At 43.1% G+C, this 258,997-nt stretch overlaps 7 protein-coding genes and 1 non-coding gene across 13 annotated transcripts; 4 read left to right on the top strand and 4 right to left on the bottom strand.

Moving 5' to 3' along the window:
- Positions 1-26,762: 26,762 nt before the first annotated feature.
- LOC149323011 (deoxyribonuclease-1-like 1) lies at positions 26,763-68,191 on the top strand. 2 transcript variants are annotated; one of them, XM_089486133.1, is made up of 9 exons: positions 26,763-26,949; positions 58,728-58,909; positions 60,813-60,901; positions 61,292-61,381; positions 62,213-62,325; positions 62,756-62,868; positions 63,659-63,816; positions 64,483-64,579; positions 65,060-68,191. In XM_089486133.1, exons 2-9 carry the CDS (start codon positions 58,766-58,768, stop codon positions 65,192-65,194), a joined length of 939 nt encoding a protein of 312 aa, XP_089342259.1. In that variant the 5' UTR covers positions 26,763-26,949; positions 58,728-58,765; the 3' UTR covers positions 65,195-68,191. The 2 variants fall into 2 exon arrangements, with proteins under 2 accessions (XP_089342259.1, XP_089342267.1); XM_089486141.1 differs by lacking the exon at positions 26,763-26,949 and having other exon boundaries at positions 58,397-58,909.
- A 2,044-nt stretch (positions 68,192-70,235) lies between these two features.
- LOC149323010 (deoxyribonuclease gamma-like) lies at positions 70,236-75,536 on the top strand. Its single transcript, XM_089534974.1, has 8 exons — positions 70,236-70,376; positions 70,670-70,758; positions 71,645-71,731; positions 73,160-73,272; positions 74,438-74,550; positions 74,636-74,793; positions 75,251-75,347; positions 75,462-75,536. Exons 1-8 carry the CDS (start codon positions 70,236-70,238, stop codon positions 75,534-75,536), a joined length of 873 nt encoding a protein of 290 aa, XP_089391100.1.
- Positions 75,537-78,766: 3,230 nt separating this feature from the next.
- LOC149323008 (large ribosomal subunit protein uL16) lies at positions 78,767-82,238 on the bottom strand. The gene is made up of 6 exons (XM_089486123.1): positions 82,130-82,238; positions 80,417-80,475; positions 80,062-80,169; positions 79,823-79,961; positions 79,322-79,484; positions 78,767-78,995 (listed from the first exon to the last, which is right to left on the bottom strand). The coding sequence occupies exons 1-6, from the start codon at positions 82,150-82,152 to the stop codon at positions 78,840-78,842; spliced, it is 648 nt and encodes a 215-aa protein (XP_089342249.1). The 5' UTR covers positions 82,153-82,238; the 3' UTR covers positions 78,767-78,839.
- On the bottom strand, positions 79,629-79,763 carry LOC149323009 (small nucleolar RNA SNORA70). The gene has a single exon (XR_016279544.1). It is a non-coding gene; the product is annotated as a small nucleolar RNA SNORA70 (small nucleolar RNA).
- A 184-nt stretch (positions 82,239-82,422) lies between the features above and the next one.
- LOC149323007 (general transcription factor II-I repeat domain-containing protein 2A-like) lies at positions 82,423-86,616 on the top strand. 2 transcript variants are annotated; one of them, XR_016272352.1, is made up of 2 exons: positions 82,423-82,813; positions 84,699-86,616. XR_016272352.1 is itself a non-coding variant. In XM_089486111.1 (2 exons), the coding sequence occupies exons 1-2, from the start codon at positions 83,908-83,910 to the stop codon at positions 85,629-85,631; spliced, it is 939 nt and encodes a 312-aa protein (XP_089342237.1). In that variant the 5' UTR covers positions 83,892-83,907; the 3' UTR covers positions 85,632-86,616. The 2 variants fall into 2 exon arrangements, 1 of the variants encoding a protein (XP_089342237.1); XM_089486111.1 differs by lacking the exon at positions 82,423-82,813 and adding an exon at positions 83,892-83,913.
- A 3,374-nt stretch (positions 86,617-89,990) lies between these two features.
- LOC149323006 (isocitrate dehydrogenase [NAD] subunit gamma, mitochondrial) lies at positions 89,991-106,247 on the top strand. The gene is made up of 14 exons (XM_089486101.1): positions 89,991-90,154; positions 92,912-92,953; positions 95,682-95,693; positions 96,515-96,612; positions 97,050-97,162; positions 98,594-98,654; positions 99,362-99,494; positions 100,092-100,225; positions 100,802-100,904; positions 101,416-101,562; positions 103,653-103,747; positions 104,116-104,176; positions 105,349-105,444; positions 106,075-106,247. The coding sequence occupies exons 1-14, from the start codon at positions 90,086-90,088 to the stop codon at positions 106,075-106,077; spliced, it is 1,167 nt and encodes a 388-aa protein (XP_089342227.1). The 5' UTR covers positions 89,991-90,085; the 3' UTR covers positions 106,078-106,247.
- A 2,343-nt stretch (positions 106,248-108,590) lies between these two features.
- Positions 108,591-147,131, bottom strand: LOC149323005 (SRSF protein kinase 3-like). 3 transcript variants are annotated; one of them, XM_089486071.1, is made up of 16 exons: positions 147,056-147,131; positions 145,999-146,089; positions 138,536-138,672; positions 137,351-137,459; positions 135,983-136,070; positions 133,742-133,829; positions 130,389-130,495; positions 128,911-129,076; positions 127,201-127,226; positions 122,187-122,337; positions 117,896-118,174; positions 115,947-116,044; positions 115,251-115,358; positions 112,376-112,445; positions 111,488-111,580; positions 108,591-110,724 (listed from the first exon to the last, which is right to left on the bottom strand). In XM_089486071.1, exons 1-16 carry the CDS (start codon positions 147,096-147,098, stop codon positions 110,540-110,542), a joined length of 1,839 nt encoding a protein of 612 aa, XP_089342197.1. In that variant the 5' UTR covers positions 147,099-147,131; the 3' UTR covers positions 108,591-110,539. The 3 variants fall into 3 exon arrangements, with proteins under 3 accessions (XP_089342197.1, XP_089342205.1, XP_089342214.1); XM_089486079.1 differs by having other exon boundaries at positions 122,187-122,334; XM_089486088.1 differs by lacking the exons at positions 145,999-146,089; positions 147,056-147,131 and adding an exon at positions 139,660-139,950.
- A 7,570-nt stretch (positions 147,132-154,701) lies between these two features.
- On the bottom strand, positions 154,702-236,146 carry PLXNB3 (plexin B3). Of its 2 annotated transcripts, XM_089486052.1 has the most exons (34): positions 236,069-236,146; positions 225,386-226,483; positions 225,079-225,258; positions 206,980-207,105; positions 205,966-206,066; positions 205,732-205,864; positions 204,557-204,713; positions 201,390-201,498; positions 199,943-200,054; positions 199,445-199,573; positions 198,181-198,391; positions 196,688-196,860; positions 195,963-196,114; positions 191,985-192,090; positions 191,169-191,299; positions 190,884-191,060; positions 187,202-187,394; positions 186,872-187,111; positions 184,096-184,257; positions 181,583-181,731; positions 181,342-181,442; positions 180,523-180,740; positions 178,856-179,034; positions 176,658-176,724; positions 173,729-174,050; positions 173,185-173,288; positions 172,613-172,700; positions 171,051-171,220; positions 169,452-169,612; positions 169,150-169,297; positions 161,554-161,618; positions 158,349-158,424; positions 155,938-156,012; positions 154,702-155,481 (listed from the first exon to the last, which is right to left on the bottom strand). In XM_089486052.1, the coding sequence occupies exons 1-34, from the start codon at positions 236,102-236,104 to the stop codon at positions 155,377-155,379; spliced, it is 5,754 nt and encodes a 1,917-aa protein (XP_089342178.1). In that variant the 5' UTR covers positions 236,105-236,146; the 3' UTR covers positions 154,702-155,376. The 2 variants fall into 2 exon arrangements, with proteins under 2 accessions (XP_089342178.1, XP_089342185.1); XM_089486059.1 differs by lacking the exon at positions 199,445-199,573.
- Between the last annotated feature and the right edge of the window lie 22,851 nt (positions 236,147-258,997).

Raw genomic sequence — 258,997 nt, 5'->3', positions numbered from 1 at the left:
ATCTGGCATGAGGTCTTCCTCCCTTTCGGCATCCCTCTACCTTTCCTAGCATTATTGAATTTTCTAGTGATCCATGCCTCCTCTTTATGTGGCCAAAGTATGATAGCTTCAAATTAATCATTTTGGCTTCTAGGGAGATTTCAGGCTTTATTTGTTCTAGGACCCATTTGTTTGTTTGTTTGTTTTTTGGCTGTCCATGGTATTCTCCGCACTCTTCTCCACAAAAGAATTGATTTTTTTTCCTGTGACAATCAGGCCCAATCTATGGCAGAAAATACAAATATTCTCTCACATTTGCCAAAGGAAAACAGGTACAGTCCACCCTTGCCTTACGTGGGGGATCTGCCCCCCCCCCCCCGCATAAGGCAAAAGGCACATATACTTAAGCCTCATTAGATATAATGGGGTTCGTGCTCACTGCTTGGCCATGTGTGTGCCAAGGGCACACGTGCCATTGTCCCATTCTTCCAGCAACTTCCACATAAGCTGGAAGCCACCTATAACAAGCCTGCATATGGCATGGGCTCACTGTACATTGTTAACTATCCTCAACTTGACTCCAAACTCCTAGTGACTCTGTGGATGAGGGATTTCCAAGACCCCTGGTCCTCCACTGCAGGCCCCTGACTTCCCTGTTTAAGTCTATCCATCTAGCGCCAAACTCTTAAGCACCAAGGCTCCATCCTCACTAGTCCATTTGCTCTGGATAGAACTGGGCAGCTCTCGTTGCCCCCATACCGAATCAACCCTTTACCTTGATCGATGCAATTTGCCCCGCTAAAGTTCATACTCACCAAAGTACCAGGGGTTCCCTCTCCAGCTTAAAGAGCCCCATGTAGCATGCGCATAAGCTGTCAAATTGTAAAAATAATAATTAAAAAATTCCAAAGTGCCTGATAAAGCACTCCTGCTACTGAAAAAAAACTAATGGAGGAGGAGGAGAGAAAGGAGCTGTCAAATTTAAGAACCCCAAGCGCCGGATCAAAGCCAGTTGTTGCAGGGAGAGTAGGCATGTTCCACCCCCTGGCCTTTACCCCTCCCCTGAACTGACCCGATCATGATCGGAGCCAAGTTCACATTCAATTGCACCGTGTTTTCCGAAAAGAAACGGTAAATACCCCACTTTTTGAAAACCTGGGCTGAGGGGGATTTGCGCCAGACTGAGTGTACAAAGCACGGATTTGATTATGAATAAAGCGGCGCCAGTATAAACTCCCCACTTTTAACCTGTTTCACAAACCGGGGTATATCGTAGTCTGAATGGCCCCCAAGTCAGAGAGCAGGATGCTACAGAATGAAGGGAAAAGGAAGGGTGGTGCGGTTTTATTTGTGATGACTGGGCTTATTTCTATTTGGCTCTGAGCTACAGATGGCTCAGGGAAGAAGCAGGAGACCCCCAGGGCAATTCTGGGAGAAAGGAGCAGTGACAATAGGGCCCGATCTATAGGAGAAAATATGAATATTATCTCACATTTGGCAAAGGAAAACAGGTACATTGATTTGTTTAAACAAGGATGTTGTTATTAACTGCCATCAAGTCAACCTCAACTCGTGGTGACCCTGTATATGATGCATCTTCATGCCCACCCCCTCCCCTGTTCTCCATTGCTCTGCTGAGGTCCTGCAGATTCAGGACCATGATCTCCCTATCCATCTAGCTTGTGGTCTTCCTCTCTTTCAACTTCTCTCCCCCTTTCCTAGCATTATTGCCTTTCCCAGTGATTCTTGCCTTCTCATGATGTGGCCAGAGTACTACAGCCTCAATTTAGTCATCTTGGCTTCCAGGGAGATTTCTGGCTTGATCTGTTCAAGAACCCATTTGTTTGTCTTTTGGGCTGTCCACGGGATCCTCAGCACTCTTCTTTAGCACTACATCTCAAATGAATTCATTTTTTTCCCTGTCTGCTTTCTTTACTGTCCAGCCCTGTATCTGTACATGATGATGAGGACTACAATGGCTTGGACAATCCTCACATAAGTAGTTGTATATCTTTGCTTTTCAAGATTTTCTCTGATACCTTCATGGCTGTGAGCTGTGATTCCAGAAAGCCTTGTGGGTGGGTACATGTGGCAGTGATACCCAGAAGAACAGGTATGAAGACATCCCAGTGCAGTAAGGCTTGTATATCACAGTCTCAAGCAAGTGGATTTAATGTGTATTTTCAGCTTTAGTGACTGACAAAATGGAATGAGTCATAAGTATAAAATTAACCATCTGCCCCACTAACCTTTGGCTCTTGGGAACCTTAGTTAGCTCTTCCTATTTACCTAGCTGTCTGTCTAGTGATCTGAGCACACAGTCTAGGAGACTCTGGTCCACAAATTATAATGAAGGAAATATGAAATACCCCTTTTGGTGACCCTCAGTTCTCTTCCATCGATGGTCCTCTTCAACAGATTTCCTCCTGCTCTTCACGTTGGGAAATTCTGAGCTGAATTCAGCAAAGGCTGAGCAATCATTTTGTCTTTTTTCTAGCCATCCAAAAAATCAACTTGTATTCAGTTATGATATAGAAGAACTTAATGGGTTTGTTCACAACTCTTGACAAAATAAATATGGAGTTTATCAGACAAGGGAAATTGGAAGTATAATCCAATGGCAATCTGAACGCAATCATAAGGTTTAACGTTATTGCATGATAGACCACCACACGCAAAGTCGGGCAATGGGAAGTCAGTCCGAACGCAATCATGGGGTTTCTCGTTATTGCATGATAGGCAATGGCATGCTATTTTGGGGCAATGGGAAGTCAGTTCGAATGTAATGAGCATTCACGTAATTTCTCTAAACTAGCTACTTTATGTGAATGCGTTCTGGCCCCACTTTCTTTTCATTCAAAATTCAGAGAAATTCCTCACGTGTGATAAACTCCTATGCCTTTATATTTATATTTATAAGAAAGAAACTTATATAGAAAAGCTTCTGTTTTAAAAAAACCAGTACAATGCTGAGCAGTAACTGGCCAATTGCGAGCCTCGCTTAAACACTAATATGAAACAATAGCTCAAGGGTTACATGCTTCCCACTAAGGTTGCCAGATCTGGATGATCCCTGGAGATTTATATGGGCCAAAACCTGAAAGCTAAGGATGGTCCTCTGGTGATGTCATGGAATCCCCTGGTGATATCATGGGGGCCTGGTGATGTCATAAAGTATCATGCACTAGGTAGCAAATAGTTTCTCACAGCTTGTCATTCAAACACACACACACACACACACACACAAACAGAGAGAGAGAGAGAGAACATACTTTCCTAGTTGGAAATTAAGTGCCTTTTAACTATTTTTTGCAAAGTGCAGAAGACTGCACAGCCACCTAGAACATAGCCTCTCCCACTCCAGAAGGCTATTCTGTATAATATGCAAATTAATTTATATCACATGCAAAGCATGCACTTTAATTGTGGCATTGCTGATCTAATCGGTTAGATGCTAACATTATGTTTCAACTTTGGAACTATTTATGTAGCAACTACTGATCTAAAAGAAAGACAGTATAATGTAACGTGCAGGGGTAGCTGTGTTGGCCATTTAGTAAATTCATACAAAAATCCACCAAACAGTGATACCTTTATTGACCAACCGAAATGCACAATATTCTTGTTCCAAGCTTTCAAAGCTCCACTGGCTTCTTCATCAAGCAAGATATTTCAAGAATTCCTCCTAAAAGTGCATAATTGGAAGCCATTCTTTTTCATGCTCCATGTCTCTTTCTAAGAGTAGTTTGTAAAGCCTGGGGGTTTTACCTTTATCTTTTGACCATAACATGTTGTCTAGTTCATTCTGAATATCTTCGAAGCTTGCAGATCTCAAATCCTCCTTAAATTTCCTTTCTATTACCAGTGAAAAGACTTATTGGGCTTTTGAAGCTCCTCTCTTGATCTTAGAATATTGGCGCTTTGCAGACCACCCAAAAGGGCGGTCTGAAAAGCGCCCTCATTTGCTGCGCGGAGGAGCCTCAGCCTCCAAACTGCGCGGCTCCTCCGCGAAGCAAAAAGAAGCCGCAAAAAGTGTCTTCTTTTTGCGCCACAGAAATGATGCCCCAAAGCACCAATGGTGCACTCGTGGCGTTATTTCTGCCCTGTGACATGCAGCCGCTAGGCATCCGTGACGTCAAAATGGCAGCACCTGTGTAGAACGGGCACCGACATTTTGTATGTGCTCGGCTAGGGTGCCCGTCTGTAACGGGCCATTATTACCTTTACTGTCTTTTTCCAATAAGTCTTTGTTTCTTATCCAATCTTGTATAGATTCCAATCTGCCAAAGAAGGCTTCTTGTGTTGAGATCCATTGAGGAATTTTGAGATAAAACTTATTTTTTGCCTGCGTCCAGATTTTAATTAATGCTTTTCTAATCACCTTGCTATAGGCCTAAGTCAGCTATCTCATATTTAGAATTTAAGCACAGCATTGACCTATCCAACAGCACAACTATATTAAGAATATTTTTATTAAGGCAGGAACACTTTTTACAAAGCATAATCAAATATATAAATCTAATGAAGTAACTCTTAATGTACTAGCACAGGCTGCCGTATCTCATTACCCACCCTTTCTTTCGATACATGAAATTGTACACATGCCACTCAAAAAAAAAAGCTCAAAAGAAAAAAGATTCCAGCTAAACATTAGAAAGAATTTTTTCTCTCCAAGGACTATTCAATGGTGGGACAGACTGCCCTAAAGGGTGATGTATTTTCCTTCTTTGGAGGTCTTTAAGCAGAGTGATTTAGTAGCATATTCTTGCATGGCAGGGGGCTAGATTAGATGATGTTGTTATGATGCCTTAAATGATTTAGGCCCCATTCAAACTATGTAAATAACCTGGTGTGAAAGCCATGTTCAGATTGGCCCCAAATGCACCCAGCACCATTTGCAAGGGGGGGGGGATGTGTGTGCAGAAAAACCACATAACCTGGTGCATTTGACACCAGGTCCCTTACTGCATCTTTTTTAAAGTGCTGGAGCAATCCAGATCTTCAGTAGTGGAATTGATCCAGGTTGCACGGCAGCAGTATCGGAAATGGAGGCAGTCCATTTTCTCTCCAGTGGGTATTAAGGGTGAATGGGGACAAGGTTTAAATTGCCGCAAGAGCGGCTGTAAGAGCGGCCAAAGGCGCCGCTGCAGTGGCGCCCTAAGAAAGCCCGGGGGTGGGGGCAAACCCAGGACAAAGGCCCAACCGGGATGGGACCGTCCAAACCCAAGAAAGTCCCGCCCCCCGGCGGGATATGGCAACCCTAGCTGCAGGTGATGTATGGCATGTGGTTTCCCCAAGCTACTTCTATATCATGCTCTGTGAGATTGAGAAGAGCAAGCAGGCTTGCGCTTGGCCCAGGTCCCTCAGTGCCTGTGCCAGCAGAGACTGCTGCCAATGAGGACAGGCAGGAACCCAGCACCAATGCATCAGAGGTTCCTGCCAGCTTGGGCACTGAGGAGGAGGAGGAGGAGGCAGACCTACCTGTGCCTTTCTTCAGCCAACAAAGATCTCAAAGAGAGGCTCAGCGTCGCTCATAAAGAATTTATAACAAATGCTGAGCAATTAGGAAACAGCTGCACTAGCCAGAGCTGAAGATAAAAGCCTGGGAAGAATCCCAGAACTTTTTTCAGAGGTTAACTGACTTCCCTGGTGAAAGCACCCTGTTCATGGACTCTCTTGTTACCTGACTTCCTGGATTGGACTTTTGGACTTTGGACTGATGATTCTGCTTGTTGGGACCCCTGACTCTTGAACTGATTGACTACGCCGATTGCTCAAACCCTGACTAGCTAAAGACTTTGCTTTTGGAACTGTTTGTTTCCTCTAATTTCTTGTATTTTGATACTCAGGATTTGCATTGTTTCAAATGCTGTGTTTTGTTGCTGTTTTGTTTTGCCCTTATCTCAGTTGTTTTGCTTGCGGTCAGCTGCTGGCCACTTTTCCAGACACTTTAAGAGATCTCCTATTTCCCAGAGAAGTTTCCCAAGCAGAGCTAAGCTGGTTGCAGCTACTGTCTTAGTAGGAGGTGGAGGTATTAGGCAGGCCTTCTAATGTTATTACTGGAGTTTGCTCCAAGACAAATTTAAAAAAACTTTTCTTAGAACAGACTATCAAACATTTAAACATTAAAAAGGAGGAATGCAGTCAGAATGGGTGACTTAAACTATCTAGATATCTGTTGCAGGTCAAATTCAGCCAAAAAGTTCAGGTCCAACAAATTTCTTATGGGTCTTTTCATCTCAACCAGGAGCTTTAGAAGGAATGGACAACAAAAAAAAAACTTTAACAGAGAGATTGGTCTTTTCTGTTTCTTTAATTGAGTTCCTCTCCCCATTCCCCATTCCCCATTTATCCGATATTCAACCTAACTAGGTATTTATGTGGTGATGAAAGGATGCTTTACTTTGAAGGACTCAACTTGCCTGAGAAGGGAAAATGGTGTCTCTTGAGACCAGAGTCATGGTGACCCATCCTCCATTGTGACCCGCTCTCTGTAAGATGGCCTTTGAAAGCCCTTCCCTTTATGGGGAGTGATGAGATTGAGAGAGATAGAGGGAGGAGTTGTAATGGACTACTTAAGTACAGCAAATGAGCACATAGGGTAGAGAGAGTGGTTGGGAAATGGTCATCTTTTTCAAACTATTCTGCTTTGAGAGAGAGAGAGAGAGTTAGTTAGTTTTGGGTCACTTAATAATAATAATAATAATAATAATAATAATAATAATAATAATATTTATTTATTTATTTGTATACCGCCCTCTGGCAAACCAATCCGGGCGGTTAACAACAGTAAAATATAAAATATGACAATTAAAAACACTTTATCCCTCCCCCCTTAAGACAGTATTAAACAGTATAACATATTAAAACACAATATCAATGCATAAAAACAACAATTAAAAACTAAAAACCCTGATATCCCTCTGTTGATCCTCAACCATCACTAAGATGGGGCCACAGGAGGAATGAGGGAATCAGGGAACCTGGGCCGGGATGGTTAATCTGGAAAGGCCTGCCGGAAGAGATCCGTCTTGACCGCTTTTTTAAAGCTGTCTAATGATGTTATCTGACGGATCTCATCCGGCAGGTCGTTCCAGAGTTTGGGGGCGACAGCAGAGAATGCCCTCTAGGAGGTCGCCGCAAGCCTAGATTTTAAAGGCTGCAGTAAGTTCCTCCCAGAGGACCGGAGAGTGCGGGGAGGATTGTACGGGAGGAGGCGGTCCCTGAGATAGCTTGGACCCAAGCCATTTAGGGCTTTAAAGGTGATAACCAACACCTTGTACTGGGCCCGGAAGCTGATAGGCAGCCAGTGGAGGGACCTCAAAACCGGAGTAATGTGGTCCCTCCTAGATGTTCCTGAGACAAGCCTGGCTGCCATATTTTGAACCAGCTGTAATTTCCGAGTCAAGCAGGGGTAGCCCCATGTAGAGTGCATTACAGAAGTCAAGGCGTGAGGTTACCAGTGCGTGCACAACCGTCTCGAGATCCCTTACTTCCAGAAAAGGGCGCAGCTGGCGTATCAGCCGAAGCTGATAACAGGCACTCCTGACTGTCGCATTTACCTGATTTGTCATCAGGAGCGACGAGTCAAGGAGCACCCCCAGACTGCGAACACAGTCACTGGAAGAGAGTGTGACCCCATCCAGGACTGGAGGTTGCAACCCAATTCTTGGTTTCGGGGCCGCTACCATGAGCACCTCCGTCTTGTCTGGATTCAGTTTCAATCTGTTTTTCCACATCCAGCCCATTACCGCCTGAAGACATTCATTGAGAGAAGAGATGCCATCGGAATTCGAGGCCGACGAACGAGATACAGAGAAATAGATTTGGGTGTCATCAGCGTATTGATAACACCCAGCACCAAGACTTTAGAAATAAGTCTTAGGACAACATTAGATAGAGTGAGCTGCTAGTCTCATTTAGGTGTTAGTTTTATGTATCTGTTGGTGTTACTTAGATTGCAGTTAGTCATCAGTCAGTTGCCCTCCAGTCAAAGAGAGTGTGTTTGAACCAGTTGGAGAGTTATTGGGAAATTAGTTTTGGGTGGAATTTAGAGGGCAAGGAGGAAGTGAAGGAGAGCAGGCAAGGGAGAGACCAAGAGTGATCTCCTGAAAGATGTAAGCAGGAATTCATTCTGGTTTTGCCATCTCTCTTCCAGTTCTCCCTCTTTGACAATCTTGCCAACCCCTGAAGAGCCTCTTCTTCCCCAGCCACAAATAGTTTCCATCCTCAAGGCTGTATCGACACCTTCATGGCTCCTTCCTCTGCAGAGGAATGAAGGAGAGGGCCACTGGCGCCTTTTTGATGGAGGTCCTGATGGAAAATTTACTGTATATACTCATGTATAAGTCTAGAAATTTCGGTTCAAAATTTGACCCCCAAAAAACTGAGTCAACTTATCCATGGGTTAATGTAAGTACTGTATTTTAATACATATATATGGTGAAAGACAAGAGTTTAATCTGCCCTGCAAGCACTGACCCTCTTCTTCTCTCTCAGCCATCCAGCTTTTAGTATGTGCACAAATAGTTATGCCTGCAGGAATTTTGTAAATTCTTTGGCATTGATTTCCTTTGCTTCATCCTTTACATCCTTCAGTACATGCGCCTACGTTTTACCTTTGGCTTATCCACAGGCCATATCAAAATCCAAAATTTTGGCCCCAAAACTTGCCCTCAACTTATATATGAGGTCAACTTATAGTCAAATATATATAGTATGCATCGCATTCTCCTTTCCCTCCTTAGATAGACAGGGTCTTCTCTCCATATCTCTTGTGACTCTTGTCACTCAATCTTGGAATCTGTTTAGCAGACTATCTCTCAAGTTTCTAAACAGTCTAAGATGGAGTAACAGTCCTCTCTGAGTGAGGTTAACAGTCTCTTCCTGCTATATTAATACCAGTTAGGATAGGATTTAGTTTGTTATGTACTTATTTATTAAAGTCGTTATTATTTGTTTTTTTAAACTATGAACCGTATGCTTGGTACTTTTTGGAGTCAGTCTTTATTCTTTAGGAAGACAGATTTAATATAATAGTCTGACCCACACTTTTGCTGTTCTCTTGATGAAAGCTGAACTCTGACAAGTTTAATTTTCATACCTGCATATTTTTGTTTCCCTTTAAAAGGATTAACATCCTGGGAAACTCACATTGCACCCCACGGGTCCTTTGGGCAGGAGGTTCTCAGTGGATCTGACTCCTTGTCCACTAAGTTGTCCCCTCCCTCTGGCCACTGGAATGGTCACTGCTTCAGCCAGACCCACCGCTAGGCCAAAAGAGGGATCCCCCTTGGGTAGAAAGGGGGGTATGGGCTCTAGCTCTCCCGCTACTGCAAAAACAGGAACCACCCATAAGGGAGGAGGGAAAGAGGTCTGAGAGAAAGGAGAAGCCTATCTGTGTCTGAAGATCTTTGGACTTTATCACACCGGAGGCAAGTGTCATTAAATTGGCATTAAATCCTGTCAATATCTTGCAATAACGGGTTGATTTTCACACGACATTGCCATTATCGCGCCATTACCCCACGAGTAAAGTGGCAAAATTGTGCCCCTTTTTATCCACGGGATTTTACCGTGAATAAAAAGGGGCACCATTTTGTCGCTTTATTCATGGGGTAATGGTGTGATAATGGTGGCATGGTGCAGTGTCATGTGAAAAATCAACCCGTTATTGCACGATATTGACAGGATTTAATGCTGATTTAATGATGCTTGCCTCCTTTATGATAAAGTCCTTTGTAAAATCCATTCCTCTGAAGAGAACCAGGCTTCAAAACAAGGGAAATCTTCCCAAGCCTTCTGTTAGGAAGAGTAGCTTTGTCATTCCTCATCCCTCCTGCTTTGCTTCCTCTTGGGAAAGCTTGGCTGAGGAAACCCATTTCCATTTGGAAGTGAGCAGTCGAGGCCCCTTTAGTTTTCCTCATTTCTTGCAAGAGAGAATACACCCCCCCAATTAAGATCCTGCCTTTCTGAAGATCCCTCCCTGAAAAACCGCAGCCCCCGTTGTCTGGAAGTAGGAAGGGAAGGTAAAATTCTAAAAAAATAGCAGTCTGTTAAAACAAGGGCAAATTTGGGGGATTATTTGGTGCAGCACCAATTTGGTCCTTCTTGGCTCATGCTGCTTTACTTTGAACAAACAGTAACACTAGCCTTTTGAAAAGATAATGCTGAGAAGCCCTTGTGGAGACAGAGAAATGTGTCCACTACACACAACACAATCTGAACCCAACCTCAAGGCGGCATCCTACATTCATCAATCCACTACTCATGGGTTCTCCTCATGCAAACTAGATCTGCAGCCAACATTCTTTTTCAGTTTTCTTCTGTTAAACTCCTGCCTTCCTGTCTGTCCTTCCTTCCTTCCACTCCACCAAAAGCATCTGAGGAAGCAGACTGAAGTCTACAAAAGCTCATGCTGCCTACTCCTTACTTTCTTTCAGTTAGTCTCTAAGGTGCTACAAAACCAAGCCTGCTTTCAGTGTTTGTGTTTTACAACCTTTTATCTGAGAAGGAAACATCCCTGAGGCATCTGCCTGACAATGGCTCATAAACCCACAAATGAGAGTCAGCATTAGGAACTCTTTTACTAAAGTGGAGATACCTTTCCTTTTGTCTATCCTCTTTCCTATCTCTGATGGATTCCTTGCAGCAATAAACATCAGTTTTACAGTGGACCCTTGTTATCCGCTGGGGTTTGGTTCCAAGATCCCCCGTGGATAACAACATCCGTGGATGCTCAAGTCCCATTAACTATAATGACATAGCAAAATGGTGTCCCTTATTTAAAAAATGGAAAATCAAGGTTTGATATTTAACATTTATACTTTTTTGGAACATTTTCAAACATGGATGCGTGTATAAAAAAATCTGTGTATAAGAAGGGCCAACTTTACTTTTTAACCTTACCAGAGCATCCTGCATATTTCTATCCTGTTTGCACTGGGGCACACTGCACTCTGCTTAATCCCCCCCCCCCCATTTATTAAACAAGTGAAATAATGGGGAGGGTGACAAGTCAAAAGTAAATATTACAACTGAATGTTTTACCAAATATCTGAATATGGAAGATTCCATTCCAACTGCCATCACCATGGCCTCTAAGAGAGAGAAGGAGAGGCAGTATCTGCTGGACTTGATCCCCTTCCCTATTACCTTCTCCTTTTGTGTCATGTCTATTTAGATTGGAAGCCTAAAGGCAAGGAACTATCTAATTAGCAATTTGTAAGCCTCTCAGAGCACTTCTAAAGAGTAGGGTATAAATAAATAAAATAAATAAAAGTATGGAAGGACATAAACATGTAAAACATTAGTGAATAATGGTGAAAATCATCTTGGACTGAAGAGTTTCGAAATCACATAATGTATATCTTCCAAAGATTGTAATGCTTGTAATGTTCTTTTGGGATAGATTATTGACATAATTTAAGACTGGAGACCATTTCCCTCAAATGATCTACTTGATGGCTGTAATGTGTTCATTTTATTGTTAATTTTTTCAATTAATAAAGTATTCCATAAATGCTTCCACTGTTTATCTACAGTCCATTGTACTCATTTCCAGTTCTGGGCCATTCTTAGCCTCGTATTAGCTAAAAAGGAATAGATTAATTCTTTATTTTTATGCTTCCATTCTCCTCCATAAAACTGATAACAGTAATAAAGCTGGACATAACACAGTGCTTGCGGAAGTGGCACCAGAAATAATGTTAAGGTTTTTCCTCCAGTAACTATAGACATAACCACAAGAAATCCACATATGTGAATATGAACCTTCCTTAAGACAACCTTTCTCAAGTGATTTTAGCAAGGAGTCTTAATAAGGAGTGAAGTGCCATCTATGTACAAGTTGAAAGCACATTCTCTGATAGCAGGGGGACTTGCTTGAAAGGCTTGGGAGATTCAGACGTTATGCCAGCTGAAGTCTGGAATAGAAATGTCCAACTCCATCTCCCAATTTTGTTTAAAAGTACTGCTATTACCATATGTAGACTCTATTGTTGTTTGTTACTGTGTGCCTTCAAGTAGTTTCTGACTTAAGGTGACCCTAAGGCGATGCACCTATCATGGGGTTTTCTTGGCAAGATTAGTTCAGAGGGGGCTTGCCATGGCCATCCTCTGAGGCTGAGAGAATGTCACCCAGCGGTTTCAAGGCAGAGCTGGGAATCTGAGCTCCAGAGTTGTAGTCCAACACTCAAACCACTACACCACATTGGCCCCTGTGGACTCTATCAGCCAGTGATAAATGGTACCTGCAGGCTGCAGCTCCTCTGGAGATCTCTTTTTCTAATAGACAAAAGTATTTGAAGATGGTAGAGCAAGGGAGGGGGGACAGTTTTGGCTAAACTTAATTAAAAAGTGTCAGCCAAGCAGGTTTCAAGGGGGCAAGATTATTTGTAGTCGCTCAAAATTGGTTTAGGCATAGCACTTAAAAAGAAATCTATCACTACATACAAACCTTTATTCTTCCAGTCTCTAAATTGACAAAATGTATCAATGAAGTTACAATCAGGCTGTAATAGAGGCAGAACTGGAGAAAGGATAATAAAATAAATACAGTGGTACCCCGGGATACGAAATACCCAGGTTACGAAATTTCCGGGATACGAAAAAATCCCATAGGAAATAATTGTTCCGGGTTACGAATGTTTATTCGGGTTACGAAAAAAATTTTTGGTGCTTTTTTCGGCTTTTTCGCACGAAACGCGGCTTTTCCCCATTAGCGCCTATGGCGATCCGGCTTACGAAGGCTTTTCGGGTTACGAACGGCGCCCCGGAACGAATTAATTTCGTAACCCGGGGCACCACTGTACAGTGGGCCCTTGTTATACGCTGGGGTTTGGTTCCCAGATCCCCCGTGGATAACAAAATCCGTGGGTGCTCAAGTCCCATTAAATATAATGACAGAGCAAAACGGTGTCCCTTATAAAAAATGGGAAATCAAGGTTTGAGATTTGAAATTTATACTTTTTTTGAACATTTTCAAACCGTGTATGCTTGAATCCGTGTATAAAAAATCCATGTATAAGAAGGGCTGACCGCACCAGTATTTCCTACGTAGGAGTCCTGCCCCTTGCCCAGCCCTTGTTCCCCCCAATTCTCCTCTTTTCTGGATTGTGTTTCTGGGCATGTAGACAAGTTTGTGTGATAGTTTTTGTATGTTATTTAGGGTAAGCATGGCCACCCCTTGAGAGGTGGAGAAAGAATGCAGTCTAAGTCAGAAGTAACACAATAATAAGAGAATGAATGTGGGTTTTTAAAGATATCCTATAGAACTGTAAAGGCTTTAATGTGTTCAAGTACTATACTGAGTTCTAGCCACATAATGATTCAAGGATATAGCCATGTTAGTCTGTAGAATCAGTATGTAGAGAGATCATGAGCCCCCCATCTCTTCCAACTGCCAACTCTCAACTGCCAACCCTCAACATTCAGCCCTATCAGAATTACATGAGACATGCACACACACACACACACACACACACTCCAGCTTTTTGTACTTTCTGATGCCCTGCAGTCCCACTCCTCACAATTTCTCTCTTTTTTAAAAAAATAAATATATATTTATTGAACATTTATATATATATACCGTGGGCCCTTGATAGCCGCTGGCGTTTGGCTCCAGAGCCCTCTGTGGAGACCAAAATCCATGGATGCTCAAGTCCCATGATATGCAATGGTATAATAAAATGGTGTCTCTTATATAAAATGTCCTTCTTGTAATTCTTCAGATTCCCATAATTTATTGGCCTTGTCAGTCTGTCCATAGATCCATAATGTCATATATCTTCATTAGCCAGTCCTCTATTTCTGCTTTCTTTTCTTCAGAAAGTACTGAAAAAATATATAAATTAACTTTACATAGGCTATATTTATCAAGAAATGTAAGGTAGAATAAGTGGGAAATGAGCAATTAATGAAGACAAAGGGTACTATGTATTGTGGACTAAAGGTAGTACTTTTGATAGTAATTTACTAATTAACCAATAATATTATTAATAAGAGAAAACAGTAGATTCAACGATTGAAGGATGGAATGAATTTACAAGATAAGACCTCTCCAGAAGAACTCTGTGTGGGAAGATAATTTTATGACTATATGTTAAGATATGTATCCTTTTAGTTATTAGAAACAGACTAAAATTCAAAGTTAAGTTATAGTTCAGTATATTTGTTTGATGTAAACGGCTATGTAGAGGAATGTAAAATAATCTCAAAGTTCAGTGACGAAATCGTTTTTGTAAATTTCTTTAAAAGCTACCTATATATGAATTAACAACATAAATAAATACAGCAGTTTGTGGGGAAAGAGTATCTGGTGAAATTTACTTGAAATTTCAGGACTCTGTAAAATAAAACTTCAGCCATTTCAACGGTTCAGCAACTTCTGCTGAAAGAAATGGGAGTTCTCCAATATCTGATTGTCCTAATGTGTAATACAGTGGACCCTTGTTATGTCAAGGTTTGATATTTGAAATGTGTACTTTTCTGGAACATTTTCAAACCGTGGATACTTGAATCCGTGTGTTAAAAAATCCATGTATAAGAAGGGCCGACTGCATCAATATTTCCTACGTAGGAGTCCTGCCCCTCGCTCTGCCCTTGTTCCCCCCACTTCTCTTTCCTGGATTGTGTTTCTGGACATGTAGACAAATTTGTGTGTTAGATTTTGTGTGTTATTTAGGGTAAGCATGGCCACCCATTGGGAGGGGGAGAAAGAAGACAAGCTAAGTCTGAGATAACAAAATAACCAGAGAAAGAATGTAGGGTTTTGGGGTTCGTTTATTTTTTGGGACCAAATGTAAAACTATTGGGTTTATTTGGGAGACATGCAGATATATGTCCTTTTAGGGGGAAAAAACAGACATTCCTGGGATGAGCTGAAGTTATTATGTATTGACCAGGTGACCTTTTAGCCGCCCCAATTGATCTCAAAGGGGCGGGATATAAATAAATTATTATTATTATTATTATTATTATTAGTTTAAGAATCAATGACAGTTTTCTTCCATGTTTTGGAAAATTCCCATGACCGATAACGGACTTGTTTCCTAATCTTCTTGCACATCCTGCAGTATTTTTTAGTAGGATGGTTTTTTTATTTCGCAATAGTAGCAAAGCCACAAACAGGATTCCTCCTTGTTGGCATGCAACGTGTCATCTTATTGGTTTGCGGCGTTGGACTCTCCAAGGACATCTAGGATTTCACAGTCAGGCTTTTCATCCAGTTATCATTCCAGATCTTGGACTTGTTTCTTCAAGAATTCCTTTTGCAACTCATCCCTCTCGGACTTCCTCTTATAAGTGTGACATGTTTCCTTCATCGTGATGTATCTCAGCTTCCATACGTCACAATTTCTGCATGGTTTATTAGCCTCCACGAGGCTAGTAGGAGCAATAGGTTCCTCTATTAGGAAAGAAACTGGAGAAGATTTGGTCACCAGACTACGCAATAGGAACTCTGGTTGCCACAGCTTCCTGGAAACTGTGGCTCCGTGAAGGAGGAAGACTTTAAATGCTTTAACGTGTTCAAGTACTGTACTGAGTTCTAGCCACGTAATGATTCAAGGATATAGCCGTGTTAGTCTGTAGAATCAGTACGTAGAGAGATCATGAGCCCCCCCATCTCTTCCAACTGCCAACTCTCAACTGTTGACTCTCAACTGCCAACCCTCAACGGTCAGCCCTGTCAGAATGACCTCAGACACGCACACACACACTCCAGCTTTTTGTACTTTCTGATGCCCTGCAGTCCCACACCTCACAATTTCTCTCTTTTTAAAAAAATTAAAATTGAAAATATATTTATTGAACATTTATATATATATACCGTGGGCCCTTGATAGCCACTGGCGTTTGGCTCCAGAGCCCTCTGTGGAGACCAAAATCCATGGATGTTCAAGTCCCAAGATATGCAGTGGTATAATAAAATAGTGTCTCTTATATAAAATGGCCAAATCAAAGATTTGCTTTTTGGAAATTATATAAAAATAAAATAAAACTTCAGCCATTTAAATGGTTCAGCAATTTATACTGAAAGAAATGGGAGTTCTCCAATATCTGATTGCCTTAATGTGTAATATGTACTTTGGACAAGAGACCATTGTCAGGACATAATATGAAGAAACAGAATGGTTTCCCATTGGCAAGGGGTTCAGAAAAGGATCCTGTATGTTTAATTTGTACACAAAACATACCTTATGAAAAGTGGACTAAACTCAGAGGAAGGAAATGAGGGGGAGGAACATCAACAAGATACGCAGGTGACACCATACTGTTGAAGAAAAACAATCAAAAAGGGAAAGCTCCTGTTCATCTCTCACTATACACAACAAAACTGGGGAACAAACAAACAGCAAACACAAAAGCAATTTTTACAAGCATTTTTAAAGTGGGTGAGGAAGACATGGAAACAGTTATGCATAAAATGTGCTGGAGGACAGTTCTAGATATACCATGGACTGCTAAAATGAAAGGGGAATGGTTCCTTGAGCAAATCAGGCCTGGAAGCCTCATTAGAAGCCAAGACAACTAAAGTTAGGCTATCATACTTTGAATGTATCATGAGAAAATGTGACTCTTTGGGGGGAAATGATAATGACTGGTAAAGCAAAAAGCAGCAGGAGAAGAGGAAGGCTGCAATCAGTTCATTCAAGAAAGTAATGTCCTTAAGATTGTAAACTCTAAATATAGGGCTATTGATAACTGGGAGTCATGGAGGTCTCTCATCTGTGCGGTCAACAGATGTTGAAGCCGACATGACAGCAGATCACAGCAACTATGATGATGTCAAAAACAACACCTACGGCCTATTATGGCAACCACCGCAGATTGATGCACTGAGGGCAAGAATAGCTTCTTGGGAATCCCAATTCATCTCTTCTCCAGCATTAATCTGGCACAGGTTCTTAGAGGCATTTGAGCTGCACTATCCTTGGGAAAGCACTGTGTGATGTGCAAGTCCAAGATAAAGTTCTCAGCAAGGTCATAAGCACAAGCACTGCCAATGTCTGCAAGTATTATCCTAGCTTATTCAGACCAAAAACCCAGTAGGAGCCGTTCTGGACTTCAGTGATGATGCCCACGAAGATGAGAAGATCAATGCTTGCTCTCTCTCTCTCTCTCTGAGATCCTTGCCAATGGCAAGAGGAAGGAGAAGCAGCACAAAATGGCAAATTCTCTCTTTCTCCTTGCACAACAGAGGGCCGAGAGCCAATACTTTAACCTAGTGGCAACACAAGACATTCAAATCTGTATTTTTAAATTCTACTAAAAGCAGAAAGTTTTCTTGGTCCTGTCAAGAAGCTTTTTTATATCTGTCTCCCAGAGTGATATCTTTATCAGTTCCATGTGGTCATTGGATTCATTTTTCTGAAAACTCAACACTGGGGCCTCCAAAGAATTCTCCTTCTCCTGCTGCTTTTCAGCCAGAGAGGCCTCCTTCCCATCATCTTCCATCATGACTTCCTTGTAGGGAGCCCTCTGGCCTGGATCCAGATGCTTCAGTGACTTCTATCATTGCAGCTACTGATGATCATTTCTTAAAGGTCACAGGACCTTAGTCCTTATTTTATGTATTCGGTGTTTCTTTTATGGATGTTGAACTTTTAAGCTCCTTGATTTTGTTTTGTGATATTTAAATATTCGATAAATACTTTTGATATCATCCATATAGATCCATACTCCCCCCTTTTTTTCCTCTTTCTAGCCTTAGTCATATTAGGTACAAGCCCCTTTGTTGTTGCTGTTGGCTTTTCCCACAATGAGTATCAACAGGCCAGGCACACTGTTCTTCAGCCATATGAAGGTGACTTGGCCAAACAGGCATTTTTTCTCATTTCTTCAATTTGTTCCTTTGTGACTGGGAGACCCAGGTCTTTGCACCCCTTCTCCAAAGCAGTTGTGCAGTTGCCAGAGAGAGCCTGTAGGAAGTCCAGCTTCTCCTGGTCAAGATGCGTCTGTAACTCCGATTCTGAGCAAGGAGGACCCTTGTGTGCCAGTCACAACAAAAGAAATGTTGGCAAAGGGTGCAATTCATAAGTCACTAATGGTTTCTTTTTAAGGCTTGTAAAACTGTGCTCTGTTTTGCTGACAGTTTTCTGTGTGTTCAGAACTCTGATTTGCCCATAAAGGAAACTGGGAACTAAAAAGGAAAGGGGATATATTTACCTCTACAGCCACACAGGTTTCATGGTATCCAAGCATTTCTGTCTCATAGACTTCCTGGCACCACAGGTCTTTTTGGGCGGAGACATTAAACATCGAAAGGAAGAAAAAATTCACTTTGTATAATCACTAGGCATCTTGGGACTTTCCAACAGAATCGCCCAAGTTCTTGATGTTTGTTGTTTTCACAAGGCTTTTTAAAGCAAAACCCAATGTTTCATCAATATTATTTCCCCCTCCCATATTTTTAAACACAAAATTGGTACTGAGAAGTATTGTCTGAGAAGTTTTCATCAGTCTCAATACAGCATTTGAGGATCCGTATTGCTTGAGTTATTCAGTGCATTCCTTTTTCGGGGATATTTTCCATAAAATCAGCCAGTTATGAAGTTGTTTCATTTAAAAAAAGCCTTTACAGTATTTAAAGTTTACACAAACAAGGCAGCAAAAGATATGTAACCAAAGAAATCTATGCAGATCTAAGGGGAAAACTGAGCCACTACAACCTACAGCCAGATGAAAAATGGACTTTGGATGGACCATTTTTGGTCCGCTGGTTATCCTCTCCACTGTAGGTTGCAACTCCTTTGTAACTACTATAAGCTACCAGTTCAAGCACCTGGTCCCTGGCTGAAATATCCTGCAGCCATGCTTTTCTCATTTGTTTGTGTGTAGCGATCCAGAGGTTCTCTGGTATAAGGCAAAAACAGAGATGGCTGCAAGAAACACCCTAGCATTCTGGTCAACCGAAGGGTTGCTTTAAGTGATGTGAAGGGTGTACTCACATACCATCCTGCCCTATTCAGGGCAGTCTTCAGATTCCTGGAAGTAAAGAAATTATCTTAGCTTTCTCCAATGTAGCTTCTGGCCTTCATTCCTCTCCCTGAGAAGCAGGGTCTCTGAGCCAGGCTGGCATGTTGTGGTACTCAGGGCATAAGACATAGCTGGCATGGCCAATTAGGGCTGAAGCACAGGTGAGGGCACAGAGTTTTTCTTTCCTGCTCCCTGACTACAGTCAGAAATTAATATGCTGTGGAAAGAAACAGAAGCTTAGAACCTGTGCAGCATCTGGAGGAAGCTTCTCTGCCTCACGCAAGCCTTGCTATAGATTCCTGTCTTGACATAAAGCTGCATCCACTGCTTCTGCTGGTGCTAAAGAGATAATGGGGTCACCCTGTGTCAAGGTTTCTCTGTCTTAAATCCCCCCTCCCCCTGGAATAAGATAGAAGCAGAGGAACCCAATGCCAACATGGGAAGGTTCTCTATGGTCCCACACCACTTCTGTTGAGCTGGATGGGACCCCTTGGTCCCCAAAACAACTTGCTGCCACCATCCAATGATTCACCTGTTACACCCCAGCAATGCATTGGGACACTGCTGGGCCTTCTATTGGTAACTGACAATCAGTAAAGCACTAGCTGAGCTAAGGCCGTTTAAATGAATGAAGAAAAGGCAGAGTATGAAGTAAAGAACATTAAAGAGTAAGACATGGAAGACAACTGGTCGTCCAGGCACAAACCTAAAGGATCAATTACAAAATGATAATCATATCAGCCAAACATACGCCAAACCTGACTCCTTGACTAAGAGACAGGGCCATATCCCGAGGCCTTGCTCTCCCTCAACTGCCTCAATGGTCTCTCTCCAGCAACCATCTAGAAGGTTCTTCCTAATATATTACAGTACTCCTCCCACATGGACAGGAAGTTGCATCCCCTGTTAAATAAACCCTTCAAGAATTCAGTAGAAAGAGATGTAGAAGTTATGAAAGGAAACAAAAAGAGGGAGGCATGGGAATGGGAAGAGGTAAGGAAGCCTAAATCCTCTTGTAAGTCTCAGCTAGAAGAGAACCATGGAATCAGTGAGAGATAGCTAAGCTGACACTACTGTAAATTCATTTGGCTGATCTCTTAGCATGATGCCCAGTAACTTAGTCCAGAGTCCTTGAAAAAACACTAGCTGACTACAAAGAAGCTAAATTGTGGTGCTAAGATCTCCACCCCAACAGGAATCAGTTGTACAAAGGGACATACAACCTCCTCCTGAGTTCCCTGTGGTACCTATAGGTCCTGGGCACTGGTCTCTTGAAGAAGGGAGATTTTAATGCAAGAAAAGGCAATGTATATATGATAGCAACACAAAAGCTGGCTCTATATGCGAAGGATATTGGATACCTACCATATAAGATATCCTATGATAAATTAATAAATAAAGCAGAGCTTAATCTGTTTAAATTAATGCACAAAATCTCAGTGATTATAAGTAATGGTGCTGGCTCCGACGAAACAACAGGGAACTATATATATAGTGCCCTAAACGGGGGTAGTGTCATAGATTATTTTCTGTTAAATAATTTGAGTGCCACTTGTGTAAAGAAACTGGAGAGCAACCTACAAGTGATCACCAACCTTTGTTACTAGAGTTAGCAGGGTATCAGGGCACCAAGAAGGAAAGACAGCAAGATCTCCCCTATATTCAACAAGGGAAACGAAGGTTGAGATGGGGTTCTAACTGCCAACTAAAGATTAAAAACATCCCGTTAAGTAAAGAAATTCTGATTAGGACTAAATTTCTTGGAATAGTTACTGAAGACCCTTTCTCCATATACCATGACTTTCTAAATTATTTAGGCAACATTTGTTCAACTGAATGGCCTATTAAGGCATGTTATCACCCTGAGGGATGGTTTGATTGGGAATGCAGACCAGCAAGACGGGATCTTTGCTCTCTGAGTCAGAGGATACAGCGTGGAACCTACAGTTCTCGGCTGTGGGAGCTGACAATAAATAATAAAATTTTATTCTCTGAAGATGCCAGCCACAGATGCTGGCAAAACATCAGGAATAAACTCTTCTAGAACATAGCCACATAGCCCCCCAAACCCACAGAAAATGTTATTTGTACCCTGCCTCTCCCAGTGGATCATAAACTAACAAGTAACGTAAAATCAAACTCCTCTATCTCCTTATCCAACCCAGCCCATAAACTAACATATTACATGACTAACATAATAGCAACATTGAAACACAAATGAGCATAGATGGAGTCAGTAGAGCTGGTGTTTTTTCCATTTAGTTTTGTGATTTCTTCGCAGAAGGGTGTTAATTTATTTTGGCATTTTCATGTTTTGTTTGATGGTTCACGGTATTTTGGAGAGCCGCTTTCTTGGGATCCAGATTCTCCCTGCATAGTATATGGTAACAGAATTTACCATATACTGAATTTTCAGGAGATCAGCATTTTTTTTCCCTGAGAAAGATAATGTCATCCTCTTACAATTGTATAATGTCTTTATAATACGCGATGGCACATTCCTTCTCTCTTTTTTTTCCAGTCTCAAACTTTGAACGGCAGTAGTCCAATTTTGCATTCATTTTGAGCCCGGTACCTGCCCAAAAATCACCACCACCTGGCTTCTCCATGCTTGCTAGAACCCCAGCAATGCATATAGGGACAAAAAGCTCCCCATATGCATATGATATGGTCCTTTGGCCCACAATTTAATAGGTATGAGAAGATTATTGAAAGCTTTTGAGGAAGTATGTAACAAAGAACAACTCTGTGTGCATTATACAAAAACAAAGTCTTTGGCAAACACCCATCCAAACATAGATGGGTATTTTTTTAATTACAATTAAATTACTTTTTATTGAATTATTTTAGCATATATACAAGTAGTGTTGTGTAAGCCCACTCCTCCCTCCTGCACGGCTTGACAGAGTTTAGAATCAATACACTATTAACAATTAGTAACTTACATTCAATATGTGGGATATGGATTTGATTATATTATTGACTTCTTTGTACTCCGTATTTCCTTTAAACTTCCCAAGCAGAATATCCCAGCCCAGGTTCCAAGCTGCTACCTTCCTTTCTTTCTCCAGTATATTTGACTCTTCTATCCCTAATAATATCAAACAGCAAGTTATCTGCCAAATACTTGTCAACCTTGGACAAGTTCCAAATTTTACTTTCTTTCCATCCTAATACTATCTTGGCCTGTGTTGCTTTTAATATATACTTTACTGCTTTCTTTTCATTATTATTCATTCCCTTTTTCTTCAAATTTAATATTATACAATTCTCTTTATTTAAATGAACATCCTTGCCTATAATTTTATTGATCTCTTTTATCACTTTGCCCCAAAATGTTTGACTACATGGACAATCCCACCACATATGCATGCAGAAACCCTTGGACCCACCGCAGTGCCAACATGTAGCTAATAAATGTTTTATTAACAAGTGCTAATTGAAAAGGAGTCCTGTATCATCGCCCTAATAATTTCATCTATTGCTGTCTTATCTTAGTATGCTTGTTTCTCTTAACTTCTTGTTAACTACACTCGAGGTGCCAGTCAAATGACCTTTATGCTTCTGTCCACTCAAGCGAATTACTGAACTGTATTCCATTTTATTTATTGATCTTTCTAATCGTACCCATTTCTTCTCCCTTTCATATTCAAATTCAAAAACACAGATGGGGATTGAATGAGTTTCACCTGGAACAGGTCAAGCAATTTAATTACGTACAAGTTTGCTTTTCCCAAAATGGCTCATGGAATAGCCGTTTGACAGCTGTGAACCTGAAGGCACAAAGATTTATTCAAATGGTCTTAAAATTTGCTAGAGTCAAAGGTGGAAATGCAGTTGTTTGCGCCATAAGGGGTTTTTGTGGCAAAAGTCCTATCACAGATTACATAAAATTGAAGCATTCGGTCAATGAATTCGTAACTCGTGCTGTAGATGAACAAAGAGGTTCTGTCTATAAAAATTCATGGCTATTAGAATGTGAGGCAAATTTGAAGAAATTTGGCCTGGACCCTATAATATGATATATGATATACAGCATAGTAGGAAACTCATCAAAGAAAGGATGCAGGAGTATTATACTTTGCAGGATATTGATGCCATTAAAGCGTGAAAGTTCTCTTCTAGTTTCCCTTTCCTAAAAGTAAGTTTTGGAGAGGAAAAATATTTATCAGAAATAACTCAACCTCTTCTTCGTTGGGCTTTTATAGCCCTACAATTCCAGACAATCAAAACCAAATACATTGAAGGGAAATATAAAAATATCCCCCAGGAGGAGCATGTTTGCATTTGCAGAAGTGGAGATCAAAACTTGTAGCTAACCAAAATGCCCTGGATAAAAATCACTTATTTGTTAGCTAATACAACTAAGTCGGTTATGTTCAACACTTCCAGATTCGATGTGAAACCAGCTAAATTCAGATTAGGCCTGCATGGGAATCTGGAATAAATAGATTATACTAATTTGAATGGATTACATAACAATGTGTTTAGTTTGTTTGTCATATATTTAGTATGATATATTTTTGTAATTTCAGTGTAAATATTTTCTTTCATATGTTATAGAGCCAACTGTAACAGTAAAAGTTTTTAAAAGTTTTAATCATTCTTGTAATTTGATGGCTATCACCTGTATATGATTATCATATACTGTTTGGTTAGAAGTACTTGTAGAACCAAACAGTTTCTTAATTTGTCCCATATTTGTTTTGCACCAGTTAAATCTTGAATATGATATGCAATGCTGGGATCTATAGACAAGCAAATATAAACTGCTGCTTTCTCTGCATTTTCATCAAACTGTTGTTGACGTATTCCTTCTTCTGTGAGTCTCTGCCCATTTATTGTTTTACATAGTCCCATTGTAGTCAAGTACATTTGCATTTTCCATGACCACATTTTATATTTTGCTCCAGTTAGTATTTCAGTATTCATTGTAAGATTAGGATTAGTGGAAAAGAGAATGAAATGCAAGTATCAGAAAAAGAAAAAGAAATGTACCACTGAGGATCTGTCCGTTTGGGCAATGCACCATGGAAGTTAGAAGTGGGCCATGGCTGGAAGAACAAAGTCTGAAGGGCCCAGATAGAAAGAAACACAACTAGAAACCAGAAAGAAAGACTATTCACATCTTTTAGGAGATCAGTTTCTGCCTTTTCCTTGACTGTTCTTCCTCAGCCCCTCTTCCTGCCTACCTTTCTTCAACAACAAGAGTAAAATAACTCTTACTCTTTAAATGGTTAAAAAAAACATCACAACACCCCTCTAAAGATTATATTATAGTACTTACAGAAATAAAACTAATTGCTAAGCAATAGTAAAGCACATTAGCAGATAAATAAAACCAACAGGTCTCTCTAACTAATTTTCTAAAACGCCTGTGTCTAAAAGGATGCAAAGCTATAAGTAATTTTTTTAGAAGGCTGACTCTCACTCGCTCACTCATCACACACTCAAACTTACTAAACCAACTCCTCTCTCCTTCTCCCTTGATCTCCTTTCTCTCCACAAAGGACTGCTTTCAGCCAGGCCTTTCAAAGGCTGCCAGCAGGGATGTGTCACAATGGAGACTATGTTCTGATGGAAGACATCTCACAATGAAGAACGCAGCACCACAACTCACCTTCCTAGCTCCTGTCCTCATGGAAGATGAGGGTTTTTAGGGTGTTCACTTTGACTATCCAACTTACCAACATACCACCACCTGGAGCTGTAGTTATGTCAAAAGGCTGGATATATCTCCTTCCTCTATCTGGATGGATGAGAAGGGTACAGAGAAACTAATTAAAGGAAACTAAAAAGATCCATCTCTTTGCACTAGTTTTCACCATGGTGGCATCTCTCAGATTGGCACTGAAAGTAGAAACCAGAGCCCTTCCCTGGTTCCAAGTACTCAGTAATGAAAAATATTAATTATTTCTCCTAATCCCTAACCTGGGAAATGGATAGATTGATATCTCCGAGACTGACAGAAGGTAGACCAGCTTAACCCCACACTTGCTTTTCTTTGCTTCCAAATCTGAAACTACTAACAGACCAAAGTGAAACCATACTACAAAGTCCTAATCAAGGGGAAACCACCTGCAACAGAGGCAGAGATACAGTTGCAAATGCTGGACTACTGAAGAGTGCAGTTCCTATTATGAAATGTATTTCTTTTAGAGACATCTGAGCAACAAGACAATGAATTGAATGCTCAGTTGTTAATTGTTAAAAACTAACACCAAGTAGGGACATGCGCCAAATGAAGTCAGGGGAATGTCTGTAACATACTTGTGAATGTTTAGTCATCTGTAACATCACCTTGCAATCTTATACATTTTAGAATCATAACAATAAAGTTGTTATTTGCTCCTGAGACAGACTGCAAGTCTGTTTTGTTCTGGAGAGGAAGGGAACCTCCTTGATCAAGGATAACAGTCTTTCCACACAGGGAAAGCTTGCATTTGGATATTGCATTTGCAAAATGGGCATCCATTTTCCTGAGGATGATCATGGTGGGGACTGATATCTCAGTTCTTTTCTCTCTACTTATAAGGTTGCCTGTTGTCATAACTCATAGTTTCATGTCCTAACCGCAAATGAGGATAAGGCATCTCACAATTTAGGACATTCAAGAAAAAATGTAGGACATTGCAAAATAAAAGCTGAAAGCACTCATATAAATTCTTGCTTCTTAGTTACTTTCAGAATGGAGGACATTTTCAAATTTATACTAGACAGAAGGTTGAAATGTAGGACATGTCCCAGAAAAGGAGAATGTCTGGTCACCACCCCCCATACAGAATCTTTATGCCATACAGGAGCCTTAGGAATGTTTTTGTAGTAATGTTACTCATAAATCGTAATTCCCATATGTCACTGAATGTCGTGGTGGTGTCTGCTTCTTTGGAGGTCTTTAAACAGAGACTGGATGGCCATTTGTCGGGGGTACTTTGATTGTGAGTTCCTGCATGGCAGAAGGGGGGTTGGACTGGTTGGCCTTTAGGGGTCTCTTCCCACTCTATGATTCTATGAAATAAATGGATTCCAGAACAGATCAACCCAAACTCTCCCTGGAAGCCAGGATGACCAAACTGAAGCTGTCAGACTGGCCACATCCTGAGAAGGCAGGAATCACTTAGAAAAGACAATGATGTTGGGGAAGGTAGAGAGAGGGAGAAAGAGGGGAAGAACCCATGCCAGATGAATGGACTCCATCAGAGAGGTCCCTGGAGATGACTTTGCAAGACCTGAGCAGAGAGGCAGAGGACAGGGGCTCTAGGAGAGGTCTCATCCATCAGTCTAGGAGGGCAGTTCACCCCAAGCAATCCTTGCTGCCCTGCTTCAGGCAGCAGCCTGACTTGGGCGGCCCTGTGATCCAGGCTGGCCCTCTCTGCACATGCTCAGGGGACCTCTCCAGGAAGAAACCAGTCCTGCTACGGTTTCGCTTGCAACTTCAAGCCTCAGGGCTGAGAGAGCACTCTCTGGCCTGCATCCAGTTTCGCTTCGATTGCGAAACTAGATTCAATCTGCTCCTTTGTTCCTGGATGGGGGGGTGAGAAAAGGAGTGCTGCTGGGAGCCAAAAGGGACAGGGGTCTGGGGGGAGAGGAAGGATCCTGAAGTTGAAAGGAGGAGGGGGGGGAGACAAATACACAGACACACACAACCCACAGGCTGGAGTCGCCCTTCCTGGATGGCGTCTCTTCTGGCCATGTGTCATCCTGGGAGGAGAGATCCACTAAGGAGGATCACTTCTGATCTCTCTTAAAAAGGATCGGTCCCCCTGGGTGGATCTCAGATCCGGTCCCCAATCGATCCTGCAAGATCGAGGAGAGAGACTTCCAGCAAACTCCAATGTTTCTGCTACGTCTCCTTCCTGTGTCCCTGCAATGAAATATTTTGCTGCCTTATAGAAACCCTTCAAACTAGGAATGGATTAAAGAGGATCCAGAGAATGCAAAGATCCCTTTTGAACTCCAGCTGGATTCCCTCGGAGTAAACAGGCTCGATCTGTAAGTGAGCTGGGTGTTGTTGTTGTTGTTGTTGTTGTTGTTGTTGTTGTTGTGTGCCTGTAAGTAGTTTCTGACTCATGGTGACCCTAAGGTGGTGGACCTATCATGTAGTTTTCTTGGCATGATTTGTTCAGAGGGGGCTTGCCATGGCCATCCTCTGAGGCTGAGAGAGTGTGACTTGCCCAAGGTCACCCAGTGGGTCTCTGTGGATGAGCCTGGATTCGAACCCTGGTCTCCAGAGTTGTAGTCCAACACTCAGATCACTGTACCACACTGGCTGGGAAGCAGATTATATATTATTATTATTATTATTATTATTGCATGTGATTCCTTCCCACACACACATAGACCACACACACACATCATGAGCAACTGGGGGGACTGAGTTCCATATCTGACTTCACATAACTATAAGGCTGCATCCACACTCCAGAAGTAATCCAGGGTAACACCACCTTGAACTGCCATGGCTCAATGTTATGGAATATAATCTGTTCCTGCCTCTAACCTGAGGGTCTGGTTGGATCGTTGGATAAGGGCAATGCGCACGCATGCTATTTTGCTCCACCTGTCAGCTTAGTTGTGTGAACCTTATGTGTGTGACGTTTAAGTCGTCTGTCAGCTGTGGCATTCCCATGAACTTTGCATGGTTTTTTGTTGTTGTGTTGTTGTGTGTCTTCAAGTTCCCAGCGTATGGGGACCCTAGGTCAGTGAACCTATTGTGAGGTTTTCTTGGCAAGATTTGTTGAAATGGAGCTTGGCCTTGCCTTCCCCTGGGGCTGAGAGAGTGTGACTTCTTGCCCAAGCAAATCAAGCTTCCTTGCTCGTTTGGAAGAAGTGAGTCCAAAGGAAAGGAGATGTGATGTGGAGGTTACAATGGCAGTTTGGAGGGAAGTTGGAAATGTGTTTTTACTGGCATGCAGTTCAGTCAAAGCTAGGCTAATGGTTTCTGTTCCTAACCATTCTGATGCATTTTCCTTTATAAAATCTTCATAAATCTAGGGGGGAAATTTCTAGACATTGTTCCCTAGGTTTGTGGAGTCCCATCTCCAACATATCAGTGACTATGAAATGTTTCATGTCCTAGAACAGTGGTTCCCAACCTTCCTAATGCCGTGACCCTTTAATACAGCTCCTCATGTTGTGGTGACCCCCAACCATAAAATTATTTTTGTTTCTCCTTCATAACTGTAATTTTGCTACTGTTGTGAATCGTACTGTAAATCGTACTTAGCTTCAGAGTATAGCAATGCAAACCCACTCTGGAGAACTCAGCCCAGCTACCCCATGATAGGTTTACCTTGGGCAAGAAGTCACACTGTCTCAGCTTCAGAGCATAGTAATGCAAACCCTCTTTACAGAATCCAGCCCCGAAACCCCCAGTGGATCAAAGTGCAACCGGAACTCATTGGCTGTGCAGTCCCCCTTTTTGCAAGCTCTATGTTCTGAGACAGGAAGAAAGCCATCCATCTCCGCTGCCCCTCCAAGTCCATTGTTGAGGGCAGTTGCTAAGCCTGTGGCTGCCCTGCAGCCTTCAGCAAAGGCTAGAAGCCTTTTGTTTGGGGCTCTGAGGGTGGTCTAAGGCGACCCTTGTGAAACAGTTGAGCGACCCCCAAGGGGATCGCGACCCCCAGGTTGGGAACCAATGTCCTAGAATATCCTTTCAAGTCCTGTTAACACAGGAAAGAGGAGAACCTCTAAAAACCGAACAACATAAAACATGAATTCGCATATTGCAGCGTTCGGGGAAATGCGGCATTGTTGTCTGCTTGACTTTGCCATCTTCATGTCATCTTCCCTGTTTGCTAGATGTGATGTACTGATAAATCCTGCATGGCTGTTGCATGGGATCAATCCAGTGAGAGACGCATTAGGTTGCCCTTTCATTCTTCCTCCTTCCTTTCTACATCAGCACAATAAGTGGGCTATGGATATGGACCTTGTGCCAGATGGAAACTTAGGAGGAGGATATGTTTGCTTTTCCTGGCTTGCTCTTTTGAAGATCGCACAGGATGCTGCAAAGCAAAGAAAACATAGACGATGAAGTTTACTTCAGTCTTACAAGCAACAGTGACTACAATGGAAAGAGATGGAGAAACACTCAGGAAGGAGGAGGTGTACAAATACCTCAGTGGGTTTTTAAAAGGTTCTTTGATGCTTTTTAAGGCCTGGCTGCTTCCTTCTCTCCCTAAACTTGCTGATGCATTTCATCCTATTGCCCAGGTTTGTTGGCCATCGGTTTTTGGCTTTCTTCTGAGACGTCGTTCATTTTTTAATGTTCTGCATCCACAGGATTTGTTTTTGGAAATCACTCACCTTGTGACAGTTTTCTTGAAGTTAACTTCTGTTAAGATCTTGCCCGTCATTCTTAATTGCACTAATGTCCTTTGAAGATAACTTCTGTTAAGATGTTTACAGGAATTCACGGGTTTTCACATTGACCTGGTGAATGACAAAACATTAATGGCTGTTGCATGGGATTGATCCAACAAAAGGGGCTTTGGGGGGAGCATTACTCATCTGTGTTTTAATGGACTTCTCCTTTGGTTACTTTGTTTCATTGAATGGAGCAGAGCTCTTAAGCGTTACTTGTTGTTGGGCGATTGCATGGAGAAGAGATGAGAGGAAGAGATCCTGCTGACTATTTGCAGAGGAGAAGGGGTTGCCGGGTGGACAAAATGAGCAGACACATATTGGCAATAAGAAGGCCACAACTTTATTGAATATACAAAACCTCACATGAGGGTTGGCCAGAAAGCATGAGGTCTGGATCTGACATCCACCAACCCGTGTTGATCGATGAACCATTCGCCTGGCCACGCCCAGGCATTCAGGATGATAGCAGGGGAACCGGCCCCTATCCTGATAACCACTTAAAAGTCACTGGCTATGCGCATGAGCGCATCTTTGCCCCATGTCACCGGGAACGCTGAATCGATGCCGCCCCCGCACTGGCGACATCGCTAGCCCTCAGCACCCCCGGGTCCCAGTGCTCCCGATTCCGTGCTCCGCAGCATCAGAAACCACGCCCATCAGATCCACGACCTAAGTCGGGTGGTCCCATTTCCTTCAAGTCTTCCTTCTTCAGCTACAAGTTTCCTTAGGAATGTCTTCATCCTTTCAGTTCTTGTGAAGATCCAACTGGATGCTGTAAAGAGAAGAAAGAAAAGATGATAGAGTTTCTTTCAGGATTACAAGCAAAATGCGGGCTCAAATAAGCTTCACCTGCAAGATAATACAATGATCAATCAATCATTAAATAATTGGAATAAGAGGACTTCCTCGGAGATGTATTAGAAACTTTAGGTTAAAAAAAATCATTCCTACAAAACTCGCACCTTGTGGCTGAAGGCATTGCAGTGTTGTTCATGTGTCTATAAAGACTCAAATAAGATTCACCTGCAAGATAATACAGTGATCAAGCAATTATTAAATAATTGGAATAAGAAGGCTTCCTCTGAGTTGTAAACCTTGGGTTAAAAAAAATAAATTCTTAGCAAGATAATACCTGGTGATTGTTTGGCTGAAAGTATTGCAGTGTTGTTTCTGTGTCCATAAGTACTCATAAAATGACTCCTCTGCAAGAATTGGAAATTTTACAATGATAAATCAATCATTCGATCATTGGGAAAAGAAGTACATAGCTGTGCAACCACAGACTCAGGGGCCGTTCACACTGTCGTTCCCCCCCCCCCCCCCCAGGAGATTCGCATTGCCATGACAGTGCATATTGGGTTTTGTTGTTCCCTTTTTGCTTTGGTTTCGCAAATCTCTTTCAGTCACTTTAACCCTGTGTTATTCACAAATGCCATTCTTTCAGGTTAGAATGGAGCCACAATTTCAAATATGCCACCCCTGCTTATGAATTCTTTGTCTTCTTTTTTGGGAAGGAACGATACAGAGCTATCCAAATCTATTTGAAAGCTTATTCACACTGCCAATGCTGCGGATCTTTCAGTAAAAAGGTGCTGGGGAAATGGTATAAAATATCTCAGGTTAAGTGGGAGGTTTGGCCAGCCCCCCCCCCCCCCAAGGTGCATTGAGTGCATTCAGGATGTCTGTAAACAACAAGGATTCAACGAGGATTCATCATTATTTTCGTAGTGTGAATGGGCCTCAGATGTTGGAGAAATACTTGGCTCCCCTCCTCTTTCTTCAGTGGCATTCTTAAGTTCATCCCAGAAGTGGTCCATGTTCAAGAAGGACACACAGAAGGCTATGGTTGAACATTGGTTAAGCAGTACCTTCACATTTCCCATGATTCTGAAGATCAAAAGCTACAAAAATTTCCTGCAATTTTGGGACTGTCTCTGAAGATGCCAGCCATAGATGCTGGCGAAACGTCAGGAAGAAACTCTGCTAGAACATGGCCACATAGCCCGAAAGCCCCTCAAAAAACTTCGGGCCTGTCTGTTTGGGCCTGAAGTTAACCTAAAGTTTGCAGTCTAAACAAACAGAATTGGAAAAGAAGTGAAGCGGAAAGAGAGAGAGGCCAGAATATCTCAAGGAATTTTATCCACTTGAGGCTGAGCTGCTTAGGTCTTCTGATGGCTGTCTTTTTGAGGTCTCCTCACTGCTAAAAATGCAATGCAAGCTTTTACTTATAGTCTTCCTGGTATAGGTCCAAAGGTTTTTGGCCTTCCTCTGAAATATATCAGCAGCTTTTAAATGTTCAGTGTTCAAGAAGCTCATTCCTGATAATTTCTTACCTGGGGACAATCCCTTTGATAGGCTTCTCTATTGATTTAACCCACACCCTTCTCCTTCTTCACAATAATAAATTCATTAGATAAAAACTTCATATGCAATATTTACAATACTCACACAAAAAGAGACTCCTTTGGTTAGAAGCAGCTTCATTCAGACGTTCCCAGCTTGCTCTGATATTGGACTGAAAAGCCTATGGACGTCACCCACCTTTGGCAAATATGGTGGAGCATCATTCGTAAGATGGCCAAGAAATTGGAGCAAGGCATTTTCGACAGTGAAACTGTGGAATAAAGATTCACTTGGAAGATGATTCCTTGGAAAGCCAAAAGCCTTTGAATATTAAGGATTCACCATTGATACCATTGAGCACTAGAACGTTGGGGACCAAGAAGCCATGATTCCATTCCACCAATCCAGTATGACCAGCAACTAGAGTTCAAACACTCACTGGAAAAGAAGCTTCCGGCCATTGGCTTCCCTGCCTCTTTAAATCTTTGAGCAGCTTCACCATGGTCTGCCTTTTGTTTTCACCTCTTTTTTTTTTTTACCAACATGGCCTTGTCGGTTACTGCCATCTTTTCCAGTTGCCCTTTTTCTTTCCTCTTACCTATTCTGGTTTTATTCTTTGCCCCCTTCATTCTGATTAGCTTATTGTCTTTGGTTTTTCTCTTGGGACTTCTCCTCTTCCCAAAGGAATCACTGTTTTCCACAAGCCCCTATTTTACTTTTATTCTCCTTTCTAAGGGTTGGCCTACTCTTGCCAGATGCTCTTGACCCTGCCAGCACTGACCCAATTGATGTTGCTGCCTGAAGCAAACCTCCAAATGCCACCCTCCACTCCTGGAAGTGAAGGTAGCCAAGCGAATGAAGGCATTTGGGCACCTGAGGCAGAAAATCCCACAAAAAACCAACCACCCTCTCTTCTTTCCTAGAAGGAAACCTGGAAAATCGATCCAGTACAAAGGCATGAAATATTCAACCATTGGCTGTCCCATTCATGGTCCTTCTTGCTCAGCTGCTGCCATTCCCTGCTGAAACTTTAACTGCTACAGAACAAGAGGTGCATCATAATGGAAGTTATTATTTTGAAGCTGAAACAGTAACTATATAAATATAAATAAATCTTTTAAATACATTTGTGGCCTCGGCTATCATTGCTTGAACAGCATCCATCATTGCTTGAACAGCATCCATCATTGCTTGAACAGCATCCATCATTGCTTGAACAGCATCTTGATTTGTCTGCAGCCTTTGATACCGTTGATCACTGTCTCCTAGTTGACATACTCTCTGACCTTGGTTCTCAGACTCTGTTCTCGACTGGTTTAGATCTTACTTGTCTAGCAGATCTTTTGCAGTGGTCGCAGGTGGTCAGACTTCTTCTCCTGTTCCCTTATCTGTTGGAGTTCCCCAGGGCTCTGTTCTGGGTCCCCTTCTGTTTTCTCTCTACACACTGTCCTTAGGTAAACTCATTAGTTCTTTTGGTTTTTCCTACCATCTGTATGCCGATGACACCCAGCTGTATCTTTCCACCCCAACCTTTCTCCAAGGCTTGAACAGCAAGTTTCATCATGTCTCACAGCTGTCTCGCAGTGGATGCGCCATCGGCGTTTGAAGCTCAACATGTCCAAGACGGAGCTTCTTGTCTTTCCTCCTAAGCCCACCCTTCAACACTCCTTTTCTGTCTCTGTGGACAACATTTCTATTCAACCAGTCCAGCAAGCCCGCAGTCTTGGTTTTATCTTTGATTCTTCTCTGTCGTGTATCCCTCAGATCCAGACCACAGCCAAGGCTTGTAGATTCTTTTTGTACAATATTGCCAAAATCCGACCATATCTCTCTGCCTCTACTGCCAAGATCCTGGTCCATGCCCTAGTGGTCTCACGACTTGATTACTGTAATGTCCTCCTGGCTGGGCTTCCTCTTTCTCACCTCCGTCCTTTAATCTCTGTCCAGCATTCAGCTGCACGCATTATCACTTCCGCCCACCGCTCTGACCACATCTCTCCAGTGTTGGCATCCCTTCACTGGCTCCCTCTCCCCTTCTGCATTCAGTATAAGCTCCTGCTGTTGACATTTAAAGCCCTCCATGGACTGGCCCCTCCTTACTTATCAGACCTTCTTTCTCCTCACCTTCCCACTAGGGCCCTCCGTTCTGGTAGTCAAGGTCTGCTGTCCCAGCCCATGACTTCCTCTGCCCCATCCCGGATTCGCCCCTTTTCACTCGCTGCCCCTCACTTCTGAAACCTTCTTCCCCCGCGAGCAAGAGCCATCACTTCTTTAACCAGCTTCAAAATGGAGTTGAAGACCATCCTGTTCCGAGAAGCCTTCCCAGGCATTGCATAATTGTCGCTTACTATTTGTTGTTCTTTTGGTGCCTGTTTATCAAACCATTTCCTGTATTGCTATGTACTGTATATGTATTATCCTACTTGAGAGTATGTAGTTCCCCTGGATAATAATTAACCATCCATTATGAAGCCAAGCCCTCCCTCCAGTCCATCTGCCTTGGTCCAGGCCTTGGAGGTAGAGAGGAACTGCTGGACCTCTTACCCTTTCCCTCCACCACTCCCTTCTCCTTCTGTGTCATGTCTTTTTAGATGGTAAGCCTGAGGGCAGGGAACCGTCTAACTAAAAAGATTGCATGTACAGCGCTGTGTAAATTTACAGCGCTTCATAAATAAAGGTTAATAATAATAATAATAATAATCCAAATCTTAGAAATGTTGCTATTTTGGCTCATAACTCCCAAGATGCTCATAAATAATAAAAGGAAAAATTTGAAAGCAGTTTGCATCAAGTTTGAAATTGCACAAAACACTCAGGAATGTCAGAAAGTTTTAAATGCATTCCACATAAAAATGGCAGCATTTGCAAAGCCCTAATGCACTGATGCAGCCACAAGTTGAACCAAACTAAAGATAAATAATAATAATAACAACAACTGTTGAGATGTTCTCCATCATTCTTAAATGTTCTGCATTCACAGGTTTCATTCTTGTACATCCCTTGACTTTTTTTTAAAGTTAATACCTGTTAAGATATTTGTATGAATTAATGGGCGTCCTCGATGACCTCTCCACATTTATCTGCAGAAACCTGATATACAGCAATAAAAACCATTTATTATGGGATGTTTATAGTGCCTGAAAAGAAAAGGGTGAGATTGCAAATGGCTTCCAGAAATTAAACTTTTGCTTCACTTTGTTGTGCATGATGGATGCTGCAGCCACATATTCTCAGCTTTCTTGTATAATGGTGCTTCAGTCCTTCTGTTGTCATTCTATTCAGTGGTGGCCCCACAAATTTGGAATGGTCTCCCCGAGGAGCTCCGTCTTGTGACCTCCCTGGTAACATTTAAAAAGAGGCTCAAAACCTTCCTCTTCTGTCAAGCCTTCCCCCTCCCCCCCCCCCCCCCCGTAAAATGAAGCTGTGTATTTCCATTCCCATCGATTCTCTGCCTTACCCTGTTGAATGATTGTGTTCAGATTTTGTATAATTTGTATTTGTGGATTTTATCTATTTTTATGAGATGTTTTTAATGGTTTTTAAATGGTCTGTAAACCACTTTGATCTATGGAAAAGCAGTATACAAATAAAATTATCCAAGTCTGCAAGATGGAGGAGAAGAAGCATCTTTGCATAGCTATCGGTTTGCACAAAAAATGGAGGAAGCGCTCTTGGACCAGAGGTGAAGTGGAGAATCCTCACCTGGAGGACTAAGTTTACCTGGACAGCATGGCCTTTGGGGCTGAAGAAAACACATGTTTCTGGGAGCAAAGATTCCCCCCTGATAATGAAGCCAACCCAACTACTGCATCTGAAGGAACATAGCTTCAGGGTTATATCTACCAGCCATAAGGAGGGCTTCATGAAGCTTCACTTGATTGACTCTAAAGTTTTGCAGACCAGCAAGCAAACCAGACTTTGGAGCCAGTTTGGAAGAAGTGATTCCAATGAAAGGAGATGTGGTGTGGAGGTTACAATGGCATTAAGTAAGAAGGAAGAGAGTTTGGAGGAAATTTGGAAATGTGTGTGTTTATTCGCAGTCAGACTAGTCAAGACTAGGCTGATAGTTTCTGTTCTTAAGTCATTCTGATGCATTTTCTCTTACGAAATTATCACAAATCTTGCAAAATTTTCCCATAGGTTTGTGGAGTTCCATCTTCAACATACCAGCAACTATGAAACTATTTTGTGCCCTAGAACATCTTTCCATGGCCTGTTAATACAGGAAAGAAGAAAACCCCTAAAAAATGAACCACCACCACCACCAAATGGCTTGATGTCATACAAAGTCATGTCTTGCAGGGTTTTGGAAACCACAGGAGATTATCGCACTGCGTTCTGAGACCGTTCCTATCATCACGTGATGAGAACGTTCCTGGAACAGATATTACTGCATTAGTAAACTAGAACGTGATCAGACCGTGATCAGAACTGCATTTTACCGCACAGCGATTCCTGAAACCGTTCCGAGAACATATTCCACCAAGGCCGCCTCCGGCTCCTGATTGGCTGAAAGAATGACAGGCAGGGAGGCATTGAAGCAGGCAGGCGAGCGACTGCAGTGAGGGAAGGGGTGTGTGTGTGAGAGAGAGGGGGGAAAGGAGGAGGGAGGGAAGGGAGGGAAGAAGGAGGGATCGGGAGGAAGGCAGGGAGAAAGAGAAATGAGGAGAGATGAGCCTTGCAAGTTACATCCCAAACCTCCTTTGCAAGGTTGGGAAGAAGGAGGAGCTCCATGCAGGTCTCTTCAAGCCGAAGAAAAGCAAGTTGCCAGGGAGGGGACTGGGCCAAGGGCAGAGCCCCGGCAGCCATAGCAGCTCTTTAAACCGGTTAGAAAAGAAGAGTCCTCTGCTGTCATCCCAATTCCCCATTTTGGCTGCTTGTCAGCCTTTTGCCTCCTGTGTGTGTGCGCATGTAATGTGTGCCTTCATAGAATCATAGAGTTGGAAGAGACCACAAGGGCCATCCAGTCCAACCCCATTCTGCCATGCAGGAAATCACAATCAAAGCATCCCCAACAGATGGCCATCCAGCCTCTGCTTAAAGACCTCCAAGGAAGGAGACTCCACTACACTCCGAGGAAAGAGTGTGTTCCACTGTCGAACAGCCCTTACTCTCAGGAAGTTCCTCCTAATATTGAGGTGGGATCTCTTTTCCTGGAGCTTGCATCCATTGCTCCGGGTCCTAGTCTCTGGAGCAGCAGAAAACAAGCTTGCTCCCTCATCAATGTGACATCCCTTCAAATATTTAAACAGGGCTATCATATCACCTCTTAATCTTCTCTTCTCCAGGCTAAACATCCCCAGCTCCTTAAGTCGTTCCTTGTAGGGCATGGTTTCCAGACCTTTCACCATTTTAGTCGCCCTCCTTTGGACACGCTCCTTTTTGAATTGTGGTGCCCAGAACTGGACACAATATTCCAGGTGGGGCCTGTGAGCTTCCCTCCCCGCTTTAATTCTTGTCTGGCTCTTTGCTATGGAATTCTGGGAGTTGTTTGCTTGCTTTTGTGTGTTGCTCCAAACAGAGGAGCTTTTGTGGGTTCCTTCCTGGAGGGAAGGAGGAGAAGGTCCTGGGCATCCCTGCCATCCTTGCCTCCTGCAGGCTGCCAGCACAGGAGCCCCGCTGGACATGACACTAGAGGCCCCCGCAGAAGCAGCCAGACCCTCTCCCTCTTGCTCTCTGCTCTGGCCCCCCTGTTTCCCTCTCTCTTTCTCTCTCTTTCCCTTCTTTCCTTCCCTCACACACACACACACCTTCCCTCACTGCAGTCGCTCGCCTGCCTGCCTCCCTCCCTGCCTGTCATTCTTTCAGCCAATCAGGAGACGGAGGAATGAGAGAACGGATTTGAGAACAGATAAGAATATCGCACACACCTCTGTTGGAACGTTCTCATCACGTTCCAGCTCTCTGGGAACACATTCATATCTGTACCCTCCTGGAACACATTTGGAACACATTTAAGCGTTCTGAGAACCCGATTGTAACACATACGTGCGGTATACTCAAATGCGTTCCGTTCTCTCAGAACGCAGTGCAATAATCTCCACAGTTGTTGTTTGCTTGACCTTGCCATCTTCTTGCCATTTTTTTTGTTTGCTAGATGTGACACATTGATAGATCATGCATGACTATTATGAAAGGGGCTTCAGGTTAGGAGAAGGAATACTCACCTGGGTTTTAATGTACTTTACCTTCAGATATTTTGTCTCATTGGATGGAGCAGAGCTCTGGAACCTTACCTGTTTGTAGGCAATTGCATGGAGAAGGGCTGAGAGGAAGAGATCCTGCCATGGCTTCTCTTCCTGGCCCTGGTGCTCACAGATGGCTCAGACTTGACCAGAGCTCCTTCCTTCATTCCTCCAGCAGCACAAGACATGAGCTACAGATGTGGTCATGTTCAAGACTGAAACTCATGAGGCCTGGGTTGAGGAGGAGGATGTGGCTGGCTATTTCCTCTGACGCTTCGTTCCTCATCTGCAACTTTGCTTTGGAATGTCTTCCTCCTCTGCATTCTTCTGAAGATGTGACTGGATGCTGCAAAGCAAAGAAATAATAGATGATGGAGTTCATCTCTGTCTTTCAAGCAAAAGTGACTACAAGGGTTAAAATTACGGTTAAGGAAAGGGATGGAAAAACAGTGAAGAAGGATATAAAAATACCTCAGTAGGTTCTTCAAAGGCACTATAATGCTTCAGATGGCTTGGCTCCTCCTCTCTTCTCCTAGACATCTTGCTGATGCTTTTCATCCATGATAACAAGCAGCTGCCATATTCCTGTAGAAACTGAACAATTTCAAAGATCCCTGTCTGTCTGCCTGGCGTTCCCCCTCATTTCTGTGTGGGGTGTTGAACACTTTATCTTCACACAACAAATATGCAAAGAATAGAATTAAAGCACAGAAGGTTATTATATCCCTATATCATGGTGATGGATATTATTAACATTATTTATGTTAACTCCCTGACTGGCTTTTCCCCATGCCCCTCATGATGTTAGCTTTGGCCTATAGAGACCTCACATGATCCCTCCTGGCTCCCTTTTACTAGAACACATGTCGACTATGACTTAAGCATATGCTAATATGCCTTTGACTAGGCCCAACCCATTGCTATGACAACCGAAGGGGAGGGGGAAATAGAAATGTTCTCCGCCTGCTAATTGGTCAAGCGATCTGTCAATCATAGACAATATCCCTGCCTCCCCGTGGAATCTCTCAGCCAATCAGATTGTGTCAGGCGATTTCCCCCCCACACACACACTCTCTGCGTTCTGTCCAGCGTTTCTCTCTACTCAGGTAGTTCATCAGGGATTGGGGAGGGTGCAGGATCTGGACCTCAGTCCTGTGGCTCGTGCTTAAACTCACTGAATCTGGTAGTTGATTCTGGCCTGGGTCATTTGCCCCATAGTTTGAAGGGGGAAAGAGAGGAGAAATCACTCCCTGCAAGCAGAAAGGTAGTTCATCAGGGATTGGGGAGGGTGCAGGATCTGGACCTCAGTCCTGTGGCTCGTGCTTAAACTCACTGAATCTGGTAGTTGATTCTGGCCTGGGTCATTTGCCCCCATAGTTTGAAGGGGGAAAGAGAGGAGAAATCACTCCCTGCAAGCAGAAAGGTAGTTCAAAAAGGGATTGGGGAGGGTGCAGGATCTGGACCTCAGTCCTGTGGCTCGTGCTTAAACTGACTGAATCTGGTAGTTGATTCTGGCCTGGGTCATTTGCCCCCATAGTTTGAAGGGGGAAAGAGAGGAGAAATCACTCCCTGCAAGCAGAAAGGTAGTTCATCAGGGATTGGGGAGGGTGCAGGATCTGGACCTCAGTCCTGTGGCTCGTGCTTAAACTCACTGAATCTGGTAGTTGATTCTGGCCTGGGTCATTTGCCCCCATAGTTTGAAGGGGGAAAGAGAGGAGAAATCACTCCCTGCAAGCAGAAAGGTAGTTCATCAGGGATTGGGGAGGGTGCAGGATCTGGACCTCAGTCCTGTGGCTCGTGCTTAAACTCACTGAATCTGGTAGTTGATTCTGGCCTGGGTCATTTGCCCCCATAGTTTGAAGGGGGAAAGAGAGGAGAAATCACTCCCTGCAAGCAGAAAGGTAGTTCAAAAAGGGATTGGGGAGGGTGCAGGATCTGGACCTCAGTCCTGTGGCTCGTGCTTAAACTCACTGAATCTGGTAGTTGATTCTGGCCTGGGTCATTTGCCCCCATAGTTTGAAGGGGGAAAGAGAGGAGAAATCACTCCCTGCAAGCAGAAAGGTAGTTCAAAAAGGGATTGGGGAGGGTGCAGGATCTGGACCTCAGTCCTGTGGCTCGTGCTTAAACTCACTGAATCTGGTAGTTGATTCTGGCCTGGGTCATTTGCCCCCATAGTTTGAAGGGGGAAAGAGAGGAGAAATCACTCCCTGCAAGCAGAAAGGTAGTTCAAAAAGGGATTGGGGAGGGTGCAGGATCTGGACCTCAGTCCTGTGGCTCGTGCTTAAACTCACTGAATCTGGTAGTTGATTCTGGCCTGGGTCATTTGCCCCCATAGTTTGAAGGGGGAAAGAGAGGAGAAATCACTCCCTGCAAGCAGAAAGGTAGTTCAAAAAGGGATTGGGGAGGGTGCAGGATCTGGACCTCAGTCCTGTGGCTCGTGCTTAAACTCACTGAATCTGGTAGTTGATTCTGGCCTGGGTCATTTGCCCCCATAGTTTGAAGGGGGAAAGAGAGGAGAAATCACTCCCTGCAAGCAGAAAGGTAGTTCATCAGGGATTGGGGAGGGTGCAGGATCTGGACCTCAGTCCTGTGGCTCGTGCTTAAACTCACTGAATCTGGTAGTTGATTCTGGCCTAGGTCATTTGCCCCCATAGTTTGAAGGGGGAAAGAGAGGAGAAATCACTCCCTGCAAGCAGAAAGGTAGTTCATCAGGGATTGGGGAGGGTGCAGGATCTGGACCTCAGTCCTGTGGCTCGTGCTTAAACTCACTGAATCTGGTAGTTGATTCTGGCCTGGGTCATTTGCCCCCATAGTTTGAAGGGGGAAAGAGAGGAGAAATCACTCCCTGCAAGCAGAAAGGTAGTTCAAAAAAGGATTGGGGAGGGTGCAGGATCTGGACCTCAGTCCTGTGGCTCGTGCTTAAACTCACTGAATCTGGTAGTTGATTCTGGCCTGGGTCATTTGCCCCCATAGTTTGAAGGGGGAAAGAGAGGAGAAATCACTCCCTGCAAGCAGAAAGGTAGTTCATCAGGGATTGGGGAGGGTGCAGGATCTGGACCTCAGTCCTGTGGCTCGTGCTTAAACTCACTGAATCTGGTAGTTGATTCTGGCCTGGGTCATTTGCCCCATAGTTTGAAGGGGGAAAGAGAGGAGAAATCACTCCCTGCAAGCAGAAAGGTAGTTCATCAGGGATTGGGGAGGGTGCAGGATCTGGACCTCAGTCCTGTGGCTCGTGCTTAAACTGACTGAATCTGGTAGTTGATTCTGGCCTGGGTCATTTGCCCCCATAGTTTGAAGGGGGAAAGAGAGGAGAAATCACTCCCTGCAAGCAGAAAGGTAGTTCATCAGGGATTGGGGAGGGTGCAGGATCTGGACCTCAGTCCTGTGGCTCGTGCTTAAACTCACTGAATCTGGTAGTTGATTCTGGCCTGGGTCATTTGCCCCCATAGTTTGAAGGGGGAAAGAGAGGAGAAATCACTCCCTGCAAGCAGAAAGGTAGTTCATCAGGGATTGGGGAGGGTGCAGGATCTGGACCTCAGTCCTGTGGCTCGTGCTTAAACTCACTGAATCTGGTAGTTGATTCTGGCCTGGGTCATTTGCCCCCATAGTTTGAAGGGGGAAAGAGAGGAGAAATCACTCCCTGCAAGCAGAAAGGTAGTTCAAAAAGGGATTGGGGAGGGTGCAGGATCTGGACCTCAGTCCTGTGGCTCGTGCTTAAACTCACTGAATCTGGTAGTTGATTCTGGCCTGGGTCATTTGCCCCCATAGTTTGAAGGGGGAAAGAGAGGAGAAATCACTCCCTGCAAGCAGAAAGGTAGTTCAAAAAGGGATTGGGGAGGGTGCAGGATCTGGACCTCAGTCCTGTGGCTCGTGCTTAAACTCACTGAATCTGGTAGTTGATTCTGGCCTGGGTCATTTGCCCCCATAGTTTGAAGGGGGAAAGAGAGGAGAAATCACTCCCTGCAAGCAGAAAGGTAGTTCATCAGGGATTGGGGAGGGTGCAGGATCTGGACCTCAGTCCTGTGGCTCGTGCTTAAACTCACTGAATCTGGTAGTTGATTCTGGCCTGGGTCATTTGCCCCCATAGTTTGAAGGGGGAAAGAGAGGAGAAATCACTCCCTGCAAGCAGAAAGGTAGTTCATCAGGGATTGGGGAGGGTGCAGGATCTGGACCTCAGTCCTGTGGCTCGTGCTTAAACTCACTGAATCTGGTAGTTGATTCTGGCCTGGGTCATTTGCCCCCATAGTTTGAAGGGGGAAAGAGAGGAGAAATCACTCCCTGCAAGCAGAAAGGTAGTTCAAAAAGGGATTGGGGAGGGTGCAGGATCTGGACCTCAGTCCTGTGGCTCGTGCTTAAACTCACTGAATCTGGTAGTTGATTCTGGCCTGGGTCATTTGCCCCCATAGTTTGAAGGGGGAAAGAGAGGAGAAATCACTCCCTGCAAGCAGAAAGGTAGTTCATCAGGGATTGGGGAGGGTGCAGGATCTGGACCTCAGTCCTGTGGCTCGTGCTTAAACTCACTGAATCTGGTAGTTGATTCTGGCCTGGGTCATTTGCCCCCATAGTTTGAAGGGGGAAAGAGAGGAGAAATCACTCCCTGCAAGCAGAAAGGTAGTTCAAAAAGGGATTGGGGAGGGTGCAGGATCTGGACCTCAGTCCTGTGGCTCGTGCTTAAACTCACTGAATCTGGTAGTTGATTCTGGCCTGGGTCATTTGCCCCCATAGTTTGAAGGGGGAAAGAGAGGAGAAATCACTCCCTGCAAGCAGAAAGGTAGTTCAAAAAGGGATTGGGGAGGGTGCAGGATCTGGACCTCAGTCCTGTGGCTCGTGCTTAAACTCACTGAATCTGGTAGTTGATTTTGGCCTGGGTCATTTGCCCCCATAGTTTGAAGGGGGAAAGAGAGGAGAAATCACTCCCTGCAAGCAGAAAGGTAGTTCAAAAAGGGATTGGGGAGGGTGCAGGATCTGGACCTCAGTCCTGTGGCTCGTGCTTAAACTCACTGAATCTGGTAGTTGATTCTGGCCTGGGTCATTTGCCCCCATAGTTTGAAGGGGGAAAGAGAGGAGAAATCACTCCCTGCAAGCAGAAAGGTAGTTCATCAGGGATTGGGGAGGGTGCAGGATCTGGACCTCAGTCCTGTGGCTCGTGCTTAAACTCACTGAATCTGGTAGTTGATTCTGGCCTGGGTCATTTGCCCCATAGTTTGAAGGGGGAAAGAGAGGAGAAATCACTCCCTGCAAGCAGAAAGGTAGTTCATCAGGGATTGGGGAGGGTGCAGGATCTGGACCTCAGTCCTGTGGCTCGTGCTTAAACTGACTGAATCTGGTAGTTGATTCTGGCCTGGGTCATTTGCCCCCATAGTTTGAAGGGGGAAAGAGAGGAGAAATCACTCCCTGCAAGCAGAAAGGTAGTTCATCAGGGATTGGGGAGGGTGCAGGATCTGGACCTCAGTCCTGTGGCTCGTGCTTAAACTCACTGAATCTGGTAGTTGATTCTGGCCTGGGTCATTTGCCCCCATAGTTTGAAGGGGGAAAGAGAGGAGAAATCACTCCCTGCAAGCAGAAAGGTAGTTCATCAGGGATTGGGGAGGGTGCAGGATCTGGACCTCAGTCCTGTGGCTCGTGCTTAAACTCACTGAATCTGGTAGTTGATTCTGGCCTGGGTCATTTGCCCCCATAGTTTGAAGGGGGAAAGAGAGGAGAAATCACTCCCTGCAAGCAGAAAGGTAGTTCAAAAAGGGATTGGGGAGGGTGCAGGATCTGGACCTCAGTCCTGTGGCTCGTGCTTAAACTCACTGAATCTGGTAGTTGATTCTGGCCTGGGTCATTTGCCCCCATAGTTTGAAGGGGGAAAGAGAGGAGAAATCACTCCCTGCAAGCAGAAAGGTAGTTCAAAAAGGGATTGGGGAGGGTGCAGGATCTGGACCTCAGTCCTGTGGCTCGTGCTTAAACTCACTGAATCTGGTAGTTGATTCTGGCCTGGGTCATTTGCCCCCATAGTTTGAAGGGGGAAAGAGAGGAGAAATCACTCCCTGCAAGCAGAAAGGTAGTTCATCAGGGATTGGGGAGGGTGCAGGATCTGGACCTCAGTCCTGTGGCTCGTGCTTAAACTCACTGAATCTGGTAGTTGATTCTGGCCTGGGTCATTTGCCCCCATAGTTTGAAGGGGGAAAGAGAGGAGAAATCACTCCCTGCAAGCAGAAAGGTAGTTCATCAGGGATTGGGGAGGGTGCAGGATCTGGACCTCAGTCCTGTGGCTCGTGCTTAAACTCACTGAATCTGGTAGTTGATTCTGGCCTGGGTCATTTGCCCCCATAGTTTGAAGGGGGAAAGAGAGGAGAAATCACTCCCTGCAAGCAGAAAGGTAGTTCAAAAAGGGATTGGGGAGGGTGCAGGATCTGGACCTCAGTCCTGTGGCTCGTGCTTAAACTCACTGAATCTGGTAGTTGATTCTGGCCTGGGTCATTTGCCCCCATAGTTTGAAGGGGGAAAGAGAGGAGAAATCACTCCCTGCAAGCAGAAAGGTAGTTCATCAGGGATTGGGGAGGGTGCAGGATCTGGACCTCAGTCCTGTGGCTCGTGCTTAAACTCACTGAATCTGGTAGTTGATTCTGGCCTGGGTCATTTGCCCCCATAGTTTGAAGGGGGAAAGAGAGGAGAAATCACTCCCTGCAAGCAGAAAGGTAGTTCAAAAAGGGATTGGGGAGGGTGCAGGATCTGGACCTCAGTCCTGTGGCTCGTGCTTAAACTCACTGAATCTGGTAGTTGATTCTGGCCTGGGTCATTTGCCCCCATAGTTTGAAGGGGGAAAGAGAGGAGAAATCACTCCCTGCAAGCAGAAAGGTAGTTCAAAAAGGGATTGGGGAGGGTGCAGGATCTGGACCTCAGTCCTGTGGCTCGTGCTTAAACTCACTGAATCTGGTAGTTGATTTTGGCCTGGGTCATTTGCCCCCATAGTTTGAAGGGGGAAAGAGAGGAGAAATCACTCCCTGCAAGCAGAAAGGTAGTTCAAAAAGGGATTGGGGAGGGTGCAGGATCTGGACCTCAGTCCTGTGGCTCGTGCTTAAACTCACTGAATCTGGTAGTTGATTCTGGCCTGGGTCATTTGCCCCCATAGTTTGAAGGGGGAACGAGAGGAGAAATCACTCCCTGCAAGCAGAAAGGTAATTCAAAAAGGGATTGGGGAGGGTGCAGGATCTGGACCTCAGTCCTGTGGCTCGTGCTTAAACTCACTGAATCTGGTAGTTGATTCTGGCCTGGGTCATTTGCCCCCATAGTTTGAAGGGGGAAAGAGAGGAGAAATCACTCCCTGCAAGCAGAAAGGTAGTTCAAAAAGGGATTGGGGAGGGTGCAGGATCTGGACCTCAGTCCTGTGGCTCGTGCTTAAACTCACTGAATCTGGTAGTTGATTCTGGCCTGGGTCATTTGCCCCCATAGTTTGAAGGGGGAAAGAGAGGAGAAATCACTCCCTGCAAGCAGAAAGGTAGTTCATCAGGGATTGGGGAGGGTGCAGGATCTGGACCTCAGTCCTGTGGCTCGTGCTTAAACTCACTGAATCTGGTAGTTGATTCTGGCCTGGGTCATTTGCCCCCATAGTTTGAAGGGGGAAAGAGAGGAGAAATCACTCCCTGCAAGCAGAAAGGTAATTCAAAAAGGGATTGGGGAGGGTGCAGGATCTGGACCTCAGTCCTGTGGCTCGTGCTTAAACTCACTGAATCTGGTAGTTGATTCTGGCCTGGGTCATTTGCCCCCATAGTTTGAAGGGGGAAAGAGAGGAGAAATCACTCCCTGCAAGCAGAAAGGTAGTTCAAAAAGGGATTGGGGAGGGTGCAGGATCTGGACCTCAGTCCTGTGGCTCGTGCTTAAACTGACTGAATCTGGTAGTTGATTCTGGCCTGGGTCATTTGCCCCCATAGTTTGAAGGGGGAAAGAGAGGAGAAATCACTCCCTGCAAGCAGAAAGGTAGTTCATCAGGGATTGGGGAGGGTGCAGGATCTGGACCTCAGTCCTGTGGCTCGTGCTTAAACTCACTGAATCTGGTAGTTGATTCTGGCCTGGGTCATTTGCCCCCATAGTTTGAAGGGGGAAAGAGAGGAGAAATCACTCCCTGCAAGCAGAAAGGTAGTTCATCAGGGATTGGGGAGGGTGCAGGATCTGGACCTCAGTCCTGTGGCTCGTGCTTAAACTCACTGAATCTGGTAGTTGATTCTGGCCTGGGTCATTTGCCCCCATAGTTTGAAGGGGGAAAGAGAGGAGAAATCACTCCCTGCAAGCAGAAAGGTAGTTCAAAAAGGGATTGGGGAGGGTGCAGGATCTGGACCTCAGTCCTGTGGCTCGTGCTTAAACTCACTGAATCTGGTAGTTGATTCTGGCCTGGGTCATTTGCCCCCATAGTTTGAAGGGGGAAAGAGAGGAGAAATCACTCCCTGCAAGCAGAAAGGTAGTTCAAAAAGGGATTGGGGAGGGTGCAGGATCTGGACCTCAGTCCTGTGGCTCGTGCTTAAACTCACTGAATCTGGTAGTTGATTCTGGCCTGGGTCATTTGCCCCCATAGTTTGAAGGGGGAAAGAGAGGAGAAATCACTCCCTGCAAGCAGAAAGGTAGTTCATCAGGGATTGGGGAGGGTGCAGGATCTGGACCTCAGTCCTGTGGCTCGTGCTTAAACTCACTGAATCTGGTAGTTGATTCTGGCCTGGGTCATTTGCCCCCATAGTTTGAAGGGGGAAAGAGAGGAGAAATCACTCCCTGCAAGCAGAAAGGTAGTTCAAAAAGGGATTGGAGAGGGTGCAGGATCTGGACCTCAGTCCTGTGGCTCGTGCTTAAACTCACTGAATCTGGTAGTTGATTCTGGCCTGGGTCATTTGCCCCCATAGTTTGAAGGGGGAAAGAGAGGAGAAATCACTCCCTGCAAGCAGAAAGGTAGTTCATCAGGGATTGGGGAGGGTGCAGGATCTGGACCTCAGTCCTGTGGCTCGTGCTTAAACTCACTGAATCTGGTAGTTGATTCTGGCCTGGGTCATTTGCCCCCATAGTTTGAAGGGGGAAAGAGAGGAGAAATCACTCCCTGCAAGCAGAAAGGTAGTTCATCAGGGATTGGGGAGGGTGCAGGATCTGGACCTCAGTCCTGTGGCTCGTGCTTAAACTGACTGAATCTGGTAGTTGATTCTGGCCTGGGTCATTTGCCCCCATAGTTTGAAGGGGGAAAGAGAGGAGAAATCACTCCCTGCAAGCAGAAAGGTAGTTCATCAGGGATTGGGGAGGGTGCAGGATCTGGACCTCAGTCCTGTGGCTCGTGCTTAAACTCACTGAATCTGGTAGTTGATTCTGGCCTGGGTCATTTGCCCCCATAGTTTGAAGGGGGAAAGAGAGGAGAAATCACTCCCTGCAAGCAGAAAGGTAGTTCATCAGGGATTGGGGAGGGTGCAGGATCTGGACCTCAGTCCTGTGGCTCGTGCTTAAACTCACTGAATCTGGTAGTTGATTCTGGCCTGGGTCATTTGCCCCCATAGTTTGAAGGGGGAAAGAGAGGAGAAATCACTCCCTGCAAGCAGAAAGGTAGTTCAAAAAGGGATTGGGGAGGGTGCAGGATCTGGACCTCAGTCCTGTGGCTCGTGCTTAAACTCACTGAATCTGGTAGTTGATTCTGGCCTGGGTCATTTGCCCTCATAGTTTGAAGGGGGAAAGAGAGGAGAAATCACTCCCTGCAAGCAGAAAGGTAGTTCAAAAAGGGATTGGGGAGGGTGCAGGATCTGGACCTCAGTCCTGTGGCTCGTGCTTAAACTCACTGAATCTGGTAGTTGATTCTGGCCTGGGTCATTTGCCCCCATAGTTTGAAGGGGGAAAGAGAGGAGAAATCACTCCCTGCAAGCAGAAAGGTAGTTCATCAGGGATTGGGGAGGGTGCAGGATCTGGACCTCAGTCCTGTGGCTCGTGCTTAAACTCACTGAATCTGGTAGTTGATTCTGGCCTGGGTCATTTGCCCCATAGTTTGAAGGGGGAAAGAGAGGAGAAATCACTCCCTGCAAGCAGAAAGGTAGTTCATCAGGGATTGGGGAGGGTGCAGGATCTGGACCTCAGTCCTGTGACTCGTGCTTAAACTCACTGAATCTGGTAGTTGATTCTGGCCTGGGTCATTTGCCCCCATAGTTTGAAGGGGGAAAGAGAGGAGAAATCACTCCCTGCAAGCAGAAAGGTAGTTCAAAAAGGGATTGGGGAGGGTGCAGGATCTGGACCTCAGTCCTGTGGCTCGTGCTTAAACTCACTCAATCTGGTAGTTGATTCTGGCCTGGGTCATTTGCCCCCATAGTTTGAAGGGGGAAAGAGAGGAGAAATCACTCCCTGCAAGCAGAAAGGTAGTTCAAAAAGGGATTGGGGAGGGTGCAGGATCTGGACCTCAGTCCTGTGGCTCGTGCTTAAACTCACTGAATCTGGTAGTTGATTCTGGCCTGGGTCATTTGCCCCATAGTTTGAAGGGGGAAAGAGAGGAGAAATCACTCCCTGCAAGCAGAAAGGTAGTTCATCAGGGATTGGGGAGGGTGCAGGATCTGGACCTCAGTCCTGTGGCTCGTGCTTAAACTCACTGAATCTGGTAGTTGATTCTGGCCTGGGTCATTTGCCCCCATAGTTTGAAGGGGGAAAGAGAGGAGAAATCACTCCCTGCAAGCAGAAAGGTAGTTCAAAAAGGGATTGGGGAGGGTGCAGGATCTGGACCTCAGTCCTGTGGCTCGTGCTTAAACTCACTGAATCTGGTAGTTGATTCTGACCTGGGTCATTTGCCCTCATAGTTTGAAGGGGGAAAGAGAGGAGAAATCACTCCCTGCAAGCAGAAAGGTAGTTCATCAGGGATTGGGGAGGGTGCAGGATCTGGACCTCAGTCCTGTGGCTCGTGCTTAAACTCACTGAATCTGGTAGTTGATTCTGGCCTGGGTCATTTGCCCCCATAGTTTGAAGGGGGAAAGAGAGGAGAAATCACTCCCTGCAAGCAGAAAGGTAGTTCAAAAAGGGATTGGAGAGGGTGCAGGATCTGGACCTCAGTCCTGTGGCTCGTGCTTAAACTCACTGAATCTGGTAGTTGATTCTGGCCTGGGTCATTTGCCCCCATAGTTTGAAGGGGGAAAGAGAGGAGAAATCACTCCCTGCAAGCAGAAAGGTAGTTCATCAGGGATTGGGGAGGGTGCAGGATCTGGACCTCAGTCCTGTGGCTCGTGCTTAAACTGACTGAATCTGGTAGTTGATTCTGGCCTGGGTCATTTGCCCCCATAGTTTGAAGGGGGAAAGAGAGGAGAAATCACTCCCTGCAAGCAGAAAGGTAGTTCATCAGGGATTGGGGAGGGTGCAGGATCTGGACCTCAGTCCTGTGGCTCGTGCTTAAACTCACTGAATCTGGTAGTTGATTCTGGCCTGGGTCATTTGCCCCATAGTTTGAAGGGGGAAAGAGAGGAGAAATCACTCCCTGCAAGCAGAAAGGTAGTTCATCAGGGATTGGGGAGGGTGCAGGATCTGGACCTCAGTCCTGTGGCTCGTGCTTAAACTCACTGAATCTGGTAGTTGATTCTGGCCTGGGTCATTTGCCCCCATAGTTTGAAGGGGGAAAGAGAGGAGAAATCACTCCCTGCAAGCAGAAAGGTAGTTCAAAAAGGGATTGGGGAGGGTGCAGGATCTGGACCTCAGTCCTGTGGCTCGTGCTTAAACTCACTGAATCTGGTAGTTGATTCTGGCCTGGGTCATTTGCCCCCATAGTTTGAAGGGGGAAAGAGAGGAGAAATCACTCCCTGCAAGCAGAAAGGTAGTTCAAAAAGGGATTGGGGAGGGTGCAGGATCTGGACCTCAGTCCTGTGGCTCGTGCTTAAACTCACTGAATCTGGTAGTTGATTCTGGCCTGGGTCATTTGCCCCCATAGTTTGAAGGGGGAAAGAGAGGAGAAATCACTCCCTGCAAGCAGAAAGGTAGTTCAAAAAGGGATTGGGGAGGGTGCAGGATCTGGACCTCAGTCCTGTGGCTCGTGCTTAAACTCACTGAATCTGGTAGTTGATTCTGGCCTGGGTCATTTGCCCCCATAGTTTGAAGGGGGAAAGAGAGGAGAAATCACTCCCTGCAAGCAGAAAGGTAGTTCAAAAAGGGATTGGGGATGGTGCAGGATCTGGACCTCAGTCCTGTGGCTCGTGCTTAAACTCACTGAATCTGGTAGTTGATTCTGGCCTGGGTCATTTGCCCCCATAGTTTGAAGGGGGAACGAGAGGAGAAATCACTCCCTGCAAGCAGAAAGGTAGTTCAAAAAGGGATTGGGGAGGGTGCAGGATCTGGCCCTCAGTCCTGTGGCTCGTGCTTAAACTCACTGAATCTGGTAGTTGATTCTGGCCTGGGTCATTTGCCCCCATAGTTTGAAGGGGGAAAGAGAGGAGAAATCACTCCCTGCAAGCAGAAAGGTAGTTCAAAAGGGATTGGGGAGGGTGCAGGATCTGGACCTCAGTCCTGTGGCTCGTGCTTAAACTGACTGAATCTGGTAGTTGATTCTGGCCTGGGTCATTTGCCCCCATAGTTTGAAGGGGGAAAGAGAGGAGAAATCACTCCCTGCAAGCAGAAAGGTAGTTCAAAAAGGGATTGGGGAGGGTGCAGGATCTGGACCTCAGTCCTGTGGCTCGTGCTTAAACTCACTGAATCTGGTAGTTGATTCTGGCCTGGGTCATTTGCCCCCATAGTTTGAAGGGGGAAAGAGAGGAGAAATCACTCCCTGCAAGCAGAAAGGTAGTTCAAAAAGGGATTGGGGAGGGTGCAGGATCTGGACCTCAGTCCTGTGGCTCGTGCTTAAACTCACTGAATCTGGTAGTTGATTCTGGCCTGGGTCATTTGCCCCCATAGTTTGAAGGGGGAAAGAGAGGAGAAATCACTCCCTGCAAGCAGAAAGGTAATTCAAAAAGGGATTGGGGAGGGTGCAGGATCTGGACCTCAGTCCTGTGGGTCGTGCTTAAACTCACTGAATCTGGTAGTTGATTCTGGCCTGGGTCATTTGCCCCATAGTTTGAAGGGGGAAAGAGAGGAGAAATCACTCCTTGCAAGCAGAAAGCTAGCTCAGCAGGGACAGGAAGGATGCAGCGTTTGAGCTTCAGTCCGATGGGGGGGCTTTTCCCAACTAGAATGGACCCATTGAACCCATTAGTTAAATCAACTGTTACGTAAGCACTATTGGCTCAATACGTTTGCTTTACTTAGGAGCGGCAGTTTAGTAGGACATTGGTTGTACAGGTTGAGTCTCTCTGATTCGAAGCGCTTGGCCCATTTGGAGCAAATAAGGTAACTTGGAGATGGGACCCAAGTCACATAAGATTTGCGTTGAAATACGCATTATATGCGCAGCCTGAAAATAATCTTATGCGTAATATTGTAGATGGTTTTGTGCACGAAAGAAAGTTGGCATATCCGCTCCCTCCTCTTCCCAGACCAGGCCTTCCTACTGAAGGTCACGAAGAGTCCTGAGGCAGGAGAATTGGGGACTGTGCCATTTCCCCTGATAGTTGGAGGGGGAGAAAGGGGAAATCGCTCCCTGCAAGAAGAAACCTAGCTCAGCAGGGACAGGGGAGGATGCAGGATCTGGGCCGCAATCCTGTCGTTGTTATTTTCAAGCTGAGTAGAACCATTGAGCTCATTAGTTAATTCTAGACTGTGCTATTTCTCCCTCTCCCCTGCCTAATAGCTTTACCGGAAGAGATCAGAAATCATTCCCTACAAGCAGAAAGTTAGCTCAGCAGGGTCAGGGAAGATGTGGGATCTGGGCCTCAATCCTGTTGTGGTTTTTTGCTAGCTAAAGTAGAACTGTTGAACCAATTTTTTTTTCCAGCTGGAGTAGACCCATTGAACCCAAGGAGGAGAAGGGCAGCGAGGCCCCATGGGCCGCAGGGCAACAATCAGCAGCAGTACCGGGCTGGGGCCAGTCCCAAGGCCTCGCCGGGCCGGATCTGGCCCGCGGGCCGTAGGTTGCCGACCCCTGCTCTAGATGTAGGCCCAAGGGTTTGTGGCTTTCCTCTAGATGTTTTCATTCATTTTTAAAAGTTCTAAAATGTTCATATAGTTAAATGAACTAAAACCTTGCTTCATCTTGCAGTGAGTGATGGGATGCTGTGCTCAGATATTCCCAACTTTATTGTATACTGAGTTCCCAGTTTCTTTGCATCCTGCAACTTCAGTCCTTGTGATAGTTTCTTTGAAGATTACTTCCGCTAAAATGTCCTCAATCATTCTGAAATGTTCTGCACAACATTTACCTTTTGATAGTTCACTTAAAGTCAACTTCTATTGGGACGTCGTCTGTCATTCTTAAATAATAATAATAATAAGTTTTATTTATAAACCGCTTTTCTGCAGTGATCAAAACGGTGTACAGGTAAAAATTGCAATGACAGAGTAGATAATACAGAATAAAAATTGCAATACATAAATAAAACTTCAATAAAAACATTACAGTTATACAAATTAAAACCATTACATCAAATCCAAGCTAGCTGAGTGCAGTCAATAGTACAGTACATGTTATGCATTCACAGGTTTCATTCTTGTACATCACTTACCTTGTGATAGCTTCCATTGAAACTGAAATTGAAATTGACATCTGTTGAGATGTTTCCATGAATTCATGGGCTAACCTCTCCTCATTCAATTGCAGGAGCCTGATATGCTGGAAAGAAAACAATTTATTATGCAATGTTTATAGAGCAAGAAAAGAGTGAGGCTGCAAATGGCTTCCAATAACCAAAAAGACAAGAGTGAGGTTGGAAATGGCTTCCAGAAATACTAGAACTGAAACTTTTGCTTCACCTTGTAGAGAGTGATGGGATGCTGCGCTCAGCTATTCCCAGTTTCCTTTCATTCTGGAGCTTCAGTCCTTGTGATGGTTTCTTTGAAGATCACTTCTGCTGAAATTTCCTCAAATCATTCTTAAATGTTCTGCATAACACTTACCTTTTGATAGTTTCCTTGAAGTCAACTTCTATTGAGACGTTGTCCATCATTCTTACATTTCCAATTTATACATCACATACCTTCTGATACTTTCCTTTGAAGTTGGCCTCTGCTAAGATGTTTCCATGAATTATAATCAAGGATGGATACAACTATAATTGGTTTGCATACTAACGGTTATTGGAAAGATTTAAAATGGATGTTAAAATAAATGGAATTTGACCTAGTGATCAGGAGTTGGAGAAAATAATTACGAATGATGATAAAAAACAGATATCTAAATTCTTTAATAGTTAAATAGGAGCTAGAAGATGAAACAATTAAGGAATTCATGGCAATTGGCAATAGATTTGAACCAAACAATTATTTTAGAACAATGAAAAAACACTTGAAGGCAAGAATTAAATACACTGTAAATATTGAAATAAGAGGAATTTTATACAAATCAGTGTATAAGGTACCTAACCTTATATAGGTTATCTAAAATGTTTAAAGGAAATAATGGGTTGTGTTGGAAATGCCATTTAGAACTAGGGACATACTTACATGCATGGTGGAATTGTGGTGAGGCAAAAAAATATTGAAAATCAATATATATGGTAATGAAAAAAAAATCATTTTAGTGATTGCATGGATCTGAAGATGTGCCTTTTGAATATAATAGAGAACCATAACTTAGAAAATAAGGAAGGGAAAATAATATTTTTGGCTATAACTGCACCTGGAATGCTTTATGCAAAATATTGGAAACCGGAAGAAACACCTTCGGTGGAGGAATGGAAGTTAAAAACTCTATGATTTCTTTGAAATGGATAAATTGACTTATCTCTCAAAAAATAAATCTTTACAAGATTTTTATAAAGAGTGGAAGCCTTGGATTAGTTGTGTTCAAACCGAAGGAAAAGAAAATAGATGGATAGCATTAAAGTATTAGATAAGAAAATTATATACATGTATATTCTTGTGACTTAAAGAGTTAAGAATGAATTAACAGAGTTTGGTAATTTGCATTTAGATATATTTCACTTCTATTTTGCAGAGGGGCTTAAATAAGTAAGCAAGCAAATATTTTCAAGTGTATATGATTTAACCAATCCTATTTAAGTTTATTTTAATTTAGGCTTCTGTGGATAATGAGGGAATGAAAGCTATTAAGAGTTAGTGGTTTAGAATTAACTTAGGAACTTAATCTGTACAGTTCAGGAAGTGATTTGTTGTATGTTGTATGTTTTGTGCAAAGTGTTGTTTTGTATGTTCATAATAATAAAAAAAGATGTTTCCATGAATTCATGGCCTTTCTCTATGACTTCTCCTCATTCAACTGCAGGATTTGAAAAACCACAATGGAAACAGTTTATTATGCAATGTTTATAGTGCCCAAAAACAGAGGCTTAAGGTTGCAAATAGCTTCCAGAAATTTTAGAACCAAAGCGTTTGCTTCACCTTGTAGTGAGTGACGTTATGCTGTAGTCAGATATTTCCAGTGTTCTTGGATACTTAAGCTTCAGTCCTTCTGTTGTAACCCAAGTGTGCAAGATGGAGGTGAAGAAGCATCAGTACACAGGTGCTGGTTTGTAGAAAAATTGAAGGAAGGTGGCAGGGACAAGAAGTGAAGTGGAGAATACTCACCTGGAGGACTTTGGCCTGGTACAGACTGCCGCAAAGCGGCAGCCTAGGGCCAATTTTAGGGCTCAGGATTGCAGAGCGACCTCATGTTCTTGAGCCCTACCGTCTGGCAGTGGCACCATAATGGCGGCGTCCCATCCCACAGGGGCTGCCATGATGACGCAAACGCGGTGCAGCGTCTGCACATCACGGCACCACACTTGCATCATTAACCTGCAACAGTGTTCCAATGGTGCACTCATGGCTCCTGCCACACGCAGCAAAAAGTACCTGCTTTCTGTGGGGGTTTTTTGCTGTGGAGGGAGGCCGCACAGTTTGACTGCTACAGCTTCCGTCAGCATCAAAAGCGAGTGGCTGTAGCCTGCCCTTTCGGGGCGGTCTGTCGAGCCCCTAAATCTACCTGGACAGTCAGCCAACCAAACTGGTGGCTCTAAATAGGTGCATAGCTTCAGCCGTTCATATCTACCAGTCATGATGAGGGTTTCATGAAGCTTCACTTGGTTGGAATCCTCTCTTTAATCTACACTGCGGTTGATTTCAACATTAAAGAGAGATTAAAGCACATTTCATCACCCCACAAATGAAGTGGAAATGGTGAATAATTGCGCAAATGATTATCACACGCAATTATGCAAATAACATGATATTGGAAATGCATTTTCACTGAAATCCTGAAAGTAAAAAGATGTGCATTAATGCTACTTTGTAACCACTTTAATGGCAGGTTTTGTGCGACGTCGTGTGAAATTATTTCGTGTAATTACATGATTTTCCTGGGATATTCACAGGAAAAACTTCCAATCCCCTTCGTGTGACAAACTCCATAGAACTAAATAACTTTTGCTTTACCGATATCCTAGGATCTCCCCTCCTTTCAACCCTGTACCAGCCATTCTCATGGGACTGGCCTCAAAGCTCCCAATCTCTACTCCCTTCACATCTGCTTGTCAATCACTTGAAGGACTGTTGTTGTTGTTCTTTATTGTTGTGTGCTCTCAAGTTGTTTCTGACTTCTGGTGACCCTAAGGCAAATCTATTATGGGGTTTTCATGGCAGGATTTGTCTTCTCTCAGTCTCAGAGGAAAGCAAAGGCAAATCCTTTCTGAACAAAGAAAACCCATGATAAGTTCACTTTAGGGTTGCCATAAATTGGAAAGACACACAGCAACCACAAATCACTGTCCTCTGATCCCCACAGCCCTTTTCCAAAACTCAAGCCCCAAAACCATGCTGATGCTTTCTGCCTTATTACCGTCCTCATTTTATAACCTCATTTTACTTGCTATCATTCCACATAGTGGACAGATTACTTCAGTCGTTGCTTCCCAGCAGACTGGAGGAGGGCAAACGTTGTCCCCATCTTCAAAAAGGGGAAAAAAGAGGATCCCAACAATTATTGTCCAGTTAGTCTGACATCAATACTAGGAAAGATTCTAGAGCAGATAATTAAACAGAGAGTCTGTGAACATCTAGAAGGCAATGCCATAATCACAAAAAGTCAACATGAGTTTCAGAGAAAGAAGTCATGCCAGACAAATCTGATCTCTTTCTTTGATAAAATTACCAGCTTGGTAGATGAAGGGAATGCTGTGAATATAGTATATCTTGATTTCAGTAAGGCCTTTGACAAAGTTTCCCATGACATTCTTGCAAACAAGCTTGTAAAATGTGGGCTAGACAAGGCAACTGTTACATGGATTTGTAACTGGTTGACCGGCCGAACCCAAAGGGTGCTCAACAATGGCTCCTTTTCATCCTGGAGAAAAGTGACCAGTGGGGTCCCACAGGGCTCTGTCCTGGGCCCAGTGCTATTCAACATCTTTTTCACTGACTTGAATGACAAAATTGGGGGCATACATATCAAATTTGCAGATGACACCAAATTAGGAGGAGTGGCTAATCCCCCAGATGAGAGGATCAAAATTCAAAATGACCTTAATAGATTAGAAAGCTGGGCCAAAGCTAACAAAATGAACCTCAGCACGGAGAAATGTAAGGTACTGCACTTAGGGCAGAAAAATGAAATGCGCAGATATAGGATGGGAGACACATTGCTGAATGAAAGTACATGTGAAAGGGATCTAGGAGTCCAAGTAGACCACAAGTTGAACATGAGTCAACAGTGCGATGCGGCAGCTAAAAAGGCCAATGCAATTTTAGGCTGCATCAATAAAAGTATAATATCTAGAGCAAGAGAAGTAATAGTGCCACTCTATTCTGCTTTGGTCAGGCCCCACCTGCAATAATGTGTCCAGTTCTGGGCACCACAATTAAAAAAGGATGTTGAGAAACTGGAGCGTGTCCAAAGGAGGGCAACTAAAATGATGAAGGGTGTGGAAACCATGTCCTATGAGGAACGACTTAAGGAGCTGGGGATGTTTAGCCTGGAGAAGAGAAGGTTAAGAGGTGATATGATAGCCCTGATTAAATACTTGAAGGGATGTCATATTGAGAAGGGAGCTAGCTTGTTTTCTGCTGCTCCAGAGACTAGGACCTGGAGCAATGGATGCAAACTGCAGGAAAAGAGATTCCACCTCAACATTAGAAGGAGCTTCCTGACAGTGAGGGCTGTTCGACAGTGGAACACACTCCTTGGAGTGCAGTGGAGTCTCCTTCCTTAGAGGTCTTTAAACAGAGGCTGAATGGTCATCTGTTGGGAGTGCTTTGATTCTGTGTTCCTGCATGGCAGGGATTGGGCTGGATGGCCCTTGTGATCTCTTCCAACTCTATGATTCTACGATTCTCTCAGGCTATAAGGTGAGAGAAACAGGCAATATTTTCCTCCAATATGCCAAGAACTTGCACTAAATTTAGGTCCATTGGGTACAACTACAGCTTATCCTCATATCCACGGATTCTTTATCCACATAGTCAACCATCCACAGCTTGAAAATATTCAAATATATATTTGAACCTGATTTTTTCCCATTTTCTGTAAGGGACACCATTATACTATGCCCTTGTATTTAATAGGACTTGGGCATCCACAAATTTTGGTATCCTTGGAACCAAACCCCAGCAGATGCCAAGGGCCCAATATATTTCTTATTTTCTTGGAAACTTGCTAGGGACCAGTAGCTGAGGTGCTGTTAAATGGCTATCTCTTTGAAGAAAGTTGTTCTAGATCAGTGGTTCCCAACCTTCCTAATGCCCTTTAATACAGTTCCTCATGTTGTGGTGATCCCCAACCATAAAATTATTTTGGTCTCGGTTCTTAAGACCATTGGAAATATGGTTTTAGCTGACCCCTGTGAAAGAGTCGTTCAACCCCCAAAGGGGTCACGACCCACAGGTTGAGAACTGCTGGTCTAACCATTATACTGTACTCTCTGCTCAATGATGGGCAGTTGGTCAGGGATGAAAGAAACATAGAAGGTTATCGCATGGGGGCAAAACCGTCCGCCGATGTGTTCTAACGAGCATGAGCGCGGGCGCGCACGGAGCGTGATGGGAACCTGATGGGGCCCAGAACGCTAGTTTACCGCACGGTGGAACGCCGCCGCCGCTGCCGCCGGCGTTCCCATCGGGTTCCTGGTGTGTTCCAAGAGGCGCCATTTCTGGGAACGCTTTTGAAACTGTTCCCAGAAATGGCGCCTCCTGGAACACATCGGGAACCCGATGGGAACGCCGGCGGCAGCAGCGGCGTTCCACCGTGCAGTAAACTAGCGTTCTGGGCCCCATTGGGTTCCCATCATGCTCCGTGCGCACCCACACTCGTGCTCGTTAGAACACATCGGGGGACGGTTTTGCCCCCATGCGATAATCTTCATAGTCTGAGGCCTATTGTTGAAAGTAGGTTTTAGAGGTCCACCGTCCAGGCCTAGCTAGATATTAAGCTACTCCTAATTGTTGCATCCAACAACTCTTTTTATCTAAAAATCTGGGGGGGGGGCAATCACTATCAGGACTGCAACATGCAGAGCTCAGAGTTTCACTCTTTCCTGGGCACTATGGAACTAGAAAAACTTATTGCTTTCTCTTTCTCTCTCTCACTGACACTCATACACATAGATCCTGTCGTTGCGATCCCTTCCAAGAGGAAACCTGCCTTCCAGTGCTCATGGCTTGGCTCAAACCAAACCATGCCTGGCACAGAAAGCCTGAACTGTCATGTGTTCTGCAGCTGCCCTTGCTCTTCATTCAGTAGGGCTCCTCTTCTCTATATTTAGCCAAGGCAAAAGGCCTCTTCCTGAATAGCCACTGTTGCAATCAGTATCGCAACCCTTGCAATCCCCCAGTTCTTCCTCAATCGGTTTGCTTTCCTGCCTTCCTCTGATTCATTTATTTTTCTGACAGGATCTGCTTCTCCAAAGGAAGAAGAAGGATTCCTAAGTATGGAGCTCTCATGCCTTCTGTCCGTCTTGATCTTTTCGATGCTGTACTCTCAGGGAGCCCCTTTCCGGATCTGTGCCTTCAACACTCAGCGCTTCGCCCAAGGGAAGGTGGATAAAGCCCACGTCATGGACACTTTTGTCAAGGTGGGGTTTCAACACAATCCTAGGCAAGGGTGGCAGGAAGCTGAATTTGTCTGATCTCACATGGTGTCTTAGTGTAGGCAGGGCTTCTTATCTTGTGTTGGCAACTTGTATAGACAAGCTCCGATGTGGGGTGTGGACACTTTGGCCCTCCAGAGGTTTTGTATGATAACTCCCATAATCCATAACCATTGGGCATTCTTGCTGGGGCTTCTGGGAAATGTAAGCTAAAACATCTGAAGGATCAAAGGATCTTCAACCCCTGTGGGTGCTGTTCGCCTTCAAGCCATTTCTGACTTATGACAACCCTAAGGCGAACCTATCAAGGGGTTTTCTTGGCAAGATTTGTTCAGAGGAGATTTACCATTGCCTTCCCCTGAGGCTGAGAGAATGTGACTTACGCAAGATTACTCAGTGGGTTTCATGGCCGAGCTGGGAATCGAACCCTGGTCTCCAGAGTCATAGTCCAACACTCAAACTACTGTACCATGCTGGTTCCTTACTTCCAGGCAGACCAAGGATTTCTACCACTACTAATCAGATGTCAAAGTGTACTACATGATTCCATCATTTCCTCCTTAATGCCCCCCTTTTCTGGTAAGAAAAGGGACAGAGGAAGCAGTGGGAAAGCACAAGAAAGTTATAAATGGACACCCTCACACCTGGAATACTTCCACACACACCTCAAGCTGGGGCTATTTCTGGTGTCACAGTGGAGCTAAGATAGCAACTGAAAGCTTTTAGCCTGGGGGACCTGATCCATAATAATCTCCCAGGTCATACCCCTTCCTTAGCATAATCCATATGACATATCTTCCAACATTTCACAGGTGAAAATTGGGACATATGTGGCCAAGCAACATCAGAGTGTGGTCAAGATGGCAAAAGTTATGAATGAAGCACACATAAACTGGGGATGCAGCAGTTTGCTTTTGCCTGAACCCACTGGGAAGCACAAGATTCTGTCCCTTCCTGTATCTTCCCCTTTACTGAGTTAATTGAGTGTAGACTGCTGTTGCATACTAGCTGCTATTTGAAAAACAAGCACTGGGAATACTGCTTTGGGGGCAATTGGTGGAGAGAAGAGCCAACACTTTGTCTCAGGAGTATCACAAAAGAGGTGCGGAGGAGAAAGGAGAGGCCTCAGGTTCTTTTTAAATTAAAAAAAATAATTTAATTTTTTTAAAAAAATTATTCTTTAACATTTTTCTTTTAAAATCTCATATCTTACCAAATTTTCATTTTAATGACATAAAATTGTGTACAGTGCGCCCATGCTATAGGCTTATGCAGATGCCATATGATGAGAGTGAATGGCGCATGCGCCCGTGGCGTGCACACTCTCCAGCAATGCGAGCACCAGCCCCATTCAATCGAATGGGATGTGAGCTTACACATTTTTTGGCTTACGCTGGGAATTTGGAACGGATCCACTGTACATGTAAATACATTTAGCCTGTGCATATGATACTGTAATTTAAAGGCATAATTTTCATTTTGCTAGCTGTTTACATTACAATTATCGCCATTACGTTCAATGATATATGGGAACTACAATTTATGAGTAACATAAGTACAAAAAAGTTACTAAAGACCCTGTATGGTATGGTATGGGAAGATGTCAATGGGATGTGTGTGACACCATGAGTTACTGCATCGAGTGATGCCAACTCTAGTGACACCCAATTTGTACCTGAAGTCACTTTGTCACTTTATGAAAGCACACTATATCTATTTAGTACAATCTGCATTATAAAAAGGCCTTTGCATCTGTACCTGGAATGTGTTATTACACTCCTAGTTACTGACAGTAGCAAAATGGCTGACAAGTGGTCACACAGCAGTCGAAACAAGCATTAATTAATGGTTATCCCTCTACTCCATCCTCTTCCTGCACACCCCACAGATCCTGGCTCGCTGCGATATCGCTGTTCTACAAGAGGTGATGGATGCAAAAGGAAAGGCAATTCCAGCTTTGGCAGCTGCCCTGAATCGGTAAGCATGAATAATGTGAGAGAAACAAAGTCAAGGAGACATAAATAGATGAGTGGTTTAAGGGAGCAGCAGATGGTGCCAAGTGAGTAGCATTGTGAGTCTGACAGTGACACAGAGGATTGGTACCACCTGAACCCCAAGATATTGAGGATTGTGGTTTGTGGTGACAAGTGTTCCAGCTTGAATGACCGAAAGCCCCATCCTCTGTCTAATCAGTGTCCCCAAAAGCAGGAAAACCAGCAAGAAACTGATAGGATTATTAGTTTATTTTTCTTTTCTGATCTGGGTGATACCTTGTTATGGGAAGGGGGACTTTTCTATATCCACACATACTTTGCTTTTCAAATAAAGTGTCTTCAAATTCATCTTAATTGCCTCCTCTCCCATTAGGTTTGAGAATGGTGCTGATGTCTATAGCTACATTACCAGCCCTCTGCTGGGTCGAAGCAATTACCAAGAACGCTATGTGTTCATGTACAGGTGAGTGGCACCATCTTGTGCAGATATAGGCTTGCCAGAAGCAAAACTGAACTGGTCTCCTGCACCTTTAATGGCTGTGCAGAAGAGGGAACTTTGGCAGATGTTGCTTGTTGTCACTGCAACCAGGTAACACAACCCTTCTACCCAACCCTGATAGAAACAGAAGCCCACCTTCATGGAGCACATCTACAACTCTGTCTTGTGATTTGGGGCATGAGCACATGAGCCCCATTCCAGCTGCAGTCACACTTGTTAAAGAAAATTGAATTGTACCTATTTGTAAGCAGCCTTTGTCACACGTCTTCACAATCACACAAGGGCGGCTGCTGCTGCTGCTACCATCACACTCTTTTCCTGACTCCCCTTAACCCCTCCTCCCTGCCCTATGCCCTGTTGGTACTTTCTAATTTTATTTATATTTTCACTTTTTTCACACAATTCTGGAGCTCTGCTACTGCGGTTTAATTTTTTAAAAAGAAAAGAAATAGAAAAAAATCAAAGCAAATCAGGCTGTTTGGGAATAGTGAAAAGGAGACACTAACACCACAAGACTACTAATATTGCATCTGCTGTAGCAGTGATGTTTTGTACATGGAGACTAGTGTGATTGGGAAGTCATTGATGGGTTTACCCCATCAGTGAAAAGGAATGTCCTAACTGCGTTCAGGGAAAACTGCAGCTATGGGTTGGTGGTGTATCATCAAAGCCAGCTTTTTCCAGCTTTAATCACAGTTTTAAAGTCATGTGTAGTAATCTCCTTAGTGTCATTCCTTTGCTTCTTTCCTGAGGCCAAATCCTCCATTATTTATCCGTGCCTCTCCATTCCCATAGGAACAAGAGAACGCGGGTGCTGGACTCTTATAAATATGAAGATGATCATCTAGAGCGGCCCGATGTCTTTGCGCGTGAGCCCTTCATTGTACGCTTCAGCTTGCCAAACAAAGGTGAGGGCTCAAGAAACATCACTAGTTCCGTTTCTAGCTATGGGTTTGGAAAGTGTGAACCTATGGCAGGGGGAGAGAATAATTTCCCAAAACCTCTGATGATTGAACCCTCTTCAGATTCCTAGCACATTCATCAACCCACTGTGACACTGTGCTCCAGAAGTTCCCATTCCCCAACCTTTTTGAGCCTGTGGGCAGTGCTAGAGGAGGAAATTGGACATAAATGTTTTAAAACAAGCCATCCTTCTTTTGGATGTCTGATCCCAAGAACTGTGATTTGTTTTAATTGCAATTAGTGAAAGCCAAGATCAAACTGGTTTCAGGTCTTGAGATGTTCCCAAAACTTTAACAGTTGTACTATATGTGAAGTCCAAGTTGACATGACTCTTCTGTCACTTATAGTGACTTTCTCCATTTTCACACCTTCAAGCACTTCCTGAGCTGGTGTTGATCCCGCAGCATACGATGCCCTCCAAGGCGGAAGCTGAAATTGATGCTCTCTATGATGTTTTCCTGAATGTGCAAGCACGCTGGGGCACCGAGGTATGGGGTAAGGAATTACAAGGCACAGGAGGGTTAGTTGAAAGAAATGGCTCCACCTCTCCCATCTTATCAGCTGATCTTCAACCAGAGGAGAAAGGAGAAGCCTCAGATTTTTTTAAAAAAATTAAAATTGTAATTTTATTTTTTTTAAAAAAATCATATTTTACCAAATTTTCACTTTACCCACATAAAACTATGTACATGTAAATATACTTAGCATGTGCATCTGATATTTGCATAATTTTTATTTTGCTCATTGTTTATGTCACAACTATTACCGTTATATTCAGTGACATACAAGAATTACAATTTATGGGTAACATTAGTACAAAAAAATTACTAAGGATTTTGTATAGTGTGTCATGGGAGGAGGTCAATGGTAGTGGTGAGGTGACACCATGAGGTACCACGCCAGGTGACGCCAACCCTTGTGATGCCGCTGGATGGGAGGACAAGAAACTGCATGTGCACATGTAGCATCTCGGCCATGGTGTGCCACCAAAGGGTAGCAAAGTGTTCATTGTTTATGTTCTTAAAGTGTGCAAGAGATGTCTGAGGCATTTTCTGTCTCCTGTGCTAACGTAATTTGACAAGCCCAAAGTCCTACATGCCCTGACTTGCATGAAGACATTTGCTGTTTCTCCATAGGCAGCAAAATGTCTTAGTTTGGTCTTGAAATACAGCTGATTTAATGTCTGTGTACTGTGTGCAGTGATAACCTACTACTCTTTTTGCTCATTTAAGACACTTGGAGACCTAACCGATTGTCTTGCCCTCCTGTCCACCACAGGACATGATTTTCTTGGGTGATTTCAATGCGGACTGTGGCTATGTGGCAAAGAAACGCTGGAGCAATATCCGCCTACGTGAAAAGCCTGGGTTTCACTGGCTCATTGGAGACAAAGCTGACACCACTGTTCGAGAGAACACCCGCTGTGCCTATGACAGGTAGGACTGGTGGTACCATCAATTCAGGACTTTAGGACATGTAGGTGATATGTATGTGTGTATGTGTCTTCAAGTCACCTGTTGACTTACAGCAACTCCATGAATTTCACAGGGGCTTCTTAGGCGAGGAATACTCAGAGGAGGTTTTCCAGTTCCTTCCTCTGAAATATAGTCTACATCACCTGGTATTCCCTGGTGGTCTCTCGTCCAAGTACTAACCAGGCCTTACCCTGCTTTGATTCCAAGAGCAGGCAGGATCTGGTACCTTTAGAGTATTTAGACTCCATTTTGGGCAGATGTCTAGAGATGAAGTTCCCAGACCTATGACTCAATGTCATGATGAACAAAAGGGACCCCAATGCAGCAGGGCTGACTTAATATTTAAAGAGTTGGCCAAATAAAATGATTAAGTCTGTGCAAGCAATAGGGTGTGTGGAACCTTTTAACTCTTAAGCTTCCAGAAGCCCTAGCCAGTATGACCAGTGATAACGGATTATGGAAATGGTAGCCCGCAATATCTGGAAGGCCACAGGTTTTGCATCCCTGGTGTAATATGTAAACTATATTGCTAGATGGAATATAGGAACTCAAACTTGGCTGAAGTGAAACATTTGCACAATCTGCTATGTTTTAATTCATGTCTTGTTCTCTCTGACCCCTAACCAGGATTGTGGTGCATGGTGAACAGTGCCTTGATGCAGTTGTACCTGGATCAGCTCAGCCATTTGATTTCCCCAAAGAATTTGGACTCTCAGAGACAGAGGTATCATAGCAACTACTTGGCTGTTATTTGTGCACAATACCTCTCTATTCAAGAAACACTAAGAATATGTCCTACTTCTCACATCATTTTGGGCTTGATGTGGTGGCTCAGCGGTTAAGACACTGACTCTGACAATAGCAAGATTGGCAGATCAGCAGTTCGAGGTCCAAATGCCTCATGACAGAGTGATCTCCCATCACTATCCCATATTCTGCCAACCTAGGAGTTCAAAAGCATGTAAAAGTGCAAGTAGATAATAAATAGGTACCACTTTGGTGGGAAGGTAAGAATGTTCTGTACAGTCATGCTGGCCACATGACCATGGGATTGTTTTTGAAAACGCTGGCCCTTCGGCTTAGTAATGGAGATGAGCACCACCCCCTACAAGTCGGGCATGACTTGACAAGCTTGTCAATAGGGAATACCTTTATCTTTAAAAAAATAATAATGTCATTTTCTCTTTCTCTCTCTCCTTCCCAGGCTTTGGAGATCAGCGACCATTATCCTGTAGAGGTGGAACTGTATTCAGCTTGTTGGGGGCTCCAGCCAGCCAGTCCAGTTGGTCTTCTCTTCTTGGCCACTGCCATGCTGTCTGGGACAGGGTATGTCATTTGAAGCTTTTCCGGTTCTCCTGGGAATCTGGATGGTGATGTCTGTCCAGGCTTTGCATCAGTTGTTGTCATCTGCAGCCAAGTTACCTTCAGCTTATGGTGACCCTATGAATGAGAGATCTCCATGAGCTCTGGTCATGAACGTGCTGGGCTTGCAGACTCAGGACAGCTGTGGCTTCTTTGACTCAACCAAGCCATCTGGAATATGATCTTCCTCTTTTACTACTGTCTTCTACTTTCCAGACCACTATTGTCATCTCAGCTGGCCCTCCATATTAATGGATTCTGCATCCATGGACTCAGCCAACTACAGCTTGAAAATATTCCAAAAATATATATATTCACAAGGGGCCATTTTGGTTCCTCAAGTCAATGTTACCCCAAGTGATGGTCTGTGGACCTGTGTTGGTCCAGGAACCATCCCCTGCCAGTTCACAGCAAGTTTCCAAGACACTATGCAAACATAATACAGTAGGCCCTCCATATCCACAGATTCTTTATCCATGGATTCAACCTATGTCTTGAAAATATTTATACGTATATATGAATTCCAAAAGCAACCTTGATTTTGCCATTTTATATAAGAGACACCATTTTACTGTGCCACTGTATTTAATGGGACTTGAACATCCATGGATTTTGGTATCCACCGGAGGTCCTAGAACCAAATCCCAGTGGATACCAAGGGCCCACTGTATATCCAGAGTAGAACAGCCTCAGTAGGAGAATAGAATTGGCAAGAGGATGCATTTTGTTGGCTCAACCAGTGGCTTGAAGATGCTGAGTGTTTCCAGAGGGACAGAAGTGATTGTGGAAAGGACTAAAAAAACATGGAGAAGGCTACAAATGAAGGTGTCAGTGTCTGGACATCCCTTCAAATTGCTCAACTGGGACAATGTTATTGAGAGACAATGTGAAAGCTTCTTCTGCAACAGTACCTGTTATCCAAGTTTCTAGGGGCCAAGCTGGCAATGCCAGATCTGTATCCAATGTCACTATGTGGCAGAGCAATGAATGGCTCATAGCAACGTCTGGGTGAAATACACTTAGATCATGGATAGATTCCACTCACCCAAATTGTCCTCTGGATGCTTCCAGGCCCAAAGATGTAAAAGATGTATTTTGGGTCCTTTCACACTACACAGTTATAGCACTGTAATTCCACTCTGACTGCCATGGTTCCATCTTATAAAATTCAGGTATTTGTTGGGGATTCTTTTCCAGGGGAGACTTTACAATTCTTGGCCAGAGAGTTACTTTGAGGTGTAGCCACACTGCAGATTTAAAGCAGCTTGGCGGCACATGAACTGCCACGGCGCTATACTGGGATCTGTAGTTTGGTGAGGTACCAGAGTTCTCCAACAGACCAGGCTGAATATCTCCAGGATTCTGGAACATAAGTCATAGCAGTTAAAATGGTGTCAAACTGTTTTAATTCTGCCTCTGACCAAACCTCAAATCCCAGGATTCCATAGGATGCCAGTCTGGTAGTTGAAATGGAACCATAGCAATGCAGGGTGAAAGGGCCCTTGGTGTGCTGTTTTATGGTTGGTTATTCTTAGAACCCATTTGCCTCTGGTTCTGAGTTGCCCTTCAGTCTTGATTTTAGGTTGGTCCCATGGCTTGTGACTCAGCCCAGGTTGCTGCTCATGTCCTCATCCAGTTTACACAGAGTGCTTCCTTCAGCAACAGGCATGCCCATGTAATGGCAGTATTTATGGGAGTATTCTGGGCATTGTAGTTCCAAAAAGTTTGTTTTCAACTCTGTGTCATATGTTGGTGGGGGGTGGGGGCAGTGGGGAAGTGAAATGGGTTTTTCTCTAGGCCCATCTTGTTAACACCGCTTTTAACGGCCAGAGTTCAATGCTATGGAATTCTGGGATTTGTGAGATATTTAGCAAGCAATAGCAATATTGTTTATATTTCTATACTGCTTATCAGTGAATAAGCACTCTCTGATCCCTGCCTGGCAACTGCACCAAAGAAGGTCTCTGTGTATTTTGAGATGTTCTATCCAGGTTGTTGTGTTCAGGCTCCCAGGATCAGGTCTGGGTATTGTGCAGAATTCTAATGAGAGACGTCTATCACTTAGTGGTTAGAGCACTTGCTTTGCATGCCAAAGGTCCCATGTTTACCATCCCCAGCTAGGACTGTATCTACACTGTAATGCAATTTGACATTAACTGCCACAGCCAGGTACTGTGGATTTCTGGGATTTGTAGCTTTGTGAGATTTAGCCTTCTCTGTCAGAGAGGTCTGGTGCCACGACTGCAGATCCCAGGATTCCACACTGCAGTTAAAGCAGTGTGAAAGTGCATTCATTCTGCAGTATGGCAGCAGCCTAAGGTAAGACTTCTGTCTGAAATCCTGGAGAGCTACTTCCAGTTCGTATTAATAAGACCAGGTTAGATAGATCAATAGTCTACCAACCAAAGGCAGCATCCTTTGTCGGACTCTGACTGCTTCAGACTTACTCTGATGTACTAATTTTCTATATGCAGGGAAGAAGGATTTTCATTTTTAAGAAGGGAGACAATATATATATGTTGGAATTCTAAAGCAAAGGGAAACCAGGAAGACTGCCTTATGTAACTTTTTTCAGAATGTGTAAAAACTGGTCATTCTCATGCTTTAAATATCCATCTCAGGTGTATTCCAGTTTGAAGCATAACGGGTCTTTCTGACCTCTCTCTAATTCTCCCAATGTTGACATGCTCATAAGGAGCCATTACAAAGTTTATCCTAGATCTACCTCTCTGTAGTTAGAGCTGTGCAGCCATCCAGCTGTTGCTGCACTACAACTCCCAGTGTTCCTTACCATCATCTGTGCCATCTAGGACTGCTGGACATTACAGTCTGACAACATCTCAAGGGCTACAAATTGCTCCACTTCTGATATAAAACTATCCTCAGTGGATAGGATGAAAAATCTACTTGTCTTACAAGTGTATCTTGATCACAGAGCATTCTCTGTAGTAGGAGGTCTTTTGAATAAACTCTATGGGAATGGAGTGTGTATTTCATTTGTGTCTTCTTGCATGGCAGGGGGTTGGATTGGATAGCCCTTGTGGTCACTTCTTATTCTGTGATTCATTCTTCCTGGACAGCAGAGCACTTTGGCTCAAGGAAAAATTGGTGAAGATTTAAAAACAGGAACTTGTCTGAGAAGAAAAACATTGTTCCGATTTCTCATGTTTGACTCAGGATAATATTGTGTCTATTTGGGTGTTCCCATAGCCTTATTGTTTTATATTTAATCTGAAATTCATTTTCCTCGCTAGCTGCAAAGAAAGCTATAGACTGTTCATCTTAGCAGAATTCTGGCAATGTTTTATGAAAAACTAAATGATCATCATGTTTGGCCTTTCCTAGGACACTATCATTTTTTGTGGGTCTTTATCTTTGTCTGTGCTGCCTAGTTTTCACTGGTGCCTGTAAAAGCTTCTGACATAATTCAGCCAGTCCTATCTTTTAAATTCCCAATGGGAAATGTTTTGATATTGTTAAAATGTCGCAATGCTATCCAAACTGCCCTCAGCAAAATTCCAGGGTTGCTATGAAGAACACAGAATCATCTTCTAAATGTCTTGATTTGTATTCTCACCTCTTCACTATACTTCTGTTATTCGTGGGTTAGCAGCACTAACTGCCATGGCTTGTTGTGTGCCTTTGAGACATTTCTGACTTATGGCAACCCTATCATGGTTTTTTTTCTGGCAAGATGTGTTCAGAGAGGGTTTGCATTTGCCCTCCTCTGAGGCTAAGAGAGTGTGACTTGCCCAAGATCACTCAGTGTGTCTCCATGGCCAAGCAGGAATTCAAACCCTGGTCTCCAGAGCAACAGTTCAATGCTCCAACCACTATACCACATGGACGCTAACTGCCATGGCTAGCCATTGTTTTTTAATAGATTATATTTTCCCCACACTTTGTAATCTGATTATTATTTTAATACCAGAAAGTACAATATGCAAAACATTCACCTAGATTTAATATTTCTACTAAAGTTCTTCAAAATGATTGGGCCCTGTAAGACAGGGTCCTTTCACACTGCACAGCTTTCGAACTATGAATCCACTTGATCTGCCACGGCTGCATCCCAAGTAATCCTGGAGCTTGTAGTTTGGTCCAAGGCACTAGAGGACAATTTTCTGGCTGAGGATTCCAAAGGCCCCTTCCTAAACTGCAAACCCCAGGATTCTAAGGGGTGGAAGCATGTCAGTCAAACTGGAATCATAGGGCCATAATTGTGTAGTGTGAAAGAACCCCCAAACTAAAACAGACAAACAGATTTGCACTCTTCTGCTCTCTCACACCAGTCCAACCTAAGTTGCATTTACACTGTGGAATTAATGCAGTTTGCCATGGCTCAATGCTAGGGAATTGTGGGATTTGAAGTCATGTGAGATATGTAGCCTTCTCTGTTCGAGAGCGCTGCTACCACAAACTACAAATCCCAGGATTCCTGAGATATGTACCCTTCTCTGTCCGTGTGTGCTGCTACCACAACAAACTACAAATCCCAGGATTCCTTAGGATGGCATCATGACAGCTGAAGCTGTGCCAAACTGCATTAATTCTGCAGTGTGGCAGTAGCCACTGTGTTAAGCAATTGCTCTTCAGTGAACTCAACAGCAAATGTGAAAAGGTCGATAAAGTAACCAGTTCATGAAAGGAGAATGGGCCTGTGTGTTTTAATTATACTTTCAGAACACTTTTGACAAAGGGATTATTCCAGGAAATTCCTGAGGTTGCACTTTTGATGAAAATGAGTTCTTTCTGAGTTCCTGATGGCTCAGGACAGTGGAAGAACATGGAGAGCAAAGAGAAGAAAAGTGGCAATCTGGTCTATTCTCTCCAAGCGAATGACCGTGCTGTTGTGGCCGAGCAGTTTCTCTGTTTGATTGTCCCTTGGCAAATTCCCCAGGCAGCACAAAAGGCCTGCCTGGCTGCTGATACAGCAATAGAGTCCTCTGGGCCTCTGTGATCCTCTTGCTCCGTTGGATGCACACCTGTATCCAGGAATCACAGGATGGACCAGTGCCATGACACACACCTTCACCCTTCTGCTTACTTTGCTGGGTGTCCAGTTTGTGGCTGCAACCTTCAAAATCTGTGCTTTCAACATACGCAGCTTTGGGAGAGCCAAGGCAGCCAACCGGAAGGTCATGGGAGCACTTGTCCAGGTGAGTCAGTGACGGGTTCTGGTGAAGGCAGTGATCATAGTTGAGAGTCAATATTGTACTATGTGGAGTTAATATTGTGTACTGAATAAGGACAACAAAAAATGAAAAAGAACAAGTTATTTTGAGAAAGTTTTTTAAATCCCCAAGTTCTTCATTATCCACACTTCTTTTCTGGATCTGGAGAAGTCTGGTTTGGGAGGAGATGTTCAACAGCTGTAGCATGTCAGCCACAGAGGGACATGTCAATAAAAAAAGATGAAAATTTAAACTGCCCACTATTCTCCCGCTCCCAGATCCTTTCTCGCTGTGACATCTCTGCTGTTCAAGAAGTGCGTGACTCCAGGGGCTCAGCTATTCAGGTGCTGTTGCGGGAGCTGAACAGGTAATAATTCTGATTGTAGGTCCCATCTACGTCAAACTGAGTGATGTATAAGAAACAAGTGCCTTTTCAGCCTGCAACTGCACTTCAGGAATTACAGACCAAGAAAGGGACTGCAGTAGACTCTTAATCCCTGATAATGCCTGATAAAGCCTACCTTAATCCAATGCCTTGCTGATATTCTGGATTCTAATACCCATAAACCATTACTATTACTATTGGCTATTAGTGGAGGCTGGACTGCAGGCCAGAACATCAGTAAGGCACTGGGTTAGAGGAAGGTTCGCTAGGTTGCTATTAGTCACAGGGAGTGTTTATGGCTGGAAGGTGTATATGTTTTCACACATACATACATACATCCACAAGCTCAAACACATTTACCTACCACCAGAAACATTACAGTCCATTCATCCAACCCAGTTGTTTTGATCACCTCAGTTCTCAAGACAGGTCCTGATATTTAGGCAGAGTGAGGAGGCTGCCTTTGGCAGAAAACAGAGACATAGCCGTGTTAGTCTGAAATATCCGCATGCAAAGGGTCTTGTAGCACTTTTGAGATTGTGTAAAAAAAGTTGTACCATAAGCTACAACCTTGATTTTGCCATTTTATATAAGGGACACCATTTCATTGTGCCATTGTATTTAATGGGATTTGAGCATCTACGGATTTTGGTATCCACCGGTGGTCCTGGAACCAAACCCCTGCAGATACCAAGGGCCCACTGCAATTTGTACATTAATTATTTTCCTGTCTCGTACATCCTAAGCCACCCTGCTGGTGTTGTTTAAGACCAGAGAGAAGGGATGCCACACATAACTCCAGGATGGCATTCCCTTGTCTGGGAGTGCATATAAGGCATGAAAATAGCATTGTTTTCTCTTGTTGCAGGTATGATCGTTCTCATCATTATAGCCGCCTGGAGAGCAAGAGGCTTGGGCGAGGCAGCTACAAGGAACAGAATGTCTTTGTGTATCGGTAATGTCTGGGGCAGCTGGAAATGCCACAAAACAGAAAACCCCATAACCAAATCCAAGTCTGATCAAATACATCATAGGATCATAGATTTGGAAGAGGCCCCATAGGCTATTAACTCCAAACCCCCACTCAGTGCAGGAACTCCAACTATCCTCAAAATTGTATTTTAGCCACCTTACTTACTTGCGTTTACATCTTACTTTGTATTTGTTACATATATGTCACTACTTTTTCCCTGAGTTTTGTTTTACCCTTATAAAAGTTTGCTAGGCAGGTGGTACTGCAAGACTGACTTCCCAAGCTCAGCCAAAGCAACTTTATAGCCAAGTAGTCATTTGAACCTGCACTTCAAATCTCACACATCTGAATTCTTGCATCTCGTAATCTCAGCACTTTTATCTGCTATGCCAAACTTTCTCATTAGAGATGCACCCACAACAATACAGACAGGAAACTGAGCCTGCTTTCACCAAATTTGTAAGGCTATGTTTGGAATGGATCACTCCAACTACTGTGACAGTCTCACCTGATATAATCATGATTGTAATAAATAAATCCCTTCCGATGAAAACTAGCATTGCAGGCTAAGGATAAATTGGTTGCTTGTGTGCAAAATAATCCTATGGAGGAGCATTTAGTAAAAATAGCACACATGTGCTGTCTCTGAAGTAGTATGGATCCAGAAACAGGTTTACCCATCTCAGGGAGAACTAGATTTACATATAACTTATGATGGGAGTACAGTGGTTATTCTGTTGTAGGAGGAAGACCCAGATTTCAAAGCCTTACTCAGTTTACCAGGGCAGCCTTGGGTCTATCACTGTCTTTCAAAGTAATCTGCCTCACAGGATTGTTGCGAAGATAAAAAGGAAGACTGCTTTGTGTGGTACCTTGATCTGCCTGGAGGAAATGAGGGATAAAAATGTAACCAAACAAAAGTGCAGTATCCCTACAGTAGGCTTATATCCAAGTTCACTTTCGTGTAGCTAAAATGAATGTCCAGACATGCTGGATAGTAGGGGCTGTGTTAGTCCTGCAAGGTGACAGCCCCACCACCTCCCAACCAAAAAACTTCAACCTAACTTTTTTGCCCCAAATTGTCCCCATGTTTTTGCCATATTTGTGGGTCACCTTTTCAGCCTGAGGAGGGAATTTTGAAAATAACAATAAAAGGTCTGTCCTAGGCCTAAAATGGCCCAGGGGAGCTAAAAGTAGCAAAAATCCCCCCAGAACCAGTTTCTTGCATTTCAGTGTTTCATTTTGTTTTTAATGGAATTTCTTTTTCACCCCTAGAGTTCCAAGGGGCCACACTTTGCTGCCCATCCTTCATCAAGGTTTAGAGGCAGAGTTCCTCATGTAACCTTTTGAGCTATGAAACCCCTCGGGTGCACCCTATCTTTCTGCTTTCTCCCTTATTTGCACTGACAGAATGGATGTTGTATCTGTTACTGATTGGCACCAATTTGAGGATAGAGATGCTGGAAACTCCACAGCCTTTGTTAGGGGCCCATTTGCTGCTCGCTTCCTCTCTTCATATACAGGTAATGCACAAGTTCTCCATGAGAAGGTTCTAGTATGGATCCACAGATTCCTGATAAAACCAGGAACTTAAGTCAGCCTGCCAGGAATGTATGGTAAAAGTCAGTGTGACATGACGGATTATCAGTTCTGAGAATTAAAATCCTGGCATTTCTTGTTTTCAGATCTTCCCCACTCCCTAAAGGCATGGTAAGAATGATCATGAGAAGCACATCTCACTAAAGATGGTTGGAACCCTTCCTGTGCTTTGTAATAATAATTTGTTCTTCTTGCTGAACTAAGTATGATTATGGCTGCATCTGCACTGCAGAAATAATCCAGTTTGACACCACTTTAACTATTATAACTCAATGCTATGGTGTTCTAGGAACTGTAGTTTTGTGACACATTTAGTTTTCTCTGCCAGATTGCTCTGGTGCCACAACAAACTACAATTCCCAGAATTCCATAGCATTGAGTTAGGGCAGTTTAAGTGGTGTCAGCCTGGATTATTTATGCAGTGTGGATGCAGCCTACATGGAATATAGAAGCAGTACACTGTTTTAGGCAGGGCTAGTGTATTCTGCACTAAAAATGCTGGAATTCTGGACTAAAAGAAGCTACTTTCAGCAAACCATATGAATTACACAAACTAACAAAATCTGAGTGATTTGTTTAGCCAATTTGACTATTGCACAAAACTGGTTCTCTTGTAGCTTCTTGTTAAATCAACATAGAGTACTGTTACCCAGCTCTAATAATGTATTCTTACATAAAAACATACATATTTTCTGTAATTTCAGCATCATTTCCCACATGCACTTTCAATTTTTCCAGCTACATGGACTAGAAACTTTTATTTAACAAATGCATCATATACTGCCCTTTTTGTGGATCATATGTGTGTGATTACTTATAAAACTGTATAGGGAAATCCTGTAAAACATTTGAGGATAAATGGGAAAAAGAAATTTTTAGCATAAGGTTTTACACATTATCAGTGATACGATGGACTGTCGTCTAAGAAAGCTTACACTAGAAATTTCTTTTTCCCAGTTCGTCTCCAAGGTGCTGTGGGATTTGTTTACACCTTTTAAAGCTGAAAACAGGATTGAGGGCTATCTCTTTTAAACATTTAAACATAAAATTCTCTCTCTCAACATCTGAACCACTGCTATGCAACCGTAGCCATCCTGGATTTTGTGCTAATAGTACATCATGCTAGTCCCCGCGAAGCTGCCCATGAACTTGACTTGCTGTTTGGCACGTGCAACAAACTGATGGAACAGTGGGAAACTCAGGTACATTATGGATGTGGGGATGGAAGAGGCTGCTAACTAGATGAATACTCATGTACCATCATTTCCCCTACATCCATCTGAGCAGAATGTGATGGTGCTGGGAGACCTGAATGCTTCTGGGGCCTACATCCCACCGAATGCTTGGGCTGGGATCCGCCTGCGAAGCGACCTTGCTTTCCACTGGCTCATTGGTGACACAGAGGACACCACAGTCAGCCACCGGTCCTGCTGTGCCTATGACAGGTACTGAACCAAAGTGTTGACTTGAAACCCAGCCAAGACCTTTCTCCAAAGTCAGGGACATCAAAAATTCAGGAACACCAGTCACAAAAGCAAGCCTCTCCTCACCATTCTGGTATATACATTTGGGAAACCTGTGGCTTTTCAAATCATCATGAACTATTTCTGAAGCAATCTGGCTTGAGGTGAAGCAAATTAGAATGAAAGGACCAGTTGGGAGGGCTACAAGATGACCACAAAAGAAACCCAAAAATGTGACAGTGCTCTTCTCTCTACTGAACTTGAGAGGAGAGTAATGCAATGTTTGAGCAGCAGTATCTGTGTCATAGATAGGCCTATTAAATCTCCTATTTAGCTATGCTATAGTTGGCCACCTACAGAGTAATCTGCTCACTTTGTTGGATACTAGGCAATGTAGCCTTACCGTTTACCACTTTAGTGTTTTTCCCCCTCCTGCTAGGATCATAGTCCATGGGGAAGAGTTCCTTGGTGCTGTTGTGCCCAGATCAGCCAAGCCTTTCAATTTCACACAAGCACTTGGACTATCTGAAGAAGAGGTGAGTACACTTTATAGGCTCCCGCCAAAACAAACCCAATGGCTGCCACATCAGCTACAGGGCTAAATGTAATGGGAAGAAACCCAAATAATCCTCACCATACCATTTCCACAGGCCTTAGAAATCAGTGATCACTATCCTGTAGAGGTGAACCTGCGGCTTAGCCCTAAGGCCCAGAGAGAACTCTGAATTTTCAGCTGTCTTTCTGTTCCTTGAGACTGGGTGAAGCAAAGGGACTGAGGTAAGAAAAAGACAACAGCCAGAATCTTGTGTCAGCTTATACTTAACAAAGGTGGGTTACAGACCGCCATTTAGGACACACTCTGCGCGTCCTAGGGTTAGGAAGGGGCGTCCTAGGGTTAGGAAGGGTTGCCCCTTCCTAACCGGCCCCGTTCCCAACATGCGCGGAGCGCGTCCTAAATGGCAGCATCCATCCACATGGGCGCTGCCATTTTTACGTCTTGGACACACAGCGTCAACGTGGCGCACCGGAAGTGACGCCGCGAGTGCGTGCTTTGCACTTTGCGGCGCCACTTCCGGGGGCCAAAAAGGAGCGCCGGGGGCCAAAAAGGAGCTGGGGCTTCCTGCTGCAGCTAATGACGGCAGCGGCAGACCGCCCGCTTTAGGGCGGTCTGTAACGCACCTAAGTATTCAGACAAGTAACTTCTCCTGGCTTGGCTCCCTGATGGAAATATAATTCAGTTGTGCTCTGACCATCGACAGAATGCCCCCCCTTGTTCTCAAGCAGCTGATATTCAGTAAAGTAGGCTGGGGGAGTGAGTTATGTTCATGGCAATAGTGTCAAAATCATGACCAAGTAGTGATCATGAATACAAAACCGTAAAAGTTAGATCAGCGGTCGAGGGCACTCTACTGACTATCGGAGCATAGTTGAATTATGTTTTTGTCAGGGGTTTTTTTGGCTGGGGGGGAGGGGGGGCAGACCAGGAATCAGTTATAAGAGACCATCCACCCCTGCTTATCTGAATTTACTAGAGAAGTTCAAAGGTTGCCTAGCTGATACTGGATTTCAGCCACAGTAAATAGAACCACCATACAGGAACCTGGCAAGCTAAGCCTATCCTATCCTACTTAACAGTTGGAAGGGATTGTGGAACTCAGTGGCAGCTATGTCAACCATCAGAAAATTATGGTGAGCTGGCATACATAGCTCCCCACACTGTGCTTTGTTGTATTCTCATTCATAATGTAAACCAAGGATCAGGTTACAGAAGCACCTCTGCTCTCCTGTATGTGCTCTCTATAAGGTCTATGTTCATAACTATGAAAATTTAGATACTCTGATCAAGCTGAGGATACTTGGCATATTATCTAGATGAGTTTTTCATTTATATGGCAAGTTTCTAACCCTTCAAATTATATTATCCTTGATGCTGACAGTGTCGTTTAATTCAGTCCAAGCCTTCACCAATGGCATTTAAAGTATATGTTCTGAAACATGGGAAGAGGTTTACATTCAAGTCCTTCACCCCTACATCCTGGGCTATAAAGAAGCTACCAATTTAACTATTAAATTAAATGGGGTGGGTATAGGGAGACTTCCTAATTGTGGATTCCTCTTTATCCCACAGACCTGAACATGTTTTTCCTATAGCTTTCATCTGAAGCACAATCAATCCCGGGATATTTCATGGACATCGCTGAATACCTCTTTGCAATTTTTGATTTAATATAACTCTATGTCTTTCTTTCAACAATTATATCTGCAGTGTTTCCATTCCGACATTCAAAAATATGCACATAGGAGTTCCATTTTTGGTCTATTTCTAAACATAAATGCCCATTCTGGACTTACACACATTTAGTCCAACATGCTCATTCACAAATGCTGATTTACACTATACAATTATAGATTTTAAAAAATCCAACTTAAACTTAAAACATTCTGTCAAATTTGCCAATTTCAACAGTTGGTGCAATTTTCTCTTCTGTGTAACTATTAAAGGGACAAACCACCCTGTCTCTTCTCACTTTGGAACCCTATTCAAAAGTTTGTACAGTAAAATGTGGGTCATATATTCTCTCCTGTGATTTAAATCTATTAACAATTGCCTGAGAATCTTTTTTGAAAGTACAACATGGCAAGGCCATGTTAGTCTACTTTGTTCTGAAAGACAGACCAACAGAAGATCTCCATTATGCACTGCCTTTATCAGTCAATGAAAATGAACATAAGAATGTAAGCATCTGAGTTCTCCATAACTATTTCATGTGGCTAAACAATACAAACATCTATGGATGGGAAACTGGAACTAAATTTCATCTCTCATTCATCAGTTTAGCCCAGTTTTTTCTTCTATGCCCATCTCCAACTTTTTTGTCTGATGATAGTTCTAAGAACTTGAAAATTTGCATTTTAGACAGTGGTAATAAAGGTATTGCACAGAGCAATCTTTTTTTTTGGGGGGGGGGAGGAGGGGAATATCATGGGGATGTCAAGAGTGACATTGTGAGTGTGCAGAAATTGAAATAAACCATTTTGGGACCGATTGCTTCCTCAGCCCTTAAAACATTTAATAATCAAAATCTCACCAGTATCTGTGTGCATACAGCATTATTCCAAGGCTCAAGCACAAGCCTGCTCTCCCTGCTTTTCAAACTGATGGATTGAAATGTGCTCATTTCTCAGAATCCAATTCTACATCTTTCCTTATATTTAAAGAGGCATTCTTTAATTATCCCAGTTTAAGAATCAGTTGTTTTACCAAAGCTCTCAAGGCAACCAACCAACCAACCATGTTACATGTCTTATTTGTATATGGCTGGTACTGGTACCTCCTCCTGTCACAAACTCATAACCCAAAAATTCAGTAGGCAATTCTGAGTCTACAGGATACATTTTATATAAATAAAAATTCTCAAAAGTCTTCTATGACAATATACTAGGGAGTGTAAAATCTAGGTCTGTATTTCAGCCCTCACCCTCACACCTTTGCCCATGGTCTTTGTGTGCCAACAGCTAGAAAATACTTTCAAGCATTGTACACTTCCAGCTCATAAGAAATCTCTCCTGTATATAAATTAAAAATTTGGTTGTGTGGGCAACTTGCTGAGCAAACCAGTCACATTGAATGTACCCAACTGTGGCTGTGCATTGCACAGTAAGACTGCTAATGGGAAATAAACTACTGGAAATGGAACATCTGTAATTGCCATCTTTACAATAAAGAAACAAACTCAACCACCTAGTTATAGTGCCTGGATGGTACTGTGATTCTGTCTGCTTCCTTGAGAGCTTGTGGTAAAACAGCCTGAGACTCACCACTGAGAGAACAAGATGCTAATAGAGAATTTGGTGTTTATCTCATAAATGCATTCACTTCCAAGCAAATTAAATACATCTTTTAAAGTTCTAGTAATCCCACCCTTGTCCAAAACTTTAACAACCACACAGGAAGTAGATAGAACTGTTTATTTTCATGAATCTTCCTTCAAGAATAAAACAACGGAGCATTCTAACAAATCAGGTCATCATGCTGCATGTAAGGCACGCCACTTGTCCAGAGGGCCCCTGTTAGGGATGTATTTAACTCCACAACCATCAGGGATGAGGCGCTTCTCAGCCACCATTTCCTCAAACTCGTCAGCATTGAATTTGGTGAAGCCCCATTTTTTGGAAATGTGGATCTGAGAGAGAGAGAGAGACAGAGAGCACTATCAGAAAATTCACCCACCTCCAAATTTCTTCTATGTGTGCTTTAAAAATGACTGAACATAAGCACTCCTACTACTATCACATATCAAGTGGTCTCCAATTGCCTAAGAATTCCCATAATCCACAGCCTTCCATATCAGACTATAAAGTAGGTCAGTGATAAGATACCAGAACCTTTTGTTCAGAATTAATTCATTATATTATAAAGGCAACAAAATAAGCATATAGTCTCATTTGGTGCACTGACAACTTTAACACTTGTACTGTAAGAAGATAAGGCCTGATCGCCACACATTACCTTCTGTCTACCAGGAAACTTGAACTTAGCCCTGCGCAGTGCTTCAATAACATGTTCCTTGTTCTGCACCTTAGTACGAATGGACATGATGACCTGGCCAATGTGGACACGAGCTACTGTGCCCTGAGGCTTGCCAAATGCTCCACGCATTCCAGTCTGGAGCCTAAAAAGAAACCAAGGAATAATATTTTAGCGCATGACCTGCAAGGGGTGAACTATGCTACAATACCAGTAGTCAAGCTTTCTTAGTAAAACATGTGAAAAACCTATAAAGCCCATCACCACAGAAGCTAGTTCACCAAGAATCAAGTGTTCCCAAGGTCCCTTAAGGTGCTCTGTACAAGGAACGGAGCACGTACACAACCAGGGGAGTTTGCTGTGCGCAGTCAGTGCACACCATCCCCTGACAGCAACAGGGGCTGGTCGGCTTAATTGACTGCACTCAATGCTACCCCTTCCCACAAGGTTAACATCAGAGCCAAGTCTCGAGCCATTTCTCACCTATCAGCTCCAGCACATGACAACATCTTGTTGATACGGATGACGTGGAAGGGATGCAGGCGCACCCGGATGTGAAAGCCATCCTTGCCACAGCTCTTCACCATGTACTTGTTGGCACAGATCCGGGCAGCCTCCAGAGCTGTAGGGGCAGAGTGAATGAGTGGGTAAGGCAGACAAAATGAGGGAGAGCACACCATCACAGCCAACAGCAAACTCCATGATATCTCAATGGTCCTTACCTTCCGATGACAGCTGCTCATATTCATCTGACACCATGTGTCCACAGAGTGGGAATTCATCAACCTTAGCCTTCTTCCTACCCAAGTCAAAAATTCTGATCTTGGGATCTGTGGGAAAAGTAATAGTGTCATCTACTTGTACAGAGCAGACGGGTAAAAAACTGAACCCTTTGACGTTCCCAATCAAAGGTGGGAAAGCTACTGGTCAAATTAATACCACTTTGACATTATTGTTCATCCTTCCTCTGTCAAGAATCCTGTCTCAGATTAAATCTTATGCTGCTTTTTGAAATGTACAATTTATCTCAATGAAAAAAGTAAAATGCTAGCTAGCTTGGGTTACCACTCTACTTACCAGGAACACCCCTGCAGAAGCGGGACTTGGGGTAAGGCTTGTTCTTGCAATACCGATAGCTAGAAAAAAAGGCACAGTGAAAAGAGATTATTAAAAAAGAACCAAAACAGTCACTGTAACAGTTGATTAGTTTAAACAGATGAGGTTCTGTATCCTAATATTCTAACCAAAAATGCTGAGTTTCAAAACACCTTAATACTGGTGCTGGAAGTCACCCAGCTGGATAACTTCTTGCCTCTGTAGGACACTAAATTTTGTACCCAAGATCATTTAGTATAGATGACGTTTCAGAAAGTGGCTTGAGATACAGACCAAACCTTGACACTGACCAATGTGGCTGAGGCTTCTGGGAGATGAAGTCCAAAATCTCTTAAAGGGCACCGTTTGGGGACCACTGAACCCCCCCTTACAAATTACTACCCCATCTTGTACTAACAAGCCATATTTGTTCTAACTGCATGATCTATGTAACTTTACAAGAGCATTCACACCCACTCCTCTTCTTCCATGCTCTTGCTCACAAGTCTTGTAATACCTTCTTTCCATCCCCATTCAACATTTTGTATGTTTTAAAACGTTTTACTGTTTTAAGAGGATTACTTTAATTGTTTTTAAAGTGTTGTTTTAATATGATTTTATATATATAAGGGAAATGTACTTATCTGGCCATTCTCCCACGTTGGCACCCAAGGCAGCTTACAAGATGTGTATATACATAAACATATACACATGTTGTAATCCACCTTGGGTCCCAACATGGGAGAAAGGTGGTATAAAAATTAAATAAATACAGTTCCCTTGAATGTTCCACATCTTACAGTGCCTCATCCCTCTTTGCAGTTTGGACACCCTCCATGTTGAGCATGACTAAGAACCATGAGATTTATGTTTGTATGAGTGTTATTAGTTTTCACATTGTAATCCTATTATATATTTAGTATACATTGTATGCATGATACACACACACACACATATACCCCTCCATATTTGTTATGTTTTGGGGCACAAGACCCCTGTGAATAGGGAAAAAACAGCAAATAACAAAAAAAACATGTTTTTAACCGGAGAGGATGCCTCTCTAGGAATCTGTAGGTCCTCCAGTGCAACTCTGTGGTCAATGTCTGACAGACACTGACCATAGAATTGCATTGGAGAAGCCACAAATGCCTAGGGGAGTGGTCTCTCTAGGAATCACTAGGTCTTTCGGTGTGGCTTTTAATTAAAGTTGACCATAGAGTTGCACTGGAGACCTAGAGATTCAGAGAACATATCAAATCCACAAATATAAAAGCCACAAATGTGGAGGGATGAGTGTATATTATATTATACCATATTATATGATATATTGCATATGTTATATATGTATCATATTATATATGATATGTGTATATATATATATATATATATATATACACTGTATATGTTATATAATGATATATATGTTATATGTTATATAACGATATATATATATATATACACACATATAATATGCACTCATCCCTCCACATTTGTGGCTTTGATATTTGCAGATTGTATACTGTATATATACACTGTATATCCCGTGAACGCCCTACAGTTTCTCCTGGACCTGCCCCAGGCTCGACGCAGCAGGATTTGACCCCTGCTCTCCAGAGTCCAGGGCCCCAGCCACACTCTCCTCCTCCCTCCCCTTCCAGCCTCCTGGCTTCCCATCCCCGAGGGCAGCGAACTCACCATCGCGCGGGTCTGCGGCCCATGGTGACGGGTCTGAAAGAGAAAACAGGCAGGGAAAGTCAATTAGGGAAGGAGAGAGGGGCCTGGGCCCTCCTTTCCCCGAGCGAGCCAGAGCAGCCGCCATTTCACTCACCTCGCCGAGAGGAAAAAGAGAGCGCCTTCGCGCATGCGCGGGGCTTATCAAAGGCGCCGCTCTAGGGAGGCTGAAACCATAGACGTAGCCCATGCCGGAGCGGCGTGACGCGAATCACCACTTCCGGTTGGCTTCCGGAAACGCTCCTTTTAGAAGAGGAGGCAGGGTTTCAAGTACCCGGGTGTGGGAAGGCCTCGTTGGCAAATTTATGTTCTCCTGGTGTTTTGGGACTTCCGCTCCCATAATTCCTGGCATATGATGAACAAGCTGGCTGGGGCTTCTGGGAGTTGAAGTCCAAAAAAAGAGTTTCTTTCTTTGGAAGTCTTTAAGCAGGGGCTGGATGGCCCTCTGTCAGGGGCGTGGCAGAAGGGGGTTGGACTGGATGGCCCCTGGAGCCTCTCCTCCAACTCTGGGATTCTATGGTTAACAGCTGCAGCATCTGCGCATGCTCCGGCCTCCGAGGCGCGCTTTCCCTCTCTCAGCTCAGCTCAGAAGGAGGGAGGGAAGCAGGAGAAAAGGCACCTCCGCTTCCCTCTCTTGCTATATGTACTGTAAGTAGCCTGGCTTGGATTTTGGGGGGGGGGGGGGGGTTATTTTAAAGAACATTATTAAAATAATCCAATACGAATCTCTACATAATAATAATAATAATAAGGATTTATTTATAGCCCGCCCAATCACAAAGAATTAAGGCAGGTTACAATATTAAAGAAAATACGTAGTAAATAACGATAAAGATAACATAGGAAATCACAGTGGCAGTAAATAGCAAAAAGAATGCATGGCAAATAACAACAAAAGCAGTAAGATAACAGTGAGTGATGCATAACAATTAACGTAGCAAACCAATAAAGTACAAAACTAAGCCCCAAAATACATACACGCTTTTGCATTCAGTCCTTATGCATGAGGCACGTAAGAATAAGCAAAACCTAACAGTAAGGAAATAATGCGTATATAAAACATATATAACTGAACAAATTAAATTTCTTATTTACTTATTTTTCAATTTACATTCCATTCTCTTTTCTATCAATATTATCTCCAAATTTCATCCTAGCCCTCCATTTAATCTTTTCCACATCCTTCTTTCTGCCTTACTTTCCTTCTTCTTCTCTTCCAAACTCCTGCTTCTATCTTCACTTTCTTTCTTCTTTCTCATTACCCTTACACGCACCTCTTTCCACGTACTCAAACCTTCTACACCAGGGGTCAGCAACCTACGACCCGTGGGCCAGATCCAGCCCAGCGAGGCCTTGGGACTGGCCCCAGCCCAGTCCTGCTGCCAATTGCCGCCCCCGCCTCCATTGTGTTCTAAAACGGTGGCCGAAGTCTCACATGAGCTTTCCAGTCGCAGGGCAGGATGGGAAAAGTCGGGCGAGACTTCGCCACCATTTTAGAACACAGCGGTGGGCCTGTCGGAGGCCTGTTGCGGTCGCCGGAGCACTCCTTGAAGGTTCCAGCGGCTGCAGTGGGCCTGTACGGGGGGGAATTCAAAATGGCAGCACCATTATTATTATTAGTATTATCACTAGTCCTGGGTGACCTCTGTGCAAAATCCCTTCACAGGGGCTTGCACCTTTCTGGGTTGAGACAGTGTGCATGCATTCCTCCTTGTTTGTGGGCTTGCCTTCTACTAGTTTCCATGCTGGTAACAATTATTATTATTACTATTCATGTTATTACTTGCTGGTGCATTTTGGGATTGTGGTGTTTGACTGAGATGACAGTCTTTTGTATTTCAATTAATACATTTTTTTAATTGGATGATGAGATGAATAAAAATTTATATCTGGAAAATCCATATATGTCTATATCTATATATATGGATATGGATATATACCTCAATAAATACCCAAACCAAACAAAGAAAAAGACACAGTGTATCAGACATAGGAGACCTAAGTTTGAATCCCTGCTTGGCCATGGAAAACTACCAGCTGGCCTTGGGCAAGTCACACTCTCTTAGCCTCAGAGGAAGACAAAGGCAACCCCTCCTTGGAACCAATTCTGCCAACCTCTGATAGGTTTGCCCTGGGCTTCTCAAACTATTCAGAAGACACTGTTCGGAAGGGATTTGCCTTTGCCATCTTGCTGAAGGCCTTGCAGTGGGTTTCTCTGGTTGAGCAGGGATTCAAGGTAGCATTGTATGTTGTATGTATGTCATCTGCTGTGTAAGCACCGGTTCATGTGCAAGTTCACTATGCGAGTTCAACCATATGCCTTTTTAGAGTAGTGTGAACTGGAAAGGTGGTGGAGGAACTGGCTCAGTTTGTGAGGACTGGCAAGGCTGCATTGATGAACACTGATCAGGCTGCATTGATGAGCAGTGCAGTTTGTATATCTGTGTGGGAAATTTTATTGCTGGTATATTGTTTTTGTAGCGCTGTATATATATATATTGGTATTTTACTAAGAGCAATTTTGTACTCCTAGGTAACAATGATGTCCAAAAAGGTTGCCGCTAAGAGGAAGATCGACGCGGAATGGAGGGTATTCAACCCGCAGTGGACAGAAGATTACTTTTTCATCGAGCACAAGGAGAAAGCTGTGTGCTTGATATGCCAGGGTACAGTGGCTGTGTTCAGGGAATACAATTTGCATCAACACTATCAAACGCATCATAAAGATACATACGATGGTTTCGTTGGACAAGTGAGAAAAGATCAAATATCCAAACTGAAAACTTCATTGGCAAGCCAGCAAAATATTCTTGTGAAGCAGAAGCAGCAAAATATTTCATCCATGCGAGCAAGTTATGAAATTGCCCAGGCAATAGCGTCCGCTGGCAAATCATTCACGGAGGGAGAATTTGTTAAAGACTGCCTTCTTATAGCTGCCAAAGCGATGTGTCCAGAAAAGGCCAATGTATTTAATACAGTGAGTCTTTTGGCATGTACAATTTCACAAAGGGTTGAAGAACTGGGAGACAATTTGAAGCAGCAATTGCAAAACTCTGCAAAAAACTTTTCCTATTTTTCCTTGGCACTTGATGGAAGTAACAATATTCGTGATTCTGCACAACTTCTGATTTTTATTCGTGGGATAAATGACAATTTCGAAGTCACAGAAGAGCTTGCTGCACTGCAAAGCATCAAAGAGACCACAACAGGAGAAGATATCTATGAAACGGTTTGCCGGACTGTTAATGGTTTGGAGCTGGACTGGGCTAAACTAGCCAGTGTGACAACCGATGGCGCTCCTAGCATGGTGGGGTCTCAGAGAGGAGTAGTTGCTCGCATTAACCAAGAGATGGAAAAACATAACCGTTCTCAGCCAATAGCCATACACTGCCTCTTCCACCAACAGGCGCTGTGTAGTAAATCACTGAAGTGGGACTCTGTTATGAAAACTGGTATCTTGTGTTAACTTCCTTAGAGCTAATGCATTGAACCACAGACAATTTCAGGAATTTCTGTCCGAGGAAAATGCTGACTGGGAAGATGTTCTGTACCACACAGAAGTGCGTTGGCTGAGTCGAGGGAAGGTTTTGAGACGTTTCTATGACTTATTGCCAGAGATTGCAGCTTTTCTGGTTTCCATAAACAAAGAAGTACCAGAGCTCAATGATGCAGAATGGAAATGGCACCTTGCCTTTCTGACAGATGTAACAGAGTTTGTTAATGGTCTCAATGTGGAACTTAAAAGAAAGGGGAAGCTCATCTGTGATATGTATGCATCTGTGAAATCATTTGAACTAAAATTAGGCCTCCTCATCAAACAAGTGAATGAGGGACATTTTAGCCATTTCCCAACTACTCAAAATCTGTCAGCAGAAAAACCATCGGTTGCATTCCCAACAAAAACATGTGTGGAGTCACTGGAAAAGTTACAAAGTGAGTTCCAAGCTAGATTTAAAGAGCTTCATCTCCATGAACAGGACATACGGCTTTTCCGAAACCCATTTTCTATTGACATTGAAAATGTGGATTCAGTTTACCAAATGGAACTGTGTGACCTGCATAGTTGTGACTCTCTGAAAGACGCATTCAAGTCAAGCAGCCTTCTAAATTTCTATGCATCTCTCCCCTCTGAGAAATACCCTAATATCAGGAACCATGCACGCAAAATGGCAACCATCTTTGGCAGCAGTTATGTCTGTGAACAGACTTTTTCCCAGATGCAACACCTGAAAGCGCCAACCAGATCCAGACTAACTGATGAACACTTGCATCACTTGCTACGAATAGCAGTGACAAATATGGAACCAGACATTAACCATCTCATTAGCCAGAAGCAGGCCCAGAGTTCCCATTAAACATTGTTATTAGATACAGAATTAAGTTTGTTGATTTAATTTGTTCTTCATTAAGATACACTGTTATTTAATACCAAATAAAGTTTGTTTATTTAACTTTACTTGTTCTTGTTCTTCATTTTAGATATTGTATATGTTCCCATTTTGTTTTTTACTTCAAAATATGATGTGTGCAGTGTATGTAGGAATTATTTTTATTAATTTATTTTAAATAATAATAATAATTTAATTATTTATTTTTTAGCTTCGCCCCCCCAGTTGTCTGAGGGACAGCACCCCGGCCCCCGGCGCAAAAAGGTTGCCTACGCCTGTTCTACACCTACCATATCAGCCTCTTTTACTTTGATCTGTGTTTAATTTTAAACACTTTTTAGTAAAAACTATACCAATACAGTGTAAAGAACATTGAAATATATATTTGTAATTCAATTAAGTTAAGCTGTGGTAGCATGGTAGGGTCTAAATATCCTTTTGCTGTGCTTGTTTTTGACTGAGATTTTTCTTTTATTATTATTATTCTTTGTTTATATAGCGCTGTAGATTTGTACATAAAAACAACAAATATAAAAGCATAAACCTGCCTATGGCGTACAATCTAAGAAATTATAGGATAATACATATAAAATACATAGCAATACAGGAAATGGTTCAATAAAACAGGCAACAAAAAGAACATCAAATAGCATATTATTTCTTAATGTCAATCACATTTTGGATCGTTGCTGTATTAGGTTTAGGCTTATCTATTGTAGTTTTGATTTAGCTATTGTCACTTAAACAAAAAATACTACAAGGTTTAAGGCTATGCCTAACAGAGAAAAAGTACATAAACCTCGCTCATGCAAGAACAAAAATGCTATGATTCTGTGATTCTATGAAACTTTAACTTACATCTATCTGATATCTGGCTCTTTTCAGGGTAAATGTTTAGTTTAAAAAAGGCTTTCACAGACTTCCCGTAAATGTTTTTATCGCAGCTAAGAGTATTTGAGCAATGCCAGAACTGATTCAGAATTCAAAAGAGCATTGGTTGATGCTCATGAATTAGCAGAAGAAGCTGGAATAGAAACAGTTTTTGAGAAAGTTTTATGCCATGTTTAGCTTCAACAAACAAAACAGCGGAAATCAAGGGGTGAAAATAATTATGAGGGGCGACAGGGGTGCCAAAATATTTCTCACCCAGGGTGGCAAAATACCTAGGGCTCTTCTGTCCCTCTGAGGCCTGGACCATGGCAGATAGATGTTCATTATATAAAAATAATAATTACAATTATAGCTGTTGTATTTAGTGTGAAAGAAGTGGTTTATTATTATTATTATTATTATTATTATTATTATAAAATCAATTATTTGGAGAGGTGGTATGTCCTATCCAAAGAATAGGTTCAGGGTAACTTGTATTTATCCTGCACAGCCGGTGATAAGGAGTGCTAGGACTTGCAGTCCAATAACATCTGAAGGGCTTTATGCTTCTCTCCCCTTGTTGTTGGTGTTAACTGTCCTGGAGTCGACTGACTGATGGTGACCCTGTCCTCCACTGCTTTGCTCAGTTCCTGCAGTCATACCTATGACCTCTTTTAAAGTCCTCTCTGTCTACATCCCTCTGCCTTTCCTAGCATTATTGTCTTTCCTAATGAATCGTGCCTTATCATGATGTGGCCAAAGTACAGCAGCCTCAATTTAGTCATCTTTGCTTCCAGGGAGATATCTGGCTTCATCTGCTAGGATCAATTTGTCTTTTGGGCTGTCCACAATATCCTCAGCACCTCATCTCAAATGAAATGATTTCCTCCCTATCAGTTTGCTTCACTGGCCAGCTCTCGCATCTCTGTACCTAGTGATGAAGAATACAGTGGCTTGGATGATTCTAACTTCAGTTTTCAGCTGTATATCTTTATTCTTTAGGATTTTGCCTAGGTCTTTCATAGCTACCCTTCCCAATTTGCCCAGTCTTCTGATTTCTTGACTTTACCGGCCCTTAATAGGATTACCGTTTATGGCACAATGATTTCCGACTAATTAAAATGGCTGATGTCATTCTAATTTATTGATAACAGTATAAGTGGGAAAGAGGACTCATAACAAGGAGGAGTGAAGGGTGAAGATAGGAACATGAACAACCTAAGATATGCAGATGACACCATACTACTAGTGGAAACCATTACAGATGTGGAAGAATTATTAAAGGTCAAGGAAGAGAATGCAAAGGGAGGCTTGTGAGTGTGATGTGTGCCTTCAAGTCAGTTCTGACTCATGGTGACCCTAAGGCAAGCCTATTGTGGGGTTTCCTTGGGAAGATTTGTTCAGAGGAGGTTTGCCATTGCCTTCCCCTGAGGCTGAGAGAGTGTGACTTCTTGCCCAAAGTCACCCATTGGGTTTCATGGCTGAACTGGGAATCTAACCTTGGTCTCGAGTCTTAGTCCAACATTTAAAACAGTCACTTGCAACATGTTGTGGTAGCCATATTCCATATATTCAATATAATTGTGCATTTTTGTTGGCCCAATAAAGGTATCATTGTTTGGATGTTACTGGATTTGCTATATGGCCAACACGGCTGCCCCTAGAAGTCTTCTCCAACGTTTCTCTCTGGGCAAGTACACTTGTCCCTCCATATTCGCTAGGGTTAGGGGCACAAGACCCCCATGAATATGGAAAAACCGCAAATACCTCAAACACCATGTTTTTACCTGAGAGGACACCTCTCTAGGAATCTCTAGGTCCTCCAGTGCAACTCTGTAGTCAATGTCTGACAGAGAATGAACATAGAACTGCCCTGGAGGAGCTACAAAGGCCTAGTAGAGTATTCTCTCCAGTAATCTCTAGTGTGTCCTTCAGTGCAACTTTTAGTTAAAGTTGACCATAGAGTTGCATTGGAGATATTCCTAGATATTCCTAGAGAGGACATATTAAACAAATCTGTGAATAATCAACCAAATCCGCAGATATCAAAGCCACAAACGTGGAGGGGTGAGTGTACTGTCATTTATTTATTAGAGTACTTCTACCCTGCCCTTGAGTAGGTCCTGTAGGATGGAGCCATGGCAGTTAAGGTGGCATTAAACTGCACTATTTTCTACAGTGTACATGCACTCCCAGTCATGATGGCTGATGGGGATGGATTGTGAGGGTTGTAGTCTAAGGATGCATCCACACTGGAGAGAGAACCTGGTTTGGGCCCACAACAAACTCCAACTCCCAGAATTCCATAGCAGCCTTGAGCCACACAGTTAAAATGGTGCCAAACCGGGTTCTTTCCCCAGTGTGGATGCAGCCTTAGAAAAAGTCGGGCTGAGGAAGGATTTCCCTTAAATCTTAATTTAATGTCCTTAAAGTTTTATTTATTATTATCTTATTTACTAATCTGAGGAGAAAATAATATCAGGATTAGGTGATCTTTATTGCGCATGCGCGTCTGCGCTAATAGCAACGCGACGAAACCGAACCACCACTTCTCGCGAGATTTCGCACTAACCCTCGCGTTATCTGGACGGGGCTATTTGATTTTCACGCCCAGAATCGCCCCCGCCTGCTTGCCCCCCTCCCTCCCCAAGGAGACTCCAGGATGGCCGCTTGCGCAGCGTTTGGGGCCGTGAGGCAGCTCTGGAGGCCGGCCTTGCTGGCACCCCGTTCGGTAAGAGGACGCTTTGCGACTGAGGCCTCGTGGGCGGGGGGAAGGGTTCCCAAGGCAACTAGGTCCCGCGACCGTTGGTCTCGAGGGCAGCGGGGGAGGGGAAGGGGGGGGGTTCAGTCGCGACGTTTCTGATTGGTTGCAGGGCGAGCAGGGGGCGGGGTGGAATGGAGGAAAAGGTTTTCTTATTGGTTCGTCTCCCTGCTGAAAGTTCTTAAGGGGCGGTCTTCTTTTCAGGCGCAGGTGGGCGGGAGTAGTTGTGGCAGGGTCCTTTCTGATTGGGCGGCTCAAAGGCTGAGGGAGATGATTGAAGGGTGGCCTTAAAGGGGGTTGGAGTGAGAGAGCCATTGGAGCCCAGGCTCCCACATGGTCCTCCTTTTCCAGGACTTTGTCCTACATTTTGTCCAGGAGAAATTCCAACATGCCCTACATTTTGAGTTTGAGTTTACATTTATATGAGTGTTTTTAGCTTTTTTAAAAATTGTGTCATCATGTTTTATAGTCTACCTTGTCGTGACCTACATTTCAGGTGTCTTCCATGGTCCTACATTTGAGATGCCTTGTCCTCCATGGCTCTAATTTGAGGTGCCTTGTCCTCCATTTGTGCTACATTTGAGGTGCCTAGTTTTCCATGGCTCCTTTATAGTAATAGCAGCAGAAAGTGTGTCAGTTTATTTCACCACACAAGGAAAAGCTTTCCCTAGGGGTGCGTCCACACTGTAGGAATAATGCAGTTTGACACCTCTTGAGCTGCCATGGTTTTGTCGCATGGAATCCTGGGATTTGTAGTCTTGTGAGGTGGCAGTCAAGAAGTCAGAAGGAGACTAGGAATGGATAAGGCAGCTGTGAAAGAACTGGACAAGGTCCTAAAGCAGTGGTCTCCAAACTGTGCCCTTTATTAAGGGATTTTGGACTTCAGCTCCCAGAATCCCAGACTATTGGCCAACATGGCTGAGGCTTCTGGGAGATGAAGTCCAAAATCTCTTAACGGGCACAGTCTGGGGACCACTGCCCTTAAAGTGTAAAGCTATACAACTAAGCACTAACATTAGAGTCATCCAAGCCATTGCATTCCCCATCACCATGGTCAGTCCCAGTCCTGGGAAAAGAGTGGAATACAAATAATAATAATAATGATGATGATGATGATAATACAGATGTGAGAGCTGCACAGTGAAGAAAGCCAGTAGGAGGAAAACCAATTTCATTTGAGATTATGTGGTGCTGGAGAAGAGTGCTGAGGAGGATCCCATGAACAGCCAAAAGGACAAACAAATGGGTCCCAGAGCAGATCAAGCTGGAAATCACCATGGAAGCCAAGATGCCCAAACTGAGGCCGTTGAACTTTGGACACATCACGAGAAGGAAGGACTCACTGGAAAAGACAATAATGCTAGGAAAGGTGGAGGGCAGTAGAAAGAAAGGAAGACTGCATGCCAGAGGGATAGACTCAATTAGGGAGGTCATAAGCAGCAGAGCAGTGGAGGATAGAGAGCCTTGGAGGTGTCTCATCTATCTACAAGGGCACCATGAATTTGAGTCGACTCATGGGCAATTAACAGCAACAGAGGCACCAGCACTTTTTAGCAGGGAACACTAAAGACCTTTTAAAACTACAAATCTCAGGATTCCACAGGATGGAGCTGCAGCAATTCAAGTGGAGTCAAACTGCATTATTTCTCCAGTGGAGGTGCATCCCTATTTAATATAACTGTCCCAAAGATTACATACTTTTTTTCTCTCAATGTGTTTTTAGACTACAACTCCCATCATCCTTAGTCAGCATGGGTTGTAGGATTCACATTTCAGGAATGGGGTCACCATTAGGCAACCTTGAGGGCAAATATACACACAACATCTAAAGGTCCATGTGTTATCCATCGTAACTTGTACACCAGTGTGGTGTAGTGTGTTGGACTCAGGAGACCTGGGTTCGAATCCCTGCTCAGCTGTGGAAACTCACTGAGTGACCTTGGGCGAGTCAGGCACTCAGACTCAGAAAACCCTACAATAGGGTTGCCATAAGTCGGAAGCAACTTGAAAGCATGCAGCAACAACAACCTTGTCCATATTAAAAATCATTCAAGGTGCACTGAGAAAAAAAATTGTGGCAGATCATAGACAGACCTATTAGTTCTTGATCCCTGTGGTAATTAGTCTGAAATAACTGGTACAATTTGCTCCCATGAAGTTTTAGCCTAGGCAAACTTGAGATCACTACACAGCATGGAGCAGACAGAAAGAAATTTACCCTTTTGATACCATGAAAAGCATAAAGGGAGTATTGAAATGTAGGGCCCCAGGCAGTGAATGAGACCTCTTTAACTGCCCTGGCTCAGTACTAGAGAATCCTGGGAATTGTAGTTTGTTGTGGCACAAGAGCTCTCACAGAGAAGGCTAAATGTCTCACAAAACTACAGTTCCCAAAATCCCCTAGCATTGAGCCAGGTCAATTAAAGCGGTCTCAAACTGGATTACTTCTGCAGTGTGTTTTGGACCAGAGTCTCACGTGAAACTAGAATTCTGTAGAGGCAGGCAGGATGCCTAATATATGAGGAAACTAAGGCCCCTAGAAGTTGCTGCATTACAAGTCCCAGCATTCATCACCATTAGTTAGCTAGTCTAAGGCTGATGTAGCATTCAGAGGACCGTGTTTCCCAACCCTGGTTTAGGGCCTGCTTAATCTCAAATATCTCTTTTCAATTCTGATTCTCCAAATGTCCTTCTTGTAGTTAACCTGACTTTTCCTGTCTTTCACAGGTGCAGGCTCTACCAGACAGCAATCGCAGGAATGTGGCCTCGGTTTGTATAGCTCATGCTTATTATTTTCATCTCAGAGTGATGCTGGAAGGGGGAGAGAAATTCCCAGGGAGATCCGTCAAGGAAACACTCATGGCTTACTGCACATTATCACAGCCTGTTACAGATTGCCACAGTCAAACACACCAATCTCTTCCTGCAAATTGAAAAAAGCTGTTGGAAGCTTTCCTTGGTTTTTAAAAATCTTTTTACTAGAAGCTCTATCTTAAAGTGAGTCAGTCCATTCCATTGTGCTACCAGTAATGTTCCCATGATCTAAGCTTCACAATATATTCCCAGTTTTCTCAAAAAATCTTTGTTGGCTATCAATAGGTGTGTATAAACCTAAAATACGGTATTTAATGTCCCCTATTCCTATTTCAATTCCAATAAAGTTTCCTTCGTCAGCTTTGCATACTTCTGTTACTGTGTATTTGTTGTGGTTGTATATTGCCACTCCACCTTTCCTTTTTTCATTTGTGGCTGCAAAGAATTGTCCAAATTTTGGATTTCTCAAATATTTTATGTCTTTTTGTTTTATTTTAACCTCTTGGAGGCAGATTATATCTACTTTTTTTTGGCCAAATAATGAAAAGCTTTACTGAACTTTGAATTTAGACCCTTAACATCCCATGAACCAATGTTTGCTGCCGTGTTGTTCTTTAAATTCCTGCTCCTTCTTCTTCTCTTCCTGAACTCTTTTGTACCTCTTTCTCTTCTTCCAAATTTTGTTTGTCCTGGTCTGAGGTTTCCTCAAGTCCTCTACAGGATCTCCTGCATCAAGATTTTATTCTCACTCCTTTTGAGAGTGTCCCGTAATTCTCATGTAGATCCATCCAACTCTTCTGTCTTCATGTTCAATTTCTTGGGTTCCATCTGTAAACTTTTAATGTCTTTGGTAATCTTATCTAAATTCTTTCCAAAGGTGTTCAATTCTCGTTGTATATCTTCTTTGGCTTCCTTTCTAGAAATGTTCAATTCCTTTTTCATTTCCAAACACATTTCTTCTTTACATTTTTTGAATTCTTCAATCAAAATCGAGGTAGGGTCCAAGGTTTTTGTAGAAGCATCTGTTTAATCTCTTCTTTGCAATGTAGATGCAACTTATACAGTTCTGTTCCTGAGGCCATCTTGTTTCTTTCAAAATATTATTTTCACAGATATTTTATTTCCAATTACTAATCCTCTGTTAATATTCAGTTTTTAACTCTTGTGACTAGTATATAGTAGTGGGAATTTTTCTTAGCAAACTTTAGAATTCAGATAGCTATACTTGCCAAGTCCTTTCCTTCACTTTTCCTCGCTAATTTTCGTGCTTTCTTTGCTCTGCACTCACCTCCTAACAACTTCCACTAACCTTCTGACATTTACTATATCCTCTTTGGCTCCCTCCTTCTTAAAATTTCAATAGTCTGCTTTTTATATTATATTTAACTTCCCTCTCCCTTTGGGGAGAGGTGTCCCTCTAGACAGAAAGGGAAGAAGAGAAAAAAAGCCGCTTATGTTTTGTAGGTCTTTCTCTCGGTCCAAGACTGGTTAAGCAGTGTCCAAAGAGATATAAAAGAAGATGTATGCTACCGGAGTTTTAATTGAACTATTCTAAGACTTATTAATCCTAAAATCTAATTAAAAAAAAAAGAAATCACTTGTGGATAGCTCCACCACATCCAAGATTCTGTTGCAGTGATGGCAAACCTTTTAGGGGCTGAGTGCCAGATTAAAAGGCCTTCTGGTACTGGGTGTTACCCAGTGCCTGGGGTGCCACTTCTGGGGTGGGAGATAGCTAAAGGCCTTTGAGGAGGGAGGAAGAAGAAGAATGGGTGCGTGTCTGTTCCTCCTACTCCCCCTGTGCCATCCCTGGCCTTCAGCTGCCTCCGGAGAGGCATCTGAAGACCGAGGAGTATCTGGAAGGAGAAGGAACAGGTACGCGCCTCTTCCTCCTCCTCCTCCTCCCTGTGCCATTCCCAGCCTTCAGATGCCCCTGGAGAGGCAGATGAAGGCCAAAGAGGGTCAGGAAAGAGGAGGAAAAGGCGCATGCTTCCTCCCCGCTCTCCATGTGCTGGGGAAAATGGCTTCATGTGCCATCTCTGGCACACGTGCCATAGGTTTGCCATAACAGTTCTATTGCTTATTAGAATTTCCAGCATTTGTTTCATTCAGTTTTATAAATTGGGGGGATGCGATTTTGAGCGGCTAAAAAACCCAAAGAAAATAGATTATAAACTATTTTCCAGTTATAAACTACTGCAAAATTTGTGGAAATAAGAGTAGGAAATAAGTATCTCTAAGCAGCCAAAGTAGACCTAAAACAATTGAACTTACAATTAATGACTGGAGAGACAATAGTAGGGTCAGACTAATGAAATCAGAAGTAGGTAGTATTGTATAATTTCTTACAAAATCAGATAAACGAAGGGAAGTATAGAATTAAAGATACATAGTAAGTAAGAGAAGGATAAACAGACATTGTAATAAAATAATAACACAGATTGTAAGGGAGTGTAAATATATATATGGAGTGTAAATATAAAAATAAAATTAAAAAACAATTTTTAATAAATATTGTTATAAACATTATAAGAGTGCAATGTAAGATTGTTAAAATGTAGCTGAGTAATCTGTGCAGGCATCATTTTTAATAGGATTACATTTTCTACATTATCTAACATTTCTTTTTTCTTTTTTCTTTTGTTTTTCTTCCCAATATCTGGTCTGATCACCTTTTCTTCAGCAACAGACAATTGTAAGTAGCTTTCTCAGTGCTGACAATGTTAAACTAAAAGTCATAGCCAATGGTCAGAGCCTTCCCCCACCAAGTCCAGTTATTTAGTATTCAGAAGATAGTAAATGACAGTGAAAGGTATAAGAATTTTCCCCACTGAAGATTGCAAAGGGGAATAGGCCAAATTTAAATGGTGCAGGACTATGTTCTAGGGAAGAGTGCATTCATTTTTATACAATCGGTCTATAAATATGTTATTATGCATTATATTACCTGTATAAGAATAACCTTGTGAAGCCTTAGTCCTAGTTGTGGACAGAGGATTTAGCTTTTTTCCCCCCCTAAACTATTCTGAGGAGCTATGGATCTCTTTAGAAGTTTGTAAACTTTTTAGAGCAGGGGTTCCCAACCTGTGCTCTGAGAAGCCCTTGGGGCTCCGGGTGCATTTCCCAGGTGTTCTGCGGCCACTCCAGAAAAATGAAAGAAATAAAAATTGAATGAAATTAAAGAATAAGAATATATTCTTACATATACTCCTAAACACTATTAACTTGTAAGATATAGAGTAGGCCTCTTAGGGGTTCTGTCAGAAACATAAAGGCTCAGTGAGTCCAAAAGGTTGGGAACCCCTGCTTTAGATGGAAGAATAATAATGGTGAAGAAAGTCCCCCCTCCCCCACATTCCAGCCCATTTCCCCAAGTACCAGACAACCATGGAGACAACTGTGCTCCCCCAGTTAGCATGCAGTGGTGGGGCCCCAGCAAAGACTGTATTGCCAGAAGGAGGAGAAATTGCTGGATTTCGTTCTCATCTGCCTGTGTCTATTTCTCTTCCCTTGCAGCCACCTCCTGCCAAATATGGGGGACGGCACACGGTGACCATGATCCCCGGAGATGGCATTGGGCCAGAACTCATGCTTCATGTCAGGGAGGTATTCAGGTATAAAACTCCACACTCTTCTTTTTCTCTTAATATTTTATTGTGTGTGTGTCTGAATCTTCAAGTCACTTGCTGACTTATGGTGACCCTATGAATATTTATTAGTGTGCCCTACATTCTGCCTTTTTTTCAGTGATCTCAAGGGCTCTTTTCTTTCACATTTTTTTCTGCACATCAACTCCATGAGAGAGAGCGAGAGAGATGGTGCAAGGTTACCCAGTGAACCTCTTGGCACACTGGGCGCTCAGAACAGGATCTCCCAAATTGCAGCCTGATCCTGTAACCACTGTTTCACACTGACTCAGAGCCATGCATAAACCACAGGTAGCTTGACTCTGAGGATTCACACATAAACACCAGGAGAATTCATATTGCTGCCAAAGCCCCAGCTGAAATTAACAGTTACAGACCTGGACTGTTCTTGTCTTTTCCCCCAGGCATGCCTGCGTGCCTGTGGACTTTGAAGAAGTTCTCGTGAGTTCAGAGGCATCTGAAGAGGACATGAAAAATGCCTTGATGGCCATCCGGCGCAACCGTGTGGCCCTTAAAGGTAAATGTTTGACAGCGCATATCATTGCTCAGCAATGGATGGGCCACCTCACTTACAAAGGCAAGCTGAAAGGGTGGAGTGGAGATGGTCTCTGTGTCATTTGTCAACTTAAGGGTGGTCAGAAGGTAGAATGGGATATGCTGGTAGATTTCTAGGTGACTTTCAGTAGATCAACAATGGTTTCTTCAAGTGCTTTGCTCAACCACAGTAACAAAATGAATCCCAGTGAAAGAAGAATGTCATAAACAGGATTACAAGGACTGTGAGATCATTGCAATTAGGCTATTTTAAGCAAGTTCATGGGTTCAACATTTCTTTGATCCTACATATACATTTTCCTTGGCTTTGTGTGTTGAAGCTTGGTCTTGTTTTAAAAAGCATATCGGATCCCTTGCACCTGAAGATTGTACGCCTCCTCTCTGCCAGCTCCAGGAACAACTGGTGGTTGTGTCAGAGAAGTGCAGGGTTAGATCTTTGCTGCTATGTCATGAGGAGTAGAGGGCTTGATAGAGGCCTCAAAGATGTATTTCAGAGGTAGGAAGACATAGGGTCTCGCAATGTAAATATGGAACCATACCTGTTTTCCCAGCTATTCACAGTGTGAGTAGTTGTCCTCCATTTTGCTGGCAACCTGCCTCTTGCCTTCTTGATTCACTTGCTTGTTCTTCCTGGAACTCTTTGCCCTTCTGGTCCTCAGACATGATTCCCCTTACTTGCTTCTGCTTTTCGCTTGTGCCACCCTATGATCTTAATCATATTGCCTTATGGGAGACATTGTAATTCTCACTAGGCTGAGATGGGAGACATTGGAATACTCACCAGGAGATGCTGATGTTGGGTTTGTCATCCTTCTTTGCCCCTTATTTTTATTTATTTTATTGGTTTTATTTTCGAAAGCCCAGTGGCCAATAGACTTTTGAGACTTCATGGGATGGCCCCAGATGGCTAGCATCCCATAGTCATTGCTCATTCGCCTAGAATTCATCCTAGGTCATATATTCATTCCTCACAGTTCATTCATATGGAATGAGAGCACTTTAGGTTGTCCTTCAAACAAGCTTTGAAGAGGCTTTCTTTGGAAGCTCTGCTTAGGTTCTTGCATTAAAATATGTTTAAACTTTTATTTTGGGAAACCACCATCCTATCCTTGAAAGATGTGGTGCTGTTTGTTCCCATTTTATGGAGGGAATAGCTGAGACTAAAAAACCAGCTTGCATACAGCTTCTTGGAACCTATCTGGCAAATAGAGAATTTTAAATTCAGATTTCCAAGTTCTGACATAAATACTAAATAAATAAATACTATTATTATTATTATTTATTTTATTACTATAGACACTGTTATGAAGTTCTCATGTCTCATTGCCTCATGCTTGTTAGGCCCAGAAAATGAGACTCTTTATTAACTGGTTCTCTTTTCCTGGTTTTATAGGAAACATTGAGACGAACCATAACCTTCCACCTACCCACACGTCTCGGAACAACCTCTTGCGGTAAGATGAAAGAAGGTCAACTCAAAGGCCAGGCAGAGCCTGGGAATTGGCTAAGTGAAACCCATTCAACTTACAGCCTTCCATAGGAAGCCCACTCAGGAGCCTAATAACCTCCATCATTTGGGTTGACTTCCTGGGATTATTAAAAAGGAAGGCTGGGGTTATATTTCTATGCTAAACTGGGGATACAAAGACTGTGAGGTAATCCTGCAGACACAGGCACAAGCCAAGGTTTGGGATACATCTACATAGTCGAAAGAATGGAGTTTGACACCATTTTAAGTGCTGTAGTGCCATCCTGTGAAATCTTGGGATTTGTAGTTTTACAGTGCCTTTAACCTTTGCTGCCAAAGAGTGTTGGGGCCTCACAAAACTACAAATCCCAGGATCCTATAGGATTGAACCATGACCATTAAAGTGGTATCAAACTGTATTATTTCTACAGTGTAGATGCACTTTTGATCTCCCCATTCTTAGTTAGGCCTAACAGCCTGTCACCTCCTGTCCAGGCTTGCCAGAAAATCCTACTTTCTGAGATAAGCATACCAGGTTTGTTGTTAGTAATAGGACACTTCTATGGCTGGGCCACTTGGTAAGATGGGGAAGAAGATGAGGGCTGGGAGAGCAGGAATGGTAAGAGTACTTTCTGGAATAATTTGGGAGGTTTGTATTATGTGACTTTCTCCTTCCCATCTCTTTCTCTGTAGCACTAGCCTGGATCTCTTTGCTAATGTGATTCATTGCAAAAGCCTTCCGGGAGTAGCGACCAGGCACCATGACATCGACATCCTTATTGTCCGGGAGAACACAGAGGGCGAGTACAGCAGCCTGGAGCATGAGGTACTAACTGGCAGAGGGAATCAGCTTTGCCTTCTTTTTCTCAGCTCTCCCCATTCACCAGTATTCCTCAATCCTGCACCTGCCTTATTTGCAATTGCAAGGCAATTTCCCATCTGAGAGGCTTGTTTGTTTTGTACTTGTCACACACTAGGTAGAGTATTGACAATCAGGAGCAGGTGTCCATGGATTCCATCCCTCAGGGCACTTCTTGGCTGCTGTTGTGCTAAGTCAAAGCAAGACAAATGGGAGTGACCAACTGAGTTTCTGTTCACATTTGCTCTTGTGTATGAAAACAAAAGCATCTGACTTTTATTTTGTTTCACAAGAGGGCAAGACTGGCAGGCATAGCCAACAACCCTTGTTCATTGAATGATGCAGCTCTTGTAAAAAATAGCTTCTGAGCAGCATGCTGAGATATGTCAGAAGGAAAGCAACTAGCTGAAAGTATGACTTCTTAGGGGTAGCATTTCTCTGAGTCAAGGTTGGCAGCCTCTTGCCCAGTAGGCTTCATTTCTACCCTGGCTCCCATTTCTTCCTTGACACCATTTTGGAAGTGTAAAACCTGGAAACCAATACAGATCGTGTCTCTCCCCACAGAGTGTCTCTGGTGTCGTGGAGAGCCTGAAGATCATCACCAAGGTCAAGTCCCTGCGCATTGCAGAATATGCTTTCAAGTTGGCACATGAAGCTGGGCGCAAGAAGGTGACAGCTGTCCACAAAGCCAACATCATGTAGGTTGTGAGATGTGTGTGTGTGGTGTTGGAATAAGCCAGGATGGCTTCACTGGTTCCCAGGCATTTTGGCAAACAGGGCCAACCCTGCTGTTAAGCAGAGTGAGACAGCCATTTTGGGGTCATGAGAGACTCCAAAATAACTGGTTAGCTATTTACTTTACTGTTATGTTTTTACTGACACGGGTGGGGAAAGATTTGTGGGATTTTCTGCCTCAAAAGCCAAAATAATTATGCTGGCTTTAGGGCTTGTGCACCTTGATATGGATGGGTGTGGGGGGCACCATTTGCCACTTTGCTTCACTCATCATGTCATCAGTTGACTGTTGGTAAATGTGCTACAGTTTTTCCCCATTAGGAGATGATGCCAGTTTTATGCCTGCTCCAGAAATGCCTACTGTGCCTTGGAGCAGTTTTCCTTTTAGCCTAGAGAGCAGGAAAGGCAGGCCTGACTATATCCAAACAAACTCTACAGATTCTATTATTATTACCTACAATTAGTACCAGTGCTTTCTGCCTGTGGTAACATAGCAGCATGCCCTTTGGCTGATTTGCTCCCTTTCTCCTCCCCTAAAGGAAGCTGGGTGATGGTCTCTTCCTGCAGTGCTGCAGAGAGGTAGCTGCTGAATACCCAAACATCACCTTTGAAAGTATGATTGTTGACAACACAACTATGCAGGTATGCTGACACTGGTCTGGTTTCATGTCTTACGTTTTCAAATGTGGAACTCTTGAGTCTTCTTCAAGGAAAATGCAAGCCTTGGTTTTCAATATTCCCTTTGGCAGTGAAGCTCAGGGCTTTATACTAAGGCCTTAGAAGATTTAAAGTAGCTTTTCCTAGTTCTCTCAGATTTTCCTAGAGCCACACTTCCACTTTCTAAGTTCAGATTAACTTCACTTCAGTGAAGCACATACATGGTCAGTCCTCTTTTGTTCAGCCTTTACACTGATTGAAAAAAAAATGACATTCATGAACATTATAAAATGTCTTTTCAAAACAATGTGAAATTCTGTGCCAATACTGAAGCTGTGGCATTCACAAGAAGGCTTAAATTAGCATAATGTTTATGCCTGATTTGAGTTAGACCTGAAACCCATCCTGATTCTGCTGTGCCTGCAAAGGGTGGGAAGAGAAGGGGCATTAATGGCTGTTTATGGTTTCCCACTCACTGATTTCTCTGAATTCCTAGCTCGTGTCCCGCCCACAGCAATTTGATGTCATGGTTATGCCTAACCTCTATGGCAACATCGTCAACAACGTCTGCGCCGGATTGGTGGGGGGTCCAGGCCTGGTGCCAGGGGCGAATTATGGGCTTAACTATGCAGTTTTTGAAACGGTGAGAGCTAGAAAAACATTGAAATGTCAAAGTGCTGGTAAAATGGGGGATGTGAGTGTTCAGGATAGGAATATGTACCTGCCAGCTTAATACATTTTTTTTAGTGATGGACTGGTAGAAACTGAAATGTTTGATGTCATTAAGAGAGTAGGAGCAGGACACATCATTTTTGGACCAAATTCTCCCCATTTGTCTTAACTATAGTTGAGTGTGACCTTGGCCCCAATAATAATCATGGTTAAGGCCATCCAGAATTCCAGTTTAACCAAAATTTGAAGCCAGGTGTGTTTGCCCTGTAGCAGACAGGCAGTATGGTAGAAGAAGGACATCTTGTACCTGTAGGACTGTAGTGTGTTGTTATAGAATCCATGAGCACAGAAATGAGGTAACTTTGAAATAAATTTAAGTCAGAAGTAGCCTGGGATACTACTTAAGGATAAACTGCTTTTTTTAACTGGATCATTTCGAATTGATGGAGCTATTTGAAACCAAAGTGATGTTTACACTATGTTTGCCACATTCAAATCTGTCCATATTTGAGTTAAAGTTCACATTTGAATGGTGATCAGAGCTGGCACCTGGGTGGGAGGGGCAATCTGCAGAGCGTAGGAAGAGGGGTGGAACATAACCGCTCCAAAGATCTTACCAAACTGCCCTTTTCCCCCTCAGCACTCGCGGTGGTTCCATAGAACACTTTCTGATTTCAAACTTTTCACACGGTCAAAGTGGTCCCTTTAAATCATTGTGCAGCTGTTTTCTGCTTCTGCTGGTGAGTAGGTTCCATTTTCCCAGTGGGGCAGAGGTTGGAGAAGTCGGAAGGGTGGGTTCCTTGGGGGAGGCATGATGTAGTGTGTTTTGTTTTGTTTTTAAAAATGTTGACACCTCTTGCACACTGTCACAGTTGCATGGCTTCATAGGGGTGGACGTCATGGGCGCAGTGGGGGGAAAACTGCCCTGGCATGCATTGATCCATGGGTACCATGGGGGAAAACTGCACCCATGGTTCCATGCAAGCCAGGGCAGTTTTTCTGCAGATATTACCCATGGCACCCATGGATCAAGGCATGCCAGGGCATTCCCCCCCCCCCCTCACTGCACCCATAAGTCCCCACCCCGTGAACCCACACAACTTTGACAGTGCACAAGAACTGTCAAAGTTTTTTAAAAAAACATGCTGCACCATGCCCCTCCAAGGAACACCGCCCCCCCCCCCCCCCGACTTTCCTGACCTCTGATCCACAGGGAAAAAGGAATCAGTTCACCAGCAGAAGCAGAAAACAGCTGCATGGCAATTTAAAGGAACCACTTCGACAGCATAGGAAATTTGAAATCAGAAAGAGCTCCACTCTTTTCAAGGTTTATAGTGGTAGGGGGGCTTGGAGTGATTGTCATCTTATTTAAATGTAAATGTAAATAGTTTCTCCTGGAGGCTGACAAGAGGAAATTTCTTGGAGTGGGGAATCCCTGCAGGGCATCCAGAGGCTATGAGGGATGGAAATGGAGAATGTGGAACAGCCTGGTATGGAGTTGTGAGACAAATATTGCGTACAGTGTGATTTCTTTTAAAAAGAAATTCCTGCCCCAAAGTTCTTATAAGACAGGGTTTGAACATGGACAGAGGGGAGGAAGGGGGCAGTTTCACAAATGCAGGTGGGGTTTCATAGTATAAAGAAGGGTGTTATAAGAACTGAGGAGTCCAGAATCATGTTTTTTTAAAAACACACAAACAAACAAAAAAACAACTGTCACCTGAAAGGCAGAGGTGACAGGTTTTCATTTGGGTGCAGCTGGAGGGCTGGTGTGGGAATTTGCTCCTGCCACTGGCATGCCACCTGCCATTTCATTGCACTGTGTGCCATCAGCAACTGGAGAAATGGTTCCAAAGGCAACCAATGTGAGTTCTAGTAATTCCTAACACCTTTCAAATGAAGCATTGTTGTGGGAGCAGAAAGGCTGAACAATAGACACCATAAGACTAGCAACACCAGGATCTCTATTAAATCATGGAACTGTAGTGCTCTCTTGCTTATAAATCCCATCGTTTCAAAGTGTCTCACCTCTGTGTTTGGTTTCTTTCTCCTTCTCCCCAGGCCACACGTAATACTGGCAAGAGCATTGCTGGCAAGAACATTGCCAACCCCACAGCCATGCTGCTGGCTGGCTGCATGATGCTGGACCACCTCAAGTATGTGTTTAGGCCCTTTCTCCCCATACACACACACCTCAAAAAGCAGTTTGAACTACTGGTACATTTGCTCAAATCAGGTTACCCCAGTTCATAATTATGAGAGGGAATGTGGGTTAAGAGCTGGGTTCAAATATCAGCTTTACCATAAAACTAACTTAGGCGACAGTAGCCTGGGCAGTGGCTACTTTCCAAGGATGGAATGTGGAAACAATACACAATCCCTTGGACTGCTTAAAAGGATGGGATAAATATGAATGAAATCAGTATGCCACCCAGTGGAAGCTGTTACCAATGTAATTAGAATGGGGTGAGGAGAGGTGGCATTTGGGTTGCCATTCAACCCTTGGATCTGTTTTCCATTGCAGACTGCACAACTATGCATCTGTCATTCGCAAGGCAGTCCTGTTCTCCATGGATGATCCAGTTGTGAGTTCTTGTCCTTCTTATCCTGGGCCAGTGATCAATCAAGGCATTCCGGGACATGCTAAAGGGGTTCCCAGATTCAGAGTCAGGGTGCCTTTCTTTTGAAAATGTATACCTATCAGTAGAGCTCTCAACATTCATTGACAATTATCTCCAGTTAGCTTCATGTTCACCCTGGAAGGAATCCAAAACATGCCTTGGCATGATATGGGTGCTATGTTCATAAGATACAGGTTGGAACAATTCCTAGAGAAATTGTAATTGATGCAACAATTGGGAAAACAAAGATGGTGGATCAGGTGGCAGTCCACTAAATCCAAGGGGCCTGGAAATAGATCAGGGGAATCTTGTGACAAGGAGGTTTGTAGTCCATCAGGTGTTTAAGAGCATGATCCTATACCTGGGAGGTGAGCTGTAGAGGAGGTTTGACATCACAAGCCTTCACAACTGCAGCTATGGAAATGGCTGAAGCCAGTATTTCTTTGGTATGAAAACTCTTTAATACTGGAGAGGTTTAAAAATGTGTGCCAAACAGTACAGGCAGAGCCTTCCCATTCCTAGCACACCTCTAGTGCTAATAGAGAAGCTATGTCATTTCTGGAGCTTGTGTCATTTCTTTCCATCCCATTGAGAGTAGTGGGAGAAGAGAGTTTCTCCATCCCTGCAATACATGCACTTTGTGGCCAGCTTGTATGATTTGACAGGGCACAGGAAAAAGCAGCTTATTTGCTCAGCTTATTTTCCTTCCACATCCAGATATGTTGTACTGAGGACTTTTTTAAATTTGCTGAAATCCCTATCCATCCTGAATTAGAGTTCTGTGTGTTTCTCTGGGACAGAAGAAGTACCATAGAAACAACCAGTTGTTCTATGGAGTCTTGACTAGTAATGAGACCATTGATCTTCATTTGTTAGGTGGGGGTTAGGTGCATGGCCTGAGCTACTGAAGTGGATTGCTCTTCAACACTAGCATTGTACAAATATATGGTAAAAATAATTAAGAACTGGCTTCCCAAATGCGAATTTTGACTAAAGATGTTCTCAGTTCTGAAAAGGTTGAAGCCCATTCTTAATTTAGGGAGGGTCATAAATACCTTATTCCTGGTTTAATTGGACTGCACTCTATTAGTGCATGAGGCTTGTCTTAGTGCAATTCCTTTATTTCCTCTTTCCAGACCCACACCCCGGATATTGGAGGTCAGGGTACAACCTCAGAAGCTGTTCAGTCAATTCTGAAACAGATCAAGAATATAGACGCTAGCCTGGTGCAGGTAAAGTGGGCAGGAGGGCTAAACATGATGGCTTTTTGTGCTTCCTGGTATTATTTTATGTTTAGATTTTGAGTTTCTTTCATTGCATTGAATTTTATTTTATGCATACACACCCAGAAAACTTTAAGATAAAGGCATGTGTGCAAAGTAGAAAACTGGGAGAGGTGGGCATTTCAAACAGAAGTTGATGACGATGTGTTGTAGATGACGGTGATTATGATTTATTGCTTGCAGTCTTTGCTAAAAAGAGATGGTGGTGGGGCAGGGGAGAACAGCTTCTAAAGGAAAGTTGTAATAATCCACACATCATGACAATCCTGTTTGTCTCTCTTGATAGTTTATGCTCTATGTCTTTAGGAATCTGAGGTAATGAAGGGAAGAGGGGAGTGGTAGGTAGAAAGGTTCATTTGTTAGGCTTTGTTTCTTTTCCCCTGAACATGGAAGAAGCCAGTGGGGATCAGAGACCAGGTTGAAAGCCTCTTGCCCTACTGGAGGCAATTTCCTTTTGTAAAATGTGGGGTTTAGTGACATACTAGAGCGAGGCTGGGAAGAATGGGAGAAATAATTCTGAGCTGCTTCTCTTAGTCAAGAACCATACATTAACTCTTTTACTACTACTATTTTTTTTAGTGACATCCTGAAGCCCAAAGTGTTTCTACACTCTAGGTTCCGCTGAAAATACCCTGTGGTCTGTGAATGGAGCAGGCTCTTCCACTCCCAACTATCCAAGCACAAGCTTCATTTTCTGTACATATTGTTTAAACTGGCAATCCCTCTACAAAGGAAATAAATGTAAATGTGAAGTTTTGTCATATATGTCTTTTTTAGGTGATTAGGTAGAAAGCTACAAGGAAATGGATTACACTTAGGGGAAGCTTTGTGGTAGCAAACTTAGATTATATCTTTGGGAAGCATCTAGTTCGATTATTCAGAAAGACTCTGCAACCAAGTTCAAGGGCTAGGATTACCTAGATTGGAAAGGGCTGGCTACTTTTAGTAGTACAAGCTGCCATGCAAAGTCAGTGTTGCCAAAGAAAAGGGTACTCAAAAAACAACCTCAAACCAATGCCTTTTCCTCCTGTGGCTACATGTACTTACACTTCTTTTGTCCAACTGGTTACAAAACACTATGCTTATTTTTTCAGGAGACAGAACTGTAGCTGAGCTCCTGCATGAGAGGTGTAGCTATACTCCACTTCCTAATCAAACCCTAAAACCCAGCTTTAAAACCAGTCAAGCTACCCTGAGCAGAGATCTGTGGTGCTGGCAAATGGGGTGCTGCAAAATGATGTGACCAGCCCCCTCCTGTCAGCAAGCAACAAATTATGATGACTCTGCAGACTTCCTGCTTCTGTTTCTCACACCATTGCTGGCTGGCTGATCGTGTCATCCATCCTGTAGTATCATGCTCACCAGCACCACAGAACTCTGCCACATGGGGTGTCTGGCTGGGTTTTAAGGTGGATGGGATGTTTGCTGTTACAACAGTGGTGCCACAATTATGAACATGAAGTCATTACAAGATCTTAAGTCTAGCTTGTGACAAAATTGCCTAACAGGATCCTTGCCAAGCAACTCTCCAAATGAAAGCAGTAGTTTCTTTGTGAGGTGCACAATAGCAGAGGGCACTGTATATTCTTCAGTCTGCATAAATAGGCAAAGGACCCAAAAAGGCAGGCCAAAATAAAGCTGCTTCGGGTCACTTTGGAGGTATGCTGTTTAAATGAGACACATCTTAAGAGGCCAGAGGCTGTGCCAAAGCCGCACTCTAGTCCTTATGACTGGAACGTGGCTTTGGCACAGCTTCTGGCCTCTTAGGATGCATGCATCATTTAAACAGTGTATCTCCAAAATGACCCGAAGCAGCTTTATTTTGGCCTGTCTGTTTGGGCCCAAAAGTTAGTATTTGCCATAATCCTTTTGTTTCTGGTAGCAATGAGGAGCTGCACAGCCTTCAAGGTGTCACCAGTCTTTATAGAGAGGGAGAGAAAGCTGAATGCAAAATCCACTTTTGTGCCTAAAGATGATGCATTCTGATGCTCATGCAGGTCCTGCTAAACTATTTAGACACCTTGTATCCCTCAACAGGTTCTGAATCAGAAGCGGTGCCTTTAAATACAAAGCCAATACTGTCAGGCTCCTGAAATCTGAACTTCATTGTACAGTGGCCCCTTGGAATCCACTGGGGTTTGGTTCTAGGACCACACCCCATGGATGCTCAATTCCCATTATGTAAAATGATGTATCCATTATTTAAAAAGTGGCAAAAACAAGGGGTTTTCTTTGTAGTATTTTGAAGCTGTGGATGGAGGAATCTGGATATATTTGTGGAGCACTTTAGTTTCGCCACAGCTTGGTTCTTGTTCCACTGCAATGTATGGGAATGAGTGAAACACCAGAACTGCAAGAATTCCTAATGAGTGTACAATAGCGATCGCCCTTTCCTTCTGTAGGTACAAAGCAATTGTGGAGCAGCAGCACCCCTTACCATGCTTTTCTGACTCGTGCTCTGAGAAAGGAGGAGGCAGAAGCTATTGCAAATCTTTTAATGAAAAGTCTTAAATTCAGTCCCTGCCAACAGCACAGGGGGGCTTCAGAACAACCACACACGCACACACATATATGCTCCCCTAACACTGGCACACACAGACCACATCCAAATCAAAGGCCATGGCTTTTTTCTCTCAAACTGCAGTGCAAGGAAATATTCCTGTCTCACGTGTATGACATGCATGACACCAAGTTCCCCTGAACACAACTTTGCCTTCAAGGGACTCCCTGGGGTAATGCTGCACCCAGAGGTGGGTTTTCATGCCCAAGAGGTTTCAAAACTTCCACTGAAGGCTATGAGTGGAGCATGTAGAGGGAGACAGAGCTCTTAACTGCCAATACTGTTGACTGGAGTGAGCTGAACCTCTTCTGAAACCAATAGGATTTACGTTCAATTTAATATAGTTGAGATCTTATATCTGAGATGCAAGTTATGTCTGGGCTGGGGGCAGGTTGTATGCCTGGCTCCAGGCATGTCTTTACTACACCCTCATGCTTTTCCTTTAGTTTACTTCTGAGCCCAAACATTTTTGGTGAAAGGCTATAATGTAGTGCTGGGGTGGGAAACTGAGAGGATAGGGAGCTGCTAGGAGATAGGGGTGGGGGTGGAGGGAGGCATGGACTCCCAAATGCCCTCCATGAGCTATTGAGGGGCCATTTTAGGACCAGGAGAGGTCTTTTTTTCAAAACAGGAAGTGAGTGGAAGTAACTTGTATTTCTTAAAAAAGTCCTTTTCTGGACCTAATATGGCCCAGGGGGCTCCAGAAATTAGCAAAAATGCCCTCTCCACCCTCTGGAACAACCTGAGGATCATTAGAATGGCCTTGGGGACTGCACTTTCCCCACCCTGATGAAGTGACTTTCCTATTCTGCTGTAGGACTTCAGCTCTCAGAAAGCCTTGCTAAATATGGCCAATAGTCAGGTGTTCTGAGAGCTGTAGCCCAGCATCATCTGGGGACCTGACTAGGTACCACTGGTGTCCTTTTTGCTCCATTCTCTTCAGTCTTTCAGCACACACAGCAGATAGGCTTCTTCCAAAAAGGCACAAAGTAGCTTCTGAAGTAGCTGTTCTCTCAGCCTTAAAAGAAATCCAGAAGCTCATCACAGGTAGCAGAAGTGTCAAATATAAATGTAACCCCCCCAAGAGGGTGAATTGCAATAACAGCTTCAGTCGGCAAAAATTCTAGCTGCACAGAGATGTACTGGAAGGTAGTCACACAAATGCAAACATACACTTAATTTTCTTCTTTTCCCCCCAGCTACAGTAAGGCTTGAAATACAATACACAAACACTAGGATATGAAGAATATTATATCTTCTACCCATCACAAAAATTGGGGCATGGGGTGGGAGGAAAAACAGCAATTGGGGGAAATTGTGGAGATAGGGACCAGAAAGTATAAAAAGTCCCTTTTACTATTGCTCTTTAGAAAAGTAATTTCTTCACATGAAGAAGGGCTAGAAACGTCTTTTGTAATAGAGGCGATTTTCAGAATACCAAATTAAGAGCAGATACTTGTAATTCATCTCTTGGTAAGTATAAAACACGCATGCTAGAGACCATAGCATAATACGTCAAAGCAGCAGGGGAAAGGATTTGCAAATGCGCATGGAGTGGATGAGCCCTATGGGGCCATGTTTATTCCATTAGAATTCATCACAATTCTCAACAATCCTTCCAGTCAGTGCCCGTGAGGTGCTAGAGGGTAAACAGCCAGTTAAGAACTGAATTCCCCACCTTCCATTTTACCACCTATAGAATTTACCACTGCTTTCTTTGCAGGCTACCAACCAATCCAAGTAGCTGCACCATTGAACATCCAGGCTAAGGCTGTGTAACTTTGCATAAAATTTATTGGTTTGCATAATATTTGCTGAAGAAAGGTCACACTTCCTTGGCATAGACCTCTGGGCAGGGGAGGAGCACACATTAGGTCCACTATAGAAAGGCTCAAACAGAGGTGATGCTGTCACTTCCAACTTCCTGCTCAAACATCTAAGTACATTTTCCAGTTATCCAAACCTTGTTCACACATTTCCCCTATACCACATTCACACATGCTAAAGATCTTTTCCTCTCGCACCGCTTCACATCCAGTCTCGTGCCCAACAGGGCTGGGAAAACTGGGGGAAGAAATCTGCAAGAAGTTCCAAGACTTTTAAAAAAAGTCAAAACGGCATCAGTCAAGGGCTGGTAGGGAAAGATGGTCATAAATCACTCCAGGGAGGCAACGTCTCAGTAGGAAAAAAACTGATGAGAGATCACGGGCATCTCCTGGCTGTGCTTTGGAACTAGTGCCAAAGGGACACCAGGGCTCTGGGCTTCCAGTCCACCATGTAATTTGCCAGCGGAAACAGCCTCTTGTCTCCAAATCCTGGAGTGCCCTCCACTGGGGAGGAAGAGCTGGGGGAAGCAAAAAAAAAAAAAAAAAAAAACCTCCTGCTCTGCTCCATTGATGAGACAAGGCCCCACTGGCAGAGAAATCCTCATGAGCAGGGAGTCCCTTTACATCAGCAACTGGTCTATCTGGATGAGATTTGGCCTTAGGAGTTGAGCCATGGGTGCTCTAGACATTGGACGGCTGTGGCTCGCTCTTCTGGGATGAATTCCATCATAGGCAAGAGGAAATCTGTGAACTGGGCCGCCTGCTCGAGAGGCCACTCGTATTTCTCCACCAGGACTTCATACAGGCCCCAGTGCTTCAGGTTCTTAATGTGACGCAGTTCCCCTGAAGAAGAAAGGCAAGGAAAGGGAAAGGTTGAGGCTGGGCAGAGTCACCACTGGGAAGGAATTCAGCAACCTGCACACACTGAGAAAAGTTATACAAATTTTCTTATTCAGCTAGTCATGGGCAGGAACAAAACATTATGCAGGGCACTAAAGGCCTATTTTCTGAACAACGGGCATCAACTAGCACTATACACTATGTATTCAGGTGTATCTCCACAGCTGTACGTGCTAACAATGTGTTGTTTTTAAAAAAATAAAAAAAGCTCAAGACACTGAAACCTGTTTGACACCATATTCCTCTTCTATGCTCTTATAAATACAGCATAGAACCCTGATCCAGGCTAGTCTCTAGTTTCAAAGCTTGAAATGCTAGCCCAGTTGAAAAAACCCTCCCATTTAGATTGGGCCCTTGTTCCTTTGTACAAGCATAAATGAACAAGGATTGCACACGAGATCAAATCCTGTGTTATTTTAAAGACGACCATGGAGATTATGATAAGTTTCTTGTGCATCAAAGCAAGCTCAATCTCCACCTCCTATAAATGGTGTGGCCATCATAGCCTTTGAGTGGAGAGCAGAGTCCTTCCCAGCCTCTCATTTTTCTGTCCTTGTTTCATCCAAAAACTTAAGTTTATTCATTTCATCCATTTGCCCCACCTTTCACAACTCCACTTAGACAGGGAGACTCTGAACCCACATGTCTCAGGATGTCTCTTCCAAACCACATCCTCAACACAGAAAAATTACACTTGCTGACTTACCTCTCCGGTTGAAGTACTCACGCGAATAGCGCCCTGAAAGAGCAAAGTGTGGAGGGATGTCGCCCAACAATTCAACAATGTGAGCGATGTGATCTGAAAGAGGGAAAACACCAGAGCTATGGGGCTTGCTATGGAAGGAGCCTTCTCTCTGGAGCAGAGGCACACATCATGTGCTCAAACCATGTTACAACCAGTAACAGCTCAGGAGCTGTGAATGGGAGACTGGGCTCCAGCCCCTAGCATCTTGAATGATTGTGAAAGGATGAGGCCCAGGCAAGGAACACAAGATGGGGTTCTTCACAGTAACATTTTGTTAAAGAGGGTATGCGGTGACAAATGTATATGGTGATCTTGGAATAACACACCACTACAAATCTTGACCCCTGTACCTTAAATCATCCCAAGCAAGTCAGTGTGGTGTAGTGGTCTGAGTGCTGGACTGGGACTCTAAGAGGGAAGGGTTCATATCCTTGCTCAGCCATGGAAGCCCACTGGATGATTCTGGGCAAGTCACAGTCTCAGAGGAAGGCAATGGTACAAACCATTCTTTGAATAAATCTTGCTAAGAAAACCACATGAGACGGTCACCCTAAGTTGGAGTCAACATGAAGGCACAGAACATTGTCTCATTGCTCCTTCCATTTTAAAACACCTTTTCTTCCCTACATCCTTTCCTAGTCAAGTTTGAAAGTGATGTAGCAGAAAAGGTGAACTAGTGCAGATGTCAAACCCTTCAGATTTCCCTTTTCCTCACCCCACTAATGCTCCAGCATGTCCTCTGGGAAACAGGCATCACCAGTGCCCACAATCTGAAACAATTCCCTGTCAAACCCAGTTCCCAGCATCACTCACACACTTCTCACTGGTTCAAACAACTAGCGATCTTACCTTCATCCCTGGTATAATCCTCGCCTGAGTGCGGCTCAAAGAGGTAATCACCGGTTGCCAGCTCAAATGCCTGTCAAAGAAAGAAAGAAGGGATTTACCAGGGGCATTATACGTACTCAGGATTAAACACATCTTTGGTGCTTTAAAAAATTCTCCTCTGCCCAGGGCTGACCCAGATTGAGGTGGTCACCTCAGGCAGGGGATTGAATGTGGCAGTAAGTGGCCAGAAAACAGAATGTATGTGCCACATGTCCTGCTCTGTGTTCCCTAAGCTATCCTGCTGCTAGTGTCAAATAAATTTTCATTTTCTGTCTAGTCATCTTTATACGTATAATGGGACCGGGTGCCATATTCTTTAAGCCAAAATGTCTTGAGCCATCTCTGTTCTTCCTCATGCCCTTTTCATTTTTTTATATCAACCAATATCAGAACTTAAGTCCAAGATTAAATGAATCACGAATGTGAGAAACATATAGTGTTTGGCTCTATCTCGCATGTCACCATCAACCTCTGATCCTAAAAAGGTTGGAATGACAAGGACCCCAGGCAACAGGGCAGAAGGGTTTGTGTAGCATTGCCTGAGCTATGTAAAACTTTTTCAGACAGGCTCACTCACTGGCCTAATCTGCAAAGGGATTCCAGCGCTGGCAGTACCCAGCCTTCCTGTTCTTTTTACAAGAAAAATTGGAAGGTGCACCTGAATATTTGTCCCACAAGGAACCAAATCAACATTGCAAAGATGCACAGAAAGCTATTCTCAGCATGTGTGGATCATGCTGACATGTTGTGTGGACTTGTTTACACACCACCCAGCTGTCATGTAGTATTCACTTCTATACCTGACATGTTTAAGTTAAGATGGTTGTGGGGACAAAAGTCACTCAGACTGCCTCCTTTAAGGCCTCCCGCGCCGGCATCCAGCCTCCTCCAGGCCGCCGCCGCTGCGGAAGGGGCGGGTGTCGGTGCTGGAGGCCAAGAGGCCCCAGCACCGATACCTGGCCCTTCCGTGGCCACGGAGGCCTGGAGGAGGCCGGGTGTCAGTGCCGGAGGCCTCGAAGGCCTCTGGCGCTGCTGCCCTCCGCGCCTCCTCTTCCTCACCTCCGCTCCCAAAGAAAGGCATGGAGGTGGGGAAAAGGAGGCGCGGAGGGCAGCAGCGCCGGAGGCCTGCGAGGCCTCCAGCACCCACACCCGGCCTCCTCCAGGCCTCCGCGGAAGGGGCGGGTGTCGGTGCTGGGGCCTCTTGGCCTCCAGCACCGACACCCGCCCCTTCCGCAGCGGCGGCGGCCTGGAGGAGGCCGGATGCCAGCGCGGGAGGCCTTAAAGGCCTCCGGTGCGGCAGCCCTCCTCCCTCGCCGTCACTGTGGCAAAGGCCCGGTGGCAGTGCTGTTGGGGGCCAAGAGGCCTCCAGCACCGCCATCGCGCCCTTTCACGGCAGCGGCGAGGAAGCCGAGGCTTGGCCTCCGCCGCCGCCACCACCCGGCTTCCCTGCAGCGGCGGCGGCAGAGGCCAAGCCGCTCCGAGCGACTTAAGGTAAGTAAGGGAAGGGAAGGGAGGGGGGCAGGGAGGGAAGGGAGGAGGGGAGGGAGGAGAAGGAAATTGTCCCCAATGGCGGCGCGTGTGCACGCGCACCGCCATTGGGGACAATTTCCCCCGCCATTGGGGACAATTTCCCCCGCCATTGGGGACAATTTCCCCCGCCATTGGGGACAATTTCCCCATTTGCCATCCGCAGATGCTCAAATCCGCGTATGGCAAATCCACGTATGGGGAGGTTCGACTGTACTTTAAATCTGTGGCTACTGCATTACACTCAGGACTGTCCATAAAGTAAGGATATTTAATTTATTCACTATTTAGCATTTAACCTATTTACAACTGCAGCATAGGAATCTGCAAGGAAAGTGAGAATGTAACAAAGATAAACGAACACACTGTTATGATAGGAAGCACCATCTTCACCATTGTCTTTAAAATAAAAAACAAAACAAAAGCTTGCAGAGCTATTGTCATGTTTAAAATGTCTTGCGTAGTAAGGACCAGAATCATGAATCTGGAGCACATCAACTGAGGATCGATATTGCATGTTCTCCTTGTTAGTGAAGGAAGCAAGACTTTACAGAGTTCAGCAACAAACAACTTTTATCTCAGAAAAGAGAAACTTAGCTAGGAGAAGATACCTTGCGAATTTCATTTCTTCTGTATCCTGCTTTTCTCCAGACCTATGAATCAAGGCAGCTGATATCACAAATATATAATTGAGGGCAATAAAAAGTCACTGGCATCCTGTACCATGGGCATGGTGCTCTGTATAGGATGCCAATAACTTTTTATTGCAATCTATTGTATATGTTATCAACTGCCTTGCTTCGCAGTAAACATACAGTTTCATGTTTATCCTGCTCCCAGAAATCACCTTCTACAGCATGCTGCCACAAACATTTATATGTTGGCTGTGGGAAAGGGAAATACTGTGCCCAGGTATCACCCAGCAGCCCTTCTGCAGCCTGGAGAAGCAACATGGCGCTGCTCACAGATCTCTAGCAACTTGATGGATATATGGAAGTGCAATGATAGGTCTCCCTTGTTTTTAAATCTTGTATCTACTGTGCCTCTAATAGATAGCCCATAATACATAAAGTAGACAGCTGAGACTTATAGAACTGGGAGCCTGGTTTGATGGGAACAGCCTAAGAAAAAGGAAAAAAAACCAAAAAGAACATGAGTATACTGCCCTGTCTGTTTTCCTTTCACAGGGCAAGAAGCAATCTAAGAACCACTTGTAGGTATGTTTTAAGGTAATAACATAAACCAAAGTAATGAAATAAACAATCATAAAAGATAATAAATGGGAGATAGGAAGGACCTGAGAACATACCATGCATGCTGTGCTCCAAATATCAGCCGGGGTATTGTAGGTGGCACCAATTAGGACCTCCAGTGCCCGATACTGGCGTGTCTGAATGTCCTCTGTAAAATGTTTGTGCTGAGGAAGTTATGAATAAGGTAAATATCCCTCTGGCTGACACAAGAACATCCAAATACACAGAAAAAATAGCCCACACCTTGCATTTCACAGCCTTAACAAATAACAACCTAGTGAGTCTACCAAATTACTTTCTCGTCATGACCGCTGCTTCAGTACCCAATAAGTTGCGGGCTCACTTAATTTCCTTCTCTGTTTTCCAAAAAGGAGTCCTACTCCCTTCCTCCCCATATGGCTGTTATCCATCCCTCATATCACCTTTGGTCTTTGGCAACATTATCTTAGATGCCAGCCAAATATACATACAGAGTGACAGAGAGACCACATTAGTCCAAGGACTATTGGAACTGGACATAGTAAAAGTATTTATACACTTCATGTACAGCCCTTTCTTATTCTAAGTAGAAAAATTTAATAAAAATGAATGACAATTCACAATCTTTTTAAAATTATGAATGACAAGCAGAAGCGTAAACTTGGGATTCTTCGCTGTCAAATTGTCCATGGCACTGAAAGGAAACCTAGAAAGAAAACTGCGTTATAGGTTGTGTGTGCAGAACAACAAATTAAGAAGGGAAATATGCTTACCACCCAGCAGGCATTGCCTAGATCTGCTATTTTCACTCGGATTTTGTCTGCATTTTGGGGTTCCAAGGGGTTCACCAAGAATTCAGAGGTACCAAAAGCTGTTGAGAGAGTCAAAGTTAGGGAAGACATGTGTAAAAAAACAAACATACAAGACTTTAAGTGGTATGGCAATCCAAACATGTAGTTTGCATTTCCCTTCTAAACTGAAAAGCCTAGCAGCTGTTTCAAGTGTTGTTTAGGAGGCTTCATTAGGAAAATCCCACAAACAAAATATTATAAGAAATTAATAAATTACATTACCAGACATATATAGGATTTATTTATTTACTGTTGGAAATAGGCTGCCAATAAGGGAAAAGAGAAAAGTATGATAGAAAAGATAAAGCTTTTAAGCAAGGTTGGCTGGTTGAAACCAGGAGTACATATGCACTGTAGAAATAATGCAGTTTCACACTACTTTAAGTGCTGTAGCTCTATCCTATGGAATCATGGGATTGCACCTTTACAAAGTCTTTAGCCTTCTCTGCCAAAGAATGGTGATGCCTTGAAATACTACAAAACCTAGGATTCTGTAGGATGGTGCCATGACAGTTAAAGTGGTGTCAAAATGCATTATTTCCACATTGAATTTTGACATTATTTCTACACTGGTTTAAACCAATGACTATTTTTTTAAAACCCACATTTTATAACTGATTATTCATATACTCTGTGTGTGTGTGAGGGGGGGGGGCTATTATTACTGTTTTCCAGCCCTCTTACTGGAACAATAAGTGTTTGTATTTAAACATTTTAACTTTTAACAGTTTATTGGCAGTTGTTCATTGTTAGATCAGTATACAGTGTAAATTGCTTCTTTCTAATCTCTTTATTTTACTGTGCAAGAAATGCCATTCAGAAATAAATCCTTCAGTTCCCATAAATTCAAACAAAACTACTTGCTTTAAAACAGCATTTTAAATTATTATTTAAGTTAGTGACTATAACATCTGAAATGCATTTTGCTACTTAATATTCTTGGTCCTATATTGATGTAGTCCTATACTCCTATATATGTATATATATATATAATAGGCTATGAACTTGTAAACATATTTCCTGAAGTTTTATTGAAAGATAAAAATGTGTTTGATCAAGCATAAAAACATGTTTGATCAAGCTTTCTAATGCATACAATAATGTTTCACAGTATTAATTTAATAAGCAGGATTCATTTTTTTCATTAAAACATTAATGCAACCCCCCCACAAAACTATTTAATCCAAAAAAGGGGGGGGGGTATTAAAAAATCTTGTGTTTTTTTCCCCAACCCTGGATTGAAGCTTCCTGACAGTGACAAATCTTTGGAGTGTCACATGAGCTTGGGAGAATCATGGAAGAGAACTCTATGAGACACCATAAAGGTGGGAAATTACTGCTGGCTTGAGCTCGGCTCTAGAATCAGCCCAAGGTACACTATTAAGGTACATTACAGAATCATGAAGCTCATTTATTTAGACTGACAATTTAAGGTCTCTTTTCAGCTCAAAGTTCTTATCCATACAGGAGGTCAGACATTATGTGTCTGCGTGATCGGCTGCTTTGGTGACACCTCCTTTCCAGTCAGGGTCCAATTCAACAAGGGGTGGCAATTCTGCTAAATCTCTCAGATACAACTTTTTGAAAAATAATTCTCAACTTTACAATGACTGCAGAAAGATGCCCCATACAGAGCAACTCATGTAGTTCTTGTTGAAAGATGTATCATTCTTACACAGTAAAATTAAATGTGTGGGCAGTAAGAGTGCAATTTTAACATGGACTCAGAGTGTACTTCTGCTATCGTAACATTCAGGATCTTGGGGTGGGAGATAATGTTCATGCCAAGATAGAGGTCTGGGGACCTACAATCTCATTGACATTAGATGCCTTGCTCAGCAGAGATTATGGAGCTGGAGGGTAATACTCACTGCTGGGAGAAAGAAGCCCTCCATGCTCCCGCTGGTTAGACACGCTGGACATGGCTGAGCCAGAGAAGAGGGACCCTGAGAAGCCAGAAGTTGCTGAGTCTGGGCTGAAGTGGCGGCTGGCAGTGCCCGGAGGAGAATGGCCGTTGCAGCTGTCATAGGCATTGTGTGTGTAGAAACCAGAGGAAGATGTCAAGCTCTGGGGGCTGCAAGCCAGAGATCCCCCTGAGGGCTCTGTTCCTCCAGCTGTGGAGACTGAGATAGGGGTTCCACCCTGCAGCTCTAGAGAAGAAGAAAGATGACAAAGGTGTTTCATACGGTTTTTTAACCGTGTGTGTGTGTGAGAGAGAGTGAGTGAAACAAACGTTAACTAAGAAGCAATAGAGAAGCAGTTGTTACATGACTGAGAAAAGAGACACTGCTGAGAAGTTATCCAAGGAAAAGAGGCATGAGCTGACTATCAAATAGGCAACCTTAACAGTGATTCCCAAAGTGGTAGAATTCAAAAATATAGCTATGTTAGTCTGTAGAATCAGTATGTAGAGCGATGTCGTAGCACCTTTGAGACTAACTGAAAGAAAGAAGTGGGCAGCATTCCCAAACTTTGATCTTCCAGGGATTTTGGACTTCAACTCCCAAGATTCCTGGTCATTGGCTATGGTGGCTGGGCCTTTGGGGCATTCAAGTCCAAAATAACTAGAGAACCAAAGTTTGGAAAAGTCTGATTTAGAATATTAAAAATATCCAAAAATAAAACCTGTTCATTGCAATATTCACAAAACATACCAACTGGTCACTATGACCCCCAGTTCTCATGAGGTTGGCTTGTGTCTGCAGGTTGCATCGTCTCACACTTCAGGATAGAGTTCACATGATTAATGGCCATCGCAAAATAAAAATCCTTCAGATAGACATAAGTCAAGGAGAAAGGTGTATATAGTGGGACCTTTTCATCTGCTGGGGTTTGGTTCCAGGATCTCCCGTGAATAACAAAATGGATGCTCAAATCCCATTAAATATAATGGCAGAACAAAATTGTGTTTCTTATATAAAATGGAAAATCAAAGTTTGCTATTTGGACTTTATACTTTTCTGGAATATTTTCAAGCCGTGGATGCTTGAATCCGTGGATAAAAAAATCCGTGGATAAAGAGGGCCAACTGTATATGATTTTATCTAAGGGACACCATTTTACTAAGCCATTGTGTTTAATGGGATTTGAACATCCTCAGATTTTGGTATCCAGGGAAGGTCCTGAAACGAAACTCCAGCAGATACCAAGAGCCTACTGTACCTTCAAGTTAACAGGACTGCCATGAGAACAGGTATGGCACCACAATATGCCAATGTTATGGCTGACCTAGATCAAAGCTTTCTTAACCCATGTACCCAGAAACCACTCCTCTATCTCAGGTACATTGATGATGTCTTCATAAACTGGACTCACGGAGAGAACTCACTCAAGACATTCCATCAGAGTTTCAACAACTTCCACTTTACCATCAATCTCATCCTGGAATTATCAACATAACAAGAGCACTTTATGAACACCACTATACAGCTACACAATAGATATCTAAAGCACGACATTATATTGCAAACCTACTGACCGCTACATTTACTTGCATGCCTCCAGTTTCCACCCTGAACACACCACCAGATCCATAGTCTATAGCAGTGATTCTCAAAGTGGGCAGTACAACCTGGTGTGTGTGTGTGTGTGGAAAGATCCAGGAGGGCAGTGAGGGGAAAAGGGAGTGGTGGAAATACCTTTCAGTCAAAGGTATTAGTGTGCAAGAAAGACAAAAGGAATCAGAAGCCTTTAGGACCATGGCAGAGATGAAGGTTGCACAAAACTTATTTTCAAGGTCCCTTAAAATCACTATGAAGCTTCAGTGATGGATTTATGTGATGGTGATCCTGCTCTTCACCTGCCTACGGGAGCTCATTCTCTTAGCTATGTCTTTTGCAAGTAGTGGCAGGAAACTCTTGTGAGGCTTGGGTGCAAGGTGTTGTTTCTGTGGCTTGCAGCAGCGCTATTCTGGGACTGGCTGACTGATTGGAGCAAGGAGTTAGAGTATGTAGCAGTGGGGGAGACGTGGCAACAAAAAAGGAGCTTTCAAATTTGGGGCCCTGCATAAGATCTGTGAGCTTTGCCGGGACTTGACTGGCAAGTTGGAGCTGCCCTGCTGCTCCTGCCTTCTTTCACCAGGCAGGCTGAGAGAAGAGGTAACAGAAGAAACAGTGGTTGTGTGTACTAGTGGGGGACACTTGAAGCTGTGTAGGAAAGATATGTCTCTGACAAAAAAAGGGGGGGAGGAGTCTTTTGCCTTGGAGCAGCTCCTATAAAAATCTCCCCCGTTCTCTGTCTTTGCCAGTCTCCGGACTAGAGCTTGTGGCCTCTGTAAACCACCTATACACACACCAACTGCGCCTGTCTCTGCCCCAACAAAGAAGGATTGAGAGTTCTTCCTCACCAAGAAGATGCTTCTCCTTTTGCATTTGGTCACCTTGGGAGCAGCAACCAAGCAGTCGGTCAAGCAGTGACAGAGAAACCTCTTGCCTGTGCTGGCCTTTTCCACAAGGCTGGCGGTGGCAAGAGGTTTCTCGGCTGCTACTCAGTCAGCTGCTCAGTTACTGTTTACAAGATAACTGGGAGCAAAGGGAGCACAACTAAGTTTGGTTATTTTAAATTTGCAATAGAACAGTAGAACTAATAGCAAGAAATAGGTATTGAGGAGGGTACTAATGCTGTCGCCTAAGAGGAAAGAGAGTGGCAGCCCCCAAAAATTTGGGGACCAGTGGTCTACAGCCTAGCCCTCCAATACAATTGCATATGCTCAGATCCACAACACCGGGATGCTAGAGTCATGGAATTACAACAAGCATTCCTCAAGCTAAAATACCGACCACCTGAATGAAGTAAAAAAAACAAATAAACAAGGTAAGACTTGTAGCCAGGACTACTCTATTACAGAACAGACTGAGGACAGAAAATGACAGAATCCCACAAGTGTGACATACAGCTCCCAGTTGAGATCGCTCAAACAGGTCATGAATGAACTACAATCTATTCTGGACAATAATGCTGTCCTCTCAAGGGTACTTGTTGGCAGTCCTTTACTTGCCTACAGTCTCCAAACCTCAGTTACTTACCTACAGAAGAACATGCAACACAGATGTGGACATCAGTACAAAGCCTTGCCACAAACCCAGATGCCAACTCTGCCAGGAAATTTCATCACAGGACCTAATGATATCACCCACAATATTAGAGGGACTTTCACTTACACATCCTCTAATGTGATTTATGCCATACTATGTCAGCAATGCCCTTCAGCACTCTACACTTGGCAAATAGACCATTCTTTGTGCCAGAGGATAAATGGTCATAAATCAGACATTAGGAATAAAGATACACAACAAATGGTTGCAAAACACTTCAGTTGCAAAACACTTCCTGGGCATTCCATCCTAGAGGTCCTAGAACACACAAAAAAAAAAAAAAAAAAAAAAAAAAAAAAAAAAAAACCCTACAAGGGAACACTGAAAAGAGAAACAGCAGAATTGGAATACATCGAGAAACTACAGTCTATCAACAGTAGGTTGAACAGAAACAATGGTTTCCTGGCACACTACACACATTGTAACACTAACACCGACAGCTTCATGGCTAATTCATCATGTCTTCTTTTTTAGTTCCCACACTACATCCAAACACGCATTCATATGGTTATCCACTCACCTTGGCATTAGGCAACATTCTTCCTGTCTTGTCTCTCAACAACCACTGGGAAATTGAACTTGTCACATCATCTCCACATCCATAAAGTTTTGCATTCCTATGGACATTCCCCCACACAGATTACTATACAGGTCTGTTGCTGGACTTCCTGCTCTACCCCATGGATCTGAAGAAATAGGATCAAGTGTACTAAAGCTCATGCTACCAACTTCTCTCTTTCTGTTAGCCTCAAAGGTGCGACAAAATTCCTTTGCATGCTTACAGAATGCAAATCCACGCAACAAGGACAGGCTGGCTAAATCAATAACCTGACAATCTTGTGCTGTACAATGACAAGTGATCAAGACAGATAAGCCTGCAACAGGCCATGACAATGCTAGAAACAAGCAACAGGCCATGTAAACCTAAAAATACAAAAATAGAGGAGTGAGGGAAGACACACAGGTCCCAATGTTTTCAGTTCTATGTAATGACACAAAAGCAGATGTACAAAAGGATGCTGGGGATGAACTTAGCTGCAAGCAGGAGATTCCCTACTCTCAAACTCACCTGAGGTGAGGGTAGATCCACCGACATCGCCTGCAGCTGCCAGATCCTCCAGCTGCTGAAGGTCCCGAAGCCGTTCAGCCAGGAGCTGACTCTGTCTTTTCTGTTTCCTCTTCAGCTTCTTCCTCTTGTTCTTGGACAGCTTCCCATTCTGCTAGATGAGAGGGCCCCATGTCACACACCCCTACCACTCAGAATTGCCAGGGAGGTGCAGAAAGGTGATGGAGGAGGAAGAGCAGGTGGGACAAGCATGCATGTGAGGTACATGCCAGCCCATGATGCTTTGGGCAGACAAGGGGGAAGAAAAAGGAGCAGACCAAAGGAATGTGCTGGAAGCAAACAGGACTGTCAACAGAACAGGCAAAAGGATCCTAGAAAAACAGGGGTGTGATCCCATACCAAAACATACAATGTGCATGTGCATAGATGTGCGCAAACAAATGAGGAGGCAAAAAGAAAAAAAAGTACTTAGCAAAAAAGGCACAGCATACATGAAGGTGCACTAGGAAACGTATCTAAAGAATACAAGTGTTATCAGCAAAGTGACTAGATAGTAAGGCCTAATTCTAAGTGAGGTGGTCAGTATGTGTCCAGTGTGTTTCAGTTCAGATTCCAGATGGGAACTTTCATGACTTATCTCTCCCTTCCTTCCCAAAAAACCCTAACATAGAACACCAGCAAGTAGAGGAGGGACAGGAATTGTGTGGCCCTCCATATGTTGTTTAAGTGCAACTCCCAGCATTCCTTACCACTGGCTATGCTAGCTGAGGGGAACTGCAGCTCAACAATGGCTGGGAGGGCTGTTTGATTCCCACTCCAATGGACAGGAAGGCTGAACTAGTCCTCTACTCCCTGGGAAGTCCTCTACACCTCAGGCAGAACTTCTTAGCCACAACAGGGTGAATCCAGCCTAGGTGAGAGGAATTTAAATTCTATTTATTTCACTTAATGGTAACAAGACATTATAACTAAGTTGACGAACTGATTTCAGTTACACCTAAATTCACCTGATTTAGTATGGATTAGAGACTAGAAATTGGTGGAAAACATTGAGTTAATTTTAAGTATGTTTTTTAAACACACACACACAATGCAATTACTTTTACATCGAGAGGGGCATTTAACTGTTAAGCTAATGTTATAGTCATGCTTAAATTTCCATTCCAGTAGTGGATCCACTGAATGGCAAATCAACACATCCATAAATTCTATCGATTCAGTGGGTCTAACAACTGAATTTACTCTTTTAAACTAAAAAAAAATCTCATCCATTTTGTAAAAAAACTCCTTTCCCCGTCTCTGAATTTTTGAAGACCCCATTTCTGCCACATCCCACCCAAACCCATTCTCATTTTCTCCTGCTCTTATAATCTTGTTCCCTTAACCTCCCTCATTCTTTAGTTTACTGAATCTCATGTGGATCCCCAAGTTAAGAGCTTAACAATTCAGTTTCCTGAAGCAGATGAGAAACTTTTATGTGGTATCTAGAAAATATCAAAGAGGACCATTTGGGTGCAAAGATCACTACCCCTCTCAACCTGTTCTCATTACTTTTTGGTTCAAAATATTTTAACCATGAAATGAAGTAAGCTGCCGTACTCTGACTATAAATGAAAATGAACACAGATTCCTACAGCTATTTTCTCTTACTAAAACATTTGCTGGTTAAATTACTAAGTTTGTACATAAGCATGTTATTTCCTAAGTGGATCTATCATATTTTTAATCCTGAGTTGAACAGAGTGGGCTATATTTTCAATTACCACACTAAAATCCTCTTTAAACTACTTTGTGAGAGAAAATACATCTTTGGAGAAAAATACTTATTATTTACATATGAGCCCCACTTTGGTACCAGTGACCTCAAGGTAGTATGGATGGGTCTCACGGTATCCTCACAATAATCCTGTCTGGTAGATCAAACTGAGAGACAGTTGCATGGCCCAAAGTTAGCAAGTGAGTTTCATGACTCTGTGGAGAGTTAAACCTGGACCTCAGAAGTCTCACTCCCAAACTCTAACATGATTCCTTTATTATCTGTAGGGTACAAATAATCTCAATAGCCTTTTAACATCACTCCTCCCATTACAGTGGGCCCTTCCCAAATGCAGTGGTTTGCTTCTGGGGCCCTCAGAGCTGGAAAAATCTGTAGTTGCTCAAGCCCCATATTATTCAATGGTCAGCGATATGCATGCTTTCATGTAAGTACATCTGGCAAACACCCCCCCCCCTTGCCATTGATAATATGGGACATGGCAAGCTGCAGATGCTCCAATCTGCAGACAACTAGCCTGCCAATGCTGCAGGGCCTACTGTACAACTATTTTTGAGTAAGTGGTTTTAATTACCCAACCTTGAGCAACTAACATGGAGCGGGGTGTTATCAGTATGCTGATGACACCCAAATATAGTTCTCCATGTCTCAGTCATCAGCAATGACGACAGATGGCATTTCTCCCCTCAATCAATGTCTTGCAGCAGTAATGGACTGGATGAGGGAAAACAAGCTCAAGCTGAATCCAGACAAAACGGAAGTACTTACAGTAGGGGCCCCCAAACCAGGTATCAGGCCGCAACCTCCAGTCCTAGAGGGGTTCACGCTCCCCTCAAAGAACTGTGTTCGCAGCTTAGGGGTGTTTCTCGACTCGTCGCTTCAGATGAGGAATCAGGTGAATGCGACGGTCAAGTGTCTGTTATCAGCTCCGGCTGATACATCAGCTGCGCCCTTTCCTGGAACAGGGTGACCTCGAAACTGTAGTACATGCGCTGGCAACCTCAAGACTTGATTTTTTCAATGCACTCTACATGGGGCTACCCTTGTGCTTAGTCCGGAAACTTCAACTGGTGCAGAATTTGGCAGCCAGATTGATTACAGGAACAACTAGGAGTGACCATATTACACCTATATTGAAATCACTCCACTGGCTGCCTATTCGTTTCCGGGCATAGTACAAGGTGTTGGTCATTACCTTTAAAGCCCTCCATGGCTTGGGCCCAACCTACTTAAGGGATCGCCTCCTTCCGTACAATTCGCCCCATACCCTCAGATCCTCTGGGAGGAATTTGTTGAAGTCCACAAAGACCAGATTGACGGCGACCTCCCAGAGGACTTTTTCCACGATTGCTCCCACTTTATGGAATGGCCTGCCGGACGAGATCCGTCAAATTGCCAACCTTGAGAGCATCAAGAAAGCTGTCAAGACGGATCTCTTCCGGCAGGCCTTCCCGGAATAGATCCCAGCCATGTAACGCTCCCCCCACAGTCATATACAAGCGAAGACTCTGCCCACCGTTATTTTATTATTGTAGTATTGTTTTTAGATTTTTATTGTCTGTAATTTTAATAGATGGAATTGTTTAATCCTTTTTTAAGGGGGAGAACTGTATATATTATATTTGTTAAAGGTTGTACACCGCTTTGATTGTGGAAACAAAAAGCGGGATATAAATTAAAGTTTTATTATTTATTATTATTTAACAAAAAAGCAACCTGTAGTTTTGCAAAAAATCAGCACTAGACTTTGGGTAAAGAACCAATAAGTAATGAAAAACATATTGATTCTTTAGAATAACGGCACATTTGATTAATTGATAACTTAATTGTGGAGAGACATTTATGTAGAGATTCCAACTAAAGTCAATCAGTTTAATTAAAAATAAATCAAGTGTCTCCCTTCTTGTTAGTAAGTTTGCAACTCAATTCATAACATAATTGATTTTAATTACAGTAGTTGTTTCCTGTCACTGGTCTAGATTCAGCTCAATGTGTGTATCAGCTGAAAGTTCACAAGTTCAACTGCAGCTCACCTGTGACTGAATGAAAGTTAAGCTTGTATGTACGAGTCCTAAAAACTGTTGGGATCACGATAACAACCTGCACATCTGAGCATGTCACTAAATGCAAGCCAGATTTTGTATTCATGCATGCAAGGTAAGCATGTGCAAGCAAACAACTACACAGGCACAAGAGGAAAGCAAGGAGAATCAAACTGCAAGTCAGAGTAGTATGGACTTGCAGAGTTTGGGTTCATCAGGCTTGCAACAAATTATGAACAAACTGTAAGATCAGTGGAAGCTATCAAACAGGTTGCCACTTCTCCCCAGTTCAATACTTTTCCAGCCTCTTTGGCTAACCGGGCAAAAAATGGGCCTGTCTCTCATCCACTCACTTCATATGTCAGCTAAACTGAACAGAGAAGGCTGGTGGAGGCTATATAGAAGAGGGTATGAACCTGTGACTCTGCCAATGTTTGGGCCCAACTCCCATCATCCTTTTGGCTGGGGCTGATGGGAGTTAGAATCTAGCAACAGCTGAAGGTCCACAGCTTCCCCATCCAGTATATCTCAAGCATCTTAGGTAAGACATTTATTCTTGTATTACTTATTTTAACTAGGGATTACATCTGGAGCCATCTGCATGCAAAATATGTTCTTTACTACTGAACACAGACACAGCAGTTCAACATGTGGCAAAGCATATATTACACCTGTAAGTTTTGAGGCATAGCATAGAGGGCTCACACTGTTGAACCTTTGCCCATACAAAAAGATCCTCCAACACAGAAAACTACCATGTGAAGTTTTCTGACATGCTAGTTCTCTATGTGCAGGAATTCCCCCCCCCCCCAAAAAAATGTAGGCTTGTGTGGTTGAATACTCCTACATATCCAGTATGAAGTGGTACACTCCAAGCACAGATTTAATTTGTCACGGAGCACTAGAATCTTCTCCCTTTTTTCTTTTATATGTCCATAGAAAAATTCTGGAAGTGGGAAGCCCTTTGGAAAACTTCTTTAATATGCTTCTGAATGGCTGTTTCCAGCAAACAAGATAACATATTTCAGAAATAAGGGCACTTAGAAAGTGAAATCTGGAGGAAAAAAACGTAGCCATCTAGTTAAAGCCAACAGCGGTGGTGAGTACCATCCAACTAGCTCCATAGAGCAAGCGGGCTTAAAAATCAGGCATTTTCCCACCACTTCTGGATGGGAAAGAGGGAATACAAGAGGGAACTTACCAGGGTTTCCTGGGGTGCAGAGCTGACTGAGGGAAGAGGCGCACAGATGCAGTAAGGAGAGATAAGAGGGAGAGAGAAAGAGACAGAAATGATTCCCAGAATCAAACAGCCAAGAAATCCAAAGCAAACACATATTGATCAGTAATGCTAAGATGCAGGACACCAGAAGGGGAGGATCTAAGAGTCTAGGCTCCAGCAGCCATTTTTTCTGTTGTGCAAACCTTTTGTGCAAGTAGATACTGGTTATCTTCTTACACCTCATAAACAGTTCCACTAGTAAAGGGGTGGGAATCATGTGTCCTTCCAGGAATGTCTTGGACTAAAACTCATAGCTAGACTAAAACTAGCTATGTTGGCTTGGTCTGCTGGGAGTTGCAGTTGAGTAACATCTGGAGGGCAGCATGACTCCCAGTTTTCATGAGTTCAACCCCTACTTACACTGGTGTAAAGTGCCAATAAGAGTAGAGTGGGAAAAAGAGTGGAAATCCTCTTCATTTTCATGTGTATGTAAACTGATTTTCTTGATGCTGATCTTAGGAAACTTTAATGTGTTTTGTTATATTTTGAACATAGCCTTGGCCATAGGTAGAAGGAACCTTCCCACTCCAGAAGGAAGTACTAATCTCCCCATCTTCTAGCATTTAAGTCCTTCAATTCAGGATGGGGAACCTCTGGCCAAGGGGCTCTTGGGTCAAGACTTCTCCCTCCTAGAAGAAAGGGCAGGAGAGCAACTAAGGCCTGGGACAGACAGCCCCGAAGCGCCATGCTGCCGCCAATTCTAGGGTTAGGGACCGCGTACCAACTGCACAGTCGTCGTCGGCCTAATGGTAGCGTCCCATCCACACGGGTACCGCCATCTTGACGTAAGTGACGTGCAGCATATAGACATTGCTGCGTGTTGTTTACATCACGAGTACGCCCTGCGACCCAAAAAGAACTCATTTTTTCCAGGTTCTTTTTGGAACAGAGGGATGCCAGGCAGTTTAGCTGCTGCAGCGTCCCTTTGGAGGGAAACAAACTGCCACCAGGCCTCCTTTTTGGGACGCTTTGTCCCAGGTCTAAGTCACACATGTGAGGCTCAGTCTCCTCATTTTCCCCTTGCTTCGCCCACATGTGGAAAGATGGTGGAGCAGCCAAGCCAGGTTCCCAAAAGAAGCACCAGAAAACACCAGTTGACATCATCTGCCTCTCTCTGTTAAGGTTCTCCATTCCTGTCTTAGAGAGCTCTCATTGCATCCTTCCTTTTAATCCCCTGCCCTACTCTCACGATCTCTCACTCATATCCACCCTCTTCCAGTCTGACAAGGAATTTTAGTAATGTTCAGCTAATGTTGTGTCTGCACTATTATACTTTTCCTGAATTTCAGTTCAATTTAATTTCCCCATTATCTTTTTTTTCTTGCCAGGATGGGGGGAATTATATGATTTCCTCCCTCCCTATCTTTTAATTTTATGTTTTGTGCCTTCACTGGCTATTTAATACTATTGCATTCACTGATTACCTTACAATTCAATATTGGAATCTGGCAAACTTGGAACTCAGGCTTTAATTTTAGATCCATCTGATGGAGATGCTTGCTTACTTGCAAGCTACAGCCTTGGCTTCTCCAGAGGCTGCAAAGCCTACCTTGCCCATTCAACACTAATCAGAAGAACAGAGGCAGGATGACTATCTTCTATAAAGAGCACAGGTAGAATGGTACTGCTTACCTGAAGAGCCAGAAGGGGGAGGCCCCCCCGTCTGCTGCCAAACGGTGGCTTCAGCTGCCAGACGCCGCACATAGCCCTCATCTACACACATCAGGATATTCTCCGGCTTTATGTCTGTGTGGATGATTTTGCACTTCGTGTGGAGGTAGTCAAGGCCCTGTAATACCTGGAAAGGAAGATGCACACTCAAAAGGAGAATGAATCAAGGGTTCTTCTATCTCCATGTCAAGAAATGGTGGCAGGTACAATAGGGCCCAAACTGGGAAATTATGAACCTGATCAGTTTGTCATTACTATAGAATGCAGATGGGTCTACGCTGACCAGAATACTCTGGGCTGTCCATGGAGTGTTCTGGCCTCAAAGCTGCCCCAACTTCCCCCATTACCTGCATGTGCTGAGGCTAGGTTGCTATTTACACAGAGTCCAGCTGTTCTGCCTGACACCACCAGCACAAGTCACTCCCTGAGGCCAAAAACAAGACGCCCAGCATCAATCACATGACTGAGTGCATCATTCTGATCTCAGATGAGTGACCTGTGCTGGCAGCAACACAGTGGGATACTGTGTAAACTGCCACCCAACACTGCTCTGAAGTGCTCTGGATTTTCTGAGAACATCCCGAGCAAAAAGTAAATTTTTAAAATGTGTGTAAGGGAAAGATGCCCTGGATTCACTGTGGAGCTGGCTTTCCCCCATGAAAACAGTCCACAGCTAATTGGGCTTTTGGACCTGCCCAGTGAAGACAGGGAGATTCAAGGGTAGGGGGAAACTGTGTCATTTAGCCCATGTAGACATGCCCTGGGTTAGCATTCTGATCCCAGAAACCTCTTCAGGAATAGAAAGTGAAAAACAAGTGTCAGCTATTGATAGACCCTCTCACTGAAAGGTAGTCAAAAGCAGAAAGTCTACACTTGTTACAAATACTGATAATACTCAAGAAAGTGGCAATATTTTTTCCATGAATCACAATTCCCAGCATTTCCTAAATGATTCTGGTAGTCATAGTCCAAAACAGTAATGCTTCCAAGGTCTGATAATGTTAATGCTAGCTCTAATAAATACATGGACCACAGTCTTATGATCTGTAGCATACCATAATGAGGAAATCATGAGATAAGGGTATTTTGCAACCTAAGTCTGAACAAATTAAATAAGAAAGTAAGGAATTATTCTGGCTGCACAAATTGACCTCACAAAACCCAGCTCAACCTAGCAGGCCTACCCAGTCAATTTTAAGTCATGACTTTTTAATTCATATATTTTAAAGAATGTACTCATATGAATTTTAATGGTTTAATGGCATTGTATTTTAACTGTTGGTTTTGTATGTTTTCTTTTTTAATTGTGTTTTGTATTTTAATATGTTGCACCCCACCTTGAGCCTTGGGGAGAGGAGGGAAAGAAATAAAATGTATTACTACGACAACGACAATTACTACTACTATGCGGGGAACATGGTTACAAAATCCACCTTTACCTGGCGTAAGATACTCTTGACACAAGGTATAGGAAGCCCTTGGTAGTTGGATTTGATGATCCACTTCAATAGCTGGTGCCCTAAAACTTCCAGGACCATGCAGACATCTGGGTAGGGCCGAGTCAAGGAGAAACAGCAACTGCTAAAATTACTCCCTTGTGATGAGGACCATGCCAGAACAATATTCTTTGCCTTTTCCTCCTTCATGATTATTATTCAACATTTTTAAAAATTTATATTATTCAAAAATTGAACACAAAAACGTAAGACGCACAGTAGCCAAGACAACCAAAACAAGCACTAAAACAAACAGACAGCATCCCATTCCCTTTCCCCCTTCCACCCCTTTAAAAAGGAAAATAAGTATATCAGTTGCCTAACTAGCAAATCCATTAACACTAATATCTCCTTTTAAGTGCTTAACATATTCAACAAATGGTTTCCATTTGCCTATAAACACCTCTGTTTGCTTGTGTCTCACCAAGTTGGTTGATTTATTTAACTGAGCCATCTCCATCACTTTTCCAAGCCACTTCTTATATGCTGGGATTTTGTTGCTTTTCCACTTTCTTGCAAGGACCAATCTTGCTGCCGTTACTAAATAAGATATCAAGTTCCTATATTTTTTTAATTGGTTTTAATAATTCTAATACAAAAAGAAAAACAAACTATATTTTAATTCTCCTTTGCCTTCCAGATTTATCATGTTTAGAAGATACAATTCTGGCCTCAAACCAATTGTGATATCACAAAATTTCTCTATTCTTTTATTAATTTTAAACAAGTATTATTAAAAAAAATTTTTTTTAAAAAAACCCAGGTTGATCAGAAGAAAAACAAAACTGTACTTATGTTCTTCAGAAAAGCAAATGCTGATAAAGGTCCTAAAGACACATAAATCTGCATAAGAGACAAATGGAAGATGAAAAATCTTTTCAAATAACCACAAGCCCTGGGTTCTGTTTTACAGCACTCTACACAGTGAGTGGGAGGGAAGCTTTTCTGCAGGGAATTCTGGCAGATTGTTGCTCTTTCTCCTCACTACCATCTTTATTTTAAAAATTTAAAATGGCAGATGCACACACAAGCAATGAAGATAACCTCCACTCATGAAACTGCATGACATTATTGTAAAAGTGTTAAGTAATTAATTAATTTCATTTTTATCCTGAGAGAAAGAAATTGGTAGCATAAACTTTGATAGACTAAGGGGTTATATAGATTGGGAGAAAAGGGCATTGAGATGCTGCCCCTTTCTGCACCGGATGGAGACTGCAGCAACCAAACGCCACGGCCTCTGGGAGGCTAAAAAAGAACCCGCTCCCGGCAGCTTCTTTTTAGGCCGCGCGTGGGGTGCTATTGGCGGGCTCACGCACGATGATTATATCCATGCAGCACTGTTTGGGCGCCACATGGACATAATCGTGCATCCCTGTATGGATGGGCGCACGCAATGATGGCAGCCAGGGCGCACGGTACGGTTGCTGAGCGTTTAAATGCTCAGCCCCCACGCACCCCTAGTTTGGGTCCAGGCCGGCGCAAGACGCCCATCTGTCGAACCTCTAAGGCTGTATCTGCACTGCAGGACTAATGCAGTTTGACATACTTTAACTGCCATGGCTCAATGCTATGGAATTGTAGGATTTGTAGTTTTGTGAGATATTTAGCCTTTGCTGTCAGAGAAGTCTGGTGCCACAACAAACTACTAATCCCAGGATTCCATAGGCAATTGCCATTGCCCTGGCAATTAAAGCTGTGTCAAATTGTTTTATTTCTGCTGTGCAGTTGCAACTTCGTCTACTTCATCAGATGCCTTAGTCTACAAAAGCTTATGCTACCAATTTTTCTCTCAGTTCATCTCAAAGGTGATATAAGATTCCTTTGCATACTGATCCAGACTAGCATGACTATCTATCTCAGTTCTCCTTCAAAAGGATTAAGATAGCAGGAACAGTTCTCCATTTTTATCCTCACAACCAGGTGATGTTGGTGAATCTAAGAAGCAACAACTGGCCAAAAGTCACACACTGAGTTTCATAGCCAAGTGTGGATCTGAATCTGGGTCTCCCCAATCCCAGTCTAGCAGACCCCTTTTCAGAAAAAAAATATTTGAGAGACTATAAGAAGAAAGAAAGGAATATGGTTATTACCTTTTTAAAAACTTTCACAAAAAGCCTCAGCTGTTTCATCCATCGTATTTGTCAAGGTTACTAGCTACTGCATTACTCTGATACTGTGCAATACAGCATGGATGTGCTGGGGAAATAACAGCTGGAATCCTGTTCGTGACATGCACTCACACAACCTGGGCTTATGTATATTGTTTTGAAGCTCATTGTGCAAGGAAATTTTCATTTCCTCTTTGCATAACATCTTCCATGTACAAAGCACGTTTACAGCACCAGTGAACATATCCACTGGGAAAGGAAGGGGGATGCTGACCAGAGTTTGGCTGTGATCTGGGGAGAAAAGAGCAGTTATTATCCTCCAAGTCCTCCAGAAATGATGTGCAAAATGTAATGAATATTGAGGAAAGTTAAAAAGTCCACAATGTCAATGACAATCTAATATTGATAGCATTATTGATTTGTTATTTTGTTATTAATAACTGTTAGAACGTTGCTATTTTTATATGTTTCATATGTTTATATGTAACAAAATAAAATCTGAATTTTAAAAAAGGTAATGAATCTCTTCTTGCACAATGTGCTTAAAATCATATGTATGCTTGCATAAGCCCAAGTTGTGAGGAGCATTATGCTCTACAAGCACTGTGTAAAATTATGACCATTCTCTCTCCAACAACAACAAAAAAATCCTCCTAGCAAAAGTATGATTTCTTCACCACAAGCAGAAAATCTGGCAAAAGTATAATTTGTTCATTACAAGCAATTTGAGGGAAATCTTTTAATAGCCCAGTAACAATTATGCCCTTGTTCACTAATCACCCCCAAAGAGCCACAAGCATTTATAACCCATATCCAAAAATCTCACGCAAATAAAAAGCTCATACTGGTTCAAACTGTCCTTCGGAGGACTGCAGGAGGCAGACTACAGAACTGAACACTCCCCCAGTGAAAAATCAACTCAAACTAGATGTGCATGAGGAGATTTCTAAGGCTTGCGTTCTTCCTTCCCTGCTAGCTTTCTAACAGAGATAAAAGAAATGGTTTTTGTTTTGCTCTTCATGCAGTCCTTCACCTCTTGTCTAAAAAGAGCTGGGAAGTTTTTCCTAGACCAGACATTCAAGCAAAATAGTTTAAGAAACCATGTTTTTGGAGCAAGAGAAGATCCCACTATTGTTGGAACAGAAGCATCAGCCATTATTTTTTGGGTCCTTCAAGGAAGGATACGGACACCGTTGATCCCTGAGATCTTGAAGTCATCAATCAGCTGGACAATGTTTTCACGCTTAAGGTCACTGGGATCAGAGTCCCGCACCTGGAAGGATGGAAAAGAGAGATGTCAGGTAAATAGCAAGGTCAGTGACTACAAACTTCTAGGTTGGATGCAAAAATAACAGCAGGCCACTTCAAGGGGTTAAGAGCTACATCTCTGGCTCACCAACTCACCTCAAACTGACCCTCAAGTGAAACAAGGAGTTGATCAAATTTTTAATTCATCCATTCCTTCCACAATTCAACCCCCATCCACCTTCATCACGGGGAGAATAGATTATCTTTCCTTATTACAGGTAGAGTCATTCTACACATTGAGCTTAATCATATGGTTGCAGTCAAAGCACTGCATATTGAAAGGCTCATGGAGGGGGGGGATTAAACTCTCAGCAGGTAGACATCTAGCATTGCAGGGAGATGGTCAAACCAGAAGCTCTGCCTCCAGTGTGCTATATCTTAACATACTGCAAACCTTTATTAATGGAAGGAAATATTCAGTCCATCAACTGCAGTCTGAAATGGCACAAACATAACAGAGCTGTTTGTGTCTATTTATTTTCAGGATTTAAACTAATAAATACTTAAAGCAACTTAACAGTCAAAATAAAAGTATCAAATAAAAGGAAGGAGGAGGAGGAAGACCTAAAAACAATGTAAAACAAAGAGATAAGCTGCTAGAGCCTGCTAGAATTAAAAGGTCTTCACTGCTCATCTAGAAATGAGCAGAACAGAACCAGGCAATGCTGAACACCCTTGGGAAACTTACAGATCTGGAGTACTATGGCTAATAAGGGTTTTTCTTGGATACTCAACTACTTAATTTTTGTCAAGGGGGTGGGCATTTGAAGCAGTGCCTTAGAACATGAACAAAGTTGTCAAATTGGGCAACCCAAACTTCCCCAAAGTGATGCCCTCCAGATGGTAACTGGGCATTATAGAAGTTGTACTCTCACTAATCTGGAAGGCACCAAGCTAGGGCACACTGGTGTAACCTACAATTCATGCCTATCTTAAAGCAAAAAACTTGACTCTTACTAATGCAACAAATGAACTCCATTGAGGGGCAAAACACACCAGTAGTAAGTGCCAGCTTGGGGACAGCATGAGGGTATGGTGTTTAGATGCCGCACGCCCCCATACTGCTGAGAAGCCACATGGCTAACCGCATGTGTGGCGGCTTAACAGCGTTTCGGCAGCGTGGTGTTTACACACACTGCAGAATCACTGAAAAGATGCCGCCACAGTGGAAAAAAACACATTTTTCCTCCCCAAAAAGGAACAGCATTTTACTGCTTCTTTTTGGGCCGGAAAAATGCCAGATCAGGGCCACAGCATGCACTTGCTGTGGCCCCAATCTGGCACTCAAAGGGGTGGTGTAGAGCTGGACTTTTGGTGCTGTCTGTTTCACCCCTAAATTTAGAAAAGGAGTATAATTCAATGAGATGATCAAAGAAAGAAAAAGCAATGATTATTCACTATCTGAACAACATAACAGCCATAAAAACACTCAACGTCTACAAAAAAAATGCCTCAGGGCTGCCCTGGGCTACAAGGGTAGTTTTGGGTTGCTCCTTCAGAAGAATCACTTTTGAAACTGCTATGAAGGAACTTTTAAAAAAGGAATTGTGTTTGACAGCACAGGGCATTCTACTCTGGAGTGCAGTCAGATCCAAGCTTAAATAGTTTTTTTTTTTTTTTTGGGGGGGGGGGGGGGGGCTGGGAATGCTTTATCCATTAAGTGAATAATCAGAGTCAGGATTCATCAGAGTTTGTTTTTATTTACTTCATTTGTATACCGCCTTTCCCCCCAGACATTTAGTCACAGAAAATAATGCTCCAATCCAAGGCTCAATCCTAGAGCACATGAAATAGTACAGAGTACTCTGGAACACATACAGCCTGTGTTTCCCTCCCCATGTCTTGATGTTATGTGCTTTCAAGCCGTTGCCAACTTATGGTAACCTTAAAGCAAACCTATCAAGGGGTTTTCTTGGCACATTTCTTCAGAAGAGATTTGCCTTGGCCATCTTCTGACACTGAGAGAGTGTGGCTCCCTCCCCACAGCACACTGCTATATCAGGGGATGGAGGGCAATGAATCAATGCACCTGAGCAGGTCCAGACCCAAGCAACCATTCCATGAGGGTGACAGCTCATCCTGAATCTAGGGGATGGAAAGGCAACACACAGAACTCACACATTTCAGCAACTTTATTTCATCCACAGCTGTCTCGGTATAGTGCACAGCGCTCTTCACAACTTTGAGGGCCACAAAACGCTTCCGCCTGATTTTGGGAGAAGGAAAGTAGCGAGTGACTGGGTTACTGGTGACTCTACCTTTCCACTTTCTTACATATTTAGATTCCACTTCATAGTCCCAAAAGCAACCTCAAAACCACTCAGAATAAAATGGACTACGTAAATGTTATTATGTATTAAACAAGTTCAAAATGGAATATCAAACATGCTATAAGACACTTGGCTATCTTCGCTTATTCTGGTTTTCTCAGGGAGGGGACGCATACAGACACACACCTGAGAAACCCTGAAATTGCAGGTGCCAGCTCAAGATTTGTAAATAATGACATATCCATTTGCACTTCATCAGCCTTTTATATTCACAGAAAAAGAGCCAAGTAGTTCAAAAGCCTTAGTTCCCCCCACCCAAGAATTCTCCTTCGCTGTTCTGTTTAAGAGTGGAGAGTCTCATCCTCACTAAATATTGTGGCTATGGAATAATTAATTATGAGCAAAAGGTGCACTCTTAAATAAATATTCTCTGGATTAGGTTTGGCAGTCTTACCACCTCTGTACTAAACCACTACTCGAAGTAAACAGTAAATAAAGTATGGTCCACTTTGGTGGATCCAGGGGCTAGTTTTTCACACTTTGGATCTTCCAGCATCCAGATACACGGAAAAGTGCCCAACAAGAAACAGAAAAACGATTTTGGCTTTTTACTATTATTCTGGCAAATAATAACTACAGATACTTTTTTTTACAGATACAAACCACAAACCTACACCTTCAAACAATCCTTTAGTCCTCTGAGCAAGGGAGAAAATCACACGCACAGAAGCTCTTAGCACATTCCTTTCTTCTCTGCAGATCTTTATTCTGGATATGTTTGATGTGTAAGTGATATCATTATGTATTGCTTCCCTGTCTGTCTTTCCCTACTTGCCTTCCTAACCTGCCTATTCTGGGGGGAAATTGTTAAAAAAGGGACAGACATTATGCTAACCTCCTATTTCTCACCCCCTACTTCTGGTAGGCAGAAGAAAATAAAAAAGAAATACTGTATATACCCATGTATAAGTCTAAAGATTTTAGACCTCATTCATTTATCCTTCAGAGTGAACACAAATAGTTATGCCTCCTGCAATTTTGTAAGTTCTTTGGCACTGTTTTCCTTTGCTTCATCCTTTAGATCCTTTGTTACATGACTCTAAGTCTTACTCTCAACTTAACCACAGGTCATATCAAAATCCATCATTTTGGCCCCTAAACCTGCCCTTGACTTATACATGAGATCAACTTATAGTTGAGTATATCCAGTACTCACTGAATGTCCCAGCAAAGCCAGACGGTAGAAAAGTGGCCCCAGCCAAGTTTCCGCACCACATGGTAGCGCCCGTTGAACAAGTCCCCAATCTTTACTGGATAATACCCACCTAGTAGGAAGAGAAGAGGAAACTATTAATTTTATCAGTTACCAGAGCCATGACACATGGAGAGGCAGGAGTGCACGCATACATGGGCTCAATGAAAGCTGACCTAGATCTACCTACGTCTATTGTACAAGAAAATTATTTTATTTATTTATTTCACTTATATCCCACCTTTCTCCCAAAGTGAGAATTATAAAAAGATCTATATATTTTTCTTGTTGTTGTTTTTCAAAGCACGGTGGCCCTCCAGATATGGGATTACAATTTCGGTGGAGCTCGACCAACACCATCCAGACCTGGTTTTTCCTTCCCCAGTCCCATCCCCGCTTCCCAAATACCATTCCCATCTTGGGTGATAGCCCCAATTCCCATAATCTTTCACCACCAGCTGTGCTGCCTAGGACTGATGAGTGTTGCAGTAGAGGACCCAACAACCCAGTATCTTGCCTTAAGCAATCAGTATACAGATGTTTCTTCAAAGCTCACAGAACCCTAACATCTACTGTTAGTCCTGACCAGAGAATATTGACTGAATTAATTAGATTTTCATCAACATCACAACCACCACCACCACCATCATTATTATTATTATTATTATTATTACTATTTCTTACCTTCCTCTCCCCACAGATCAAAGTGGGGAACAACTGACAGAATTAATTAGATTTTCCTTATTATTATCTTTATTATTATTAATACTGCTACTACTACTGCTACTACTATTTATTACCTTCCTCTCCCCATGGATCAAGGTGGGGAACAACAACAAATCAACAATGGGCAACATCAGTTAAAACAGATTAATTAAAACATGCAACAGTTTAAAAGTTTAAACTCACTGCATCCACTAGATTTACCTACATGGTAACTCATCATTCAATAAACAATTGAACAGGTCTACTCTATTTGGGACTAACCAACAGGATACCAGCAAATGTGTGCATCCTGTGTCCTGCTCCTGGCATCTGCTAGTCAAAGAAACACTACCTTCTGGGCTCCCATCACTGTTTGTGAAGTTAGCTGCTTCCCTTGCTTTGGGAGAAGAATATCGCATCCTACTCCATGCATTGCCTACATACCTCTGCAGTAATCTCGAGGGTCCTCTTGTTCCTCGTCATCAGATCCCAAAAGTCCTCCTCTAATTGCAGCAGGGAGAGGCAGGGGAGGTATTGGAGGGGTGCATGGAGCATCCTCTGAGCAGGAAGGACTCAGTGGCCTGGAAGTGGGCAGACAATGGAAGGAGAGAAACACAGAGAGAAAGGTCACCATTAAAAACCACTAACAATATTAGCAATGTAACTGATTTCATTTTTTATCTTGCTTCATAGGCATCCACTTAAGACATATCCTTTGATCATTTCTGATTGAATCCACCACTGGAAAGAAAGAATCATGCAGTTACTAAAATACTAAAGCTTAAGTCAGCATAACTTAATTTGTTCATACTCTCCTTCTTCCCTCTTAACTCTTATCATCTTTCATTCTGCTGAAATTTGGCTAGACTATAAACCTAGATGGGAAGCGGGGGGGGGGGGGGGGGCTATATTTTTTGCTTAAACAGGTTGAGTATATGTTAAGTGGAATCATGAAATCTGAAATACTCCACAATCTAAAATTGTCCATATGGGTGGCTGTGGTAGCAACAACTTTGCTTTCTGATGGTTCAGCGTACACAAACTTTGTTTCATGAACAAAAGTACTGAAAATAGTATGTGTATAAAAATTATCTTCAAGCTATATTTATAGAGTGTGTACAAAACATAAATGAATTTCATGTTTAGGGTCCCATCTCCAAGATATCTCATTATATGCAGTCGGCCTTCTGTATCCGCAGATTCTTTATCCACAAATTCAACCATCCATGGCTTGAAAATATATTTTTTAAATATATACATTCCAAAAAGCAAACCTTGATTTTGCAATTTTATATAAGGGATACCATTTTGCTGTGCCATTCTGTTTAATGGGACCTGAGCATCCATGGATTTTGATATCCAAAGAGGGTCCTAGAACCAAACCCCAGTGGTTACCAAAGGCCCACTGTATATGCAAATATTCTAAAAATCTGAAAATCTAAAACACTTTTAGTCCGAAGTATTTCAGATAAGCGAGACTCAAACCTGTATAGCTCTGAAAGGTACATCCATGACTAAGAAATAAAACAGACACATCACCATTCTCTTTGGCAATATTCTTTACCTACCTATTACCTTCTAGTCCTTCTTGTTCTGTCTCACCCATCTCAAAAGATACAAAGGGAAGGGATTCACAGAGACCAATCATAGACAGAAACTATTTGGCAGAAAGAATGTAAGCACGCTTTTGGTTTCTGTGGATCACCCAGTCCCTGTCTGCTGTGTGTCTGATGTCTTCCTCCCCAGGAAGAAGACATAAATTCCTCTGGAAAATTCTCAGATCTGGATCTGAGTTGCAGAGGACGTCTGGTGCAAGCGGCAAAGCCCTTGGGATGGAGGCAGAAAGATGTCATCCAAGCAGATCATGCTGGTGCCTGGCCACTTTATCTGTCCCACATGCTCCCCTCCTTAGTAAAAGAGGAATTAATACCTTGTGAGCTCAGAAGCCTCCTCCCCGTCACAGCCCAAATGTGCACACAGACAAGAGGCCGACGGGGGGTTTAAAAATAGCCCAACAGCCCCCAGCAGCTGCCACCCAGGATGGGAATGGCATCTGGGAAAGGGGGATGGGACTGGGCAGGAAAGCAACCAGGTCTGGATGGCGTTGGTCCAGCTCCACCAAAATTGAAATCCTATGTCTGGACCAAGCTACTGCAGGTGTGGCTTCACATGAGTGGATAAATCTCTGTAAGAGAAACACAATCCATATGAAAAACCCCAGCTATCAAGGAGAAGGGTTTTTGTTTCTAAAAAGAAGGATTTATACTTCTAGGGTCCATAACACATGGCATAAATAATCCTGTTTGAGACAACTTTAACTGCCCTGGTTAGGAACTAGGGAATTCTGAAGACTGTAGTTTTATGAGACACTTAGCCTTCTCTGTCTGGGAACTCTGGTGCTACAATAAACTACAATTCCCTGAATTCCTTACCACTGAGCCAGGGCAGTTAAAGTAGTCTCAAACTGGATTAATTCTGCAGTGTGTTTTGGATCAAACATTCCTTCTTCAAATTTCAATGTTAAATGTGTATGGCACTGAAAAACTATATATATATATATATATATATATTTCTTTTAAACTTTGAAAGAAGTTCAAAAATTTTATCAGGAAAGTAATTTTTGTGTACTACAGTTCTCAGTATTCCCCCAAAGGCTATGAGATAGGCAACCTCTTGGGGTGATGGGAGTTGCATTGGGGTGATGGATACCCATAAAAAAACCTGTTAGGCCGCTTCTGAAAAAACCTTCCCTGGACCCCCTGGATATGAACAACTATAGGCCAGTCTCTTTGCTACCATTCTTGAGCAAGGTAATCGAGAGGGTGGTTGCTCTTCAGCTCCAAGCTGACTTGGATGAAACCGATTATCTAGACCCATTTCAAACTGGCTTTAGGACAGGCTTTGGGGTTGAGACTGCCATGGTTGCCTTGACCGACGATCTGCGTCTGAGCATCGACAGGGGCAGTGTGACCCTGTTGGTGCTCCTAGACCTCTCAGCAGCTTTCGACACGATAGATCATGGCATCCTCTTGGACCGCCTGAGGGGGTTAGGTATTGAAACTGATTCCGGACAAGACAGAGGTGCTCACGGTAGCGGCCCCAAAACCAAGAATTGGGTTGCAACCTCCAGTCCTGGATGGGGTCACACTCTCCTCTAGTGACTGTGTTCGTAGTCTGGGGGTGCTCCTTGACTCATCGCTCCTGATGATAAATCAGGTAAATGCGACAGTCAAGAGCGCCTGTTATTAGCTTCGGCTGATACGCCAGCTGCGCCCTTTTCTGGAAGTAAGGGATCTCGAGACTGTTGTACACGCGCTGGTAACCTCACGTCTAGATTTCTGTAATGCGCTCTACATGGGGCTACCCTTGTACTTGATTCAGAAACTGCAATTAGTGCAGAACATGGCGGCCAGAGTAGTGTCAGGAACATCGAGGAGGGACCATATTACTCCGGTATTGAAGTCCCTCCACTGGCTGCCTATTAGTTTCCGGGCCCGGTACAAGGTGTTGGTTATCACCTTTAAAGCCCTAAATGGCTTGGGTCCAAACTATCTCAGGGACCACCTCCTCCCATATAATCCTCCCCGCACACTTCGGTCCTCTGGGAGGAATTTGCTGCAGCCTCAAAGAGCTAGGCTTTCGGCTCCCTCCCAGAGGGCTTTTTCTGTTGTCCCCCCCAGATTGTGGAACGACCTGTCGGACAAGATCCGTCAATTGACATCTTTAGAAAGCTTTAAAAAGGCTGTCAAGACGGATCACTTCCGGCAGGCCTTTCCGGAACAGATAACCCTGGCCTCAGGAACCCTGTTCTTATGAGAGTCCCCAAGGTCCTCCTTGGAAATGCTACCGTAGTTTACTGTTTTATTTGTTTTGTTTTGTTTGTCTTGTAATAATGTGTATGTGTTAATGTTGTTTAATTAGTTGGTTTTAATTATAATTGATTTAATAATTTTTTAAGGGGGGGGAGGGAATTTTGATCTACACTGTATTGCATTTTATTGTTGTTAGCCGCCCCGATTGACCTCAAGGGGCGGGATATAAACAAACTTTTATTATTATTATTATTATTATTATTATTATTATTATTAGAGTGGGTCCTTGTTATCCACTAGGGGTTTGGTTCCAGGACCCCCCACGGATAACAAAATCCATGGATAGACAAGTCCTATTCAATACAATGGCATAGCAAAATGGTATCCCTTACACAAAATGGAATATCAAGGCATGCTATTTGGAATTTATACTTTTTAAAATGTTTTTAAGCCATGGATGCTTAAATCTGTGGATAAGAAATCTGTGAATGAGGGCCAACTGTACTTATGAAATTAGTGGCCACCACTGCAGCTAGTGAGGAAATTAGCATTCCCTAATATCCTAGCTTCCCATGTGGAAGTGTTGGGGACAATGGATCTGGAACAACATCCAAACACAGAGGATGTTGTGTACCTGCAGTCGCAACCTCCATGCAGGTCAATTGCCTCTGAGAGCACTAGGTCTTCATTTAGTTTTTCATCATTTTTCTTTCCTCTTTCACCTCTGGAACAGGATTCCCAGCCAAGCCACTTTTCGGCCACTATTCCTCACCACACATCTATCCTCCAAAGATACACGAGTCCCAGCAACCTGTGCTACTGTCTCCATCATGCACACATGAGATTCTGTGCTTGTATCTACAATGAGGTCTCTCAACCCCACCACTACCCAACTCTGAAATTTCCTTGACACACCCACTGAAGAGACACCCAGCTTAATAAAGAAATATTTGTTGTTGTTGTCTACCTCTAAGTCATTTTTGACTCGTGGCGACCCTAAAGCAAACCTATCCTGGGATTTTCTTGGCAAGTTTCTTGGAAGGGGTTTGCCATTGACATCCTCCAAGGCTGAGAGAGTATGACTTGCCCAAGGTCACCCAGTGTTTTTTTTAATGCTCAAACGAACCCTGATCTCCAGTCATAGTCCAATGCTCAAACCACTACTCCACACTGGTGCTCTAAAAGAAATATAACAAACATCATTTTGTGCACCCTTTGTTACTTTATTTGACTCTGTCTTCAAGTTATCTCTCACAAGATCACAATGGCTGACGTGACCTGTATCACGCTGCCAAACGGTAAACCTTGCTGCACATCAGGCAGAAGCAACCATCTTACGATAAGCAGGCATTCTGTATTTCTAAGGATGTGTATTTGTAATAGCAACAATACACATGGTGCTTTGCAGCACAGACAAAACACAATGAAGTCTCCTGTCCCAATAAACAGGGTAACAGGGACCAAAACAAAAAGGAGGTGTGAGATAAAGGTCCCAAGAAAAGCAAACCATCATGACTTAAGATTTTTTTTATATAAAATGGCAAAATCAAGGTTGCTTCCTGGAATTATATATTTTTAAAATATTTTCAAGACATGGATCCTTGAATCCATGGATATGGTGGGCTGACTGTATTTTTTGCAGCTGGCAAGCAGTGTATGTACTTTCAAGTCGCCTGCCAACTTGTAGCAACCCCATTAATTTCATAGGGTTTTCTTTAGGCAAGGAATACTCAGAGGTGGTTTTGCCAGTTCCTTTCTCTGAAATACAGCCTACAGCACCCAGTCTTCCTTGGCGGTCTCCCTACCTGCCACTGTTTCTCACCACCTCATGCATCAGCAAAGCAAATACATAATACAAAGCTCATCATGCAAAAACTGAAAATGATCATTGTCATGGGAGTAAGAAATAAGATCACTGTGGTGTGTGTTTCCTTTTCCTTTTATTCAAAGCGATTAAGCCTGATTTACACATCCATACACATCATTTGGCTCTCTCAAATCTCAGATGTTTTCAGCAAAATGTGTTAACTGACTCTACTGAATTGCAGTACATGCAAAAGTTGCAGGGAATGCAAAGTTGCAAAAATTGCAGGCATGCAAAAGTTCTCACTATGATGTTACATCTTAGATGGTTCATTCACACATGCAGATCTTTCAGACTTTCAATGCCAAACATCCCTGTGTGAAAAGGCCATTTCACTGGAATTCACATCTTTGCAAAGCACTAAAAGTTAGGTGAACATGGGCACACGCTGTGGCCACACTGCAGAATTAATGTAGTTCGATACTCCTTTATTTGTCATGGCTCCATCCAATAGGATCCTGGAATTTGTAGTATGCTGAAGCACCAGAGCTCTCTAAGAGAGAAGGCTAAATAATAATAGTATTGTTCTTTTAATCTGTAAGTCACTTTGTGCCCCAATTTTGAGGAAAAAGCCGGAAAACAACAACAACTACTACTACGACGACGACTATTACTATTATTATTCCACTTTTTACTTAAAATTGGGACACAAAGTGGCTTAAAAATTAAAAGAACAATACAATTAAAAGCATTAAAAAGTGAACATTAAAATAGAATTAAACTAGTACACTCAAGCAGTGGTTCCAAACCTTGGTGCTCCAGATATTTTGGACTTCAGCTTTCAGAATGGTTGGCCAAGCTGGCTGGGGCTTCTGGGAGCTGAAGTCCAGAACAGCTGGAGGACCAAAGTGTGAAAACCACTGTAGTACAGTATTAAAACACATCATTTACTAAAAGAACAAAATGCAATCAAAAAGTTAAGTGCTTAAAAATGTTATAACTTGCCCCTAGAAAGACAACAAGGATAGGGCCATCCTGGACTCTGTGAGGGACGAGTTCCAAAGTTTGGGAGCAGTCTCCAAGGAGGCCCTCTCGCTAGTTCTTCAAATATCCCACAAAACTGCAAATGCCAGAATTCCATAGCTTTGACCCATGGCAGTGAAAACGGTGTCAAACTGCATTAATTCTGCAGTGTAGATGCAGCCTAGATTTCTCAACAGCTGAAGGTTGGCTCCATTTTCTACAGTGTAAATGCACCCTATGTCACAGAGAACATCCATTCATCGGCCACCAATCTTTCATGCAAATTCTCCGCATAGGTGGCATGCTTGGCAGCCATGTGAATGAATCAATACAGTTAAAAATAGAACATAGCCCCACAGAGGAACCAATGTAGTGTAGTGGTTTGAGGGTTGGACTGTGACTCTGGAGACCAGGGTTCGAATTCTGACTCAGTCATGTCAACTCACTGAGTGACCCCTGGGCAAGGCACACTCTCTCAACCTCAGGGGAATGCTTTGTCAAACCTCTCCTGAACAAATCTTACCAAGGAAATCCCATGAAGGGTAGCATTAGGGCCACTGTAAGTTGGAAATGACTGGAAGATACACAGTGTGTGTGTGTGTATAGATACACAAACACACAAACGTACATACACATATATACTTATATCTGTAAACTGACAAGACCCAGCCCTGCTTAACCCATTGTTCTTCTGAACCCGCTTCTCAAGAACCCTCTCCATCTCCTCTCACAGCAAGCCACACTCTCTCAACCTCAGAGGAGGGCAATGGCAACCCCCCTACGATGAAACTAGCCAAGAACCCTTTCCATATGCTCTCTCACAACAAGCCACTCTCTCTCTCAGCCTCAGAGGAAAACAATGGCAACCCCCCCCCATGATGAAACTAGCCAAGAACCCTTTCCATATGCTCTTTCACAGCAAGCCACACTCTCTCAGCTTCAGAGCATGACAATGGCAAACGCCCTCTAAGAAAACTAGCCAAGAACCCCCTTCGTCTCCTCTCATATAGCAAGCCACACTTTCTCAGCTTCAGAGGAAGGCAATGGCAAACCCCTCTGAGGAAACTAGCCAAGAACCCCCTAAGTCTGCTATTTCCACCCCACAAGAGGGCTTCCTATGGGGGGGGGGGTCCCACAGCATGTTGCAGTGAGGGCTGAAACTTGCAGAAGCCAAAGCAATGCCTTGCAGGTGCAGGATTCCTCCTTCCATGCTTGCATCCAACAACCTGTAGATCAGATCCTCCAGCTGCCACCAACCTCATCCTTACCCTGGAGGAGTCTCACTTTCTGCAGGTACAGGAGGAGCAGGAGGAGGAACCTTGTCCTTCTTATGTTTCTTCTTCTTACCCCGACTGCTTCCTGGGGGAAGAAAATCATCATCATCATCATCATCATCATCATCATCATCATCATCATCCATGATGCAAATAAATTTTATTATTGTGGATCATACATGATGCAAATAAATGGTACATGATGTATGAAACATCATACATGCTGTAATAAAATTTATTATTGTGGGTGGGAAGGTTGGGAGGGTTTGGGATACAATGGACAATGAGACATTTATTGCATGCTTATTGTATTTTATGGATGTTTTACTGTTAGCCGCTTTGATCTTTGTGCAGAAGCAGGATACAAATAAATTTTATTATTATTTTATCATCATCATCATCATCATCTCCCTTCTGGCTGCAAAAAAAGTCCTGGGCATAGTTGCAACTGACCCCAGAACAGGGTGACCAGATGTCCTCCTCCACAAAGGAGGACAAGATACTGCCAAATGTAGGACCTTCGAGAAAAATGTAGTAGTAGGACATGACTTAAAAAAAGGTAAAGACACTCCTAGAAATAGAAATCCATGCTTCTTGGTCAGGCTTTGAATGGAGGACCTTCAAGAAAAACAGAGGCCATAACTCAATAAAAGGTTAAAAACACTCCTAGAAATAGTAATTCATGCTTCTTGGTCCTGATCAAAAGGCAGGAATGGAGGACAGGACCCAAAAAAGCTAACAGCACTACTATAAATGTAAATGCATGCTCCTGAAGTCCCTGTTCCAAAATGGAGGGCACTCTGGAAGGTCTCTTGGGCAGAAGGCTGGGATGGAGGACAGGGTCCGGGAAAAAGAGGACTCCTGCACACCCCTTGCACCAGAAAGTCCTTCCAAAAAGGCAAAAGGAAAAAAAGCAACTCTCTTGCTATCCACCTGCAGCAACCCCCCTTTCCCTTCCCTATGCAAGCTCTTTCCCCCACCCTACAATGCTTTGCACCCCATTCCCCATGCACCCCCTTTTCTTGGCTTTTGGGGCTCCCCCAAAAGTTACCTTTTTTGGTGCCCATGGCCCCCCCAGTCCCAGTGAGCTCCATGCAAGCCCAGGGATCCCCTTGCGCCTGCGCAGACCAGCCCCTCTCTGTGGCTGCAAAAGGCTCTTGCAGTTGCAGATCCTCCCCCAAGTCAGGCAGGAGGAGGAGACTGGGATTCCCAGCCACTCCCCCTTTGGAAAACTTTCCACCTTTTCCCCATCATCCACCACCACCACACTCCCCCTTCCTTTTTGCACGTGGGGAAGCTGGGGGGTTGTTTGCAAAGATATATTGCTATATTTGCAGTTTTATTTATAACATATATATATATATTTGCAAATATGCTCAATTTAAATATACTCTTAAATGTACAGTACTCCAAAATATACCCAAATACAAATTCGGTCTCTTTGCAAATATATATTTCTATCCAGTACTTGCAATGTTGTTTATAACATATTTGCATATATATATTTGCAAATATGCCCAATTTAAATATACTTCAAAATATACCGAAATGTAAATTGGGTATATTTGCAAGTATATATTTTTATATTTGGAAATTTATTTATAATGTATTTGCAAATATGCCCAATTTAAATATATTCAAATACAAATTGAGTCTCTTTGCAAATATATATTTATATGCAGTACTTTCAAATTCATTTATAACATATTTGCAAATATATATTTGCAAATATACCCGATTTAAATATACTAAAAAATATACCCAAATATAAATTGGGTATATTTGTAAATATACATGTATATATTTGAAATTTATTGATAATATATATTTGCAAATATACCCAATTTAAATATACTCTGGCTCTTTATACCCAAATATACCCAAAAATAAATGGATATATTTGCAAATTAGGTGTTTTTGCGTTTATTGCACTAGGTATATTTGCATTTATTATATTATAGGCAGAGCCCTAGCTGGCCAAGGCTGCGTCCGCACTGCAGAAATAATCTGGTTTTGACGGTGCTTTTAACTGCCATAACTCCATACTATTGAACCCTGGGATTTGTAGTTTTTGGTGGCATCAAAGCTCTCTGACAGAGAAGGCTAAAATACCTCACAAAACTACAAATACACCCATAAGGTGGGTCTCTATAGAAATAAAATAATATGAACTGAAGAGGACTGAGGTCCTCCTTTTCCAAATTGCAGGACATGTCTTCCATTTCCGCCTTCTGTCCAGGAGGAATTCCAAAATGTCCTCCATTTTGAGCATGACTAAGAAAAAATATACAGTGGTCCCTTGGTATCTGCTGGAGTTTGGTTCCAGGACCCTCCCTGGCTACCAAAATCAGTGGATTCTCAAGTCCCATTACATACAATGACCTAGTAAAATTATGTCCCTTATATAAAATGGTGAAATCAAGATTTGCTTTTTTGGAATTTATATATATTTTAAAATATTTTCAAACCGTGGATGATTGAAACCATGGATGAGAAACCCATGGATATGGAGGGTCAGCTGTATAGATTCCAAAAAACAAAGCTTGATTTTATCTAAGGGATACCATTTCATGATGCCATTGTATTTAATGGGGCTTGAGCATCCACAAGGGTCCTGGAACCAAACACCAGTGGACACCACTGTATTGCATTACTGCCGATATGTTACAATTGTAAGGGCACATCTGCATTGTAGAAATAATGCAGTTTGACATCACTTTAAGTGCTGTAGGTCCATCTTACAGAATCCTGACATTTGCAGCTTTACAGGGTCTTTAGCTTTCTCTGCTAAACTGTGCTGCTGCCTCACAAACCGCAAGTGCAGGATTCTGTAGGATGTAGCACTTAAAGTGGTGTCAAACTGCACTATTTCTACAGTGTAGATGTACCCCTTACAGTTTTAACACATCATGGGCAGTAATTCAATACAGTTGGGACCTTGGTATCCTCTCAGATAAGCGAAGGTCTTCACGCCAGCATTAGGGCATAACCTAGGGTAGAGGCATCCAGAGCCTCCAAGGACTCCATTAAACTGGATCAGTTTGAGTTGGTCAGTACGGATGATGTGGACAAGATCCTTGGAAGCGTTCGGAAGACAACTTGCTCTCTCGATCCCTGTCCCTCATGGCTGGCGGCGCAGGGGGGACCGACAGTAACTTCATTGTTACGTCGGATTATTAATACATCCTTGAGGGAAGGGCAATTTCCAACCAATTTGAAATTGGCCATTGTAAAACCTTTGTTAAAAAAGCCCTCCCTCGACCCCCTGATACATAATAATTATCGGCCAGTTTTGCTGCTGCCATTCCTGGGGAAGGTGATTGAGAGGGCGGTTGCAATCCAGCTTCGATCGATCTTGGATGAAACGGATTATCTGGACCCATTTCAAACTGGCTTTTGGGCGGGTTACGGGGTTGAGACGGCCATGATCGCCTTGGTCGATGATCTCCGTCTGGGCATCGACAGGGGAAGCGTGTCCCTGTTAGTGCTCTTAGACATCTCAGCGGCTTTCGATACCATAGACCATGGTATCCTTCTGGAGCGCCTGGTAGAGGTGGGAATCGGGGGCACTGCGCTCCAGTGGTTCCGATCCTACCTCTCTGGGAGGTTCCAGATGGTGCAACTGGGAGACGTGTGCTCCGATAAGAGGGCCCTCACAACTGGGGTCCCTCAAGGAGCCATTCTGTCTCCCATGCTTTTCAACATTTACATGAAACCGCTGGGAGAGATCATCCGGAGACATGGGGTGCGGGGTTATCAGTATGCTGATGACACCCAAATAGTCTTCTCTATGTCTCCGACTGATGCAGTGACTGAGGATGGCGTCTCTGCTCTCGGGGCCTGTCTGGAGTCGGTAATGGGCTGGATGAGGGAAAACCGACTCAGTCTGAATCCAGAGAAAACGGAGGTACTTGTGATAGGTTCCCCTGGTCCGGGAATGACGGTGGTTCCACCTGTCCTGAACGGGATCACGCTTCCTGTGAAGGACTCCATGCGCAGTGTGGGGGTGCTTCTTGATTCGTCGCTCCACCTTACATCTCAGGTGAATGCGACGGTCAAGAGCACATGTTATCAGCTTCGGCTTATTCGCCAGCTGCGCCCATACCTGGCCCAGAGAGACCTTGAAACGGTGGTACATGCTCTGGTAACCTCTCGATTGGATTTCTGCAATGCGCTCTACATGGGGCAACCCTTATACCACACCCGGAAGCTACAGATGGTACAGAATATGGCAGCCAGACTGGTTACTGGTACCTCCAGGGCCAGTCATATTACACCTATACTAAAAGAGTTGCATTGGCTGCCCATCCACTTCCGGGCACAGTACAAGGTGTTGGTGATAAAGCCCTATATGGCTTGGGCCCAGGATACCTTCTTGGGCCCAGGATACCAGGATATACTTCTGGGCAGCAACTACTGAGGGCCCCAGGGGCCAGACTAGCCTCCATTATGAGGAGGTCGTATTCCATCGTCGCCCCGGCCCTCTGGAATACGCTGCCCATAGAGCTCCGCTCGGCTACCTCCCTGGCTCAGTTTAGAAGGGAGTTAAAAACCTTCTTATTTCGATCAGCATTCCCCGAAGCAAGCTCCAACTAGTCTTCCCCCTTCGACGGCAGTGGTAGCTGGCTGACAGGGTTTTAATTTGATTTTAATATGCTGTGTTGTATTTCTATTGTGTTTTATGATGTAATTGTACTGTGTTATTAACATGTTGTTCACCGCCCTGATCGTTGGAAGGGCGGTATACAAATAAATTTATTATTATTATTATTATTATTATTATTGGTATCCACTGGAGTTTGGTTCCGGGCCTATCTCAGGATTCCCTGGGATTGAACTATGGCTGCTAAAGTGGTATAATAGTGTTATAACTGTATAGGTCAAATGGGCCCAAGTCTCCTGTGGTAGTAATAATAATTGTGTTTTAAATATTTGTTATTGTTTTTAGCTGCCCTCCAGTTGACTTTGATTCATGGTGTCCCTGTGGATGAGGCATCTCCAAGACCTCCTGTTCTCAGCCTCCTAAGGTCCTGTAAGCTCAGACTCATGTCTTCTCACTATCTGGCATGTGGTCTTCTCTTTCTACTGCCTTCCACCTTTCCTAGCATCATTTTTTCTAATTATTAATTTTTCCTCATGATGTGACCTCAATTTAATCATCATGGCTTCCAGCAAGAGTTCTGGCTTGATCTCTTCTAGAACCCATTTGTTTGTCTTCTTGGCTGTCCATGGTATCCTCAGAACTCTTCTCCAGCACCATATCTCCAATGAGTTGATTTTCTTCCTATCAGCTTTTTTCACTGTCTAGCATTCACATCCATACATGATGATGGGGAATGCAATGGCTTGGACTATCCTCATTTTAGTATTCAGAGTTCTGTCTTTACACTTTATGCTCTTGTCCAGTTCTTTCATAGCAGCCCTTCCCAATCCTAGTCTTCTAATTTCCTGACTGCAGTCTCCATTCTGATCAATATTTGAGCCAAGGTGTGGGAACTCTTTTACTATTTCTCTTGTTGTCTAGGGTAAATTCTTTATAGGTCTTCTGTGGTCATTATTTTTATTTTTTTAATGTTCAGCATTAATCCATACTTGGCACTTTCGTCCTTGACCTTCTTAAAAACAGAATCAGTGTGGTATAGTAGTTTGAGCATTGGACTACAACTCTGGAGATCAGGGTTCAATTATCCACTTTGCCACAGAAACTGCAGGGCGACCTTGAGCGAGTCACACACTCTCAGCCGCAGAATACCCCATAATAGGGTTGCCTTGCCTTACAATTGCCATATGTCAGAAATGACTTGAAGGCAGACAGCAACAAAATCTTATAAGCTGAAAAGCCAGAATTTAAAAAAAAAAATTAAATGAAGAAATAGTATGCAACGACAATGGGGTGCACATTTGTGTGTGAGAGTTGCTAAATTTCTAGCTCTCATTCTGACCCACACTGAGCCCTCCAGGCAACTTAGAACAAATAATCATTAGTTTATCCAACATGTTTGAACATGCCTAACCTCATAGACCACACAGTCTATGACTTCTCAGCAGTTACAACAGAGCAGAAGGCATCGCCAGAAACCTGACATGGTTGAAACAACCAAAGCACAATAATGTAGGCATCACCAATTAGAGGACCCAATTTCAAATCTTTGGCCTACATGAATTGTGCTTTCTGCTGCTGACCTAGAGCCAAGCAAGGTGTGGAAAAAGTGGTATCGTGATAACAGGACTTGTAGCAGGACATTTTGAGAATTACACCTTTCTAGTCTGCATGGAAAACCAGCTGGTGATCTGAGATAAAGCTAAGCACTTCACTCCTTTAAAACCAAGCATTCCTAGTGACACAACATTATAGCTTTCCTGTACCATGTCTACCTGCAGAAGAATATTTTACTTTTCAAAACATAATTGACAAGTAAGTCTTAGTTGTCATCATGGCAGCCTGCACTACCATAGGGAGGGGTAGTCCTCTTGTCATGCTAGCTTTTTGTGTGTGTGAAGGGATATCTTCTGTGTAGAGGAGTATTACTTATATGAGACCTGAATTTACCTGCAGCCTGAAATGGCATAGCCCAAATACAGGACTGCCATCTTAACGTGAGCTAGGCTTAACAAGCACAAGAGTACCTGTTGAAATCTTGGACTGCAACTTCCATTTGTTGTTCTTGTTAACTGCCCTTAAGCCGACACCAAATCATGGCAACCCTGTGAATGAGACATCTCCAAGCCCCTCTGTCCTTTACTACTCTGGTTAGGTCTTTTAAATTCATACTTGTGACCTCCTTGAGTCTAACTTTCTAGCTTACAGTCTTCCTCTTTCTGCTTCCTTCCACCTTTCCTAGCATTATTGTCTTTTCTAGTCGTGCCTTCTCATGATGTGGCCAAAGTACGACAGCCTCAGTTTCATCATCTTGGCTTCCAGGGAGAGTTCAGGCTTGATCTACTCAAGGACCTGTGTTTGTCCTTTTGGCTGTACATGGAATCCTCAGCACTCTTCTCCAGCACCACGTCTCGAATGAAATGATTTTCTTCCTATCTGCTTTCTTCACTGTCAGGCTTTCACATCTGTACATGGTAATGGGGAATACAATAGCTTGGATGATTCTAACTTTAGTGCTCAGTTGTAAACCTTCTAAAGAGTACTCTTTAGGATTCTTTCATACCTGCTCTTCCTAGCCCTAGTCTTCTTCTGATTTCTTATCTTTTTGCATTGGCCATAGATGCAATGATAGATAGGAAGTGTATGCCTGCAACTTCTTTTGTACCAGTGTTCTACAGTGTAATGAAAGGTTTTTGGGGCTTTCCAGGCAGAATATAAGTTAAAGCAAGACGCCACCCAGTGCAAAGTTGTATCCCCTTACAAGCAACCCAAGAAAGTAGGACCCTAACACCAATCTTGGCTCAAAAAGGAGGAGAAACGGCTTTAGTTTATCAAGGCAGACAGTGGTACAAATGCATTGCTACTGTGTATACTCATGTATAAGTCTAGAAATTTTGGTCAAAAAATTGACCCCCAAAACCTGAGTCGACTTATCCATGGGTCAGTGTACATACTGTAGTTTAACTCTTATCTTAAAAAGGAAACATCACCTGAAGCATAATCTCTCCTAGAATCACTGACCCCTCTCTATTCTGTCATCCATCCAGCCTTTACTGTGAACACAAACATGCCTGCTGGAATTTTGTAATTTTTTTGGCATTGTTTTGCTTTGCTTCAGCCTGTAGATCCTTTGTTGCATGCCCCTAAATTTCAAAATCCTTAATTTTGGCCCCAAAACTTGCCCTTGACTTATACATGTAGTCAACTTATAGTCGAGTATATACAGTATCTTGTGTTTTGAGACTGGTTGGCTAAAAAGAATATGGAGCATCCCTTTAGAAAGCGTTAATTGGTGATCTGAAAGTAGTTGAATGTCAGTGCACTTGCTGGAAACAGCAACTAAAACTCACATAAGTGGCATTCCAGTACAGAAGGGTGATATGGCAGCTGCTGCATTACCATGCCTTGAGAAAATCTGAAGATTGTTGTCTTAGCAAATACCAGATGTGGTAACAGGGAACAAAGAAATTGTAATGCCTCATGGAAAGATCAAGCAGCAGTCTTGGGGCTTTAATTTGGAATCCTGGACATAAAGAAGTTGGTGAACTGCTAAATTAGAAAAGGTATTTTTTTTCTCTCTCTCCCTCTGAGATATAGTTTGATATGAGCTGTAGTCCAACATATCTGGATGGGACCAGAGATTGATAAAATTATACTACAGATAGAAAGATATTTTTGGTCTCTGTCATATAGGAGTTGTACTCATCCAGTTAGACTGATTTTCAGGTTCAATAAAAAGATGGAGAACGTCTTCACATAATGTGTAATTAATATATAGAAGGTACAATCAGTGCCTTGAATATTATACTCCATTCTGACAGAGAAGGCTAAATAGCTCACAAAACTACAAACCCCAGCATTCTATAGCATTGGGACATGGTGGTTAAAAGTGGTATCAAAGTGTATTATTCTACAGTACAGATGCAGTCTCAGTCAGTCCCTTTATCTTTCCATCTTTTCTCTCTTCAAGCAACTTCAGCCTTTAATCATCAAGGGGAAGCGATCTTGTTTAAAAGAAACCTTTCCATCCTTTTCTTCTCACTACTTTTTGATTCTATGAGTAAATCAGACAAGTGTATTTTTCTGAAAAGTTTTTTTTTAATTCTTCAAATCCTCAGTAAAATAAATACAGTCCTGGAGCAGAAAGCTCCCATATTTATATATACATAAAATTGAGTAGGGGGGACATAGATGGGGAAGGTTAAAATAGAGACTAGTTAGAGTCTGTTTGTACCAAGGAAAGTTCCACCCCGATATTAGTGCATTACCAGCGAGGGTTTTTGGGGTGGAAGGGATAAATCCCCAAAATCCCAAGCGCTGTAGTGGTCAGCAGGAAGCTGCCCAAAACCCATTCCCCCAGTGATGGGAGACAGTAGCTGGCACCCTCCTCAGAGAGTGACAGAAATAAATACACCCTTTTATATACAAAGCCAGTGTGTCAGACTGGGAGCAGTCCCTTTACAACTAGTTTTTTAAAAAAGAGAGAGAGCGCACACAAGAGAGCACAGGAGCACACAGAGTGCAAGACTGCTCGGCAGCATCTGTGCAGTTAAGGCACTGGGAGGGATGTTGATATGTCCGCACAAACACAAAACTGGACAGCAGGGAACTTTCAGGACGGATCAGCCTGGCTCCCATAGGCTGCAATTGTAGATCGCTGTTACTGAGGAGTAAGCCTCATAGAATTCAGTGAGGTTTACATCTGAATACACATGTTTAGGATTGCACCGTTAAATCAGGCTCAATCTGGGCAGACAGCAGGTCTGAGAATGTCACAAGTCAGTCACTTTGTTCTCTACCAGAGCTGCAATTTGTTGCAAGCGATAGGCTAGTTGCATCCTTTGGCCCAATGGGTCCTCTTCTAGGGCGCTGATTATCTGTAAAAAGGGACACAAAATCAATATACTGGCCAATATCCTGTTAAGAGCCAACGTAATGCTATCCCACTCTGCAAAATAGTGAAAGGAACTGAAACAGGAAAGGGACAGCTGTGCCATCACATCTTTCTGGGAATGCTGCAGACTGTTGTACAACCTGGGGAAATGCTTGTATAAGTAAATCTCAGAAACCTGCTTACACAATCTATAAAAAAGTCCAATCGCTTGTTCGAATTGCATATGAACACTATTGTAAAGCTCCACAGGATTCTTGCCACTGGCTGCCTGTGCCATGCAGAAAACCTCTTTTATTCCCCCTAAAAGCCTTTCTACCCAGCAGGCAACCTCTTTGGAGGAGCTGGATTAGATGGACCTCCCTTCCTTCCCATAGCAACTAGCTTAGTTTTTTCCTCATCTTCCCTTCCCCTGTAACTACAGTGGAATTTTTCACTATACCTTGTCATAATACTTGTTAATATAGTTGTAAAGTTCTTGCAGGGCCACTAGGCAGTTGAGGTCAGAGGAGTATTTCTGTTAAGATAAGACAATGAAAAAAATTAGCTCGAGTTCTTTTTCATGGTATCTGAACCATCTTTGTATTTTACATATTTGTGTGTGTTGTGTGCCTTCAAGTCATTTCAAACTTATGGCAACCCTAAGGCTATCTTGGGGTTTTCTTGGCAAGGTTTATTCAGAAGAGGTTTGCTATTGCCTTCCCATGAGGCTGAGAGCATACATTATCTATATATCTTATCTCTACAACCATCCATGCTCTTAATCATCATATAGACCATTATAGGTTGAGTCTCCCTTATCCAGATTTCTGAAATCTGAAATACTCCAAAAACCAAAAATGTTTTCATGGATGGCTAAGACAGTGATACCTTTGCTTTCTGATGGTTCATTGTACACAAACTTCATTTCATGCACAAAATTATTTAAAACATTTTATAAAATTACCTTCTAGCTATGGCTATATGGTGTACATGAAACATAAATTAATTTTGTGTTTAAACCTGGGTCCCATCTCCAAGACATCTCATTATGTACATGCAAATATTCCAAACTAAAAAAAAAAATCCATAATCCAAAGTGCTTCTGGTCCCATGCATTTTAGATAAGGGAGATTCACCTGCATTTGTATCCACCATGAAGACCGGGAAAATGAGGAATATTTGTGTCACTCCTAGATAATAGTTTCTATTGTGCTGGTGAGTGCTCCTGGATTGATAGAACTAATGAGACTGCTACAGCAGGGTTCTTTGCACATCTATTCAGACATAATCTTAATGAAATATTGTGGTTCACTTCCAGGATTAAAATAATGCTTATCCTTAAACGCACACTTGCACTCTACATCTTGGATGACCAACACGTAGCCTTTCAAATATCACTGGACTACAACTTCCATCATCCCTCACAGACTCTGCTGTCTAGGACTGATGCAAGCTGTTTTTATGGAGCAGATCAGTTTTTAGTTTGTTTTTAACCTATGTATATTTTATGTGATTTTATACTGAATGTAGATGTTTTAATTGTTTTGAATTTTATTGAGATTTTAAATGTTTTATCTGTGATCTGCCTTGGGTCCCTCTGGGGAGAAAGGCGGCATATAAATGAAATAAATAAATATTTTTAATATTACATAAAGGCATCTTTGTCATAATAAACAAGAACCATCAGTCTTGTGAGGCCACAGCTATGGTATGAACATATGAAGCTCAAATACAGATTTAACTGCCTCAGTAAAAACCAGGGCAGAGACCTTGCATTCAGATATCAGCAAGTGACTTGACTCTCAGCAAGTGAAGTGAGCAGATCACTTTTGAATATTGTTTCTCAGATGCCTCTTTACTTTCTTCCATAGCAGTGAATGAAAGCCATTCATGCCTCTAGAGAAAAGCAAAGTACTACAACTGAACATGGTCATGTTGTGACTGGGATCACTGCAAGGGGTGTGTAAAATGTGGTCTTGTGCACCAGAAGAAATAGTGTGCATCAAGTGGGTCTTGCCATATAGATCCATGCTAGCCCTTTCCACACATTAACTTCCCACTCGTTAACAACAATTAGTTTGGTTAAGGGGATAATTCCGTCTTACAGGATTAGTGTAGGTTTACTGAAATATTAGACATGGAGCACTTTCAACACTCTGGAAAATCTATAGAAATGTTAAGTGTTAGGGTTTATTCATGTTACCCCTTTTCACAGGATAAACTGAACCCAGGTTGATATTGGGCTTATGCAGATGGGTGCAGGAAAGATATGGCCCTGTCTATAATAAATGGACTGGAGAACTCTTGGAAACACAATATTCCACTTTCAGTACATGGTCTCGGTCTCTCTCTCTCTCTCTCTTACACACACACACACACACACACACACACACACACACCAAATTCTAGTACATGGACTTTTACAGTCCTTTTCCAACGACTACCATAAGCCGACAAGTGTGTGAATAAGCCTCATTTTCAGTGGACTGGCACATGATGAAGTCATCTTGTAAATGGTCCAAGTCTCATCCAAATCTTGACACAAGAAGCCTTTGTTCAACCCATTTTCTGAAAAAATTTCTAGGATTGGCTGCATCATATCCCAGACATCATCAGAACTGCTTAGTACACAAAATTCCAACGAAAAGGTCAATCCGTGTGTGTGTGTGTGTGTCTGTGTGTAGGGAAGGAGTTGTATAATGTGTAGAGATCTGATGCACTTATTTGTCATATAAAATTTCACTGGTTTAAATCAGCCATGTAAATCAACGTAGACAAGTTTCAGATCAGAGAAACTAGGGTGCAATTTCTTATATATCCTATTTTGGTTCGCAGAATCATGGCTCAAAGAGAGTGGCTGTAATCCCTTACCCCTGAAAGTTCGGTCAGGGCTGAATTCATCTCTTGATAACTGGCAGGAACCGTCTGTCGAATATCAGCATAATACCTGGCCACATAAATAAGAAAGAGGGAGGCAGGCAAGAAGAGGAGAAGGATTAGTGAAGAACTGAGAAGAATGAACAGGAGAAGACAAGATAGCACCTAAGTGCACATAGTCATGAGGAGTTATCCCTTAATGCATCTTCAGCCCCCAATCTTAATTTGCATGCTTAGTAAAGTAAAATGCTATTTATTTCCTTTCACAAAACAATGTCTCGTAATAAGTAAAAACACATGAGCAAGATTGTTTATGTGCCATAGCTCAATGCTATAGAATTCTGGGAACTGTAGTTTTGTGAAACATTTAGCCTTCTCTGTCAAAGAGCTCTGGTATCCGAACAAACTTCAAATCTCAGGATTCCAGAGCATTGAGCCAGGGCAGTTAAAGTGGTGTCAAACTGTACTTTTTCTGCAGTGTAGATGCAGCCTATGATTCTGCAATGTGGGAAATGTTCTAGAACGTAACAGTGAGAAAAAGATCCCTTCTTTGCGATCTTCCCCTGTTCACTGCAGCTTCAAAACCATCTTGCCATGTGTTTTTACTTATTACGAAATACTGGTTTGTGAAAGGAAATAAAGGAGATTTTTAAAGCAGAAACACAGGATCATTTTACCATATTTTTTTTAAAAAAATGCATCTGAAGAAGTAGGCTGAAGTCCATGAAAGCTCATGCTACCAACTTCTTTCTTTCAGTTAGTCTCAAAGGTGCTACAAGAACCTTTTGTGCACCTTTCAAAGATATAGCCGTGTTAGTCTGCAGGATCAGTAGGTAGAGAGATCTTGTTGTAGCACCTCTGAGGCTAACTAAAAAAAGTTGGCAGAATGAGTTTCGTAGACTTAAGTCTACTTCCTCAGATGCAACTGAGGAGTAGACTTAAGTCAATGAAAGCTCATGTACCAACTTCTTTCTTTCACTTGTGTACCTGTATGTTATAGTCTCTGCCACGGGAAGCCTTCCTTTCAATATGAGCAGCTGCTAAGGACAATTTTTCAGTGACAAGCAAAAGCACTCTGCTGGTGGAGCTAACTGAACTACGATAGGAATGAGGTCAGTGGCCAAGCTTTTCCAGCACCTGCCAGCAAAGAAGGAGGCCAAATCTGCCTCGTGCCTGGAGTTTTTGTTGTTTTTATTTGAACCCAGCTCACTCTATGAAGAGAAAGAGAATGTCTCTCCTTATTTGTGAATTGGTGTGGTTTTGTTTCATGACTTTGTATTGCACCATTAATAGTGAATTTATTCTCCAAAGGCCTTCTTCCATCATAAATGTAATCTCAAACTCTCTTTGGATATTTTGAACTTCAACTTGCAAAATGCCTGACCATTAGCTTTCCTGGCAAGGACTTCTGGGAGCTGGGAGGTCCAAAATATCTGGGCAACCAAAGTTTGAGAACTACTGATACAGCCAAAATAGGTTGTCGTTTTTTAAATAAAACATGGCACAAGTGGTATCAGAAGATTTTAAGCAAAAATATTTAGAGGAAGAGGGTCAAAATAGCTGTTGGATACCAAGGATGCTCAGTGGGCAAAGGATGCTAATGGGCTGGAAAGAAAAGAAACTGGATGAAGGGAAGTAATAGAGTGAAACGTTATGAGGCATTCTTAACAGGATGGAAAACTGAAGAAGAGTCCCCCCACATTGCAACCTTTTGTTGTAGGTCCAAGCACTTAATCTCAAAATAATGTATTAAAGCAAGCCAGGGACATCATATTTCAAACTTCATTTCAAACTGTCTTTTTCCCTCCATCTTTTTTTACGTGCGAAGTGGTATACACATATCCATCCATCCCTTTAATTATATCCTGCCTTCCTTTCAAAGTGGGGCTGCAAATAATTAAAAACATACACAATTAAAAATTATGAAATAATAAAATAATTAAAACCATTTAAAATCTTACTTTAAAGTGAAGATGAAAAACAGTTCAGCATTGTAAAAAGCCCCTTTCTTGTTAAAAATCAGTTCCCAAATGATTGATGGAAAAGGAAGGACAAAAGGACAACAAAGAATGAGCCATCCTAGGTTCTCTAGGGAGGATGTTACAAAGTGTGGGAGCAGCCACAGAAAAGGCTTTCACCTGTGTTCCCATCAGCCATGCTGATGGGTAGGATAGAGAAAAATGCCTTCCCTGCAGATCTTAAAGGTTGAGCAAGTTCATATAGGAAGATGATTATTGTTGTTGTGTGCCAAGTCAATTAACTTATGGGGACCCTATCACAAGGTTTTCTGGGGCTGAAAATGTGTGACTCACCTAAGGTCACCCAGTAGATTTCTATGGCCAAGTGGGAAATTGAAGATATGGTCTTTCTAATAGCCTGGGCCTGAGCCATATAGAGATTTATATGATAAACCAGCACTTTGAATAGTGCCTGGGGAAAAAACTGGTGGCCAGTGCATGTGTTGCAAAAAAGGGAGTTATGTATTCCCATTAACCAGCACCCATTAGCAATCTGGCTGCATCTCTTTGGGCCAGTTGAGATTCCTGAACACTCTTCAAAGGCAGACCCACATGGCAGAAATCCAACTAAGGCATGTGTAACCATGGCCAAGTTAGAATTCAAATATACAGCTGTATTAGTCTGTAGAGTCAGTATATAGAGAGGTCTTGTAGCACCCTTGAGACTAACTGAAAGAAAGAAGTGGGCAGCATGAGCGTTCATAGACTTCAGGCTACCTCCTCAGATGCATCTGAGGAGGTAGACGTAAATCTATGTTTATGCTGCCAACTTCTTTCTTCCAGTTAGTCTCAAAGGTGCTACAAGATCTCTCTACATGGCCAAATCACACATCCCAAGGAACATGTGCAGCTGGTGCACTAGCTTTAACTGTGCAAATGCACTCTTAGCCACTCCAGAAACATGAGCATCCAAGGTCAGGGCTGAATCCAGGTATCTTCAGGAGGAGTGTAATCCCATCAAAATAGAAACTATTGTTATTTCTGCAAATGGTACTCAATTTTATATTAAGGAAGTAATGCAAAGGAACTCATCTAGTTTATTAACTGAGGTATACCAGTACAATATAAACATATTATTTTGGGTGTAGAGCTCAGGGCCTCAAGAAGTGTGCCCCAACCTTTTGTTTTCAAGAGAAGAAAGCACTTTCCTTCACCCCCACCCCCATTATGCTCACACTTACTTCTCTACCATCTGTTTATAGTGTGGGATTTCTCTGGCATAGAGCAGTTTGTTGACTGGTGAATCCTGGAGAAAAAGAGAGAAAGCACATAAATAAAAACGAGGGAAAATTGATCAAAAAGCTTCTGTAAAGGACACACAATCTCACAAACTGTATTTCTGCACCCCAATATGCAATGGTGGCTATGTATTTATTTTTCAGCTGCCAAGGCATGAGTTTGAAGAGGGCACTGAGTTTTTTGTCCCAATCGGGAAAGCAGTTCAGTGCCCTGGATTCAGTGCACTGGGACTGGGTTCATGTTCCCACAAGTTGATCTGTTGAGCAAGGTTGCTGCAAGGATAAAAACTGAATAAACCTCAAGCACAAGAAGGTTTCTTGGATAAAGGGCAGGATGCAAATATGGCAAAGCATATAATAAACTTATGAGTCCTCCTACTACAAAGATAAGCAGAGACAGTATATAAAGAGGGTCTTATTGTTTGCCTCACAACTACCTCGTGAGGAAGCTAAAATGGGGAGAGAGACAAAGAGAGAGAAAAAGGCTGGCTTGAATCTGCGTCCCTTTTCCTTTGTGTGAAATCTGTTAGTAAAGGCAGAAAGCAGGGCCTCTTCTACACCATCCCCAGGACTGCAGAACTTTCCCCATACCTTTATTCCTGGCATTTAATAACACTAAAATTGTTATGATTGATTGAACCTTTTGAATATCCATGCCATTCAAAACTAGTTTGCTTTTGTTTGTTTTGAAAAACATTTCTGTTTAACTAAGATTTTAAACTATCAGTCTGGAGCTTATCCCTTTGGCAAATAAGCCAGTTTACCTCTTCCGGCTTCAATTCTGGATCCGGGATGCTCCCGGATGCTATCATACCTAAATCACCACCTATGTACATGGGATACCACCACCTTGATGCATCCTGGGTCAAAGCCTCACTCAGCCAGCCAATTTTTGAAATTGGAAGCTTCCCAACTTTGGCTGAGCGAGACTTTGCCCTGGGATGCATCCAGGCGGCGGCATTTCGGCTAGATCAGTGGCGATTTAGGTATGATAGTCTCAAAATGAATTAATAGTTCCAAAACATTTTACAGCAAAAGTATTTTTTTGGATTTTGTGAAATGGAATTCAATGTTTGCCTTCGTTGGACAGAAAAGTCACGATGTATATTTTTTAAAAAGAGGACGGGACATGTCAATTTTCCTTGACCAAAGCAGTACTTAATGTGAGCAAGGGTTTGGATTCCAAATCCTATTTCAAACGAAAGACCCTGCATAACTGATATAAAGCAAAAAAACAGGGGGGAAGGGTTTCCTCTGAGCATAAGCTCAGTCATGACATGGTCTCACATGTTATGTACAGTCGGCCCTTCTTATACAAGGATTTTTTATACACGGATTCAAGCATACATGGTTTGAAAATGTTCCAAAAAAGTATAAATTTACCTCAATGTTCCATTTTTTATTAGGGACACCATTTTGCTATGTCATTATATTTAATGGGACTTGAGCATACATGGATTTTGTTATACACGGGGGATCTTGGAACCAAACCCCAGCATATAACAAGGGTCCACTGTACATGTCTTTTAATCAATGTGTAGGTCTTGTTGTTCAATGTACATGTCTTTTAATTCAAAGAGCATGACTTCTAGGGAACCTTTAGCCCTGACACATTTCCTGATGTTTTGTTTTAAAAGGTCATTATTTGATTTGTCATTTAATATCTAGCAGGCTTTAATCTTCCCTCACCCCTGCCAAACACATTCCTTAGCAGGCATAAAAGTGCTCCCAACAATAAGGAAAGGGATTGTGTTGCATGCCCAAGGCAAGCTGGTTGTTGCCAGGCTTCTTCTGTAAGAAGAACAAAAAGGAAAGAGAAGCAGGCTTTATAGAGACCTAGTTCTCCCTGAGAAGCTAAACTTATATTTGGGCAAGTCTGCACACCACTTCAGACTCCAGGTGGAGCTCACACAACAGAATTCTCAACACACCCACACACAAATTCCCTGTCCACAAGGATCTCAAGAAGAATGGTTTTAACACAATCATTTTCCCCGACACACTAGTTTTCTTTTTATAGTGTTTGGTTGGTGTAATTGTTTTCTAAGGTGGAGCAGTGTGTGTGTAGCATAATTTCCCATCTGCAGTCTGAAGCTTATTGAGAGATACAGATGTACCACCTTGTTGAAAGATGGTGGAACCATGGAAAGGCATGCTTTCCTCAGGATTGCAAACTGGTTTCATAAAACCATTAAAACAAAACAAGAAGTTTACTTCAGCCAAAACAAAATGACTTGAAAGACACATACACTACTTTCTGACCTAGTGGGTGGAAGAGTGGAAATCATGACCCTTATCCTAACTTTTCAAAGGGCTGCATAAGCTCATAAAGGCCTTTCAGAGCTTCACTGCTGTCCATTAGTGTTGATGTGTCAAAAGTCAGATACCGTGGGTTCAGAACCTTCTCTGACACCATTCCTTTTGCTATATGTGCAGTAGTGAGGACTCTTGTATATGTAGTGTGCCATGAAGCCATTGTCTTTGTTCATACATCTGCTAATGAATTGGAATTTTAAATACAATTCAATTCAGCGGGTTCTCTTTCTAGTCTTCCTTTGTAATATCCTTGTTCAAGGACTGCAACCTTTACATCCTATACTGTATGTCCAGGAAGACTGAAATGTTCTGCAACTGGTTTTTGGGTGTTGCCATTTTTAAAGTCAGATTTGGGTCCATTGCATAGAGACTGTCCTGTTTGTCCAATATATAGTGTAGAAGGGCTTTGCTGGCATTGTTGCTATGTACCTTTGAATTCTTTCCATCTTATGGCAACCCTATCATAGGATTTTCTTGGCAATGTTTGTTCAGAAGGGGTTTGCCTTTGTCTTTCTCTGAGAAGGCAAACAGGACATAGGAAGGCATATATCACATTGGAGGAAGAACAAGATGTTGCGGGTGATGTTATTGTTCCCAGTAATACTGTTCCTAGAGTAGATGTGGGGACAAAGTTGGCTTATAGGTTTGTGGCAAGTTTTTGCTCTTGTATTACCATCCATGTTATGCCTTCTGTTATAAGTGGGTAACTGTTTAAAATATGGAGCTGACTGTAGGCAAGTTGAGGTCTTCCTGCCAGAACTTGTGAGAGGGTTGCATTATTCTCTCATTTATAACAGGACACATAACGTGGATAGTAATACAAGGACAAGACACTGCCACAAAATCAGATGCAAACTCTGCCCGCATGTTTATTTTGGGAGCAATATTAGAGGCCAAGAACTTTGTGGGTTTATAACCATGAAAGCTCATGCAAAAATCAAAAACAGTTAGTCTTAAATGTGCTGCCACATTCTTCTCCCTCCTTCTCCCATCTTCCTTTTTATGCTACAAGAGACTAACACAGCTACCTCTTTGAAAATTATTATTTGTGTTGCTTTGTTATCTGCTTGAAAGTTTACACCAAATCATGGTGACACCCCCTCATAGGGTTTTCTTGGCAAGATTTATGCAAAGGAGGTTTGTCATTGCCTTCTCTCTAAGGCTGAGACACAATGACTTGACAAGGGCCCCCAATAGATTTCCATGGCTGAGAAGGAAACTGAAAGCCTGGACTCCCAGAGTCCTAGTCCAACACTCAAACCACTACACCATGATGGCTCCCCTGGAAATAGGATTTTCTTGACAAGAGTTACTCAAAGGGGGTTTGTCACTGGCTTCACCTGAGGCTGAGAGACTTGCCAAATGTCACACAATGGATTTCCATGGCCAAGTGGGGATTCAAGCACTGGTCTCTCGTCCAGCACCCAAAGCACTGTACCATACTAGCTCGTTGTTGTTGTTGTTGTTGTTGTTGTTGTGTGTCTCCAAGTCATATTTGATTTATGGAGATCCTAGGGCTACTCTACCATACTGTTTTCTTGGCAGGTTTCTCCAGAGGGAGTTTACAGAATATGACTTGCCCAAGGTTTACAAGGCCAAGCTGGGATTCAAAACCTGGTCTCCAAGGTCATAGTCCAATGCTCAAACCTCTACATGATGCAGGCTCTCAGGAATATAAGCTGCTTGTTGGTTTGAAAAGCAGAAGTCTAAACAGACAAACAAGCGAGCAAACTATTTGTTATTGTTGTTGTTGTGTGCTAGAAAGGGACTCCAGGCAGAATTGCAGAAGCAGGAGAAGAGTTGCTGAGAAAAAGAATGATCTGAACCCCTAATTAAAAACAAAAATGCCTACAACTCAAAAAAGACAGCATCATTAAATGAGCTCTTGATCATGGGGGAAAGGAAGTGAGGAAGGAGAACCACCAGTCCCTTTGAAAGGAGCAAACACAAGGTCTTATTCTGGTTTGACCAGTTCAACAGGTTGTTAGGTGAGACGGGGATTAACCTTTACAGTACAGGGAGCAGCAAAAACTATTTTCTCCCTAACATTCCAGACTTCTTCCTTGTCCCACTCCTGATTTCAAAAGTAGGCTTTGTATGCATACTATTAAACGGATTGAATGGGTCATTTGCATTCAACATAAGCATCAGCCAAGAAGGGGGTAAAAAAAACATTTCCAAAGATGCTTGGGAGTATCTTGAATAGAAAATATTATTGTTCAACATGTTGCAGAGTCAACAGACCTTTCCTTAGGAGCTACAGTATGTATCAGTATGTATGTATAACTCTGTGTGTCCATGTCTGCGTGTTCAAAGAAATCGTTTTCAGATACCCTGAAAATCAAGGTTGAAAATCTCATCCTGCACATATGTTTAAAGCTGTATCATCTGTTTTACGGTGATTTACTACCTTTTTGTTTTATGACTGTATTTCACTGTTATTTTAAAAATTTTGTTAATTACTCTGAAAATTTGTGATGACAAATGTCCAAACAAGTGTTTCCAGGAACCAGCTGAACTGGTATAGAACTACAGTGGAGCCTTGTTATACGCTGGGGTTTGGTTCCAAGATCACCCGTGTATAACAAAATCTGTTTATGCTCATGTCCCATTAAATATCATGAAATTTCAAAATGGTGTCCCTCATAAAAAATGGAAAATCAAGGTTTGATATTTGAAATGTATAATTTTTTTGAACATTTGCAAACCGTGGATGCTTGAATCCATGTATAAAAAGTAAGTGTATAAGAAGAACTGACTGTACTGGATATCTAAAGTGGAACTTAATTCTAGTCATATCTCAAGCTTAGAACATAGGAAAAAACAGTGTGTATGTATAAAGCAAACAGGGCATCACTGAGCATATGCAGAGTTTCTCTTGTACATCCCTAAAAAGGGAATGAAGCCTGTGTAATTCCAGAACCATCATTAATATGGTGGAAGTGGAGTTTCTTAGAACAGAAATGATATACCTTCCAAGGTGCTTGGTATTCCATGTCAACATCCCAATAATCTCAGATTTTATTCAACAACAACAATAGCTCAAAAGCACAGATAACTTTGTTGTTGTTGTTGCTTGCCATCAAGTTGTTTGTAACTTATGTAGACCCTAAGGTGAATTTATCATGGGATTTTCTCAGAGATTTGTTCAGAGGGGATTGGCATTGCCTTCCTCTGAGGCTGAGAGAATGTGACTTTCCCAAGGTCACCCAGTGGGTTCCTATGGCCCAGCGGGGATATTAGTCCTGGTTTCCCAAAATCCTGACCCAACATCAAATACTATATCACAATGGCTCTATAAGTAACTTTAAGTGAAATGAAAGCGACTGAGGCATCTAAGGTCTAATCTGCACTGCAGAAACAATGCACTTTGCTACCACTTCTAACTGTTATGGCTCAATGCTATGGGATCCTGGGATTTATAGTTTGTGGTGGCACCAGAGCTCTCTGACTGGGAAAGCTAAATAACTCACAAAACTACAAAACCAAGTCTGAGCCAAGGCAGTTAAAGTGGTGTCAACTGCAGTGCAAATTACACATAAGAAAGGTTTGCCCTGAGGCTTCAATGTCCTACAATGATTTGTGCACGTCTGAAAGAAAATGGCTCAAAATGATGACAGGAAGACAGACTTTGAACACAGACAAGTCAAATTTAGCCTCTCGGATGCCATTTTAAATGTAAAAGTGTCTTTGTTTTAATTTAGGGACTGTTTTTAGTCACCATCGTAGTACATTCCTCCACAGAAGGTGAAAAAAATTATAGCTGCTTATTATGCAGAATGAGAAAATGCTCAGATATGGAGAAAGAGAAGATGTTTTGCAATACGTAATGTTAATTGCAGTGCAATTAAAAATGTCTGAATGTTAAAAGGTCTTGTGATTTGGATGGGAATAAAACTATTCCCACACAATCAGCAATACACGTCTTGAAATCAGCAATTTTGTACAAAAGTTTCTAAACAGGATGAAACTACAAGAGGCACCTTGGAACTGAGATGACACTATGGCAATTAAAAACTATATTGAATTCAAAATGCAATTTCACCATATTTGCTGAGCCTTGTGAGAAAGTTTCAAATGTGGCTAGTGTTGCTTATTCAGCACTAGCCATGGTAATGTAGGGAAAAACAGTTGACTACCCCATACTCACTTTCACTGGGACACCACAAAATGCCCAGAGTAGTGCTTGAATGTTGGGATTTCTGCAAGCAGATCAAATGCTCCTGTGGAAGACTGCTTAATATTCAAGTAGAATGGGGCTTAGACAATTTTCCTTGGGCAATTTGGATTGTTTTATTATGCTGTTTTACAAATAGTTTGATATAAGCCTCTCTTGTTCAGGACATCTGTTTAATTGCTCTCTCTTATTATTATGGCAAGTCATAAACTGTGCAGCTAAAACCATGGGCTAGGCCAAAGCATTTTGGTGCTAGAGGTAGGATCTCCAAATGGATAATTAACACTGAGTTCAACGTTGTGTAAATTTCCCCTCCCCAAATAGGTCTCACTGAAATGAACAGGAGAAGCAAAAAAGAACATTTGAGTGGACTATGGTTCCTGTAGATCCAAGCTGTCCATCTTTCACAATGCTGCCCAGTTTAGGAATTGCTGGGATTCTCAATCTTTTTGACTCGCAGAGCCCTATTATCCCAGTTAGGAACTGCTGGGATTCCCAACCTTTTTGACTCGCAGAGCCATGGAGAACAGGTTTGGAACTGCTGCTCTAGGCCACCAAACTCAGTATTGAAGAGCAGTGGCTCTTCAGGGCTTCAGGAAGAACTCTCTCACACACCTACCAAAAAATGCAGGGGACTGGACTTGGAACCTTCTGCATGCCAAGCATGGACTTTACCACCAGAAAACTTATAGGTGACTTAAAGGCACATATAAAAACAACAGCAATAGCAACAGCAGTAGCATTTACATTTCTATACCACTCAATTGTGAACTCAGCACTCTCTAAGCAGTTTACAAATCTGTAAGCCAATTGCCCTCAACAAGTTAGGTACTCATTTTACTGACTTACAAAAGGATGGAAGGCTGAATCAACCTTGGAGCCCTGGAATCATACTCACAACGGTGTGGCTGCAGAACCAGCCAATATTTATATTTATACCAAACTTTATTACAGCCATTTGGCCAGCACAATCAGAACCAGCATTAATCATTGCATCACCAGGGCCCCTCGCCTCACTTTCTGCTAGTACACACACAGGCACTTACCCTGCCAACTTTGTGCTCAGCAGTTGTGCAGGCATCGATGAATGTCTGAGCAATGACACTCAGGTTGGCATCTACATTGTCAGAGACACGGACATCGAAGATGAACTGTGGGTTCTTGAGCGTGTTCACCCAGAAACGCAACAACAGACTAGGGTGGACAGAAAAATAATTTCAAATTGGGTGATTTGCCACCATTCATCCCTCCACCAGCCAGTATTCACACTCGACCACTACCATTCGCTAAGTTTCAACTCCATGCCATCACTATTCATTCCTGGCTCAGTCTGCCTTGCCCATCCCACCTGTTGGTTTTCCAGATGTGCAGTGTCTCTGGCTCGTTGACCCCATGGCGTGCTGCTAGCTCATCCAACAAGTCAAACAGATACTTGACAGCGATTGGTACTGGCCGGTTAACACTCAACACAGCCTGGAAAGCGTCATCTACAAACTTTTGTAATGTTCCCTTTGGGGGAGAAATGGGAGAAAAAGGGATTAGAGAAGAACCCACAAGATCGATAGGAAGCACAAGTTTGAGTGGCAGTGCAGCTCTCCTGTGGACACTAATATGGGCCCCCCTCAAGTAACCCCTTTTGTATAGATAACCAAAAAATTGCTCCTGACTGCCTTCAAGGACAGACTCTCTCAGTTTTCTTCCTTGACACAACCTTAAACTACGTAAACCTTAACCTAAACATTAGGAAGAACTTCCTGATGGTAACAGTTGTTCAACAGTGGAACATGTTGCCTCTAAGTTGGTGGAGTGTCCTTCTTTGGAGGTTTTTAACCAGCGGCTGGATGACCATCTGTTGGGAGTGTTTTGATTTTGTATTCCTATATGGCACAATGGAGTTGGACTGAATTAGAATTCTGTGATTCTTAATGAAACATGTACAACTGTGTTCTCATCTCTAAGAGGAAAATTTTGGGAACATCTGCTAGCCTGTAGAAATTTATTTCTGAATTATCTACATCTGATTTATAATATCTTAAGCATGTCTACTCCCAATCTATTTTCAAAATATAAAATAATGTGAATTGATTTATTTAAGCTTTAGTTCAATGACCTGTAAGCTTCCTCTCCAAAGGCCATAGGCTGAGGCAAGAACAATCCAAACAAGTTTTCACCTGCTATATTGATATGCTACAGACATAACAATTCTTGCCAAGTACTAATATTTAGTATGGGAGAAGTCCATACACACTCATTTAACCCTACTCTAGCCCTTTTAAATTATATTAGAACAAGACCTTAATCCATATTGCATTTACCATAAGGATTAGCCTCTGTATACTCCAAACAAGTAACACCCAGAAACACATCTACAGTATTCTTAATTACTGGATGTCGTTAGCTAATCTGGCTAACTTGATGTTCCCCCCTAACTCCAGATCATTTATGAACATGACAAAAAGCATTACCCAGCAGTACAGATCCTTAAGGACCCTGTGTTTATCTCTCCATTGCAAAAACTCTCCATTTATTCTTTCACTATGCATAATTCTACTCTATCATGGGGCATCTTCTCTCATCCAGCAACTGCTATGTTTGCTCAGTCACTGTTTTCAGTGAGGGATTTTGTCAAAACTATTTTGAAAGATAAAACAGTAAGTATCCTTAGTTTTATTTCAAAGAGTTCAAATTCACGCAGTCTCTTTGAGTCTCTTGCATTTGCCACCTGAATGCAAACAACATGGCCCTGGAGCTGAGCCGTGCAATGGGGAATTGGTTGTAGTGGACAAAATACCTTCCAAGGAAGCTGGTTTGTCATACTGATCTTGTTACCTTGATAAACTAAGGAATCACAGTTTGAAAGATACTCCCTTAAAGAACTGGATATGCCTATGGAAGGGATGTGTGTGACAGAGAGAAACACACAACAAAAACAGGCCATGTCCTTTACCTTCATGGAAAGCAGGCGGGTGAGGTAGATCTCTGGGATAGCCTTGGCACGCTCTCGGAGGCTGCTGCGCCGGTCTTGTTGCTGCCTTGTGGGTTCAGGTTCTTCAGATGGCTTTACCAGGTGCCAGAGCCGCACTCCCCCCTCCTCACCATCCTCTAGCATTGGGGTATCTACAAAGGATGCAACAGGATCTGTTACAGTGTGAGGGTGGGCCACCTCAACCTTTACCATGATACTCTGAAGGCCATCCTCTCTTACTGTGTAGAACTGATACCTGCAATCACTCCTGGTGATCTAATACTCGGACTTGTAGTTTAATCAGAGGCATCAAAATTGTTCCCAGTCTGAGAATTCTAAATTTCAGCAAACAAAGGAAAAGTGCACAGTTGAGCCCTGTGAGAAGGAGTATGCAGACCCCCAGTACTCCACAATTACAGTACTGTGATTCCACTTCAACTGCGATGCCAACATATTATGGAATCCTGGAACTTGCAGTTTAGGAAAGGAAATTTAGAATTCTCAGACTGGGAACAATTTTGATGCCTCTGATCAAACTACAAGTCCCAGGGTTCCATGGCAATTAAAGGGGAATAATAGTGCTATAATTCTGTAGGCCCACAGGGTCTTGCATTTAAATTAAACAACTATTCTTCCCTCTCCTGATCAATTTGATTCATAGCTTGCTAGATTTGATGGGCTTGTAGCCTGTCTACTGAAACAACAAGAAAGACACCAGCCAGAATTATAGATGAAACAAATACAGATCTCAACAGCACACAAGGATCCATGAATCTGTCTCAAGGTCACGACTACACTGGAAAACAAAGAATGGAACTATGATGAAGAATCTCAATTGTTCTCACAAAAGCTATAGTTTCCTTTGTTTTCATAGAAACAAACAAGCAAATAAATTGCAGCAAAGAAAAAATGTAAAAACATGTAAACAGTAATAAAAATAAAAATGGAGCTTTTTACCAATAAGAGATAGGATCATTACTCAAGGAGGTTTCAGTGCCTCCCTAAAATTGCTTCTGGTGCCCATTGCCACCACTCACACAGTATTTGACAAAAGTCAGTTTACCTATTTACCTTTTTCCTTCTCAGATAAAAAGAAATTCAGGCCAACAAACTAATTAAAAAAATACCCCTACTAATGCACATGCAAATAAAATACCCTACTGAAATACAACATCTTGCATTACCACCATCCAAAAAAAGAAAAGGGGGATGAAAATGAAGAAATTTATAATGTAATAGAACATCAAAACTGTGAATCTAGAAGTGTATGATTTTATAGTCTCCTATCCTGGAACATTTTAATTACTGTATAACACAGATAATTAAAGACATCTCCAATTATTACAAATATACACTAGATCCCCAAACCCTAATCTAGAATTGGAATGATGGAGATTCCCAGTCCCAACCTACAATCAGACCACTAACTGAGGATGAAGCAGTAGTTCAGCACAAATGGAGAGTACTATGTTGAGGGAAGGCTAAGAAGCAGAGAAAAGAGAAACAGGAAGATGCTCCAAGGCAGGAAGGACAGCAATGCTCACTTTCTCCAGAGAAGAAATTCTGCCCTGTGCCTTGGGAGATGTCATTGTGAAGACGAGGGATGAGACCAACTGTGGCGCCATCAGGAACCTGGAAGGAAAAGAAGTGGAAGCAAGCAAATAAGCCTTTAAACAACACACACACGTATGTCCAAACTGAAAAGAAACTATTTCAGTGGGATAACAAAAAACAGAAGCCTTTCTTTCCTATAATATAGTTGGGAAGGGAAAAATAAAAGGTTTCATTAACATACCAAACTCTTGGCAGATACAAAACTTGGAAAACCTCTATCATAACCAGGGCTAGCACAAGACATTTTACTGCATGGGGCAGAGCAGAAAATGGTGCTCCCAGCTCCCAAACTCCAGGTGACAAGTACATACAAACCTGCCAAGGTAAATTCTTAAGAAGAAGAATGAGAAGAAAAAGTAACGCTTTGGCATTACAGACCCAAAATCTGCTACCCAAGCCAGCTAGTTTATTCTACTCAATAGCAGGGACATTCTTTAATGTTCCCTGATCAAACAAACCTTCATCCTTTCTCCCACCCACTCATATCCACCTGATCCCAGACCTTGTAATGTTGTAGTGTGTTGAGTCTCTTCCACTGATTCTGAGTGACTGATGTCAGATCCTCATCAGAAAGGGTCAGGTGCCCAGCAACGCCTGACCGCCATTCTGAGGAAGAAAAGAATGGTAGGTGAGTTCCTCCTATTTTGTCATCCTATACCCCATTCCCCATTCTCTACAGAAAGCCCCCGAGGCACACTTGAATACTGAACTCCCTCAAAACATCATCATCATCAACATCACCATCATGCACCATGATCAAATTTCATTTATATCTTGCCTCTTCCCCAATGCTTACAAAAGTTAAAATAAAACTAATTAAAAACAGTTACAAAAAGAGAGGTAGAAAACATATTAAAAAGTCATTATTTAGATGCAATTAAACAATACATAGAACTGAAACCTTTTAAAACAGATCCATTAAAAGCCAAAGATAAAAAAAATCTGCAGAACAGAATGAGTCCTAGCTGTTCAAGAAACATTGATCCTTATCTACAGCAGGATCTCCTGGCCCATAGTGAGAGGGTCTGCAGGGAAGAGGGTCTTACCTAGGTCAAGGGAGTGTACCGAGGGGCGCTGGGAGAAAGGCACACCCTTATAGACCTGATCCAAGATCTTCTCCTTCACCTGGGTGATAGTGTCTGTGTCAAGGACCCGGGCTGGGATGCGCTGGGTCTCAGACCCACCACCGGGACCAGCCCCTCGCACCAGGACAGTCAGGGTGAGAGGCCGATATTCCACATCTTCACGCAGGAGCCGCCCATCATTCAATGTCCTTTTGGCTTTGCCAGACACCGCATCCACTGGTCCCTTGTCCACCTGGTACTTGATGGCCCGGAAAAGCATGTACAGGGGCTCCCCTGCCACTTCCTTCAGAGAGAGAAAGAGAGAGGGATGATAATGAAGCCTGGGTTTGCATGGATAACAAATCCTACCATTAGACATAGTGAGGCAAATGCCTCCACTGGCACATCAATGAGGCAGAAGTAGCAGCCCACCAAGGCGATTTCTCCTGAGGCCCTATTTTAGCCATCCCACTCCACTGGAGCACAGAGCTATGTGTGCGGCATCTGTAGTGGTAAAGAACCCCCCACTGTCATGTGGAAGGAAGGCTCAGGACCCAATCCAGTCATGCTTCTGTCTGTTGCTCAGTCTATTTGCATGCCTAGCAGAAACAGAATACAGTATATAAAATAAGCATAATGCAAATGTGCTTAATTTGCATAACTGATACAAGTCGTACCATCCCACTTTTCTTTGAGCAGCATTATGATGACACCTAATTTGCATTCTAGTTCTTTTTAGGATAAATGCAGCCCTGCATTTATTCTAAACACCATCAGTTTGATTGCAGCAGTTGTTGGAAATGGGGGATGTGGTAGTGAACATCAAGCATCTAAAGACAGCTGAACAGGCATTTGCAGCTACTTGCAGAGGGAATACTTTTTTTTTTCTCCTAAATTTCCTTTGGCTACCTGGAAGTGGGTGGGTTCTCCAAAAGAAACAAGAGAATGAAAACAGCCAAAGCGAAGGAAAGAGGTGGAGTGGGATGTGAATCTTAGAGACCACAGCAGCAAAGGCTTACAAATTGGGCACAAAGACACAGCGTCAACAGCTTGGCTAGCAATGGAACCAGCCCTAGCATGAACTGTGGTGATGCAGCCATTCATGTAAAAGGGTTTCTGGGCACCAGATTAGGAGACAGACAAGTGCGAACCACAGAAAAACAACCCACTAGGAAGTTCTGCATAAGCCTACTAGGACCCAGATTAAGATTTCCCGTTCAACACAACATTTTAGTTGCAAACTTTGAGTGACTTTGAGTGAGCTGTTCTCTCCCAGCTTGACCTACCACACAAGAGAATGTTGTGAGAATGAAAAGGGGAGTGGAAAAATCCCACACATGCTTATTCAAGCTCCTTTGGAGAACGGACAAGAACGATGTAAATGTCCACTTGCATACAGTGGGTTGTTATTGTGTGCCTTCAAGTTGTTTCTGACTTATGGCAATCCTAAGGTGAGCCTACCATGGGGTTTTCTTGGCACATTTCTTTACCATTATCCTCTGAGGCTGAGAGAATGTGACTTGCCAAAGTCACCCAATGGGTTTCATGGCTGAGCTGGGGTTTGAACCCTGGTCTTCAGAGTCCTAATCCAACATTCGAATCACTACGCTATGCTGGCTCTCCCTTATTCTAAATGAAGGTGTGTCTGGATAGGAGTGCTGTTAGGATTTTTTTTCACTGTGAGCTCCAACATTTTTTGAGACCAGCCATGGCTGGCACAAATGTGGACAAAAAGGAATTTGTTTAAAAGGTACCTCTTTTGAGATTCTACAAGTTTTAGGATTAAGCAGAAACAGTAAACAGTGGCAACAATGCAACATTAGCTTAAGCCACCCAAAGTGTGCAGGTTTAGACTTGTTCCTTGTCCCTCTCCTGCACCTTGGTTTTTATATCAACCAGGCTTCCACTTTGCCTGCTGCCTTCCTGACCTAAGACATAGAACACAAGATCCAGAATCACAGAAACCAGAGCTGGAAGTATTCCCAAGGGCTATCTACTCCAACACCCTGGCAATCAGAATTCCTGAGGACTAGAATTTTACTTTATTTCCAGAAACACAATGGCAAGTTGTACCCCTAGCCCACATACAGAAAACCTATGGTTCTATCTATCCCTGGCAAGGTGATAGGAAAAAAGTCAATCCTCAGAGAGTGCTAGATTACAACTTCCAACTTCCCCTGTTACCATGGTTGTAATCCAACATCTGAAGGATTACCTATTTCCCATCTGGTCATTGATTTATATTTATTTACGTATTAAGATAAGACAGCCAGCATGGCGTAGCAGTTTGAGCGTTGGGCTACACCTCTGGAGACCAGGGTTCAAATCCTTGCTCAGCCATGTAAGCCACTGGGTGACCTTGAGCAAATCACACTCTCTAAGCCTCAGAGGATGGCAAACCTCCTGTGAAGAAACGTGCCAAGAAAACCCCATGATAGGTTCACCTTAGGGTCACCATAAATCAGAAATTACTTGAAGGCACACAACAACAACATATTAAGATACAGGTTGAGTCTCCCTTATCCAAAACGCTTAGGACCAAGTGTATTTTGGGGTTTACAATATCTATATTCTAAATAGGTATTTAGAATATACCTGGGAGATGGGACCCAAGTCTAAACACAAAATGCATTTATGTTTCATATACACCTTATGCACATACTCTGAAGGTAATTTTATACAATATTTTCATTAATTTTGTGCATGAAGCAAAGTTTGTGTACACTGAACCATCAGAAAGCAAAGGTGTCACTATCTCGGCCACCCATTTAAAATGTTTTTTGGAATATTTCAGATTTTGGAATTCCAGTTAAGGTAGAGTCAACCTGTATAAGACTTTGGAAAGACATATGTCTAGAGTGAAAGACTGGGAAAAGTAGGACTACAACTCCAGAGATGTGGCACAGCTTACCCTGAGATAGGAGTAGAGACAAATGGACATCCAGTTGGTCAGTAGTTTCTCCACCATGGTTTCTGTCCTGTAAAAAAGTTGTGGAGCATAAACACAGTTGTTCCAATGATTATCCTCCAATCCCTTAAACCAAGGCTTTCACCCAGAGCTCGCTTTCTCCCTATAACTCCATTATAACCAATGGCTCACATGGTCTCGCAAAATATGAACTGCCTGCAGGCCTGAACTTTTGATTTTCAAGCTCCATTCTACAGAGTGAATCATGGGGTCAACTAGAGTCATTTCAGAATCTGACACATAAGGAGTATAGAATAACGGTATTTCTATAGGCTACTGTTGGAGCAATTTAAAAAGGATATGAAATTGTATGGTTTTGAGACCACCAGATTATAACTTGAAACATAATTACTTTTTAAAGATGATCACTTAACAGCTAAAATAAATGCTCTTAAAATTGAGATGGAAGGTGAACAAATGAAAGAGTGCATGCTGAAATGGACACAAAATATTGGTCATAATATACAAATGGACCAATGGTAAAATATGTTGAAATTTACTCTGAGTTATGATCTAAAAGAAATGTTTACAAGGTTATGTATTGTTGGTAATGAACTCCAGAAAAATAAAAATGGGCACAAATACATAAAGTGATGGAAGACACTCAAAATATTAAAATTAAATTGAGACTATATATATATATATATATATATATATAGATTGATTGATTGATTGATTGATTGATTGATTGATTTCATGGAATTTTAAAAGAACAAATGGAAAAGAAGAAAAGGAAAGTCATACAATACTTGGTAACAAAAGCCAGATTGTTCTATGCACAGCACTGGAAGGACTCAGTCATTCCTTCCCAAGAGGAACAGCTTATAAAGCTTACTGAATTTGCAGAACTGGATAAATTAACTAATCTTATTAGAGAAGAACTACAGAGTCTTTTAAAGATGAATGGAAAATAATTAGTGATTGACAACTGAAAAAGGGGGGAAGAGATATTTTAACATTTGCAGAACAGTACTGATCATACCCTTAAGAAGTGCGTCATCTATTAATACGGTCAACCCTCCATATAAGCAGGCTAGCCATCTGTGGACTGGAACATCTGCAAATGACCCCGCTCCATTATCATCAATGGCAGTGTGCCATTAACAGCAATAGGACTTGAAGTCCAATGTTATTTTGTATAAAGGGTGGGAGTCTAAAACAGAACCCACATCGATACGGAGTGCAGACTGTAATCAATATTACCGTACAAAATGTAGTTAATTGTTTAAAAAAATAACTACAAGATATTGGGGAAGTAGAATTAACAGTTTATGGTATCAAAGGAACAGTTTATGATATCAACCTGGAAAGTTGGAAATAATCTGTTAACCCTGGTCCTTATAAATTAGTATAGTGGTAGTAATGTATAGCTTTTGTAGATATACAGGTAGAAGTAGGTAAATTTCCTTTTTGTTTTCCATGTAACGTTTTTAGTGTTGTATGTACAAGGAAATATTTGTGTTTTAATACACACACGCAAGCCATTTCATTAGAATGAAATGGATACTGAAGTTTCTAGAACACTATGCAAAATGATCCTTTACAGGTACAAAGAACCCTTTTACCAAAGAAATGAAGTGAAGACAGGGTTTGCTTGCGGGGGTGTTTTGGGTTTTTTTAAGAGAGCACTTCTGAACAGGGTTTGATCTAAATTCATGAGAAGAGTTTCTGTTCACAGATATCAAATAAATTAGACTGCTTTCTTTCATACAAATGGAAGGAGTGAGGAAGGAGACACTGTGAGATTGAGATCAAGAGCACTTTGGTAACACAAGATGGTTTTTACACTGAAAACAATTTTTTGTAACACGGGGAGGCTCTGTTAAATCTTAATCATCTCATGGTATCAGCATGAGATGATTAAGCTACCTCACTAGTATCCACATTATCTGGTACTGCATTTTCCTGTCTGGCAGCCAGCCAGAGGGGAAAATTCTAGCCAGGGAAAGAAAGTATTTGCCAGCTGGCAACCCTTAAGATAGATGCCCCCAGGAAATGGGAAGACATGTGCACTATGGTGCATAAGTGGCTACTTGAGACACCTTATATTCATTTCTTTCTCCCCACTTCCATCTTCAGTGTCAACCTCACTGTGCTCCATTCATCACTGGCACACAGCTACCTGTGATCCCAGGCCTTACCTGCGGAGCATGAGTTTAGGATTGCGGGAGACACAATGGGCAGCGAGGTCACTCAGCAGAGTTTGCATGATGTCTGTCAGGTATTCCAAGCGCCCGTGAAGAGCCAGTGACAAGAGTGATGCCGCATGACATCGATCCCGCTGTGAGAAGGTAGGCTGGGCTTCCAGTGTTCGGATTAACTGTGAAGGGCAAGAAAGAAGCGTCACCTCCTTTGCCAAGATCCCTGTCCTAAACTAGAGCCCCCTGTTCATTGCCACTCCTTTCTCAGGGCCAGAAACATAACTTGGGGCAGAAAGTGAATTACTCCACCATTCTCAAAGAACCCACCTTAACACACACCACACATAGGAAAGGGATGTGGAACACCTCTCCAAGATGTTGTTAGACTGCAATTTCTAGGAGCATTCACCATTGGCCATGCTGTCTAAGACTGATAGGAACTGCAGTCCAACATAATCTGGGGCACCACATGTTCTTCATACACAACAATCAAGGGTGTGTTGAGGAACAGCCCATGTTAGTACTGTTTGTTGTTGTTGTGTGCCTTCAAGTCATTTCCAGTTTATGGAGACCCCAAGATGTTGTAGTCCAAAAAATCTGAAGGACTACTAAGGGTCCCCCATCCCTGCTCCCTGCTGTGTATTGGTTGTGTGTCATTGGTTGTTGTGCCAAATGCCCCTGTGTGATGTTTGATTTATGGTGACCCTAAGGCAAACCTATCATAGGGTTTTCTTGGCAGGTTTCTTCAGAAGGATTTGCCATTGCCATCCTCTGAAACTGAGTGAGTGTGACTTGTGGGTTTACATGGCTGAGTGGGTTTACATGGCCTAGCAGGGATTTAAACCCCGGTCTCCAAAGTCCTAGTCCAACACTCAGACCACTACATCATCCTGCCTCTCCACCATTTTTTTAAATACAAAAGAAGACATTCAATGGTAGACCTTTCCTTTTCTCTGTAAGGTTTATGAATTTATCTTTCCCCTCCTACTACTCCATAATACAAAACTGTTGTCCTCCTTAAAGCCAGTGAGCAATCTGGAGTGTTTTGTCTCCTTCTCTACCTAAAAATTTAAAAGTGCAGTGCTGACCTCCACGTAACAACCTGTCTCACCTCCAAACACATACGGAAATGAATCTTGTAGTACCTTTGAGTCTCAGAAGTGATTTTAGTGAGATTTTAATGTTCTTGAATTTTATATTGTTTTTAAGATGAGATTTTAACTGTTTTATTCTAATTCTAATAATTCTATTTTATTCTAATATGTTTTTAGAATTGTATTTGTGAGCCACCTTGGGTTCCCTCCAGAGAGAAAGGTGGGATATAAATTAAATAAATAAATAATTAAAATGCTACAAGAATGCTTTGCATACCGATCCAGACTAACAGGCCTATGTCTCTGAAATCTACTCCATGCACATAGACAAACATATCCTATTACAGTAGGGGTGGGAAATATATTGGCCTTCCAGATGATGTTGGACAGCAAGTCCCATCATCTCTCATAATTGACTATACTGACTAGGGCAGCTGCAGTTCAGCAACAGCTGGAGGCTTTTACCTCTGACATAAAGGATGACCTCCACCCCCTCCAGTAGAAGAGCAGCAAATGGTCTATCTGCCAGCCCAGCTGCTTTCCAGAATCTACTACTCCACCCAAAGTGCCCACCGTCAGCAGGAAGACTTTGCTATTCAGCAGATTGGAGAGCTGCCCTAGGCCCTGCTCCACTGTGGCACGGCGCCCCTCTGGCAGGTCCAACACACGCCGCAGTGGCACGTCCCCCTGAGCCGGGAAGAAGACACGCTGGGTGTAGGTGTTGTAGTCCAGGAATGGGATCCCCAAGCCTTCCAACTCCCCACTCAGGTCAGTCATTTCCGTCATGAGATCTGAAACAAGCAAAAGGGGTTGTTGGGAGAGGGGGTGAGCAAGGAAGAAAGCAGGAGTGAAAAAGGAAAACAGAGTGAGTGAGCAACATCCAACCATTCGGACAAATAAAAACATTCACTCCATCTGAGGTACAGACTGGCACTTTGCGCTAGCCTCGGCCCGAACTAGGGATGCGTGGGGGCTGAGCATTCACACGCTCAGCAGCCATACCACGCACCCTGGGCGCCATCATGGCGTGCCCCATCTGTATGGGGGCACGCCATGATGATGTCTGTGCAGTGCAGCGCAGCACCCAAACAGCTAGGAGTGGGTTCTTTTTAGGCCTCCTAGAAGCTGTGCCATTTGGTTGGCACAGTCCCCATCCGGGGTAGAAAGGGGCAGCATCTCGTCACCTCTTTCTGCCAGTCTGTATCCCCCCCCCCCCCTTAGTCAAGCATAGCTACTTCCAACACCAGCAAGTATGCTTCTGCAATCCAAGAGCTCCTTCTGCATCAGGGCTGGGTGAACTTATGGATTTTGGACTACAACTCTAACTATACCACTGGAGGATAATAAAGGCTTCAGTCCAACACACCCAGGGCTCCTCTTCCCCTTTCATACCAGTGAACTCCTTGCGGCACTGGTCCCCAACGCTGATCTCCATGTTCTCAAGCTGCACCAGCACTTTTTTGTAATCCCGCAATGCTTGTTTGCTCTTCCGTCTGCCCAGAGGGTGTAGGGGGTGGGAGGAAAGAGATCATACAGTTTTTGCAGGAACAAGTATAGGGGAAAGACTACTTCCTCCCTCTGCACACATATTCTCCCTGCTACCCCACTTCAAATCATCACTCTGTGTTATTACCTGTACATCAGGATGAGCAGCAACACAACAAAAGCTAGTACTGCGGCTCCCACTCCCAGCCCAATCTGGGCTTCCGGGGGGAAACGAGACGGTGGCTCTGTGTCATAGCGTACTCGGCCAAGATCTAGGCGTAAGTTTCCCATCTGGACCTGCAAAGCAACCATCAGAGTATGGAAGACTGATTCTAAAGAGGCAGATATAGTCACCAAAGGCAGAAAACAACAGAGTTGTATGGTCCATTAAATACTAAAAAAATCTATGGGGCACCCTACGGACCCTCTATGGAGAATGGGGATGCCTATCATCCTCTTCCCTCTAAAACAGGCTGTTTGGGTGCAAGGAGAACCTTTTTAAAAACCAGACATGACTTTCAGGTTACAGTGAGCCTTTGCTGTCTGCTAGAATTTGGTTTCACGACACACACACGCGTGCGCCATGGATACCCAAATCTGTGGATGCTCAAATCCCATTATATACAATGGTGCAGTAAAATGGTGTCCCTTATATCTAATGGCAAAATCAAGGTTTGATTTTTGGAATTTATATTTTTAAAAAATATTCTCAAGCTGTTGATGCTTAAATCTTGAATAAAGAATCAGTGGATATGAAGGGCTGACTGTATTTCCTGAGGTCCCTCCTAGGCATAAGACAGCTAGGTGTGGATTGTACCCATGAAAAGAATTAGGCATTTTGAGTGACAGAGGGAGGGATGAAAAGTGCAAGAGACCTCAGGTTGATGTCCACTCCTGAATTAAGTGACAACAGATAAAATAGGTAGGAGTGATTTTTGACAAGCCCCTGATTTCTGCATCCAGTTTCTCTTGCTTGCCAAAATATCAAGGACACATCTGTGTGTGTGTGTGTGTGTGTGTTCTGTGCCTTCAAGTCCCTAAGGCGACTCTGTCATGGGGTTTTTGTGGTAAGATTTGTTCAGAGGAGGTTTGCCATTGCCTGCCCCTGAGGCTGAGAGCATGTGACTTGCCGAAGATCACCCAGTGGTTTCATAACTGAACTGGGAATTTAATTCTGGTCTCCAGAGTCACAGTCCAATACTCAAACCACAACCCCATGCTGTTTTGGGTTTTTGTCAAAAAAGCAAGTAAAGACCCCTCAGATTAATGTGCATAAGCAATGGGCAGTGCTGGAGCTGGGGCCTGGCATGGCAAGGATTCCAACACAGTGCCAGCACTATACAATCATGAAGGGGAAACAATCCCAGAAGCAAGGTTTCTTTTCCCCACCATGAATTTAAAATAGTTCAGTTTTCAAAATGACTCCAGTCCCACACAGAGTTACAAATATGAGTATTTTTAAAGGGGTGTTTGGGAATGAGGAAGAGATGCTGGGAGGCAAAGCTCCTTTGCCACTTTTGAAAGGAGCCCTGTGATAACTCAGCTCCTGCACCTCATTTTGCTCACTTGCATGGTAGCATGGCATTGATCTCAAACAAACGCATGGCATGAGCATGTGAGAGTGAGAGGGAGTGTTCACTAGCGCTACCACTAGCGGAAATTTAGCCATGCTAATGAAAAACATCCATGGGAGCATTTGGCCCCAGAGCAAGAAAAGAAAGCCAAGCACATTCAGGACCACACAACTCAGTTCACTATCACTTTAATCCCTTTTGCATTCACAGTACAGGCACTGAAAGGGCTGTAAAACAGATCTTTATCTCTAAGGGCATATTGACTCTATCCACATAAATCAGTTTAATAGTCATACCCTGTCCACAGGGAACTATAGTTCTCTGGCAGCAGAAGGGGTAGGGATATCAAAATTCTTAGTACCACCACCAAATTCAATAGCAGCACTAAAGGCAATAATATAGACCAAAACAATAATATACTGTCATTATATCATTATCATTGAGAGACAGTGTGGTATAATGTTGGACAAGGACTCTGGGAGACCAGTGTTTCAATCCCTGCTCTGCCATGGAAACTCACTGGGCAAGTCACATTCTCTCAGCCACAGAGAAAGGCAATGGCAAACTATCTTTGAACAAATGTTGCCAAGAAAACCTAATGAGGGCTTTGTCTTAGGCTAACCATATGTCATAAATGAGTTGACAGCACAGAACAACAACAAATAATTATCATTGCCTTGATACACCTTCTCATTTGCACAAATCTCCAAGAGATCTTCAGAACCACCATAAAACAATAAAACACAATTATCAGGAAGGAAGTCACAGTTTAAAAAGCAAGATCAGTTTAAAAAGCAAGTTTTGGTTACTGCTTTATGGGTGGCGTGGGAAATCTAACCTGGAGTAGCAACTGTGACCACAGAAACATTTGCCATTATGCAAACTACAAGGGTGTGATCATTGTTTTTGCACCTGAGGCAAGTCATGAGCCTTAGTAACAGAATCTAGGGCCAGAATCTGGGGCTATCAGGAAGAGCCTTTCCAACTTTATCAAAGGGGTCAGAACCTTTCCCCAAAGTGGGTTGGACTTGGGGATCCTGAATGCAGCCTACATCTCAGCTACCACCATCCTACTTCCTGAACTCACCATGAACTCTGGCAGCAGAGAAGAAGCATTGAGTGGCTGCGGAGGCTGCAGAGGAGGCTCACAGTATAAATTGGTAGGCGTCAGAGTCTTGATGATACAGGCACTGTTGCCAATGAGGACCCTCACTTCGTTCTTGCTGATGCCAAGGTTCAAGCCTTCTCCCTTTCAGGGACACAGAAAGGAAAGTAAAAAGTCACAGGTGCAATGCAGTGTAGGAACACAGAAGATGAGGCATGTGATGTGGGGTAACGTCACCCTCAATCCCTTTCCCTCACAAATGAACACTATGGACTCTAAGTATCAGACAGCTTTCCACCAGTCTAGTACCTTCCATATGTTTTGGTTTTCAGCTCCATCAGGTCCAGCCAAATAGAAAAAAAGATATGGGATTCTAGGAGTGGTAGTACCAAGCATCAGGCGGGAGAGGGGGATTGGTTTTTACTGGTTGACCAAGTGTGCTTGATGAATAAACAGACCAGTATACTTGTATACCTCCCTAAATACCCTAAATGAACTAGATCCTGTCTGAACTTGGAAGCAAAACAGGGTCAGCTCTGGTTAGTACTTGGATGAGAGACAGCTAGCGAATACAGGTGCTGTAGGCTATATTTCAGAGAAAGGAACTGGCAAAAGCACCTGAGCTTTCCTTGCCCTAAATAATACTTATGAAATGCATGAGTTCACCATACGTTGACAGGCAATTTGAAGGCAAATACATATAGAAATGTGAAGTCAAAAGCTTTCATGGCCGGCATCCATCGTTTTTTGTGGGCTATGTGGCCAGGTTCTAGAAGAGTTTCTTCCTGACGTTTTGCCCGCATCTGTGGCTGGCATCTTCAGATGCGGGCAAAACGTCAGGAAGAAACTCTTCTAGAACATGGCCACATAGTCCGAAAAACCCACAAAAAACATATAGAAATATTTGGGCAAATGTCCCCTCATCCCAATTCAAACTCCAGTGAAGAGTTGACATTTAATGAAAAAGTTCTTTAAACACCAAGCAAAAACAAGGCAATAACTCCATATGCTGATCATTCAGAAAATGACACTAAGCCTGTACAATTTGTGGCCCACAAAGATGAATTTAGGCATCCAGCCAGAGGTATAGTGGTACATTACGAAGGGCATGTGCTAACTCCTTCGGTCATACTCTCAGGGAGGCATCCAAGAATGCAAGCAGCTCTATAGATCCATATCAACCAACCATTTGCAGAAGCTTTAAATCCCCAAAGAAGGAGGTCTTTTTGTAAAGGGAATGTCTCTTAATTGCCCATTCAAGACAAAGTTATATGAAAATATTCATATTACTTGACAGGAAAAATTCACAACAATTTATTGTTGCTGGAAAAATCCATTCACCTACACTCCACTACAGCTATGGCAATGCACTTCAGCCCTGTATGTCCTAGCTCTGCTGTGTCATGGATGCTAGCTATATGGAAACATTCCTTCCACAACAACATCTCTCAGAATCTCCTAGCCAGTATTTCCAGTGGCTATGCTGTCTATGAGTTTCTGGAAGTTATATGCCAAAACCCCCTAACTTTTCCAATAAGAAAGAAAAGACTAATAAAACATCTGGTTGAATAGTAATAGCAGCTGAACTGCATTCTAATAGGATGTGGATTTCAACTTCTACTAGCCTGATAACTGCAGCACAGGTTTGTTGTTTGTTTTGGTTGGATAACAATTAAAAGCAGATTTTATCTGTATGTGTAAAGAGGAGCACATATTTTCTGGATCAACTCCCAGGCAGCAAGAAAGCCTAGTTAATATTATTTTCTGGCATTTCCTCCCTTTGCCCCATCAATCAAGGCTCAAAGATGGTGATGATGCTCATAATGGTTTGTAGATAGTGCACCTGTCATCAGTAGAGTGCAGGCTGCATCAGGGAATGGCAGAGCATCCTTGTTTCCTCCTCACAGAACAATATCCTTCCTCCTATATTTATAAGCCACATAAGCCATAAACTCTCATATACTGACATCAATATATTTTGTGTGGGAGGGGAGGAAAGAGTTCTATAGTGGGGTTACCCAATCCAAGAGGTATGAAAGTTCAAAATGTCCAGAGGCAGCAAGGAGTCCGGGAGCACTTTAAAGTCTAGTATATTTATTATAGAACAAGGTTTTGTGGACTATAACCCACTTCATCTCTTTCATAAAGCCTTACTCAAAATTTCAGGTACATGACAGGTAAGGGCAAGATTGTAAGCATTGAGGCCAGAGGAATATCCCTTATTAGCCTTAGCTATTAACAACATTGTTGCTATTTTCCCAAGGAACACTCTTTTCTCACTCAACATACAGTAGGCCCTTTGTATCTGTTGGGGTTTGGTTCCAGAACCACTACCACCCCTGGGTACCAAAATTCATTGATGCTCAATACAACGGTATTTTAAAATGGGGTCCCTTATATAAAATGGCAAAATAGAGATTTGCTTTTTGGAATTTATATTTTAAAAACATTTCCAAGCCGTGGATGGGAGAATCCATGTATACAGAGGGCCCACTGTACTAGCAGACTGCAATATGCAATATACAACAGACTCACCAGCAGATTCTATTGTCAAAAAATCCAGAGGGGCAGTGGGATAATGTGTGTGGAAATATAAAGGGGCAATGAAGGTGGACAGAGGGGAAGGAGGTTCCAGCAAGAATCATTGTGTCAGGAAGAAAGGGAAGGTTTTTCATCCTAGGAAATCACATTCTGCACTTCAAGACCCTCACCAACCTTAACATGGTCATGTTTTTACCTCTCTCCACTGGTCACTCACCTCTATGTCCAAGATATTGCCTGGTTTGAGACTAAATGGACGCCCAGTGGAATCCCGGCCAGGCCAGCGCAAACTGGGATTGGGATGATAGGAGAAATCCTGGCCTCCACTAGCATTGCTAAAAGGGACACGGAGTCCATCCAGCTCAAAGAGAAGGGACCGGAACTGAGCGTTAGATGGTACGGCTGGTGATGGGCAGAGAAGGAGAGTGGAGGAATTGATGCAACAAGTTTCCCAGCACTGTCAAGAGACAAGAGGCAAGTAAGAAAGTGAGCAAAAAGCCCTTCCTAAATTGCTCCTTTCAAGGCAAAAACTACCCCATGCACTCACCTCTAACAAGTCGCCCACCTCAGCACATGGGCGTGGGGGTGCAGGAGTCAGAGGGATGTTAGGTCCCAGTAAAGTGTCACATGCTCTTTTCTTACGCTTGCTTTCCACCTCCTCTGGCTCCAGGACTGCTTTGATGAGTGGCTGCTGCACCACATCCAAATTAGTCCCCTCCACGTAGATGATCCGTCCACCTCTGGGAAAACATGTCATTCGGAAAGGTGAAAAGTGGTGACAGCAGTGGGCCATTACTATATAATGGAAACAGATGTTTCATAGGCCACCCATCACTTTGACACAGATGCCACATCATCCTTCCTCAAGTTGGTGCTCTCTAGATCTGAAAACTTGCAGTAACCCCCATGTCAGCCAGAGTATGACCTGCAGCAAGCCACATCTTGCGGACGTTGGCTTGAGGAAGGGAGACATAGCATCCATGTCAAATTGATGGGAGGCATAGGCTCCATAAAGGTTGCACTCTGTCAGAGAATTCTAGTGTCACAATATACTACATTTCCCAGAATTCCATAGCATTGAACCATGGCAATTAAAGTGATGTCAACCTGGATTATTTCTGCTGGGTGGATGCAGCCATAATGTTCAACTGTAAAGCTGCCTTTGCACTGTCTTCCTTGACTTTCTTCAGTAGTCGTTCCAATCTTTGCTCTTTTGTTAATAATGTGATGTCAACTGCATATCTTAAATTGTCGATGTTCCTTCCCCCAGTTTTTACACCTCCTTCCTTGGAGTCAAATCCAGCTTTATGTGTGATACACTCAACATACAGTTAAACAAATAGCGTGATAAAATGCAGCCTTGTCTGACTCCTTGATAATTGCAAATAATGTTTAATATATCACAAATAAAGTGAACTCCTCAAATAACAATTCATTTATTCTTGGTGAGCTTGGGAAGATGTTATTTATTCCTTAATACAATTTTTATTATAATAAAATGTATCTTATGTTTTTAGTAAAACAAACTGCTATTTTCTGATATTTAAATGTTTTAATGATTTGTTTCTATCAATTCTTTTTATCCCCACTCCCAAATTCTACTTAGCACCACCTGCTTCTTCTTTGGTCATACCACTTTTGGTCATTTAGTCCCTGAGCAGAAAGCCAACAAGCAAAATGCCCTGCAGTTGTCCCCTCCACACTGACCTGCACTCTGCAACTTGTCTCTCTCCCTTCAAAACCATGCTCAAGACCTCTACTCTTCGTGAAACTTTTGGCTTAATCACAATGTCTTGAATTTATACCATGCCCTTTTCCTGGAATGGGATCAAGGCAGCTTCCAGACATTTTAAACAAGATTAAATTACCATCTTATTCTACAAAGTTTAAAAAGAATGAAATAGAATATATATTTTAAAAGCATGGTTAAAACAGGTGAAAACACATTTAACACCTAACTACAACTAACAGCACACAACTTCGCATACACTACTGCTATATAATTAAAAAACCAAAGGCCTGCCTGAACCTAGGTCTAATTTTCCTGGTGAAATTAAACCTAGAATCCCAAAGGTACATACATGGGCATACATTTGTGCTGATGCTCTCGCTTTTCTTTCTTGAACTTTTTTTCCACCTGTGGCACTTTACATTATACTAAACCCACATCCTCACATAAAACCACGACATTATTCCCATCTTTGGCCCGTCTGTGACTAACATTTTATTTTTAATTAATAGTTTGTGCAAGGGACAATTGGCCGCAAGGCAGAGAGTTTAAACCTGCCTATTGGCCCACCAAGAGCCAGCATGGTGTAGTCTGCAGCATTGGACTCCAACTCTGAAGACCAGGGCTCAAATCCTGGCTGTGCCGAAAGAACCCACTGGGTGACTTGGGACTATCACACGTGAGGAATTTCTCTTAATTTCGAATGAAAAGAAAGTGGGGGCCAAAGCGCATTTACATGAATTCGCTACTTCAGCGAATTTATGTGAATGTGAATTGCGTTCAGACTGGCTTTCCATTGCCTGAAAATAGCATGCCATTGCCCAAATTGGCGTGTGGTATGCAATAACATGAAACCCCATGATTACGTTCAGACTGATTTCCCATTGCCCGAATTTGCATGTGGTAGTGTATCACGCAATACGTTAAACCTCATGATTGCATTCGGATTGCTATTGGATTATACTTCCAATTTCCCTTGTTTGATAACGTCCTTGGGCAAGTCACACTTTTTCAGCCTCAAAAGGTGGCAATGGCAAACCCCCTCTGAAGAAACTTGCCAAGCAGTTCCCATGATAGGTTCACCTTAAGGTCATGACTTGAAGGTACACGCCAACAAAAATTGGCACACTATGTTCCTGACCTTATTCTCTCCTCTGCCCCTGCCACAGCATCAGCTATTTGTTTTAACACACACAGGTTACAGATATAAATAAAGCCATGTTTGGTTTGGCAGTTGAAATGTCATGCTTCTGGAGGAACCTATTTTATTTTCTCACGTATATGGATGTTGCTGTGTCATTAATGTTAGTATTAATAAATATTACAAATGCAATGTTTGGCTGATTACTCAGTTAGGCTAATAAAATAAAAAGCTTTTGACTGACTATAAAACAAGGCTGGGAAATCTGTGGTCCTCCAGAAATTGCTGTATTCCAGTTCCCATATGTCCCTCCAACAATAGTGAAGGACAGTGAGAGTTGTAATACACCAATGTCAGGAGAACCACATATTCCTCAAGCATTGCTATAAAAAGCTACCTTTAATTATGAGCCATGAGATTTGTATAGGGGGACATATCACACATGTGTAAGGACATGATGCCTTCTGTCCAACACCCCCACACACCTTCTTCAGGAACCTCCGGAGGATACCCCAGGAAGTCCTGGAGCATAGGAAAAGAGCTGGATGTTTTTCTGTCACTCCCCTGATTGAGGGTGTGTGTGTGTGGATTTTGTTGTTGCTGTGTGATCTGTCCAAAATTACAACCTCTGCAACAACCAAAAAAGTAAGTTGTATTCATGTAAGTTGGACTTACACCACTGTAACTCATTAACAGGATGTTGTTGTTGTGACAGCCAGCATGTGATTTGAGCACTGGAATACGGCTCTGGAGAGCAAGGAAAAAAAATCAGAGGTAGCTGTGTTGGCCATAGACCAAACAATGATACTTTTATTGGGAAAACCAGAATGCACAGTTATTATAATTGTAATTATAATGTTGTAATTGTGTATTTTGGTTGGCCCAATAAAGGTATAATTGTTTGGTGGATTCTGGAGAGCCAAGTTTGAATCCCCCCTACTGGGCAAGACATAGGCTCTCAGCCTCAGAGGAAGGCAATAGAAAACCCCTTCTGAATGAATCTTGCCAAGAAGACCCTATGATAGGTTCGCCTTAGGGTTGCCATAAGCTGGAAAAGACTTGAAGGCACACAACAACAACAACTAACTCACTAACAGGATGCCAGCCAAATATTTATAACAACTGAAAATGGTAGGTATGCGCTTAGATGTGGCAGCCCCTGCCTCCTCTCTCCTCATACAAACAGGGATGCCTTTTTCTAAAACGGAACCGGTTATGACATACCTGCAAAAATGAAGTATTTTTTTCCCTGCAGAGTTCTCATTCATTCACATCAATGTTGATTCAAATGCATCAATTGACTATGATTTCTTTCGTGAGATGGCGGCTTTTATCACACTCCTTAAGCCTATGTCTTACCCATAGAAGCTGGTAGAAGGGAAAGCCCCAGTGAGATGAGGATTGGGTGTATAACGGAAGGACTTCTCCCGCAGTTGGCGTTGCACCCCACCATACTGGACCCAGACAGGTGCCTCTTGTGGTTTGGAGCTGGCACTAGTGCGGCAGACTATGGCCCCTGGTTCAACAGGCTCCTCGCTGTTGGGTGAGAAAGAGCAAAGAGATTCTGTGAGATCTTGAGACGGGATTATTAAGTTACAAAGGGGAGAGTCAGAGTTGGGGGGAGATGAAAAGAACACCACTCACAGGATGCAAGGCAGGTCTCCAACATAGGCAGTGATCTCAGTGCCTGTCGCCAGCTCCTTCCCTGTGATGGTGATGCGGGTGCCTCCAACCATAGGGCCCAGTTTGGGATGAAGATCAAGAAGGGTTGGGTCCTGAGGAGAGAAGCACCTGTTATGGCTGCAGACAGTCCTTGTGGGTATCCATAGTTAGTAATGCACTCAATTTGCATGGCAGAAATAATGCAGTTTGACACTGTTTTAACTGTCCTGGCTCAATGCTATGGAATCCTGGGATTTGTAGCTGGTTGTGGCACCAGAGCTCTCTGAGAGAGAAGGCAAAATCTCTCACAAAACTACACATTCCAAAATTTCACAGCATTGAGACATAGCAGTTAAAATGGTGTCCAACTACATTATTTCTGCAGTGTGAATGCAGCCTGAGGTGGAACAGCAAATGGCTCAGAGCAAAGTGCATAGTACCCAAACCTAGCCTGGCACTTGAGACAGAAAATCTCACAAGCACTTGCAACCATCACCACCCCAGCAGTCAAAGTACAGGAAAAAAAGAAACAGAAAAATAAGCTTAAATGACTATTTGCCCTTTTGTAATGTGCCAGATTCGCTGCTTGCAACAGCTGTTTCAATTACAGAACTGGCCCTCTCCTCCCATATCCCTCTAAGAGGATAACAGTGACACAGTAACTGCACACATTATCAGGGGATCACTGGGCTAAAACATACCTAACTTTCTCCTTTCTCTAATGCTTCCCCACTTCCAAAACAAAATATTTCTCTTGGATAGCTGTCCCATTCAGTTCAACGTTTGCCAAACACTAACCTGGTAAATGAAGTAACTTTCAGAAACCCCTGGTGGACGGTCTCCTACAGTGACCTCAACAGGACCAGATAACCCTCGCCTTCCAGGAGATACGTCACAGACAATCCTGAAGGACATGAAGACAAGCTCTGTTATTTGGGAGCCAACAGAAACTTAAAGCACAAATTATTTTTAAAAACCCTACAAAGGACAGATTTGGACAATATCAGGTCTGTGGGTTAGAACTCCAAGGTAGCTTACAAAGCTTTTACTTCTATATTATCTTCCAGGCAAGATAACATATGTTAAAGTATAACTTAATAGATAACATATACAAAGCATAAGAGAAAGGGAGACTCGTTGTGTTTTTCAGTCCCTATACCTGGTGTGTTGCATTTGAGTGTGACAGATTAAAATTAAAATTTAGCTTAGCTAAAGGTTCAGTCGGTTTTTCCGGGACAAGTGTTCCATTTTGTCCTCCACTTCAATCTGATAAGTGGGGAGATTGTTAATAGTTTACATTACAGAGTAGGAACACTACAAGGAGTGTTGCTTTCTGTAAAATGAAAGACAAAAGTGTATGGTTTTTAAAAATGGAGAAGTATTTAGGAGAAAAGAGAGGTAATGACAGAGATTCTTAAAATTACTAGGAAATTTAATTGGTAGAGCCCAGGTTGAAGAAGATCTTTTCACTTACAGTTTGAAAAAGGTAACAGTTTGTTAGTCCCAACAACCCTCAAAACTCATTTCAAACTAATTTCATGTAAAATAGTTCAAAATCAGGCTTAAAAAAGTGTAAATTTGCCAATTGTTTCAGAATATGTTTGAACATGGTTGGGATGTCAGTCTAAGTTTAATATCACAGTTTTTGCCAAATCGGTTCTTAAATGTGTATTCCAGAGCAAACAAATATAGAAATCTGAAATGTTTCTTTGGTCCAAAACTTTACTACTGTATAATCTTTATTTAATATCCCATCCCATATCATGGGATCTCAGAATAGCATACAGTACAATCAATTTAAACGTTTCAAAACCATTCAAAACAGTGAGAAATAATTTAAACAAACTGGAGGCATATTTACCAACAATTTACCAAGTTAAAACAAGGCAATTTTAGACTACTTAAAACAGTTTCCATGCAAATGTGCAGATCTGGAGGAAGTCAGCCTCATAAAACCCTATGTTTTTACTTGACACTGGTGTTAAGCCAGAGCTATTGCCAACTGGCCCTCTATTTATTTATTTATTTATTATATTATATAATTTTTGTCCCACTTTTCTCCCAAAATTGGGACTGAAAGCGGTTTACAGTCTAAAAACTTACAATTAAAAACTTCACAAAAATACCACTAAAAACTTACGAAAGTGACAATTAAAACAGAACTGAACTGTTGCAAAATTAAAACAGATCAACAGTTTAAAAACAGAATACAATTAAAAAGATAAAAGCACTTTAAAACTATACACATTAAGCCTCTAAAGGCAAGATCTTCCAGAACTGCGGTTTCACAACAAATAATGCACTTTCCCAAATGCTCTCACAGTGTATTGCTCCCACTAGTGCAATACAATGAGGTAAGACACCTCCAGCAATCCTTGGGCAAGAATATAAAGGGAGAAGTGCTCTTTCATGTAGAGCTTCACAGAGATTTTGATCCCATGCTTTGTGATTCTACATGTGGATATATATACAGTATAACAGGCAAACAGATGGAAAGACACCTAAAATTATAGTACAGATGGATAGGACACAGAAATACACTTTCCTCTTTATTGTTGCTATTGTGTGCCTTTAAATCATTTCTAACTGATGGCAATCTTACGGCAAACCTATCACAGGGTTTTGGGGGGCTGAAAGAGTGTGACTCTATGGTCACCCAGTGAGTTTTCATGGGTAATCAAGCCCTGATCTCCAGATTTATAGTCCAACACTCAAACCACAACATCACATTTGCTCCATTAAAAATCTTTGCTCCACAAGAATTTGGTGTCATCCAGTAAAACTAAATGTCAGGACAGACAGAAAAAATGAATCCATCATATATGTTTGGGACTAGAGTTCTCACAAGCCTTTACCATTGGCCATGCTGGCAGAAAGTCACTGTAGTTTGTAAGTGAAAACATCTGAAAGTTGGAAGATTGCTTCACAAGATGTAAGTACTGTATGGAAGATGCTGACAGATGGATTTACATGGGGGGTCATATAACTTCATGGAGCAGGAGGTAAGGGAAGATAACTGTTAAGAACAGCTGTTGTGAAGACTGTGTGGAAACTCTCAGTTTAGAGTCACTAAACCAGTGAAGAAGGCTGACTGCAGGGGAGCCAGAGCCAGAAAGGGCTATTGCCTCCACGCTCTGATCATGGGCTTCCATGGCCACAATAAGAGTCAAAATGTGACACTTGAGGGTCAATATGCACACAATGGATAAGATGTGGGACCTTTGGTCCTATCCAAAAATTTTGCTTGGAAGTTAGTTTTTCCATGCTTTGAATCCAATGACTATTTTATGTGCAGGGAATTTGTAGCCAATGGAGAGTAGCAGAGCTCAGAAATGTTACTTTTATGGACTACAACTCTCAGAATCTCCCAGTGACCATGGCCATTGGCTATGCTGGCTGGGACTGTTTGAGAGCCATAGTCCTAAAAACTACCTTTCTCAAGACCTTGGAGAGAGAGAGAGAGCCATGCCTGTACATTATTATTATTATTAACCTTTATTTATAAAGCGCTGTAAATTTACACAGCGCTGTACATACAACCTTTTAGTTAGACAGTTACAGCGCTGTGTAAATTACATTACAGGCTTCCTTTAATAACACTGGCCTATATCATTATATCATGGCAGATCCATCAGCCATAAGAAGAAAAAAATGGGTAAGTCAAGTACAGCAGGGGAAAAACTTGGAAGTTATTGAGTACACAAACTGTCAAAGCCAAATGACTGAAGGAAGGAGGATTTTTTCACAGGCTTGTACAGCCTTATCTGCCTCAAATGTGGCGAAATAAATTGGCAGTAGGTGACCGATTTGTCATTCAGTATATTCTAGTTCCATTTCGATAAAAGAAAATTGGGAATACCCTTCTTTGTCTTTGGGCTTTGAGAGCTACTGATGTCCATTTCTGTCTTGCTGTGGTTCATCTTGAAGATTATTCTCAGAAGCCTCTCATGTAAATTAGAGAAGCTTGTTGGTTTTGTTTTATTTTAAAGTATGTTTCTACTTTTTACTTTGCACACACTTGCTTGAGTAAGGCTGCTTACTTCAAAGAAGTTGAGCCATATGCCAACCTATTTCAAAGCTGAACGCTTTTCCAGGTAATTTGGCTAAGGCCTACACTCTCTCCAGGAGATCTAGAGTTTTCCCCAAAGTAGACAATGAAACATTGTGAGGAAGGTATTTTCTTCTAGGACATTTAGTAGGAATTAAGGAGAGACACTATGGTGGTAGTTGTGTTGGGTGGCCTGCAAGCTGCATGCATTCCCCCTCCCCAGGATGTTTTTGTGCCTCTTGAGTCTACCCAAGGTCTGCTATGGTCCAAAACACACTGCAGAAATAATCCAGTTTGAGACCACTTTAACTGCCCTGGCTCAATGCCAGGAACTGTAGTTTTGTGAGACATTTAGCCTTCCCTGTCAGAGACCTCTGGTGCAACAACAAACTACAAATCCAAGATTCCCTAGCATTGAGCCAAGACAGTCAAAACGGTCTCAAACTGGATTATTTCTGCAGTGTGTTTTGGACCTATGTCACCTCCTGATGATAAAAAGGCATCTCTCCAGCCTAAAACAGCCTAGGAAAAACATGACATAAAATGCCACACAGAGGTCCTCTATGCATTCTGGGGCCTTTGGAGGCTAAAATAGTGTGTGTGTGTGTGTGTGTGTGTGTGTGAGAGAGAGAGAGAGAGAGAGAGAGGCTTTTGTGTGGGGTGAAACCCTTCAAGGAGCTTGACTAGATCCCAGTACTGCTCCTCCTTGAGACTATTAAATTTCTTACCGGGTAGAGACTAGATACATAGCAGGGTCAGGAACACATGGTAGCCCAGCCACCATCACAGTTTGGGCCACATCCTCAAAGCGATGACCCAGGTTGGATCCCGTCACCGTGAGAGAGATGCCCCCTTCCAATGGTCCACTGAGGGGATAGATCTAGAAAACAGGAACAAGGTATTATAGCTGAAATTTGCTCTTCTTTTACCAAAACAACACAACTATAAAATAAAGCAAAACCAAAAACAACCCACAGTGGCATGTTAGAACTAGTTTAGGCAGACTTCAGACTTGCTGGATTTTTATCTCTTTTTTCTGAAAAACTAGTTAACCCCAAAGGTGCAAAATAGTGGCACATGGACACAGACACATTGTAAGCATTAAAAACGAGAGAATATAAAAACAGATGCTCAGCTCAGAAATTTTTGTTCAATAGTCCTGTCATCATTAAAAATCAAAATGAAAATGACAACCCAAAAGGAACCCTTATGTGTCAGTTATCTAAATTAAGGGATTTTCTTTGAATAGACATCCAATCATACATACTCCTAGGAGCTATTTAAAGTGAAATAGGCCAGACTCCTGTCTACAGCCACAGAGAATGCAAGTGAGCAGAGCTGGGTCACTATCAGCTTCTTGGCTCAAGCTCTGGACAAAACATAGAGTGGAAGAAGATCCTCCTATTGGATCAGCAAACAACTGTATCTATGGGCCTAAAAGGGTGATACTTACAGAATGAATCACTGGTGATGGGCAAGCAACGGGCCCAGTTTTGGAGGGACACAATTCCTCATAGACGCAGCCAGACACCTCTTTGCTCTGGCACCACACACAGCGGAAATGTGGAGGGGCAGCCTTGCAGCGGCTGCAGTCAGAACGACCAGCAGAACAATTGTACAACGTCACTGAGGGGGAAGTGAAAAGGTAAGGCAGTGAAGATGGTATCTAAGTTGCATTATTCTACTGAGATTTCTGTTTCAGACTTAATTCATTTCATACCCAGGGAAGACTGACAGGAAAGACAGCAGTATTTTGAGTTTTGAAAGGCAGCAATACTAAAGGAAGGGAGGTGATAGTGATGGGGCATATTCAGCACTTCATTTTACACCCAAAAGAAAAACCAGAAATATTGATAGCTCTGAAACAAGGACAAGCAGCATCCAGGAGGAAGACTGGACCCCTGAAAAACTTCAACGGGGGCAGGGGGGGCACCCTGTTCCTCTAGCAAACTTTTGTATTGCAAAAGAAAAGAAAAAAGCAAGGGAAAAGCCACATTTTCCTTTAAAAACAAGTTATACAGGCGATCATGTTCCTTTTTTCCCAGGCGATCATGCCACTTTTCTCCCAGGCTAGGATACAAGGCAGCTTCCACAAGTACACATTAAAAATGTTTATAAAAAGTGTAAAATCAATTAAAAGCAGAATAAAACTTCTGACAGGTTTCCAAGAGCAAAATTCTGTTTTAACCAAAGGTATACATGTGCTACATGCCATTTTTTCCCAAGGAAATGCTGGTGTTGTTACTGCAGAAGTCCAGCAATACAGCAGCAGTTTTGATAGTGGAGCCTTTGTAGGCTGCAAAAACAACAGTGGGGGGAACCATGCAGCCCAGGTATTATTCATCCAACTCTATGAACTATGCAAAGTTTGAAAGAGACAAAATATATTTGCTAGGTTAGAGGAATTTGTTATGTGTGTGTTGTGTATGTTATTGACTTATTGCGATTCTAAGGCAAACCTATCCTGGGATTTTCTTGGCTAGATCTGTACAGAGGAGGTTTACCATTGCTTTCCCCTGAGGCTGAGAGCATGTAACCTGCCCAAAGTCACTCAGTGGGTTTCATGTACGAACGAGAATCAACCCCTAGTTTCCAGACTTGTCCAACACTCAAACCACTATGTCACACTGGCTCTGTACAATGTGCTCAAGTTATTTTGGTTCAATATCATGGAGAGGAGCACAGAGTAATATAGGACACCCAAATCCCACTCACAACCACTGTGAATCTGTAAATTTCTCTCCCCTTCACTCCCTCCTAGCATTTAAGCTTTTGTTGGGCATTGTTTGTACAAGCATGTGGACTAGAAACCAGCTTTTCTTTTAGAATTAGAAGGTAGCTGAATTTTGAAGGCCACTACCCCACATTCTGCTCCAGTGGGACTTCACAGATAGGCTTGGATATACTACAACTCCAAAAATACAGCCTCTAGTGCTCATCCCTTACCATGGAGGTCTCCACGGCTGTCAAGGTGCTGGTCATCTCCCACCATAACATAGAGAGGGACACGTAGCTCTGGCACAGGCTGTATATAGCTATATGCCTGGGGCAGACACTGCACATGATAGGATGCTCCTCTGTCCCCTTCTTCCAGGGATGCTGGAACTGAAACCAGGCTTCCCTCCACCTCCAGCACACACGAGAGTGTCACTGGTCCCTGAGGAGGAGAACAGAGTGAGACACAGGCCTGGATAGCTGACCAACCACTTCACCACCAGCCCCACTCCAAAGTCTGTATAGCTCTGATCCACCCATCTGTCTTTTCCTAATCCTTATCCCAGTATGCTGATTTTAGTGATTGTTGCGATGTGAAGCCCCAAGGAGAAGGACTACCTCACTTGTGTAACCTTTACAGTGAACTATCATGTTGTTAGGCAATATGGCCCTATGACCTAGGAGCACTGCTCAAAATTGTGGCTTATGGTTACAAGGCATCTTCAAATCAGCTGTTTATATTTCCAGAACTCCCCCGAAAATATTGGGACTCTCAGTCTGCAAAGAGGCTATGGATTCCCTCCAGCTAAGAGCTAGGACTGCTATTATCAGAAACACAATTACTAGAGTTTTTAGGATAGTGGTTCTCAGTCTTTGGTCCTCTAGATGTTTCAGACTTTAGTCCCCAAAATTCCAAAATATTGGCTATGTTGGTTGGGCTTCTGGGAATTGAAACCCACTGGATGACCAAAGATTCAGAAGCACTGCTCTAGGTAAAAAAGCTTCAAATATATTCCACTCTGCAATGAAGATACAGTGGGCCCTTCACATTTGCTGGGGTTAGGGGTACAGGATCCCCATGCAGGTGAGGAAACTGCAAATAAAAATCCATTATTTTTTTTAACCTGAGGGAACACCTCTCTAGGAATCTCAAACCTCCAGCACAATTCCATGGTCAACATCTGCCAGAGGCTGACCACAGAAATGCATTGGAGAACCTGAAAATGACTAAAGAAATATTCTCTCTAGAAATCTCTAGGTCCTCCAGTACAACTTCTGAAAGACATTTACCATAGGGTTGTGATGGAGGACCTAGACATTTCTAGAGAGAACACATTAAATCAAATCTGTGAATAATCAAATCCACAAAATTCAAAGCCACAAATGTAGAGGGCTGACTGTATACCACTAGTGTCACAACAGTAGATGGCTTATCTTTCAAGTGCTCTATCTTTTCTCACCCTCTTGTCCTGACTTAGGACATTTACTCACTTACCAATAACAAGGGCAGGTTCCAAGCAACCAAATTCAGTGGCATTTCTATACCAACAGGAATTAGGTGTTTCTCCCCATTGCTCCCCACACTGGGACATGCAGCTGGACCCCGGGGCTCTTCAGTGAGCACCTACAAGACATAGGAGGGGTTATTTGTTATTGTTGTTGTTGTTTTGTTGTTGTGTGCATTTGACTCATTTCCAACTTATGGCAACCCTAAGGGGGGAACTATAATGGGGTTTTCTTGACAAGATTTGTTCAGGGAAGGTTCACCATTGCCATCATTTGAGGCTGAAGAGTGTAACTTGCCCAAGATCACCCAGTGGATTTCCATGGCTGAGCCGTGATTTGAACCCTGGTCTCCCAGGGTCCTAGTCTAACGCTCAAACCACTGCACTACACTGGCCCTAGGAGGGATTATATGCAGCTACATTTTCTTCCTTCTTTTCCTGCTGCCATATGTTACAGAAAGCCATTGAAGACTCCAACTCTTATTCACCTTCTGATTGTAAACAAGAATCTCTTCTTTGGGACAAGGACCTTCAGGGACACAACGATGACTGGATGGACACCAGTGGCACATCCAAGAACTGTCGACACATGTTCCACACCTATGGGAGAAAGCAGCCAAAATAATTGTTTTTAATGAGAACTGTGGGAAATCAGCAAGAGAAAAGAAAAGTAGGTGGACATCCCTGGGAAATTTTATATACTGTACTCAAAAATCACATTTCCCTATTACTATTTTCTTTTAGCAAGCGTAAGAATGGGTCTGCAATATAAAGCTGAGAAGCCCCAGAGCTCTTACTGCCAAATGTTGGGTGCTTTAAGATGTATTTTTATGCTAAACAAGGTACCCAGGGAAAACACACCCTGTTTTAGGGGAGATGTGCATTCCCAAAACCCTCAAGGAGGCAAGAGAGCCACCATCCTTGCGTGTTTTGTTTCAGTACAAAACATGAGGCTTTTAGCAAATGGTAGTGAGGGAAAAACACTTTTGGTTGCCGGCACACTATCCATTATTTATGGTGTAGGAGGTTATAAACTATGACAGGATACTGGGTGATGAAATTGACCCCAGGGTTCACCAAAACTGCCATCCTCCGCTTAAAGCTTGAAAATTTGAAGTGAAAATGTTAAAGTTAGGGGGAGTTTCATAGGATTTTCAATAGTCAAAGGCTGAAACTTCCATGCGTCACAAAGTTCCTTGCTCTTCTCAGTAACTAACAGAAGTGGGCTAAATTACACAACAAAGCAAATATAGGTATATGTACTTAACTTGGATATTTTACTGAGAAATTCTGGAATTTGGTTTTCCTTTAGTACAAAATTTCTACTTTTTTGGTGCAAAAAGTACACAGAATCATCCTTTCAATGGAAAGCATCTTGCTAGGCCCAGCTCTCTTCCCATCCTGTTCTAGCAAATAAGGTTGTAAAGAGATCTTGTAGCATCACTGAGACTAACTGTAAGAAAGAAGTTGGCACCATGAGCTTTCATAGACTTAATATTTCCTCGGATGTATTTGATGGCTAAAACAACACCAAATGGATCTGAGGGAGTAGGCTTAAGTCTACAAAAGCCCATGCTGCCAACTTCTTTCTTTCAGTTAATCTCAAAGGTGCTACAAGATCTCTTCACATCCTGACTCACACTGCTATGTCTTTGAATTCTAGTAAATAAGGTTGTGAGAGTAAAACCTGGAGAGTAGTCCTGTACCTTTAATGGCTGTGTAGAAAAGGGAATTTCAGGTGTTGTTTGTTATCTGGATACTGGACAAGCAACGCATGCTGAAATTCCCTCTTCAGTGCAATTATTAAAGGTATAGGAACCGTCTCCAGTTTTCAATCTGGCAACCCTACTAGCAGACCATTGTCTTGCAAATGCCTCTTAATCCCAAACCTTCACCCCCTCCCCATGCCTCCATCCCCACTCAACATTTGCTCACGGGGTGGCATCAGCGAGTTGGCTCACAGCATTACAGTCATAGAAGGAAAATCCCACAGAGGTCACAACCACATCCCGAAACATCAGCGCTAATGCCACCGTCACATGATCTGGGGAGAGAAAAGGAGAGGATAATGAGACACAACTGAAAATGGGAGTAGCACCCACTGTGCAAGGTGGAAAACCCTGTAAACACACACATACACACAGATGACACCACTTCATTTCTCTCCCTGTTTAAGGCCACTGTGTTGAAAATTCCTCCGAGAGTCTCTGTCTGGTGTAGGCTAGAAGCATTTATGGTTGCCAGGAAACAAGCAAGCACTTTCTCTCGCTAAATCCACAATGCAGCCTGGCTCAGAATCTTAAACATGGGCAAAAGCAGCCCAAGAGACTATAGGGGCCTGAAGCAAAGATACCAAATGACATGAGACTGCATCCAGCTCCTGTCACAGTAGTCAAATCTATTTTAAAAATCCCCACCCCCTCTATGGGAACCTGCTCTTGGCCAAACCTATACAACCTCACACTGCAGAATCACAAGTTCTTCCACACACAAATCAAGCAGGCCCACACTACAGGTTGAGTCTCTCTTATGCGGAATGTCGAAATCCAAGATATTCCAAAAACCAAAACATTTTTCATGGCTTGCTGAGATATTAATACCTTTGTCTTCAGTGAAAACAAAGTTTGTTTCATGCACAACATTATTAAGAATCTTGTATAAAGTTATCTTCAGTCTATGTGTATAAGGTGTACATGAAACATACATGAATTTTGTATTTAGACTTGGGTCCTATCTCCAGGATATCTCATTATGTACATATATGCAAATAAAGGTATTCCAAAAAAAACCCATAATCTAAAATCCAAAACACCTCTGGTTCAAGACTTTTGGATAAGGGAGTCTCAAGTTGTAGCACATTTGTCCCTGGCATGCTAGCTTTCTTTCTGTTGTGCTGCTGTGTGCCTTCAAGTTGTTTTCTGACTTAGGCAACTCTATCACAGAGCATTCTGGGGCTGAGAGTGTGTGACTTGTCCATGGTCACCTAAGATGCATCTGCACTGCAGAAATAATCCAGTTTGACACCACTTTAATATGGCTTGGTGTTATGGAATCCTGGGATTTGTAGTTTGTTATAGCACCAAAGCTCTCTGACAGCAAAGGCTAGATGTCTCACAATTCTACCATTCTGAGAATTCCATAGCATTGAGCCTTGACAGTTAAAACAGCATCAAACTGGATTATTTCTGCAGTGTGGGTGTAGCCCTAGTGGGTTTTCTTGGCTGAACGGGACTTATTTTTATGGGATATTCAGTCATGTGGATCCCAATCTGTTGCCTGAGGTGGCACAGCTCAGCCCCAGGATTAGTGAGAACCTTGGACTACCTTTTGTGTACCAACCTAGATACTGGAAAAGACCCACGTTTACTAATTCACTCTACACAATTATAGTGCTATGGTTCCACTTAGTTAGCGATAGCTGCATCCAACAGAATTCTGGGATTTGTAGTTTAATGAGGAACTAGAGCTCTATGGCTGAAAATTCTAAATGTCCCCTCTCTAAACTGTAAATCTCAGGATGCCACAGGATGCAGCCATGTAAGTCTAAGTGGTATCGTAATACTACAATTGTGTAGTGTGAAAGGCAATGGTTTAAGGATCCTTTGAAGAAAGGTCGTTTATGCTACAGTTCATACATTTTTCATTGATTTGCAAGCCTTCATTAGAGCCCATAGCCAGACTAGAAATTATAACCCTAATGAATACAGTTCTGAGAAAGGGAAGAAGCACGACTTTCCCTATATTCCCTGTGGCAAACCAGTAGAACTGGTGGCTTCAGAGTGTAGCAATTCTCATTAAGCTTCCTCGGGGGAGTCAAACTGGGTGTGTACTCCCCAAAGATTTATGAAGACCTTGCTGATGGAACCAATGGTTCAGACTGGTAATTTGTAAATATGCAATTTCCACACCGTCTGCTAGGTAACAAAATGCAACAGGGAAATAATTCCCCACATTATTCCTGTTCTGACTCCCACAGCAATGCCTGGAGTCAATACACACAGATTACTCAGTGTTAGATATTTTAATTATGCAAACCAAGGTGCGGAAATATGTGATCCTCCAAATGTTCTTGGACTGTAGCTCCCATGATCTCCCTCGTCTCTGGCTATATTTGCTAAGGCTGACAGGAGTTGCAGTCCATCAACATCTGGAGGGCCACATGTTCCCTGGCCCAAACTAAAATAAAGATTGCATACCAGGGTACTGAAGGCCATTTCTCCATCAGTTTTTGTATATGTCTGTAACCCGGCAATTCTAATCTACATCAGTGATTAGGGACATTAATCAATGACTGAGATTGATCCAGCAATCACTAATGAAGGCTGCCAAATTCTCAAGCGGCAGCTGCTGCTGTGCTTGGTCTGCCAACATGTAGCAGGCTATCATGTTTTTATCTTCATGCAGCACCAATGCCACATGTCAGGGGATGTGGACATGGTGACTCCTGAGCATAGGGGTCCTACCAACTCCTCTGTTTGTTGTTGTCATTTGGTTTATCCTTTCATTGGCAACAGACCTTTTCACCATTCCTGCTGCCAGAGGTCTGCTACCTTTCTAGCCTTGTGTGATATCGATCATAAGCAAGGTTTCTGGTCTGCAAAACCTCAGATTCCTACAAAGTTATCTGGGGCTAATAGTGCCACTGTCTTCCTGCTATGAAATGCTTCCACTGCTGCAGATCAAACAGCAGCTAAAAGGCACAGAAGCAAGACTTTTGTCAGGAAGCCTAGTGACAACCCATTTTGGAGTAACTGGGAGGAATAGGAATAGTAACTGGGAGGAATTTTCACTCCCACAACAATACTAAGGTTACTTTCCGGAGACTACAACTTTCAAAATCCCACAGCCAGCAAAAGGATAACATTCCCAAGCTCTAGTGTAGAGAAACTACCACATGTTAAATTAAGCATGCATTTTGAACCTGATTGTTTCTACCCTGCAGGAAAATTAAGCAGGCAGAAACAAAATCCAAATCATGCTCCTGATCTTGATTGGGGTCTGTGCACATTTGCCATGGAACAGTAACTCCCATTGGGGCAAACAGCAGCCCCATGAGGTGCCCTAGTGTGAGGCCATGTACAACACATACATCTCACACTCACCTTTGCCTTCTTGGGTAGGCGGTACTTGCTGGGGAACAGGTGAAAAGCAGCGAACCCAGGAGTCTTGTAGCTGGGCTGGGCTGTCCTGGGTCCCAAAGGCACAATGGTAGTTCTCTCCCTCAGCCAGTCCGGGGAGACGAGGGACTAGCAGGGAGACCTGGGAAGAGCAGGAGATACATATCTTATTTAGCTAGACTGGCTTTTCTGCTTTTATTTAATATACACATATTCACACTCACATACATGTTGTTGTTGTGTGAATCCAAGTCAATTTTTACTTATGATGACCCTTAGGCAAACCTATCACAGGGTTTTCTTGGCAAGTGTCTTTGGAGGGGGTTGTTTTTGCCTTCTTCTGAGGCTAAGAGAGTGTGACTTGCCCAAGCTTACTCAGTGAGTTGCTCCCCCTTCCCCAAACAGTTGGTCAAGTCTGTGGGGTGACGGAAACAAAACCGCTGGGAAAACCTAGCCCTAACTAGGAGACAGCTTGAACCCTGGTGGGGATTTGAACCCTGGTCTCCAGATTCATAGTCCAATGCTCAAACCCCATACTATGCGCTCTCTCTCTCTCTTTCTCTCGTTCTCTCTCTCACACACATATATATATGGAAAATGTGATTCCATATTTTACAGTTCCAATAGCAATGTTTTACTTTGGCTCACATCAGTTTAGGTTTAGCAGATTAGTTGCTTTGGAAGAAGAAGCAATTTATAGATAATAAATATAAATATTATATATACAGAGAGAGATTTATATATATGCTGCAGCCACAAAGTTGCTAGTTCGATCCCAGGCCTCCAAGGTTGACTCAGCCTTCCATCCTTTGTAGGTCAAGTAAAGTGAACATCCAGCTTGTTTGGGAGCAATTGGCGTACAGATTGTAAACTGCTTAGAGAGTGCTGAGTTCACTATGAAGCAGTATAGAAACGTAAATGCTATTGCTATTGCCCCCCCCCCACACACACACACACTAATATACTTATAAATATAAAGTAAAGTTTAAATTGCTTCTTAGCTGTTGTCTTTGACCCCCTAATTAGCAATAACAAAAGAAACAGCATGCAAATGGAATGGGGACTCTCCTCATCACTGGCTGAACTTGGCCCATGGACTGGAGATTCCCCATGCCCACATTCACAATAACAAACCCAAAACCTCTGTCCTCCTCGCTCACCTCTGTCTGCTCTTCTCGGCTCTGGTTGGCAGGTGACATCTGTTCCACTCTCAAACATTGGCTCTCAGTGCCATAGCTCCACAGCCAGTGATTAGACATTTCATGCCGCTCACACTCCAACTTCCGGGTGCACCTATGAAAATCAAATAATTGCGTCAGAGATGGCACAACAAGACACAGATTCTTCCTTTAAAGAAAACTTACACATCCTGCTATCTTTCAGCAAAGATGCACCTGCTCTGTAGGACACACCAACCACAGAAGGGGTCTCTGGCACGCAGGCATGAAGCACAGTCCTGGAAATGAGGACATTCTGAAACTGGGACCTTGGAAACCTGCAGTACATTGAAATCAAACATTATTTAGCTCCATTTTTCTTCAGAGAGAAAGGGAAAAAAGACAATCTGTATTCTACAGTAGGTTCTTGGTCTCTACTGGGGTTTAGTTCCAGAACCCCCTATGGATAACAAAATCCATGGATGCTTAAGTTCTATTATATACAATGGTGTTGTAAAATTCTTTTCTTTTCTATTCTTTTATATATATTTTTTAAATCGCATCTCACCAAATTTTCACTTTAACCACATGAAACTATGTATTATGTAAATACGTTTAGGCTATGCATATGATATTGGAATTTAAAGCTATAATTTTTAATTTTGCTAGTTGTTTACATTACATCGGGAAGGATTTCTGACATTAAAAGCTGTTCAGTGGTGGAAGACGATGCCTCGGAAAGTATACTTCTTTAAGCAGAGGCTGGATGGCCATTTGTCCGGGGTACTTTAATTGTGTATTCCTGAATGGCAGGGAGTTGGACTGGACAGCCTTTGTGGTCTCATCCAAATCCGTGATTCTATGAACCATTATCATTACATTCAGTGAGATACAAGAATTATGATGTATAAGTATCATTAATACAAAAACATTCCTAAGGATTCTATATGGTATGATGGAGAGGAGATCAACTGGGGGGTGACACCATGAGTTACCATATTGGGTGATGCCAACACTAGTAACACCACTGTGCATATGTAATGTTTTACCACTAGCAGAGCAAGTGTTGAACATTTTCTACACCAAAATTACTTCCTTAGAAGGGTGGGGGAAAGCAGCAAAGAGCTTACAACAATTTCTCCTAACAGCAGACTATGCAGAATTTGGCCCTGTCCAAACTAAAGGTGATAAGCAGGAGTACTAAAAAAATGTAGGGGGGAGAGGAGGAGATTGAGCCCCATGGCAACTCACCTGTGAGGCTGTCATCACATACAGGTATGCCCCACTGGTATCTAGCAGGAGGTCTGGATTGACTGGGGAGCGCTGACCGGTGGGGATTGTACTGTAGACCTGTGCCACAGAGCCATTCAGATAGACCTAGAGAAATTAATAGGAGCATCACTGCCTAATACTAAGATATCTGGTGCAACCGCACCAAGGATGTCTCTCAACCTGTAAGGTTTCACCAAGTCCACATAGATCTGTTCCAGGGCTGGGAAATCTGTGGCTCTCCAAATGTTATGAGATTCCAATTCCCATCAGATCCAGCCAGCGTGGCCAATTTTGAGGGATGTGGTGAGAGTTGTAGTTCAGCAACATTTGGATGGCTACACACTCCCCATGCCACTCCTGGGCTTGATTGTGTATTCTTGATCCTTGAATTCCACTACTGAGAACTGTCACTTGGGCATTGCCACTTTAAAAAAGGATAGTACTTTGACTCAGGCTTGTTCTCATTCAGCAACTTAACTGTGGAATGTCACTGAGAACAGCAAATTTATGAATCACAGTTTACAAATTAACTAACCCCATTGCAAAACATCCATACAATGTACTATATATACCAAATGCATCATTTCATTCCCATTTTAAATGAGAATAACTGCTTTCTCCAATTATTCCAGATAATCAAAGTAGTGTTAAAAATGGGTTACCAAACATGTCTTCTTTCTGATAATATTTAGAAAGGTTAATTTGAGATCTGGATCTGACATCAATTCTATTTGAACCCATTGCTTGTCTTTCTCTTTACTGATTAATGGGAGAAGTTGTTTCAACTGAAATGAGTAACATTATTTGGATATGTTAGGTATCTGTAGCCCTGGGGCCCACTCACACTATACAAATACAGTATAGCACTATGATTCACCTTGAGCTGCAATGAGTTGATCCTGTGGAATGCTGGGGCTTGTAGTTTGGTGAGTCATTAAGGCTACATGGCTTAGACTCCTAAATGTTCCTCTCCTATGCTGCAAATTCCAAGACACCATAGGATGTTGTTGAAAGGACCATCCATAGCCATATACTGTACTACCTGGGAGCTGGAGGAGGGATTTGTTTTCAATGGCAAACCCATATTGTATGTAGATTGCAAATAAAGAAGCCAGACCAGGCAATGAAATGAAAGGGGAGTTTCTAAAAGTGTAATAACTAAACAAAACTGAGTCACTTACAATGTTTTATGAGACTGCATGGAGAATGGTACGATAGGTTATTAAAATAAAAGCCATTTGGCAACACGATAGCAAAGGCAATCCAACGGCTGCCCTTTAAGTTAATTACATAAATCTATTTATGTATAAGTGTTTAATTTACCAAAGGTTCTGAACTGCTGTTTTGCAGCTAGTATCTACTTGTATATTTGGATGTTTAGTTATTTGTGGATTTTTTGGGCTCTGTGGCCATCTTCTAGAAGAGTTTCTTCCTGACGTTTCGCCAGCATCTGTGGCTGGCATCTTCAGAGGAGATACCATCCACAGATGCTAGTGAAACGTCAGGAACAAACTCTTCTAGAACATGGTCACAGAGCCTGAAAACCCCACAAAACACTATGGATGCCGGCCATGAAAGCCTTCGACTTCACATTTGGATGTTTGCTAAAAGAAGGTGGAATAGTATCAAGGACAACAACAAGCAGTCAGATATTAATGTGCTTGAAGAAAAAGCTCCCAGTAGGACACTCCCTACCCGTCCCATCCTTGTAAAAATATAAACCAGTAATAAACACTTTGAGGGCCCAGATACCCTAAAGGCACCAGATACTGATCTTATAAGTTAAGCAGGGTCAACCCTGGTTAGTAGCTGGATGAGAGACCACCAACAAATACCAGGTGCTGTAGGCTATATTTCAGAGGAAAGAACTGGCAAAACCACCTCTGAGTATTCCTTACTTAAGAAAGCATTCATGGGATCATAAATCAACGGCCAACTTGAAGACACACAATGAACACTTTGTACCCCTTTAATGGTACCCAACATCTGGTGCCTGAGGCAGCCACCTTGCCTCACTTGAACTGCAGGTCCAGTCCTGGTAGTGTGGGAAACAACACAACATAAGTGTTGGTCTTCAGGAGGAGCCACAGAAGTTTCACTCCTACCAGACATACACAGCCTTTGTCTGCAGGCCTTTGATTTAAAAAAAAGGGGAAAAAAGAAACTAATATCAAGATAAATTGTTGGTTGTAAGCTCCACTTGCCAGCTTTCAAATTAAAAGGTGATGCTGGACTTTGGAATGTGTTAAGTTTTCATTTTTGCATCTTACTGGCATTATGTTTTGCCTTTTAATTATGCAAGATCCCTTGCGAGGTCTTTGCTCTATAATGCAGCCTAGAATAAATGAGACAGACAGTCAGTCACCCCATGGAAAGAAAAGGTGCAGTAACAGCCCCACGAATGAGAGACCCCAAAGTCACCCAATCATCAAATGCCCTTCTCAAGTCTTGTAAACGCACCTTACCTTACCAAATATAGTCTTTTCTAATGAGTCAAGTTGAACATGAGTCAACAGTGCAATGCGACAGCTAAAAAGGCCAATGCAATTTTAGGCTGCATCAATAGAAGTACAGTGTCGACTCTAGATCAAGGGAAGTAATAGTGCCACTCTATTCTGCTCTGGTCAGGCCCCACCTGGAATATTGTGTCCAGTTCTGGGCACCACAATTTAAAAAGGATGTTGAGAATCTGGAGCGTATCCAAATGAGGGCGACTAAAATGGTGAAGGGTCTTGAAACCATGCCCTACGAGGAATGCCTTAAGGAGCTGGGGATGTTTAGCCTGGAGAAGAGAAGGTTAAGGGCTGATATGATAGCCCTGTTTAAATACTCGAAAGGATGTAATATTGAGGAGGGAGCAAGCTTGTTTTCTGCTGCTCCAGGAACAATGGATGCAAACTGCAGGAAAAGAGATTCCACCTCAACATTAGGAGGAACTTCCTGACAGTAACGGCTGTTCGACAGTGGAACACACTCCCTTGGAGAGTGGTGGACTCTCCCTCCTTGGAGGTCTTTAAACAGAGGCTGGATGGCCATCTGTCGGGGATGCTTTGACTGAGAGTTCCTGCATGGCATGACAGGGGGTTTGACTAGATGGTCCTTGTGGTTTCTTCCAACTCTGTGATTCTATGATTCACATGATGTGTCCAAAATACAACAGTCTCAGTTTAGTCATTTTGGCTTCTAGGGAGAGTCCAAGCTTGATTCGCTTTAGGACCCATGGACTGCTAAAAAGACAATTAAATACTAGAGCAAATCAAGCCTGAACTCTCTAGTTCAGAGCAAATCAAGCCTGAACTCTCCCTAGAAGCTAAAATAACTATACCGAGACTTTTGTACTCTTGGAGGCATCATGAGAAGACATGACTCACTGGAAAAGTCAACAATGCTTGTTAAGGTAGAAGGAAGTAGGAAAAGAGGAAGACCACATTACAGATGGATAGACTCAATCAAAGAAGCCATGGCTGCTCTGCTTATGCAAGAGAATAGGATGTCATGGATGTCTCTCATTCATAGCATCATTATAAGTCGAAAGCAACCTGATGGCAGCTAACATCATCAACAACAGGGTACCATCTATCAATCACAAAACAGGGTGTCAATCATCAAAATATTTTTGCATACAATCCTATATACATTTAGCAGGGAGCAAACACCACTTAACGCAATAGGTCTTATTTCCATGTAGACATAGAAAGGAGTCCAATGCTAAAGTTGCAATCCTAACCATATGTAGTATCTACTTAAAACAACAGGATTTACATCAGAAAACAACACAGAGAAATGTAAGGTAATGCACTTAGGACGGAAAAACGAAAAGCACAGATATAGGATGGAGGACACCTGGCTGAATGAAACTACGTGTGAAAGGGATCTAGGAGTCCAAGCAGACCATAAGTTGAGCATGAGTCAAGAGTGCAATGTGGCAGCTAACAAGGCCAATGCGATTTTAGGCTGCATCAATAGAAATATAGTGTCTAGATCATGAAAAGTAATAGTGCTACTCTATTCTGCTCTGGTCAGGCCCCACCTGGAATACTGTGTCCAGTTCTGGGCACCACAATTCAAAAAGGACATTGAGAAACTGAAGTGTGTCCACAGAAGGGCAACTAAAATGGTGAAGGGTCTGGAAATCATGAAGTCCTATGAGGAATGCCTTAGGGAGCTGGGGATGTTTATCCCAGAGAAGAGAAGGTTGAGAGGTGATATGATAGCCTTGTTTAAATATTTGAAGGCATATCATGTTGAGGAGAGAGCAAGCTTGTTTTCTGCTGCTCCAGAGACTAGGACCCGGAGCACAAGCTCCAAGAAAAGAGATTCCACCTCAACATTAGGAGGAACTTCCTGACAGCAAAAGGGCTGTTTGACAGTGGAACAAACTCCTTCCTCGGAGTGTTGTGGAGTCTCCTTCCTTGGAGGTCTTCAAGCAGAGGCTGGATGGCCATCTGTCGGGGATGCTTTGATTGTGATTTCCTGCATGGCAGGGGGTTGGACTGAATGACCCCTGTGGTCTCTTCCAACTCTATGATTCTATGATTCTATAAGTCAGAACTTCCAGTGTGATGTAGAGCACTGACCACAACACAAATTCTTCACAGGGTTCTTGTGCAGCATTAAATAGTATGCTTATATTAGTGCAAATACACACAAGGCAAATAGTATATAAACACTGACTAGCATATGCAATAACAATATTTATACTGTCAACTCCAGAACAAATATATCCCCATAGAATGGTCTAAACCAGCTATGCCCATTATGAAACCTTCCAGATAAAGAGTAGCCTACAACCTCACCATCCACCAGCCAGTATGGCATCACCTGAAGATTATGTGAGTTATAGTCCAATAAATTTAGAGCATTGATTCCAGTATTACAGACAGTCTGAAGCACACTTAGCAAATGGTGACTGTATGCCAGTGAATGGACAGGTGACTGTGATGGGTTGGTTACCTCTGTATGCCAACACACATTGTTGACTGCCAGCTTCCAGGCTTGTGAAGGATGCCAGCCTTTAATCTTTGGTTGCTAAAGCATGCTAAAATGTTAGAGGCAATGGCAACCTATGGGGGCATTATCTGCTATCAAACACAGCTTAGAAAAACAACTCTTTCAAACCTTTGTTGTTGTTAACTGCCCTTGAGTCGGCCTGACTCATGGTGATCCTGTGGATGAGACACCTCCAAGGCTCCGTCCTCTACATGCTAAAGTCATGTAGATTCAGGCCTGTGACGTCCCTAATTGAGTCTAGCCACCTGGTGTGCTGTTTTGCTCTCTTTCTACTTCGCTCCACCCTTATATTATATTAATATTTTTTCAAGTGAGTCATGCCCTCTCATGATATGACCAAAGTATGATAGCCTCAGTTTCATCATCTTGACATTCCACAAGTCCCCAAGTGTAGTTTGAATGTGGGACAGTCCAAAAGTATACTGAGGAAGGTCAAGGAAAAAAGTACAAAGGCAAGGCCTATTGCTGAACATAAAGAAAACAAAAATAATGACCATGGAGGATCTTCATAAATTCAGCCTAGACAATGAAGAAATAGAAATAGTAAAAGAGTTCCTATCCCTTGGATCAAACATAGATCAGAACTGGGTCTGCAGTCAAGAAATTAGAAGATGACTAAGAATGGGGAGGGCAGCAATGAAAGAACTAGAATAAGTCCTAAAGATAGAATCATACAAACCATTGTGTTCCCTATTACCATGTACTGTATGGATGCAAGAGTTGGACAGTTAAGAAAGCGGATAAGAAGAAAATCAATTCATCTGAGATGCGGTGCTGGAGAACAACGCTGAGGATACTGTGGACAGCCAAAAAACAAGACAAAACCCAAACAAATGGTCCTAGAACAGATCATGCCCAAAATCTCCCTGGAAGCCAAGATTATTAAACTGAGGCTGTTGTACTTTGGCCACATCATGAGTAGGCACAACTCATTAGAAAAGACTATAATGTTAGGAAAGGTGGAGGGAAATAGAAAGAGAGGAAGACCATACGCTAGATGGATGGACTCTATCAAGGCAGTCATGGGTATGAATCTACAAGAACTAGTAAGAGTAGTAGAAGACAGGGAGTATTGGAGATGTTTCATCCACAGGGTTGCCATGAGTTGAGATCGACTCAAGGGTGATTAACAACAAGAAACTGCAAATCATAAGTAGCCTAGCCTTGGAAGCTAAGCAGGGTCAGGGCTGGTAAGTATTTAGAAAGAACAATGCCAGAGAATACCAAATGCTGTAGGCTATATTTCAGTGGAAGGCAATGGCAAACCACCTCTTAGTATTCCTTGCCTCTGGCCTTCCCCTCCCACTCAGCTTTCCAATGATAGAGATCTTACTCATGTATTCACAAAGTAGTTTATGAAAAGACAAACAAACAGAGATATGGGGCATGACTATTCTGCAAGAAAGGGCCATTGTGTGGGAAAGTCAGTGGAGGCATGAGCTCTGTCTATACACTGCACCCCTTACGGCACTACAATTGAGGTGCCCAAGCACTCCAAAGCCAAACAGATATGTCGTTTGGCTTTAGAGTCAGGGTGGAACTCATGAAGCCCTCCAGATGTTGTTCAAATGGCAACTACCAGCAGCCCTAGGCAGCTTAACCAATGGTGATGAAAGCTGAGAGTTGCTGCCTCACAATACCTGGAGGCCCATATGATTCTCCTATGCGATTTTTAAAAGAATGGCATCACAAGAATTCTCAGCATCATTGCGTTTGTTAGTGTAATAAAACATCATGAGGCTCTTTAATGTAACTATTGGTCAACAGTACAGTCCTATCTATTCTGTTCAAAAATAAGTCACATTGAGTTCAGTGAGGCTTCCTCTCAGCTAAGCTGAAAATTAAAATATATATATATTTATTGACTGAATAAGACTTCATTTCTCTACATTAATTTTAGAGTGCCTTTAAAGATGGCACCCTTCACTTGAAAGTACTGCTGCCTAATGTTGTGTTTTCTGAAGAAATGTGTTTTTATCACAATGTAATATTTTAATTTTGCTGTAGTCCTTGTGTGCTGCTTCAGAGGCCATTGCTTTGAGAAGTGGGCTGCAAATATATATTATAAATTAATAGAATTTGAGCCTAATGTATTTTGCATGGTGAGATAGCTACAGTGTTAGACTTCGACTTGGGAAAGAAAAGTCTGAGAATAAAAGTGGTAAGAATAATGTAGTGCTCTGAGCAGCTTCACTAAATGCACACATATAGTTTTGGAGAATTTAGGACTATCTTGTGCAATTTGTGTTACAGTCTGCACAAACTTGATCCAATCTATGGGTCAGAGATGGGGAACATGTGGTCTTCTAGATGCTGTTCAACTGCAACAACCAGCATCCCTCACCACTGACTACATTGGCTAGGGATAATGGGAATTGCAAAGCTGCAACATCTGTGGATTGCAGGACACTATGCATACTACGGTGTCCTAATAGCAAAATAAATTGCAGACCCTAAACCAAGAAAAGCTTGTCAGTTGCCTGAATAAATCCTAATTTTATACTGTATTTTTCAAAGCTCTTCCTCCTTTTAGCCACAGGGTATAATACTGTCAATTTGAAATAGAATATTAATTAAAGACACTTCAAATAGTAGCTTTGTAGAACGATGAACTTGAAAAGAAAAAGCTCGGCTCCTTTGGTTTACAGTTTAAAACACGAAACACAAAATGTGAAAGTATTACAAAAAGGAAAGGGACATCAACAAAATGCGAAACTATTACAAAAAAGGAAAGGGAGATCAAAAGACAGTCCAGGAAAAAAGAAGCAGAGGTGACAGGTTAAAGGCTTGGCAGAAGAGATAGGTTTTCAGATGCTGTTCTGTTTGAACACTAGCAAGGAAGGGAGGCTGGGTGTTGAGAGTCTGAATGTTCCAGAGAAAGGGAGTAGCAGAAATGGCAGAAACTTAAAACAGAAAAAGGAAGCCAGGTCTATAGAACAGAGATGACAAAAAACGGCAAATAAAGAGCGAGGGGGGTTAGATAAAGAAGAAGCACAAAGACTGAAGAGATTAAAAGAAAGGAGCCAGGGAAAGGAGTTGAACAAAGGAGGAATGGAAGCAAAACAAGATACAGCGGGGGAGAAGGAACAGCAGAACTAGGAATAGTTATGAGAACAGATAAAGCTGAGAAAGAGGCAAAACAGAAAGGAAAGAGAAAGACACCAAACCAGCAGAGTAAGATAATACAGGCATTCCACATTTAACAAAGCCTCTGACTGTGAAGCTCCTTTTCACAAAGGCTTTTAATGCTTCCCCTGCCCCCTGCTTTTACTTTTTATCCTTTGTCTACCTGGAAGTGTTTTTTTTTTAATTTAAGAAACATCAGCATTAGGAGAATAGTGAAAGGGGTGGAGAAACACCGAGTTTTGATGTCAGGTTGAAGCAGCCTATCTGCACTAAACACTGTAATAAAGATTAAGCTGGGAAAGAGCAGGATTGTGTTCTGATCTTATAGCCATGTGTGCTTACCTACAACCGGCAAGGGAAACAGCAGCTGCTTCCAAAATCCCTCAATTCAGCATGCGTGAACAGCAGAACATAGCAAAGGGAAAAGCAGACAAGCCTCATCAGCTATCCCCAGCGTAATAAAGACGCATAGAGCTATATGTTTGGCCACAAAGTGGAAATCATAAGAAAAAGCAGAGGCTGGTAAAGAACTTCTTTGGATGCATTTTGGAAGAAGTCTTCAAGCAGTCTTTTCTATAAGGTCAAAAATTTTACTTATGCAAGGCTTACCTTACCTGGTTGTTTCATTTCACATGTGCGTGTTCATTTTAAATTTTAAAAAAGTGTGCTGAAACAAACTGAACTGCTGCTGCTGCTGCTGTTGTATTAGGAACCTATCTATATTCTTTCTGTAAAATTTCTACCTCTGGTACCCAATTTTCTGTTAAAGAAATAATGCTCAGGAACACATCTACTTCATTAACTGAGGTATACCTGTAGACTGTTATGGGTGCAAGGAAGAGGAAGGAGACAAAAAAATCCTACAGTGGGAGAAAAGTGGGATATAAATCCTGGAAATAAATAAATAAGCTAATGGTATTTAAAAGGATCCCATGGACAGCCAAAAAGACAAACAAATGGGTCCTAGAGCGGATCAAGCCAGAAATCTCCCTGGAAGCCAAAATAACAAAATTACGTTATCATATTTTGGACACATCATGAGAAGAGAGCACTCATTAGAAAAAAACAATAATGCTGGGAAAGGTGGAGGGAAGTAGAAAGAGAGGAAAACTGCATGCTAGATGGATGGACTCTATTAAGGAGTTCGTGGGTATGAATTTGCAGGAATGAAGCAGAGCAGCGGAGGACTGGCAGTCTTGGAGATGTCTCATCCACAGGGTCGCTATGGCTCGAGATCAACTCAAGGGCCCTTAACAACAACAATGAATTTAAAAGCATAAATTCATCCATATTCTTGAGCCTGCAGAATCCATATTTCCAGGACCACTGTACTCAGAGGAGGTGCTGACAGCATACAACAGGAGAAGAAAGAACTGTTTGCTATATGTAGCTCCTTGAAGAAAAGAGCAGGACAAAAATATACTTATATACTTTCTGAGTAAGAAACGCAGCACCACAGTGGCACAGCTGTCTTGCTACAGACAGACAAACTTTTCCAGCTCAAGCTTATCCTGCCCAGAGAGGAGAGCAAAGCAGGTAGCAAAGAAAACAAAAAAGTGTGGATCTCCTGCAAGGCAGAGCAATACAAAGGTGGTAGGGAGGATGGGAGGGCACAAAGATGAAGCCTTAATGAGCAAATAGCTGAGGCATGGGGCAGCTGGATGGAAAATAAACATAACTTCAAAAACCTAACATTTTGGACTGCAATGGCCAAACTGCCCTCTACTACTAGGTGGGGGATTCTGGGAGCTGTAGTCCAAAAATGTTATGTTTTCAAACTCTGAATATAGCATGTGTCATATCCAGGGCTGGCATGATTTTGCTCACCTTGTTTGGAAGAGGGCACTGGGGGAAATAGGAGGACCCAATGAATCCCAACATGATGTCTATCTGTCTCTGGATCTCCCTCATTCCTCTGTCATATCAACATGGGCAATAAAGGCTTTTCCTTGCTCAAAACAGTCTGTGAAGATGGGCAGAGAGGAAGATCTGCCAAATCCTACAGCTTTTGAAACACTCATCCACAGAGGGTAGGACTGTAACCTTAAAGTTGCAAACAACAGAAGCTGAAGTGATTTGACTAAAGGAAGAAAAGGAGAATAGATCCAAAGATGACCCCAGGGAGGAGGAGGCATGGAAACAGATTAAATAAAAAATGAGAAAGCTACAGTGCAACAGATCAGTTTCAAATAGTTATGTTCAATGCAGGAAGAAAATAGACAGAAATAGCAACAAAGACAAACAGTACTACTTGAACACACAAACACAGACACACAGAAGGCAAAGGTAGTTCAGAAGATGAAGAAAAGCGGTGGCGTAAAAGTGATAATGAACGTAAAAATGAGTGACTAATAGGATAAAAGGGTAAAGATAAAGAGAAAAGTAGCAGAGTCTTGAAGCATTCTTCTTGAAAGACGGAAAAGATGATGAGAAAACCAGAAAGCCATTAATGGTTCCTTCCCTGAGTCGAGCAGGAGCCCTTGCTGAGAGCAGGAGACTTCAGACCTCCTGTTCTGGCAAGAATAAAGTCTAAATCATCCACATTTCACCACAGAAGTAAAAGCAGAGCAATAAACCACATTTAGGGATCCAAGGATTAACTCCATACTACATGATATAGTAGGGAGTCAGTGTAGTATAGATCCTTGAGTGTTGGACAAAGACTTTGGGAGCCCAGAGTTCAAATCCCTGCTCAGCCATGGAGACCCACTGTGTCGCCTTGGGCACATCACCCTCTCTCATCCTAAGAGGAAGGCAATAGCAAACCTTATCAGAACAAATCTTGCCCCAAACCCCCTCTCAGAATTGACTTGAAAACACACATCAACTACCATGGGACTGTAGTATTTGTTGCTGTTATGCACATTCAAGTCATTTCTGATTTTTGGCAAACATAACATAGGATCTTCTTGGCAAGATCTGCAAACTTGAGGCTAGGAGAGTGTTTCTTGCCCAATGTCTCTCAGTGGGTTTTTTGGCCCAGCTGGGAATCGGATCCTGGTCTCCAGAGCTGTAATCCAAACACTCAAACCACTACACTACACAGTACTGTGACTAAATATTGGGAGAATGAATGATGTAGCAGAATATATTTTGAAGGAGTGCCTGGTAAACTTTGGAGTCATCACACACCAGGCACGGGTTGCCCATGTGTAGCATCCTCATGTTTACAGACAAAATCCCCAACAATAGAGAGAACTGTGCAAGTGGCTAGACCTCTTCCAGCTGGGAATGAGAGCATGGTGTGGTGAAAGGAAATAAATGACAGACCACTTGTCTGCCCAAGGCAGGAAGGGGACTGATGCCAACCCATCCACTCCCATCATGGCTGCCATCTTCTGTCAAACTCTGGGAACAACACAGAGGGCAAGACGGCTCTATGGAGAACAGCACCAGCTGCACAAAGTAGACAGCACTGCTCTCCAGAGAGGTGGCTAGGTCCCAAATGTCTGGGTCTGAGAGAGGACCTTGCCCAAGTCCAGCACACTGGGCAAGGTGCCCTGGTGATCACCCAGTTTATGTCTCTGGCACTCAGAAGTGGTGGTCTGTGAACTTGTAGTAGCTTGTGAGCTATTGCCTGCCAGGCTGCAGTGAGTCTCTAGGAAAGAAAGCAACACTTGTACTCAATGGACACTGTCCCTGGCATGCTGGGTGGTGGTGGTTGCCCTGCTGGTTATTCACATCACATAGTGTAAGAAGGACTGCTCTAGATCCAGGCATTGATTTTGCTGGTTAGCTTTGGAAAGGCTCTCTGGAGGTGAAACAGTTCACTATGCCTGGCACTCCAACACCTTTGCCTTACGTAGATTTGGGCACATACAGAGGGCCACAGGTACTGCTGGCTCTTCTAGGCTATTGGCAAGCTGTACAGGCATACCCAGTGGCAACTGGAAATGGCACTTTAGGTGACTGGAAGTCACTTTTAGTTTAGGGTTATTTATTTAGGAGTTTATTGCACGGACTTTTAACCCGACTGCACCCTAACAGGATGCAGTCGGGATGCGGGATGCAGGCAGGAAGATTAGCACTTAATTTGCATTTAAGTACATCCTGGGTCCCAGGTGTACTCCGCAAGCCACTATTCAAAGCTGGGAGCTTTCCGACTTTGAAAAGCGGTACCTCGGACCCAGGATGCACCCGGGCTGTACTTGGCCAACGAAATTAAATGCGAATTAAGTGCAAAAATTCCTGCCTGCATCCTGCATCCCATCTGCAGTGCAGTCGGGTTAAAAGTCCGTGCGATAAACTCTATAGTTAGATAGTTGATTGGTTGACAGCCAGTGTGGTGTAGCGGTTTGAGAGTTGGACTGTGACTCTGGAGACCAGGGTTCCATTCTCAGCTCAAACATGGAAACCCACTGGGTGACTTTGGGCAAGTCACACTCTTTCTGCCTCAGGGGAAGGAAATGGCAAACCTCCTCTGAACAAATCTTGCCAAGGAAACCCCATGATAGGGTCATCATAAGTCGGAAATGACTTGAAAGCACTCAACAAACAAAAGTTGATTGGTTGGGCTTTTGGCAGTTATTGTTATTGTTGTTATTTCTTACTTGTCCCTCCCCATGGACTGAAGTGATTCATGGATCCATGAATCGAGGTTTAGAGTTGAGCAGAGCCCAAAACAGCAGGGGGGGGGGGGGATGTCAACATTATTGTCAATACACTGGGGGCAGCAGGCCACTGGGAACCCATATGGGTTGCCTTCTGCCTGTCGGCCACAGGATTCCCACCTTTACCCTAATGAAATGGACATGCTGTTGCTGAGGCTGCAAAGTGGGAGTGGAACTGTTTATGAAAATTAAGTACCCTCCCTGTCCAATCCCAGTCTGGGATCCATTCCAATCTAGGATTCTTTAAGTAGCATAAGCTATATCCCTCTGCTGAATAAAGACAGTATAGCCAAGGTCAAGCATGTGGTGAGCTACTTTCCCTAGATTCCCAAGCCACCACCTGGAGCCTAGTGCAAAAAGATCCACAGGAAGGCATGATATAAAACACAGATATTAAAGAGCCCATGAGTTTGGTTTTGTGTATGAGGATGGCGCTCACTATCGTTCCTTTTAAAAACCTGCTCCCAATTACCACAATCTCTCAATGATATAACTTAGGCTGCAAGTATTAAATAATAGTGGAGCTAGCAGGGTGTAGTGGTCTGAGTGTTGGGACTATGACTCCAGGGAACTGGAATTTGAATCCCAGCTCAGCCATAGAAACACAGTGGAAAAGCCACACTCCCTCAGCAGTGGCAAACCTCCTCTGAAAAGCCTTGCCAAGAAAACCCTACAACTTGACTTGAAGGCACATAGCAACAATAACAATGCGGATCAGAAATGCCTGCTAATCCACTACATACAAATCATGCAGAAACCTACCAGTACAATCTGACCCATCTTATCACCCAGCTTTGGTTTAAAGCACTGCAAGATTGCATGGCATACATAAGCTCACAAGACATATCTCCTCTGAGACCATCTCTCTTCTCTCAGCCTGGAATGTAGAATTTAAAAAGAGCTGTTCTGGATTTGATCAAAGGCCTATCTAGTCTATTATTCTGTTCCTATGGTGCCCAACCAGATCTCTGGAAATTTAGCTAACAAGGCATGCAGGCACTAGCACCCTCCCACTAAGTTTCCCAGTAACTGAGATTCAAAGGCATTTTCCCTCTCATACTGGCTGGAAAAGCCATCATGACTAATAGCAATGAACAGCCCCATTCTCCATTTTTATTTTGTATTTCTTCCATTTTCACTAGTTGTACGGGAAAAGAATGCTTAGGAACCATTCCACAGGGAGCGATGGCAGGCATTGAAGCACTACTGCCAGGTGTGTGGAGGTTCTGCTCAGCTCTGGGATACCATCAAAAATGTCACCACGTATCACTCATACAGTTACAAAATTATTTCCACAACTGTAGCACACAACATTGCTTTATATCAAATCAAACTACTGTTTTATCTAGCCCAGTGGTTCCCAAACTTTGGTCCTCCAGATGTTTTTGATTTTAGCTCCCAGAATTCCTGACTGGCCAGGCTGGCTGGGGCTTGTGGGAGTTGAAATCCAAAACACTCGGAGGACAAAGTTTTGGAAATCACTGATAGCCCAACAATAGCTAATCTCATTGGCAACCATCTTATGGAGCCATAAGGAGAAGTCTCTCTTAGCACCTACCATCACCATGATTCAATTGTACAGGATAGGACTTGAGACCTTCTCCTACTGTACTTGTAAAACATAGACTGTACTACTCTATTATGTCCCCCATCCCATCCAGAAACCACCTTCAAGAAATAAAGAGCTGAGGTTCTCAGGATCATAAAACTGTAGATCTGGAAGGGACCACAAGGGCCATCCAATCCAGTCCCCTGCCAGAGATGGCCCTCTGGCCTCTGTTTAAAAATCTCCAAAGAAAGAGAGTCGACCACTCTTCCATGTTGTCCATTCCACTATTTAACTTCAGTCATGGGTGACCTTAGGCAAGATACATGCTCTCAGCCTCAGGGAAAGGCAATGGCAAACCTCCTCTTAACAAATCTTGCCAAGAAAACCCCATGTTAGGTTCGCCTTTCTTTTCATGAAAGAAAATATTAAACATGTGGAAGTATTTCCTCCAAAGAATAAAGGGTTGTTTCCTGTACTGTAAAATTGTCTCTTCCATTTCCTTCATTAACCCTAACAGGCAATTACACTGACACTTTTTAAAAAATAATACACAAATTTATTTAATGGATTTAAATTGGCAAATTTGTTAAAAAGGTACATAAATCAAGAAAACAGTTTAATTAGTGGACAGCCCTAAGGAGAAACCACATGCCAGAGCAAAGCCAAGATTCATCACAGTCAGAGCTGGCAAACTCTATGAGAACACGAGGAACCCTTTTGGTTCAACTCCATGTATCAGCAATTATTTCTGCCAGAGCTGAAAGAGTGATGGTAGGTACCTTATGCCACGAAAAGATCTCCTCCCACTCTTTTGGGGAATCAAAATTATAGTGGGGCACCCTGCTTTCTAACACCCATATCTAGACAGAAAGCATGTGTGTTACTGTTTTAAAAAGAATCCTCTACAATTACTTTAGCTTTTATCACATGACACAAGAATAATGACTATCCCAACAACCTTGACACAAAGACATTTGAAATATCTTGCCAGCACAAGCAGAAAGATGGCCTTATGCCGTGCACGATGGGAGATTTCAGGCACAGATTACAAGAGAAGGATGTGCTGTATCTCTCCTGCAAGGAGGTGCTGGCACAGCACACATGAAACCTGCAATTTTAAACTGCTTGAGACATTGAATTTCAACAAAAGAAAACAAAAACATCAGGCCCAACCCTGCCCCACAAACAGGTTGAACTAAGTCAGTCCTGCCCAGAGAAGAAACAATTGGTCCCTCATTTGTAGGAAAGTAAGAGTTTCATACTCAGTAGGTTGGAGAAAACTATACCCTTCATCCAACTTACATAAGTTCTTTAAACACACACACACACACACACACACACACACACACACACACACACACACACACACACATTTCTCCAGGGAGAACCAAGTTCTGCACTCAAAAGAGTTAAATTCTGAAATCTATAAAAATTATGCAATTGGAAGCAGATTCATATTTGTTTTCTTAGCTTCAACAGGCTTAAATTATGCTTCCACTAGTCTCAGAGGAGCAAAGGAATGACTTAATTGTCACTCCATAGTTCAGATGTGGAAATGGTGCAGCCCTCTGGATGTTTAAGCATCATAGAGACTAAATGAAAGAAAGTTGCTAGCATGAGCTTTCATAGACTTACCCAAGTCTATGAAAGCTCATGTTACCAACTTCTTTCTTTCATCTTATCAGACTGGAACAATGAGGATTGCTCCCATCCTTAATGGGAGTGAATACCAAATGACAGGACCATTACTCTTTATGGACAGGAGAAGAATGGGGTAAGCGCATGGGGGTGTGATAATCTTCCCCCTGATTGCACAAATACCATGGGTTAAGGACAGGAGCAATCCACTTTGCTCCATGTGATAATCTCCAAAGGTGCTACAAGATCCCTTTGCATACTGATTTTCCAGACTAACATGGTTGGATGTTGTTGAACTGCAACTTTCCTCAGCCCTGCCAGCATAGCCAACAGGGAAGAATGCTGGGAATTGTGGTCCAACAATATCTGGCAGACCATACAATTCCCACCCCTGCTATAACTGAACACCCCACTAGGATTCCTGTCTGGTTTCAGAACCATGATCATCCACTTAAAAAACAGCATTTATCATCCACTTAAAAAACAATTTCTGAAACATTACAGCTAGCTGTTCCTCCCCTCCACAAATATTCTCTGGAGGCTGAATCTGTGAGCACTACGATATTTTGTGGTTTGCAAACACCTTCTGTGTAGTCCTACAAACTCTGGAGACTCAGAGATGCTGAATTTCTTACACCAAGCCTCAAATGTAGTTTAGAGTAAAAAAGAAGCAGGAGTCCAAGATTCACAAATTCTACCCAGGCGTTCCGTGTCTAACTTACAGACATAACTCATTGGAAAAGACGATGTTTGGTAATGCTGAAGGCAGTAGAAAAAGAGGGAAACCACACTATGAGTGGATTGATTCATTAAAGGAAACTAAAGTCCTTGCAAGACCCGAACAGGGCTGTTATAATAACAGGCTATCTGGGAGGTTTTTCATTCATAGGGTCACCATAAGTTGAAGTCAACAGCAAACAACAAGAAACAACAAAGCTCCAACAGAATCATGCTGAATTCCTGCTACCTGTGGGACATTCATTTAGTAACTGAGGTTAACGTTGGCCCTACAGATGCTTTGGACTACAGTTCCTACAATGCCTTAGCATGTTACTAATCCACCATTTCCTTCAGAAAGTATTTATCTGGAAGGAGGCAATTTCAAGGAGAGTAGCAAAAACAGGCAGATTCCTCCCTCCACTCCACCAAAGGCTGCTGTTGTTCCACCCAAAATCACCTCCTTCCAAAGTGCCTTTTCCAATGAGAGGGGAGAGAAAGGGGTCTCAGGGTTTGCTTATATGAGTTTACATGAAATTGGTAGTCGGATCCACAGAAGGCAACGGGAGTGACCTGCAGAGAAGACAGCCTCTTCAACACATGACACCCATCCTATATGTTAATTCTCTTTTTAGGGACTATTTTTGTCCATATTGGAGGAAGTAAAAACTCAAAGGATACTCAATGCAAAAAAGTGGGTAAGTATCAAGATAGATATGTACACCAGTAACCTGTGCCTATTTTAACACAAAAGCTGTAGACTGTAGAGGATTCCAAATTCAAGTTTGCTTATATGATTTTACATGAAATTGGAGGGAAAATGGATGAAGCAGTTTTCCATAACTTAAGAGTTCACCAGAGGCAGTGGATCACAACCACCATTGCTCCCAGCCAGCACAGGCAATGCTGAAATTTGTGGACCACCACATTTGGAGGGCTCTAGTTTAGGAAGTTCTATAACACAGTACAGTCAGTCTTCCATATCGGCAGGGGCTTAGCTCCAGACTCCCCAGTGGATACCAAATGGAGTTCCGAAACTCGCCATGGATACGAAAAAATGCAGGACTTCAAATCCCATCATCCTTAATAGCAATGCAACATGTGTATGGCCCGTAGTGTGGCCACATGCACATACCACCAATGGGGACAATGGGGCTTGCCATCTGCAGATGCTCTAATCCATAGATGGCAAGCCCACAGATGGTGATGTCCCACTGTAAAATGGGACTTCACGTCCCATTGTCAATGGATACCAATGTGAGTGTGGCCGCATCAGTATGGCTGCATGCACATGCCACTATTTATAGTAATGGGAATGTGCCATCCATGGATGCTCCAATCCACAGATGGCTAGTCCGCCGAAATGGATGGCCAACTATATATAGAGGAGAATTAAAATTTACTGCAACATCACCTCCCCACCATTACCTTATGCAGCTGCCCAACACCATCTCCCAGGAAGGCGATGGTGTGACCTGTTTCTACCATGGCTGCCACAGCTGTCAGTCTTGGAACAGTGGTCAGAAGAGCTTCAGCCACCAGTGGCTTCCGGCTAGCAATGGGACTAGGTGTGTGTTCATCCCCACAGGGGTAAGCTTCTGGGGACTCCTGAAAATTAACAAAATGGAAAATAAAAAGACAAGAATGCAGCCACCTGGGAGGAAGGGAGAAGCAGTTGATAATCTCCCCATTAAAATAAAGGTGCCCCTTCCATCTCTTTCTTTCTCTCTCTTACCTTGGGTAATAAGTTGCAGCGTGAGGTCACACCATATTCAATGGCAGCTTCCTCCTCTTTAGTAGGGCCTAGGCCAGCCGAGGTATAACACAGCTGCCGGGTCCGCTCCATGGCCTCATCCACCTCCTTCAAGCTGTATGAACACAGAGCCGTCTGTGACGTCGGCACCGCAGTGGAGCCCTGGCCAGCGGCTAAGACAACAAAAAGAGTTTTTCCTTTCCCACCAAAACCAGAGGCCAGATGCACCGCTTGAGCCAGGTTGTACATACGTCTTTTAGCATCCCGGCACTCAAGGGGCAGCTCGACGTAGGAATAGAGGTTGGTGTCCTCCATGCAGCTCCGGGAGAGGTAGGTGCGATACTCCATCTGGGCCTTAGCTCCACGCCGAGAGAACAGGAAATAGACATGACCTTCAGAAGCAAAGGCGCCCACGTAGCTGTTGTTGTAGTCAGAAAAGTCGCCTACCACCAACTTGCCCATCCCTTCATTAGAGAAGGCCTGGGCTCCTTCTAGTTGCCGGATGGTGAATGGCGGGATCCCTCCTGAGAGCTTAGCAGTCAGCCCTCGACCCACAAAGAGCAGGTCACGGCCAGCGTGACGGCCCACCAAACCCACAGTCGAAACACGTGGCTCGTTGGCAGCCACAAACTGGTTGTCGCCAGGATCCTCAGGCCGGTATAGCACTTTGGCAATGTCCCCAAGGGCTCGCTTCTCACACACTCCCTGGAAAAGCTGTCCGCAGACTACTAACTCCCCAGCCCTCTCGTTGGGTAACAGTAGCTTGTTGGAGTTGTCTGTGAACCGAGCTTGCGGGCACTCACGAGCATCCCGGAAAGGGAGGCACTCGGGACTGTCTTTGTCTGGCCCTGTGCGTGCCCGTCCCACCAGCCTCAGTTCAGGACTCAACTGGTACAAGGCATTGACAGCACCCACATACAGGGCTCCCGTGTTCTGGGCTTGGGCCAGGTGATTGAAGGTAGCGTTAGGAACCAGGAAGGATGGGTAGGAAGGGGGACGAGCAGTTGAGTAGCATGGAAGCAGGAGCATCGCCACAAACACCAGGGACAGCAAAAGGCGGCCTAAGAACATGGCCCAATCCTAGACAAATTGGAGTAAAAGGAGAGACAATGACCAGCACTCACAATAAAAATCCTAAGCAATAGCTTGCAGACCCTAGGGCCAGGTTTGGACAGACTTCTTTTAACCAGCTTGATTCCAGCAACATCTGAAAGACCAGACATTCCAGTGTAATCCTCGTTGTTGTGTACTTTCAAGTCGCTTCCAACTGATGGCAACCCTAAGGCTATCATGGTGTTTTCTTGGCAAGATTAGTCAAGAGGAAGTGTGTCATTGCCTTCCCTTGAGGCTAGAGCATGTGATTTGCCCAAAGCCACCCACTGGGTCTGGCTAGGCTTGCCATATCCCAGTGGGGGGGGGCGGGACTTTCCCGGCTTTGGACCATGCCGCACGGTCACGGTCCGGTTTTGCCTCTCTCCCGGGACGGGTCCCCCCCCCCGGGTTAGAGTGCCGCTGCTCTTACTTGCCGCCGCATGGCTGTTTTTGTTTGTGTGGCTGTTGATGCGGCCCCTCTGGCCGCCGCCGCCACTGCCGCGGCCTTTGGCACCCGCTTGGGCCCTGTGCCCCGCGCGCCCACACTCACAGTTCTCCTCTGGCGTGCGCAGGGCTCTGTCGGAGGCTGGAGCTCCTCCTATGGCTGGCAGGCTGGCCACGTGGGCCGTTGAGGGACTGAGGCAGTGGGCAGAGGTGGGCAGTGAGAAACAGCCGCAGCAGCAGCAGCCGACCACCCGCCTCTACCTCCTCCTCCTTCGCCTCCTCCTCCGCGCGCTCCCTTTTCATGGCCGCGGCTGCTCATGCAGCCGGCCGGCTACCCTCCTCCTCCGTGCGCTTCTTTCCACGCATCGCGCGCCGACCTAAAAAGGGAGCTTGTCCCCTTAAGGAGGCAGAGCCTCGGAGGAGGAGGCGGAATGGAGGAGAACTCTGGGCGAGGGGAAAGGGCTCTTTCCTGGCCCCATATGGCTCCAAGCAGCAAGAGAGTGCTTCCCAAACTCTAGTCATTTAGGTTCTAGGACTTCAACTCCCAGAAGCCTCAGCCAGTTTAGCCAACTGGCAGGGATTCTGGGAGCTGTAGTCCAAAACAGCTGGAGGGACCAAGTTTGGGAATCACTGACACGACGAAAAGCAGGAGGAGGAGAGTGGCCATTTCCAGTCGGCCTTCTTTATTTATTTCTTTTTTCAGGGCAGGGTTGTGTAAAAGAGTCAGTCTGGTTTCAGGGTATTTATTTTTATTTTATTTTTGGTTAATTTTATTACTAAAAATATATATGTTTCCCTTGTTTTTTATTTTATTTTTGGTTAATTTTATTATTAATAATATATAAGTTTGCCTGTCTAGGAATAATGCCAAAATGTCCTCCATTTTGATCACGCCTAAGAAACATGCATTTATATTAACATTTTTAAAAAAAAAAACATCAAATTTTTTGCGTATCCTCCATTTTAAAAAAATGTGCCCTACATTTGAAAATGTTGTCCTACATTTGTCCCGGTTTGGAGGTCCTGACTTATGGCAACCCTAGGTCTGGCCAAGTTGGGTGATTCGAACCCTGGCCTCCACAGTCCAGGTCCAACACTCAAACCACTATGCCATGCTGGCTCTCATAATGTAAACCTACCCATGTTTTAGGATCTTGGGGGGGGGGGGTCTTTCAGTCTCACTATTGTCATAGAACACAACAAAGGGCCTTCTTGGTGGCTGCTCCCAAGCTGTAGAAATCCCTCTCACAGGAGACTAGATTTGCCCCCTCTCAGCTATATCCTTTTTGTTTACCAGGCCTCCTCCTCCTCCTTTGTCTTCTTCTTTTACCATCTGGAAATATTCTAAAATCCAAAATTGTCCACATGGATGGCTGAGAGAGTGACATCCTTGCTTTCTGATGGTTCAGTGTGTGTTTTATGCACAAAAGTTTTTAAAATATTCCGTATAAAATTATCTTTAGGGTACATGTATAAGGTGTATATGAAACATGAATGAGTTTCATCTTTAGACTTAGGTCCCATCTCCAAGATATCTCACTATGTATACGCAAATAGTCCAAAAATAAAAATAAAAAAACCCCTCCAAAATTCAAAATAATTATGGTCCCAAACGTTTTGGATAAGGGAGACTCAACTTGAATGATTGTTTATTTTACTGGTTTTTGTAAAAAAAAAACTTTGTTATCTACTATTTTAACTGTATTTTGTTTTAACTTCTATTGTGAGAACTTAGAGGGAGGGCAAAAACATTGCTTGGCAAGGCCAAAATGCAAACACATTTTAGCTTAAAGCTAATTCTGGGATTTGTAATTTTGTGAGATATTTAGCCTGGTATCTAGTTCTCTCTGAGAACTCTGGTGCCAAAATAAACTACAAATCTCAACATTCCAAAGCACTGTGCCATAGCAATTAAAACAGTGTCAAACTGCATTAATTCTGCAGTACAGATGCAGCCTGTACAATAGCAAGAAGCACTTTCCTTGGTCCCTTTCTTCCTGCATGTATCCCTGACTGTCCATATTTCTTGACTGGCAAACTGTTAGATCCAGGGCAATGACTTGCGCAGGCATCCAACAGGCACACTCCTTGAAGGAGTGGCAATTCTGTTGCACCCCTGTTTGGGACACAGCTGCATGCTCTACACCCCCATCCTTCAAAATAATGTTGGAGCAAAAGGTTTCTATTCCAGTGAATCCAGCAGGGAACCAATGAGAGCTTCGAGACCAGGGTTTGATTCCCAGCTTGGCCATGAAACCCACTGAGTGACCTCGGGCAGGTCACACTCTCTCAGCCTCAGAGGAAGACAACAGTAAACATCCTCTGAACAAATCTTGCCAAGAAAACTCCATGATGGGTTTACCATAGGGTCACCATAAGTCAGAAGCAACAGGAAGGTACATCACACACACATATGCCAAACTGATATGTGTCTTCTGATTATTTATTTATATGCTTGCTCCTTCCATCCGCAAGAGGTTTTCAAAGAGTGCTTCGCTAGGATTTGGGAACTATCATGCTTGACACAGAGTTAATTATGCCTTAGTAACTTCTTGCTCATCTGGAAAGGGGAAGGGCAATGTCTTCTCCAGATTTTTTCTCTCTCCTGGAAAGGGTCTGTCTCACATGCCAAGAGGAATCCCTGATCAAGATCTCTGCATCTGGATTTTGTTTCTGGGAAGTTACAGCGTTGCAAAAGCAGCTTCGGTAGACATCCCCTTCTTGCCTATCCCTAAGACTAGCAAAAAACTCAACAACAATCAGACTAATTTGTGCAAAATAGGAGACATTCTGCCAATCTGATGACATTTCAAGGAGACAAAGGAAGATTTATTTCCACTCTGCTAACGATATGCTGACAAGTGAAGCTGGAATTCCAGTCATCATTAGCCAGTAGACATAGGGAGCCAGAAAGAGAATCCCTTGTACATAGAGAGTGGGGAACAGTTGAAGACAGCAACTCCCATCAACCCCAGACAGCATCACCAACAGTGAAGGTTGATATGTGCCATAGCCATGTAACATTTGGAGGGTCACACATTGGCCATCCTGCTGTAGACACTCTCAGAGACAAACCTTCATTTCAGTACCCTGTATGAGAGTGGTTCACAACCTTTGGGTCTTGCAGATGTTTTGGACTTCCCACAATTCTTAACTAGCTTGACAAACTAGATAGGTCTTCTGGGCGTTGAAGCCCAAAACATCTAGACAACCAAAGATTGGGAACCACTGTCCTATGAGACAGCACTACACACACCCTCCAGAATACTGGTATAACATTTTGTGATAGTTTCCCTCACCTAAGATACCTGTGTTTTTCAGTGTCTGAACTTCAAATTACACTCCTTAGAACCACATATTAATTCCCACATGTATGTTGTTGCTGTTACATGCCTTCAAGTCACTTATCAACTCATGGTGACAACACTGATTTCATGGGTTTTTCTTAAGCTCAGAGTTGATTTGCCATTGCCTTCCTCTGAAATATAACCTCCAGTACCTGGTATTCCTTTGCTTAGCTTCCAAGATCCAATCGGATGTGGTGCCTTAAGGATACTTACTGTATATACTCAACTATAAGATGACCTCATGTATAAGTCGAGGTCAGGTTTTGGGGTCAAAATTATGGATTTTGCCATGACCCGTAGATAGGTTGAGGATAAAACTTGGAGGCTTCTTCAGTGTATATGTGCATATAGCAAGAGACTCTCATTGAGGCTTTTTGCTTCATCCTTTTGGCCAGATGTGCGGGTGGAAGATGGACTCTTAAACAAACAGCAATATCAATCAGTCACCCAGGACTCTTTCTGCTTGGCTTCAGAGAGAAATAAATTCCTCTCCAAACCGCATGAGGAAATCTGAAAGAGCTGCTAACACATTTCCATAGTGACCTGTAAATAAGTCGACCTGGGATTTGGGGGTCAATTTTGGGCCATAAATTTTTAGACTTAGACAAGTATATACCGTATGCTATCCCAAAAAGATGGATGCTAAGCAGTAATGGAAGGCTCGACCATGGAAACCTTGGGCAAATCACACTCTCTCAACCTCTGAGAAAAGCAAAGACTTTCTAAACAAATCTTGCCATGAAAACCCCATGATAGGCTTGCCTTACAGTTGCCATAAAGCAGAAACAACTTGAAGACATACAACAAGCAGTAATGACTCCAGTTCCCTCATTTCAACTCATAACAAATCAAAGATTCTGCACTTTGATTGTCCAGCAGTGCAATTTGAAGACATCTGGCCAAAAGGGAGCTCAATTTGTGTTCACCCAGTCCTGGCCCACTACTCTTCGTCACTGTTGTTGTATGCCTTCAAGTTGTTTCTGACCTTTGGTAATCTAAGACAATTCTATCACAGGGCTTTCTTGGTCATATTTGTTAAGAAAAGGTTTGCCTTTACTTCCCTCTGAGGCTGAGAGTATGTGACATGCCAAAACTCGCCCCATGGGTTTCCATGGCCGAGCGGAGAACCCTGGTCTCCAGAGTCATAATCCAACACTTAAACCACTATACCATACTGACTCCTAATTTGTTGTTGTATGTTGCTGTTGTTGCGTGTCTTCAAGTCATTTCTGACTTATCGCAACCCTAAGGTGAACTGAGGATCATGGGGTTTTCTGAGACTGAAAGAGTGTGACATACCAAAGGTCACCCAGTGGTTTCCATGGCCAAGCAGGGATTTGAACCCTGATCTCTAGAGTCATAGTCCAACACTCAAACCACTACTGACTCCTACTACTCTACTCTACCATTCTGACAAACATTACGGGCTATTCAGGAATAAATTCCTGCCTTAGCTTAACTTGCAGTAGAAAGCTCTATCCTTCTTAGCAGGCAAGGATGGTCCTTAAAGGATTGGGAAGGAAATGGATCAAATCCCTTCTACTTCAAGCAGAAGGAGCAGGGGGTGGCATTCGCTGAAGCAGCTTTCACCTTGGACATGAGCACCATCCTCCCATTTCCGACACCGACTGGGATTTAGCAGTCCAGAGAAGGCCGATTAAGCCCACGTCCCACTGGAATTAATCCCCTTCCCTGAGCGAGGTCACAGCTCAGACACCAGCCAGACACAGCAGGAGAGAGTGGGGGGGGGGCATGAATGACACACAGATGATCCCAGTTTCACTGCCCAGCCCTCTGCCCTCGGCTTAGGAATGAGGACATCGCCCCCAAAGAAGAACCCTGCCCCTCCTCATGAATTCTTCTGACAGTCCACAAATTTTTTACATTGCAGAGAGTGAGGACTCTTCTGTTTGCTGTGCTTTTCACGTCCACTAGGTAGTTTTGTCTGTCCCTTTTCTTTAGACACCTAAACTGCATTTCTAAATCAGTATGTAGAGAGATTTTGTTGCACCTGTGAGACTAACTGTAAGAAAGAAGTTGGTAGCATGATCTTTTGTAGACTTGCGCCTCCTTCCTCAGGTGCATTTGGAAGTAGACTTAAGTCTACAAACATTCATGCTGCCAACTTCTTTCTTTCAGTTAGACTCAAAAGTCTAACAGCATCTCTCTGTCTCAAAGGTACTGATTTTACAGACTAACATGGCTATATCTTTGCATTTCTAATGCTCAAATGAAGTTTTTAAACTACAGGTGGCTCTTTGTATCCACAGATTTTTTTAGCCACCGATTCCACCATCCACTGCTTGAAAATATTCTAAAAAATATATGAATCCCACAAGCAAGTTTGATTTTGCCATTTTATGTAAAGGATTGTAATTAACGGGACTTGAGCATCCACAGGTTTTGATATCCACGCAGTGTCCTGGAACAAACCACACCAGATACCAAGAGCCCACTGTACTGGATTTATCCTCACTTTTTAAAAAAGTCTATGAAATTAATGGGATTGCCATAAGTCAACAGGCAACCTGAAGACAGACAGACAGACAGACAGACACACACACACACACACACACACACACACACACTGCATTTGAGGACTGAAGGAAAAATTCATGGTAGGGGGGCAGAATTCATATTTGGAGGAGAATGCCTTTATTTTGTCCCATCAGCTACACCCTTGCCTCAGCCTCATTACTATTCTTATTACATTTGTATATTTTGAATGACCTGCAAAGGTAAGAGCTGCAAAAACAACCAAGATCTTCCCTCAAGGGAGGATGGGAGGTACTGGGAGTGTGATCCTTGCAATTTAATATTGATCTTATCTTTCATGTAGTTGCATTTTGAAATCAGTAATAGCACCAACAGGAAAAAAAAGGGATATCCCATCCAGCCTCACAGGTTTAGCAACCTTAGTTGATGGACATGGAGTGTGCCGCCAAGAGGGACAAATGGTGCACGTTTACTTGTATGTTAGCACGAAAACTACCTGTGCCCAAATAATGTCCTTCCAATAGACGGTTGCAAATTTGCAGGGATTCCTGCTTTCTCCATGTGGGCCAGACAGATAGATGCCATCAGGAAAGAGACAGAGAGATGAGAAAACCTCCCCCCATCTCTGCTCCAATTCCCCTGGCCCAGCTGTTGCTAAAACACACAGATGTGAAGGTGTTTTACTCCCCCACCCCCTCAGTTCCAGTAGAAAGTTTTTCCCCCAATGCATAAGGTACCCCTCCCCAACACACATTCTACTACCACTCTTTCCTGTCTCATCACCCAGCAAATGCAACCATCTGCCAGCAAGGGTGGAGGGAGGGAAAAAGAAGACAGACACACAAACATCGTGGCTGGAGATCAAACCTTCTGCCTTCTCCCTTGCCTGAGGCCCCCCCCCCTCAAATATACCCTCCACTCTGCCTCCAGTCTCAGGTGGGGGTAGGGTGGGTAGGCAGGAAGCCAGGGACCAGGGGGAGCTTGCAGTAGATCCTGCCCTCATTTCTTCCCTCCTGGCCACAGCTGGAAGAAAGCAGAGGCAGCAGCAGAGTAACATCACCATCACACATACATGCACTCTCTTTCGCACACACATACGCAAACCTCCCTGGGGAAGGTGTGAGAGGCACATACACAGACAATGGCACAGGGGTGGGGCTGCAAAGGAGACAAAAGGCACCCCTCTCTCATACACATTTCCAGAGCAATGAAAATGTGTGCAGGGTGAGAGAGAAATACCGGTTCCAAATATACAGTGGGCCCTTGGTATCTGCTGGGGTTCGATTCCAGGAATACCCATGCGTACCAAAATGTCCAAGTTCCATTCATTCAATAAATTAAATAAGTCCCTTCCTTCCATATCTTTTGAGATGGGGGAGACAGAACAAGAGGGAGTAGAAGGAGTTAGGTAGGCACAAAATACTGCCAAAGAGATGGTGGTGTGTCTGTTTTATTTCTTATTGGGTCATTGATGTACTTTTCAGAGTAATACAGCTTGAGTCTCCCTTATCTGAAATGCTTGGGAACAGAAGTGTTTTTGATTTCCCCCCCAAATCTTTAGAATATTTGTGTGTCCAGCGGGCCCTTGATATCAACTAGGGTTTGATTCCAGGACACACACCCCTATGTATACCAAAATCCATGGATTCTCAAGTCCCATTAAATACAATGACATATCAAAATGATATCCCTTATATAAAATGGTAAAATCAATGTTTGCTTTTTAGAATTTGTATATTTTTAGTATTTTCAAGCCATGGATGCTTGAATCCGTGGATCAAGAATCTGTGGATATGGAGGACTGACTATACTTGCTTAGCATGGAAGCAACCTAAAGAAGAATTAGCCATCATAAAGAGGGTCAGGGAATCCAACATCCTTGTTAGTGTCATAGATTGATTAAGCTAAGCAAAAGGCCCTCAACTTGTGCAAGCTTTTGAATTGTCCAGATCTCTTCATTAGGCAAGACAAAAAATAGTTAAGGGGGTCGCAAAGTCTGAGGAGTCGTGTTGTCTGCATAATGGAAATGATAAGTAGTTAACCAGATTCAGAATCATACATATACACATAGAGTGGGCCCTTGGAATCTGCTAGTTTGGTTCCAGGATCCCCCCTTGGATACCAAAATCTGTGGATGCTCAAGTCTGATTAAATGCAATAGCATAGTAAAATGGTGTCCTTTATATAAAATGGCAAAATCAAGGTTTGATTTTGGAGTGCGTGTATGTGTGTATTCAAGCTGTGGATTGTTGAATCCATGGATAAATATCTGTGGATACGGAGGGCCAGTTGTATATGGTAACATCTCAGAATGTTACCAAAATGTATGCTGTAGTTTTATGTAATGCCAATGTTTGCCAACATCTAGCATCTGCTAGAAAAAAGATGTCAACCCAACAAAACTGGGTCTTTCCGGTACCAACTTTACTACATAGCATACATATCCTACCTTTTCCTTTAGAGAAGTAGGGCTTAAATTCTACTCATTAGGGTATATTTACACAAGGGGTTCTTGAACTTGAATCTTTTTGGACTTCAGGTCCCAGAAGCCCCAGCCAGCTTCCCCAACAGTCAGGAATTCTGGAAGCTGAAGGCCCAAACATCTGGAGACACAAAGTTTGGGAACCAGTGATCTACACTGTATAAATAATGCAGTTTGACACCACTTTAACACCCATCACTCCTTCCTACAAAATGAGCCTGCGTTCTGTAGCTTTGTGAGGCACCAGCGCTCTTTGGCCGACAAGACTAAATACAGACCTCCTTATCCACGGATTCTTCATCCATGGATTCAAGCACCCACAGTTTGAATATATATATATATATATATATATATATATATATATACATATATATTCCCAAAAGCAAGCCTTGATTTTGCAATTTTATATAAGGGACACCATTTTACTACACAATTGTATTTAATGGGGCTTGAGCATCTACGAATTTTGGTATCTATGGGGTTCCTGAAGCTGAATCTCAGTGGATACCAAGGGCCCATTGTACCTTGTAAATCTACAAATTGCAGGATTCCACAACTACAGAACTTACAAGTAGTGCCAAAATGCATTACCTCTACAGTATAGATGCATCCAGAGTCCAAACTAGAATACTTTTACTGATAAGTGGTAACTGGGTAAGCCCATAGTTTCATTGATTCAGTGGGTGTCCTTTATTTGGGACTAATAATCGGATTCAGGGCCAGGAGTTCCAGCTTCCAGCAGGCTCTTGTCTCCATGGTAAATTCCATTTTGGTCTCAAGCCCCTGTCACCTCCTTGCACTTACCCCTTGGCCACGGCGAGGACCTTTCAGCTTCCACATGGTAATGTTAGGCAGCAGCAGCAGCAGCAGAACTCCACAGGCATCCCTAGAAGAAAGAGATAAGGCAGCATGTGAGTTGATATGGAGGGGGGCCGGGGTTAGATGGTAATTCAAGGCTGTATCAATGGCTGCTGTGATAAGCTTTCCCCCTCCCATCAAAGCCCCCACTGTTTCCATCTCGGCTGTGCCATCACAGAGCCACACGGGGGCTAAAGGGGCCCATTATCCCGAAAGCAATAGAGCTCTCATAGCATTTAGACACATGACCCTGGCACCCCAGTGAAAATGAAAACGGGGTGGAGGGAAGAGGAGGCTGGGGGTAAAGAATGAAGGCCACTGGCAAGAGTAAGGAGAAAGAAGGCATCTATTGCAAGCCGGACTATCAGCTGATCCAAGGGGTGTAGGGACCCACAGAGCAAGAGAAATGGACAGGTCAGGACTTGTGTCTTGCCCTTGGGTGAGGAACAGAGGGATCCCTTGTCATTTGTTTGCATGGGGTTATTGATTAATTGAGAAAGAAAAAGAGAAGGACAGGGAGATGTGGGGTGTGGTTGTGCCTGGTTTACTGGGACCTAATGGGTGGTGGTGGGGTTTTAAACTCTGGATCTGGGTTTTGCAGCACAAAGCCAGCCCAAGGCATTTTAAGAAAAGCAAAAACAAGGCAAAGTGCAAAAAAAAAGTATTTACAAACTCATTTCCAAATTTGGAATTTGCTTTCTAAACTTTACAGACCATTTGTGTGGGTGGTCCAGCGTTCCTCCTGGTTGCACCATTTCAGTCACAAAAATAGAGTGCTTAAGGTTATTGCAGTGAAGGGTGCGTGTCTGTGAAGCATCGCCCCAGTGCATACAAAGGTCCCAATCTATGGTGAAATTCTCTGTCACAAGATCTACTGAAGTGAGTTTCTGTTCCTTTTGGCAGAGGTGGCAAAGAATTTCCCAGTGAGCTGGGTTCCAAAGATTGGGAGCACTTTTGCATTACAGAATTATATTATTATGATTCCACATTGACTGCCAGGATAACATTCTATAGTATCCTGGGATTTACAGTTTGGAGAGAGGCAGTGCCTCTGGAGCCAGTGTTGTGTTGTGATCTGAATACTGGACTATGACTCTGGAGACTAGGTTTCGAATCCCAGCTCGGCCATGTAAACCCATGGGTGACCTTAAGCAAGTCACATTCTCTCAGCCTCAGAGGATGGCAAAGGCAAACCTGCTCTGAAGAAACATGCCACGAAAACCCTGTAAGTTGCCGTAAGTCAGAAACAACTTGAAGGCACACAACAACAACAAACAACAGTGCCTCAGATAAAGCTGCCATCCCCAGCACTCTTCAGGATGCAGCCATGGCAATTAAAGTAGAATCATTGTGCTATAATCCCACAGTGTGGAAAGATCTCTTCATTTCTTACCCTGCTATCACCATGCAGTTTTCTCATGGCTACTTCCAGAATCCAGCTTGCAAATATTACTGTTTTGGGCTATAACTGATGTGATTTGGGAGTTTGGGGAATCTAAAAGAGTAACTTTTCCAAGCTTTTCAGGAACATGAGAAGGAACAATCTCTGACTGGCTTCTGAGCTGACTACACACTAAGGCTTCCATTGGCTTGGTGGGTGACTGCACTCAGTGCCAGTCTGCCGCTGTCCTGCTAATCCATGCTAACACCTCTCTTCCACCCTCAATCCCTAGAAGTAGCCCCCTTCCCTGGATCTCCAGGCAATTACATCTGCTCAACGCCCACTATTATATAGCACTAGTAATTCCATTCAAGCCCCATCTATCCTTATTTGCAGGCTTCAGGAAGCTGCAGAATCTGGGGCATTTGGCACAAGCAGGGATAGGCACAACATTTCCCATATGGGAGTGGGTGCAAGATTAATGCTGTAGCCGGCGAGGTGGAGGGATGAAGAGAAGTAGGGTAAGGGGAGAGGCTAAGAGTGGAGGAGGTGGAAGTAAACAGATTGTGTGTGTATGTAAATATGTGTACAAAAATACTAGAACTAGTAAAGAATAATAGAATCATAGAATCAAAGAGTTGGAAGAGACCTCAAGGGCCATCCAGTCCAACCCCCTACCATGCAGGAACACACAATCAAAGTGCCTCCAACACATGGCCATCTAGCCTCTGTTTAAAAACCTTCAAAGATGGAGACTCCACCACTTTCCAAGGGAGTGTGTTCCAAGATATACAACTGAGTACAAAAATTAAAATTGTATAAGCCAGTATATTCCTCATCACCATGTACGGGTGTGAGAGCTGGACAGTGAAGAAAGAGGATAGGAAGAAAATCAACTCATTTGAGATATGATGCTGGAGAAGAGTGCTGAGGATACCATGGACAACCAAGAACACAAACAAATGGGTCATTGAACAGATCAAGCCCAAAATCTCCCTGGAAGCCAAGATGATAAAGCTGTGGTTGTCATACTTCGGACACATCATGAGAAGGAACAACACACTGGAATAATAATGCTAAGAAAGGTAGAGGGACACAGAAAGAGAGGAATACTGCATGCTATATGGTTGGACTTTATTAAGGAGGTTGTGTTTGCAGGATCTGAGCAGAACAGTGGGGGATAGGGAGTTGGAGATGTTTCATCTACAGGGTCACCACGACTTGGGATTGACTCGAGGGTGGTTAACAACAACAAACAAAAAATACAGAAACCAAGGGATCAAGAAGAGTTTAAGATGTTGCTTCATCTAAGCCTCTCCCAGGAATCTGGGATCCAGCATATTTGGCCCCATCTATCTTTCCTTCCCTGTAAGATTAAGAACAAGGCATCTGTGTACCCCTGCTCTTAAGCAAAATCTCATCCAAAACTCATCCATCCTTCTCTGTCCTTTGCAGCACTCCTTCTGGGCCTTGAAGTCAACTGAGGCCCCCCTCAACGGGTAGAAGCAGAGGCTGAGAAGGTGTCAGGGTCATCAAGAAATTGCAGTTCCTTGGCGGACACCCAGCACAGCCTCCCCCACAGCGGGAAGCAGGCGTGGGGAGAGCCATGCCAGTCTTGGGGCTGGTGAATGCCCCCTTTGTCTGGCTCAGGGTAGGGGGCAGGGAAAGAGCCACCTCTGATAAGAGTCCAAAGAAGAATGAGAGACTCTGGCTCATGGTGTTCTTCACCAGCTTGCTTAAGCCCACAAGTATCAAAGTCCAGCCATAATCTGTGGGGAAGTGCAACAGTGTCAGGTCCAGGTGGAGTAACTTGACATCTTTCTTCCCCCCTCCATCCCAGTCTATACATGTGTACTCTCCCCTGAGCCTTATCCACCAGAAGGGGTAGGAAAGAGGATGGAGGAGTTGAGCAGGGCAAGGAAGCAGCCCATGCTGCAGGAGGAAATCAATGGGGCTTTGAGCTCCTTCCAAGGTAACAAGTTGTGGAGTAAGAAAACATGCAGAGAACTCAAAGCAGGCGTCAAAGCAAGTCACAGCGTGAAGCGAAAAGAGACACCAAAGAAAATGTGGGGTAGACGTGAAGGGACCACAGCCAACGGAGGGATGTTGGTACCGTGCCACAAACCACTTCTGCTTCCTAATTCCTTACACTTCAGGATGCACAGAGCTCTCACTGGCATTGCCCCATTAAACCTCAAGGCGCCTCACAGATATCACAGCATATCTATGCATCTCAGTCCAGCAGGCCCAGCAACTAGGCATCTACAGGTACAGGAAAACACACACACAGAGACACACACACCAACAATAACCTACCAACATTCCTCAGAGCTGGAAAGGTACTCTCTCAATCCACTGCCACAGATTTCTGGCTTACACCAGCCTCAGGCACCATGGGCACACCTGCTTCAGTGAGAAAGCAGGTTCTTGCTTTGCCTGCCAGGTACCTGGCGCTGCTGCCTTTGCACAGGTTGCTATGCTGGGCTGTAAGCAACACTGTGGTGAACCCAACCCAGCGTCACTGATGCCCACGAGAGCCAAAAGTGTGGGCGGCCTCCAATAAACTCTTTCTCTCACACACATAACACAGCGGCAGCAGCAGCAGCAAGTGGGGCTGGGAATCACTGCAGGCCACTACGGAAAAGGGAGCAAACCACCAGAAGTCCTTGTGGAGTGTGGGTGTGCATGAGAGACAGATAAACAGAAGAATTTAGTCTATCAAACATTCCCACAGCCAAAAGGAAAGGGGTTGGCGGCTTAAGCGGGTATCAGTAACTTAGTGTGTTTTAATGATTTTGTATTTTTTTACTTGTTATATTGATGCAATGTTTTTAATTCTGTTTTTAAAGTTGTACTGGGTTTTGACAACTTTAAAAACATAATGAAAATAATCACACCAATATTTCTGAGAGAGAGAGAGAGAGAGAGAGAGAGAGAGAGAGAGAGAGAGCTAGCGTGGTGTAGTGGCTTGAGTGTTGGACTACAACTCTGGAGACCAGGGTTCAATTCCCAGCTCAGCCGTGAAACCCATTGGATGACCTTGGACATGTCACACCCTCACAGCCTCAGGGGAAGGCAATGGCAAACCTCCTCTGAACAAATCTTGCCAAGAAAACCCTGTGGAAGGTTCCTCTTAGGGTTGCCAAAAGTTGGAAATGACTTGAATGCACCCAAATACAATTAGGTCACAAACTCTCAGCCTCAGGGGAAGGCAATGGCAAACCTCCTCTGAACAAATATTGCCAGGAAAACCCCATGACAGGTTCACCTTAGTGTTGCCATAAGTCGGAAATGACTCGAAGGCGTACGACACACACACACACTGGTTTTCGAGTATCTTTTGTGAGCTGCCTTGGGTCCAAAGCAGGAGAAAGGTGGCATATAAATAATGTAAATAATAGTAAATAATAATCGTAGATGAGGTAAGCCCTGACAACTTAGGTCTAGGAGGGAATCTCCCATCATAGTCCCATCATTATCCATCCAAATCTATGGCAGTGCCCCACAGTCCCAAGCAGAACACAATGTATAGGAGGAAAGAGAGACTGAGTGATAAGCATGGTGTTTGTTATATAATCCAGGCAGACATTAAGCACTATTTGCTCGCCTATGGTAAACAGTCCCATTAAGGGGAGACAAGCACTAATCCCCCATCCTCCACGCTGTGTGAAGGGAGGAGGAGCAGAAGAGAATAACACCGCCACAGGATTAAACCCACGTGATCCTGAGTTCTTGGCAAATCCAGGCTTCCTCCTCCTCCTCATCCCACCCCCCCAACACCAACCCATCCCACACTCCTGTTTTAAGCCACTGGCTCAAGTCTCTGGGGAGGAAAGTAGTGTGACACCTCTTTTGCTCCCTGTCTCTTCTCCACTCCACACATACACACACAGTGCAAAATGAATGAACTCCACTCCTTTTGAAAAGTAACCAACAAATAGCAATTCCCAACTTAAATAGCGATGTGACTGAAGGTGGCCAGGCATGTTGGGATTTGTTTTGAAGTAGGGTTGCCATTTGTCCCAGAAGGCCTGAAAAATCCCAGATTGAAGGGACTAAAAAATTGAAGAAAATCCCAGATTACTCCTTCATCGCAGACGATGAGTAGTTTAAAATGTGGCAGTGGAGATGAAGGTGGAAACCGTGCAAGAAGACTGGCACTGATGGGAGCCTCATCCCACCCTGCAAGGTGTGGTTGCACACCTTATTCTTCCATTCCATTCCATTCCATCCCTCTGGTTGCCACCTTATTCATCCATTCCCACCTTCTTTCCCCCAACAGGCCCAGAAAGTGAAAAAGGAAAGGAGGCAAGCAGAGATGGCCTTGTGTTGTGTAGTCTGTGTTGGCGGCTTGAGCCTAGGGCTAGGCAGCACAGTGGAAGTTCACTTCCAAACAGTCTCAAGAGAGTAAGTCCCTTTACTCTCTGGGGCTACTTGGAAGCTTCCCTCTCCTCCAGCTAGAGGAAAAAAGAAGAAGAAAAGAGCTCTTAGCTTGTACTGAGGTTGAAGCACAATGATAGCTAAAGTGTAAAGATTAATGTGTTGAACTTACACTATCAGAATGCAAATTCATAATATGCATAATTATCGTAATTTATATAATTTGCAAAATATAAACTCAGATATGAAGAACTGGATAATGGTAACCCTATTTTGAAGTCAACAACAGAGAGGGAGTTTTTTTGGGGGGAGGATTCCCACGTCGTACACAGAGACAGTGTCACCACCAGTACTGCAAGCAGCTGTCCAGGAATAACGCCTATCTTTGGCTGCATCTGCACCGTGGACATAATGCAGTTTGATACCACTTGAACTGTATTTAACTTAACACTATGGGATACTGGGATTTGTAATTTTGTAAGATGATTAGCTCTCTCTGTCAGAAACTCTGTGGCCACACCAAACTACAAATCCCGGGATTCCATAGCATGGAGCCCTGGCAGTTAAAACATTGTCAAACTGGATTATTTCTGCAATGCAGATGCCGCCTATATCTACCTGAAGGGAACGCTGAGACCTGTAGTATGAAACGGCTACCTTCCCAAGCTTGGCCAGAAACACACCTCCCTACTCACTCTTGTTACAACTGTGGCTCATTGGCCGCACTGCTTTGAAAAACTGTTTTTTGTTGTTGTTTTTTCAAACCCATCTGGGTACCATTTAACATATCCATTTGGAGATCCTCACACCAAACCACATGAGACACAGCGGGTGAAGGGAATGTGAGGGAGGGAAGGACAAAATCAGCAGGGGATGTCTTCCTCTGGCAAGGCAATTCCATAAACTCAGCAAATGGTGGGTGGGCGTGGTGCTGTCAACAGATTGCTCCTATCTACTACTCGTCCTTCTTTGTTCTGCACTGTTGTTAGTATTTTCTATTGAATTTTTTGCTCTTTGGGTGGATGGGTGTGTAGTCTGGGTATTATGTCTGCATAATTTAGTAAACCAATTGAATAAAAAAAGTTTTTTTAATAATAATAATAATAATAATAATAATAATATAAAGCTATAATAGACGTAAGGGTAAGAAAGTCAGGTTTCAACAGAGACTCCAACCAAAGCAGCGCCAAACTAAGGTGCCTCATTTACTTTGGAGGGAAATAATAATCTCACATAGTTTAATTTTGCTTTGTTTGTTGTCTGATTAATGCAAAGAGCCCATCTTCCCATACTCCAAGTTTCGGGGAGAAACACCACCAACATCCAGCTTAATATAGTGGTCCCTTGGTATCCGCTAGGGCTTGGTTCCAGGACCTCCCCATGGAGACCAAAATCCGTGGATGCACAAGTCCCATTAAATACAAAGGTGTAATGAAATGGTGTCCCTTATCTAAAATAACAAAATCAAGGTTTCCTTTTTAAGAATGTATATCTTTTTGGAATATTTTCAAGCCATAGATAGTTAGGTCTATACACTCACTAGGAAATAGTTCTCTACAGTTCTGGACTTTTCCAGCCCTTCCTGCAAAATGAATCCAGGTTCATTTCAATCCTTTCTGAATCCAATGTACGTGCTTTATCGCCGAGCTACAATCTGGACTTATGAGCTGACTTTATCTTCAATTGGGAAGGAATCCCCCATCGCCAACTCAAACACACCTCAGGCATGAGATCATGATGTTAAAGGAACCTGCCTCCTGTCCATCTCAGCTGCATTACTTTCTGCTCAGAGAAAACAGCAGCTACACCCTGTTGGTAACTTTATTCAGTGTAAAGTACTCAGCATTTTTTATTTTATTTTATGTTGACAGAGCTCCAGCCTACTGGAAACACCAGCCTCTGACCCAACAGCCCTCCATCACAGTCTTTGTGTATGGGTTCTCTCTGTTATTCCCCAGCAGTATGCAAATTTTACTCTGCACTTCCTCAGGGACACTTTCACCTACTTTCACCTTACATGTTCCACCAGGATTCATCTCTAGCAGTGAAAACAGACACCGGGACTCACTCAGCTCTAACACAAATTAAACTCCAGGGAAAGCCCCTACTAGCCTGAACAAAATAGGACATTTAAGTTGGCTCTCCATATCCACAGATTCTGCACCCGTGGATTCAACCATCTACGCCTTGAAAATATATATAATTTTAAAGCCAATAAGCAAACCTTGATTTTTGCCGTTTTGTATAAGGGTCACAATTTTGCTGTATATAATATAATGAGACATAAGCACCAACAAATGTTGGTATCTACAGGCGGAGGGTAGTGGTCCTAGTAGTGAACCAAACCCCAGCAGATACCATGGGCCCACTGTATGCCCTTCCCCAAATTCACACTGACTCAACTTTCAGTTCCAGAAAGGAAATGGGATAAATAGAAGTAAACTGAGAATCATTTCACCTATCTGCCTGCAAGCAAACTATCCTTAGGACTGAGACTGGGTTCCCTTTGTCGCAGAAGCTTAACCAAAGCAATAAAAATAAAAGGCTGGGGGTGGTTTACTGGGACTCTCCATCATTTGTCCATGGTGACATTCCTACAGCAATATGGGGTGAAGAATAGTCACATTGCTTTGGTTCATCCAAGCAAGCCCCCATAGCCATCTGGGTAGTGGGAGGGGGCATACTGGCATCCTCTGTTTTCTGCAACCATTTGGGCACCCTAATGTCGCAGTTCAGGTGTTGGACTAGCAATAATAAACCTCCTCTGAACATGTATCTAGAGAGATCTTGTAGTATCTTTGAGACTAACTGAAAGAAAGAAGTTGGTAGCATGAGCTTTAATAGACTTAAGTCTGCTTCTTTAGAAATCTATCTGAGGAAGTAGACTGAAGTCTATGAAAGCTACCAACTTCTTTCTTTCAGGTCTCAAAGGTGCGACAAGATCTCTCTACATACTGATTCTACAGACTAACACAGCTATATCTTCGGATTCTCCTCTGAGCAGGTTTTGCCAGGAAAACTCAAGGAGAATGCCCCATATGTTGGAAATTACTTGAAGGCACACAGCAACACACAAGACCAAACTTCCTCCACCTTAGTGCCAGGAGCGAAGGAACTCACCTCTCCAGGTCTAACTAAGGAAGGTCAGTTATGAGCTACACAAAACAAGTCCCACGAACTGGAACATGTCCTCTCACACAGGCACAACGCTCCTCTGTTTGGCTGGATGAGGCGCACCCAAGATTCCCCCCCCCTCCCATTCTTTCAAAAGAATAATCACCACCTTTCTCCCTCCACACCCTCTCCAAGCACCTGTTTCCCAGGACCTGGCTTCAGAGCCTCCCAGCCCATTCAAACAGGCAATTGGAGACAAAACAGAACTCACCCAAAGCAACCCACTCCAACGCAATGGACAAGCAGAGTCCCAGAAAAGCAGTGTCACAGAGATCCCCAGAAATGGGGGGGAAGCAGAACCCTAAGAGAACCAGCCTTTCAAAATACCCCCCCCCCCCCAATCTCTCCACCCCAGATTTATTTTCTTCCTCTCTCCAAGTCTGACCATTTGGAGTTCAGGCGCACCCATCCTTCCACAGTATTCAGAGGGATCTTCTGTAGCACCTTGGAAACCAACTGAAGGAAAGAAGCTGGTAGCTGGAGCTTTTGCAAACTTGAGCCTACAGGTTACCAGCTTCCTTCTTTCAGGCTAAACCTGGAAAAGCTCATACTACTAGTTCCTTTTTTTCAGGCTCAAGCCTAGGAAAGCTCAGGGTACCAGCTTCTTTCTTTCAGGATCAAAGCTCAGACTACCATCTTCTTTCTTTTAGGCTCAAGCCTAGGAAAGCTCAGACTACTAGCTCCTTTCTTTCAGGCTCAAGCCTAGCAAAGCTCAGGCTACCAGCTTCTTTAAAAGTCAAGCTCAGGAAAACTCTGGCTATCAGCTTCTTTCTTTTAAGGCTCAAGCCTAGGAAAGCTCAGGCTACCAGCTTCCTTCTTTCAATTCAGGCTCAAGCCTAGCAAAGCTCAGGCTACCAGCTTCTTTAAAAGTCAAGCTCAGGAAAACTCTGGCTATCAGCTTCTTTCTTTTAAGGCTCAAGCCTAGGAAAGCTCAGGCTACCAGCTTCCTTCTTTCAATTCAGGCTCAAGCCTAGCAAAGCTCAGGCTACCAGCTTCTTTAAAAGTCAAGCTCAGGAAAACTCTGGCTATCAGCTTCTTTCTTTTAAGGCTCAAGCCTAGCAAAGCTCAGGCTACCTGGGATGGCAAAGGCAAACCCCCTCTGAACAAACCTTGCCAAAAAATAAAACAAAACCATGCTAGGTTCACCTTAGAGTTGCCATAAGTCAGAAACAACTTGAAGGCACGCAACCACAGCGAGGGCAGGTCACACTCTCTCAGCATCTAGGGAAGGCAATGGCAAACCCTTTATGAAGAAACCTTGCCAAAAGAAACTTATGATAGTCTCACCTTTGGGTCACCATGCGTCAGATACAACTTGAAGACACATAACAACAACTAGGGCCAAACCACACTCTCTCAGCCTCGGGAAAAGCCATGGTAAACCCCTCTGAACCAATCTGGCCAAGAAAACCCAAGCTAGAAACTCATGGAATGACCTTGGGCAAGTCACACTCTCTCAGCCTCAGGGGAAGGCCAGGGCAACCCCCCTCTGAAACAACCTTGCCAGGCAAACCCTAGGGCAGAAACCCACTGGGTGATCATGGGCAAGTCACACTCTCTCGGCCTCAGAACAAGCCAAGAAAAGCCCAGCAGAGGGTCTTAGGAAAGACTGATGAAAGGGAGACAGGTTTTGCAAGGAGAAGGGCTGGCAGATGGAGGGGGGGGGGGCTAGAACTTGACAGAAGAAACTACAAAGGGATGAGAAAAGAGAGAACAAACTGGAGGATCCAGAGAAGGAGGAAGAGATCGCTTAGTCCTCCAAGGAAAGGGGACCCCAGAGAGCCCCAAAGAGCATCCCAGCGCCTTACCTGGCCAGCCAAGGGGCAAAGGACCTGCAGCAGCAGCAGCAGCAGCAGCAGCAGCTCTGTCCTGGGCAGCGCAGCACTCGCACTCAGAGCCACTCCCCACAATGCACCGCTGGCCCCTCCGAAGAGGCTTCTTGCTTGGGCTTGGCAGCCAATTCCAAGCCAACCCGCCCCTCTTTTTCTTTTCCTCCTCCTCCTCCTCCTCCTCCTCCTCCCAAAGTCCCAAAGCTGGCCATACAGACCAAGACTCAAGGGCGCCCCCTGCTGCTTAAAATCACAATATCCTTTTTTTTAAAAATGATACCTTTATGGGGCCAACCAAAATGCACCATGACATGCTGCAAGCTTTCAGAGTCGCACTAGTTTCTTCTTCATCAGCCAAAGAGGAGCAAGAAACTGAAGATGTTAGTCCTAGACCTGCATTTTATTGTTTCTGGTCTTGGTTCAGATGGTATGGGGGGCTACCTGCAGGCTGGCACCTTCCCCCTTCACTGGGAGATGTTCAGAGTCAAGGAAACAAGCATGCCCATCAGTGCCAATATTAGGAAAAAATGCTTTACCCTCATTGGAGGCAGAAGCCTCAGATGGCAAGGTCTCTGCTACACCACCTAAAGTTTTCCTGATGCAAAAGATGAAGACCTCTTGAGAAATGTAGTGCTCTCTACCTACAAAGGAGACTGTGGCTTCACAAAGGAAGGAGACACACTGGATTCCAAGGAGACATCTTCTCCAAGGTCTGAACTTACAGTAGTCTCTTGCCCTAAGTCCAGGTTTCTCATCAGGACTATCAGATACAGTGGCACTCCCATGTCTTTTAAGATCATTCTGTGATGTACATTGAAAACATGGATATATACAGGTAGTTTCTGGATTTGTTCCACAGGTACAGTCAGTCCTCTTCAACCATGGATTTTTTTATCCACAGATTCAAGCACCCACGGCTTGAAAATATTAAAAAAAAAGTCTAAATTCCAAATAGGAAACCTTGATTTTCCATTTTGTATAAATCCATTTTGCTCTGCCATTATATTTAATGGGACTTGAGCATCCATGGATTTTGTTATCCACAGGGGCTCCTGGAACCAAACCCCAGCGGATAACAAGGTCCCCAGTGTATGTAAATAGGTTTGCAGCAATTTAAGATTAACATAAATAATGGTATGTTATCACGCAGGGCACAGCATATAGCAGAAAGAGTCCAGTCTTCAGCAATCTGTGGCAGAAGAGCAGGGCCAGTTCTGCTATCAGGCAGATTGAGGTGACCATCCCATGAAGCAGATTTTGGTGTCACATAATCATAAGAGTTTATCACACAGGAGGAAATTCTCTTAATTTCGAATGAAAAGAAAGTGGGGCCAGAACACATTCACATGAATTCACTAGTTCAGCGAATTTATGTGAATTTGAATTGCGTTCGAACTGACTTCCCATTGCCCCAAAATAGCTTGCCATTGCCCAAAATTGTGTGTGATCACCTCTCACACAATAACGTGAAACCCCATGATTGCGTTCGGACTGACTTCCCATTGCCCGAAATTGCGTGTGGTAGTCTATCACGCAATAACGTTAAACCCCATGATTGCGTTTGGATTGCCATTGGATTATACTTCCAATTTCCCTTGTCTGATAACGTTCAGAGTTTCTTACAACTTACCAGTGCCAACTGTTGGAGAGGATATGGAACTGGATCTTACTGCACCTTTGAGACTAACTGAGCAAAAGACATTGTAGCATCAGCTTTTGTAGATGTTAAGGACCATACCTTGGAAAAGTTTGGGACTGTGATTCCTAGAATCCCCAGCCTACACAGCCAGCAGCTGGGAACTGTAGTACAAAATAGAATTTTAGCAACCAAGCTGTTCAGAGGAAAGGCAGCTGGAATCGTATGTCCAGGCTCTTGTCCATGGCTTTAACTGCCCTGCCTCAATGCTAGGGAATTCTAGGAACTGTAGTTTTGTCAGCCACAATAAACTACAATTCCCAGGATTCCTAGCACTGAGCCAGGGCAGTTAAAGCAGTCTCAAACTGGATTATCTCTGCAGTGTATTTTGGACCTTTCTCAGCTACTGCGTGTCCTTCAGTCCATGCCCCTGCCCCACTGTTCAATAGCACCCAGCACAATAATGGTTCCTCTTTAGAGGGCAAAAGCAAGGCTCGCAACATCACAACAGCCCACCCAAGTCCCTTTAAACCTCTGGGAAGCCCTGGTATAGATAACTGTCCATACTTCAAGAGTTACATTCTAAGTAGGAAAACAGTAATTATGAAAGCAGCAATTATGAGAGGTAGGACACACATTAGATGCAAAGTTTTTCCCTATTTTCTGTGAATGCAAATCCATCCATCCTGTTTTTAGTTTCAACAATAAGTATGCAGGGGGCAAGTCAGCAAAAATCAGCAGCAAGTACACTGGGCCCTTGTTATGCACTGAGGTTTAGTTCCCGGACCCCAGTGGATACCAAAATCCGTGAGTGCTAAGTCCCATTATATTATATACAATGACATAGTAAAATAAAATGGCAAAATTGAGCTTTACTTTTTTTTGGGGGGGGGACATTTGTGGAATATTTTTTGGTGTTCTAGAGGAGTTCTAGAACACGGCCACATAGCCCAAAAAACCCACAAAAAACTATGGATGCTGGCCATGACAGCCTTCAACTTCACATTTGTGGCATATTTTCAAGCTGTGAATGGTGGAATCCATTGACGCAAAATCAATGGTTATGGACTGCTGACTGTATCTTTCCAAAAGAAAGAAAGAAGCCCAAGAACATCAGCCGTCTTGAAGAAAAAATCATCCATCATTCACATAATTTAGCGTTGTCCCTCCCTCTATGAAAATGCAAGCTGCTGTGTGGGAATAATAAGAGTCTGTAAAATGGAGTCTGTCGTTTTCCCATGCCTTAATTACGAATTCACTTTTTAGAAATTATTATAGGATGCCGGTTATTATATATGTTTTGAAGTGCTCAGTCAGCACCGTCAATAATTGGGCAAGGTTGTTCAGACAAACATACTTTCTAAAAGAACGGTTTCATGCAGTTGATGCAGCTGTTTCCCATAGAGCAGGGATGGGCAAAATGCAGCCTAGAGTTACATGCAGCCCCAGGGGACAACTACCAATAAATCAATAAATAACTTAAAAATATAACTTTGGCTCCAGAATAACCTCTAGTAGACGCAGAGGCCATGTTTTCTATTTCACCTTCCAGAAATCCTGATTGTTGCATAAATTGGCTGGGGCTTCTGGGTGTTGAAAACAAAAAACCTGGAGGACCTAAAGTTGAGAACCACTGGATTACACCATGGTTAGCTAGTAATGATGAAGGAAGAGAACTGGTTAGTCCTTTATGGTTGAGAATCATCTGGTCCACCAGATATTGTTTGACTACTCCTACCATTCCTCACTATCCTCTGTTCTGGCTAGAGCTGCTGTCATGTACAATCCAACAACACATGGGTGGCTATTTTATTCCCATCCCAGTCATCTACTTGTTGTCCAAGGTGGTGTATATATTTGGTCTGTCCAGATGAGTGTAGCATAATCAGATTAAGGGCCTGAACAGACAGGCCAAAATAAAGCTGCTTCAGGTCACTTTGGAGGTATGCTGTTTAAATGATGCATGCGTCTTAAGAGGCCGGATGCCCCGCCAAAGCCATGATCCAGTCCTAAGGACTGGAGCACAGCTTTGGCACAGCTTCTGGCCTCTTAAAATGCATGTTTTAAACAGCATACCTCCAAATTGACCCGAAGCAGCTTTATTTTGGCCTGACTGTTTGGGCCCATAGAGAGATCCATTGATTTTTAGCACCCTGGTTGCTACTTGTTGAATGTGTGAATTTAATCCAGCAAAAGGTTTTCTACAGCAGTTGATGTGGGATTAGATCACTGCCCATAATTTTGCCCTGTCACCTTTGTAGAGCAGCCGCATAGTTAACTGAAACATACATTGTTACATAACAGGATTCACAAATGATTTTGCTGTATTCTTGCCTTGCTTGAGTCAGCTCTTAGCAAAAGTTCAAATGACATATGCATGTTAATTTAAACATGGCACTAACCCAGAAGCAAGGTTCCCAAGGGTATGGACTGGAAGGTGCGGGTACCCAGAAAATGGAAGAAACAAATGTGCAAATGGTGCTGCGGGACAGATATTGTCATCTGTATGCCAGGATGCCTGGAGGTTATAGGCGTTCCAGTCCAAAACTGCTGGAGGGCAGTACCTTGCCTATCCTTGGTCTATATTAATAGGCAGCATCTCTCCAGGGTGCCAGAAGTTCTTTCCAGACCATCCTGAAGCTGGCAGGAGCTAAAATTGGGACCTTTTGCATGCAAAGTACATGTTTCATCAGTGAACAATGCTCCCTTCCATGTTTTAATGGTGAGCACTCCTGCAATTACAGGTGCATCCACACTATAAAAATATAATAGTTTGATATCTCTTTAATGGCCAGGGTGCCATCCTATGGAATCCTGGGATATGTAGTTTGGTGAGGTACATAGAATTTTCCATTACAGGGAACTCCAACGCTGCAGTTCAGGATACTGGGCTAGATGCTTCCAACAAGGAATTTAAAATCATGGACTGAGGAGGGGCTTGTGCCATCCCCCTGCAAAAGTAGGCAGAAGGAAGCTAAGCCCTTTGCCCCTGAATATATCTAGCATGAAGCTGAATGTTAATAATCTTGATCCACAGTAGTTCCTCACACCACCCTTGCTACTTTAAGTTACCCAACAAGTTGACTAGGCAAATACATCACAAATCACACAAAGGTTTACAGCAACAGTGTATCTTGGAATGGCTGTAGGACAGGTAAAATCACCCTGCATTCCAAGACTGAAAGAAGTTCTTCTGGTTGCTGTCCATTCTGTTCGACTGTTTATTCCAAAATGCCAAAAATGATGCTTTCAGAATGGCCCTGAAGTCAAAACACTACTCAAAGTAGTTTCCCCGGATTAGTTCTGATTCCTGGAGAGTTTTCAGTTATGAGAGAGACAATTGTACCCAATGGGAACAAACAGAGTGCTAATCCCTGGCCCTTTTGGGGGGGGACTGCCAGTCCCCCACATCAGATCGCCAAAGAAGGGCTGCACTAAACCAAGGATGAGGACTAGTTAGTCCCTACCACTTATACTTGCACTGCTGTTTCCATTACCTGTACTGATGAGGGATGATAGGAATTGTACTCTATTTATCATCATCATCATCATCATCATCATTCATAAGCTGCCTTTTCACCAAAATTGAGACAAAAGGTGACTTACAATTTAAAACAAATACAATACAGCTAAAAACAGACAAAAAGTAAGCATTAAACTGTTTACATTAAAGCAATTAAAATATGCACTTAGAAATGTCCATTCAGCTTGATACAAACAGAAATATTTGACTCCAGAAAATTTATTTGACATTGCTGATGCAAACATGGGCTCCCACGCCCAGACAATAAGTCTTTCCCTGTTCTGTCATCCTGCACTTCTGCTTTGGTTGGATTTGAAATCAGTCATTCTGACGAGAAACTGCCTAAATGAACCAAGTAGCTCAGCAGTTTTCTAACTTGTCTGGGGTGTTGCGGGAGAAGATCCTGTCTAGTCAGAAGGACACACGAGGACGTCAGTCACAAAATATGAAGAGTGCACACATGTATTTATGCAAAGTTATAATTTAGAAATTGAGGATTTGCTTGTACAGTGGCAGATGGGCACTATGAATTCCCTTCCACTGATGTTGTTGCCCATTTCCCATGCAAGTTCCTTCCTTCCTTCCTTCCTTCCTTCCTTCCTTCTCAGACCAGTGTTCCAACATTTATCTCCTATGTCACCAACACTACACTCCAAGTTAATGTAAGCCTAGATTGAAAATACTCCATACATGCTGCAATGCCACCTGCTTCTCCTCTAATCAACTGAGCCCACAGAGGCCAATCCTGGTGCCATATAAAGCCCTGGAGACCATCCATGCTACACATTTATATTCCACATTTATGTTCCACACCACAAACAATATCTCATGGGATCCTGGGGTTGGCAGTTTAAGGAAGGGCATTTCGAATTCTCAGCCAGGGAATCTGGTGCCTGAGCAAACTACAAAACCCAGAATTCCAGAGGACATTGGCAAGTGAAGTGAAATATAGCACTATGTTTGTGTAGTGTGATTCTGTGTGAATGGCTTCTGTGCACAGACCTTGGTCACTCTTCTTTTGTGGCCTTGGTTTCCCTTCAACCTAAGATGGCAATGACTTATTAATATCGAAACAGCACTACACACAGTGTTTTCAACTGACAACATTGTTATTAAAAACTCCTGGAACACAAAAGTAACTTCCATCTTTTCAAAAATGTAACAAGAACGCTTACCCTCCATCTGTCCTGATTTGGCACTGACGGTATCATTTATTCCACCATCATCACTTTTTCAGCTGCTTTTAAAATGTCCCAGTTTCTCGCTCATCCTCCCACTTTGCCCCTTTATCCTCAGCTTACTTCCACTGCTGCAGACTGAGTTCAAACGGCAAAAGCAGTTTACACTCAATTCAATGGAGGGAAAGGAGAGGAGAGGGCAGAATCTTGTCCTTCCCAGTAGCTTCATGCAAAAGCAAACTACTGCAGGCCTCTGCTAGCTTGTGTGCTCTTTTTCATCAATAGCTTTTCCTGTCTTAATCACACTCTGATGTTGTTTGGCCACACATATCCCACTTTTCATCTGTGAAATGTTGGAACATATATTTAACTCACAGGTTCTTCTTGGTGATGAAGTCCCAAAATCAGAACAGTCCCAACTGAGGAAGCAGTACAGGCCTTAACCACTCCTCTGTAAAAACTGGAAGCATTTCCATCAAAAGTCAAAATCAACATGATCTGTCAATGCTTATAATCTCTGGACATACCTTTTAAGCAGGGTAACCAGGTGTCATAAATGCAAAAGAGGACAAGGTATGGCAAAATGTTGGACACTGAAGAAAAATGTAGGCCATTTCCAAATAAAAGCTAAAAACATTCATATAAATAGAAATGCATGCTTTGTAGTCATGCTGAAAATGGAGGACATTTTAGAATTCCTTCTGGACAAAAGGCTGAAATGGAGGACATGTCCAGGAAAAGGAGGACATCAGGTCACCCTACTCTTAAGACACCAGCAAAGTACTGACTACAGGATAAACCTCAGTCTGAGTAATCAAACACTGACTGAGATCAAGGCTGTAAGTAAATGGAAGCAAGAGGTTGGTCAGGGATATAGATGGGGATGGTGGCAAAATTAAGACACTGAGACCCAAAATAAGAATTCTGCTTTTCAAATGAAATGTTTCCTCATTCCTCAGATTTCTAGTATTGCAGAGTGAGATACTGAAACTTGTCCATACTGCCATTTCCTTTGGTAACTTTCCCTTCTGATCTCCCATCCATGTCTTCTCTTCGGCATGTTCCCCGCAATGTAATTCTTTTTTAAAGACTGTTTTATAAGTCTTCTTTATAATCTCAGTTTCAAAGCCCAGAAAAGGACTGAAAAATAAAAGCAACTAAGTAAAGCAGAAGGTACATGTTCTTCTGAAATACTTTAAACAAAATAAGTTGGTCAGGGTTTTTTTTTTGCTGATGGTAATACTGCACTGAAAAGAAAGAATACATTGTATGGGAGGGAGAACTGACTGCTGATTTGAAGGGGAAATGTCTAAACTAACTTTTTGGATCCTGGCCACTCTTCCTTTTTGTCTTGGATCAAGTATCCATTACCTAAGCTCACGTTTATCTTCATTCTTCCACTGCTAAAACTATTTTACCAAGGCTTCCATAAAAGAACTCCTTGGGGATTGTGCTGTAAACTGTATGACAAAAGCATGTCTTCATTTTTGGAAATTATATCAATTTTAAGGCTACAGGCTTTTAACAACCCCATCATTACTTGTGAAATTAAATTCTTGAGTCCTGACTCTGACTTTTGGGCTAAGACAATGGCTGAGATTCACAGGCAATTCAGCCGGAGAGTGCTTGGTGACAGAAAAGCTTGGAGTATATATATCCAAATACTTAAATGTAACTAGTTTATAGATTGGGCATTGGTGCAACTTAATCCATGCTCATTTGTTGTTTGCAAATAAACAGACTGACTGTGTGTCCATACTTGTACCAACTAGGAAATCTACTAAAACCTTAGACTAGTCAAAGCTAGATCCTAGAAACACTTATAAAACCACTTCTTTATTCATCCACTGGAGTATTGTGATGAGGCCTGGGGATAGCAGGTTCAAATCCCTTGTTTTTGTTGTTGTGTTTCTTCACGTCTTTATGACATATATGGCAACCCTAAAGAAGACCCTAAACTCCTATCTGAGGCTGAAGAGTGTGTAACTTGCCCAAGGACACCCCGTAAGTTTCCATGGCCAAGCAGGGATTCGAACCCTGATCCCCGCCAATGTTCAAACCACTACTCACATTATTTTAGGTCAGTCGCACACTCTCAGCCTAGCCTATCTCACAGGATAAAATATGGGAAGATCATGAATACTGTTTTAAATTGCATGGAAGAAAGGTGGGTTGAAAGCACCATCTTTTATAGTACGAGATCAAGACTAGTCATGCTTAGACTGAAATCCTTAAGACAAATTTGAACATTGATTTCAGTTGGCCATCTCCTGAAAGCATGATGAAGCGCTTCTCACAGAACTGCAATGCCATCATAAAAGTTGGAAAGGCAATCAGCAAGTAAAAGTTGAATACATTATTACAGCACTGCATAAATGTTTTACTCATAATGCATAAATGCATGGATGAATAAATGTAACAAATCCAAAAATTCATAAATACATAAAGGGATGTTGGAGGGATCGAGAGAAACGAACAGTAGGAATGTCAAATTGACACAGAGGTCTTATTTACAAGTGATATTGCTCCCTAGGGAATTTTGAACTCACAGCATGTAACATTTTTGTGTTTTTCTGCCTGTTAAATCTGGGCAGAACATCGGGCATGTGCTTCAGAAAATTTAATTCATCTTATCTGTTCACCAGTCTCTATGGGACTTCATGAAATACTGGGAAACAATGATTAAGACTCAAACATGCTATACTGTAATTGTATTCTGTTTGGATTTTATTATCATCATGTGCTGTTTCTTCTGGCAGGAAGAAACAAATTCCCTTTTTAAACATCAGTCACCATTGACTGAAAAACCACATTGTCTTAGCATTACATGTGAGCATCCAACAGTGATTTTCAAAGGCTGATTTTTATTTATTCTTGAGTTAGGGAGGAAGTGTAATGAGAATTACACATGCTTCCATTTACATTAAGCAACTGGCATGTGAAGAAGAAACTTTTAAATTCAGCATTTTACAGATATTAGTTTTCTACTCCCAGCTCAGTCTCATGATTTATTGCAAAATACTTAACATCACAAAACTGCTTACGCTGCCACCAGTGCTTCCATGGGGATGTTTCATTTCTATTCCAGAAGCACCCAAACCACCATATATGTGCACGCATAACAAAGCAGCCAGATTCAATGCAAGTTGACCATAGCATTGCTTGGAAAAGTTCCTTTGCCAAAACAAAAACCTCCTGAGCCATTCCAACCCCCAGCTAGCCAGGATGACATGTATAGCCATGCTAGCTGGCAAATTCCAGGGTTTATAATCCCCAAAGGCAACTTTTGTGTCCTCTGACATTGACTCTAAAGCAACAGTTGCTGAAATCATGATCATGATCATCTCACCTTTCTATGATGAAGGCCAGTTCTGCCATAAAGGGGGAATGAGGCAGATGCTTCAGGCAGCAGATTTTGCTGTCAGTAAAGGACAGCAAATTATAAATTGCTTTGTTATTATTGTGATCTCTTCCCTTCTTTCCAGGAAACTTGCCATGGACCAGGGATGTAGCCGGGGGGGGGGGGGTTCTTGGGGTCCAGACCCCCTCTTCAGTTAGATAAAATGAATGGTGTGTGCTGCTGCACCGCCGCACCCAAGCCCCATTATAATGGTGGCACTTAGTCTGGACCCCCCCTTCCCAAAATCCTGGCTACGTCCCTGCACAGACCAGGAGCCAATTGCTCAGAGACAGTACTGATTCAGGGCATGTGTGTTATCAGGGAGATGCAGGGGATATGGATCATACTAGATGACACCTAAAAAGGTGGGGTGACACCAGTTGGGCCCTCCTCCCGCTGTGGTGATGTGCAGTGTTGCGGGTGATGCCTGCCCCTTCTTCTCCACTGCCATAGCTCTCTTGGATGAGCAACCCAAGGCAGCAGACAGAAGGAGACACAGGTGCATGTCCTTTCCAGCTTCTCCATTGCCCTGCCTCTTTCCACCAAGGGAGCTAAGGCAGAAGAGAATAGCAATAGCAATAGCAAGTACATTTCTGTACTGCTTATCAGTGCACCTAAGCGCTCCCTAAGTGGTTTACAAAGTGTAAGCTAATTGCCCCCAACAATCTGGGTACTCATTTTAGCGACTTCCTTGGAAGGATGCAAGCCTGAGTTGAGCTTGAGCCCTTTTGCTGGTATTGAACTCGCAACCTTATGGTTTGTGAGTGAGTGGCTGCAGAACAGGCATTTAACCACTGTACCACCAGGGCCACCAGAGAATGCCCCTTTTGGCTTCTCCGCTGCCCTGGCACTCTCCACCAAGGGTGCCAAGACAGGAGCCAAGAAGGGATAAAGACATGTCCCTTTCGGCTTCTCCGGTGCCCTGGCTCTCTCCACCAAGTGAGTCAATGCAATGTGGCTCATGCCACTTCCATCTGTTCCTGCTGCCTTGCTTGCTTGGCCACCCGCTCACCCACTCCCAATAGTGCTTTCTGGGGAAGTGGGTGGCAAGTGGGGAGGGAGGGTAAGGTAGGCCATCATCTGGTAGCTCTTTCCAGGTTTGGCCAGGCGACCAGGGGAGTAGGCGAGTGAGGCAATAGGAGGAGAGGGTGGGGAAGCCCCAGGGTGAACCCACACCAACCTTTTCCAGGACATGTCCTCCATTTCAGCCTTCTGTCCAGGAGGAATTTCAAAATATCCCCCATTTGGAGCATGATCGAGAAGCATGAATATTTATATGAGGGTTTTTAGCTTTTATTTTGCAACGTCCTACATGTTTTGCATATTACAGTGTCTTGTCCTCCTTTGCAGTTAGGACATCTGGCCACCCTGGGCAGCCCTTTCCTGCACCAGATGACATCAACTCTAGCGGTGCCACTGGTCCAGGCGACCGCCATTTTGAGCAACACTGTCCTATGAAACATTTCAGTTATGAAAAGAAGTATTTCCTATGACGTATTTGAGTTTCCTATGGAGCACTTGGGAGTCAGTGTGGTGTAGTGGTTTGAGTGTTGGACTAGAACAGTCTGGGAGACCAAAGTTTGAATCCTAACTTAACCATTAACACCTCTAGGCTGTCATTGGGTAAGTCACACTGTCTCAGCCGAAGAGGAAGGTAAACCCTCTCTGAACAAATCTGGCCAAGAAAACCTTAGGATAAGGTTGCCATCATGTGGCGTTGACTTGAAGGCACATAACAACAACAATTTGAGTCAACCTGTGATTCCTCAGCATTCGTTGTAACCAAGCCTGAAGAGGCAAACTGCATTCTCTGCTATTATTGTGTTCTGCACTGTCCCAATGTAGGCTACAAGTTCATTGCAGACAGAGAGGACCTGACTTTCACCTGAAGGAAGAGGCACCTTTGTTGTGTCACATTCCTTTGGGGTCATCCATGGGCAGCAACTTTTAGCTTATTAAACTCTTTAAAACACTGGATGTGATGTCACAGGAGGAATGTGATCCTTCCAGTGGAGTACATACAAAACTATCTTGTAGAGTAAATCTGGAGGGAAGCCTTAGGTATGTAGGTATGGTCACTTCACGAGATAGTCATCCTACAATCCTAGGAACACTGACTCAAAAATAAGTTCTGCTCACTTTAGCTGGCTTGTTTTATAGAAGTGTATTTAGGAGTGAAGTTTCAAGATCCTTTTCTCGAACTGTCAATTTGTGTTAAAGAAATAAAAAGTCACTATTAAAATAAAAAAAGCAAATAAAACAGGCTGTATTTCACAGACTTGATCTTCCAGGTAACCTGCTCCTGTCTGCTGTTCATTAATGCAAATGCACCGGGAAAGGCTGAGAAGTCCTTGGGTGATTGTTTAAATTTAAC

The sequence above is a fragment of the Sceloporus occidentalis genome, unplaced genomic scaffold (assembly GCF_023333645.1).
Source record: "Sceloporus occidentalis isolate IW3139 unplaced genomic scaffold, rSceOcc1.0.p SCAF_1, whole genome shotgun sequence".
Taxonomy (NCBI): Eukaryota; Metazoa; Chordata; class Lepidosauria; order Squamata; family Phrynosomatidae; genus Sceloporus; species Sceloporus occidentalis.
Note: the sequence above shows the minus strand (reverse complement) of the source record. Positions and strands in the feature narration are given on the sequence as shown.

What these genes read in the sequence shown, in the direction of transcription:
- LOC149323006 (XM_089486101.1), top strand. Translation starts at nt 90,086, where the DNA reads ATGGCCGCTTGCGCAGCGTTTGGGGCCGTGAGGCAGCTCTGGAGGCCG. An exon ending in TCTCGGAACAACCTCTTGCG is followed by an intron (nt 98,655 to 99,361) that starts GTAAGATGAAAG and finishes CTTTCTCTGTAG; the next exon opens with CACTAGCCTGGATCTCTTTG. An exon ending in ATGATGCTGGACCACCTCAA is followed by an intron (nt 103,748 to 104,115) that starts GTATGTGTTTAG and finishes TTTCCATTGCAG; the next exon opens with ACTGCACAACTATGCATCTG.
- PLXNB3 (XM_089486052.1), bottom strand. Translation starts at nt 236,104, where the DNA reads ATGTGGAAGCTGAAAGGTCCTCGCCGTGGCCAAGGG. An exon ending in GCCTACCCAAGAAGGCAAAG is followed by an intron (nt 201,499 to 204,556) that starts GTGAGTGTGAGA and finishes TTCTCTCCCCAG; the next exon opens with ATCATGTGACGGTGGCATTA. An exon ending in CCCGCCTGCTTTCCATGAAG is followed by an intron (nt 169,613 to 171,050) that starts GTAAAGGACATG and finishes TCTCCCCCAAAG; the next exon opens with GGAACATTACAAAAGTTTGT.
- LOC149323005 (XM_089486071.1), bottom strand. Translation starts at nt 147,098, where the DNA reads ATGGAGCTCACTGGGACTGGGGGGGCCATGGGCACCAAAAAAG. An exon ending in CCCTCGAGATTACTGCAGAG is followed by an intron (nt 137,460 to 138,535) that starts GTATGTAGGCAA and finishes TCTTCCTACTAG; the next exon opens with GTGGGTATTATCCAGTAAAG. An exon ending in TGGCTTTGCTGGGACATTCA is followed by an intron (nt 136,071 to 137,350) that starts GTGAGTACTGGA and finishes TCCCAAAATCAG; the next exon opens with GCGGAAGCGTTTTGTGGCCC.
- LOC149323011 (XM_089486133.1), top strand. Translation starts at nt 58,766, where the DNA reads ATGGAGCTCTCATGCCTTCTGTCCGTCTTGATCTTTTCGATGCTGTAC. An exon ending in TTGGCAGCTGCCCTGAATCG is followed by an intron (nt 60,902 to 61,291) that starts GTAAGCATGAAT and finishes CTCTCCCATTAG; the next exon opens with GTTTGAGAATGGTGCTGATG. An exon ending in AAGCACGCTGGGGCACCGAG is followed by an intron (nt 62,869 to 63,658) that starts GTATGGGGTAAG and finishes TGTCCACCACAG; the next exon opens with GACATGATTTTCTTGGGTGA.
- LOC149323008 (XM_089486123.1), bottom strand. Translation starts at nt 82,152, where the DNA reads ATGGGCCGCAGACCCGCGCGATG. An exon ending in TGAGCAGCTGTCATCGGAAG is followed by an intron (nt 79,962 to 80,061) that starts GTAAGGACCATT and finishes CTGCCCCTACAG; the next exon opens with CTCTGGAGGCTGCCCGGATC. An exon ending in TCATGTGCTGGAGCTGATAG is followed by an intron (nt 79,485 to 79,822) that starts GTGAGAAATGGC and finishes GTTTCTTTTTAG; the next exon opens with GCTCCAGACTGGAATGCGTG.
- LOC149323010 (XM_089534974.1), top strand. Translation starts at nt 70,236, where the DNA reads ATGACACACACCTTCACCCTTCTGCTTACTTTGCTGGGTGTCCAGTTT. An exon ending in CTGTTGCGGGAGCTGAACAG is followed by an intron (nt 70,759 to 71,644) that starts GTAATAATTCTG and finishes CTCTTGTTGCAG; the next exon opens with GTATGATCGTTCTCATCATT. An exon ending in TCCTGCTGTGCCTATGACAG is followed by an intron (nt 74,794 to 75,250) that starts GTACTGAACCAA and finishes CCCTCCTGCTAG; the next exon opens with GATCATAGTCCATGGGGAAG.